This window comes from Mustela erminea, chromosome 16 (genome assembly GCF_009829155.1).
Source record: "Mustela erminea isolate mMusErm1 chromosome 16, mMusErm1.Pri, whole genome shotgun sequence".
NCBI classification, from domain to species: domain Eukaryota; kingdom Metazoa; phylum Chordata; class Mammalia; order Carnivora; family Mustelidae; genus Mustela; species Mustela erminea.
In genome coordinates this window covers 27,302,559-27,590,916 of record NC_045629.1, presented here as the reverse complement: position 1 = coordinate 27,590,916, position 288,358 = coordinate 27,302,559, and the positions used below count along the sequence as shown (strand labels likewise).

The 288,358-nt window shown below is 35.4% G+C and overlaps 1 protein-coding gene across 3 annotated transcripts; it reads right to left on the bottom strand.

Annotated features, from left to right (window-relative positions):
• Positions 1-120,427: 120,427 nt before the first annotated feature.
• Positions 120,428-244,069, bottom strand: HNF4G (hepatocyte nuclear factor 4 gamma). Of its 3 annotated transcripts, none has more exons than XM_032316644.1 (12): positions 243,665-244,069; positions 194,784-194,865; positions 147,326-147,510; positions 144,220-144,391; positions 139,493-139,587; positions 136,165-136,271; positions 133,963-134,118; positions 131,019-131,106; positions 128,673-128,825; positions 128,309-128,545; positions 127,244-127,366; positions 120,428-122,878 (listed from the first exon to the last, which is right to left on the bottom strand). In XM_032316644.1, exons 2-12 carry the CDS (start codon positions 194,822-194,824, stop codon positions 122,757-122,759), a joined length of 1,479 nt encoding a protein of 492 aa, XP_032172535.1. In that variant the 5' UTR covers positions 194,825-194,865; positions 243,665-244,069; the 3' UTR covers positions 120,428-122,756. The 3 variants fall into 3 exon arrangements, with proteins under 3 accessions (XP_032172535.1, XP_032172536.1, XP_032172537.1); XM_032316645.1 differs by lacking the exons at positions 194,784-194,865; positions 243,665-244,069 and adding exons at positions 179,614-179,733; positions 193,010-193,034; XM_032316646.1 differs by lacking the exons at positions 147,326-147,510; positions 194,784-194,865 and having other exon boundaries at positions 243,665-244,067.
• Positions 244,070-288,358: the final 44,289 nt, after the last annotated feature.

Genomic DNA, 288,358 nt, shown 5'->3' with positions numbered 1-288,358 from the left:
CTATCTCCCTTAATCTACCATCATTCCTTTATGAAGTTGTCAGCCAGAAGAAAATTGTCAAAAGAATACAGGTAAGAATTGGCCCTCAATCTCTCCTCTAGAGACTCACTTAAAAGTTTGAATTGCTATTTCTCTTTCAGGTAAAGCAAAAGATCTATCTAAGTATAAAAGTATTTGGTGCCCTAATAACCCAAGGGGATGTATTAGAGAACACTATGACAAAAATTTTAAAATATCAAAAGGAAATAAATTAACAAGATTAATCTGCAATTCATTTTGCCTCACACATGACTACAGAGCTCCGAGTCAGTCACTCTTAATTTGAATATGTTTACTTTCATTTAACTTCATAGATTCAACATTAAAAGCAGTAAAAGCTCCTCTTCATTATTCAGTCCCCACTGCAATTTGTGACATTAATGTCTTAATTCTAGGACCAGTGACCTCCTCCCAGAGACTTGGATTTTACGTTTGGTATTCTGGTTATTATCTTGTGGTAGCAGGTTATCGCTGGGATAATATTAGTTTATCACATAAGTAAGTTTCAAATCATAAGTCTTTGAAAAATAAGGATGAGTTTTTGAAAGGTGAAGGATGAAAAATAAGGATAACAAAGTGTCACTTAGTTCAAAGTCTAGACCTTGCAAGAAAATGATTTCTTAATTTATTTTAATAACCATGAAAATCTCAATAATGTTTCATAGCATCGTGTAGTATAACAGATGACTAGAATAACTCAGTACTCTCCTAAGAACCATAGAAAGACCATGATGCCAGTGAAACTAATATTAATTTTTTTTTAATAATCCAAGCAGCTACCTTTTTCAACTCTCTATCTAAAGATACTTTGAAGCTTGTAGTTAAGTGAATTATTTCTAGAAACTGAGGAAGGACATCTAGGGAACATTTGTTTAGAAATTTATTTTTAAAGATTTATTTATTTATTTACTTATTTGACAGCAAGAGAGAGAGAGTGAGAGAGAGAGAGAGAGGAACAAAAGCAAGGGAGTGAGAGAGAGGGAGAAGCAGACTCCCCGCTAGGCAGGGAGCCCGGTGTGGGGCTTGATGCAGGGATTAATGCGAGGCTCCATGCAGGGATCCATCCCAGAACTCTGGGATCATGACCTGAGCTGAAGGCAGAGGTTTAACCCACTGAGCCACCCAGGTGCCCCTAAAAATATTTTTTAATCTCATGGTAGTGTTAACTTCTTTTGCTTTGCTTCACAGAATTAAAAAAAAAAAAATAGACAACTCGTGAACTAGGACAGTTTCTGCACTCTTTTGAGGGTTGGAAACAGTTTAAAATGACTTAAAATTACAATGCATTAACAACTGAAAAAAACTCTGAATGATAGCAGCAATCTATATTACTATGAGCTAAGTGCATAAATATCTCAAGTACTCAGTGTTTTACATCCCTTTCTTCATTGTTATGATAAGAACAATAAAGAAATAAGTGCTGTTACTACCATCATTTTATAGATAAAAAGATTGTGTCTTGGAAAACTTAATTATTTGTTTAGCATTGTTATCCAGGGGGTAAACCAGGAGTTGAACATAAATTATCCAACTCTGGAGTTTTTACTCTTAATTAACCTTTAGAAATTAATTAAGATTCGGCATATAAAATAATTGGGAGATATTAAGTTCAAATACACACAGACACACACACAATTTGTTGACAAACTCTATTGAACCAAATGTTCAGCTTCAAGTCAAAGAACTTACTGGGAAAAAACATTTTCCTAACAGCTCTTCTCTACTATCTCTTCCACATTTGTTTTTCAAAATCAGATTTCCAAAAAGTAGAACTACAAAAAATTTATCTTGGCAAAAGAAATTGGGAAAAAATATCTGTATAAATGTTTATTCTTGAACATACTATGGATATTTCTGACCACTATTTTCTAGAGATATGTTCTCAACAATTTTCCTCAAAGTTATCCATAATTGCAGTTATATAGAAAACAAATGATAAGCATAAGACTGTTTTCCATTTATTTGAAACACTAAGAAATTATTTTATTCTGTTATACCAAATCTACTCAATAAGTTAAAATAAGCTCAACTTGATGGAGTATGCAATTTGAAATTCTTAAGTTTGTAATTGGAATGATTACTTTCTCCCATAAGCTGCTTAGGAATTGTTTTTTCATTTTTAAGTCTAAAACATTTGGCTACCCAAAAACAGAATCAACAGAATTTGTCACACTATCCATTTATTAATCATTTTATACTGATAATCTAAATGATGATTAGTCTTGCCTTAATGAATTTCTTACTCTTCTAATACACATTTTGTTTAATCCTTGTTACATATTCTAATTTGTAATAATTTGGAAGGTGGAATCCATGAATGTTTCTTTCAAAAAATAAAGTAATTAAGGCAAAAGAAAATATTTTAAATGTGAAAGAAATTGCAAATCTAATATTTTTAACAAGGCCAGATGTCATATATTACAGAAAAAAATGCTTGTATGTTTTACAGTCACTACTTTAAAATAAAATCATAACTTGAAAGTATAATTCAAATGGGAGTTTTCTCTTTAATTTAGGTAAACAGCCTCTTCATTTTCTTACTAAATATAAAACTTTTACAAGTAATAATGAATAATAGTAAAAGCTACCTAAAGAGTTGGACAAGCTTTTTTTCATATAAATGAAATTTCAGAAAAGATTCTGGTAGACAAAATATCCAAGAGTTTTATTTTATTAAATGCTTTTCACAAGGTTGCCCTTGTTGTTGGTTAAAAGGGCATAATGGGCAGAACTAGACAACCCTCAGACAGATAACAATTCAGTTTGGCACACCATCATTTTCATTTTGAAGAAAACCAGACTTATATGTTGCTAAATCAGCTCTCCACATTTAAGTTCTCAGAATTCTTCTTTTCTACTCAGACTCATTCATAATATGCTTCATCTCTCCATCCCAACCTTGCTTCACTTTCTATTTTTCTAGCCCTGCTTGTGGCAATCCATCTTCCTCTGTGCAGCCAGTCCATTTTCACATTCATTTAAAACAAAAAGTTTTTCACAGAATCAAATTTTCTATGATCCTTGTCAAAGTCAAGGCCTAACCTTGCCCTTTTATTCTGAAAAGGTGGAAGTATGAGAAACAAAAGTATAGAATGCCAAAAAAAAAAAATAGGCAAATTTATTTAAATGTTTAGGAAAAGAACCCTATTTTGGAGCTAACCACCTGCTTAGCTAATACAATTGGCCTTGACTGTTTAATTTAGTCTGTGAGCCTCTGGGACAAGGACCCATGCCTTCAATACGGTTTATAGGGTACTATGCCCACCCACCTGCACTCAACAATAAGATTACAGAATACCTTGACCTTTTGTAGTCTTCTCATCTATTGTATTTACCAGAATTCATTCTATCATTATTTGTATGAATAATTTGATACAAATGAGCTTGGAAAAGGAATGTAGAAAGCATTGTATTTCTCATACTCTAATGGCCACGCCTGGCCATTCCTCTAGAGAGAAAATGAGAATAAATATTATAGATGACTTTAGTATATTTTTTTTTCATTCAGTGAAATAATTCAGGGAAAATGTGGTGAAGGGAAGAATTTTGGTATCTTAATTATGCTGGATGTTAGTGGCCTCAGTTGACCAGATTGTGGTGGTAATTGGAGGCAAAATCCTGTGCTGAAAAATGGCTTTGCTTTTCCCAGCCCACTGGGTTCTACCCATAACATGAATAGATGCCTAACACACACCTCCATTAGTCAAAAGGGTAAGTAAGCCACAGAATGTAAACAGATCTGCAAAAATCTGTCATCACTACCGAGGAAATTATTTGGTTTGCATACACTACTAATAGTGAGTGAATGGCATCTGTTTGATTAATAAAGAAGAGCTAGTTTGATAGCTTTCCATTATAGTTTAGTTTAACCAGAGCAATGCCAATGTGTTTGCTGTATAATATATAAATTGTTTCAAATTCTAAGAATCCTTACATAATAGTAAACACTAGGGATACAAACACATAAAAACATTAGAGTTGTGTTTCTATTATGAAATGTTTGCACGTGTTTAAATAAAAGCACTTATTAAAGGACTCTGTTTAATATGACTAGTAGGAATACTGATCTGAATTGATAACAACCAATGGTCAAATGGTCCAATAAAGTTTCATCGTTTGGGCTGCTGTTGGTTGATTATTTTTAATATTATTTGCTTTATATAGTACTTTACATCAAAGAAACCCTATTCTTATGATTATGTTATATTGATAACATAAATAAATATATTTTGTAGTGGTTATTTTATAGTTTTGATACAAATAAGACATGGCACTCATCCTTGAAGATATTTCAATCTGGTTTTTATAATCAAATAAAATCATCTGAGGATGGCTTCATTTGTCCGTGAGACCCAAGTGCCTAGTTCAGTGCCTTACAGACACAACTCTCAGAACACGTTTGTGGAATTGCACTGAACCACTGAAGCATCCTTGTATACCCACAAAGCAACAGTATTCCTATAGGCTGCATGACTGGCATTTCTTTACAGTCCTAGATCCCCAAAGATGTGGGACCTAGGTCAAATTTTTCACATTTTAATCAGCTCAAATGAAAAACACTTGGGTTCAGAAAAAGAATGGCATAAGTCTAGTTGTGGTGGGGGAGAGGTAAGTAATAGAACTAAGTAATGCAGAAGAGCATGAAATATTAGAGAATAATTGAAAATGGCCAATTGGAGAGCACTACTTCGCTAATAGTACTAGCTACTGCTACCACATAGCTTTAGCCAAATACTTCCATTTACTCATGAATATCCAGTATTACCAAATCATCTGATTTCTAAGAGAACCTAGAAATTCAGAGTTTTATAGGAAATACCAGAATATTAAACTTTGCAAAGAATTGAAAATATATAGAAGTCTCTAAGAGGGCCAAAGAAAAAGCATAGATGCTGGTTGGAGCTAGTCCTCAGACCCTAACTTAATGATCTTTTGTAAACTGCAAAGAAAATAGAATAAGAGTTATGAAGAGCTAGATATTAAATGTAACCTAGATTCCTCTTATTTCAGTTTTTTTTATATAAAATAAAGATGGAATTACATTATTTGTAAGGTTCCTTTCTGCCAAAACAGCTTCTCTTTTTAATATGTGTGGAAAGATGTGTGAAAGGTAGACTTAGGCCATAAAATAAGGATGTTTATCTACACAGCCTTTGGAACATTCCAGAAATACACTGTGTAGTCTATTGTAGAGAAACACAAGAGGAAGTTATGGAGAAAAGAGAAAAGAAGAGTAAATTGGACACCATTGTACAAGGAAGGTTCTGTGGTAAGTATTCACAAAACATGACTGAAGTCAGTTTGCCTGTGGCAGGAGTAAATTTATACAGGCAGTGACAGAAAAGATAAGATTACTTGGAGGGCTGATGAGGAGTCTGTTTTGGTCATTAGACTTTAGAAAAAGAAGGTCAGAGGATTTATTTTGAAGAAGAGGTTTAGGGAATCAGCAATGAGGCTCAATAGTAAGAGATATATTGTCAACAAAAGAAGGGAAGAAAAGTTAAGAACAGGATTGTTGGAAATGCTGAAGCCAAAGGAAGTGTTTTAGTTATGGGATAAGAAAAGTCTTATTTAGAAGCAATGTCTACAAATAAATCAGAAGTAGAGCAATAACAATAGGAGCCAGCCAAGTCTTTTAAAAGACTCACTCAAAATTGGCAGGTCTATAGAAATAGTCTGTTTTGGCGGTTCCTTAACTTAAAAATTTTTTGACAAATCTACAATATCATTTATTCTCAAACATGATCTTTCCTGACACAGACATGAAATATTTGGGGGTTTTGTCCCTCTTAAATTAAGAAAGATATTGAGAATGATTAAAAGTCAAGAATGGCAGAGAACAACAGGTTTTTTTTTTTCCTACTAACTCAGTTTTATTCTATAGCAATCTAATTTTGAATTAATAATGTGAGAAAAAGAGTTCATTATACAGATAAACACACATGTTATTTGAGGATTAACAAACAAAAACATGCTGGATTAATAGCCTGCACAGATCTCTACTGCAGAGGAAGTGATGAATCAAAAGAGGTTAAGGTAAGGTAAACTCTATTTATTAACTGTCTACCTAGGTGTGGGGCCCTCTGCTAAGTTCTATCACTGTTATATCTTCTACTGACAAAAGTTTTCTCATATATGTGATATCATTACATGTCTGATTCAGGATCAGAATACATAAATAATCTGTCTAAGGTCCCATGAGAGGCTGACCCAAATTTGAATTCAGATTAGATCAACACCAGATTTTTATACTCATAATGGCTCCACTGTGTTACCTGTCTTCAAATAGGGAAGAGAAACCATTCTTGCAATTTTCAACATGTTTTATGTTAAACTGCTTTCAGGCTTTTGTCCTTGCTGTGCTCTCTTCCTAAAAAGCTCATCTTCCAAATCTTCACTTAGCTGGTTTCTTTTCATCACACACGTGACAACTCATCTACCTGCTTCCATAGCGACCTTGTCTCTTTGAGCTGTGCAAGGCTCGCCTGTCCAACCACCCTTTCCCCCACTGCCCTGATTCCCCATAGCCCTCAATCTCAACAGTAACTTTATTATTCTTTTTCTACTTCTCTGTAATTCGTCTCCTTCCTCCAGCAGGTAAGCTGTAAGAGAACAGTCTTCTCATCTGCGTAGTTGATTCCTATAAATTTAGGGCTTAAAAAACTAGCACATAGTAGGCACTTAATAAATTTGTGCTGAATTTATAAGTAAGGAAAAATTATCTAACCTTGATCTTTTAAAGATAATTTTTGGATAATGGACAGCTAACCCGATAGTTTTGCAACTTATTTTTTAAAAAAGCAACATACTATCATTTATATCCTCACTTCCCATAGAACTAAGTAAATAGTACAATTAATTGGTACCAAATCCTTGATGAGCTGCTTCATTTCCATCTCTTGCCATAATCCCTCCCACCAAATATAACACCCACAATCATGAACTGTGAGCTCCAATCTCCCTTGTTCTACTCATACTCTCAACTTCCTCCATTGCCTTTCATTTTTAGTGCCTTGCATGTCACACTTCCTGAAAGACCATACCCTCTTTTGGCTGGAAAAACTGCCACTAATTCATATTAGTAGGTCCATCTTCTCTTTTTTTTCCCAGAATTGTGCTCTCATTTCAAGAAGGGCCCTTACTCGTGGGGGTCCCTGGATGGCTCAGTGGGTTAAGCCTCTGCCTTCACTCAGTTCATGATCTCAGGATGCTGGGATCAAGCCCCATGTCGGGCTCTCTGCTCAGCGGGGAGCCTGCTTCCCCCTTCTCTCTATGCCTGTCTCTCTGCCTATCTATGATCTCTGTCTGTCAAATAAATAAATAAAATATTTAAAAAAAAAAAAAAAGAAGGGCCCTTACCCCTAATACTGAAATGGTTATTTTCGTATCTGTCTCTCCCACCAGATGCTGAGATCCTCAAAGCCTTGGACCACAAAATAACAGACTTGAGAATGACTAATTTTACCATGTCAGGACATTTACAAAAAAAAAAGAAAAAAAAAAGAAACTTTTTTGAGATATAACTGACATATACATCATATTATTCATATTTTTTTCTGGTGTACAACATGACGAAAAGATGTGTCATGCCATTCTTGGTAGCTGGTCCCTTTCTTTTACATTTTAGACTGAGCTGATCACAAAGAATAGCAAAGCAACATTGATACTCACCATACAAGTTTCATTTTTTAAAGTCTAACATTTTTAAACAATTTTCTGATGACAATTTACTTGTGATTAAATAAAGAAAAGAAATGGCAGCAGTATGAAGATTCCTACACGTAGGGTAAAACAAAAAGAACCAGGCAGCAATGTTTAAATAACACTCATGAAGTGGGCTAGTCATGGATTTCTTGAAGTTTTTGTTATAAGCCGGGAATTACAATGACAGTAGCCCTGAAATATCAACAAAGACTAATGCAGTATAACCAAAGTGTTCAGTGTGGATTCTATTCAATTGTATAAACAGGTGGGGGGTGTGTGTGTGTGTGTCTGTGTGTGTGCGCGCGCGCGTGTGTGCGCGCGCAGTATGTTCATCAAATTTGCAGCTGCATTCATTGATGTTTTGAGTTGGGGAAGAATTTCTTTGCTCCCCTAAAGTAGCTTTAAGAACAGTCTTAACTGTGGCTAATAATCTTCCTATGACTTTATCTTAAAAGAATGAGAGTGACCCCTACTGTCCAAGTTAAGTGGCTCTATCCTTCACTTTCCTTTGGGAACTTTCAAATGCAAATTTTAACTTATCGCTTACAATTTCTAATCAAAGTCAGAATTCCTTGCTTCACCTTATACCCATTATTAGAACAGGATGAAAAGAGACATTTGATGAAAGTTTCCATCCAATAAAAATGCACGCACCTCATTTAGCCTTACTGCATATATTGCTATTTCCAGCATGGCAAGTATTTTTTTTTTAAATAAAATTATAATAAGCAAAGAAAAGAAGAGCTGAGGTGAAATGTCAACTTGGCAGTAAAATAGGCATTTGAACAATTGCAATTGATTTTGAATGTAAAAGAAATGCAGAAAGATCTGAATACAGGGTTGTCTCAAATCAAGATTTCAGTAATTCTCTATTTTTAAAGGCTAAATTAGAACTACTGGCTTTCTTTCACAATTTTTTGGTTTTAATGGACATTAAAAGTTAATAGATGGCTTGGCTGTAGATAATAAAGATTTCTGTCATTTGTTGAAGTAGTACAAATCAATATAAAAGCTAGAGACTGCAGTCACAACAAAGACCTCAGTATGGGGCTACCAAGAAAGATGACATCTCAAATTTTCACAGAAAAAAAATTATAAAAGAAGCTGTTCTTTGAACTGCTAGAAATCCATTCTACCTTTTTAGATAATATGCCTTAATTGGATTTTTTTTAAAAGCCACCTTTGGAGACTTTACAAATTTTTTGGAATTCACTTGGGTTTTGGTATTGAATAAATCTTTTTAACAGGAGGTAAGGTACCATAATGACTTGTATTAAAAAATAAAATATTTTGAAAACTTTTTAACCATTTCAGCCCAAATGGGTTTCAAATAAGAACAGATGGGCTGCAAAACACTGCTATAAAAATCTGTTGGTTGATCTTCAAATAAAATTAATTTTGCATGATCAAAAATGATTTTCTCAATTATAGAAGTAACTATAGTTTGGATATGATTTTCTATAATTATTTTCATCCTAAGACAGCTGCACCCAAAATGTGGTAATTGTCTAACAAACTGATACTGAGATAAAAAGTATTGGTATAGGCAAATCTTTTACATTTAATATAATATCTCAAGCTAACTTTGTAATAAGTAGTGTTGGTTGTTCCATGGGTCCTCCCTAAATAAACAAGTGATTTCACCCATTCTGTCCACTCATTTTTAGCCTTGATGTTTAGGGATCAACATGGTTTCAGAGGATGGTTCTGATAAATCCATGCCACAGTGAATGTAGCTAAAATGAGATTTGGAATACATAACTTTAAGGGCAAAAAAAAGGTGACAGAAGTAATGAAATGCTGAAGGATAGAAATATTAATGTACTCTATATTACTGTTACTAAATGCATTAGTTCAGCATGGTTTATTTGGTTTCTGCTTAAATTATATTGATTATTATAAATATGATATTGTACAATTCTTTTTCTTCTTACCATCGCTAAATAATTTAAGACTTGTCATAAAGAAAAATGCCAACTCCTCAAATTTGACAGTTTTGATTATTATACCAATACATAAAATTAAAATAACTTTCCTGTTTAACAATATATTCTTTAGGTTGAGGAATATTATTAGCAAATATTATATTATTTCATAAAAGTTATCAAATTCTTGTGTTAAAAATTCATATCTATAAAAGGAGTTTCAAGAACAGAAAATTCACACACTTGCTTTCAGCTTAAACTTTAGTAAAAAAAAAAAATCCATACACAATATACCATCTGTCTCCTAAACCATGTGAAAAGAAAAGCTTTGAAAATCCAGCCACTGCTAATGTGACATGTTGAAACATTAATCACCCCCTTAGGCCAATATAATTGTAGCTCCATGTTAATTACCTAACAATTAACAGCAGTAATTTCCAAGGGGCAATCAATGAATTAGCTTGTGATTTTCCCACAGATTTCAGTCCCACACTGCCAATCTGAATGCATTTCAAATTCCTCACCGCGGTTCATCAATGACACTTCTGGCGTATGAAATAAAAATTCATTTGCACCCTTACTAATTAGGCTCAAATATATCCCTATGTGTATTGCAAACTCTATTCACTAGCACAAAATCTCTGCCACAGGCATTTTTCCCCATTTAAAAATTCATTTTCTATTAAATTAGAAGGTCACCTAGCAGGAAAATGTACTAATCAAGATTTTATCACTAACGAATTAAAGGTTTTTAATAAGCAAGTTTAATTAAGTTATCCTAACAAGTGATAACAGCTATTTACAACTTTAGGGGATGTGTGCATGTGCACTAGAGCATGGAGAGTTTGAAATCATATTTCTTGAATTCAGTAAATGCTAAATATCGCATATACAGATGGAAATTGACTAGGCATATATGTGTAAGACTGAAATAATTTCAAGCATAACAATTGTTTTCAGGCTGAGGAGGGGAGCTTACTTGAAAAAAAAAGTAAATTAGTTTTCTAAATTTTATACTCAAAGATATAGAATATTTGATTTAGTAGAATATTATCTTCTCTTGACCCTGTACTTGTCTTGGTGTCAATTACATGAATGTATCCACGTCACTTACTTCAGTGTATTGATAATTTGCATGATATCGTAAATATACAAATATCATAGTTGCTTATTATCTCTTGGGATAATGATAAAAATTGTGGTTCCAGGAAACTATATATTATCTTAACAAAAAATCTATCTTAATAGAACTATGGTATGGCACACACAAACTTCTTGTGAAATGTTTGCTACTTTCCAAAAAAGTAAAAATGTAATATGTATATGGTATATAAACTTCTATGGGTTTAGAATTCTTACTAAATTTATTTTATTATTATTCTTAAAATATTTTATTTATTTATTTGACAGACAGAGATCACAAGTAGGCAGAAAGGCAGGCAGAGAGAGAGAAAGAGAGAGAAGAGGAAGTAGGCTCCCTGCGGAGCAGAGAGCCAGATGCGGGACTTGATCCCAAGACCCTGAGATCATGACCTGAGCTAAAGGCAGAGGCTCAACCCACTGAGCCACCCAGGTGCCCTCTTACCAAATTTATTAACACTTTGTTTTTCTCCTTTATAATTGCCATATACATAGGCAAAGATTTTGCTGCTTTCAGAATATCCCCATTTAAAATTAGTAATTAAGAGAGAACAGAAAAAATATTAACAATATGACAATGGCAGAGTTCCAACATGACACCCATAGGAATTTCTGCAACTCTACAATTGAAATGTTCTTCCTTTAAAAGATTCATCCATGGGACTTATCAATCCATGATTCATCTCATTTATTCATAAAACACATGCCATTCTAAACATGATGTCTGATATTATTCACATGATGGTAAAATCACAAATAAATATTTCATGTTGTTTAATTGTGTCTTGAAATCTGTATAAAGCATATACAAAAGTGTAATGTTAGCTATATTAAAGGTGGAGAGGAAAAAGAAATTAAGTCATAGAACTACTAGGAGAAAAAGAGCAAACTCTCTTATACACTATTCACAATAACTACTAGTGGACAAACCCATTAGGGTATAGATAATTTAAGAAGACTCAGAAAATGCAACGCTTAATATTATGAAATGCAGATGTTTCCACTCTCAGATTCTCTTTCTTTGAGGAATGTTTAACACAGATTATAACTAAATCTTGTTACAAAGCATGTATCATAAAATCATAGAATTTTTAAACTCAAAATGACCTTAAGAGGTTAATTTAAAAATGAAATAACTGAAGCTAAGTGATGTAAAGTGACCTATTTATGGTTGCACAAGCAGCTAATGGCAGACATAGATTAACAGACCTGCTAGGCCTATGCCCTTTACACCACATTATATAGCTACACTGTTAGTAATGCTATTTTTTAGTCATTAATGTCATATTTAGCAATAATTAATACATTTTATAAGGATTTTTGGGAGTTAGCCTCCTGCCTCTCTGACCCATTCATTCTTTTCCTCCACTAACTGTTAAGTGGCAATATAAAGAATACAATACTACCTTTTTATTCCTACATAATAATAAATGTCCAAGAAAGCCTATTTACTGGCTTTGAAGTCACCTCTTAAACTGATTCCAGCTCCCTATTATGCATTTATCCATCTCTACTTTCCACCATTCCTTAAAAACCTTATACATAAGAAGGGACTAGAACTTTCTAGTGGGGGAAAAAAAGGGGGGGGGAAGCATTATATATCTTTGTTAAACTTTACTTTCAGCAAAACAAACATACAAAATAACAGTTTTGGGGATTGACAAATCTACAGCGGCAATTCTTTTATATAGTTTTTTTTTATATAGTCTTGATATGCTATCCACCAACAAGTCATACTCATTCCTACATCTATATTTTGAGATACTATCCCAAAAAATTTGCCTTCTTTGTCTTCAAATCCAATACATCCTCAAGATTCACATGCCCCATAGTGCAGCTTCACTACCATGTCTTCTTTTTTTCTGAAACACATTTTTAAAGAGTATATGTCACTGGTTACCTTTAATAACTAACTTTCAGTGTTTCTCTTATTTTTATATTAGTTGGTAATTCGTTCATTGACCTCTGCTCAAATATCACCTCTTCAAAAATAACTTACCTGATCTGATCAAATAGTTAAAATAATTCACCTAACCCAAATACCTACCAATTCTGTGTTATTCTTTTATTATTTTAATTATTTTTAAAGCTCTGAAATCATTATTTTTTTAATTTAATTGTTTATTTAGTGCCTTCTCCTTGTATAATCTAAATTTCATGGGGGAATAAAAGGGGGTCTTATCTGCCTTTTTGCTACTGCATTCCCTGGATCTAGAATAGTATGTATCAAAAGACATTCAATACACATCTATTTCATATTGAATAAAATTAAATTATTTCTATTTTAAATCTCTATACTGTAAAATTTAGTATCATATGGAGAGAAAATCCAGTTGGCTGGGCTTCAAACCCTGACTCAACCATTCAATCATACACAACAGTGCCCTATAAGATCAGGAGGAATATCATTGATACCTACTTTCTTCACTTCTATCCAAAGATAGTATTAGAAGTACTAGCTACAGCAATTAGGCAAGAAAAAGAAATGAAGATCATCCAAATCAGAAAATAATAAAATTATATCTGTTTGCAGGTGACACAATCTTACACATAGAAAACCTTAAACACTCCATAAAATATCTTAGGACTAACAAATGAATTCAGTGAAGTCGCAGGATGCAAAATCAATACAAATATCAGTTGCATTTCTATACAGTAATAACAAAATATCAGAAAGAGAAATTAAGAAAAAAATACCATTTACAATTACATCAAAGATAATAAAATACCTCATAATAAATTGAACCAAGGAAGTGAAAGACCTATATGCTGAAAACTCTAAGATACTGATGAAAGAATTAAGAAAATGTGAATAGAAAGTTGTTCTATGTCAGGGATTAGAAGAAATAGTATTGTTAAAATGTCCATACTATCTGGATCATTTCAAAAATACAATGCTATCCCCATTAAAATTCTAATGGCATTTTCCATAGAAATAGAAAATACTATAATTCATATGCAACCACAAAATACCCCAAATAGCCAAAACAATATTTGAAGAAATAGAACACAGCTGGGGCATCACATTTCCAGATTTTAAATTATATTAAAAAGTTATAATAATCAAAATGATATGATACTAGCATAAAAACAGACACATAAGTCAATGGACCGAAAGAGAGAGCCCAAAACCTCATGCAGATGTGACCAATTAACCTGTGACAAAGGAGCCATGAATATACAATAGGAAACAAAGTGTTACTCTAATAAGTGTTAGGAAAACTGGACAGCCAATATAAAGGAATGAAACTGGACATTATCTTACACCATCCACAAAAAGTAACTCAAAATGGATTAAAAACTTGAATGTAAGACTGTAAACCATAAAACTCCTCAAAGAAAACATTAGTCTTGGCAATGATTTTTTGGATTTGAAAAGCCAAGGCAACAAAAGCAAAAATAAATAAATGGGTTGACATCAAACTAGAAAGCTTCTGCAATAACAAAAGAAACAAAATGAAATGGCAAGCTACTGAATGGAAGAAAATATTTTCAAATTGTATCTCTAATAATGGGCAAATATCCAAATTTTATAAAGAACTCTACAATTAATAATAAAAAAAGAAAATCTGATTTAAAAATAAAGATCTGGATAGATATTTTTCAAAGAAGACCCACAGATAGTCAACAAGAAAATGTGCTCAATGGCATTAATCATCAGGGAGATGAAAATCAAAACCACCATGTGATACTACCTCACACCTATTAAGAATGGCTTTTCTGAAAAAAATACAAGAAATACCAAGTGTTAGCAGGGATGTAAGAAAATAAACCATTTTTGTACTATTGATGGGAATGTATATTGGTGCAATCACTATGGAAAATAATATAGAGGTTCCTAAAAACTTTTAAAATAAAAGTTATTGGGGACCAAAGTGGGACTAGGCACAAGCTATGTGAGTGCAACCTTGGATCTAAAGCCCAGAGAAGGGCTAAAAATGTAAGAATGGGGCCAGAGGTTGAGACAGTGCCTTGTATGAACCCTTAACACTACCCTGCTCCTCTTGGAGAAGCCGTGAGCAAGAGCCCTGCCTATATCAAATTGCACAAGATCCAGGCAGCCCAGAACATCTCCAAGACAATTGCCGCATCACAGAACCAAATCTGTCCCACTGCCAGCAACTTTGTCCTTAGCCTGAACACGATGCAAGTTTTACCCAGGGCAGTGACAACTTCATCAGGGGTAAGAAATGAACCTGGTGATCAGGAACTGATACCCAGAGAAGAAGTGAAATCTGGTTCTCCCCTGTTTTTTGAGGAACCAGCTTGGAGTCTGGCACACCTCTATCCTACCCCCAGTATCATGTGATGGTCCCTTCTGCATCTATCCTCCCAACCCTTCTTGGATGAACAAATCCTGACCAGTTTGGAAGGGAATGATTTTGTCCCTCCATGTGTTGGCCACAGGTGTTGGGACAGTGTGATTTCTGAATGATTTCCTGTAGTGTTAGTTCCATTCTCCAGATTGGAAGACAATAAACACTGTCCCAGAAATTCTCAGTTAATTTTTATTACTTAAAAAACAAAAACAGAATTGCCATGCGATCTAGCAATTCTACTTATCGGTATTTATCCAAGGGAAACAAAAATGTTAATTCAAAAAGATATCATCATTTCCATGTTCATTGTAGCATTAGGTACAATAGCAAAGGCATGGAAACAACCTAGGTGTCCGTCAATGGATAAGTGGATAAATATATTGTGGTATACAATATAAAATGGAATTTTATTCATCCATAAAAAAGAATGAAATCTTATTTGTGGCAACAAATAAGGGAACTGGAGGACATTATGCTATATGAAATAAGTCAGACAGAAAAAGATAAATACCATTATGATCTCACTAAAAACACCACCACTGAAATCACAGATACAGAGAACAGATTAGTGGTTGTCAGAGGTAGGGGTGAGGGGTAGGTGAAACTGGTGAAGGTGGTCAAAAGGTAACAAACTTCCAATTATAAAATAAACGTAACAGGAAAATAAGGTACATCATGGTGACTATAGTTAACAATACTGTATTGTATATTTGAAAGTTACTGAGAATAGATCTTAAAAGTTCTCATCTCAAAGAAAAAAGTTGTAAATATGTGTAGTAAGAGATATTAACTAGACTTATGGTGGTGATCATTTCACAATACACAAATATTGAATCACTGTGTTATACAGCTGAAACTAACAAAATGTCATATGCCAATCACATTCAACAAAAAAGAAAGAACACTGAAATCATCCCAGATTTGTGAAGCTTCAAGAATACCATTAAGATAAATCAAAAGAGATCGACACTGACCAAAATATCATAAATCAAAGACAAAGAGAGAATATTGAAATCAGCAAACAAAAAGTGAATCATCACATACAAAGGAGTACCCGTAAGATTATAAGCAGATTTCTCAGCAGAAAATTTGCAGGCCAAGAGAGTTGGATGATATATTCAAAGCACTGAAAGCAAAATCTCTAACAAAGAATACTATACCTGGCAAAGTTGCCCTTCAGAAATGAAGGAGTGATAAACAAAAAACAGAAGTTGAAGGAAATCATCACACTAGACCTGCCTTAAAAGATTTACTAGACTCCCAGAGGGAGAAGAGAGAGACAAGGGGCCAGAATGCTCACGTGAAGAAAGAATGGCTGAGAACCTTCTCAAATATGATGACAGATTTGGATATCCGAGTTCGTGAAGCTCAAAGCTTACAAAATAAAGTCAACCTAAAGAGATCTTCTTGAAGACACATATAATAAAACTATGAAAAATCAAGGACAAAGAGAGAATATTCAAAATGGAAAGAAAAAAATAATAATTTACAAGAAATTCCTCCTAAGGGGCTCCCTTTTCCCCACATCTTCTCCAACACTTTTCTCTACAGGAAAAAAAACAACAACTACAACAAAACTAAAATTGTTGTGGAATCGCAAAAGGCCCCAAATAGCCAAAGCAATCTTGAAAAAGAACAAAGCTGAAAGTATCACACTTCCTGATTTCAAAATATACTACAAAGCTACAGTAATGACAATAGCTTGACACGGGCATAAAGACAGATATAGACAAATGGAACAGAACAGAGAGTACAAAAATAAATCCAAGTACATATGGCTAACTGATCTTCAGTAAGATGCCAAGGACCCACAATGGGGAAAGGATTGTTTCTTCAACAAATGGTGTTGGGAAAACTACATATCCACATGCAAAAGAATGAACCTAAGCTCATATATTATAGCATACACAAAAATTAACTGGAATTAGATTAAAGATTTAAATGTTAAGACTTGAAACTGTAAGAATATTTGGAAAAAAAACCACAAGAAAAAACTTCTCAACATTGGTTTTGGCAATGATTTCTTGGATTTGACATGAAAAAAAGGCAACAAAATTAAAGAGTAAATAAGTGAGGATACACCAAACTGAAAAGTTGGTACATAGAAAATGAAATAACAAAGTGAGTGCAAAGGCAACGTACAAAATAAGAGATAATTCATTCAAGACCAAAATATGTAAGAATCTACTACAACTTAACAGCAAAAGAAACACATAATCCATCTCAAACTGGGGCAAAATATTTGAGTAGATATTTTTCCAAAGAAGACATACAAATAGCCACCAGATATATTAAAAGGTGTTCAAAATCAGTAATTATTAGAGAAATACTTTTTAAAACCACCTGAACATCTCACCTCACATCTGTTAAGATATTTATTATTTTTAAAAAATAAAAAAGATAACTATTAGTGATCATGCGGAAAGAGGTCTTATATGCTGTTGGTAGGAATGCATATTGGTACAGCCACCATGGAAAATAGCATGGAGCTTCCTCAAAAATTAAAAGTAGAGCTACTATAAGATCCATCAATCCCAATTCTCAGGGTTTAACCACAAGAATTAAAATCAGTATCTTAGAGAAATCTGCATTCCCACATTCTAGCATTATTCACAGTAGCCAAAATATGGAAATAACCCAAATGTCCATTAATGTATGAATGGATAAAGATGTGGAAATATATAACCAATGGAATATTAATCAACCTTTTAAAAAAGAAGGAAATCCTGCCCTTACAACAACATGGATAAATCTAGAGGATAATATGCAAAGAGGAATAAGCCAATTACAGAAAGACAAATACTCCTTGATCCCATTTATATGAGGTATTTAAAATAGTCAAACCCAAAGAAGGAGAGGATAAAATGGTGTTTGTCAGGTCAGGGGTGAAGGGTAGGGGAAATGAAACTTGTTTCAATGGGTATTATGTAATATGAATAAGTTCTAAAGATCTGCTGTATAACACAGTACTTAGAGTTATCAACATGGTATTGTAAACTTTAAAATATGTTGATAGAATAGATTTCATGTTGTATAGCCTAAGAAAACTGTACCAAACACAAACAAAACAAACAAAAATGCAAAAAAGCATAAGGATATTTTAAGGGGTGATGGATACATTTAGAACCTTGGTTATGATAATGGTAATGGTTAGGGGTATAAGTCTATACAAATTGTCCAACTTCATTAAGATGTATACATAAATGTGTGTTATTTTTTGTATATCAATTATACCTCAATAGAGCTAAAAAAGAAAGTTTGACTAGGAGGTCTAGGATGTTTGAGTCCTGCACAATCCAAAGAAAGATCTGTCTCTTGACCTGTTTCTAGAAGATAATGTCTAAGCCTTTAGAATAATCTCCCTGATAATACTCTCTTTGTTTACCAGGGGACTTGGGCTACATCAGATGGTTTACATTAACAATGTTATTTGTGGTGGGGACCCTGGGCCATGTGGAATCAGTCTGACCTCTGCCTGAATAATTATGGTTGATGACAATGGATGCTCCATACCTACCTCCAGTAAAAGTCCTGGACACCAAGTCTCAAATGAACTTCTCTGGTCGGCACTATGTCACACACCTTGATGTGTGATGAATCCTTGAATGCTATTCATATGACTGCACAGGCAGAGGAGAACATGTGCTTGGTCTCTCCTGAACTCTGCTCTATGCGTCTTTTTCTTTTGCTGATTTTGATCAGCATCATTTCATTGTAGTAAAACAAAAATATAACAGTTTTTATGATTTTTGTGAATCCTTCTAGGAAACAACGGAACTGGAGAATAGTCTTGGGGACCTTGGACACACTATGTCATTCATGGAATAACATCGCTTCCTTATCCTTAAGGGTGTTAAAGTATTTTGTAAATTTTGAAACTACTTTTTTTTTTTTTCTGCTGACTGAACATCCCTACTGTGCACACGGTGCCCAGGTGACCAAGTGCACCAGCGTGATAAGGACGACCTTTCCCTGCCACAAGTTCCTCTTCCTGCCATGCCCTAACTATGACCTAGTAACATTCAAACACACCATTGAAATCTCCTCTTGCCTTTCTCTTGTACTCCACCTTGACCTCCAACAAAGGCACATTGTTTGTGGATTCCAGCTGTGCTTGGTTGAGTCCACTTCCCCAGCCCCCAACCTTCCCCTTTTATCCCTCACAGCCAGCAGTAACTCTATGTCTCGGACCTGTGAGTATAATAAGCTGTGTTTCCCTGCACCTCTTCTGGGTTCCCTCTTGTGCCCGCAGCTGTCGGCCCTCAGTTCATCAACTCTGACCACAAGAACACAGGAGCTAGAGGTAGGAGCTCAGACTGACCGCAAATATTTCTATTAGCATTTTGTTATTGGTAGTGGTAGTTTATTTACCTTTTTTTTTTTTTTTCTGAAAAGGTGTTTTAAACCCTCACTATAGCTTCCAATGTCACAAGTAAACAGAGGAGAATTACTCTGAAGCAGCTTATTGGCTCTGACTACGAATCCCAATATGACTACTTGTAATTATTTCAAATTGTGGACATGGCTCCTCAGCAGTCCCCATCTAACAATGTAACACAAAACAGTGTAAATGTAGTCTCAGGAGAAAAATGATAATTTAATGAGTGACATCTAATTAAGTGGATATTCCTACTTTTTAGTATTCTTGCTTTTCTTTCAAAAACCTAATGCGAACCTACTTAAAAACATACACAATATATATATAAAATCTAGGATCTTTGGACTTAATGTAAATAGGGTAATATCACATATTTTTTATATACAAACTGTCTCTCAGTTTCTTAAATAAGTGGTTGTATTAATATTGAATATTTAAGTCATCCAAGCTTGTGAACACCATGATGCTTAACAATATTTAAAACATATGTAATGGAACAAGAATATTATATATCATTCAAATGAGTTTCTATATGCTCCGTAGCAGCTTTTACTATTGTTGTGGACATGTACTCCCTGGGTTTCAAAGAATTTATAAATCCAATTATTTTCATCATCAATTTTTAAAATTGTCACTCTTTTGAAATATACCCTCAAGATGATCCCATCATTTTTGGGCCAGCATGCTAAGTAGGTCCATATTTAGAAGTGTCAAAGATGGATGAAATAAAAAAAGTACATATTTTATGTATTCAAATATATGTACACATTTTATATCACCTGCAGGGATTTTCCATTACAATCTGATCAAAGATCACTCAATAAAGCAACACCAATCCCTAGAGAACTTTCAGTGTTATCTTTGAAATATAATGTTTTAAGCCATGACAAAAAGTAGAACTAGGTGAAAAGAAAAAAGTGTACCAACCAAAATAACTCCTTTTAAATGTAAAATGCGAGGAAATGGGAGAGACGTATATGTTTAATGAAAAATAAATCCCCTATATAAACATTTTTCCTTCATTAGTTTTGAACTTAATGATTCACAGAATTTCATTCCGCCAAGAAAAGTGTAATGTACTTATGACACTTGTAAAAATATTGCCAGTTCTGATAGTCTGTTCAATTACCTGTCCATTAATTTTTTAACCACATAGATGCCCAATGCTTTAGAATAAATTTAAATAGTAGAGCTCCACATACAGCAAGGAAAGCTGTTTTTGTAATGAACTTTTTAAATCAGCTTCTATTGTACCAGGTTTAAAGTATAAATGTAAATCTTCATTCAAAGATTACATGCAAGGAGAAAACAATAGTGTAATGGTTTTTATGGGAGTTGTAGCAATGTATACTTTATTGTTAGAGGATAAAAATTCCACGAAGAAATTTTTTTTTTTTTAAGATTTGTTTACTTATTAGAGAGAGGGATGGGGGGAAGGGAAGAAGCAGAGAAAGAGACAGAGAATCTCAAGCACACTCCACCCTAAGTGCAGAGCTCGATCCCAGGACCCTGAGATCATGACCTGAGCCAAAAATCAAGAGTCTGAGGCTTAATCAGCTGAGCCAGCCAGGCATCACATGAAGAAATATATTAAAGTGATTTTTTTTTCTGACAGATTCAGCAAACCAACTAAATTATCTAAAAACTACCCAGGAAGGTATATAGTTTAGAACAGTTTAAGAGGATTAACAATCACAATATAGCAAAAACACAAAGCAAATAGAAAAATCACTAAAATGCAAATCGATGTCTGAGAACTATATGTTATATGCCTAATGAATGTATACAATGATTATTTGAATAGTTGGGGAACAAAGCAAAGAAAATAAGAGAAATAGGGGGAAAAAAGTCAAAATGGGAGAGTCCCAGATAGTAAGTGTCAAAGAATTAAGAGAATTTTTAAAAATAGTTATGTAAGTTGATAAAATTTGAAGAAGTTTGGATAAGCTGTCAAGTTTTCTATTATAATTTTCAGTGTATTTGTAATAATTCTAACACTTTATTCTAGCAATAAGTTTGGCTTTTAAGGTATTTCAGCATTTTTTTTTACAGAAAACAAAATTAGATAATTTTGTAAGTATCTACTATTTAAATGGAAATTCTTAAATAAGAATGACATTTTTCTAGTAAAACAAGTACATTTTATTTTAAACTTTTGATAATAAGTGCATCTATTCTAAAATGCCACTTGCCTAGCAATTTTTAATATCATTTTTCACTTTCCACTAAAATTCATTGGAACAGACAGAAAAAAAGAAGAAACCTCAGTATCAAACAGCCTTATACCAGCATATTGGACATTTCCATCTGCCTTAGAGTAAAATGGAGATTACTTCACTTGGTGGAGAAAAATCTATGAAAGTTTTCCCTCATAGGACATCCACAAAATGGTTTAGTTTAAAACAGTTGGAAGGTTTCTTCTACTTTTTCTTCTGTCTCATGTCCTAGTAGTCTACATCTGTAACAGAAACTGGACCACTATACCTTAATGCTACAAGTGCAAATCTCCAAAGCAACCAGTTAAGTTTCCAAATGTCCTGCTTGCCTCTTTCAACACCTAGGAAGAACATTTTCTGAAAAGGAACTGAGCAGATCAAAAAGAAATGGGATGCCTGTCTTTATAAATAGAAAATTCCCTAGAAGCAGGGTTTGCTAGGATTGAAGTGGACTATAGACTTCAGAAGTCACAGTGATTAAATCATCAGATGTTTGGGGCAGGATAAAAAATCATCACAAGGAGATCACAGGGTGCTAAATGAAGTCCACTCAAGTCAGGAAATTGTATAGGAGTTTGTGAGTATTAAGTAACCTCTCAACAGCAGACCTGTGAATAATATCTGGCCAAATTATGATTAAACCAGAGTCTGAGGGAAATATTGTGATCCAAGAATTTTATACCTAGGTGAGTTATTTTTATTATTTTTTTACATCTTTTATTTTTTTTAAAAATTAGATCTTCTAGACCCCTGAGATCTAAAATACAATTTTCATATCCTACTGGAATGAAAGTACTATATTCTAGTAAAAATATTTGAATATTTTAAGAAAATAGTTCAAAAAGGTATGTTTTCAAATAAGTATGCAAAAATCAATAGCTTTTTTTATGCAAGTAGTAACTAACTTGAGCATACAGTGAAGCAGAAAATCCATTCAGAATAGCAACAAAAATATGGCATAGTTAGTAATAAACATAGGAGATATTCAAAAATTTACATAAAAAGGAATTACAAGGCATTGTTGAGAGATAAAAAAGAATAATTAAATAAATCAAGTTATATTACCAAATAGGTATTTTAATATTGTATAGATAAAATGTATTATATGATTCCATATCTTAATGCAGACATCTAAAATGTTACATACTGCTTTACCTAGTGATTTACTTCAAAATTTTTCTCCTAAGGAGCTACTTATTAATGTGTACAAAGATGCAGATGCAAATATGCTTATCATGATGGTTTTATAGTCATAAAATTATCAAAACATTAAATATCTGATAACCACACTAGTTAATCTATGATAAATCTATATGCCATTATGAAGCCATTACAAGAATATAAAAACGTGAAAAGAACTAACAGTTCCTTATGTTTGAAATTATGGTCTGTCTTAGTACATATTGTACAATTTTGTGTTAAAATGGAGGAAAAGGAATTGAGTGTTAACATTCTTTTTTTTTTTACAAGGCAAAAACATAGATGATACTTTAGATTTCTATATTTTTACAATAGTGATTTTTTTTAGTACCTAGAGGGTGTATGCTAAATGAAATAACTTAGACTAAGAAAGACAAATACCATATGATTTCACATATATGTGCAATCTACCAAAAAAAAAAAAGAATGAACAAAAAACCTTTTTTAAAACTAAAAAAGTGTTACTTAGAAGTTGCTGGTAAAGATATTATTTCTTTTGTATGATAGACAGTCTTCAGTTGATTAAAACCACTAGAATAAGCTCTCAAGTCATAAAAAATAGTAATCAAATAAGAAAGATTATCCTTGGGGAGAATTATAAAGTTCTTATTAACTAAGATACAGAAATTAAGATGAAATATAACTCTCTTCTGCTTATTCATGCATTCCCATGTTTCTTTCTCAAGCTTGAGTCTAAGAGGAGCATTTCAGGAGAGATGTTCAAACTATCCTTGGCACCTCACACTGGGGAAACACTCTGAATGCAGAATTGTCTCTAGACCAGGCACCAGTGCCCTATCCCTGGCTCCAAGCATTACAGAGCCTTCCTCATCTTCCTTCAACTGTGGTTCTGCCATTAACAAGTTGCATGACCATAAATAGTTCATTATATATGACTTACATTCAGTTCCCTTATTTTTAAATTTAGATTTTAAAGTCCCTCTAACTTTTTAAAGTATTTACCTTTTATCATAAAATTGGCATAGCTGTTATGGTCTTTACTTTCACAGCTGGTCAGGGATATTACAGCTTCTTTCTATCCATGTTTCTCCCTTGACTTCTCCAACACCTTGATTCTGCTATGTTTTGTACCTAGTGGAGTAATCCCAAATTTTTATTTCTAAAGGTTCTGGATTCTCAATCATTTATTCAATATTGAGTTAGCACATTTTCTGGTAATGTTCATAAACAAGTAATCAGATTAAATTATACTGGCCAATTTAGTAACTCTTTTTCCATTGATTTATAGTCACGGGCAGCCATAATTGGCCAGGGAGCAGCCTCAACTTCTAATTTAATAGCATTGTAGCTGTGTTCCTTGGTGGAAGCTTCATTCTTTGGAAATAAGGGCCTCTGTATCTTCTAATTCCAAGGTTGGGGAATACGGAGAATCGCTCTCTAAGTGTGTTGTGTCACACAATAATAAAATGGTGCTCCACTTCCATATATTTGTTTCCAGCCCTTTGTATTACATTTATGGTGAAAATAGCACCATATATATTTGTTTTTAGTATAGGGCATATACTACACTCTAGGGATGCGTGCCAACATACCATGCAGATCCATCTGCAAACCAGACCTCCAAATATTTGTCTTTTGTTAACTGGTCATATGAACTGTCTAAAAGGCAAAGATGAGGTCAGAGAAAAGAGTAACAAAGCAGGAAGAAAAAGTACTATGAGTATCTGAGTCAGCCATAAGTGCAATTTATCTGTGTCTTCTGGATCTAGGTGGACCCAGTAGATCTTACATATACCATCACAATTTGGGGTGGTGAATGCCCAACTTGATGGTTTATCGGAACAGAAAATAGTGAGTTTGTGATAGACAACTTGGGTTTGATATTCACTAAATGTTCTGTAATCAGATGTTCAATCTTTAACAGGGTCCATGAGCTAGGTGCTGTTTCTCAAATGGAGAATCATTGTTGAAGAGGATGATAAGATATTGTTTCAGATTATGGATCTGCCCCATATTTCTCCTATCGGAGCTCACAGGTAACTCCATAAAGCATCCTTAACTGCAAAAGATGACTTCAGGTATCATTGGTCATAAGATTCAAGTCTCAAGCAGCTTATAGAGCAAGCAGCCTGGACTTAAAGAGCTCTCTCCTTTTCTGGGTCCCACTCCAATCTGGAAGCCTCACAGATTACTCAAAAAAAGGATCAGAACAGTACACCCAAACGTAGTACATATAGCCTCCAAAATCCAAAAATCCCCCTATGTTCTTTATTTGTGGTAGGGAGAATAAAGTGCAGCAACTTGCCTTTATATGTAGAAGGTCTACTCCAACAAGCTCCAGAAAACTGAACTGAATTTCCTATGTGGCAGGAGCCTGGAGCCTCTCTTGACTTAGTATCTCATCTTCTAACATCCTTGTCATTTTTAATAAGTATTTAGGATACTTATTAGTTCTTGTTTCTCAAATTCAATTAGCATATTTTCATAAAAAGAATTGACCAGTGTACAGTTTTGTGGAATAGCAAAAGACCCAATATTCCTGCCAATTATATTATGACCAAACAGAGAGTTGATACCAATGTAATTTAGAACAGTGAAGATGTACTACTTTCCCACCCAGATGAAAGTGATCTACTTCTGATGGTCCTTATTAATATGGTTAAAGAACTCTTATTTTAAGCCAGTAGCTATATACAAGGTGCCAAAGACTATGTTGTTTGCTCCGTGATGAAAACACAAATATTATATCTGAAATGGGAACTTTAGTCAAAATCACTACCTTCTTAAAGTACAATAATCTGTAATCATTCCTAAGACCCATCTGGTTTTTGTGCTGACCAAAAGGAGACTTAAATGGATGTTTTGTAGGTGTTATCATCTTTGATATCTTTGGTTTGTGATGGTGTTAATAATCTCAGTAACTCCCTTGGGACATTCCTTTTGGTTTAGCAGTGGTGCAGTGTTGTGTAAGAGAGAAAAGCTAACAGGTAGGGGTAGGGGTTGGCATTTCAAGGAAATTTCACTTTAGTTCTTCCTACCATAATTACCTTTATTCTATGAGGTGGGGACCATTTGGGAGACTGGATCAGTTGCCAATTATGTCTATTTGCATTGTATAATTGTAAACTATGGAGATAGTCAAAAGATGGCTCTGTAGACCTACAGAACGACCATGAGAAGAGATTCTGCCAAGGACCTACAAGGTGTTATGTTGTCCCATGGATCCCAGTAACTATTTTAGGACCCCAGATATCTTTGTTAACTTAAATTTATGATTTAGTGGTGTGATCCCACACCAAGAAGGAACAATTAACTTGTTTTCCTTCTATGCAAAATAATTAATACTTTTAGTAGGTTATTCGAGTTTGCTTTTATGATTAATCTCTATCATAACTCTTTTCTCATAAACATTATTTTAAAATTATAAACTGTATATATAATTAAGTCATTTTTAATTGTGTAAATTTCTGTATTCTCCAAAGGTCTTAGGGTCTTTTTCTTTCTTTTTTTTTTTTTTTTGCAAGTTTTAATCCTCTTCTTGCTCTTAGCAATAGCTACTAGAAGTAACTTGCAAATGTAAATAGGAAGTTTTTAATATTCAAAACATAAAAAAGATCTATATCAGATTCATTGCAACAATTATTTAGACATTCATGGAACTTGTATTTAATATAATTTTAGGATGTCAAATAAATTTCAAGGGATATAATAGGACTGTGATGAATGTTTGGAGTATTAGTATTATACTGTGGACAGTTTTGAAGATATATTTGGTTTCAGCTGGAAACTCTGCTCTGATTATTTGCAATATCTGTCATAGACATTGAAGAGAGTACTGTTGACCCACATATTTGCCATCTAGGCCAAAATGAGTCTATCTGCAGAACTTTTCATTTCATGGCATAGCCTTAAATAACCATTATATATGCTATTCCATCTAGAAACAGATGGATTTTCTTTAAATTAGAAATATTTGCATGCTGAAAAATCCATCAGAATTTATCAAATAATCTGAAGAACATAAAAACGAGAGTTTGATTTTTTTAAATTTATTTTTTATTTATTTTCAGCATAACAGTATTCATTATTTTTGCACCATATCCAGTGCTCCACGCAATACGTGCCCTCTCTAATACCCACCACCTGGTTCCCCCAACCTCCCACACCTCCGCCACTTCAAACCCCTCAGATTGTTTTTCAGAGTTTGATTTTTATTTTTTATCTTTTTTCCTAACTATCCAGTTTGAGTATGATGTAACAGCTATATGATGCTGCAAGTTGGGTAAAAAATGACTGACACAAAGTTTTTGCTCAGACCAGCAACTATCTGACATACACTAATGAGCAGGGCTTGAATGGAGCACTCTTCCTCTTTCGGTCAATGATCACAATTTACATTCTATGGTGCCTTGAAAATGTTAGGTTTAGTAATATCGATGAAACACTGGTTAGTTAGTCTGTCAAAATAATCTTGTCAGCCAACGATTTAGTTTTTCATATTGTCTCATGAAAAAATGGAGACTTCCTGTGCACTTTTCAATGTCAAAATAAATTCAGTCTTGCCTGAATGTCTCAAACATATTTTCTCAAATTAAATAACTTGTTGAATATATTGACATTAGGTGCCATTTGAGCTGTTTTTATGTTTCTGATTATGAGAAATCTTTTGATATGAATATTTTAGAAACATTTTATTGATGCCATATTTTAATTTTTTCTCTTATGTTTGTAGATGACTTTATTTTATGTTTTTTTTTTTCTTTACAATATACTGTGTGTTATCATACTTACCTTAAGATTTAACTGAGTAGGGGGAGGAGTCAAGATGGCAGAGAAGTAGCGGGCTGAGACTACTTCAGCAGGAGATCAGCTAGAGAGCTTATCTAAAGATTGCAAACACCTACAAATCCAACAGCAGATCAAAGAGAAGAAGAACAGCAATTCTAGAAAAAGAAAATCAACCACTTTCTGAAAGGTAGGACTGGCAGAGAAGTGAATCCAAGAGGACAGGAAGATAGACCCTGTGGGGAGGGGCCGGCTCCTGGCAAGCAGGGGAGCAATGGAGCACAAAATCAGGACTTTTAAAAGTCTGTTCCACTGAGGGACATCTCTCCAGAGGCTAAACCAGGGTGAAGTCTACACGGGGTCAGCGTGGCCTCAGGTCCCACAGGGTCACAGAAATATTGGGGGTGTCTGAGTGTCGCAGAGCTTACTGGTATTAGAACGAGAAGCCAGCTACAGAGACAGAGCTGAGGAGTGAGCTCCCAGCTCAGGATTACCTTGAACCGGTCACAGGCTTGGTGGGCTCGGAGCGCGGCCAGAGGCCACGGAGACGGGAGTAATTGGGTGCTATTCTCTGAGGGCCCACTGAGAGGTGGGGCCCCGGGCTCTCGGCTCCTCCAGGCCAAAGACCAGGAGGCCGCCATTTTCATTCCCATCCTCTGGAACTCTAAAGGAAAGCACTCAGGGAACAAAAGCTCCCCAAAGCAAACCCGAGCGCTTACTCAGCCCGGCCGCTGGTAAGGGTGGTGCAATTCTGCCTGGGGCAAAGACACTTGAGAATCACTACAACAAGCCCCTCCCCCAGAAGATCAACAAGAAATCCATCTAGGACCAAGTTCACCTACCAAGGAGTGCAGTTTCAATACCAAGGAGAGCAGCGGAATTCCAGAGGAGAAAGCAAAGCACGCAACTCATGGCTTTCTCCCCATGATTCTTTAGTACTGTAGTTAATTTAATTTTTTATTCTTTTTCACTTTTTTTCTCTTCTTCTGCTAATTTTTTTTAACTTTTACCCTTTTCTTTTTTAACGTTTTCTAACCAGTTTATCTACTATATATATTTCTCTATTTATACTTTTTCTTTATTTGTTTTCTTTTTTTAATTGCTACATTTCTTTTCTTTTTTTTTTTCTTTTTCTTTCTGAACCTCTTTTTATCCCCTCTCACCCACCTCCCCCACGATTTGGGGTCTCTTCTGATTTGGTTAAAGGATATTTTCCTGGGGTTGTTGCCACCCTTTTAGTATTTTACTTGCTCCTTCATATACTCTTATCTGGACAAAATGACAAGGCGGAAAAATTCACCACAAAAAAAAGAACAAGAGGCAGTACTGAAGGCTAGGGACCTAATCAATACAGACATTGGTAATATGTCAGATCTAGAGTTCAGAATGATGATTCTCAAGGTTCTAGCCAGGCTCGAAAAAGGCATGGAAGATATTAGAGAAACCCTCTCAGGAGATATAAAAGCCCTTTCTGGAGAAATAAAAGAACTAAAATCTAACCAAGTTGAAATCAAAAAAGCTATTAATGAGGTGCAATCAAAAAAGGAGACTCTCACTGCTAGGATAAATGAGGCAGAAGAAAGAATTAGTGATATAGAAGACCAAATGACAGAGAATAAAGAAGCTGAGCAAAAGAGCGACAAACAGCTACTGGACCATGAGAGGAGAATTCGAGAGATAAGTGACACCATAAGATGAAACAACATTAGAATAATTGGGATTTCAGAAGAAGAAGAAAGATAGAGGGGAGCAGAAGGTATACTGGACAGAATTATTGGACAGAATTTCCCCAATATGGCAAAGGGAACAAGCATCAAAATCTAGGAGGTGCAGAGAATGCCCCTCAAAATCAATAAGAATAGGTCCACACCCCGTCACCTAATAGTAAAATTTATAAGTCTTAGTGACAAAGAGAAAACCCTGAAAGAAGCCTGGGAAAAGAAGTCTGTATCATCCAATGGTAAAAATATTAGACTGGCAGCAGACTTATCCACAGAGACCTGGCAGGCCAGAAAGAGCTGGCATGATATATTCAGAGCACTAAACGAGAAAAACATGCAACCAAGAATACTGTATCCAGCTAGGCTATCATTGAAAATAGAAGGAGAGATTAAAAGCTTCCAGGACAAACAAAAACTGAAAGAATTTGCAAATACCAAACCAGCTCTACAGGAAATATTGAAAGGGGTCCTCTAAGCAAAGAGAGAGCCTACAAGTGGTAGATCAGAAAGGAACAGAGACCATATACAGTAACAGTCACCTTACAGGCAATACAATGGCACTAAATTCATATCTCTCAATAGTTACCCTGAATGTTAATGGGCTAAATGCCCCTGTCAAAAGACACAGGGTATCAGAATGGATAAAAAAACAAAACCCATCTATATGTTGCCTCCAAGAAACTCATTTTAAGCCCGAAGACACCTCCAGATTTAAAGTGAGTGGGTGGAAAAGAATTTACCATGCTAATGGACATCAGAAGAAAGCAGGAGTGGCAATCCTTATATCAGATCAATTAGATTTTAAGCCAAAGACTATAATAAGAGATGAGGAAGGACACTATATCATACTCAAAGGATCTGTCCAAGTAGAAGATCTAACAATTTTAAATATCTATGTCCCCAACGTGGGAGCAGCTAACTATATAAACCAATTGATAACAAAATCAAAGAAGCACATCAACAATAATACAATAATAGTAGGGGACTTTAACACCCCCCTCACTGAAATGGACAGATCATCCAAGCAAAAGATCAACAAGGAAATAAAGGCCTTAAATGACACACTGGACCAGATGGACATCACAGATATATTCAGAACATTTCATCCCAAAGCAAAAGAATACACATTCTTCTCTAGTGCACATAGAACATTCTCCAGAATAGATCAAATCCTTGGTCCTACATCAGGTCTCAGCCGGTATCAAAAGATTGGGATCATTCCCTGCATATTTTCAGACCACAATGCTCTGAAGCTGGAACTTAATCACAAGAGGAAATTTGGAAAGAACCCAAATACATGGAGATTAAATGGCATCCTTCTGAAGAATGAATGGGTCAACCAGGAAATTAAAGAAGAATTGAAAAATTTCATGGAAACAAATGATAATGAAAACACAATGGTTCAAAATCTGTGGACACAACAAAGGCAGTCCTGAGAGAAAAATATATAGTGGTACAAGCCTTTCTCAAGAAACAAGAAAGTTCTCAGGTACACAACCTAACCCTACACCTAAAGGAGCTGGAGAAAGAACAAGAAATGAACCCTAAACCCAGCAGGAGAAGAGAAATCATAAAGATCAGAGCAGAAATCAATGAAATAGAAACCAAAAAAACAATAGAGCAAATCAACGAAACTAGGAGCTGGTTCTTTGAAAGAATTAATAAGATTGAAAAACCCCTGTGCAGACTTATCCAAAAGAAAAGAGAAAGGACCCAAATAAATAAAATCATGAATGAAAGAGGAGAGATCACAACTAACACCAAAGAAATACAGACAATTATAGGAACATACTATGAGCAGCTCTAAGTCAACAAATTTGACAATCTGGAAGAAATGGATGCATTCCTAGAGACATGTAAACTACCACAACTGAACCAGGAAGAAATAGAAAGCCTGAACAGACCCATAACCAGTAAGGAGATTGAAACAGTCATAAAAAATCTCCAAACAAACAAAAGCCCAGGGCCAGATGGCTTCCCAGGGGAATTCTACCAAACATTTAAAGAACTAATTCCTATTCTTCTGAAACTGTTCCAAAAAATAGAAATGGAAGGAAAACTTCCAAACTCATTTTATGAGGCCAGCAACACCTTGATCGAAAACCAAACAAGGTTCCCATCAAAAAATAGAACTACAGACCAATATCCTTGATGAACACAGATGCGAAAATTCTCACCAAAATAGTAGCCAGTAGGATTCAACAGTACATTAAAAGGATCATTCACCACGACCAAGTGAGATTTATTCCAGGGCTGCAAGGTTGACTCAACATCCGGAAATCAATCAATCTGATATAACACATTAATAAAAGAAAGAACAAGAACCATATGATACTCTAAATAGATGCTGAAAAAGCATTTGACAAAGTACAGCATCCCTTCCTGATCAAAACTCTTCAAAGTGTAGGGATAGAGGGCACATACCTCAATATTATCAAAGCCATCTTTGGAAAACCCACCGCAAATATCATTCTCAATGAAGAAAAACTGAAAGCTTTTCCGCTAAGGTCAGGAACACGACAGGGATGTCCATTATCACCACTGCTATTCAACATAGTACTAGAGGTCCTAGCCACAGCAATCAGACAACAAAAGGAAATTAAAGGCATCCAAATCGGCAAAGAAAAAGTCATACTATCACTCTTCGCAGATGATATGATACTATATGTGGAAAACCCAAAAGACTCCACTCCAAGACTGCTAGGACTTGTACAGGAATTCAGTAAAGTGTCAGGATATAAAATCAATGCACAGAACGCAGTTGCATTTCTCTACACCAACAACAAGACAGAAGAAAGAGAAATTAAGGAGTCAATCCCATCTTCAAATGCACCCAAAACCATAAGATACCTAGGAATAAACCTAGCCAAGAGGCAAAGAATCTATACTCAGAAAACTATAAAGTACTCATGAAAGAAATTGAGGAAGACACAAAGAAACGGAAACATGCTCCTGGATTGGAAGAATAAATATAGTGAAAATGTCTATGCTACCTAAAGCAATCTACACATTTAATGCAATTCCTGTCAAAGTACCATCCATCTTTTTCAAAGAAATGGAACAAATAATCCTAAAATTTATATGGAACCAGAAAAGACCTCAAATAGCCAAAGGAATATTGAAAAAGAAAGCCAAAGTTGGTGGCATCACAATTCCGGACTTCAAGCTCTATTCCAAAGCTCTATTACAAGAAAGCATGGTACTGGCACAAATACAGACACATAGATCAATGGAACAGAATAGAGAGCCCAGAAATAGATCCTCAACTCTATGGTCAACTAATCTTCGACAAAGCAGGAAGGAACGTCCAATGGAAAAAAGACAGCCTCTTCAATAAATGGTGTTGGGAAAATTGGACAGCCACCTGCAGAAAAATGAAATTGGACCATTTCCTTACACCACACACGAAAATAACTCAAAATGGATGAAGGACCTCAATGTGAGAAAGGAATCCATCAAAATCCTTGAGGAGAACACAGGCAGCAACCTCTTCGACCTCAGCCGCAGCAATATCTTCCTAGGAACATCGCCAAAGGCAAGGGAAGCAAGGGCAAAAATGAACTATTGGGATTTCATCAAGATCAAAAGCTTTTGCACAACAAAGGAAACAGTTAACAAAACCAAAAGACAACTGACAGAATGGGAGAAGATATTTGGAAACGACATATCAGATAAAGGGCTAGTGTCCAAAATCTATAAAGAACTTAGCAAACTCAACACCCAGAGAACAAATAATCCAATCAAGAAATGGGCAGAGGACATGAACAGACATTTCTGCAAAGAAGACATCCAGGTGGCCAACAGACATATGAAAAAGCGCTCCATATCACTCGGCATCAGGGAAATACAAATGAAAAGGACAATGAGATATCACCTCACACCAGTCAGAATGGCTAAAATCAACAAGTCAGGAAATGACAGAGAGGATGCGGAGAAAGGGAAACCCTCCTACACTGTTGGTGGGAATGCAAGCTGGTGCATCCACTCTGGAAAACAACATGGAGGTTCCTCAAAATGTTGAAAGTAGAACTGCCCTATGACCTAGCAATAGCACTACTGGGTATTTACCCTAAAGATACAAATGTAGTGATCCGAAGGGGCATGTGCACCCAAATGTTTATAGCAGATGTCTACAATAGCCAAACTATGGAAAGAACCTAGATATCCATCAACAGATGAATGGATAAAGAAGAAGTGGTATATATACACAATGGAACACTATGCAGCCATCAAAAGAAATGAAATCTTGCCATTTGTGACGATGTGGTTGGAACTAGAGGGTCTCATGCTTAGCGAAATAAGTCAAGCAGAGAAAGACAACTATCATATGATCTCCCTGATACGAAGAAGTAGAGATGCAACATGGGGGGTTAAGAGGGTAGGAGAAGAATAAATGAAACAAGATGGGATTGGGAGGGAGACAAACCATAAGTGACTCTTAATCTCACAAAACAAACTGAGGGTTGCTGGGGGGAGGGGGGTTGGGAGAAGGGGGGTGGGGTTATGGACATTGGGGAGGGTATGTGATATAGTGAGTGCTGTGAAGTGTGTAAACCTGGCGATTCACAGACCTATACCCCTGGGGATAAAAATATATTATATGTTTATTTAAAAAAAAGAAAAAAAAAAGATTTAACTGAGTAGATCAGAGGTGATATTATTCATTGTAAAAATCTACAAGAATTAACCATCTACCTTTTATCATAACTGTATCAAGGGCACTTAACAAAATATCTGTCTAACCAGATATCTAAAATTATTTTCAAATTGAATTTATCAAGTGATAATCATATAACACTCGGGGGCTCAAAATAGTATTTCACAAAAATCCGTCATTAAAAACAATTCTAGGGACGCCTGGGTGGCTCAGTTGTTAAGCATCACCTTTGAATGGGGTCTTGATCCCAGGCCTGGGATCAAGACCTGCATTGGGCTCCTTGCTCAGCTGGAAGCCTGCTTCTCTCTCTCCCACTCTCCCGGCTTGTGTTCCCTCTCGCTATGTCTCACTCTGTCAAATAAATAAATAAAATCTTTAAAAATAAATAAAAATGAAAAATAAAACCAATTCTATTTAGATAACATTTTGATGCCAAAACATTTTTTTAGTGTTCTAATATTTTGTTGTATACCATTAATAACATGGAATCTTGGGAAAGTTACTTGATAATAAAATAATCTCTCTGTGAATAATGACATAACTTGCAAATCCAACATTTGTAAACAATTTCTTGAGCCAGAACAAAAGAGATTGGGGAAATATTTCTACTGTTCTAAAGTATTTTTACTTTTTATATTGTGGGAGTTTTGACTTTTGCCCGCCCATACTCTGATATTCTTTTATATATTTGGAGATTTTCCCACCTAATGAGATAGATTCTTAATTCACATCATGTTCTTAAATTCCTTGCTTTATTGCCTTTCATTACAGAGAACTGCTTAAATAGAATGAAGAGGAAGAGAAATGTTGATTGTAAGCTAGTTATGGAAGTTTTGATCTGTTTCTACAGATAGAGAGGTTTCTACAGAGCAGTTACTGATCTTCCACCAGGATTTAAACTTAACTTTCCTTAATTCCTTTATCTGTTCTTCTCTCCTGGAGCTACATGTTTTCCCTACTTTATTTCTGAACATATCTCTTTCAGTAGACTTACCTCCTTAAAGATGGAAAATGATGATTTGATTCATCTTTGTAACTTTCAAACTGCTTATTCCAGTAAATACATAGTAGATACATAGTAGATGTAGATACATGGTAAATGGTGGATAAACATCAAGGCATAGAGTAATAAATGAATGAGTTAATGAAAGGGAGATAAAGATGAGGTGCCTGGGTAGCTTGGTCAGTTGAGCCTGGGACTCTTAATTTAAGCTTGGGTTATGATCTCAGGGTTATGAGATTGAGCCCTGCATCAGAATCCATGCTGAGTGCTGAGTTTGCTTGACATTGTCTCTCTTCCTCTCTGCTCCTATACTCTCTGTTTACAAAAGAAAGAAAGAAAGAAAGAAAGAAAGAAAGAAAGAAAGAAAGAAAGAAAGAAAGAAAGAAAGAAAGAAAGAGAGAGAAAAGAGAGATACAACTCATGTATATGGGGTTTGGTTGTAAACATATTCTCTAAAGCTGTTTGACCCTCACTGCTGGGAGGGTGACTTAACTGATTATGCCTTTCCTTTTTCAAAAGTAGTACAGTGTTAAAGGGAATCTCTTGCCATTGGTGGAAAGTTTTTCTGTGTAGAGAGATAATCAAACATCCCTAAAATTAAGCACCCTTAGAATCAAATATCAGGGGAGCCTAGGTGACTCAGTCAGTTAAGCAGCTGCCTTCGGCTCAGGTCATGATCCCAGGGTCCTGGGATCAAGCCGCATGTCAGTCTCCCTGCTCAGCACAGAGCCTGTTTCTCCCTCTCCCTCTGCCTGCTGCTCTGCCTACTTGTGCTCTCCCTCTCTCTGTCAAATAAATAAATAAAATCTAAAAAAAATAAATAAATAAAGAATCAAATATCAGTACAACTGATAGTATGATTACAAACTTTTGAGGAACTGACAATATGGTAGACTTAAAATAAGAACAGAAATGGAAGCCAAGCGTTTGAATTTAAAAAACAAAAACAAAAACTGCAAAACACATGTTCCAGTGATTTAATTAGATCTATTTATAAGTGACCTAAAATCATTTGAAATGCTTGCAATAACATTCAAATAATCACTTAAAATATTATGCACCATATTATTTACATTTGTATTTTAGAAGATAAATGGAATTTTATCTGTATTTCTCCAGATATTTCAGAGAATTTTTCTTTCAGCTTTTAATTTATGAATGTGAAATGTAGATTGCACTACTGAAACAATAGACAACTTCCCAACTTATTGTACATTACCTATATGTGTATTCAGTTTAATAAAAGACAAACCCAATGACAGGCATTGTTGTTGTCTACTCCAAATCAATCTTCCTTCTTCTTAGCCCTGATTTGGTTCAGGAATCTATCCCATCTATAGAGTCATTACACCTCTAGGGAAAGTCCTCATCCTAAGCGTGCTTAAATTAGTTGTGATTAAAACTGTAGATTAATTCTGATTGTCCATTTACTTTACCAGAGATAAGAGAAGTCATAAAATTTTATAAAATTTTGATCAATGAGGCAGGAGGGAAAATAATGTAGATGGCTTCCTTGCTCTTAAAAAGAGCTACAGAGAAAGAAATCATCTGTTTCTTTTGAGGAGCATGCAAACATCAACAGTCTTGCAATCATTGGGAAAAAACTGACACACTAAAGAAAGTGAAATGGGAAGTTTAAAAAGAATAAATTTTAGGCTCACCTGGGTGGCTTAGTGGGTTAAAGCCTCTGCCTTTGCCTCAGGTCATGATCCCAGGGTTCTGGGATCGAGCCCCACATCGGGCTCTCTGTTCAGCAGGGAGCTTGCTCCCTCCTCTCTCTCTGCCTGCCTCTCTACCTACTTGTGAGCTCTGTCTGTCAAATAAATAAATAAAATCTTAAAAAAAAACAACAAATTTTTTAAAAATTGTGATTGAATCACTGAAGTAACTAAACCTATAGTTGCCCCAATTTGTTCCATGTTTCTTATGATTTATGAGATTTTTGTCATTGTTGTGATTTTCACTAATTGCAGACAAAAGCTTTCTCCCAATCTTTATGTTATATACCTACTAAGAAATACGATATTTGAGGTAGAATGAGTGGGAAAAGAAAAAATATAAATTTCACTCGATTTATTTTACTGAATAAAATTCCTGAATTTTATTTTCCATAATGGTAATCAAATTTTTCATAATCAGTTTCTTCTTTGACATGATTAATGTAAATTTTAATATATTCACTTAAAGAAACTTAAAATTACATTTTAAAAGCTTGACATTATGGAACCCACGTGGCAAAGTCAGTTAAGCAACCAACTTTTGTTTTGGGCTCAAGTTGTGATCTCAGGCTAGTGAGATCAAGCCCCAGGTGGGGCTCCATAATCATGGTGGAGTCTGCCTGAGATACCCTCTCTCTCCCCCAATTCCCTGGCTACACACACACACACACACACACACACACTCTTACGCTCTCTCTTCCTCTCTCTCTAAAATAAGTAATTTTTTTTTTAATTTGACATGTTCCACAAAACTATAAAATAGGTTTGTTTTGCTCTTAGACACAAAAAAATACAATCTGATCATTTTTTCCGTAGTATTTGTAATCTATTTTTAATTTAGTCATTAGTTATAATGTTCTGATCTGTCTTGTTATTATCAGAGTTTCTTTCTTTTTTTTTTAATTTAAAAAGAAATTCTGGTTCTGTGAAAAGTTTAATTTATTAAAACATAATAATGTACATCTAGCTTTAACCACAATTTATGAAAATGTACAAAAATTAGATATGCTGTTTGACATTTATAGTATCGGGCTTTGCAAGTATCCCATTTAAAACATACTTACTACAATTCTATTTATCATCTTCTATATAATGTATATGTTCTATTTTCAAGAGATAGGTGTATGTAATTTTAATGTCAACCTCAGAATCACCAAAAAGTACCCTGGCAATCAGTGGAAAGGTTTAATAGGTTTTCTGTCTTGTTCTTAATTTGCTGAAATTACAAAATCAATACTTTCAGTTGTAGCTGCAGTTACCCGTTTTACTGCTTTAAGATAAAGTCTACAAGAAAGTAACCTTCACTTTCAATTTGTAGCTCAGAACATCAGGTTGTTCTTGGCCACTAGTTAAATAGCTTGTTCTCTGCCATCCTATATAAGATATTCCAAATGTGTTGTGGTTCCATTTCCAAGAAGATACATACTAAAAGGAACTGTGATTAATACAGAACAAGCAGAAATTAAAAGTTTTATGCTTTCCTTCTTCCCCTTTCTCTTCACAACATACTGATGTCCCTTTATTTCTTGAGCTCAAGCTTTAAGCTCATCTGAATTCTTACTATGCCTTCCAACTCTGAATCTTAGATTGGCATCAAATGTCCACAAACACTTTCCATCCAAATAAGAAATAGTCTCATTCTGTCTGAACCTGTTTTTACCCTTTAGATTTTTGTTACAAAAACACACTCCTTACACTTTTAAGATAAGGAAATTCTTCCAGTTAGAGTCAGGTTAATACAAAGTAGACAAGTAAGTACATTTCTAAGATTTTAGTTTGAAAAAAAATATGATAGATCCAACAGTCACTTTAAAATGTCATACATATTGGAAGTGACAAAGGGATTTTGAGTATTAAAGCTATTAATTTTATTTGTTGTAATAAGTCTCAATAAACATGGACAAAATCACTACTGAAATGCTGGTTTTATAATGTTTATCACATAGTCTTCATGTACACTGTTTTTCATTCTAAGACCTACACTCTATGTATAAAAGGAGTAAGAATTTGGAGTGCTTAACTCAAATGATTTTTTTTTTTTTCAGGCTTGAAATTCAGGAATGTTCTGTTTCAGGCTATTTAGTAGAAAAGGAAAAAAAATCCAGAAAGAAGTGAAGATTCCTCCAACTTTGGCTACAAACACATGAGGTTTTGTTGTTTCACCAGTTCATGACCACTCTATCTGAGCTACAAAAGTAATAATCATATCCTATTTTAATTAATCGGTTTACATGTTGATCTGTTTTAATAGACTATAGTTCTTTAAGGAAAATAGTGTCTTATTCATCTAGCACAAAACTCTTTAACACAAAGAACTCAGTATGTTCTCTGTAATACTAGGAAAGAACTCTTAAAAACTTGAATTAGAATTGAAGTCATGATAAACTTCTAATAAACCTAACGTATAAAAACTAATAATAATTTAAGATTGCCACTTCTAATTCTATTGAAGCAGGAGACTGAGGATGGAAAGCCCTGTCATAGAACATATGACACAAGTACATCATTTTATTTCATTATTATAGTTTGGACAGTGATTCTTAGAGTATAGCTTTTGATCCATTGGTGAGTTCTGAAATTGATTTAGTAGGTAGAATCCAGCATTATTTGTCTCATTAGGATGGGATGGAATGGAATGGAAGAAAACAATAGAATGGAACAGAAAAGAAAAAAATAGAATTCAGTAGAGTAGAATAGAAAATTTCAAGGTGTACATGCTAAAGGTGATTATCATTACACTTCTGCAACAACTCGTAATCACTCATATATTTTTCTATGTACTAGTTGCAATTTAAAATTTATTTTTAACTAAGGGCAGTGGTCCAAAAGCTTAGGAAAAAATGTAGTTAGAATGTGAGTTTGGCCCTTCTGTTAGCGCAGATAATTTTGGTTTCAACACAAAGGCATTTGTTTATCTCTCATCTAGGTTTGGAAGTAAACAATCCAGGACTAACATGGCATCTCCACAGGATCAGTTCCTGTGCTCCTCCTACTTTGTTGTCTTGCTGTCTCTGGAGAATTGCCCTCAACCATGTGATCCAAGATGGCTCACTTCCATGTCCACATTTCAATCGTTAAGAGAGAAAAGAGGGAAATAACAGAGCACAACTCAAAGTTGTCCACAGTTTTTTATTCACAGCAGATGCTATATGTAGTTCCAAGAAAGACTGGGAAATATGATCTATATTTTGGGCAGCCAGAGAGCTAGCAAAACCCCAGAGTTTAATTACTGTGTAAGATGGAGAGATAGAAATTTGGGCACAGAGAGCAGTCTTGTCACATTTATGTTTGGTAGACAGAAAAGAAGGACATGACACAACTCAGATTTTACTATATCCAACCAGTTGTATAAGCCTAGAAATTCAACCCTGCCTTGGCTTCTCTTGCTTTACTCTCTTTTGATTACCTGGTTAGTTTTTATTAAGAATACCATGTTTGGGGCAGCAACCTCTAAGATGGCCCTCAATGCTCCATACCTCCTGGTATTTATGCCTTTGTGGAATGCCCTCCCACTGAAGGCTAGACATAGTGATTTATTTATGGCCAATAAAATATGGCAGAAATGATAGCATGTCACTTCTAAGATAGGTAATAAATAGAAGAGACACAAAGGATTCTGTTTTGCTTGCTCTTTTACTCTCTCTCTCTCTCTCTCTCTCACTATCAGTTTCTCAATGGTTCACTCTTGGAAAACCATATCATGAGCAGCACTATGGAGAAGTAGTCAAGAACTATTGCCTCCTGCCAACAACCACATAAGTGATCTTGGAAGTAGATTCTCCAATCCCAGTCAAGTCACCAGAAGTTGCAGCCTTTGCTAACAAGTCCACCATAGTTCCATGAGATACTGTGAACTAGAACCGCCAGCTAAACTGCACCCAAATTCCCTATCTTCAGAAGCTGTCCAAGATAATAAAAGGTTCAAATTTTCTGGCAAATCCACAAAGTGAGTCCTAGTTTTGCAAATGTAAACCAGAGATCAAAACAAAAATGACAAAGAAAGAAAGAAGGTGGAGAAAGAAATACAGAGGAGCTTCGGCTCTAAGGAATTAATCTCCTCTACTGAAAATACAAAAAGGTGAGCATGTCAAGTATATACACTGATTTTCAAAATATTCCAACTGCATGCAGATGCAAATGATTATTTTTCTCAAATGTGCATGGGTGTATTTTTATCAGATCCTTAGACACCTAAAAATCTCGAGAACACTTGTTGTTCTCTTTACATTTGAGGAAGGAGTGGATCAGGTTAGATGAAACTGAACCTAGATAGCGCCATTGACGTTGTATAAATGGTATTATTTTTAACTGTAAAACAAAGCATGCAGAAAAATCTTTTTCTGATTTTTGGATTTTTTCTGATTTTCTGGTTTTTGGATTATATATGCTATTGAGGCAAATGGACATAACCATGCATTTGTTTTTTAAAAACCAGAATTTCCTTTGAAATATTTAGATATTAGATATGCAAGATATTGTCCATTTTTACTTGACCTCCATTCTCTTTCTTTTTTACATATCTTCCAACAGCACAGAGGCTAAGATGTTAAGAACTCCATAGTCTAGACTCTCTGGCAACTAGGGTTCCATGCATCAACTAGGTGCACATGCACGAGTTTGTAAGGCACTAGTGAGATGAAAGCCACTGTATTTGTTTTTATTGTTACATAACCAACTGCCAAAATATTGAGCAGCTTAAAACAACACAAATTTGGGGAGCCTGGGGGGCCCAGTCATTAAGCATCTGCTTTCAGCTCAGGTCATGATCCCAGGGTCTTGGGATGGAGCCCTACATCGGGCTCCCTGATCAGTGGGAAGTCTGCTTCTCCCTCTACCACTCTCCCTGCTTGTGTCCCTCTCTCACTGTTGCTCTCTGTCTCTCTGTGTCAAATAAATAAATAAAATCTTTAAAACACACACACACATTATCTCACAGTCTCCATGAGTACAGATGAGGCTACAGATGAACTGAGTTCTCTCACAGTGTTGAGATGGGATACATTCAAGGTGTCGAAGAGAGGTACCTCACTGTATCTTGGCATGATTTAATTAATGAAGTCCTTGCTTTCTCCTGGCTGTCAGCTGAGGGCTGTGGTTAACTCTCAGAGGCTGTCTGCTATCCCCTACCATGCCACCTCACCACAATGTTACAACATGGTTGTTTATATTTTCAAGGCCAATATGGCAGCATGAATCTCTCTGCCTTTTTTTTTTTTTTTAAGATTTTATTTATGTGTTTGAGAAAGAGAGCACAAGTGGGGAGAAGAGCAAAAGGAGAGGGAGAAGCAGACTCCACACTGGGCAGGGAGCCTGACATGTAACTTGATCCCAGTACCCTGAGATCATGACCTGAGCTGAAGCAAACACTTAACTGACTGAGTCACCAAGGTTCCCCTCTTTCTGACATTTTTAAGAGCTCACCTGATTTGGTTAGATGCACCCAGGACAATCTTCCTTTGATTAATTCAAAGTTAACTGATCGGGGTTCTTTATTACATCCCTAAAATCCATTCAGTCTTATAACATAACATAATCATGAGAGAGATATCCCATCATATTTTAAAAGTTTACTCACACCCAAGAGGTGGGGATTACAGGAATTGTACAACATGGGGCTGAGCTCTTGGGAGCTGTCTTAGAGTTCTGTCGACTATAGCCAACTACTCTTTGTTTTTTCCTTCTGGCAAGGACCATCATGGAGACATGAATGTTTAGACAAAGTTGTGGTAACCCAACTCAGCATTCCTGTGTCTAACCACTAATTTTGTGAATGTTAAAAGACATTTTATCAGCAGTAGTAATGGCAGCAGGAACAATGTTTTAACTTCTAAAATCCAGTGGATGTGTTATACTCTTCAACACGTGTAGCTACACTCTGACTTCCACTACACCACTCCATCCAGAGATCTTATAATACCTGAATTTTAATAGTAAATTTCTACTTAGGGATGCATTTGTGGCTCAGTTGAGCATCTGCATTCAGCTCAGGTCATGATCCCGGGGTCCTGGGATCGAGTCCCACATCAGGCTCTATAAGGAGCCTGCTTCTCCCTCTGTCTACCTCTCCCCCTGCTTGTTCTCTCTCTCTCTCTCTCTCTCTCTCTCTCTCTCCCTCCCTCCCTCCCTCCCTCTCTTTCTCTCTGGCAAATAAATAACTAAAATCTTTAAAAAAAAAATTCTACTTAAAATACTCTAATGTTTCTGAATTCTGACCCAAAGCTAGAATGATATATTAACACTGCCAACTTTCCTGAAAAGAGGCAAGCCATGGGGAAGAAAGTAACAAGGGAAAAGGGAAGCCTTATACAGAAGGAGGAAAGAATAGCCCCTCCTTTTAAAGAATGGAGATGCTTAACAGCATTCCTGATGCTTGAAGGAAACTGGCATCTATTGGAAGGATAACCATGACCCTAAACCTGCGGGCTATGAGAATTGCTAGGACTAGAAGGTGGTTTTATGATGCTTACAATTATAATTCCTTTTCCTTACACTCACGTTCTCAGAGAAGCCTTGATACATGTTATACTCTGGTCTCAGATAAATGGTGGAAAATTAAACAAGAATTTGAAAAATTTTTAAAAGAAAGTAGTGAAGGGAAAACAATATTTCCTGTAAGGCTGGAGTGGTGGTAATACAGTAGCCTAAGGCTTGCCACAGGTCCATGACTACAGAGGGCTTATCAGTGGCATGACGGAAAGAGGCCATTATCCCAGTGAGACTCAGAACCCCAGCAAAAGGCATACTAGAGTACAGGCTGATAGACACCACACAGAACTCCCTCTGGATAAATCAGAGGATAAGGAAATCAAGACAAAGAAGATTCAGGAAATACCACCACAATTTATTGAGGCTTAGTCACATTTTGGCCATACTATACAAACTACAAAAAATTTTGACTCCTTGAGTTGGACTCAAAACATAGCATTGTTGATCATTTTATTTTTAATAAGCATAAGTCAGAGAATAAGTTCTTCAAAAATGTTGTATCCATTTGGTCTTTAATTACATTACATTGCCCCCTTTGACACTGTGGAGCTATAACTGCAAATTAAAAGGTCAAATATGGTGGGAGAGTCCTAGAATCCATAATAGTTGCCTACATACCACATTCAGTGTGGGCACAGCCAGAGGATGTGAGGGAATATCATTCATATGTTCATGTTACAGTATACTGCAAAGGGGATTTTGGCAGGTGTAATTAAGATGTCTAATCAGCTGAGATCATGAAGTGGGAGTCTGTCCTAAGTGGGCTTCATCTAATGAAATTAGCTCTTAAAAGGAAGTCTGGAGGTTGGAGGCAAGAGAAATCAGAGAGATTACAAGCAGAATAAGGGTTCAACTTGAGGGAGATTCTCTCCTGCTGACCTTGAAGATGGAGAAACTTTCTGGAAATGAATGCAGGTGGCTTCTGGGAACCAAAAGCAGCATCCAACTAATGAGCAACAAGGCACTGGGACCTCAGTCCTACAGCCTTAGGAAGTCACTTGTGCCAATGTTGTGAATAAGTTTGGCAGACAACTCGGAACCTCAGAAGAGACCCTCACCCTAGCTAATATCTCCATGGCAGTTCCTTGAGAACCTGAGCAAAGAACTCAGCTATGCCATTCCTAGTCTTCTTACCTATAGAACTGTGAGATGATAAGAGAGTTTTTGCTTTAGACCAAAACATTTTTGGCAATTTGTTACACAGCAGTAGAAAACAAACACAATTATTGTTACTAGTTAATTAAAGAAATTACATTCTTAATATACAGCCACACTGGTGGTGTGGGGATACATATTGATCAGCATCTAGGAGCACCATTTCAACAGAGAATAAAGTAACTACAGGACTTTTAAAAAATAAGTGTTGGGGCACCTGGGTGGCTCAGTGGGTTGAGCCTCTGTCTTCAGCTCAGGTCATGATCCCAGGGTTCTGGGATAGAGTCCCCACATCAGGCTCTCTGCTCAGCAGGGAGCCTGTTTCCCCCTCTCTCTTTCTCTGCCTGTCTCTCTGCCTACTTGTGATCTCTGTCTGTCAAATAAATAAATAAAATCTTAAAAAAATAAAAATATGCTGAGTGAAATAAGTCAAGCAGAGAGAGTCAATTATCATATGGTTTCACTTATTTGTGGAGCATAACAAAAAGCATGGAGGACAAGGGGTGTTAGAGAGAAGGGCGTTACGGTAAATTGGAAGGGGAGGTAAATCATGAGAGACTATGGATTCTGAAAAACAATCTGAGGGGTTTGAAGTGGTGGGGGGGTGGGAGGTCGGGGTACCAGGTGGTGGGTATTATAGAGGGCACGGATTGCATGGAGCACTGGGTGTGGTGAAAAAATAATGATACTCTTATACTGAAAATAATTAAATGAAAAAAAATTTTTTTTAAATCAAAAAAAATTTAAAAATAAATAAATAAATAATAAAAATAAAAAATAAGTGTTCTTTGTGCTGAGGACAAACACGGACTACTGAAAGAGAGTGAGAGTTTGAGAAAAAGAAGCAAAACAGCTTGTGTTAACACTGAATTGCCACCAGTCCCCTAAAGAAGGAAGAGAAGTATGTACCTCCACAAGAGAAATATACTAAAATTTTCTGCAGGGTCTGCCTACAAATCTATACACTCTAAAATAAAGTCAACCAATGATGCACATGCACCCAAATGCACAGTTCTCAGAATGAGTCACCTACAGTGACCTTTAGAAACTAAATTGCCCCACTATAAGGACCCATGCCCATTAAGTGTATTCAACTCCCAAGGCTATGAATGACACACCAATATCTCTAGATAATTGAGGGAAATATGCATCACAAAGAGAGCTATAGAGTAAACACACAAAATAATTGATGTTACAAGAAACAGATCATTCAGAAAATGGATGAATTTGAACCCATGTCATCAGAGAAATGCAAGATACTTTATAAGACAATAATGATGAGTTGCTTTATCAAATGATTAAGTAAAAGACAAGACAGTCTTTTATAATTAAAAATATGATTATTAAATTGTAAAATTTTTAAAAACAGATATGTGGGCTTAATGATGTCAAAAAATAAAATCAATAAATTATAAGTTAAGGAAATACTCAGAACACAGCAAAATAAAAAGAAGCAGCTATGAAAGGTATTTGGGGAGGAAAAAAGAGCACGAACTCACTATCCAGGAGGACTACTATTCTCTAATAAGAGTTTCAGAGTTAAGAGCCTTAAAAATAGGGAGAAAGAATCAATTATGAGAGAAGAAATAATATTTTTAAGCCAAAGAATTCATCAAAATGTGTAAAGAAATAAATGTTCCAAATGTGAATAGAAGTTGATATTTACTAACCATGGTTGAAGACTTTAGCCCAACTCTTCCAGGCATGAGTATATTTCAAGAACAATATAAATATTTTAATTAACAATTAATAGGAAAAATTGCTTACTCAATCTGAGGAGTAAAAAAAGCCTTCATAAGTAACATATAAAAGACAGAACTCAACAAAAGGAATATTAATGAATTATATTTTATGACATTTTAAATGACCATACACTAAAGGATAACATTGAAGTTTTATGAAAAATAAATGTATTACATATTGGAAAAATTATTATTCTCCAGAATTTGTAATGAATTTCTATAAATGAGTAATAACAACAATAAAAGAAAGAACCTATATTGAAAAGACTTTAATGGTCAATAAATACTTTAAAAGTCTATAAATCACTAATTAGCAAGTGCATTATTTGTGTTTTGTTTGTTTAGCATTAGATTAGATTAGCAAAAACTAAGCATATGCATATATTTATAATATCCAAATATGCAAATGAATTCCCCCCAAGCCTTTGTTATGTCCTCTGACCTGACTCTTAACAGAGGCACTTGCCCATGGATCTGCACTGTCTTGCCCAGCTCCCTACTTGCTTGGTTCAGCCTACTTCCCAGAGTGCTTCCTGCATGGCCTGCTGAATGGCAAGTTGTTCCTCTCTCTTAGGACTTGTGAATATAATAAGTCTCTTTTACTTTAATCCCTCTCCGTGGTGTTATTCCACATTCATACCAGACTGATCATCAAAAAATAACATTTTTAAGTAATATAATTATTCCTTACAATTCATATACTTCAGCAGAATAATCAGAAATACTCATAAAGAGCAATTTATAAGGATGTCCACTATAGTTTTGTTTATAATAATGAAAAACTGGAACTCAACATGGGGAACAGCTAACCTAATTATGATTTGTACATATGACAGATAATAAGCTTCTGTTAGAAAGAATGAGGCAGAGCTATGAATACTGGCAAGGAAACATCTCCAAATTATTATGAAAAAGGCAATGTGCAGAATAATTAATGTAAATGACTACATGTACTTTTCAACAAATATTCTTATGTATTTCTCTTTCAATCTCTGTCTCCCTGTTCCTGTATATTTACTATATTACGTTTGTATATTCTACCTCCATAGGAAAAATATATATTAATTAGTCAATAAGTTAATGATGCTTATTTTGGGGTCAGTGAATGATATCTGGGAAGATGAAAAAAGGATTTATAATTTATTATATAAATTTTATTTTGAGTTTTAAAAGAAAAATATCTACAAATTGCCCTGCAAATAAAGGCAAATTGCCAAGGTATACATTCGTCCTACCTACTGTAGTAGTATTCAATGGAAAGATCTGCCAAGACCAGATAAGTAGCCAGTAAGCAGGTCCCCAATACCCATTTATTCTTATGCAGCACATAGAGCTCCATTAAGGCTGTTTATCAGATTCCAGGTGAGAAGTCCTAATAACTTAGGCCATGTGACTTCTTAGTTGCAGAAAACTAAGTAGGGAACTAGTTGCAGAAAACTAAGTAGGGAAAACTCAGCTTCTCACCTGGTCACTCAGGGGATTTCTATTTCACTCAAAAGAAATATGGCCTGTCAGAATCTTCAATCCTGCTTTAAACCGAAACCTAACTGATTGCAATTTGGGCCAATAGTAACTGGCCTCTCCTCACTCTAATGAAGCAATAGGGTCCAAGCCTTGCTGTTGCAGCTAAATTATATAGCAAACTGGTTGCAGAATTCACCATATCAGCATTCTTGCGTACAGAAACAAAAGCTCAAATCTTGAGATTGGGTAAGTTTGGTTGCCTTAAGCACTGAGATGTGACCTATTTCTATGGAGTTTTGTAAAAGGTCATATTCTTTTTTGAAGCTAATCTTCAGGAAATTAGTCTTGAACAATTGCATTAATTTTTATATATATTACTTGTGTAACTAATCTATTATGAAAATGTGATTTAGAGGCAAGACAATAATAATTACCTATTGAATTTAGAGAGAGTAAGACCAATGATGAGTAATTAATCTATTCTGAAAATGTGATGTAGAAGCAAGATAGTGCTAATTACCTATTGAATTTAGAGATAGGAAGGCCAATGGTGATCTTGAAGAAGTTGGTGGCATAATAGATAAAAGTCTGATGTCTTGGGAGAAGAAAGTGAATAGTGAATAGGGAATGTATAAAACTATTTTAGAAATATGACTTTGAAGAAGGAGTAAGAAGCAGACGATTAACTGCAAGGTGTTTGAGTGGATAAGAACAAATCCAGAAAGACCATTTAAATTGTGTATAATGAGGGTGTAGGAGAGGCTGCAGGGTACTTGAGTGGGAGTAAAATGAGAACAGGCCAGAATCATGCAAGGGACGGAATGATCGATGAATGATGATAGTCCATGGACACAGGTGTGGCTGAAGAAATGTCTCCGGAGAGGAGAATGAATCCCCTTTCCACTGTAGCAAGAAGAAAGGGAGAAAGAAGGTGCAGAGACCTGCATCGTGTAGATTTTTTAATGATGAAAAGTTGAGGGAGGTCCTATCTGACAGCTCCCATTTCATCTGAAAAGTTGAAAGAAATTCATTTTTATTTCTGAAAATCAAAGGAAGAATACTTACTTCGACAAAGAAGGTATCTGAAACAGTTTGCATAGAGAGAAGAAAACCACATGAATGAGGTTAAGAGTTGAATTTTCCCAGCACAGTTCCTCGTGAATACAAGTGTCAACAACTTACACTATTGTGTTATTTCCTCAACAATGTGACCCAGGCTGCATGCAGATGTGGAAAAGAGAGACACTTGGATTGATTCAGAACTGGGAATCTTCCAGTTTTGCATGAGGGGAAAGCCATGAGCAAATGGTATCCGTAGGATTCGGTGCATAGAAAACATTCAGTAAATCGTAACCTCTATGACAATCAGTGGACTGAAGCTTTCCAAAATGATCTATAAACCAGTGTGGCTAGAGTACGAGCTAGAAGATCAGAAAGGGGGATCTACAGAATTTGATTTCAGGGTTAGAGTTGTTTCAAGGAAGAGCAAAATAGAGTTTGGTCATCAGATACATAGCAAAAGTAGTGGAGGACGGAGAGTTACTGAAGGTGAGGTGGATACTCAGTACTCTTAGAATTCAACTGTGACACATACAAAAGGTCCAGAACTTGCGTGTGACTATTTCCTACTGTTGTAGGTCTTGGAAATTGGTGACAGAGATCATCATAGTTTTGGTATTCTGGGATTACCTATTGTGTAAGGGCCCTGGATGTGAGGGGTAATGTTTCATCTTGCTCATGCCTTTTTTTCTTATTCTGATGATCTGTAATTTGGTTCCCTTCTCAGGAACAGTAACCTTCTTAGAACATTTGATCAAAGAGCACCATGCCATTTTGAATTCCCTCACACCAGAGTATCACTAATATTTCAGGGCTCAGTATCAGCAGTTGAACTCTTATATCATATCCTTACAAGTAGAATGACTTTATTAATATAAAAAATGAATGTTAATAATCCATTTCTTCTGAATTCTCAAGGCATTTTATCTGTACTTCCCTCACTAAATTCACATGTGGTATCATAATTTTTGGAGGAGTCTACTTCTCAAGTTATTGTAAAATAAGGCAATTATAGATGTGACCATATGTTTTTGCATTTTATTTAAACTTAATGAAGTGCTAGGCAAGTTTGGCTCTATGATGTATCAATCTATGTTTGACAAAGTAGGACTATGGGGGGAATACCTTAAATTTTATTAAATTTAATTTCATTTTTTCAGTGTTCCAAGATTCATTGTTTATGCAGCACACCCAGTGAAATACCTTAAATTTAAGAGTTTTGAGACACAATGGTCTAGATTTTTCTGCCAAAAATTTACAGCTGTGTAGATAGGACAAAATTCAGTGTACATTTAAGGTATATAAGACTAGAATCTCTAAGCAGAGAGCCTCGGCAAACCATAAAGTTTTGACAGACACCTTTAAAGACTGGAAGTAATCACATGGATTGGCAGTGGTGGTTTTAGACTTGGAGATGACAACAGTGAAAATAGACCCAAAAAATAGAGCTTATTTGTTCTGTTACAAAATTCTGAAGGAAGAGAAGCAGCAATGACAAAATTTATTTTTTAGTGTACCATTTACCATAATTTTAATGGAACCTAAGAATTGACTTGCTTAAAATGTAAACTCAGACTAAATCATCTAATCTTGACAACACTAGAGCCATTTGTTTCAATTCAGGCTGAGAAAAAGTCAAATTGTTTGTCTACAAAATAAACAAGTGCCAACCAATTCCATGACCATCATTCATTCCAGTTTGCTGTGATTGGTTCGTCCATGTTTTCAGCACACTCAGCTCAGCAGGCTCAGACTCCCAAATCTATATTTAATTTAAACAGTGCACCATCACACAGAAATCCTTCAACAACCTGACTACTGTTTAAAAGGAAAAGGAAAAAGCTACTTTTTACCAGAAGCACTTTATTGTTTAAAAGAAATGATAACAATTCCAAATAAATATTTTTTTTCAATTCAAGAAGAATATTCTTTGACAAAAAGCTCTTTTCTTTCATTCTTCATCTTTACAGAATTAGGAGATGCTTGCATTTTAATTTAGTTTTCATTTAACTTCATGAAGAAAATGCGAGAAAAAGTCCTGCCCAAGATGTGAGAACCAATAGTAGACTTAGTTAAACATTTGAATTTGGATTTTAAAACTGAATCAAAAAGTCTTCGCATTTTTTAAGTGGTCACTTGGTCTATTGTTCATTTCTATTTCCTGGTAGGAAAGAGAGTATAAACTCAGCTATTTGGAGACATTTTAATGAAGGATCTATTAACGGAGGTGTAATTGATTTTCAAGGAACGTAGGAGAGCTGTGGAAGCCGCTCTAGTTCTGAAAAGGCAGTGGGGGCAGAATGACTGGAGCCCAGTGGGAATTGGAGGCACAGAGGGGTTTCTCAAGAGGCACTGAAGCTTTAGGGTCACAGAAGGATAGTCACTGCTGCCCAGAGCAGGAGGGAGCAGATAAAAATACTCACACTTCTCCCCATCACCTCTCCCATGCTTCCATTTCCTACTGACACGTCCCATCAGCTGAAAACAACCAAAACTCAGAAAGTAGGGGAGACTGGGTGATGCAAAACCGGTGTCATATCCTAGGGATGAAAGTCAGGAAGTGTGAAGATGGCATCTGGAATACGGGCAGAGAATGACCAGGACAATATCACCACACAATGAGTGGGAGTTTCAGTGCATTATGAAACAGATGATAGCCATTCAAATGCAGACTCTGTCACTTAGTAGTTTTATAGATTTGTGCAACCCCCTTCCCTCCTCCGACCCCCTCCCCAGTTTTCTTTCATAAAGATATCTGCAAAATGTTTGAATTCTTGAAAAAGGATTTTTTTAAAGAAGATTTTATTTATTTGAGAGAGAAGTGCACAGGGAGAGGAGTAGACAGACAAGCAGACCACGCTGAGCACAGAGCCCCAAAAAGGGGGCGGGGAGGGGGTAGTGCTACAGGTGGGGCTCAATCTCACGACCCTGAAATCATGAACCAAGCTGAAACCAAGAGCCAGATGCTTAACTGACCTAGCCACCCAGGTGCTCCTTTAACACAGGATTTTTTAAATCTCCTACTGTTAGATTTTTGAGGTGGGTGAATAGTACTTAAAAAGAAACTAAATACTGACCTCCTGGGGTTAAACACTAAGAAAATAAAAATAACTAAAATGCTCTAGAGATTATATTAGTCGAAGCAAGCACAACTTTGTCAGATATCAGGGCATCAATGACACCATAAACATTTATGAACACATTACTGTAGTATCCCAGGAAAGGGAAAAAAGAAAGCCCGTGGAGCATAAACTTGTCCAAAATTAGGTAATTGTTTAATATTTTATATTACAGAAGTTGAAGTGTTTGGGGGACATGCCTTGAGAATTTGGAATGATGGTACGCACTACAGTGGTATGAAAAACAAAAATCAGTTTAGACCTAATTTCCCGTCAAGAAGATGATAGTGTAGTTGGGGAAAGAAAACATAAAAAGTAAATACCATAAATTTATCATCTGTAATCCAAGAAAGATGACCCAAAGGCTGTGCAACATAATCTCCTCAATGGATTAGAGAATAACTATGAGAACTGTTCAAATGAGCACAGCTGGTAGGTAGGCAGGGAAGACAACATTCTAGTTCATGTAATATTACAAGTGTAAGTAATAATGCAGATAAGCAGAGGTACCATCAGAAGTAAAACTTTTACTAAAGAGAACAATTTGTTTTAAAAAGAGGCTGAGGTGAGGCTGGACACAATATGCATGAAGGAATGCACGATTAAATTATTCACGACCATAAACAACAAGGCAAGTCATCTCGCTTTCATCTGATAAGCAATTAGGAGCTATGAAATATTTTGGAAATGGATAATAATCTGCTCAGGTGTTTAGTCATGATCACAAAATGGAATGGAGAGCAGAAATCTAGCAGGGAGACAAGTTGAAAGGCAACTGCAGTTGGTACTAGTGTGTAATGATAACTTCCAGAGTCAATAGAGTAGTAGTGGGAAGAGAAATTTGAGTTATCAGAAAGAAAAAACAATGATTTAATTTATCAACTAGGAAAGAAGAGGAAAACGGAGGAGTCAAAGACGATCCTAACCCTTCTGAGTTGGGAAGATCATGTTAGCGCTCTTTAGATGCCACTTTTGGAGAGGCATTTTAGAGGTAAACACGAATTCAGTCTTAACTAAAGACATTCAGTGATAAGTATGCATGAAATTTAGAAAAGTAAGTTCAGAGTTTAAGAGACAAGGAGCATCTAAATGTACACGGTGTGGACAGACAGCATGGACATGCTATTTGAAACAATAAGATGACAAGTGGAAAGTGCAGAGGGAGAGGAAGTGTAGAGATGAACAGGGCAGGCACAGTCCATGCAGAGCAATACTAAACACATGTTTTTTGATGATCTGGACAATGCACCAAACGAACTTCTAGACGGGTCTGATAAAATTCTGATCTCGGCTAGAACACAGGCTCTACCGAAGAAGATAACGGATGATTACTATAGCATCTACAATTTTGCAAATGTAGTGGAATGTGCATTCTAGCTGTAGAATTTGGGGCTTCTAACGAAATTATTATTATTTATCAAATTTAAACAGACAACCTAAGGCTTCCTAGGTGATGCAGATGAATGAATATTGTAACTGTAGTTCTTAAGTATATAATTGAAATAAATACATTGATTTCCAAAGAAAAGCTATATTTTTATAAATGTAACATGGGATATCAGTGGCAAGATTATCCCTTGGTACATTAAGTTGAACCACATGAAAATGCAAAGAGCCCAAATAGCTGAACATTAACAATTTTGTATTTTTCACCTATAATTTATATTCATGTATTTAACAGATCTCTAAATTTTAAAATTTAAGTTAAGAATATTATAATAAGCCAAGTAAAATTTTCCCAGTTTTACTTTCTTTGTAAAAAATATTCTTTTTTCAACTATATTTAAATACAAAAACAATTTCTATAATAAATTATATTTGACTTGTAAGCATAAGAATCATAAATGACTCTTCTAATACAGAACAGAAAAATGAAGATTTGGTAACTATTTTTAAATTTAAACAAAATGTGCAATTTAATGGGGTGCCTGGGTGGCTCAGTGGGTTAAGCCGCTGCCTTCAGCTCAGGTCATGATCCCAGGGTCCTGGGATCGAGTCCCGCATCAGGCTCTCTGCTCAGCAGGGAGCCTGCTTCCCTCTCTCTCTCTCTGCCTGCCTCTCTGTCTACTTGTGAACTCTGTCTGTCAAATAAACAAATAAAATATTTTTAAAAAATGTGCAATTTAACAAGTAGTAAAAACAGAGATACAACTTTGTCCACTTAACATTGTGTCCACCTCAATCTTATTAACATGATAATTACAAACTGTATTATACTCTGTATTCTGTGGACACAAAGCCAGTTTATTTAAATGTATTGAGTTACTAAACAAAGGAACAAAAATGACTTCTAAAATATTGATCTATTTTTAAAGTAGATTGGACAGTTCAGCGTGAGCACATCATGAAGCTTAGGACAAAACGGATTTTCTTCTTTCAGGGCAGACGCTATCATAACGTACCTGCTAAATGCATGCATTTGATATAAGAAAATTATGGTAATGTGACATTCCTACTACATGATGGAATATTCTTTTAGATAGTGAAACATATTAATAACACACATGATAGAGTTCTTTTGGTTCTTGACATTTAGAACCAAATTTTTCAAAGATTGTCCTTATTACGTATGTATGTAGTTAAGTATAAACACACCACGCATAAAAACAAATGCCTTTGCTTCAATAGTTTGGCACAAGTCAACAGGTGATCACAATTCTCCAGTTCCTTTAAATACAAAGTCTTTAAAGAAAAACAAATGAAAACATTTTTGAGAAATTATTTGCACTGACATAACCTTTTGAGATAAGGCTGTCTTCCTTTGTGATAAAAGTATTTGGGACAAATAGAAGGGTAAAGGACTACTCAAATTATAACACAACATTGTCTTCTGTTAAAAGCATGTAACAAAACATTTACTAGGAATCTGTGTATGATTGTATATAGTCATGAATACTCATTGGCCTTTGTATGCAGACTTAGCTAATATATATGCATGCATGTATATATAGATATATATATTTAACTTTATTCAACATAGAAATATATATATTACGTGAGTAAAATTAAATGACATACAAAGGAAGTAATTGTAAAAGTTTTCACGTAACGAATCTGACCTCTTTGAGACTGTTATGAATTTTATGAACTCACTCCCCACAAATAAGCCCACTTGCACATATATGAAGCATTCGGCATGTCATTTTAGGACAAATGCACTTCTGGAATCTCATCACGAAACCCTGCATCTGCTGCTTAAATTCTATGACTTCGCAACCTTGTTGTCTTTGTAGATTTGTTTTAGATGGCATTGTTACTTTTTAAAATAAAATGTTAAATTGCCTCATGTAAACGATTTTTATGTATTCATCATTAATACTGATTACAAATTGCCAAGAGGCAACTAGAGTATAATAACAGAGAAGCCCAGGGGCAACTGGGTGGCCCAGTCATTTAAGTGGCCAATTCTTGATTTCGGCTCAGCTCATGATCCCAGGGTCCTGGGATCCAGTGCTACATTGGGTTCCGTGCTCAGCAGGGAGTCTGCTTAAAGATTTTCTCTCTCTCTCATTCTGCCCCTTAACCCCCTCACTTTCTCTCTCTTTCAAATAAATAAATAGGTCTTAGAAAATAAATAAATAACACAGAAGCCCAATTCTGGAAATCAAACTGCCTACACATATGAATCTCACCTCTCCCAGTACTGGGTTCATCACTAAGTCATTTGACTTCTCTGTGCCTCAACTACCTCATCTTCCAACCATAAGTAAAAAAAATCATAAACCATGTTAAGCATATAAAATTACAAAAAAAAAAAAAAAAAAAAAGCCCTTAAAAGTGTGCCTGGTACTTGAAAACATCAATCATGGAGAACAATGACTATTTTCTAAAGTCTATCCCTTAAAGTATTGATATGGTTGCTGCTCTGTGTCTTCTACTTTAGCCATTTTCTGAATTATCTTTCTCATATTTTATTGCTCCCCATTTCTCTAATTTATAGGTCATTAAAATTTCTAGTTGTAGTGGTCGGGAAAAAATGGGGTCAGTTTCTTTGTTTGCTTTACTTTGCTTTGCTTTGCCAAGTATCATGCTTCCATGAAATGGATTTCATGAACTGAGTATAGTCGTGATGGTAATTGGCATATTCAACTGCTAAATGTGGTAAGGTGAATTAGCTATGTGCCCAATATTATAGATTATGTTCCCTATCCACAAAGGTAAATATGTTTTATAATAAAAAAAGATAAGATACTCTCAGTTATAAAACAGTGACACTCAAGTTTTTCTTTATCTGCTTCTTGGAATTAAGAAGTTATTAGAAATATTAATAATGCTAATGCCAACATTTGATGAAAGCTTGAAATTGGCTACTGGCCTTTGATAATTGGCTTACTAATATAAGAAATTAGATAAATGCTACCTTGAATCTTGTGGTAGATTCCACATGATTAATCAGCACAATATGGAAACAATGAGTCTGAAGCCAAACAATTTGGCTTAAACAATATACATTAGGAGCCTGGTACAAAAATCAATCTATAAACTGGTTCCCATTTTCATTAAAAAAGAATTTTAGTAATACACACGAGTTTACTAGCTCCACAGCATAGATATTTGCTCAGAGAGTGTTATAAAAAGGAAACTAAACTGGAAAATCAGGGCACCACAATTCTGGATAAAGATATCTCGGAAATGTTTTCATTTTCCTAAATCTCAGTTTAGTGCCTTACACTATAAAATGATATAATTTGACTAGACTTGGGTAGCAAATAGGGGCCAATGTCTATTTTAATCAATTAATGATAACTTCCTGAAGTCCTATGGTAAGACTCATTTTTAGGCTCTATTTTCATCTGGCCAGAGGGAGAAGAATGTCATGGACAAAGATGGAGGTAGTGGTTGCCCCTATGTCCTATTTTTACTAATGCAGAATTATATAGATAAAGAAGCTCCTTAGTAGCTCCAAAAATATGCATTAATTGCCATGGTCATCCTTAAAATTATCTATCATAATACTTTCTCGGCCCCCTTGTTTTACAAATAAATTTTAACTATAGCATTCAACTGAAATGTACTTGACCTGATGAATGAATGAGTACAATTCTGTGTTTTAAACAGAAATCTTCTTTTAAAAAAATCCAAATTATCCAAAATGACTTGGTTTATATCACAAGAAAAACACATAAAACTATGCTTTGAAACTTGTTTGTTAGCACAATTGGCATCTGATTCTTCCAAGTAACAGGGCTACATGAATGTGGGTTGTGAACACACTGGAAATGCTGCTGATCCCATAGCTTTTTGAGAGCAGAGGCCATGTCTTAGTTAACTCCGTGTTCCCCCCTAGGGACTGACATAAACCATGTGCAATAAACATGGGCAGAATCATACTTTTCAACTCTATCCAGTCACTATAGCCTTCAGTTCAAACATTTATTGAGCATTCATTTATTCTAGTAAAAAGCAGTGTTAGGTACTGCAATGAAAACTTCTTTTCAAATCAGTTATTCATTCTTTAAGGTCTTTTTTAGGATCAAAAACATGAAATGAAATGTCTTACCATGATTATGATCTCCAGTCTCTCACGGTAAAGCACAATGGAGAGAACATTCTATTATAAGGGCCCCTGGCCTCTAGTTCAATAGGCTTCCTATCTTCACGCAGGGCACAGCTTGGATTCCTCAGGAAGTAGGCGTGAAGATGGTGGTTTGTGTGTAGAAGGGTTATCTGTGAATGCCCAAGGGATCAGCCCCTGTGCAAAGGAAAGTGAGCAAGAAACAGTGGGCAAAGGAAGAAGCTGAGCTGTGATGGCTCTCCACGGAGGTTTCACCCCATTTTATGGAAAGTTCTGGAACTGGGGTAAACGTTAAGAGTTGTCCCAAACTGAGGTTGATTCTCCCATGGTTTTTACTGGCATAAGTCTCCCCAAAAAGGAAATGTGGCCTTGGGTCACAAGCTTCTGTTCAGCAGAACGAATCTGCTTTGGGGTGGCAGCTGAGGCCTAGTTCCTGCACCATTGGCAGCAGGGAAGGAGCCAAGTCCTTCCTTTCTGAAGGGGGCTTGCATCATGTGTCCCTGTCTGCTGTGGTTCTCTCTTAAGATAGTAGAATTGCCTAAACCCAAGACAGCATAGTCACGAACACCATCAAATCATATGCTTGGCCATTGTTTCTGAGAATTCTGGGAGAAGGAACATCAGCTGTTAGTTGGTTCTTTGGTATAACAGTCCGTTTGCAAGGCTTGGTGCAGATTGTGGCTTGCACTGGGCTACATCTCCAAGATGGCAGGAGGCACGGGGGCTGAATCAAGCCTTCATCCAGCTTAGCCAGGCTTGTCATGGTGACAGACTGTGTCTGCCCACAGGAAGGAATCGTCTTGCCATCTGTCTGCCATAGGGTCAACATATCCAGCTCTTACAGAAGTGCTGTGTGTTTTAGAAAGGGCTCAGCCTTTACTGCTATTCTCACTTACATATAAACACTGTGAACACATACATAGCCTGTTTTATTCCTTTTCTCTCCTCTTTCAGATGTTAACAATGCTTATGTTGGCAGTGGTGAAAGAATTCCACTTCTGTACTATCAGCCTAATGGGTTGCATATTGTCAGGAACTACTATTTAGCAACATATACATTACATAAGACCTTTCTTATTTATACCTCCACACAAAACAATGCCAGAAGAGATGAGGCAGCGTAGATGAGGCAACTTAAGCATTCTGAGCTGTTGTCTGGTTTTGAGAACACCTGACAATTTCCAGTGCTCAATCCCACAGGCTTAGGAATTTATAAAGTAAAATTTTGCAGGAAAAATATTAAGTGCTTTATTTTTATTTGCATTAAAAAGTCAACATTTTCATGAATCATTCTAAAAGTGTTCCTGTTTAATCGTATTTATTGTCATAAATTTTCATCTGCATTTCTATTTGACATACTGCTGGCTGTATAAATAAAAATAATAATTAAGTAATAATGATCACAAAATAATTCCCAGAATTTTGAAAGTTTACATCTGTGTTCTCATTTGTTTACATATATGAAATTACATACAGAGACAACCCATTTCCAATGTTCAATTCAAATCAAAGAGTATTTAGGTAACAGCGCCACCTATTGCCATAAAGTTAAAGTAACCCTATTTGTTACCATGCCCTTAGCATTTGATTTTACAATTCTTAATTTTTCTGTTTCTGTCTGTTATCCTAAGTTTTCATTTTCATTTCAAACTAATAGATGATTTCAAGTAATATAAATATATGAACACTTTCAAGAAAAGTACATTTAATAAGAGAAATTTATTTGAAGGTTTAAATACAAAATGGGTCAATAACCAATATTAAAATAAAATAATTTAGGCTTAATTTGTTCTCTGCCTTTGAAAGCCAGCATCATAAAAAAGCATGGCATAAATTTGCATTTTTAATTAAATTTTATACAATATCAAACATCAATAATAGGTCTTTGATTTCATCTGTTACAAAATGTACTATAATATATTTAAAATAGATCACTGAAAAAAGGAACTATAATTTCCTCTGCTGTGATAAAAATTGTGACTTTCTTTTCAAAAAAATTGTTCATAGCATTAATTTGGATTTATGTAAAAACATGTAAACTAACATGTAAACTAGTTCGTGCATTTTATTTCATTGTTTTTATTTTATAAAATAGTTCAAAATTTACTACACATACACATTCATACAATTAATATCAGTTGCCCATTTTCAAAAACATATATATGAATATCTTTCTGAATAAACTGAATTTTTAATATGTATAAAAATAAAAGTTTATTTGCTTAATTAATTCTGAAAGACTTCACTCATTTAGATATATTATGATATTTTCTGTTTATTTATTGTATGTTAAACAAACTGCATAAGACTGCATAAATTATGACTGTCTAAGAATTAAAAAAAACAATTATTGAACTTTCTAGCAGCAAAGTCATGAATGAAATTAATTTTTTTAAAAAGCAGAATTTTCTTTTAATCTCCCCAAATGAATTGTGGTATGAAGTGGTATTTATAGAGTCTAAAACTTAAAGTTACCTTAGATGAACAAAAGAACAGTTAAATTTTAATATATGCTTCTTGGTTCTTAGGGAAGATATCATAAATCATGTATTTCTAAAACCTAATTATATAGATGGTTTTCAAAATTACAATGACTTGAGTTTGTTTATAATCTTTGTAACTTAGATGTAAAAATTATTTCAATTTTTCAATTGTGTCTTTTAATTTTCATATTCAGTTACATTGAGCAGTTTTGTTGATTATATATGTTTATATGAAAAATGATGATATTCTTGAATCATCTAAAATTGTGCTATTTAAATTCAAAATAAACTTTATGAATGCCATGTACAGTCTGAGTATGCTGAAATATTGAATTAGTTTAGTATCACTGTTTGTATAGCTATGGATATGTTTAGAAGACATTCAAGTTTAGTGAAAATATGACCAATTACATATGTAGGAGAGTAGGAAACATATCTTTTTTTTCTAGGTTCCAAATAATTTATGCTATGTGTAAAAATTTAACAAAACATCTTGCAAAACAGGAATTTTGCTCACAATAGCTAGCACAGTTCTTGGTACACAGTAGGTGTCAAATACTATCTACTCAAGGTTAAAAGAATAAATACAATCACTATGTGGCCTTAGAAGGATCAAAAACTTTTTTTTTTTCTCAATTTCAACTCCCCTGTGTATAATTGCTTTTCTTATTTGATGTAATTAATTATTGTAAACACAACTCCCTTTAACTATAGATTGTTTTTCGGAAATATGTTAACCTTACAAGACAACATATATTTTGAGGTCAAAAAAAATTGGGGGACAGATCTGACTATTGTTTCAAAAATATGTTTCCTACCATATTAAAAAAATACTTTAAAATTGTCAGTTAATGTCTTCACAGACTTTTTAAAATTCCTCATCTTTGGAATAATTATTATATTTCAACTGAAAAAATAGAAATAACATAAAATAGAAGGACGAGACTAGGGGAACAGTGGAAATGTACCAACCATTTTAAAATATCCTCACCTAGCTCTATATAAAGCAGTACATAAGAGACACTGCTTAGATAAAACATATATTATTGTCCATAAAAGTAAAGAACATTGATAATATATACCGGAAACAAACAAACACACAAAAACCCTGCTTACTTGAATAAAATAAATACACACGACTGCACATAGGCAGAACCTGATAATTCTTACAGTCTGAGCGGTTTGGCTTATTTTGTGCTGTCAGAATTAAAACAAGTATTTTGTGTAAAGATCTTCAAGGTGTTGAATTTGAATGTTGGGGTCATGCTTCTTTATATAAGATTGTCATTAAGGTATAATTCAATCTGGAATAAGTATGAAGAGGGGTAGGTAATTAGGTCTAATGTTGAATTATTTGTCTTCGCTTCCCCACGTAATTTCCTAAGAATGCAGACGAGGAACATAAAGATAATGGCTGTCCCCCAACCACTCACATCACCGTTGTTTTTATGTCTTAGCTTGACTAGATCATTGCTTTAAATGAGCATCACAAAACCAATGGAGCTTTAGTCTCTGCATTACCTTCTCCTCATAATCATTTTCAATTTATTTTTTTCCTTGCATGTCATCATTTTAATGTAAATCTTTCTTTTTCTTTTCAATAAAATGAAATGATTAAGTAATTCTGCCTTTTGCATGATTAAAGATGATGGATAAGCTTGGGTGGATAAATATCAAGGCTCCTAACAGAATCTGTGCACCTCACATGTCAGAATCCTTCCAGCTTGCTCACTGTTAATGACAGGAAAAATTAGCATGTCTCTGGATAGCCTAAGAAGAACCAGAAGATAAGGAAACTGTATCATCTTTTCTTAGTAAAATTTAAATCACTTTCTTTCCTTCCTTTCTTTCTCTCCCTGTATCTCTCTCTCTCTCTCTCTTTCTTTCTTTCTTTTTGTTGTAATTAATCCCTAGCATAAAGAGTAGAATTAAATTATATAGAAATCTTAACCACAATGCAGGTTCATATAAAACTAAAAAAAACAAAAAAAAACAACTAAAAAGTCAGTAGTTGTTAATAATTGCGTAGTAAGTACATATGTATAAGCCAATATATGATAGAGAGAAAATATTAATGCAAGGATATTTAACAGAATCATTAATGACATAAAACAATGATTGCTCTAAAAGCACTATTTTGGTCATTTCATCATAATGTCTTAAAGGGCAAATACAAATAAAATTAACAGTAATTACTATTTTAGTTTTCAGAACTCCTTTATCTTTTGGTTTTCACAGTTTGCTCAGCCATGTATCAGAAAGAAACTATGACCAGAGAACACATATTACATTGTCATTGCTGCTAGATACAAGAACTGTAATAATGCTAAAAATTTATGTTGGGGCCTCCTGAGATTCAGATTTTCTTTTTTCATGTAATGCTTAAGATCACAATTTATTTTATCTTATTTTAAAATTTTCACAGACTCACCCATAGTTTCCTTAGTCAACCTTAGTTTTATAAAATGAAAACCACTGGTCTCTGAGCAGAGGCCTGGGCTAAGAGTAAAACACGCCCCACATCAGTTTGCCAACCAGGACCACACAACAACATTTCCCGACCTAAGTTTTGTAGACATCTGTATCATGGTAGTCTTGTATCCCTTTTTTGACAGAAAAAATTACTGTTCTCTGATTTTTCTTTTTCTTTTTTTTTTTTTTAGTGTGTTCTGGATGGCAAAATTTGGGCCACAAAATGCTAATTCCTAACCTAACACCATGACAGCAATCACGGCCATCACCAGGATAGAATAAAGAGAACAATCTAACATCCAGGGGTATGAGTTTCTCATCAGTGCCTGGCAGACTGCCGTGAAGGCTTACAGTAATCCCATTGGACAGCCCTGGTTGATGAAGCCTGGGAACAGGCAGCCACAATGTAGGGAGTTCACAATTGCAAGCATTTGTCCATAATTTAAAGCTATACGAGAAGTGGAGAGTATTCATCTGAACAACAAGCTGTAATTTCACTGGAGTAACATTTACACAGTTTTTAACCCATTAACTTCTTCTTCCCTTATGCGCGCTGACTTTCTTGTTTTAAAAAATACCTCTCTCCAAAAGGCAACATGCAAACACCTAACACAAGCTTATCTGTTAAGCCGTGAAAACCTGCCATAAGAATAAAAGCTTTTTGTTTGGAAACAGCATCAGTGAGTGACATTTCTAAATCTAAAACTTGGCAGTTTTTTGATAGTTTCCTCTTATGTGGTGCTTTTAGTACTTGAAATTCATTTTTAGCATATCACAAGCATATCTAAGCTGGTATTTAGCTTTTCTTTTTCTTTTTTTTTCTTTTTTTTTTTAATTTTCATTTGAGCTGGGTCTGACCATGTATTACTTCAGCCTGAGATATTACCAAATGTAATAATTTAAGTAACTCCAGCTTTGCCATTCCCATGAAACTGAGTGTGTGTGTGTGTGTGTGTGTGTGTGTGTGGCGCGCAGGCATGTGTGTATGGGTGGGGAGTTCCTCCATGATCTCATGGAAATGTATAAACCTTGGCAACTCACATTTTATTTGCTTCTCCTATTACCGCAGAAATCAGGCAACATTTTAAAACAAAGAAACAATGTGGTGGGGCACCTGGGTGGCTCAGTGGGTTAAGCCTCTGCCTTCAGCTCAGGTCATAGTCTCAGGGTCCTGGGATCAAGCCCCACATCCCACATCGGGCTCTCTGCTCAGCAGGGAGCCTGCTTCCCCCTCTCTCTCTGACTGCCTCTCTGCCTACTTGTGATCTCTCTGTCAAATAAATAAATAAAATTTTAAAAAAAGAAACAATGTGGTTTTTTAAAATATCAAAATACAGAATGATAGTTACTAAATACACAAAGCATTTCTTTTAAGAATACCAGCAGTTAGATTATCTATCAAGTCATTTTAAATAGAAAAGTTTGCCATCATCTAAAGCTCAGAATTGGATAGTTAGTGCTGCTTTCTCTTCTTTATAAAAAAATCTACGATTTTGTCTTTACTTCCCCTTATGTTTTTGCCACAACATCCTCACATGCATACATGTTACTATCAGAGCACATTTTACTTGCTATCCTAGCTAAAAAAAACTACTTCGAGTATCCAGCCTTTACCCAGTTTTGAAGAAAATCTATTTTTATCTCTCTAGCAATAGCTACTTCCTTCTACCACTATTCCTTACCCCATCTTACTCCTTCCATTTGAAACCATCGGGAAGTAGGACACCTGGGTGACTCAGTTGGTTAAGCAGCTGCCTCTTGGTTTTGGCTCAGGTCCTGTGTGATCTCAGTGTCTTGGGAATCAGGCCCCTTGTTGGCCCCAAGTTGGGCTTGGGCTCTGCACTCAGTGGCTGATCTGCTTCAGAATTCTCTTCCACCTGCAGCCCCTCTGCTTGTATGTACTCTCTTCTCTTTCTCTAAAATAAGTAAATCTTTAAAAAAATAAAGTAAAATCATGGGGAAGTCTTATGATAACTAGTATTAGAATCTTTTATACTTTGGTCTCTTGGTTTCAATTCTTTCTCAATAAATTCATTAAAAGCTATAGTAATTTTGGTTGCCTGTTAAGCCAATCATTTTAAGGACATCAAACCTTCCATTTGAAACCAGGACATCATCTATATATTGAAGTAGCAATAAACAGAAAGAAGAACAGCAAACTGTTTAAAAGTTAAATATATTACTGGGGCCAAGATCACATTCTCTACTATCTATCGCTTCAATATCCAAGTACAAGACAAAGGGGAGACTGTCATTAAACCACAGCATGCCTGGTCCCCTCTTCCTCCTGAGCCACCGTGCTCTTTTTCTGAAGCTGTCACATACATTGTGGTTATTACACTAATATGTCTGTGACATATGAAGAAGCAATTTTTTATTCATATCTGATTGAGAATTCTCAAGAATAGCCAAGTATTAATGCCAGATGGCTCTAACTCTGGCATTTCTAATTACTCAGCTATTCCCAAATTACCCTTTAGGAGTCAGGCTTATGCCTATAGTTCTCCAAAATCTATTTATTATACCAAAGGTCTTCAACAAATAGTTGCACATTATCAAGTTAAATTCAGACTCCTTACCCTAGCACTCACAGCCCCCACTGCTCTTTCTTCATTTTTAAACTTTGTATTGTAAAATAAGACACAGATTTGGAAAACCACACACAAAAATAGTACTGCTGAGTGAAATATTATAAGGCAAACACTCATGTGATCCCACTCAGGTCCACATACAGGTTTGTCCACCCAGAAGCTGCATGACATGCTTCATTCCAATGGGAGCCATTCTCTCTGCATTTCTTTATGGTTTTATCACCCAAATACGTGTGCAGCCCTTGTCACTATAATACTCTTTCCAAAATTTTAATTTGGTATCTTTTACATTAAAAAAAAAAAAAACACCTTATAATCCCCTGTTCTGCCCTTTTATCTATACAATTTTTCGGGTGAAGAACACACAACTGATGGTATCTTCAAGAACCCACAAACACATGACCTGAGTTTAGAGTCTAGATTTGCTGATTGAGTTCTCACACTGCAATTTAACATTGTCCTCTGTCCTTTAGAGTTCCTGAAAATTGGCAACACTATGCAGAGACGCCATCAGTCTCAGGATTGATTTCTTTGATGGTGTGTTCTTCCAAGAAGAGACACAAAGTACTTATTCATTTTGTAATGTTTGCAGTTTGAAATGCAAAATACTTAGACCCACTCATTTATTAAGGATTGCAAAATAGTGATATTCTAATTCTATCATTTTGTTTTCACTTACTACGTGGAACAATTTCACAAGGAGGCTCTTTAGGACAGCTGAACTTGAAAAGCTGTCTCTCCATTTCCAGAGATGTCTGGATGTCTGGCTTTGACTTTCAACCAATATAAGTGCAGTGGAATTTATGATGTTTTGTTTAAAACCCTAAACTCTCTGGTGACCCCCCTCCCAACCCTAAGGCCAGTTTATTTACTGAGAGTTTTCAGCTGGCATAACTAGTAAGATAGACTGAGTGGTTATGTAACCAGAGGGGTATTAGAGACCCCCTGGAAACTTCCGCCTTGAACTCTTCTGAGACCAAATTCACTGCTCAGAACTTGGTGGTGAATCAAAAGGTGAAGTATATCTGTCCCTGAATAAGAATCATGGAGAGTTTGCACCTGAATGTCTCTTCATCTCCAATGCCTACTAGCATTCTCTTTCTTTTCATTTGACTTTAGATAATAACCTTAAATGAGCATGTTCTCTTTTGAGTCTTAGGAGTCTTTTCAACTATCCAAAACTAAGAAATACTTTCAAAGTCAACTCCTCTCACCTACTAGGTTTTCTTAAAAGATGTATTTAGGGGCGCCTGGGTGCTCAGTCAGTTAAGCGGCTGCCTTCAGCTAAGGTCATGATCTCAGGGTCCTGGGATCAAGTCCCATGTCAGGCTCCCTGCTCATTCTTCTCCCTCTCCCTCTGCCTGCCGCTCTGCCTACTTGTGCTCTCTATCTCTCTGTCAAATAAATAAAATCTTTAAAAAAATATTTAAAAAATTTAAAAGATGTATTTATTTATGGGGGGGGGGGGGGTAGAGATAATTCCAAGCAGATGCCCTGCTGAGCCCAGAGGTTGACATGGGGCTGGATCTCAGATCCCAGATCATGACCTGAGTGAAAACAATCAAAAGTCTCAGTCTTGGGGCCCCTCGGTGGCTCAGTGGGTTAAAGCCTCTGCCTTTGGCTCAGGTCATGATCCCAGGGTCCTGGGATAGAGTCCCGCATCGGGCTCTCTGCTCAGTGGGGAGCCTGCTTCCTCCTCTCTCTGCCTGCCTTTCTGCCTACTTGTGATCTCTCTGTCAAATAAATAAAATCTTAATTTTTTTTTTTTTTTAAGTCTCAGGCTTAACCTACTGAGCTACTTGGACACCCCTCATCTGCTACTTTTTTATATGATGGTTTAATTCATATGTAAGTACAGGACAAATTTGATTTCTTTCCTTTGATTTAACCAGTTTTCAAAGTAGTGAATTGGTTCTGTTATCTTCAACAGGCAATCAATTATGCTTTTTTAAATATATTTTTAAGTTTGTTTAAGCATAGTTAACAAGCTTAGATTAATTTCAATGTTTACCCTTTTATTTTCTTTATTTTTTGCTGAGCCTTTAACTACCCTCGTTTTATTAAGAATCAATCAACAGTAAATTATGACTAGTGATTGCAGTTATTTTCAAATATTCACAGGGACCCTGCAAACACCTTTCAGAACTATTAAAGACACTTTTGCAAAAACATTTGATGGCAAGACACTTTTCATGGAATGTAATGAAATGATAATGGTGAATGGAGGTAAGATGCTTCAGTTACTTAAAGTGCAGTCATGGGTTTATCTCCATACGTTCTACTTTGCATGCCCCTTAAGTTCTTCCACTTCTGGTCTGGACATAATCAAAATTATGGCCTACCCTTCCCACTGAGGCCTGTCATCCTGAAAGCATGAGCTTGCATTTGTAGAGTAAGGGTGCCACTGAGGCTGGCTGGGGTGGATATTGGGACGGTACTGAAGCTAGGAAGTAAGGCACACATGGTCAGTGCAGGGTGCCCACCTTGCTACTCATTGGAATGACCTCGGGAACTCCGTAGGTCCTAGAGCTTAGATCTCATCCCTAGAACTTCTGACTCAATTAGTCCAGGGTCTCAATGTTTACCCTTTTAGAAGCTCAAATTCTCTCATTTGTCCCAGTCATCTTTGATGACTGTCATGCTTTCTGGTGTATCAAGATGCTCTAGAGTTATCTTTTGTATTTCTCCTCTGCCCTGACTTAGTATCATCCATCAGCACAATCTGTATCCTGGGAATGCTCATTCCTGCTGGGTCAGCCATTGTCTTTAGGTCTTTTCAGTGAACAGAACTAATTAATAAATAAATATTTTAAAATGCTTTAAGAGTTTATACTTCTATTTTGGACTATAAGTGAGGACTATAGGGTGTTTACTTAGCCTCTTTTATGTATATCTTTTCCAGACTGAATACACAGTGAACTCTAATGGATATTTAGGACGTTTATTTTTAGAAGGAGGGAAGTTACAGATGTTTAGAATATAGAGGATTCACAAAGATCAGGACAATAACCCAGACCTTGTCACAGGTGAGGCTTTACCAACCCTATGTACAAATGAATGGGAATGAGAGTATTGTCTCTGGAACCTAAAAGGATAGACAATTATGTAGAGTCAGTCATCTTGTTAAGAAATATGATCATGGTCATTGGACACAGCCAGTTCAAGAAAAACTTGCAGGGAGGAAGCCAAGAATTATTACTCTGGTCTCACTCTCTTTCCTCCTGATTTCCTTCTCCTGGCAAAATTCATGTTAATCATATTGCTTTAGAACCTGTTTTTTATACTTTCTCTGTTTGTCAATAACTATTCTTCAAAAGCAGTATTTCAATTGCTGAAAGATATTCTGTCACATGTATATCCTGCAAATAATGTACTCAAGTAGTAAATATTTAATTACTTTTTCTATTAATTTTCTGTTATTACCAAAATATTTTTTTCTGCTATTATAAAAAAATATATATGTAGCTAATTGTTTGCATAGGCTTGTAGCTCTACTTTGGGTAATTTATATAAATACAAATGATATTCCAAACAGTATGTACATTTTTAATATTTGGGGGATATTTTGTAAAATCACTCTCTTGAAATATAGCACAACCTTGCACTTCCTCCAGCAATATTTTTTTTTCACACCCTGATTAAACATGTGGGCTCTGATGTAAGATTTCCTGGCATCAAAACCTGACTCCACTACTTGCTGGCTGTACAAGTCAAGTTCCTTAACCAGTCTCAGTCTCATTGTTCTATAAATAGAGATGGTAGTTATGGTATCTTCTTATAGGTTAGAAAGAGTAAACAAGATGCTGAATGTCTAAAACAGTGTCTGGCATATAGAAAGCAGTCGATAAATGTCAGTAGGCATTTAACTCTAAAAGCACTTCTTTGCCAATTTGATAAGTACAAAAGTTCCTTATTATTTTAACCTGAATTTCTTTAATAATCAGCTTGGATATTTTTTCACTTCCCTCTAGGTAATTGAGGTTTATTCTTTATGAATTATTTATTTATGCTTTTTACACATTTTTTATTTTGGTGGTAATTATTTTAAATATTAAGAAAGTCATCTATATATTAGAGATAGTTTGTATATTATATATATTTTAAATTATTGTCAGGTTGTCATTTGGGTTTCAGTTGTACATTATAGGTAATTGATTCTGTAAGTTTTTTAAATGATTTCTGACTGTTGTCATGCTTAGAAAGCCCTCCACAACCCCAAATTACATAAAACAGCTTTAGGTTCCACCAAAAAGCAGACTCTTAACTATAGAGAATATACTGATGCTTATCAGAGGGGAGGTGGGTGGAGGAGTGAGGGCTAAGGAGGGCTCTTGCTGTGATGAGCACTGAGCACTGGGTGTTAGATGCCAGTGTTGAATCACCAAGCAATACACCTGAAACCTAATAGATTGTTTTTCTTTATATAGCTTTTTAGTAATAACAGTGTTATATTACTTGTATACCTATGTTTTGAATGCACTGGCAAATAATTTAGATATAAGTTGTGAAATAGGGAATCTAAACCTCATTTTTCCAGATGACTAAGACCTACACTAATAACTTTTTACGTACAATATATGATCTTATCCCGGATTGGAACTTTATTTTAGGTGAAATTGTTTATATAAACACGGGTATAACTCAGGGCTTTCTATTGTTTCACTCCTATGCTTATACTTCCTTACACATGTGAGTATATAGTAAGGTGAAGATTCCTTTATAACTCTTATTTTTAGCAATTTAATTGAATATTTTATAAAACAGTATATTTTAAAGTAACTAGGTCATAATTCATTTAAGTTTCCATGAATTAATTTATTGAAAGTCACCAACATTTAAGAGATAAACCCAATAATATTAGACTTCATTGTATGTATTTGGGATAATATTTTATGAAACTTACATTGCCTCTGTGTGTGTGTGTGTGTGTCTGCATGCAGATCAATTCACATGCTGAATATGCTTCATACTGTAGGTTACAACAAAAAAAGAGTAAAAATCACTGCTGTGATAGTATTAATTCTTTCAGATAATACTAGAATATTTTTTTCAAGTTTCAATGCCCCCTACCAAAATTTGTCCATATGGATATTTACTGGCATTTTGTTAGGGATCACCATCTTTACTTCCCATTTTAAAAGGCAGTTTTGTCCAAAGTAGTTTGCAAGACATATCCATTCTCATTACATTTTAGCATTCTTCAACATGTTAAGAAATCTAATTAGAGGTAATATGGATTTGTCTTCTGTAATTTCTTCTCTGCATCTCCCTGAATTTTGTTCACATGCTAGGCAATGTAATATTCACTCACTGAATTTACAACTTTCCTTTGCATCAAGAAAACCTTATTCCAGAGGTGCTGGGTGGCTTAGCTGGTTAGGCAACAGACTCTTGATTTCAGGTCAGGTCATGCTCTCAGGGACCTGAGCTTGAGCCTGGCATCTGGCTCCAAGCTCAGTGTGGAGTCTGCTCCAGATTCTCTCTCCCTCTACCCTTCCCCCTCTCCATTCCCCCACAGTAACCTTCTCATCGGGCTTATATGTGCACACATTTGTTCTCTTTCTTTCAAATAAATAAGTAATCTTTAAAAAAAAAACAAAAACTTACTCCTTTAATATGTAGGTAAGAGCCATTTCCCTGCCAAATGAATGGGTAGCATACCCTGGACCATTTTTATCCTGAACTTTAAAATGCAGTTGACATATCACTGAGAGTTACAGGTAGCAATGAAACATTTGTCTACACTAAGAAATTGAAGAGTGAAGCTTTCACATACCACCTGGTGTTATATAAGCCATGATAGGAAAACAGTGATAAGATTATAATCTTTTACAAGCTTATTCAGCATTCATAAATTAATAGTCTCAATGTTAGAGATAGATAAATAAATATAGTTATATATAAAATTCTTTATGGTATCCTTAGCAGCACCAAAACTTCATATCAGCATGTAACATGTGCCTGAAATGTGCTCGGAACTCGACATGCATCACCGTATTTAAACCCAGCCCATGAGGTTTAAATCTCTATTGTACAGCTGACACTTACGAGGTTATAAACTCACCTAAGTACACAAAACTGGAATGTGGCAGATCCAAGGTCATAAAAAAGAGTTGCTCACTCTTGTGCACTATAAAAGGAGCAAGAAAAAGAGTTATCTTATGGATTCCATCGTTTTGGAAGCCAACAGACAGAGAGATTCTTTTTCCCAAGTCCAGAATGTCCTTGCAGCACCTAATGGTCTCACTGAGGGGACTGGTTCCTGATTCTCTCCTAGCCATCCAGCTTCCTTTTGTAGCAGCTGGCCCAAGTTCAATGTCTCTCTTTTTTTCCTTTTTCCTGAATTTCCATTTTTCATTCATGTAACTTTTGAGAGAATAAATGATTCATCTAGTTGTACTTCATATACAAGACAAAGCAAGACAAGTTGAATGTTTTCATTTTTCACTTTGGGGAAAAAAAATAAGCTTTTAGTCAAATCAACTTAAGAAACAGCTTGAATTGCAAGATAATACTGCTCCTGTAAGTAATTGCTTATGTGCCTGTCCTATTCATAGTGGAAGAGCTATGATTTATGAACATTTTTATTTAAAGTATAATCTTGGATTTATTCCAAATAATTGTCATCTTTGAAATGTTGTCAACCTTGCTAGCCACAGGGATGCCAGAATTAAAGTATATATCAGCTCACCACATGGTCCGCCCATTGGGCTCAAGTACGTTTTTATCCGCCTTTCTTTTATCGCGTATTTCCTTGCTTCACATTTATATTTAATCCATTGGCTTCTGTGATTTCTTTTATACCAGAGAGTATGTGAAACACAGGAGAAAATGAGTAGACATATTCACTTAGCAGGAGCTTTCTCCCTGATTCTCTCTGTCTCTCTTTCTGGCTGAAACTCCATTAGGCAAAAGTGCCCCTGGTATTAATCTAAGATGATTAGCTGTGAAGTGGAACACAAAGGCAAGCCTGGGGTGGAGCCATCTGAGGGTAGGAAGACACTTTAGAGCAAAAGGATCAAGAAGAACACGAGTTTAAGAGGAAAACTTTCAAATAATAATAGGCACAGGAAATAATGTTAGCTACAGCTGCAAACCAAATGGGAGAAGAGATCCACCAGGGCAGAGATGAATACCGGCCTCGCAGAAGCTGTGCGGCGAGCCCAGAGACCACTGTCGCCATATTGCAGTTCAGTTGTTCGTCCCTCCCCTTCCCTCTCTAAAATTGTCGTAAAATTTTAAGTACTTGTTTTTTCTCCTACATCCCATCCACATCTTACTCCTGTGTCTTGCCTAACTTGCCACTGATGTTGTGTTTAGGCAGCACTGTTTACTGTATATACCATACACTCCCACAAATTAGAAATTACAGACTCTCCCTTGCAATTCTCTTAGGGGATGGATCTAGTTCCAACCAATACTAATTTATCAGCCATGACGTGTTTCACTTCTAGACTCTTAACAAATAGCTAAGAGCCAGTGTGCCATGTCCACTTCCCCAGGGAAAAGGTCACATTACAACATGTAAGAACCCAATGGCTCGCCAATGAAAGAGCATCTCCAAGGACCGGCATCTGCCTTCCCATGAACAATTATTAAAAGTTGTATGTTAGACTTTTGTGGTCCTGAGGTCAATTTGTGCCTAATCTAATTTATACATTAAGCTATATTTTATTTTATTTTATTTTATTTTATTTTATTTTATTTTATTCTATTCTATTCTATTTTATGGGGCGAGGTACTGTTGTGTATTCACTCAACAAATACACACAGGGAGGAAAAGAAGTCACCGCTCTCATAGAACTATCACTCTAGTGGAGGTAAAATGCAATGTAGTACAATGGTATGATGTTAGCTGATTGTATTTTCTCCAAAATGATCATAGATATGTCTGATTTTTCTTAATTTTTATTTATTTATTTATTTGTTTGTTTATTTATTTCGGTTTTTCATATGAGTATAGTTGGCACACATGAAGCTACATTTTAACTAATATGTACATTGGTATTCATTTTTAACATACAAATTAAACGGACAGAATGCATGCTGGTCATGTATTAGGAGGTTAGGATTTTACTTCCATCCATTCGATGTTCCTTTAAACAATGTGTATAGCGTTTCTACAGTATTTTAAATCATTGTTTCAAATATGCCCTAGGAATAGTCAATAAGAGAGATCCCTGTTCTCAGAAAAATGGTAAGATAAAAATTAGGTAAACAAATAAATTAGTGATGTAATTAAAAAAATTAATGTTTGGTTAAAAACAATGCCAGTATTAGGTAAGAGACCTAGGTTGGGGACTGTTCAACTGAATAGTTAGGGAAGACCTCTTTGTCTTAGAGTTAGAGTGAAATAAAGGAGCTAGTCCAAATATTTCAGAGAAAGGTCTTGGGTATAAATGATTTTAGTGAACTAAGGAAAGGAAAGAAATACAATGTGATTAAACCATCAAAGCATAGTGAACCTGGAAAGAGTAGAAGTATATGAGGCAAGAGTATGTAGTAAGAATTAGAAATTTTTTTAAAAAATTCTGTATCAGAGAAATTTAAGTAGGGAAACTTATTAATCATGTTTACATTTTCCTAAGTTCATTCTGGGCATCATGCAGATAATGGATATATTTTTAATGCAGAACTGACTGGATCACTAATAAATTAGATGTGCAAAGTATAGAAATAAAGAGATCAGTAAGAGCTCCTAGGATCCAGATCCATGGTGATACCATTCGCTAAGAAGGAGAAAGCTGGGAGAAGTACTTGTTTCCAGATGGGATTTATGATACCAATTACACATCCAAGTGGAGTTGTTTAATAGGAAATGAAATGTAAAAATACAGAGCACCGTGGAAAAGTTACAGTGAGATAAAATTTGGGAATATTTTTATGCAAACTTCATTTAACTTGATTTGATTAAGATCGCTTAGGGAGAAAGCTTCAAGAAGAGTCCGCTGAGGATAGAATCCTGGAATATTCCCGTATCTGGTAATTCAGAGTCTTATTTCCTCAATCTCTTACTCCCCCTCAAAGCAAACTACTCAAAGTTGCTAAAAGCTTTCTCTTGAGAGGATCCAAAGGAGTGATTCTAGTGAAAATTTCAGGTATGGTGGTAAACTATTGGGAGAAATAAAGTCAGTAGAAGAACACTTTTGAAAAATCTATAAATCATGCTGTTTAGGTGGTTGCTCACTCTATCTGCAGCCCAGTCCTAGCTATGAAATAGTTACCTCACTCAGAGAATCCTCATCCTATGGCTCTACATAGGGAAAGTAAGAGCAAATGATCCTTTAATACATACAGGGCATACAATCATAAATTTGAAATAAATTATCACCCTGCCACAAATCTTGATTGGGTTTCCACAAATAGCCCACTAGTGAAATATTCACTTGGCTAGTCAAGGAAGTGATAAGGGGGCCACAGAAATGAGTAATTGTTCCAAAAATGATCTGACCTAGTTTGTTACATGGCTTGGGGACATCACTCAAATTTTCTGTCTGTGTTTTGAAGCAAGTGCTTTGAAATGATCAGCAGCATACGTTCCATTTGCCATCTTTGTGGCCTATTTTCACAGAGAAACAACCACCATTGCTTACCAGGTAACACAAGTAGAGTTGTTACTGGTAACAAAAGGGACATCAGGGACAGAGGCAAAAGACGTCACAGTGAAATAATGATGTTCCACTCTTGAAAAGCCATGGCTGAATTCCAGAATACTGGCCATCAGCCTTTCTCTAGCACTGTAAATACTGTATCCTGACAAACCAGAGAAAGTTGCTAAATAAAATGCTTGGATCACAGTCTTAATTAGCGATTTCATGAAGGATCTTGAATTGTTTGAGAAGGAGAAAAATGATTCACTCTATTTTGGTAATTTCTTGAAGTCTCTTATAAATATACTTAGCAAAATTAGACTCACAGAATAGGCGTGGATGGGTTTAATTCGTCATGAGTGATCTTTATGCACAGATTAAGTGTTGCCTACATTGGACTGCAGTGGAGTATGTCGTCACCATTAGCAATTTGAGGAGGAATAAAAACAAAGGAAAAGGGGGCAAGTAGAATACTATAAGAGGGCAAATGTATCTTCACCTTAGATCAAGCCCTGGCTCTTGGGATCCAGCAGTCTTCAGATTCATATGAAACATAGGATCCTGCTACTCATTGTCCCTTCTCCAAAGTTTTTCACATCCCAACACGTGCCTAATTTACTTACTTAACGTTCCACGAGACTTACCGTGTTTCTTTTTTAAATTTTATTTCCCAGTTATATGTCTCACTCGGGGGGTTCTCCATTTTCTTCTGCTTTTCCAGCTTGAATCAAGCCAGTTGGGTATTGGGTGACTTTGAGTGTACCAAAGTTTATATCTATTACCAGTCTGAGAAGCCAAGGTAATAACTGGGTTTAGCTTGATGAATATGGTATATCCAGTCACTTTGTCTTGCATTTATATTTAGAATTGTTTTTGTTGTTGTTAGCTCTAGGCCTAACACAGGGCTTAAATTCATGACCCTGAGATCAAAAGTTTATGCTCTACTGACTAAGCAAGCCGGGCACCCCTAGATTTTTGTTTAATTTTGACTGAACTTTTAAATATCAAACACCTTTAGATAGTCATCCAATTAATCAATTTATTTATTAAACATTTATTGAGTACTTATGCTATGCCAGGGATCCCCTTATGATATGCTGGATATAAAGCAGTGAGCAAAATAAATATGCTCTAGCCCACAGGCAACGTGTGGGCTTCTATGGAAGTAGGCACTATACAAAAATTTTTCAATGAAATGAGATGACTGTTATGTACAGAATGATTCTGGAGCTCAATGTAACTATCATCAGGAGCAAATCAGGTCCTGCAGAAGACCTGTGGGAAAACGAATCCCAGACCATCCCCTGCAGAAGTCCTGTGGGAAAACGAATCCCAGACCATCCCCTGAATTCTGATTCACACTGACATAAATTCCTGACTTTCAAATAAATTAATATGATTAAATTCTTTGTCTTCAAGGCAGTCTACCAGAGCATCTCTTGACATACCCAATATGTACACCTTGTTTTCCATCCATGTAAATCCTGAATACATAATGTCAGACACAGTAGAAATATCATAGAGTAAGGATTGTCCATTAAAATTAGACAAATTAGACATTCATATAGTTTCAAACCAAATGCTAATCTACACTTTGTTGAAAAAGGTTCTTGAGTCACATTTGAGATCAGCAAGAAGAGGATCACTTCAAGTATAAGTGATGTGAACATAAGAAGAATAACTCTTATTTGCCATCCCTGTGCTACACTGAGCACACCCTTTTGGACTACATGAAGAACACCTCTCCAAGACTGAATTTCTTGATGGTTAGACAGGGCGCTACTCATTTCTGCGTTTACCTAGGGGTTTAATCATTGTTAATGGGAAAGCGATTGTAAACAACCTCCCTCCACTGAGAATTATCACTAGGAAAATTCTTTTGTTATTTAACTCTATCCCCCATTTTTTAAACAAATGGAAGAAAGCTTGTTGGGTGTTTCTTGGAAAATGACCTATTGCTCCACTCTTCATTACCAGGTGATCAAACTGCACCTTCTTAATTCACACGATGTCTCTCACATTCATATATTGATGTCATTATTTTCTAAATTCATACTGCACCTAGAAAAGATGGAAGCACCAAATGCAGGAAAAAAAAAAGCTAAATCAATTTGGCAAGGTATGACATATATACAATAAAGCAGGCGCTCTTCTGCTTTTTTTTTTTTTACTGAATTTATCCAACAATTGAAGTACTCATAGGATAAAAATTCATAGAATAGAGAAAAGGAAGAAAAAATATACATTTGTGCTCTAATAAACGACATGCAACTACTTATAAAACCTCCAAGTTCTGATAGTTTTCTCTCCATTAAAAACATTTTATTGGTATGAATGCATAATAATTGAATTTTTCAGCTGAACAAAATGGCAAATTATTGCGATGTTTATTCTAATATGATTTTCATCGTTTCTTAAGGAAAAAATGTTTCACAATTTTCTCTTTACCAATACATTTCTTGGGTCTTTCTCCCTCAGTGCACTGTTTGTGCTGAGCAACTTATCATTTCGCATGCTTATTTGGCACTTCCCTAAGAGCTTATAAAAAGCCTTTCAAATAATCATTCAACCAGATTAAAATTTTAGAAGAGAATGCAATCGGTAGTTTTGTTGGGGATAGGGTGAACAACATTAAAAGAAAATTGTTAATGTTGTCTATACCACTTACATTGATTCATGGTGAAAAATGTTTCTTAGTTTATTGCCTCCATCTGAACAGCAAATCTATGTAGAAAATCTGATCAAAGCACACTCTTTAATAATGCATCATGTCTCACTATTGACATTCTTAAGTTGTGTTGACTTTTACAACACTGGTAATGGTAGGAGAAGCCCAACGTTAATAAGTAGACTGATATTTAAAATATATATGCTCCATCTGAGTATTTGGAAAGTCATCTGAATGCTGTCTGAGGTCAAATGAGAAAAAAAAAATCTCTCCCAATGGCTGATGGAATAAATGTAGATGAATGTAGAAGAGTGTTTGTCTCTATGAATTTTCTTCTCATTGAGTAGAAACGTGTTGCTGTGTATCAGGGTTGCACTTTAGCTGTTGGGTACCCAGTGGATTGGTCATGAAGTGGCTGATTTGTGAGTGGTGAGTTTTCTGATTTCAGCACTAGAAAAGGTGTTCCAAGAGTGTTGTCTCCTCGGTCGGTATTCTAATAACCTTTCAGCACTGAATTGAGATAAAGCAATGGACGCCACTAATAGAATTTGCTGCAGGGAGGCCCATGGTGAATTGCTGACTTCACCATGAACTCTAGTGATGTAGGACACTAAAACAAAGCTGTAGTGAAGGAAAAAAAAGTGAATAGAACATAAAGAGGAAATACAATTTTTAAAAAATTATTCTGCATATGCAGAGACTATAAAATGGTATGTGATCTAACATACAACAATTTTCTGCATTCAATCCACTGTTCTCTTGGTTAAATAAGCACTATGGCAATGCACATGTTTCTATGCTGCTTTGCAGTACTTAAGATGGTATTATACATTATAATAAACAAAATGCAGGAATGTCACAGTTGGCTAAATTCCTATCAATTATGAACTTAATTTTTACACACATTTAATACTTATCTCATTTCAGACTTTGCTATACTGAGAAATTTTCTTTTAAAGAAAAATGGTTTATACAGTTCACTTCCTGCCATAATCAAGGTCTTTCTAACCTGATATCTGAAGGTTATGCTTCAGTGAATAATTCAGTAGGTTAGTGAAACTCTGGCAGCAAAGAAAGTGCTAATCTTAGATGGAAGCTGTGAGGGATATTAAGAAACAATTGCAAAAAGTGACATATTTAATAGAGAAAGATTACGCCGTGCTACATCTATTTAATTTGAATTGATAAATTTTGCCAGTATTTTATGAGATGCAGACTAGAAATTATGTGAAACTTCAGAGTGTCACTTGAATCTAGCAGAGAGAATAAAGACCTTAAAAATATTTTATTGTGATTTGAAAGACTTTTGGACCACTGAAGAGAATTTTGAAGAAACTGAAAATAAATTCACTGTAGGACTCTATTAATTTGAATTAAAAAAATAAAGGATATAGAAGGTGATTGGCCAAAAAATATATAAGGTATGGAATCAAAAAGAAATCGTGTCAGATGAGTCCTTGAAATCAGGGAATTCCTTCTGGACTGTGACTGAATGCAACTGGCTTCTCTCTCCATTTTTCAAGGGAAATGTAGTTGATCTGGCTGAGACAAGTCTGAAATTATGAATAATTGCAAGTGTGAAAATGATAGTGGGCAGTTTGTGGCCTTAATCACTAAATAGATCCGCATACGAACCCATCTTTGACATTTATAATTATCTTTTGCTATGTGTTCGCCTGACAGTATTTCTAAAAAAGAAAGCATAAATTCTTCTAGTGCTTAATCTAACAGTACTTAATTTAGGAAATTTAAAATGGAAAATTTATTAACGAATTAACTTGAACAGTATTTATGTGTGGGGAAAGATATCTAGTATAAAACATCTCAGAATCCATTCTCCCTACTCCGAATATATTCCATGAAAAGTAGGATTCCACATCGAATCAGCTTGAGGGAAATACATAGTGTCTCTTCTTTTTGGCTATTCACAATATAATTTAATGAGTTAAAATACCTGAAATGTCCTGCAGGTAAACAAACACAATTTTTTAAAATATATATTAACCAAAAATCATATTGCTTAAACTTTCACTTTCCAATTTTTCTTGACTTCCATATTCAATCCTCTTCCATATAATTAATACTATTAAGATCCTGCAGAATGTAGTTTTTGAAAATTTCTCCTTATATTGCTGAACATATATTGTATTGAAATTCCTATGTTTAAGTCACAACCTTCAATATGATGGTATTTCGAGGTGACCTCTTTGGAGACTAACTAGGTTTTAAATAAGATCTTGAGAGTAAAGCCCCTCGTGATGAGATTAGTGCCCTCAAAAAGTGGGAGAGATATCAGAGCTCCCTCTCTCTGTGCACACATTCCCAGGAAAGGCCAGGTGACTCACAGCAAGAAGGTAGCTATCTTCAAGCCAAGAAGAAGTCTCTCACCAGAACCTAGTCCTGCTGGTACCCTGATCTTGGACTTCCCGACTCTAGGACTATAAGAGAATATATGTCTCTTGTTAAACCACCCAATCTATGATATGTTCTCCTAATAGCCCAAATGGACTGAGACAATTGATTTATCATTTCTCATTTTATGTCCTATTTTATTCATATAGTATCCTTGGATGACCAAAGTTTCTTCTCTCCTCAACCCATACAGGGACATACATCGCAATCTTGTAAAAGGTAAGTCCTTTTAAAAGTGGAAAGCACAATGGCCTTGACATTTTTCTTAACATGCAGGTTTTGCTGCTATGTATCTTGGAATAATTTCCATACGGACCATAGTCTTCTCACCTAAGGCTTAGTATAGAAACTCTACATTATAAAAATTAACTAAGTCACCTTATATAAAAATTTAGAACAGATTCTGTAGTCAGTAGACAATTAGTGTGTGGTAGGACATCGTTATGATCATCGTTACAGCAAATATAAGAGCCAAACCAAACAACTCAACTATTACTAGTATGCATGTGTGTGCTGTAATAATACCACTGCAGCTTTGCAGTACAGCAATATAGCAGGTTGCGTTAGGAAAGAAGTGTGCCGGTTCCCTTTCCTTCCTAGCCCTCTGGCAGATTGAGAGAGGTAACCTTGCCTACCTAGTTACTGTGACAGATGCTGTCAGTGCCTTTTCTCACACCCGTGGACCTTAACCTTTCAGGATGCTCCTGCCAAATTCTGGTCGCCATACTGTGGTCTATGGCCCAAGTATGCCTGAGTGGGCTTTTGATCTGGGACATGGCCCATATGAAGCAGGTTGGACATACTGGTGAAATCAGTTATCTATCATCCTCATTATTCTTTAAGAAGTGACTCTTGAGGATGTAAGGGCAATCTGGCTGTGACTTCTGTGATCCCATTGATCATTAATGTTGATGCGGCTGATCTGGCTGGTCAGGCCCAGGTTGCCTTCCTCCCTCAGCACTCCATGTGCCTTCTTCCTGAAGCTATATGCTCAAGGGGGTGGTGGGAAGCGGGTGACCTTCCCTGATAGAGGAGGACCAGGGAGCTGATCTTCTATCAAGGGTATAGGAGTAGCTGTACTCCCCTGCTTGAACCTCCAAACAGGCTCTCAAGGTCCATTTGGAGGAGAATGTAGGGTAGTCAAGCTTCCAAGTCTCCAGACACATCCAAATGAGGTGCTGCATGTAACAGCTTGTCTTTCTTGAAGAGAAAGAAATGGAAGGAAGGAGAGGAGAAAGGAAGGAAGGAAGGAAGGAAGGAAGGAAGGAAGGAAGGAAGGAAGGAAGGAAGAGAAGACTCTTGAAAGTTGAGTATAAATCTCCCAGTTCACTTGCCACTGAGTGGGATAGTTCTGAGATAAGTGCACTTCCAAATTTCCTTGAGGGAATAAACTCACTTCCTTACTTTTCCTTTGGTAAACACCAATTGTTTCATATTCCAAGCATCTATTTGCACTTGTAGCTTTGTCTCAAAGTCTGCTTCTAGGAGAATCTAACTTCAAACAACTGCACCTCCCTTGGGTGAGTAGGAGGCAGCCCTGATGTAGTTGTGACACACACACACATAAACAGTTTCCTCAAAGATGCTAATTTTTTGATCTGAAGTCTAGGCTTGTGACTGCAAAATTGTTATGTGTTCCAGTTGATTCCATTGCCTTTTCCTGAAAAATCTTCAAGACTTATTTTCTGAGAACATTATAAAAACTACAAAACCAAAAATGAACTAGCTGGGAACTGAATATACACTCTATGCAATGGGAACACCAACTATAATTGACCTTGACTCTGAAATCATTTCAGATCCATGAATTCCACCCGGGGAGAGCTTTACAAATATCCTGAAACTTCTAGGGAAAAACACAAATTTGTATAATCACCTGTGTCTCTGGAACCATACTTCCATTCCAACCTCCTTAATTTATATAAAATTCCTACTCACACAAATTAACAATAAGTGCAGTGACTTTAGTGAATACTGGCAGAGGTGGGAAATGAGAAATAGTTTGTTCTGTAACAAGAAAGAAGCCATTTTTCTCTCCCAGAGCATTGCACAACCCATTGTCAAAATATTACCTGGCTACTATAGCCTCTGCATTATAGAACATTTTTTACACTGTAACAGATACTACCCTCGCTTTACCTAAAGTCATTCGCTAAAGTATGCTGTCTCTCATGCCCCAATCTCTCTTCCTTTCTCTTCTCTTTATACCTCCTCTTTGACAACCAAATTATTTGTTGCCTAGACCCTCAGAGTTTCACCATCTCCCCCAAAGTCACTGCAAGAAATTTTCCTCTCGAAGAAGAATAATTCTAGTTCTACTTCTATACTGTTTACTTTACATATATAATGTTTATGCTTATGTAAATAGAATAACAACCACCAAAATAATGGGTTTTGTAATTACTTATCTCTTATCACTCTGCCAGAGTTAATAACTCTAGTTAAATTATAGTGTTCAACACAACTTTAGAAGATAAACAAGTGAATATTGTTTATTAGTTACTCATTTATTGTATCTGCATGAGAAGCAATACATAATATTGAAATTGAAATTTCAAAGAAATCCATGTATAGAAGAAACTACTTTTAAAAATTCTAATTCAAACTAAAATTGATATGAAGTATTATAAAGAAGTCAGTAATACTTCTGACACGACCAAGTGACATGGCAAGCATTACAAAGGTAGTGTTTGACTGAATGAAATTTCTAAAATATTTCCCTAGGGTAATGGCGATGTTTTTGTTTTTGTTCTTGTTTTCGTTCAGTTCGGGGCTTGAACTCATGACCCTGAGATCATGACATGAGCTGAGATCAAGTGTGGGATGGTTAACTAACAAGTCAGCCACCCAGGGGCCCCTATGGTATACGGATATATTTAACAAAGAATGGCTGGGGTAGTGTTCATCGTGATTCAGGTTCTATTTTATTTATTTTGAATGTTATATATTTTTTAAAAATATTTGATACTCCTAATTGTACTGTTAAATTTATTTTATCAGAGCTGATATACGAATTTCAATTAGTTGTGACTCTGCACTTCACCAATTGTTCTAAGTTTAAAACTGATCTTATTAGGGAAAGTTACTTTGCCCTACTTATTTTTCTTGTTCAATATGTCATACACACCTTTGCAGAGATACACAGATAGAAGATGGTAGATGACAGGAGGATAGCTAGATAGAGAGAGAGAGAGAGAGAGAAAGAGAGAGAGAGAATTAGTTTCATCTGTGGTACCCTTTCAATACATTATCTTCCATATTTCTACTTTCAAAATGCCATCTTCTACCCTTCTCTAAAGTGAGTCACCTTCTGCAGTCTACTGTAGATTTGAAATAAAGAGAATAAATCCCAAACTAAGGACTTCCTCAAAGAGGTTTTCCCTTTACTTATTCCATGGTTATTTAATCTAAGATTCTTATACCTTAGACCCCAAATTTCAGAAACCATGACTAAAAATGACTTTCATGCTGCTCTACTAAACTTTCGTTAGCTAACAATTTTTGGATACTTATTCAGTTACATTAGATTGCTTTGAAAGTTGGAACAAGAGAGGGTGAAGGTCATAGCCATCCTCCAGAATGCCTCATGGTGTCAATAGTTATTCATTTACCAAATGTGTATGGAACATTATGCCAAGATTCACATAAATGAAGACCAAATGGATTTTGTTTTACAACAAAAGTAAACTTTATTTTTTACTTCTCCATCTTCAGAGTGAATACAGTAAAGTACCCACACAGATATTAAATATTAAAACATTTATCTTACGTGGACTGAATGAGCCACAGCCTAATTTCAAACTTCGCCATCAGTGCAACTTTTTCAGAGGCTAAAATAATTATGAAAAATCTTCTCCATCTGTGTTTTGCTTCCTACCTTGACTTTGAATATGTGGTACACTTTTCCAAAATATTTTCCACATATTGGCTAATTTTATCCTCACAGCAAATGGATAGATTATGTCATTGCCCCCGAACTCATCAATGAAGTAATAGATGAGAAAAACACTTGGCCCTTAAAGATAAACATGTTCTTTTCTAAGCTTCCATTCCAGTCCCTCCCATTTTGATTATGTCCCCATCACCCGGTTGGCTATGAACAAACGGTTCTATGAAGAAGTAGTGACTAGGGAACCAGTCATTCAGTTGTAGACTTCAACTATCCAACCATTATCTTAAAGCATCTGTGCTTGCACCTTTGTACCAAGTAAAACACTCTGCCAACACATCTCCCCAATCACTGCTATTGATAGAAAAACAAACAAAAGAATGACCTATCAGACTTTGTCCAAAATATGTGATTCAGTGGCTCTGTTTAGACACCACATAGAAAGGACATTTGTCTTGTAAGATACCAGCCTTTCCACTTCTGCCCTAAATCCTGTAATTTTCACTTACCTTCTATTTCATTTCCTCTCCATCCATCCATCTCCTCAGTTCTGCCTTCAAGCGCACCCAAGACATTTACTATTAAAGAAAAAAAATTCAACACTGTAGCTTCCAACTAGTATGTATTTTATTTTTCCTCTCATTGTGTTTTCAAAACTTAACTTTCCACGATCTGTCTCTAGATAAACTTTAAACGATATGTTTTATAAATACTTGAATGTATCTAACATTTCAAATGTATTAAATAGCACTCAGTGAAAAATACATCTTTCTCCCAACAATTGCCCATCCGCTTTTCCTAGAGGCAATCACCCTTTTGCCAGGGTACAGTCCTGAAGGTAGTCTAAAGGCATTTCAGTATATATGTTTATATCCTGATTGTTTTTTACACAATCAATTACATACAATGTGTGTTGTTCCCAGAGTTGGTTTTTTTTCACCTGATATTAATTACATTGAAAGCTGTCACATATCAGTACATATCAAAAGGCCTAGGTTTATTTTTGATGTTTCTTTTATTGTCTGTTTGCTTATTTGTTTTAATAGCTGCTCTGTTGTCACTGTGTAGGAATACCACAATTTATTTACCTGTTGATGAGGTATCTCAAAGTTTTGATATTTAATAATATGGCAAAGGCTATACTCTGTAGACATCATTGCTCACATGGGCAAGTACATGTGCCAGATAAATATCTAGGCTTAAAATTTCTTATTTAAAAATAGAAAACAGGTGCCCCTGGGTGGCTCAGTCAGTTAAGTGTCTGCCTTTGGCTCAGGTTATGATCCCAGTCTTCTGGTATTGAGTTCCGCATTGTGCTCCTTTTCTCCCTTTGCCTGACACTCCCCCCTGCTTGTGCTTTCTTTCTATCTCTCTGAAAAAAATAAAATAAAATAAAATAAAGTCTTAAAAAGAATAAAAACAGGGTGCCTGGGTGGCCCAGTGGGTTAAAGCCTCTGCCTTCGGCTCAGGTCATGATCCCAGGGTCCTGGGATGGAGCCCCGCATCAGGCTCTCTGCTCAGGGGGGAGCCTGCTTCCCTTCCTGTCTCTTTGCTTGCCTCTCTGCCTACTTGTGATCTCTGGTGTCAAATAAATAAATAAAATCTTTTAAAAATTTTTTTAAAATAAAATAAAATAAAAAAATAAAAACAGAACAAAAAATTCTTTTAATCTTTTCTCCCAATGTACTACTGAGTTATTCTATGCTTTAGTCAAAACAAATGACTCACTAATTACTCATCTTCACAACCTTCTTGTTTGCCTGCCTTTCTACTGATACTCATTTTGTGCCCTTTTCTTTATTTTCCCTGACCACAAATGCCACAAATTTAGGTTATCTTCTTTTTAGGTAACCAGACTTCCCCTGCTTCCTGAACCGTTCTCTAATCCTTCATTCCTTGAGAGCACCCCCTTGCTTCCTGAGACCTCCGTGAACTCTTGTTGGCAATGAACTCTCATGATGACTTACTAGCCTCGACTTTATAATGTAGTCATTTGTATTAACACTTTAGTTCCCATCTGGTCTTTCAGAGGGCAGGTTATACCTTTTCTGTTTGCTTGTTCCTTAGTTGCACTTGAAACAGATCTGTATATTTAATAGACTCAATAAATGTTGGATGAATATTCACATTATTAAACAAATGAATGAAAATGAATGGTCATACATATTGGGTTTAGATATGGATTTCCTTGTAGTATTTGAGAACAAACATATTCTTCATGAAGAAGGATCTCTCTGACTCATCATGGCTTGAGGAAGTATTGCCTTCTCTGCATCTCCTCCGTTGTCTGTTTTTTTTAAGATTTTATTTATTTATTTGTGAGAAAGGGAGAGAGAGATAATACCATTTGGGTGAGGGGTAGAGGGAGAAGCAGATTCACTGCCAAGGTAGGAGCCTTACATGGGGCTCAATCCCCAGACTCTGGGATCATGACCTTAGCTGAAGACAGATGCTTAACCAACTGAGCCACCCAGATGTCCCATTATTTTAGGGTCTATATTCTACTGGGGTTTGGGAAAAAGCCCTGGGTCTCATGTAAAGCAAACTACAGAGGTTCTGATTAGTTCTGTGAGAATTCTACAATTAAGAGAACTGCTATCATAAGGCATTGCTAACCTCCTTTGCTAGACCCACTGTACAAATAACAGAATGTGAAATCTTATGAGGTAAAGCTCTGTCATTCCAAATAGACAGCCCATGGAGACTACTTTCTTAGCTCTGACTCAAAGGATCGGGTCAATTGTGCAATCTTCTAAGTATTAGGAGGGTTTCAAAAAACAAGTTTAGACATTCTCAAATTTTGTAGGAAAAAAAGATTATTCAAAATGTGGTTTATAGGGTATTGTAGTATAGAAAAAAGACCGATGAATTATAAATTATAATGAGGGGATCTTGTCCTAATTTTACTCCTTTCTCACATTGTCCCGGCCCTTTTCCTCTCTGTCCTCCATCTTCTCATTGAATAAATAACGATTTAGCTAGAAAATGTGAAGGTCCATTTAAGTCCTAATGATCTATTTAGGAGTGGGAGCTCTGCAGATAGAAAACCTGCCTCCCAGATACAGTTCTACCATTTCGTGCTAAGTGAGTCTTGGCAAGTTATTTAAGTCTCTGAGTCTCTGTTGCCTTATTTTATTTTATTCTTTTTATTTGGAGCTAATGATGCCTACTTTACACAGTTATTTTGGGGTTCAAATAAAACAAAATAAGGAAAAACAGTTGTAAATTCAAAGTTATTCAAATATAGCTTTTATAACAGTATCATTATTTCCTTCTCTATTATGAATAGAGTCAATTTTCATTCATATTGCAGTGTTTTTTAGGTTGCATATGTGGTGAATAAGCCTGATGGGATTTTTTGATGATAATGATCAATTTCCACAACTTCAGCACTATTTTATGTATAAGGTTTAAAATTTTGGGAAAGTCACATTGTCTTTTATCCAGAAGCTTTCAAGGCTTCTGGGAAACAAACAAAAAATTGGAGACAGGAATACATGATAATATAAAAGTGTCAAATATCGTGCAGGAAAATTTGAAAATAAGCCAACTAATGTCAAGATGTGTTAGACATTTCCAGATTCCATATAATCGCTGCCATCATCGTCATCATTATCACCATCATCATCATCATTTTCGGTAACATTTTACATTTGAGCTCCAGACATTTTCTTAAGGATTTTGCATGAATTAACTCAATTAAGATTGAAATCAGGTATATATCACTTTAATTTTGCTGGTGAAATTATGAGGAATATCTTCTTTGATAGAAGTCACGTTAGTAATATCATCATTTTAGTTCCCCAGAATCCATTTTATAATCTGAGATTATGAGTGTAAACTACCTAGCCCTTAATTTGCTGAATCACAAAAAGCATAACTTAATAGTAAGAATTAGTCCAAGTTCACACAAATGAAATTCAGTCTTGACACTTTCTGGTTACTCCTATGTTTTCAAATATAACATGAAAGGAATGAAGAGAGAGAGAGTATGTGTTTGTGTGAGATGAGAGGTCTACAAAGCAGAAGAAAACATTAGGAAAAATTACTTGAAGGTTCATGATGATTTTTGTCCCTTTAAGATAAATTAAAGAACCACTCTTTTGAAATTATCATTGCTGAGGAAGATGAATATTGATGTTGATTGCAGTTTGGGGACCATTATCAATGATAATAGTGGATTCAGTACCAACACAGTATTAGCACGTAGCATTAATGCATGAAGGTATTTCTAAGCATCAAAAATGTAAACAGGATGTGTTATCCAGTTACTTTCTTTTTTTTTTTTCTTTGACTATTTGCATGTCTTAAAAAGACTGCCAGAAAAAAAGAAGGAGAAAATATTGAAGAGATGTTCATTATAAAGTCCATGTGCCTATTCTGAAACAGGTATAGTATGTAATTGTTTTTTGTTTCTTTATCCAAGTGAGAAAATTGACACTATTTGTCTTTCTGAAGATTTATTTTATTTGGTTATAGAATGCAACATTTTCAAAATCAGTAACATTTGTCTGTCTTCCAGTTAAGAACTAAATGAAAAGTCTAAAATCGTCAACATTATTATTGCACTAATGCTACCAACTGGAAGCAATTTGAAATTTTGAGAAACTAACTTGCCTTAAATGCTTTAGGCTTAAATAGCTTTTAGAATCTAAGGCCAATTATATCACTGATTTTAACAACATGGATTGGTCAAAGACTCAAATTGGTAAAGGTTGTGTTTCACTGAACATGATTTATTTACTTTCCATATACAAAATTCTATTTTATTTTAAAAATAACAGGCTGCTTGACATATGGCTGGTTAAAGTTACCGTGAGCATGGTAATACAGAATGAAAGGACCATCCACACAGATAACCACAGAGGAGAGAAAACTATTTCCTCAAACCTCAAAGACATTGAGTTCATTTACATATGATCAAATGTACTTAATGGGCTTAAACAATTTACCCAAGCAAAACAATTGAGTTTCCTTTGCTTTTGTGTGTTTGTTTGTAGGGGACTTTGGTATAGATGCCTTCATTTACAAATGAACCTTTGTATGTATATACCACAAGAGATGAGAAGTGGTATTGTCGGAGAGATCCTTGAACTTTAGGATTCTATTTCTTGGGAAGGGAGAAAGAAATCCTGTCCCCCAAGTGTTAGTTGCTGTGCTTGGTAACTCAGAGCTTCACATTAAACTTGCTCTTGAAATCTTGCCATCCCTAGATTTAAGGCAGTTATAAGTCCTTTGTTTTAAGCCTAGTTTGTTCTTAACCAGGAAAGAACATCCTTCTGCCTGAAGAATTTAAAAGTCCTGGTTTCCTGGAAAGCACTTGAATAAGATTCACAGGAAACATTCTGTTCTCTAGCAAAATAAGAAAGAAGGAGGAAATAAAATGCTTAGATTTCTAACAGTATGTAATTAATATTTTCCCATGAAACAAGCATCCACATGAAAGACCAAAACAAAAGGAGTCCTCTTAAGAGTACTTCTTTTATTTCTTGCTTTTTAAAATAAATTTCTTAACTGTGTACGTTTATAGAATATGCATAAGTGAAATAAATTGCATTATATAAAATGCTAATATAAATTTAGGTATGTGCATATGTATATGTAATTTCTCTATATCTACCCATCTAGATGGATGTGTTATCCGTATGGATAGATATACATAAAAAGAGAGGGATCGAGAGAAAAAAGAGGAAAGAGTGAGAAGAAAGCCAATAGAAGGAAAAAGGAGACAGAGGAGACAGACCTTTATGACTCGGGGATCTTGCAGGATCTGGTAACCACTTCATTTGCTTTCATACCCTTTGCTTCCTAGCAGTCATAGAGCTAAGTGGAGCATTCTTAAGTGACTCAGAAAAAAGGAAAATCTCCTATCTCTTTTCTAACCCCTCCAATTAAATCCCTGCCAACAACCTGTACTTAGTCTCAGAGCATCTGTACATAATGCTGGGGTTTACATTTAACTCTACTCTGGAATTGTGAATATTCATTCAACTGTATTTTCCCATAGATAGAAGGAAATTATAAAAACAAAATCAATTCAATCAGTAGTCTTTATTTTAGAATCTATAATAAAACACAAAAACAAAAAAACGAAATGTAGATGGATATAAAATAATATTCAAGAAAACTATAGACCCACATAAGAGTATTATGAAGCAACAATTAGGGTGTGCATGTTCAAATTGTGAAAATGAATATTTCTTTCATAGAGCGTCATAAATGTTCAGGTTGTTCTAAACCTAAAAAAAATATATAATTTTATCTCCACCTAGTGGATACTGATGGTAAAGCAGGATTAAAAAATAAAATCTAAGGAATTCCCACCGTATAATAGCAAAGCAGGTTTGCCATAAAAATCTTGGAAATGGACACCAAATTGGTTTATGATATCTTGAGGAATTCTAAGGGATACGAGGGTACCCGTATTATTTTTTTTTAAATCTGGGACTGGATTATTCTCTCTAGATGTTAGAAAATAGTCCCTGCTCCTCATTTTGGGCAAGGGGTCTTGGCTGGGCAACATTAAACCAACTTTATGGTTTGCACATTAGAACAGTGTATTGCAACTTATCTTATATAGGAAAACATGAACTCTAAATGGGATTGAGATTGCTTTATTTGATTTGGTGGATATTTGGGTGGGTATTGCCTCAAATTTTTGTCTAGAGAAAATAAAGAATTTGATGACAAACATTGGGAGCTGAAGGGAATTCTCCATAAAATAAAAAAAATGAAAGAAAGAGATCCTTAGATTTCATTAAGGATCTGCTTCTTAAACATTATTTTGATGGTTATGAAGGAAAAGCTGAACATTCAGGCATACTCATCTAATATCAAAGATTTAAGTAGGGGTTATTTGGTCTAACTTAATTTCCCTAAAAACAAAAACAAAAACACATTTTTTTAACCAGCAAAAGCATTTTTACCCAAAGAGGAAATGAAAAATTTTATTTTGGCTTTCTCCTTTAAGTGTTCAAGGGAATGTTATAAATATTTAAAAGCTGTGATTTACGGCTGTAAGATCGAGAAGTAGTGGACTGAGGTAATCTGCACCATGTAATATATTTAGCACAATAATGTTCATCACAAAGACAGATTTCTGGAGTATGTGTTGGGGGGAGGGTAAAATGCACTTCCTGGAAAGCCAAAGAATAGATGGCATTAAAATACCATGATTTCTGAATACTAAAAAAATGTACTCTAAAATCAATCATTGCTAGAAAACCAAGATCATTGGTGGTTTTTAAAAAACTAAGGAAGGACCCAAACTAAGGAAGACTTAAAAAATCAAAAATATTGTTTTAAAAATATAGGAAGAGAAAAAGGAAAAGAAAGAATTTTTTAGCATTGAACAGTGAAAACTATTGGTACCTATAGATTTTTCGTGATATAGAGGGATGAAGACTGATAATTGAGTAGATCTCTACACATGTAGGAAGATACATTAATACTAGCAAACATTATTCAAGAATACAAAAATTATACCACTTAAGCTGTAATTACACATAGAAAGTAAAATAAAATAGCAGCAGAAAAATAAATAAAATTCCAAAATAATCCAGCAACAGATCCTGAAGATTTGTTTTGCTTGTGCTTTGTTGGTTTCTTCATATTGCTCTTTGTTTTTTGGGGTTTCATTTCTCAAAATTCTTATATACTACTTATTCCATTCTTTTCATTTAGAAATGTTGTGGCACATGAGTGGTTATTTCACAGGTCAGGTTTTCTAAACCATACTTTCATTGGATAGTTTCAAATAAAACGAAAATAAAACTTCCTGTCCAATTTTATTTTTCCTTTGATTGAAAGTTAATTTATAAATCCATACTATCCACCATCCTGTTTATTTTTTGTTATTTCTCACAATCCTTTCCTGGCTTTCTACTTGGAAAAGGTTTTGGGTATCATTTTCACAATGTTAGCACATTTAATTTCTCGCTACTTTATTCTATTATTTTCAAAATTAGCATTAAAAACAATTTTCTAATTTAGTGAAACATTTTTTAAGAATCTTGAAAATGTTAATAAAGATTCCTCTTTTAAAACACTGTAATTGACAAATATTATCTCCAAAATCCAAAATTGAGTTATGCATATCAATATTTAGTATAATTTTTCTGGCCTATGTCATGATAGCCGAGAAAGCTAATTTAATCTCACATGTAATAACAGCAATGAAACTCTTTCCTATGTATCCCTGCACATGTTTTTGAAATTTTTCCTAGGCCTTCTTCTCATTTCTTGTGAAACTAAATATAGATACTATGGCTGCTGTTGTCCTTCTACTAAAGATTTAAATTTAAGAAATAATAAATGCCTGTCTAGACAACCCTAAAATTGTTTTAGTTACTGATGTATGGATGACTGATAAATGTCATCTTTTCTGCCTGCAGTGCATTTTGAATCTACTCTACTGACATTTGTCTATAGCTGACCTGTGTCTACATTTTAGATTTACATGAAACGTTTAAGTTTTACAACTCTTAACTTTCAATTTCATTGTTCCTACTCTACATCCAATACAATAAAACAATTAGATCCTCTGCCATGTTTCTTCTTTCTCACATGGATATTTTTAATTAAACCAGCAGGGAAGATTGTAATCAAACGAAAGGCAACGGAATTTACTTCATCCCTTACCTAGTGAAACAATTATTAAATTCCCTAGCTTCATATTTCTCATACCGATAAAATTAAATCTGCAGCTCAGCTAGGAAGGGCAAAAGGGAAAAAAAAAAAAAAAAGGCAGTCCCAAGTAATCAAAGTCTATAGGTCTTCAGAACAATAATGCAAAATATATAACTCTGTTGTCTGGGAAATTGTTAGCTTACTCCTGTAGATATCATATCAGTTTTCCTCATTTTCACTTTATTGGGAAGTGTTCCTATATTTTACACATAATAACAGAACAGTAGCCCTTAGAAATGTGGTTATAAGACCTAATTAGGTTATTCCTGAACAATGTTTTTATAGAATAATGGCTTACCTTGAGTTGACCCACGAGTCTACTGAAAGAAATAGTTTTCTTGGCTTATGTTATATTATGAACAAGAAATTATCAAGAGCATGAATACGTAGAGGAGTTTTTCAGGCTGTATGTCTATGAGTCTTTGTTAGACATCTCATTACCCTGATACACTGTGACATGTGACATTCTTACTTTTCACCCTTTGCACTATTTACAATGCTTGGAGAAGTTAAAAATTTTATGTAAAAAACAATCATCCTTACATTTTAAACATATGGAGAAAATAATTTAATTCCTAGCCAATAAAGAAACAAAGGCTGAGTGGCTATAGACGTGATCACTTCAGGAACATGAATGATGATTGCTGACAGCCTTCCATCCGATTTAGGTTTGCACTAGACATTTAGCTGGCAATGGTCAGTGAAGACGTTCTTTCCATGTACGAATTTCGTAAAGACCTTATCTCAAATGTATCAGTATTTGTCTCCATCACTTGGCTGTGAGATTAAGATCAGAAAACATAACGTTTATAGCCATCAAATACTTGACTTAGGTAGGCACTCAAGGAATGTTAAATGAATTAATGAATTAATTAATATTAAGAGAATGAAGACCCATAGGGATAGGTTAAATGTTGATATTGTTACGGAATCCAGACTCTGTCATCTTTAACATTAAAATATCAAAAATGCTTGTTAATTTTCTGCAGGATCCTATAAAGAAACCTGAAAGTCATAAATGAGATTAAGCAGCAGATAAAAGCACAAAGACCCTGAAAACAAAGGGAGAAAAACGCTCTAAGTGAAAACTGTGTGAGATGAGAATACTGGATGAGCTAGGAAGAAGAAAGATTACACGATTAAGATGGATATGATTTTACAACATTTTGATTATGAATTGAAGGTTTAAACTATGCTAATGAAGGAACTTAATGAAAATTAGGCTATCCTAACTTCATGATTCTCCTTTATGATTTATTTTGTTTGGATTTAAAAATGAATCCATTTTCTGTGAAGAATGCAGACTCTAATTTATGAAGTGATTTATATGGGCAGATGCAGACGACGTTGACTGAAACTGGTATTTGGTCAGGGATCCAGGAAATGGAGTTAGAGCTGTGGTAAATGTGACTAGAGTCAATGCAAATTTTACAGACAATATAATTAGTAAGATGATAATGATTTTTGAAAGCAATTTACAAAGATAAATTATGCTATCTTGTACTGTTTAGAATATGGATATGGATATAGGAAATCAAGAATAGAGTGCAAAAAAGTAAAAGGAAATCCAGGAGGAAAGAAAAGAATATTCCCCAAAGAGGATATAATAAAAGAAATTTTTAAAATGTAGGTGAATCCAGTATTACTCTCCTTAAAGGGATTATTATTATCTTCATTAATTTCCTTAGTTATTATTTTTCATCAATTTCTTACTTATTTTCTACTAGTTAACATAAATGGAAAGTAGAAAAGAAGTCCCAACAGTCTGAATAGGTAATTAATAAATGAGAAGATAAAGTCAATAAATTTATCCAGAATGCACTACAGAGAGATTAAAACAAAAAATATAAACAAGACTTTGAAATATCATGCCCAGAATGCAAAGATACTAGAAATACCCAACAGATGTTATAAGTTTAACTTTTGATATGGCGGAATAAGTTTTCAGTGGACTGACCTCCCTACAGCTATTTACTGTTATAAACTCTGGGCAAAATACCATGAAACAACCACCTTATGGGTTTAAAGAGTGAACAAAACCAAGCCTGTTTTGGATGAGACCAGAGACTTGGAAATAGAAACTCTCAAGGGGTGATTGCCTGTCCTTGTGGCTTTAGCCTGAGGGCAGGCTGAACTAGCAGTGGGGCATAGCTCCTAGAGAATTTCTGCCATCTTTCTGGCCTCAGGAAAAGGAAGACAGGACAACTAGAGAAAGCCAGAACGCAAGGGAAGAATTTGCACAAGAGAGATCCAAAAAAAGGGAACCCACTTCTCTATATAAAAAATCTGTTCCAGTCCTAGACTCTAGACCCAGCATATAAGAAGTCCATAAACCTCCCAGCTAATGTAAATGCTCAAACTGAGCTGCCCACAGCAGTTGGAAGAGAGTTTGCTGTTTGAGTCTAACCACATTAGATGACAAATCAAAAGTGTCATCTTTTTTTGGAGGAAGCTAACAGAATCCAGAGACTCCACAACCTAATATTCAAAATGCAAATAATGCAATCCCAAATTGTTGAATACACAAAGAACTCAAGAACCATGATTTGTTCCAAAGACAGAAGATAATCAACAGCAACGACTGTGACATGGCACAGATGTTTGTACAAGAAGAGGATTTTAAAGCAGCTGACATAGCTCTGCCACGTTGTTCTAAAATTTCAGAATAAACTCATTTAAATAACATTCACTGAGCTTGTACATGATACCAGTCACTGTGTACAATAAAGCAAAAAGAAATAGCTGGTCTGTTTTTCAAAGAACTCATGACACAGTAGTAAGTCGAGAGAGTGTCCTACTGTTTAAGGTTGAGTGGCTCTGAGTATATCTGTTTAACAGAGGGCAAAAATGTCAAGAGTTGAGTTGTTGAGGTGTGATGCAGCTGAAGTCCTAAAAATGGGAGTGGGACGCGGGGAGTGGTCCCACTTCAGGGGGTACTGAAGAAAGCAAAGGCTGTAGTATCAAAGGGAAATGGTAGAGACAGGAAAATTCACATACAGATAGATAGATAGGATAGATAGATGAACCGTGGAATTGATCAGGTCCTCTGGTGTTAACTGCTGAATCTTTCTCATGAAAATTGATAAAACCAGTGAGTTGTGGCTCTCAAGAATGTCTCTGTTGTGATTCTGGGCAAGGTCCTCACATTCTGTTATTCTGCCTTTCGGTCATCTAACTGATTTCTGTCTGCCTCTCCTGTAACAATACCAGTAAAATACACTTGCAGAGAATTATTTTCTAAGTTTATATATGTTCAACAGTAATTTTTTTAAAAACTAAAACATTTGTTATAGACAGTATTTCCAAAGCTCCAGCCATTCTGTTTCTCCTCACTATGTACACTTGTCTGTAAGTTCCAAGTCCCAGTGTGCTGGTTGCAGATGACTAGGACTTCCCGGGAAAGCCTTCGTCTAGGTGCTAACACGGGGACAGAATTTCAGAGTCCTCCATGCCTCTCAGCAGTTTGTGAACAGCTGCTCCCACTGATGCTGTTTGGAAAAAACTAACGGGGAAATCCTATCCTTGCATTTTGCTTTGCATGACCTACATTTCTCCTAATGGCTCTGATCTGATAAAATTGTCCAAATATTACTTAGGGGTTAACTATTTATCCCTGTGAATATGCAAGTTAACCGAATCTTCTTTAGAGCGCATAGCACAAATATAAATACCACTTTTTCCAGACCAGACAAATATCCCCCCACAGCTATCCAGAAAGAACTAGAGGCAATTGCATATGAACTGAACAGTGGTCAGTCTTCAATCAGATATTTAATTCACTATAAAAAGATGACTTTTTCTTCTTTTTTTTTGCTGATTTAGCCTGCAGAGGTAAAGTTATGGTTTATTCAGAGGAAGTTTATCCTGTATTAAAAGATGGAAGTGATAAGAAGATAAACAGAGCAAAGGAGAAATATGGTATGCACTTTTCTTGCTGATTTATTTTTATTGTTTTGGGTTTCATCATTTGCTTGGTTGTGTTATAAGGTAAGTAATTGCTTAAAACAGTGGGAATGGGGTATCTGTTCATTGCTCCCTCTGATTCTGCAGTGATCGGGGATGTTCTAAGACAGCGGGTACCCTAAGATGGCTCATAACCTGAGAGTCCAAATAAATATTGCCAGACCACTGTTTTACATTTGTTTAAATAAGGAAGATGCTGGGATCTATAGGAAGAAGAAGGGGAAACAAAGAATTGTTTGTGGAATACTCTAATGCTTTGAGGAATGTACCTCCAAACTCCAAGCTCCAAAGGTGCACTTTTTCACTTAGCAGAAGACTAGAATTTCCTAAGAAAAGAGGCTAGCGTAACCGTTGGTGAGGAGCCAAAGCTCGCCCTAAGTATTCCATCTTCCCACAATTGACAGAACTTCCCGTGAAGAAAGTTAAGGAAATACAGTTTTCTTCAGCCTCTTACGTTTCTGGTCATGTTTAAGCATCTAGAGAACATTGAGTAATTCCCACACTGCTCCTCCCATTAAACCAGTTCCCATATTTTCAGCATTAAGCCTAGTTGTCTGACCTCTTTGACAAATATTACTTCTATGTCTCGTAAGCATAAATATGACGACTTTTTAAAAAGCTTCTTTACTTGCTCAATATACACACGGGCATTAAAAAACATTAGACAGCTACGAGTAGCACCAATCCTAAACCAAAGAGGAAGTTAAGCTTCTATTTGTCAGTTTTCTCTCTTTCTTGTCTCTCTCGCTCTCTTTCCCTCTCTCTGCCTCTCTGTCTCTATCTATCCTTTTTCTCTTTCAGCAATCTCTTCTCCTTCTTCTTCTTTTTTTTTTTTTTCTTACACAAAGCCCTGTGTCAGAGCACCTTTCCCCGGCTTCATTGTTATATGCTAATCCTCTCAGTAAGATTTGTCCCAGCCCTACCTACTCCCTTGAGACTTACCTTTTGGTATTATGTGCCTTTGGAATAATAGTCATGGATCTGATGAATAATGATGCAATAGGATATGTGTAAGTTCCTCGATAATTTGTTTGTATTGTTGAATTGATTGATGTAAATTTTCGACCAGGTCCACAGTGTTTTGTTTCGTTTTGTTTTTTTCTTCTAATGGGTAGAACATTTCAAATCTCTTAAGTACACCAAGTAGAAAGTTTGCAAATACTTCCTTAGGTAATTATTTATCTAGGTAATGAGAATTAAAAAACCTGTCAGATATCTCTATATAAATGCAGGTAGGCTATGATTAAGAATCACCTGTGGATACCATTTACTGTCTTTGTGCTCTGGGGAAATCATAAAGCCTCTCTAAGTCTCAGTGTCCTCACTGTAAAATGGATATTAATGGCACCTACTTCACAGAAGGGTTTGAGTCAAAGGGGAAAAAATAATGTACATAAAGTACTTAGTACAGCATGTGAGAAATAAAAGATTTATAATAAATATTATCTATGATTGCTGTTGTCTTAAGTAATCATGAAAATAATCAAGATCTCGTTGGTTTTATGGCCTAATTTAATATATTCTGTATTCAGATATTACAGAATACAGAAACAGAAGAATTTAAAATGACATAATCTTTAAAATACCTCCAAACTCTAGGGTCTAATGACTCTATAATTCATACAAGTATGAATTACCCTTGTGAATAAGGTTCCAGTCAAATACAACTCTAAATACAATATTATTAATATTTTTTCTTTTTGTTTTTAGTTTTCTCTTTTTCTTTGTAGATGTTTAATGGAGACGTGATGAAACTCAAAAACAATGCGATTCTAGGGTCAATTTTCTTAGTTTTACTTGAATATTAGATAAAACAAATGTGGGGGTGCCTGTTTATTGATGCTGAGAAAATGAAACTAAAATCACCATTGAAACAAATAGAGGTCGATGATTTCCCCATCAGGTTAGATGACATCATTGTTAAAGATCATTTCTTTGGGGATGTGTTTGCTGTCGAGTCCTATTGACATCAGGGAAGATGCCTTCATTATCTGGTTGCCCTGACTGAATGCTCATGCCGTGAAACTTAGAAAATGTTTCTGCCAGTACACAGCAACAATTTGATGATTTTAATGTTTTTGCTCTTTCAAAACTCAGATTTTTTTTTTTTCCTAAATGGCCAAAGGCGGTAATGCCAGACAGGCTGTCCGATTATTTGGTTTAAAAATCAAACTAAACTCCTAAGTCCAGTTATCATCTTTTTGACAGATTTTGAAACAGAGCACCAGAGCTACAGTACAAACTGTCAAAAAAAAGTTGTGTTTCAATTCTATAGCTTCCCCAAGGCCTGGTTACCATTTGGTATTCTTAAGTTACTTATTGAATTTTCACTCAAGTAGTGTGGGTTTCTGAGAATTGTCAAGCTGTTCTATTAGGAAGAAAAGTTCGTTTGTAGAATGGCAATGTAAACATGGCTAAACTAGAGTTATGTCAATTCACTAATTTTTACTTCTCATAGGAATATATGTCATATTTGAACATGATTGTCACTCGGCTCAGAACGATCAATTTCTAGAGAGTTCTTGGTGCAATGAATACAGATAAAAGAGGGCCGGGGTTTAGTTTTATGCTAAATTTAAATATTTTGTTTCAAATTAGTATGTATATTATAAAATGGTTTTACAAATTATATTAATGGGATCTAGGTGTTCTCTAAAAAAGAGGAACCTTTGGAATACATTTTCCCCCCTCAAAAAATAAATGAGTGACAGTAGATATTTTGCTTTACACATTCTTGACATATTTCACTTCAGGGCATTATTTATAGTTTCCTATATTCCTTTCAAAATGGAAACATTATGGAAATACCAATTATTAATGGCCCTGGAAATTCAAGTAATTTATAGATTATGAGTAATCTAGATACAAGTGAAAGAAAGCAGGCCAAATTTCCATGTATGTGGCTAAACATTTGTTTATTAATGAGTCAGGTGTTTCTGGGTTTTGTTTGTTTTGTTTTATTAGTTTCTTTTTTAAAAAAAGATTTTATTTATTTAGCCGACAGAGAGAGAGAGAATACTGCAGGGGGAGACGTAGGCAGAGGGAAAGGGAGGTGCAGTCTCTCTGCTAAGCAGAGAGCTCAATCCATCCCACCACCCTGAGATCATGACCTGAGCCAAAAGCAGATGCTTAACCCTCTGAGCCACCCAGGTACCCCTTGTTTTGTTTTTTTAAAGAACAAGAATCCGATAGATTTTTAGATGTTCATTTTAGAAAATATATAGCATAATCTTCTCAGTTTACAGATAGGAGGAAAATGTACTTAAGAAGGCAGTGAACTTACTCATGGTACTATCTACAGCATCCCACCAGCTGTTCTGTATGGTTGGCCATGAGCTCATGCTGCCAGAATGTAATCATTTATTCATTCCAATTTTGTTCCCTCATACCAATGCATCCAGTGGTAAGGATAACTAAGAAGAGTTCTGATAACCATTCACCAAACACGACTTTCAAAGACTCTCCTTTTATTTTGAAGTATCTTGCAAAGAATAGAAAGCCAATTTTATTTTATTCTAAGATAGAAGGATTACTAGGAGACAAATTAATGCTCCAGTGTTCTTTTAAGTAAATTTGGTGATAAATGAGGTGGGAAAGATACAATGGGAAAGGGAAATATTTCGTACTTTAAGGATGGAAAGTTGGATTTTGGTGGACATAGATTCTTCATCTTTGCCTCAGATGTACCCCAGCCAGCAGAAGCTTCCCTGCATTACTATTTTTGTATATTTGCACCTGTCTACATGTCTACAAAAATAGAAAAAATAAAGAGGAGAATAAAATTAATCATAGTGAGTTTCATCTTTACTCTGTATGTAATTCATTTCTCATAGCATTTTTGATGTTGCTGTTAATTCTTAATTTCAAAGTTGTTGGGTTTTATATAGATCATGAGCTCAATACCCATAATATCCTCTTCTCCTCCTTAAGTATTTAGATGTGTCTCCAAAATTCTACAACTTTATACTATGTTCCCTGACAGCAAAATGCAGTGATAGAAAAAAAACAATTACCTGGAGTGCTGTGTGGTTACTACTACATTAATATTTCCTGTTATTTTTACTCAGGTTCATGAATGATGTACTGTGCAGCTTGTTTGATATTCAATGATAATCTGACTATTCTAATTAAAATGTCTCTGTCCAAATAAACATTATGAAACATATAGTAACTTTACATGCAAATGGGTTGAGATGATTTTTTTTATACCATTTGCTAAGGTATACTTTATTATTTGGATTTAAAAAAAAGGTTTTGCTATATTGTGATCATTGTGACCATTTTATGAAATCCTCCAGAACCTCTTTGACTAGTTTTGACCATTCTTTCAGGAAAGGAATGGGAGACATGAGACAAAACAAAGGAAGAGTGTTTGATATTTCATTCTATCACCAGCAGGCTAATTTGCAATTTTCAGAGTCTATAGCCCAACATTTCCTGTCTGCCACATAGAGATAGAAATATGACACATAGTGCATATATTCTAATTCCAGAAATTGAGAAGTAAAATTAATTATTTTTAATTTGTCTTTCTTAAAAGATAGCAATAAAATACAGCAATATCATAGTGTCATGCAATTTTTAAACTTATAACAAAAATCAGTTTTTATCCGTCTCCCCTCATTTGTCAAAATCTCGCCAGTCAGATTATTAAAGGATGTCATGACACTATTGAATAATTTAATTTTGTGTGCTGCATAAAGTAAATATCCAAAATACTCAGTAATTCAAACTCATCTAATACATGCTGCTTTCAAAAACCTTTGCTGTGTAAAATATGTTTTCTCCTTAATAGTTGCTCTCTGTCTCACTTTCTCTCTCTCCCACTCTCTCTTTACATCAGCAGAATATGTACTGTTTTAAAAAGCAAACTCTATTTTTTCATCATAGCTTGGCAGTGTCTGTAACTTTTAATTATTTAAAATTCCTAATCTTTGGAGACAACGTTTGCTTTTGCAAATGACTGTGTGGAAGATTATGTAATTCTCTGTATTGTTCTTTCATTATTAATTTTAGCAGGGCATTTGCTTTGCTTTGCTTTTCTGAGTGGGTTATGGCAGAGCTTGAAGTCTGCTCAGTTGCAAGGGTGCCCTGTAGCAGTTCATATTTATTTCACTTGAAAAAAAAACAAAATACGTTTTGAGGCTGTACAAAACATTAAGCTAAAACAAGCAGAAGCTGATCTGGTTTGAAAAATGAAAAGCAAAAACAAGATTTGGAAAATTCTCTGTGGAGTCACTTGATGATATGAGGTAGGTAGGAGTCTGAGAGAACAGTCAAGATGGTGCTGGCAAGTTTTGTATCCTTTAGAGGAAAATCGCTAGGATATAGCTGGATCCTTTTGCCTGGACAGGTGTTGTGTTCAGGCAGTAGCCAGGGTGACAAGACAGCTCACAGGGAATTCCCAGCACATAGGCACTGTGCTTCAGGGGATGACTGGCAACCAGGGTCAAACATACAAGTCTAGACAAGGCAGCAAGATGGTTACCAGGCAGGACTTTGAACATGTACAGTAACAACTAAAAACTTGTAAGGCTGAGAGTTTGTGCAAAGCTGTATTTTTCATAGGAGTTTGTGGAATTATTAGCAGTTTCTTTCCATGTGGATTGGAAAAGGGTAACTGAAGGTGCAGCAGCTAACTGGGATGGTTGGTCATATACTGAAGGGGAACAAAAGCTTTTCACATTTTTGAATACCCCAAATCTAAATCTAATCATTTAGTCTCAATTCCTTATGTGGGCATCCTTGTCTTGTTCTTGATCTTAGCATGATGTAATATATAATATCAGAATACTCTAATATTGTAGTATGGGTAATATTCTAATATGTAATATAAGAAAGAAAAAAATAAACTAAGCCCAAAGTTAGCATAAAAAAGGAAATAACTATATTCAAAATATAAATAAAATTGAGACCAGAAAACAAACAACCAAAAAAAAAAAAAAATCAATGACGTTAAGACATTTTTTTTTGAAAAGATAAAAAACAAACAGACTAATCTTTACTAGAGTAAGAAAGAAAAGAGAAGACTCAAATAAATAAAATCAGGAACAAAAGAGACATTACAAATAATAACGAAAATACAAAGTATCTAGAAAATATTATGAGCAATTACATACCCACAAATTGGATAAACTAGAAAAAAAAGTGCATAAAGTGCTGGAAACAAACACCCTACCAAAACTGAATCATGAAAAAATAGAAAGCCTGAACAAATAAAAAATGAGCAAGGAGATTCAATCAGTAATCAGAAACTTCCCAAGAAAGAGAAGTCTAGGATCTGATTGCTTTTTGGTGAATTCTACCAAACATTTAAAGAAGACTTAATGCCAAAGATTCTAAAGGTCTTTCAAAAAACTGAAAAGGAGAGAACAATACAAAACTCATTCTATGAGGCCAGCATTACCCTTATACAAAAGTCAGACAAGGAACCATAAGAAAGAAAATTACAAGTAAATATCCCTTATCGTATAGATGTAAAAATCCTCAAAATGCTAACAAACAGAATTGAACAGCATAGTTTAAGAAGCATGCACCATGACCAGTGGGATTCTCAAGTAGGATTTATTCCTGGAATGTAAGGAAAGTTGAACATAGAAACATCAATGAATATGAGACACCACATTAGTAGGATAAACCATAAAAATCACATGATCACATCAACAGGTGCAGAAAATGCATTTGACAATATCCAACATTTTTCATGGAAAAAAAAACTCTTAATACATTAGGTATAGAAGGAATATAATAATATATATGCTCAATGTAACAAAGACCATATAGAATAAGCCCATAGCTTACATTATGTTAAGATCAGGAACAAGACAAAGATGCTTGTTCTTGTCACTTCTGTTCCACGTAGTACTAGAGGTGTATTTAGACTTCCCAAATTCAGAAAGCGGAAGAGTGAGAGGGAAAGAGAAAGGAAAGAGAAGCAGGAGGGAGGGAGGGAGGGAGAGTGGAAAGAAGGGAGGGGAATGAAAGATACCCGAACTGGAAAGCAAAGTAAAATTACTTGTGTTTGCATATAACATGATCTTGTATATAGAGAACCTGAAAAAACTCCACCCAAAACTGTTGGGACTGATACATTAATTCAGTACACTGGCAGGATAAGAACAATATTACAAAGCTATGGTAACTAAAACAGAATGGTACTGGCATTAAAAAAGACACATGGATCAATAGAACGGAGTCAGAGTCCAGATATATATATATTTTTTTTTTCAGCAAATTTTTGACAAGGTTGCGAAGAATTCAATAGGGAAATACCCAATAAATGGTATGGGAAAAACTGGATGTCCACATGCAAAAGGAAACTGGATCCCTAGCTACACCATTCCCAAAAATTAACTCATAATGTGTTAAAGACTTAAATGTAAGACCTGAAACCATAAAACCCCTAAAGGGAAACAGGGAAGATGCTTCTTGAAATTGGTTTCGCAAAGATTTTTTAGAGAGACACCAAAAACATAGGCAACAAAACAGAAAAATAAACAGGTAGGATTACATCAAACTAAAAAGGTTCTACACAGTGAAGGAAACAACTGACGAAATGAAAAGGCAACCTACAGTATGGAAGAAAATATTTACCAACCATGTATCTGATAAAGGGTTAGTATCTAAAATGTATAAGGAGCTTACACAACACAAAAGCAAAGAATCTGGTTTTTAAAATGGGCAAAGGACCTGAATAGACATTTTTCCAAAGAAGATATAAAAATGACCAATAGGCACCTAAATGATTCTCAGTACCACAAATCACTGTAAATCAAATGAAATGTAAATCAAAACCATAATGAAATATCATCTTGCAGTCATAAGGATGGCTTTTATCAAAAGACAATAGATACAGGCCTGGTAAGGACTGGAGAAAAGGAAACTTCTGTATTTAAATGGTGGCAATGTAGAATGGTCTTCCACTATAAAAGTAGAACTGACATTTTTCAAAAATTAAAATAGAACTACTATATGATCCAACAATCTTTTCCCAGGTATATATCTAGAGGAAATAAAAACAGTGTTTCAAAAAGATATCTCCAGTCCCATGTTCATTGTAGCATTATTCACAATAACCAAAATATGTAAAACAGTTTATTTCCATTGGTAATGAGTGGACAAAGTAGATGTGTTATATATACACAATGGAATATTATGCGACCATGAAATTGAAGTCCTGCCACTTACAACAATGTAGGTAAAGCTAGAGGTCAAGGATGAATCATATCATGCTAAGTGAAATTAACCAGACAGAGAAGGACAAATAGTGTCTAATCTCACTTTTATGTGGAAGGAAGGAAGGAAGGAAGGAGAGAGAGAGAGAGAGAGAGAGAGAAAGAAAGAAAGAAAGGAAGGAAGGAAGGAAGGAAGGAAGGAAGGAAGGAAGGAAGGAAGAAAAGTGGATCTTATAGAAACAGAGTAGAATGGTGGTTACCAGGGCCTGAAGATGGGAGAGAAGAGTGAAGGGAGATGGGGAGATGCTAGACAGAGTTCAAGTTCTGGGGTTCTATGGTACGACATGGTGATTATAGTTAATAATAGTGTGTGGTATACTTGAAATTTGCTAAAAGAATAGACCTTAAGCGTTCTCACTACACATACATACACCTAAAAAGTTAAGTATGTATGAGGAATGGGTGTGGTTATCATTTTGCAAAATATGTATATGTCAAATCATCACATTATATACTTTAAATAGATAAAGCTTTGTCAATTACACCTCAATAAAACTGAAAAATAAAGAAAACTATATCTGGATAACATTACCATCCAAAGCAACAAGAGAACACAGAAGACTAGTGATTTTAGAAAGCCATAAACCAGTAAATGACGGCTACAGGGCTTCAGAGTAAAAGAAAAATTATCTTTGTAGGTACTTTTTAATAGCAAAGATTGGATACATTTAGTTACTAAATAAAAGCCTTTTAACTCGTTGGTACTTTTTGAATATCTGACATAAAAGGCAGCAAAGTCTATTAAAAATATTCTATATGAAAACATCTCTTGGTTAGCTGATTGAAGACACACTGAATCTAAAAATTTTCACTAAAATACTCTGCCAATAAAACAACAACAAAAAAATTATTCTAACATCCAAATTAACTTAACATTTCTTCTCCTTGGTTTTCTGCTTCCATCCACAAGTTTTAGTGAAGTTTCTCAGTAAGTTGATAACCTTAGTACATTTACTTCTCTACAGAAATGCAGCTACTAAAAGAACATTTTTTGTTTGCTTCAATTTTGTTTTTGGTAAACTTTGGAAACATCTGTGAGGTATATAGAGGGATACCTGTTAGCTAACTCAAAGTTCCAAGAAAACTATATCTAACTCTGAAGAACATGATACATTGGGATGGAGGAGACATTTCTATGACTACGTAATTTAAAAATGCTCTTTCTTGGTTTCTCAAAGAGTATCTAAAAAATAAAGTTCTAGCTATTTATAACGTTTCTTTGGTTATGAGTTATAAGGTTTCCCATGGAAATATTTCAAGGGATGTTTACTAAGTTCTAATGCTTCTAAACTGACAAAAATCCTTACAAAGGAAAATTCAAATCAGACCCCCTCACCCCTTAAGATTAGAGCTGAGTTAACATCTGAGATGTTTGTTTTCTCCTACTTCTTATGTTTGAATTATTGTCACTCTTAGTTGTTTTCACTGATAGGCTTATTAGTTCATCTAACTGCTTTTTTTTTTAACAACTTTTTTTAAAGATTTTATTTATTTATTTGACAGAGAGAAATCACAAGTAGACGGAGAGGCAGGCAGAGAGAGAGGAGGAAGCAGGCTCCCCGCTGAGCAGAGAGCCCGATGCAGGACTCGATCCCAGGACCCTGAGATCATGACCTGAGCCGAAGGCAGTGGCTTAACCCACTGAGCCACCCAGGTGCCCTCATCTAACTGCTTTTGATGGAAAAATAACGCTGTGACAAAGTCATTGAAGCCAGCAGGCAGACCTTTCCAGAGTGTGGATGCATTATCTCCTCAAGGACCTCTACAAATGTTGTACGAAGTAAGATTGAAAATAATTCTCTCATTTGTAATATCCCATTGCCTGCCTTTTCTTTTTTTTTTTTTCATTTTTTAAAAAAGATTTTATTTATTTATTTGAGAGACAGAGATCACAACTAGGCAGAAAAGCAGGCAGAGAGAGAGAGGAAACAGGCTCCCTGCTGAGCAGAGAGCCCGATGCGATGCGGGGCTCGATCCCGGGACCCTGGGTTCATGACCTGAGCCGAAGGCAGAGGCTTTAACCCACTGAGCCACCCAGGCACCCCTGTCTGCCTTTTCTTATTAGGCATTTTAACATTAATTTTGTGCTTCACTTTTTCCTGTCAAGGTCTTCTCTGTCTCTCTTTGTCTCTCATAAAATAATCACAATGACCATTCACACATTAACAGAACTGAATTCACTTCCAAATGTCTACGGGTAGGATAGTCAATACCATTGGAGTCCTCATGCCTTTTTCTGTGCTAGGATCAATAGTCATATTGAAGGTATTTTTTTTCTGCATTTGGTTGGAAATAAAATTTTAACTCTGCCTTTTATCTGGTTGTTATCATTCCCTCTAGTTAATTATCACTCTACAGTTTAAATCAAGCATTTATCTGATATTTCCAAATTTCCTTTTATCACCTAAATTATGTATAAAATTTTAGTTTGTCATCACACATACCTTAGTACGGGCACACCAAGTTCATGGGATTTTCAAAGTTTTTAGTTGGTTGACCTTTATCAATGTCTTACGTAACAGGCAGGAATAATTAACACAATTATTAACGGAAATGATTAGCCATCTGATCACATGCTTGATTAGTCATCTGATCACATGCTGAATGTAATAATTTTCCTCATACACAAATACCCAAAAATACCCCACAAGTTATTATTCTAACATACAAATTAGCTTCAGGTTTCCTCTTACTAAGGTTTTGTTTTAAAAAGTTGAAACTGCAGGTTAGTAGGCAGCAAATATTACTATCAATGATAATGAGTTCTTGAGAATTTACTGAGGATGTGAATAATGAAGACAATAAATGAGAGGAAAGAGAAATATTTCTGTACTCAATTTTGCTGAGAACTTTTTAATGATTTATATACTACCATATGAGATTTTTTGGGGGGAGTCCATGTATGAACTATTAATGGTAGCCACATTTTTTAAAAATATAACAATCTCATGGACAATGTTATTTCTTCCATTGGAACTCAAACCATTAAATCCATTACCCATTTTTGTTTCCTTGTCAATGCAATCTGTCTCTTTGCTTTGCCCCTATTAATGCCACATTGAAAAATTGAATCTGTTCCGTAAGTTAGTCTCTAACCACTTTTATTATTTGAAAGAGAGTTTAGTGCTTGGAAACTTGCTCAGGGAAATAGAATTCCCTTCTTAAAATTTTCCACAGCACAAACATCAGTATTGCAAGCATGTTCACCAGTAAGCCCCTGGCCTGCTTTTGAAGAATTGCTGAACAAAATGACTGAGGTCAATATGGGGCCTCTCAGAGGCTCAGCTAATTCATATGTTACAGGTGACGCTGATCCCTTCAGACTGAGAAAAGCCACTGCTTTCCTAGGCCCATTGTATGTGGGAGGTACAGGAATGGTGGGGGGCAAAGGGAGATGGTCTGGTCTATGTGCTTTCTGGACCTAAAGAGAAAAAAACCTTAATAAAAAACCATAATAAACTCAGTTTCAGATACCTTAAAAGCACATTCCTTTTCTAGTCCCAAGCTTGATTTTTAAAAATATTAAATTATTTTATCACTTGACAAAATTATTGATCATTATTAAATGTAACTTACGCATATTGGATCAGCTAGAATAATTTAATAAGTGCTCAGTATTGAACATGTACTATGAATGAGGTCATCTAAAAAACACGTCAAGGGTTTCTTGTTTGTTTGTTTGTTTATTTGTTTTTTTGTCTTCAGATGTATGGCAAAAAGATAAGACTAGCATATTTCAACCATCTGAGCTGCCCTGGACTCTGGGCCTTCTCAACTCGGTGAGACCACTTGGCCCTGCTTTGGAGTCCACCCCCTACCTCATACAGGGTTTGGCTGTTTTCTCCACACACAAAAAAACAAGGTAATTGTAGGAATCCCATGATTTTTTTCCCTTTCTAAGGGATCATGATCCTGAACTTTTATCTCTCCAATGTCTGAAAACAGTAGTTGCATTTACTTCATCCAGTTTTCTGTTTTTATTTTTATTTTTATTTTTTTACAGTAGAAGAGAAAGTCCGTTCTCATGGACTTCCCCAGGACACGAAGCAGAAATCCCTACCTACATTTTTAAATTCTAAACTTTCTAATTGCAGTGTAGCCCACATATTTAAAAAGTGCACAAATCATAAACACACAGACTAAGTTTATTAAAAGAGACCTCCATGTATGTAGCACCCAGATTAAAAACAAAACATTACCAATAGCCCTCTGCATGCCCCTTTCAACCGCTATAACCACTATTTTGACCTCTAACACCACTGCCTGTTTTTCCCTTTTATTTATAGTACATACTCTTGCGCCTGACTTGTTTTACGCGGTGTTACGTTTTTGTGATTAACTATGTTGTTGCATGTCATTCATTTATCTTTTTGTTGCAGAATATTCCAGACTGTTCCCTCTACTTACAACTAGGCAATCTCTGGTATGAAGCTATTACTAGTGGTGCTGCTGTAACCATTCCCAAAGAGCTTGTTTCAAGAACATAAGCCCATACGCAGTTACATAGCTCTCTAGAAATTAAACTCTTGGGCCATCAGGCATATGTTCATTTAACAACATATATACTGAAAAATAACTGTCTTCTGGGGCACCTGGGTGGCTCAATTGGTTAAGGAGCTGCTTTCAGTTCAGGTCCTGAGATCGAGCCCCAGCTTGGGCTCCCTCTCAGAGGGAAGACTGCTTCTTCCCCTGCCCTTCCTTCCTGCTCATGCTCTCTTCACTCTCTCGCTCACTCTTTCTTGAATAAATAAATCAAATCTTTAAAAAAATTGTCTTCCTCCTCTTTTCATTCTTTTCCCTCCCCTCTTTCTTCTTCTCTTTTGATTAGTGCTGCATTCACGACATTCACTACTACTGTAGATTCACCACAGAGCAGTATGGGAAGAATTAAAACCTGAACACTCTTGGGTCTGCCAATCTACACCTTAGTGTATCCTTCTTCTCCACTTTTTCTCAGAAATATTTTTAGTACTCATTATATTGGTCTTGCATGTATTTCGTTTAATTTTTTCTTCTTAAATTTTGATATTCCTGTAAATGGTATTTTTTTATTTTATTTCCCAACTGTTACTTGATAGTATACAGAAATAATTTCTTTTTTCCCCTCTTTCTTTATAGTCTTTATGTCATTTATTTCTTTTTCTTACTTTAGTGAACTGGATTTAACTTCCAGTACGATTTGAACAGAAGTAGGGAGAGTAGATATTTTCGACCAACTCCTCAAAAGGAAAATGACTGTTATTTTATCACAGTACTTCAGATTGAAGAAGTTCCACCTTTGCTGTCATTTTCTGAGAGTTTTGAAATTAATTTGACCAGTTTTTCTCTGTATCTATTGATATTATTAGATGATTTTCTTCCTTTATTCTGTTAATGTGCCAAATTATATTTATTGAGCGTTAAAACAACCTTGCATTTTCAGGATAAATTGCTCCTCATCATGATATATTATCCCTCAAATATATTGTCAGATTTCATTGATAATATTTTGTTGAGTATTTTTTCATCTGTGTTCATGAAAACTATATGTCTGTCAGCTTTTTTACTTAAAACTGTCCTTTTCAAAATTAGGTCTCAAGGTTATTCTGTCTTCAGAAGGAAATTGGGAAGCATTTTGATCTCATTTATTTTCTAAAAAGGTGTGTATAAAGTCAGTCATATTTGTACTTTAATGCTTAATAGAATTTGTCACTGAAGCCATCTGGGCCTGGGAGAAGGTTTTATATTAAGAATTTAATTGTTTTGGGGCACCTGGGTGGCTCAGTGGGTTGAGCCTCTGCCTTTGGCTCAGGTCATGGTCTCGGGGTCCTGGGATCGAGCCCCGCATTGGGCTCTCTTCTCGGCGGGAAGCCTGCTTCCCCCTCTCTCTCTGCCTGCCTCTCTGCCTACTTGTGATCTCTCTCTGTCAAACAAATAAATAAAAATTAAAAAAAAAACTCAATTGTTTTGATGAATATATGTTTACTTAATTTTTATAGTTTTTCTTATGTCTATTACAGAAATTTTAAAAAGAAACATCCATTTCTTATATATTTTTGTATATACCCATAAATTGTTAATGATTTTCTGTTATACTTTAATGTATGAAGAAGTTATATTGGTGATTACTCTTTCTTCCCTTATGCAGTGATTCGTGTTCTCTCATTTTTTCTTGATTATTCTTTAGGGGTCTATCAATATCACAAATGTTTCCAAGAACAAGTTTTTATATATATTAATTTTCTCTAATATGTATCTTATCTTATTTTATGGATTTTTCCCAATATTTGTTATGTTTTCTAATTATTTTGGATTTATCTTATTTTTCTAGCTTCTTAGGTAGCAAGGGTACATCCTCGATGTTTTTCAACATTTGTTTTATAAAACAAGTGTTTAAAACTATAACTTTTCTTCTAAGCACTGCTGTAGCTACATTCCACAAGTTTGGACATGCTATGCTTTCATCAAGTTTTAGTACAAATGCATTCTGATTTTCCTTGTGATTTCTTCTTTAACCCAAGGGTTATAGTACCATACTGCTTAACTTTAAATATCTGTGACTTCCTAGATATGCTAATTTTATTGGTTTTTAATTTGATTTTTGTTGGAGTCAGAAATCATATCCTATATGATTTCAGAAATTTGAAAATTATCAAGACATATTTATGGTACCACAAAATGTTTATCTTTGTGAATGGTCCATCTGGTTTTGAAGAGTGCCTAATCTAGTTATTTGGTGTAATATGTCTCAATTAAATAAAATTAGATGATAATTTTGTTTGCATCCCTTATATCCTTACTGATCCTATTTCTCAATAGATTTTTGTCTCGTATCAATTACTAAAACATGAGTATATAACTCCTCTAGTTTTGGCTGTGAATTTGTCCATTTCCTTCTTTGGTTATCAATTTATTGCATATAGTTTTTATCTCCAATATTAAATAATGCAGATTTATCATTGTGTCCTTGACTGAGTCTATAATATTATAAAAATTTCCCTGATATTAACATAGCCGATAATTTTTTCTTACTGAACTTTTATTTTTTTTTTTTAAAGATTTTATTTATTTATTTGACAGACAGAGATCACAAGTAGGCAGAGAGGCAGGCAGAGAGAGAGGAAGGGAAGCAGGCTCCCTGCTGAGCAGAGAGCCCGATGCGGGGCTCGATCCCAGGACCCTGGCATCATGACCTGAGCCAAAGGCAGAGGCTCTAACCCACTGAGCCACCCAGGCGCCCCCTTACTGAACTTTTAAAGAATAATTCTATCCTTTATTTTTAGTATACCTGTGGCTTTATATTTAAAGTATAACAATATACAGTTGAAACTTGCTCTATATTCAGGCCGAGCATCTCTGACTTTAAAAGTTTAGTTAATTTATATTTAAGGCTATTATTGATAGGTCTGTGTTTGTTTACCATCTTGTATCCGTTCTTTTTTTTTTTTTTAATTTATCCTGTATGTTTTTTCCCTCTTTACCTCATTTCTACTTTATGATAGATTAATTCAGTATTTTTAAGTATTCCATTTTATCTCTATCATTTTATTTACAGCTCTTTTTAGCACTTTTTTGTGGTTGTTCTAGAGATAAGCAAGTGCTGGCTGTGTACAATACCTCTGAAGTTGAATGTCTGTCTTTTAATCAGTGAACTCAACAAATATTTGTTGATGTAAGCTTCATTCTATGTCACTCTATTAGCAGTACAAGGATGAATAAATTGGACATGATTTCTTGTCTCATATTGCTTACACTCTAAATGGGGGAGATGGGGAGACAGAGGAGGTGGACAAACAAATAGTAAAATGATTGTTAGTTGAGATACATTGTACCGATAATAGGAAAGGTAACTCCGGACGGAGTCAAGGAAAGTCTCTCTGAAGAGGTGACACAGAGTTGACACGTGAATTATTAACAATATGTTAACCATGTGAAGAGTATTCTGAACACAGAAAACAGCATGGCCAAAAGCCTTAAATATCACTAACCAAAACGGTCCAATTTTACAATTTCCTAAGGTGGTGTTCTGTGCCAAATAAAGAAAAGAAATGGCTCTTTCAAATCCCATTTTAAACAAACCAAAATATCTTCACTTGCATGAATTGTAATTTCATTTATTAAAATGTAACTGTTACTGTCTTCTTTTTTATACTTATTGCTACTGAATTTTTTTTTAAAGCTGTTAAAATGCACAAGTTGGAGAACTAATTTTGTGGTTCTTCAGGTGGTCTCCTAGGGAAGACTGTTCTTGTATCTGACCTTATCTGAATCCACCTGGGAGACAGGAGGCAGTCTTAGCCCCAGAGTGAATTGCTGTGAATACTTGGCCGATCTCAAAATCCATGTGTGACCAGCACTCTGAGTTTTCTGTAATTACAGAAAATTCTCAACCTGTAGGAATTAACTTAGAGTGATTATCATTTATAGCACTCTTGCAATTGCACCTGTGTAATAATTTATGGCACTTAGGGCAGCAAGAGCACAGACGATGTCACACAGACTGTCTGGATCTTAAAGATTGCCACATAAAATTTGAACCCGTGGAGTGTGTACTTGGGGTCATTCTAGCTACCTGGTTCAGGTGCGCCATTAATTCTGGAATGAGATGAACCACTTCCTTGTATATCTACCATTCCCTTTTTAGCTATATGTTTTTCCCATAATAATAGAGATATGTATTAAAGTAGATATTGTATATCCCTTTTAATTGTTGTCTATAGTGTCAAAAAGCTTTTTGTTATACAATATGCAAATAATTGGTTTTCATTTCATAGTTCAATGATTAGGGTTCTACTTATGTTTATAAAATGTTGGTCAGTAGATCCTTGGCTAGCTTATGTAATTTCCTATTGCAGTGCTTTACCACAATATGAAAAAAAGCACTGTCATTTTAGACTACCATATAAAAAAAGGGAATATGCAATATTTTTAAGAATTCCTGTATATATTCAAGTTATGATCAATACCAGTTTCTGAGGGTCACATTTTAACTTGATACTTTATTTAACTGGTTAAAAAATGGATTTATTCATCCACCTTCTTGAAATTCTTGAAATATATGACAGCATTATTAAAATGTCTTATCATAAATTCAATGAAAAAGAACATTATTTTCTAAGATGATATTTTAAAGAGAATTTTCTCCAAAACATGTTCTAAGAAACTAGGGGAAGAAATAGGTGTTACAGTATACTGAAGACAACTGTCTAATACTTACATTAGATCATGATTTTGAACTAAACATTACAACAATCATAATCAAAAATTATTGATTTTTTAATCTGCACTCTCAGGTCTCGTGTGTGCATCTATTAATGGTTGTGAATTTTTTTTAGTATTTACTAAGCCTCAGATTCCATGATAACCACATTTAACACTTTCTCAATTTATCCTTATCATAGCCTACCTGATGTTAACAGCATAATTACTTTTTTGTTTATGTCTGTTTTGTTTTATTTTGTTAAAAGTGGAGAAAATTGACACTCAGGAAGAACTTGCAAATAATTTTACAGATATTACACACTAGAGCCCACATTTGAATCTAGCCTGAGCCTAAAGTCTTAATCTCTCTGGTACACTGCATCCTAACTTATCTCTTGTCTGTTATAAATATTAATAACTTGTCAATCTTCTTCGCTATATTTCAAACCCTTTAAGAACAAAAATGTGTTTCCTTCATTTTTGCATTTCTGACCAAATTCAGCTTAGTACATTAGTTCATTTCGTGAGCCCAATGTGTCTAAAATAAATATTTATGCAGTATTAAGTAGGCTTTATTTTAAAATTCCCCTTAATTTTATTTTTATTCAAGAATGAACACAATATATTTGACAGTAAAAATATTTTCTGTATGTTGGTAAAAGAATGTAGAGGCAATTCTATGGCAGTTCTATAAGATACATAATACTTTAGTTATGCTGTAGAGATGCTGTCGTGCTGTGTGTCTTGTGATGGCATTAGAGGTCATTTCAGATTTTCTTTTTTTAGACAAAGCAAACCAACCCTAGCTTAAGATCAGTATTTTTTTAAACACACACCACTACACATTTTGATTTGTGTTTCTGAACTTATTCATCTGCCAGATAACTGCTCATTAGATCTTTACATTTATATTTAAATTGAATTATTATGCAGTACAAGGGCACCAATGGCTTATAAATAAAATAATCAATAATATAACCTAATTTTACCTCTCTCTTCTACTGTCATTATCTTAGGGTGAATGAGCTTTACATGTTTTTCCTAGATTACCAGTGTATTAGGTCCACATCATTCCATAGCTTAAAAAAATAAACAGGCAATATTGCAACTGTCTACTAACCAGCCTGTTGTCTTAATGTTTAGTATAAGCAGGTGATTGACTTGTGTGAATTACAATTTAGATTAAATGAGCACAAACTCCTACTATAATAAAAAACCCTTTGTGTTCGGATGCTGTTTTGCCATTTAAATATAATACATTTTGTGTGGCAAAATATCTTTTTAACAAAGTTCATATTTTAAAACACGAAAAATAAGTTTATGAAATCAGACTTTAAAATGTCTCTGAAAAAGATTATAGGCTAATAATACAGAGATTAAGTGATAATGTTTCACTTACTAAAAACGGGGTTTGTTTTTTTTTTACTATTTTTACTTTTAAAAGTTAATGTGATAAACTGTCTTACAGAAATAGTTACCATTATCTAAAAATAATCCATTAAATAAGAAGTAAATATATTATTTTATATTCAGCTCTTTTCTTTCTTGAACTTTACTAACAAAAAAGAATTCATAGTTGTGACTAATTTCTTGTCTTATTTAGAAACCACTATTGATCACCTAATAATTGTGAAGAGTTCTGTTGGATCTTGGGAATGCAAAATGCCACCAACTTGTACTTGGCCATCACTCTAACTGACAATAAACAAGAATTAAAGCCTTGAAATAAATGCTATAAATAGCAGTATAAACAACAAACACTAAGACATATAAGCAAGTCCTTAATTTACCTGAGAAGGTTGCAAAGTAACAGAAGGGTGAAGGTGTTATCTTAACTACATCTTATAGGACAAGCAGGTCCTTGGGAGGACCAAGAAAAGAAGGAAACATCAGAAAAAAACAAAACAAAAGAAAGAAAAAAGAAAAGAAAAAAAAATTGCCTGTGAAAAGGGGAAACCACAAATTTGTTATTCAGAAATCTTCCATTACAAAAACCTTAACTATCATAACTTTCTTTTTTTTATTTTTAGGGGAAGGGGGCAGAGGCAGAGGGAGAGAGAGAATCCCAGGCAGGTTCCAGGCCAGCACAGAGCCCAACCTGGGCTCGTCTCACGACTCTGGGATCGTCACCTGAAACGGAATCAAGAGGCAGTTGTTTTGGCCGCCTCGGTGGCTCAGTGGGTTAAGCCGCTGCCTTCGGCTTGGGCCATGATCCCGTGGTCCTGGAATCGAGTCCCATATGGGACTCTCTGCTCAGTGGGGGCCCTGCTTCCCTCTCTCTCTCTCTGCCTGCCTCTCTGTCTACTTGTGATCTCTGTCAAATAAACAAATAAAATCTAAAAAAAAAAAAAAAAAAAAAAAAAAAAAAGGCAGTTGCTTAACTGGCTGAGGCACCCAGGTGCTGCTATGTAACTTTTTCTAATGGAAACTCTGATCTAACCAGTTTCTTCATGTCCTAGTAATTACTATTTCCATGCATTTGTAAGTTGACTTCGTTAACATTTTTCATGCCCCCTTTTCCTCCTTGTGCACACCTTAATTGGTGCCTTATTTTCTCTGAAGATAAATTTCAGAAACGTTTCATAGTTTTCAGCAGTTCAACATAAATAATTCTCATTAGATTTTTTTTAAGTTTGACATCTGATGGTATTGCAATCTCTACTTCATAAATCTGATTTTTACCAATTTCGTTCTTGATGATACTGTAATCTGTATGTGCAATTAATTTCATTTTGCAGTTGCCTAAATGAATCTAAATGAATTTTGTAAGTTTTTTCAGGTTGCATTCCCTAGGAATCAGACTTTGAGATTAGCAGGGAGGATATTCTGAAAGGAGGCACAGAGGCCAGCTTCGGCAGAGCGGAAGTTGTGGTGCCCACTCAGTAAAGATGGCCCCGCCATAATGATTGATGTTCAAATGGTAACCCAATCATGCATTTAAATATGTTGCATTGTCTTTTCGTTATAGCAGCCAATTATTTTTCCAGTATTTTTTTTCCGATAGTTCGCAGTTATATTCATAAAAGTTATTGGCCTGTATGTTTCTTTGTATTCCCTCCATTTTTCTCGGGTAATTTAATCAAAGATTTCATCTAACTTATTTGTCATTTCAGAGCACTAGCAACCGGATTTATTACAAATTGTGTATTTTTTCTTGTTATATTTGTTTGGACTCTCTTGTTTATATATTATTTTCTACAGCACTAATTATGTTTATTTCTTGTTCTTTTTGTAATTTTTAAATAATATAGTGCATTTCACTTTTGTGAACTTTACTGCGATATAATTTATATACAGTAAAATACACACACTTAAATGTAAAGCTTGGCAAATTTTGACAGATATGACCACCAAAATCATGCTGCAAATCCTCCTCCCCCAAATCCCCAGTGTCCTCCTGCCTCTTTGAAATCAGGTTCAAACTCAAGCAATAGTTGATTTGCTTTCTCGCGCTATAGAATAGTTTGCTATTTTTTTTTTTGATGGTATATACTTTTGTCCAGTTTCATTTGCCCATCACGTTTATGAGATTTGTCTGTTTTGTAACATGTATCAGTAATTCACCTTTTAATTTCTGTATTGATTTAATCTCAGTGTGAATATAACACAATTTATTTCCCCACTGACAGTTTTCCGACATTTAGTTTGCTTCTAGTTTTCAGCTTTACTGAATAAAAAACTTTGCACAAGTCTTTATCTGACATTTATTTTCATTTCTTTTGGGTAATACCAAAGACTGGTATTTCAGCCTAAAATATGGCAACTGCATGTTTAACCCAGGTAAGAAGATGAAAATTCTTTTCAAAGTAGCTGTTCCATTGTATATACCCAATACCAAGTCTGGAAAAAGTCTTACTGTGTCTGCTTCCAATAATCATATATATTGGTATATATTTGGTAGCATTCTATTTGGTACCAAATTTGGTACTCTCACATTCATCCAGAATACAGGTATCTCTTTTTACTTCCTTTCAATGAAAATGTTTCTTCTCCAACTTGACTCATTTTCCATTTAGCAGAGGGATCTATTTCAAAAAATCAATTTGGATCACGTTCTGCCCTACTTAAAACCAGTTGGTGAATCATGTAGATATAGTTACACTAAAATCTAACATACTTAGCATGGGTCATTAGGAACCGTGTCATCTGCCCTCTGTCCCCCTTCACACTCTCAGGTTTTGACGCTAATGTTCTTGTTCACTGTTTACCTAATGTTCTTGTTCTTGTTTACCTACAGTCTTCTTTAGCTTTTTTCTGAGAGCTCTCTCCTGATCTGTAAGTAAACTCATCTGGGAAACTCTCAGAACATCCAGTTGGACTACAAAGTAATGATTGGTTCTCTATAATTATTTGTATGACTTTAGCTTAATGTTTTCCCTCCTCAAAATTCCTCTAGGAACTTCAGAGCTCCAGTGGCCACAAATTTGTGGCAAAGTGTAGGGATTTAATATATATATATTGGATAACCCATAAATGTTGCTTACGAGATCACTTTGTAAATTATGTACTAAAGAATTATGAAAGAATTATGTAATAAAGACACAGATGAACTTTTAATCATCTAAAAATAATTATATTGCACTAGGTAATTTTTTTAAACTGTGAAACTTCATGAGGTATCTAAGTTTTGGCGTATATCTCCCGTATTATTTTTAGTTGTCCGTTTCCTTTAATTTTTTTTTAAACTACTTTTTCACCAAACTATTCAACTTTTCTTTTTTTCTACAATGGTATATTTTATGAATTCTATTTTAGTTTTGTTAATGGTTATCTGTAAATTTTTAATTATATTTATTTTCTGAAGTATCAAGAAGAAATACTCACACATATATGTATTTGTACCATTATTTGCAACTTGTGTAAAATTAGAGCTACTGTACAGTGTCTTCCTTCCTTTTACCTGTCCCTGTATCTCTTTGAAGCTTCTAGTACTTTTTTGTTTTAATGGACCAACTTTGTATTTTTCTAAATAACTATTTCTCTAAATAAGGGACCAAACTAGTTATAAGAAATGGAGTGCTTGGCTACCATGGTCATGGCAGGAAAGTTCACTGACTTCTTCAGTAATTGTTTATTTTCAGTTTCCATGTCTGGGTAGGTAAATAGAATTCCCTTTGTCTCTCCTCTCCAGTTGCATCCTCCTCACCCAAGGTGTTGCCTTCTGCTTAGATATGCCTATGTATTCACAACTTCTATTACCTGTGCCTGTAAGAAAGAACCTGGAGTGTTGGGGAGGGGATGGTGGGAAGGATACGTCGTAGGGCGAAGTTCACTATTGAGCTGAGTTCCTTCTTTCTTATAATTATTATAGTACTCTGAAGTTAGGATCTCTCTCTCTCTTCTGAAATTAAATACAACTCTCCCAATTTGGAAATTGCTGTGGCCCAGACCCTCTTTCAAAGTAAATCAGGTGAATCACACTATGAGACCCCAGCAGTGGATCACTACTGTAGCTCCTTATGCCCTTTGATTTGACTTTCATTGACTGTCAACGTGCTCTTCTCTTGGTCTTAGGCTCTCCTGTTACAACTTTGACGTTTTTGAGGGCTCTATTTGTGGAATTTCATATCACTTTCGTATCACTTTCACAGAGGTACCATTATGCTTGTGGTTAATCACGGACAAGTCTGCCTTTCTTTTACTCTGATGACATCTGCCTCATATTTGCAGAAAAAGAACTGAAAATTTCAGGACGTGTAGATTTTTTCTTACTCTTAAAGTCTTTCTCTGGGCAGTTCAGCAATATCTTGAAGGGAAGGAAGGAATGTAAATTAAAAATATTTGCTCAGGGCGCCTGGGTGGCTCAGTGGGTTAAGCCGCTGCCTTCGGCTCAGGTCATGATCTCAGGGTCTTGGGATCGAGTCCCGCATCGGGCTCTCTGCTCAGCAGGGAGCCTGCTTCCTCCTCTCTCTCTCTGCCTGCCTCTCTGCCTACTTGTAATCTCTCTCTGTCAAATAAATAAATAAATCTTTAAAAAAAAAAATATTTGCTCAAATGCCCGAGTTAAAATAGATGTCAATTTGCACTTGAGTATAGAGTCCAATAAAACTTATTATTAATACATGCAACATTTTTCCTTTATTCTAAGTTGCAATCCTCCTGTGACTGAAAGCAAGATTCTTCTTTCTCTTCTGAATTTCTCTATAAAATTAGAGTATATTTCTTATATTATCCACAAAAATATAAAAATTATGTTTCATATTTTAAAACAAGGTAGGCATTTATTTAAGTAATAACTAGTAAGTAAAAAAAATTGATTTTTAAAAAGTTTGGAAAATGTGGCAGGAGTCGAATATTTGCAGAGAGAGAGGGTCTAAAACTGAAAAAATGTGATACAAACCAATGCTTTCAAACTATGGAGAAAAATACCAGATAAAATAGCTACAATATTTGAGTGTTTTACTGAAAGACAGAATGTGGGGAAGCGGGCAGTGGTCAAATGGGAGTACTTAAGGTTTTCACAATAAACGTTAAGTATAATTTATGTTTTTAAATGATGTAGGCATATAACCTTGATAAAAGTAGAAATTTCACAAAAGAGAATTTTCATAACATAAAAACAAAATTTACTGGTCTTCACATATTAAGAAATTTTACAAAGAAGCTTTAAATATGAACGAGGACAATGGCAATTAAAACATCTCGGTTAAAAGGTATTGCCGGAGTATATGTAAGCCATGCTCGCCTATTTATTTTAATTACTGTCACAAAACTGTCAAAAAAAACCACATAGTCAAGTCCAGATATGAATATTCTCTCTTCCATTAGCATCCAATTCTACAATTATTTAGAAATTGCTAATTAATTTTGCTCCAGCTTTGAAAAACCAGTATTGGTGAACTCCTTATGAATTTAATTAAATGTCCAAATAAAAGATACTATCAGTATCTCTAAAATTACAAAATCATTTTAAACAGTAATGAAGCAACCCTACTTCAGTTTTTTTTTCTCAATTTTTATTTAGAAAGTCCAGTGAAACAACATATCACAGTTTGGAAATATTTTAATCTCACTATAATTTAACACTTACAAAATTTAGTAAGTTTTGATTTTCAACAATAAAATTTATAAAAATAATTTTACATTTATAAAATGAATCACTATTTCACAATAAATTATTCATATTTATTACCTGAAAAAAAGTTTTGTGCTCTATAAAAGCAGTAAGTTTCATTATCAATATTTTGAAAATATGCTGAAAACTTCAGTTCCTCTTTGCCCAGCATTTTTGGCAGTTAAGTATACAAAAATATTATATTAAAAATTCCCTGAACATAGTTATTAAAACAAAACTGTTAGCAATAATTTCTAAAACAAAGTATATGCAGATAAGTTAAAGGGCTTGCTAAGAATGAATTTTATGTTTTATATTTTAAAGATTTTTTAAATATCTATTAAGAGAACAGCACAAAAAGTTAAACAGAAGTCTACAAAACACATTTGTATTTTTAAAGATGAAAAGCATGAAACTGAGACGCTAAAGTAAATTCCCACAAAGTAAGAGTTAAGAAAACTTTCCTCTTCCCTCATTCATTTTCAAAGATGCATTTTATAGTTTTCCAGTACCAGCTATTGAAGGAATTTTGATTTTATTTAAATCAATAATACCTTCTAATAAATCATTTCTCACTCTGAGTTAATAAGTTAGTTAACATTAACAGAACCCTTTTCTTTATAGAATTAAGTGGGGATTATGAAATTTCAGAAATTTTGAGGTTCTGTAAAAATCACTGAATTCAGGTTGGGACACTGTTTTTTACATCACTGATAATTACTCAACCAGTTTTTCCCTGCTTCTGAATAAATGTGTATGGTGTGTGTATGTGTGTGTGTGAGAGAGAGGTCACTGTTTCCTGAGGTGGCCCAACATTAACTGTTTTAAATAAGCTTCAGCTTTAAATCAAATAGGGTTTCCAATGAACTATACTCCTCAGTCCACTGGATTTTTGAAAATCTGCCGAGTCAGTGATTTGGATGCGTTTGTTTTCATCATAACCTATCTGGGATTCTATCTTTTATTTTTTTTTAATTTGTTTTCAAATTTTTCTTTTTGGTGGGGGCGAAGACATGAAAACTACAACAGTGGTTTCTTATTCATGCTGCAACAAATTTACACTCATTGATTACATGTGAGTATGTGCTAAGGTAATAGGATGGACAGTATTCAGTCATCTCTCAATTGTATACATTTGAAGACCATAGTGAGAAGCTCACATTTTTCATTCCATCTCAAAGATTTATTCTCATTAAAGTCAAGCAGACCTGGGCGTGAAGCTGGTGGCTCTCCTACTCCTCAGGTTTATGAATGTTTGTTACCTGTGAGTCTTAGGTGTGACAACACACGGGTGACAGATGGGGGTTTGTCTCCTAATAGCACTCTCCCTGACTAGTGCAGTTTAGTGGGTGCAAGGCTTGCCACCTAAGGGCTGCTCTCCCAGCCTTGCTGGGAACTGGATGTGGACATATGCTAAGTTCTAGTCAATGGTGACTACTTCTAGATTGTTTTAGGAGAGAAAATCAATGTCTCTCTTGGTTGAGCCACTATTTTAAGGGTTTCCTTTTTTTTTTTTTTTTTTTTCTTAAACCATGTTTTTCTGTATCCTAACTGGTAAAACAAACATGTTTTACCCCAGGATACATCTCCAAATAAAGGCAGATTATAAGGAATAGCCAGTCATCCCTGGAATGGCTTTGTATGATTTCTTAAGGTAAAGATGGGCATATTTAACTGTGGGCCAGAAAGATGCTTTTTAGCCACGGGATACCCACAAGCGATCCTTCCTCAAAGAAGTATTTCCTGTTCTATAGCAACTGCTTGGCAAGTTTAAAATTGATAAAAAAACAAAACAAAAACAACAAAAAACCTTGGTTCATTGTACATTAATCTGGAGTTGCTGATCTACTGCTCTGGTCAAAAAAGACCACTTAGTTCTGCATCACATCAGCACGAAGCAATTATTTACAGATTTAAATTAATATCAAGACAACAAATGAAAGCAGTCCATAAGATTCAATTAGTTCAGGAACAGTGCAAGGGAAGTTGGAAAAATACACTATACAAACATATAGAAATTCAGATATACACTGCTTGCACCAGAAAGTTTTAAACAATAGGGACAACAAACAAAAGGAGCCTATAAACAAAAAACCCAGGATCCCATCTTACAACAGCACCATAAAGAAGCCTTGGCTCAAAGTTTGCCAAAAGTACTATCCTGAGTTATGTCAAGACCGACAAGTTTTCACATTTACGCAGTGCCATTCAGGAGTAAACACACTCTCACAATTGCTTTTGTTTGGAGAGAGGCTGGTGTGATATCACTGAAGCTTGGTTGGCGGCTATTTTGTACTGTTCTTGTCCAGAGCCCTGTGGTGGGGAGGGAAGCGGGGTCTCAGGAGTTGCTAAAAGAGAAGCAGAGAATTTGATGTGAGGGTGACCCAGGAAGTACTGCGTGACACCAATATACATTATTTTATATTGGAGATACTTTTATTTTTATTTTTTGGAGATTTTTTTTTAAAAGATAATAGATAAAGTAGGATTATCTAATACATTAGGAGCTCCTTGAAGACCTATTGGAGTTGCACTGCCTTCTGAACTCTCAGATAGCATTCAAATGGAATAGAGCATGCTTGAACATCTTTTTTTGTTTTTTCCAAGATTTTTAAATTTATATATTTAAGAGAGAGACAGAGATAGCTAGAGAGGGAGCAGGAGTGAGGAAGAGAAGGAGAAGCAGGCTCCCTGCTGAGAAGCGAGCCTGACATGGGGCTGAATCCCAGGACCCTGGGATCATGACCTGAGCTGAAGGCAGACACTTAAAACGACTGAGCCACTCAGGCGTCCCATACTTGAACATTTAATTTTTTTTTTAAAGATTTTATTTATTTTCATTTGACAGAGAGAGATCACAAGTAGGCAGAGAGGCAGGCAGAGAGAGAGAGAGAGAGGAGGAAGCAGGCTCCCTGCTGAGGAGAGAGCCTGATGCGGAACTTGATCCCAGGACCCTGAGATCATGACCTGAGCCGAAGGCAGAGGCTTAACCCACTGGGCCACCCAGGTGCCCCTGAACATTTTAATGGTCACTTAATAGTCCCTTTAAAATCACTTCCCGCCTTTTTTAACAGCATTTATGAGCATTTCATTCTCTTACAGACACAGCAGGAAAAAAAGTCAACAAAAACAATTAACAAAAGGCTATTTTTTTTTTCAAATCTTAGAGAACGTCACAGTTTTTGCAATAAAAAATGCACATAAAATAAAATATATTTGGTTTGGATTCCACTAACTCAAAATATTAGATGACATTACAACTTAAGATACTTTTCAAGTGCTTTGAAACCTATATCATAGGTAAGAGCATCTGAAAAATACCAACTTTTTTGCTTCAAAATTATTCTGTTACCACTGAGCTCATCTGTCCCTTCCCCATCAATGCAAAGAACCAGCCCAAGTAACTGAAAAACAAAGTTACAGCTTGAATGCTTCACTGCGTAAAATAGTATGTCCTACCATTGCAAACTTTTACTATATTGTAAAAGAATCTAGGAACTATCCAGGCCTTTAATTTTTAAGAACCTGAAATATTTTAACATTCACATTTATTACCATTCCACATATTTAATAGAACAAGTAGAAAATGTTTTATGATCATACTGAGGAACTGCAAACTTTATAGATTTTTCTCCCCAAAATAGCTTTTAAAAATTCTATACAAAAACAAGAAAAGTTCCTTTTTGCTTCAATATGGCTTAGCAATTACTTAGAACCAACATCTTTAGGTATAGTTTAATTGACAAAAGGATAACCATATTTGTTTTAAAAAATTATTTCTGGATATTTGGGATGAATCTAAGACTACAATGGTCTGCTCTAAAAGGCCAGAAAAGTACACGTGAGCTTAAATTTCTGTGTGCGTGTTTGAGGTTTTGCTTTGTATGAAACAAATGATTCTTATAAACATTATGCTGAAAGATGAAAAATAGAATGTGATTTTAAAAAGATTAGAGTCAGGAAATATGCTTTTAAAAATACTAGAAAACTAGCATTTAAAAAGTAAAAGATTCAACCACCAGCAGAATTGTTAAACTTTCTTGCCAGTTGATGCCTACAATGTTTAATATGCTGTTAATGTGTTTTATTTTCTGAGTTTATGAATAACTCATCTCTAAGAGAGATGGTAATGGGCTTCCCTCTCTGCTCTTAACTATGAAATGAAAACGGTAACATATGCTGTGCAAGGATGGTCCCAAATTAATGTCTTTCAAGTACATTTATAGCCACAGGTTATACTATTTCTGTAATTTGTGTGTGTGTGTGTGTGTGTGTGTATATATATATATAAAATAACAATTTTACTTCTGCCTCTATCATATATTTAAAGAACTTTGTGTTTCAGACACAATTTACACATAGGTTTCCCAGTACTTGTATCTAAGGGATAGCAGTGTTAATAAGTATTTCTGTGGCCTCTACTTTTCATATCACTAGGTAGCAGTGAGATCATATGCAGTGAATTGTTACATTTCATTGAACATTTCCATGAAACCACAATGTAACTAGTTATTAAGGGCTGCTGTAAAGTCAGTAGGTAATACCAGTATGCATCATAATTACATGACAATAACTCATGGAATCTCAGTGAGTTAGTTGGTTTCGTGTTAAGAGGTTATACATCCGGGCACCTGGGTGGCTCAGTTAGTTAAGTGTCTGCCTTCAGCTCAGGTCATGATCCTAGGGTCCTGGGAGGGAGATGGAGTCTACATGGGGGGGGGGGGGGTGTCCCGGCTCAGCGGGGAGTCTGCTTGTCCCTCTTCCTCTACCGATCCCATATATTTGTGCTCTCTTTCTCTCTCTCTAATAAAAGATAAAAATCCTTAAAAAAAAAAAAAAGAGATACATCCAAGGCAAATCTGGGATTACTTAGTATAAATTCAGACACAATTCTAGAAAGTTTGTCAAACAGAGGTTTTTATCTCTGAGGTAGCTTAAAAATTAGAATTTTTGTTAAATCTGCAACACTATCAGATGAACTCAGCTACTAACCCTTACTATTCATACAATCATTTTAGTTCCAAAGAGCTTTCCCAGAGGCCTCACTCTGCACAAATCTGACATGCACAAATTTCAGTTATCACAGCTTGGGTAAACAGACCGGTCCTGTAAAAACATGGTTCAAATTTCAGCGAGCTCGGGAACTCACAACTAACTGTGAGTAACTTGATACATAGAAACTTCCCCGTTAACTCTCTGGTCTACGTTACTTAGCTCAATAACAGATGTGCATTATGATCAGTGACCAATCACATCACATCTTTAAGTTTGTCTGTGACTGGTCACTGAATACATTTTATTCAGTTCGTGTACTGACAACTTTAATTGTGTAGTTGCGTTGCCTCCTTGTCTCCTAGTGATACATTCTCATATTTACCACTTAGCAAAAAGTGGTAAAGCAAAATTGGCAAAAGAAAAAAGAAACAAAAAGTGATTATGCTAGAAGTGAATGGAGCATGGATGGAGTCAGACAAGAATTAGCTGCCCCTGGGAATGCAGATGTTGTTGCTGTTTGAGTCTCTAAACCTGCATTCTAGAGCTTAGTGAAGGAGAACTGATGGACATTAGTGAAGAAACTGATTGTGCTGAAAAGGATGATGATGTCTCTGAGGAAGTGAAACCTGTTCAAAAACAAAACAAACAAACAGAAAAACTTCACATTCAATGGATTCTCAGAGACATTTCAGAGATGGAAAGTGCAATAGAAAATGTTGGAAGCCGATCCCAACTTCCAAAACAGTAAAATTCATCAAGGCATAAAAAAGATGCTCACTTCCACTTGCAAGTTAGAGGAGGAGAGAAGGTGGCCAGCACTGTTTGAGCTACACTTCGTAATTTTTTTGAAGACTTTATTTCTTTATTTTAAAGAGGGAGAGCACACACGAGTGATGGGGAGGAGCAGAGGGAGGAGAAACAAACTCTCCACTGAGCGGGATTCTGGGATCAAGACCTGAGCCGAAGGCACACACTGAACCGACTGAGCCACCCCGGCGCCCCTACACTTCATAAATTTTTTAACAAAGAATTAAAACACGCAGATGAATCTAATGTTTATATTACACTGAACTAAATAAATCTCAGGATTATTATTTTTTAATTTCTCATGATATTTATAATCTGTAGTTAAGAGGGTTCTTAAAGTTTTGGCAAACATTTTTAGAGGTCACAAGCAAACTATAATTTTCCTATTGATTATTAAGATTTCTTTGCATGGGTCCAGCTTGCACAGTCCTTCTTACAGTCCTGCATGATCAGGGAATACCAGAACTGCCCTTACATCCTGGTGTACTTTGGAAGCATTTACGTGCTCACATCCTACTTTAGGGAGTAAGGTCGGGCCTAAAGAGAGTAAGTGAATTGCTGAACGTCAGAATCTCCCACAGTTGAGTCCTAGAGAGGAAATGGTACCTAATTTTTTGCAATTTCTGGATACTGACAGATTCTTTCCCCAAATCCCACTTTTCCTCAGACAAGTAAGTTTAAAAAGTATCACAGTTGAAAACCAACTGAGGGTTGCTGGGGGAGGGGGTTCGGGAGAGAGTGGTGGGGTTATGGACATTGGAGAGGGTATGTGCTAGTGAGTGCTGTGAAGTATGTGAACCTGGTGATTCACAGACCTGTACCCCTGGGGCTAATAATACATTATATGTTTATAAAAAAATAAAAAATTAAAAAAAAAAGTATCACGGTTGAAAAGTGGCCCAGATACTTACAGATCTGGTCCGTATGAACCAGCGTTGACATGGGACCTAAAAGTACAGTTTGTCCAGTTAATGGATCTTGAGACAAATGTGGGTGCATGGGATGATGGAGATGACTAGCGTCATTGGAAGCACCTACAGAAGATAAAAGGATGCTTACATCAGTGAAATTTAATCAGGGACACCAGCAAGTTTACCTTGCAACAAATGTTCTGATTGACAGCTTGAATATTGCTATTTTGGCAAAGTGCTTTTTGGGATTTCAAAAAGAAATTAATAGAACTGCTGCCATATTAAGGACAATGTCAGCTTTCACTGTGCATTGGTAGATTAATGTTGTATCACATTATGTTGTATATTAATAATGGACCTTGTGTGCCGTTTCCTGGAATCATTAGGTTTGCTGCCTGTTGTTAAGGCAATTCCAAGAATCACTTACCTCAAGTTTATAGTATTTGGGATCACACTAATAGCATAAACAACTTTTATTTCAGAAAGATGTCATTAGGAACACATTAAGTACCAGAAAACTAAAGCTAAAATAAAATAAAATAAAGTGATTTTACAAGGAAATTTAATCTAGATCAGAGCACAAAATAAATGATTTCTTAACTCATTCCTGACATTTATTGCCTCAACGAAATCTCATTTTTCCCTTTTTGTTGTGTTATGTCAATTAATTATTTCAGGAGCAAAGTGTTTATTTTTCAGGTTTTTACTATGAATATTTTTAGGCTATGTTGCAATGCTGGTATCCTTGAGCTTTCAAAGGAGTCAAGGCTTAAAAATATACAATCCAACCCCAAGAAGGACTAAAAATAGGAAGTATATTTCTATTTACCATATTTGAAAGAATAAAATCTAAGGCAAGAGGAACTGTATAGCATAAAGATGGTGGACACTAGTAAGAATGAGGATTTCAATACGTTCAATATTTTTGTCTACATCCAGTGGGTTCTGCAGACTTTCTAAATGTAAAAAACTGAGTTCTATATGTCACAGGCAAAAAATCAGTAGGTCAACCTTGTACAGAGTGGGATGCCCAGAAATAAAATGGAAATTCTTAAATGTACTCACCACCCAGTAACATTTCTTGAAGTAGATTGTCGATTTTAACCATCCCAAAAAGCTTCACGAACTGTATTTGCTCAATCATTTGCCAAGTGATGCTCTGCAGTGTGGGCAGGAGCAGAAGCAGCTCTCCAAACCTCCCCCGGGAGTCGTACTGCCGGTCGTTGATGTAGTCCTCCAAACTAAGCTGCACTTGGAACCGCATGTTCTTAATCTTCACCGGATCACTCAGCCCTTTTGCGTCTAATAAAGGAAGAAAAGAGTGATCTAAAGATTAAATCTTACTAGAGTGTGAGAGTAAACAGTCTAATATGAAATAACAGTTTAGTTTTCATTATCGTTGTTTTTTAATGGAATTCTGAAAACAAACCTGGATCAAAAAACACGATTGCCTTCAAACAAGCGTATTCGTTGTCATCTATCTGAATTTCTTGAAATGGTCGTACCAGCTCGTCTAGAACCCGGTTGGCCACACGGCTGATCTCAACTTCACTGCTGTTACGGTGAATTACATAGTTGTTCCCTGGGGGGGGAGAAAAAAAAGGTCAGCCACCCCCCAAAAAAAGACCGTCAGATATGATTTAATTTTTTACACATCAATGTTTTATATGGTTCTTCTCTTGAAGAAGTAGTAATAGTACTTCCTCTCAGCAGTGTTAGGTCAGTTATGTTAGAAAAACTTAAGAACACGTCAAGGATCAATGACATTGATAATATGATCACATGCATTTTAACAGCCTCAGTCACTAGTGATAACATAAAAGTACAGACCAATAACAAGCTAATAATTGACAAGGGAGAAACAAAATTATAATGATTAGCTTTCCACTATGTCAGTTATCTCTTAGTGTCTTACTCATTAAAGAGTATAACACAAAACCTAAAGAAACTTCCTTGTTTACACTGGATAAAAATAGGACTTCTTTAGTGGTCTAGGTTATATGTAGCTGTAATACCTCTCGAGACACGATTTTAACAAGTCTAAGTAGATGAATTCTAGAAAGTTCCTGAAATTGGATAGAGACAGAGACTAGACAAGGACGCTCTAATTTCAAAATCTCTGGCTATAATGACAATAATGTCAAAAGCTCCTAACAAAACAGCTAGGTTGCTATTTTCTGGTTTTGTAAAAAGCAGAATATTCTGAATTCTTTCACTGCAGGCAAGATAATCTTCAGTGTAACAACATGTGCCAAAGAACTCGAAAAATGTAACCCTGTTCCTCTTAAGAAAAGTCAGTTTATTTAATTATTCACGGTAAAACAATTTAGAACTAGGTAGCAAAGACATTTGGGTTTTTAGGTATATTGTATTCAAATCTATATTGAGAACAGTATAAGAGCAGTCTTCTAAATACAAGAGAGTATTTAACAGACTCTAGGAACCTAGTCTCTAAGTCACATTATGCAGTTTAGAATCCTGGCTCTATCCCTCACTAGGTTTGTAACTTTGGGCAAGCTTTCTCTGCAGGCATTTCTCCACCTACAGAATAACAATACCTATCCCTCAGGGTCATCATGAGGATTACATGAGATAGTGTGTGTTTACATGTAAAGCACGAAGAGATATGCATCTTACATAGTATGTCCTCAGCAAATATTAGCTATCGTTATATTACATTCAATTTATTTCTATCTTGGGACATAATATCTATCACAAAAATAGAATAAACAATCTGGTCACCATTTCATATGGCCAGAGAGAGGTGAAGGTAATAATTATTCCAGGACCTCAACTCTTTCAGTAGGAAACCTAATTTAAAAGGTAAGTAAGGTGTGGGGGATTGGAACAATTACTTAAGGAAAACCAGAGCTTTCCCTTCGTGACTTATCCCTCGTTCAACCTGCCATCCTACTTTTGCCTCTTCCAACACTGCTACTTAACTATCAGAATTCTCAGACACAGTCACCAAATTATTATTTTTAACTTAGGATTTTGCATCATACTGTTCGCCACGATATCCTAGGAAATAAACATGTTCCTTCACGTGTATAAAACAATATAATGACAAGTATTAAGTAGACACTGAAGGAGTGTGAAACAACACTGAGACTCCAATAACGTGGTCACACAGATCACTAACTCTTTGTCCTGTAATGATTTAAACATAATTCAATATTATGTTTATTGAGCAACAGCTCACTTTTATTTTTAAATTTTTCTCCTTCAGTGTCATTGAGAAATTATTGACATATATCACTGTATAAGTTTAAGGTGTACAGCACAATGATTGGATTTACATATATTGTGAAATAATTATCATGATAGTTTCAGCTCATGTCCATTTTCTCATCGATACAATAAAAAGAGAAGGAAACAAAATCCCCTTGTGATGAGAATGCTTAGAATTTACTCTCTTCACAATTTGCCCACATATGATACAGCAAGTGTTTATAGTCCCCACGTTGTTTGCTGTATCCTTAGTATTTATTTAACTTCCAACTGGAAGTTTTGTACCTTGTAACCACGTTCTCTAATTCTTATTTTTAGATCTCAATGCACCCTGAATGTCTCAATGCCCTCTAAACTTCCTTGCAATCAAGTCAAGGAAAAATAGGGCCTTGAGTGAGGACACAATCAATTAAATCTAATTTGTAAAGTAAGAGTACCATTAGACAGTGTCTATGAATTCTTGGTACATACAGAATAGACCCTGTATAAGGATGAAGCATGCATAATTTCTTCTTAAATTAAAAAAAAAAAACAAAAAACTTACCCAAAAGCAAAATGTCTTTATACACCATGGATCTCTTCGTAGCTCCAAGCAGTAAATGTTCCCCTGCGTGAGCTCTCAACAGTGCCACCTTAATGAAAAATTTCAAATTTAACAATTAATTATAAAATATGATGATTAGAAGATGGTATAATATGTATCTGATTAACTCAGCGTTCTTCAAGCCTAGGACCTTTTTGTTGTTGTTGTTTTAATAAACTGTAATATTCATTGAGACCTGCCATCATTAAGCTTTCTATTTTTCTATTTTACCATGTCAACAGAGTTTTACTTTTCAAAAATCTAGAACTTCCAAGTCAACAGAAAGGAAACAAACCACCACCACCAACAACAAAAAGCAGAAAGAAAAGTATTTTAGGATGAAAAAGAATCAAACAAAGCAGAGTCCAAATCCTGGCTTGGTCATGTACTATCTGTTCAACCTTAGATAAGCTCACCAGTATGCTTTGGACTCTTTTGTTTTCATCTATCAAATGGAGGCAGTGATAAAAAATCTCCCAAGTATAGTGAGAGGACTATGTAAGAAAGTATATGTAAAACACACTCTGTTACACATAATAAACTGAATAAACAAAAGCAAGGGAGGACTTGTGAAGAGGACGGGTGATCTGCTTGCTGACACTCTCTAGACTGAACCTCTAACTCTTTGCACTAAGCTCTCAACTGAGCTCTATGCATATACTCAACTGCCTATTTAACCTCACCACCAGGAAGAACAGGAAGCATTCCAAATATAAAACATCAAATTAATGTGTCTCCAACATCTTCATCGTCTTAGTAAATGGCCCCATCATCCAAAATACTTGTTCATGTCAGAAACAAGAGTCCATTTTGATTCTGTTCTAATTGTACAGCAAATCTAGGCACTGCTTCGCCATTGCTCCCACCCCCTGTGGAGCCTTTGTCATTCTTGATCTTGCCTAGCCTGAGCTAATAGGTATGCCTGCTTCCTTTCTGGTTCCTCCATCCTAAATCCTTGACAGAGCTTCCCAGAACATATTTGCAAGATAATAATCACTTAATATCACTCCTCTGCTGAAAACTCTTCACTGGTTCCTCATTATCTTTACGATAAACCCCGAACTCCTTAACCTTGGCCTTGCTTTGCCCCCACCCACTTCTCTGGTTTTATCTTTCCATATCCCTTGTTCACGTTTCTCCAGGCACATTATTCCTACTTGCCTCAGACCCTTTGAACGTGATGTTCCTGTCCCTGGAATGCTTTGCCTGGCCCCTTTTCATTCAGGTCTCAGGAAAAATGTCTCATCTCCAACTTAATGTATGTCTTCCCATTCCACTCCAGTTATTCCCCAACTCATTCCATTCTATTTTATAGAATTTATCCCCACCTAGAATTGACTTACTCATAATCTGTATATATTTTATTGTCTGTCTCTCCCAAATAGAGTGCAAACTTTATGAGAATAGTGTGCAATCTGTTTTTTTATTGCCAAATCCTCACAGTTCCTAAAACTGAAATGTAGTCCTACTAAGTATTTGTTTGATGAATTTTCTGAGTGAATTTCACTGATCTAGGGTCAGTTTTAAACACTGTTAAGTGGAGATAATAACATTTATGCCAGAGCTCCTGAGAGGACTAAATAAACTAATGTAATATATAATGCAATTGAAAGCTACTTCTATTAGTGACTTAACCATAATGGACATTTGCCAATCCATGGCTATTAATGTTATATTGTTAGTATTCAAGTGTCCTTTGGTAAATACAAACTCTTTCTGGCAGGTTACTGGATTTTAATTTTCCAATTTTAAAATCACTGTCTTCATAAACAAGTCAGCAACTTTTAAAGAGGAGTGATAATAAAAATATAAAACTGATAAATAACATAACCCTACTTATATGGCTTGAGGTGAGACACACACGTATGTTTTAGCAATTTAGCATTATTCATTCTGAAATAACCTTCCGAGCCAAGCTATCTTTATGATATGTCAATAACCCTGACTCACACCAGGAAGGCAGTTACAGAACATTTTAAGAATGATTTCAGATTTCATAGCACTTTTTTCTTTTTTTTTTTTGGTCGCTATGTGAAATGCTGTCTTAGAAATATAACTGCTGACTTCCTATGATCACTTTTCATTCTGGTTGTGTAAATATTTTGCCCTTCCTGGATTTTTTAAATAATCACGCACCTTTCCCTTTGATTGTTTCTTTGTTTTTGAGTGTTAGTGGTAAAGGGCACTGATCAGAAGATATAAAAATATATGCTAGGTATACATACGATGGTTTACTCAATGTGACAGAATAAAAATTTTCCAACTACTGGCATCTACAAAATATTATTAACTACCCAGATGGAAGCATTCAAAATGAATGTGAAGTGAATAATCGTTTCATAGACTACAAAATTAAAATTCTTAGCTATTAATTAAAATGTCTTAAGGTATATTACAAAATATGAAAATATATGTAATAGGAAAAGATTATTATATCTGAATTCTATCTCTCTGTATATTTCAGAGTATGATTCTAGAGATACTTTTTGCCAGATATATTCTTTTTATATAGTGAACGCTAGAATAAAATTGACAACATGAAAGGCAAAATTTTACGTTAACTGAATAAAGTGCCTACAAAGACACCAACATAACCTATGTGGTTTCTGTCTATGAGTGGTCTGGTATTTCAGTAAAAACTAAAGCTTTTTAAACTCTAGGAGGGAAGAATCCTGTCTTCCTCAACTTCACCCAATAAAGAAATCTGCAGGACCCCTAAAATAGAAGTTAAATAGATGTGCCTTTTGAGAGAACAAGGTGAACGGACAAGAAAACCAATCTTTTTCTCATAACTGAATCTTTGTTAAATATGGTCAATCTACTATAAACATAATTTAAAAAACACAAAAACATAGCCAAGTTCGAAAAAAATTCCAAAAGCATTCATGACATCTTTTAACTATACCTGGTCATCCAGTGGCAACTCACAGAAGGCAGGAATATATTTAGCCCATTCCACCAAGACGAGGAGCTGTTGTTTCATGGACTCACAGACATCACCGATACTTGCAATCTTCTTAACATTTATGTCAGTGCTTGAGCCCGGGCTGGAGACTGAGATCTAGCATGAAGATCACATTAATTTACCATTTAAAATAATAATGAGCAGTATTTCTCTTTTTTCTATGACTGCAACAAGTACACAGCTTTGAAATGGGCACTCTCATTGCCACAGTATCTTGCGATACACAGAACATTTTAAAATTGAGACAAACATACCTATCAGTACGAGCTAAATTGTAAACATTCACTGCACAGTACTATGTTCTGGGAGCAGTGCCTCTTTTTACAGGCAAAACCATAAAATAAGTTACTCAACTTCCAGGATATCCCTAATTCAAAATGACTATGCAAAAAGATATGCCATAGTCACATGAAACATGCTCTGTGATTTAATTTTTATGGAAAAAAAAATGTTTCCAGTGGATACAGTTTACCAAACAGGAAAAACGATTTAGAAGAGAAGCCAGAACTAGCAATGTTGCTGCATGACACGGAAACCCACCAAAGTAAAATTAAGAAACCAACTTTTGACTCAGCAACATTGAGAAACTTAACCTGTACTGAAAAAATTTTTCAATTATATATAATTTTGAACTATATAAAATATAAGTGGTTTTAAGATGTTTTTCTGCTAAAATTGCTTTCTAAAAGTTCTTATAAACTTAATTTTTGAACATATGTGTGTGTGTGTGCGTGTGCGTGCGTGTGTCTATCTATGCGTATGTCTATTTCTTCACAGCCTCCTAAGCCATTCTGCAACGCTCTATAGGATCATTAAGTAATCAAGGATTGATGATAATGGAGATGTTAGGCTCATCATACCACCCTCGTGCTATCAAAAATGAAAGTAGTTGCACTGACTCATTACAGAACCTGATTAATAGTTAGCTATTTCATAATTTTTTATAATAGAAAAATATCATTAACTTTTCTCATGGGGCAATGGTAAAATAAACTGTCTTCAAAAGGTTTTCTTATTCGATCTTTTTTTTTTTTTTTTTTTACATTGACCAGTTTATCATAAAAAATACAATTCAGGAAAAGCCAAATGGAAAAGATGCACAGAACAAGGTAGGTAGGTAGGGGTGTGGAGTGGTGGAGAGCATCCATGCCCTCTGCGGGGAAATCACTTTTCCAAAATGTTGATGTGTTCACCAACCTGTTTGTTGTTCAAGAGTTTTTATAACCCAGTCTTCAGCCCCCTCTGTTCACAGATAGCCAGTGGGTGGGGTTGAAATTTCCAATCCTTGAATCCCAATTTGGTCCTTCTGGGACCCACCCTATGTCACCTCATTAGCATAAGCTCTGGAGAGGTCCGTTGGAGATTTTATGACTAACAAAAGGCTCTCTTATCACTCAGGAAATTGCAAGGATTTTAGGTCTTCTTCTTTTTTTTTTTTTTTTTTTTAGTAGGCTCCACGCCCAGTGTGGAGCCCAACATGGGCCTTGAGTTCACAATCTTGAGATTATGACCTGAACTGAGATCAAGAGTCAGATGTTCAACCAGAGCCACCCAGACGCCCTTCTTCGTTTGATTCTTAAATGATTTATTTTTAGGTATACAACTAATGACAAATAATTTTAAACTTTGGAACTGATATTCTCATTCCAGAAATTTAAGATAATAAACTCCTTCTCCATTGGTTTCTGGATTCTGGCTCTTCCCTTAAATACTTGTTTCCAAAACGGATGCCAAGGTGGATTCTTTAGTTCAGAAACCATTTTCAAAGAAGGAAGCCCTGAGGATAGGTCTCAACCAAGCTTCCCAAAAGTCACAGTAACTGATTTTACAGACGTAATCAGTAAAGCAAGCTCCTGTCCCCAGAGGATTGTGCTATGCATTCAGTATTATAAACCAACCTTGTAAACAAACTTTCATTTAACAACATTAGACTGAAATACATTGCATTTTTCTGTTTAAAAATAGGAAGTTGTCCAGGAAGAGTCAAAATTAAGTCAACATTTCACCTAATATTTTCAAAGTAAAACTGTAGTTCATTTTAGAAGTGAGCCCATTTAAATGAACTTAGATTATTTTTGAATTACGCCTAAATAGACATTTGATTCTGTTGGACAGGACTGGGTGCTGGAGTGCCGCAGGTACCTGGCGAGACCGAATTTCTGCTTGAGCCAGTGTGTTAATGGAGGGGATGTTGCTGCCATCAAATGTGCTTCTTCTGGTGCTTATTCTATCCCGTTCATTTTGCACAGCTAGGAGAGAAAAATCACAGTATTCATTGGTCAATTCTTTTCACTACATGTCAGGAAATACAGTTTTAAATTCAAAAGTAATAGTATAAAAAGAAAGAAGGGTTTACGGGGCAGAGGGGAAACCATGGTATGACTGAGGCTATTTTTTATTCTGCACCACTTTTAAAAAGAAGGCCAAGCCTGTCATTAGATCTCATAAAATATTGCCTTTTGAAACTTCGTGATCGTAGGCGTGTCAGAAAGCATTGGGTCAGTCAGTTCAACCATGCAGTATCTGTGATAGGATGGTTTTTCCATTCTCTCAATGTTAATAAAACTGTAAGATAAGTAGAGGAAGAGTATCGCCTGTGAGATTGCCGAAGGCAAAGAGTATATCCACCATCAGAAGATAGGAATCACAGATTTTGAAATTTCCGTTTTTTGTTTTTTTTTTTCCTCAAACACTAGGAGAAATGGAAAATGAATTTTATTTAGGAAAGGTGATTTTAAGCTTGCAATCTCATGATCTCTTATGAAACAATGTGCTATTAAACAATAATAAAGCAAAAGTTGCAGGAAGAGGTGTCTCCTGAGGAGACTAAGGTTTGAACATCAGCATTTTGGAAGGGCGAAGACATTAAGTATCAAATAAAAAGCTTCTAGGAGAGAGCTAGATCTACTTGTTTCAGAAAGGAAAGGGAAAGTAATGTGTGTTTCTGAATTCCTTACTGAAAACAAGACTTTATTTTATTTATTTATTTTTTAAACATTTTAGTTATTTAGTTGACAGAGAGAAAGCACAAGTAGGGGGTGTAGCAAGCAGAGGCAGAGGGAGAGGAAGAAGGAGGCTCCTTGCTGAGGGGAAGCCCAGTGTGGGGCTTGATCCCAGGACCCTGGATCATGACCTGAGCTTAAGGCAGATGCTTAACTGACTGAGCCACCCAGGCTCCCTGAAAACTACATTTTTAAATGTAAGGAAGAGTGAGAGAGAGAGTATTACCTTGTATATTTGTCATATAAAGAATAATATAAGTCAAATATCAATGTTAGATATTTTACTTATTTTTTTAAAGATTTATTTATTTATTTTGAGAGAGAGTGAGTGAGTGTAGAAGTAGGAAGGGCAGAGGGAGAAAAAGAGAGAATCTCAAGGAGACACCATGCTTTGGCTCTGACATGGAACCAAAACTCAGAGTCCAATGCTAAACTGACTGAGCCATCCAGGTGCCTCTCAACGTTAGGTTTTAAAACTTAGGAGGTAAATATATCTTCAGTTAACCAAAAAGAATGAAAACAAGGCCTATCACCCCTAAATTACTTAGATCAATGCTCTACCCTGTTCTGCTGGAGAGAGAAGATATAAAACTACTAGAATTTTTAATTAAATTATTCTTTTATTAAAGAGATGCACCAATTTCTATGCCAAAAGCTACTATCTTCCCCATACTTACTATTAGCCATGAAGTCATTAATTTGGAAGAGAAAATACTGGACTTGGCTTTTAAGAGTGAGTAGTGTTGAAGCTGGGAATGAATCATTAATATTTTATCTTAAAATCATATTTACTGGTAGCTTACTCTTTTTTCCCCACAGAAATGATCATTGATTTTCAGCCTAAACTGACTCATATGGAAATGCATATGTGGAGATAAAAAATTAAAATGTAAGCTATGCTTTAGTGAATTTCATTTACATGATCAATGCTCAGAAACATACCAAAAGATATTGTGAACATTTGTAATCTTACTGCTATCATTTTTAAAAAATATTTTGTTTATTTATTTGACAGAAAGAGATCACAAGTAGGAAGAGAGGCAGGCGGGGTTGGGGGGGAGAAGCAGGCTCCCCACTGAACAGAGAGCCCGATGAGGGGCTTGATCACAGGACCCTGAGATCATGACCTGAGCTGAAGGCAGAGGCTTAACCCACTGAGCCAGCCAGGCGCCCTGCTGCTATGATTTTTAACATAAAACCATGCTTATATAGAATTCTATCCAACTAACCTTGGTATTATGTTATTACTGTAAATAAGAGAAATATATCTTCAGAAGTTACTTCCTAATCTATTTAGAAAAAACTAATGCATTATTCTATGAATGGTAGGAGACATAATTTAACTATTTTTTAAAGTAATTTTCTTTCAAAACCTGTGAATTTTTAAAGGAAATAGAGGATTTTTGACTTTCTTATACTTATGTAGGAGTAGTGCTGGGGTTCAAATAGAAATAGATGAAACTGATTGACAAACTATGTAATAAATCCTAAAAACTACTAAATATTGCCATTAGAAATAAGTCATTTTATAATGACAAAGTGCTTCTCCTTTAATTTTGTAAACTTTATTTTGCCTTCTTTTGGAGACTAGTAATCCAAATGAAACTAATGGAATTTAGGTCTCTTTAAAAATATTATGACAAAGAAAAAACTAGCTATGTTCAAGGTAAGTTTGATATACTTTACATTTCTGTAGTATTTAACTTGATTTTTTTTTTAATGGTTTGTCAAATAGTTCTGAAAAATATTTCTTGGTATGTAATAGGCATAAGCATGTGAACTGATAAGCATAAAATACTGCAGTGGTTATCTCCTGCCAAATGTCTACATGTGATCAACAGATTTGTTTCCAAATTAACCACAGTTAGAATGTAGAATAATATAATCAGATTATTTACTACATTTGAAATGAAATTAAGAAACAGAGTATGTGGTCCACTGTCTCTGTTCCTCAATGGAATATAAGCTCCCTGAAAGGAAGGACTCTTTTTTCTGTTATGTTTACCACTGAAGCCTTAGCATCTGCAACAGTTTTTAGAAAGAAATGCTCAATAAATATTTGCTAAATAAATAAATCAATGAATAAAAAGTTAATATTCAATCAATGTTTATGAGATAAAGATATTCAATTATTATTGACAATAAATGTGTGTTTAAAAGTGAGGTTTATAATTTCAACCTATTAAGAGATTTTGCCATTTCTCTTTTGAACAGGGTATGGGGATATTATTTAGATAATACTTCTCTTTCCAGGTATAACACAGTAGCAGAGGTACTAGTGTCTGGAATCAGACAATCATCAAAGACTGGGTGTCAGTGTCCTTGGGTAAATTCTTAAACTTAGGGAATTAGAGATTCCTCACTGAAGAAAATCAGAATTCACTTGAAAAAGTTATGTGAATGCATGAGGATATATGTGTATAACAATTTCCACCAACAGTTATCATTATTATACTATGTATTATTACCTTCTTTTTTCATTCCTGCTCTGAAACACTTTCTTAATCGACAATATCTGCATTGATTCCTTTTGTCCTTGTCAACAACACATTGCCGACTGAACCTAGAATATCAAAGATATATTAATTTGCAGAAAATTGTTTACGAAACAACAAAAACAAAAACAAACACACACAGATAAACAGATAAACAGACCGAGTGTATATATGGTCAAATTTGGCCCAACAGGAAGAATGTGTGAGAACAGTTACCTGCAACTTTTCCAGTCTAATGGTCAGCATGTACGTGGAAATACAAGCCTCACTTCTCATGCAGTCTTTATAACAAAATAAAACTGAATGATATTTGACTTTTCACCAGTATACACACTATACATTATCACTCCTATCCTGAGTTGGGAAAGCCAAACCTCCTTTAAAAATCCTTGGCATGTGAATTCTAATTGCTTATTGCTAAATGATTTCAGTGTAATGGAGAATATATCAGAACTTCATTCCTCTGCACTTTCATGCTTTTCTCTTTTAAATATCCTTCTATTAATTTTAAATGTGCCTCAAATGCAACCGAAATTTACTCTAACTGCCAAATTACATATCCAGAGGTGAAAACAACACTGAAAGTATGGTCTCTGCATAATTAGGTACTATCTCACAACCACTAAAATGACTATAATCAGGGAAAAAAAGAAAAAAAAAAACAGACAATAACAAGTGTCAATGAGGACGTGGAAAAACTGCAACCCTCATACACAGCTTTTGTAATATAAAATGATGCAGCTGTTTGGCCAAAAGTTTGGCAGTTTTTAAAGAAAAGTTAGATGTTACAGTTAGCATATGACCCAGCAATTCCACTCCTAGGTGTATACACAAAAGAAATGAAAACATATGTTCGCTCAGAAATATGCACACAAATGTCCAAACCGCCGTGATTCCTAACAGTCAAAATAAAGGGACAACCCAAAAACCCATCAGCTGATGAACAGATAGATAAAATATGGTATACCTACACAATGGATATTATTGTCTGGCAATGAATGGGAATGGAGTACTGATACATGCTATAACATGGGTGAACCCTGAAAACATATTCGAAGTGAAAGAAGTCAAGCATACCTGAGAGATACTGCTGTTTTGGTTTCAGGCCACCACAATAAAGCTAGTATCATAATTAAGTGAGTCAAATGAAATTTCTTGGTTTCCCAGTGTATATTAAAGTTATGTTTACACTATACCATAATCTACAAAGTGTGCAACAGCATAGTCTAAAATACCAAAGTAATACCTTAATTAAAAATATTTTATTGCTAAAAACTGCCAACCATTATCTGAATGTTCCAGGAGTTGTAACCACTGATCACAGATCATCATATAACAAATATAATAATAATAATGAAAAAGTTTGAAATATTGCAAGAATTACCCAACTGTGACTCACAGACACAAAGTGAGCAAATACTGATTGGAAAATGGCACCGAAAGACTTGCTCAACACAGGGTTGCCACAAACCTTCAATTTGTCAAAAAAAAAAAAAAAAAAAAATGCAATGTCTGTGAAGCGCAGTGAAGTGAGGTGTGCTTGTAATTTAATTTCTATCAAATGTCCTGAAGAAACAAATCTATAGAAACAGAAAGTGCATTAATCATTGCCTATCATTGCAGGGGAGGGAGTTAAGGGAAATGGGGAGCAACAGCTTAAGGGGAGGAGGTCTCTTTACAGGGTGATGAAAATGTTTTCAGTTGGTTGTAGTGATGGTTGCACAACTCTGTGAACATACTCAAAACCTGAATTAAACACTTAAAAAAATTAAAATGTATGATCTCTGGAATTAAATGTGAGCTTGATTTCCAGTCCACCATTCACTCCTGATGGAACATTCCCAAATTAATTTACAACTGCCAAATTGGAAGGACTTTCAGCAAAAAGTTGTGTGCATGTAGGGTAAATATAAATCATAGACTTTGGAGCAAATATCAATCATATAGTAAAATAATAGTATTTCTTCCAAATTGTGTCATAAAATTACCCACATCCATATGTATTGGTATATTACTGATTATTTGTAATAATATCAATACCATTGATATTGTATCAAAGCCCATTGATGATACAATGTACACTGTATCAGTATTACAAATATCAATTTATAATAACTGGTATGTTACTGATTATTAATGATGGGAATAAAAGAACCTACTGGTGATCTACAAAAGAAGATAGTTCTTCTCAAAATGATGGGTAGCCACTTTGAACTGACTGAATATAAAATCTACTATAAAAGAACTGAGCTGGAAGAGAGGTATTTTTAGGATGAGGAAAAAGAACTGTTCACTTGGGAATTCATGGCTTCAGGAGAAGGAATCCGATTACCAATAAATAAAAGAGGAAAATACAACTAACTAACAATAATGCAAAAACTGAATAAACATATTGAGCACCTTTTGGGTACAAGATCCTGGTGTAGGGATTAAACAAAGGAATATGACCTGTCTCCTCCATTCGAGGAAACTATAATCTAACAGAGTACACATACAAGTTTACAAACAGCCATAATAAAGAAAACATAATGTGAAAAATATTGAAACAACAATTTAAAAGTGGTTTAGAGGGAAAGCCCAACTTCAATGGGACAGAAGAGCTAAAATAGAAATAAAATTTGTACATCTGAGGAAATGGATAAATTTGAGACCAGCAAAATCTGAGCTTAAAAAACCTTTACATTCCTACACCTTCATTATTATAATAAGTATTTACCAAATGGAAAATCACAGCATTTTTTTAATACCAAAATATATAAAGAAGGCTAAGTTGGCAGCAATATTCATGATGAGAAGGTATGAGTCGTCAAACTGTACACGTGGTGGGAATATTTTTTAATTCCAAAAATTGTATGGGAGCACTCCTTTCTCACTTTTCTCATACAGAAAGGGAAGAAATCTTGAAAGCCAATGGTGCTGATATTTTGATTCTTAAAAGTCTTTGTTGGATTTAGTTGTTTGAATCACACTATTTTTCATATATACGTATTTCATCTTTAACAGAACATATGACTCAAAATATATTGTTTACATTTTATTTTGTGTTTATTTTCACTGTTAATTTTGTAAATTTTGTAAAAGCACTGAATATTTAATGTAATCATAGAGAAAATGTTTTTAATGAGGGAATCTACATGGTTTATTTTTTTATATCTAGAGCTTTAATGTACATAAAAGCAAGACTCATGTAAATGTATTTTTTTGTTTATCAAGAAGATTTTAAAGTAGATGATTTACTTTTTTTTTTTTTTAACCAACTTTAAGCCCTCCTGGAAAAATTACTAGAGAACATTAGTTAGGTATTTGGAGAGTTATACATTAGCTTTTTCCAGACCCTAGAAATCAAATGGCGTCATATTGTAAGGGAGATTAACTTTTTCCCAAATGTCCAGTTTGTTCATAAAATAACACAGCAATCCTATACATGCTACTCATCAGTAGAGCAAACACTGATATTTTTATGTTAGCATCAGTCACTTTTTTAATAGTCCATATTTCATACAGATGTAATCTACATTCCAGAACTGTCATTCTGAAGATTCAAGGTGGAGTATCTAATCCTAACTTGTACTACAATGTTCACTAGATATTTTTGAAGCCTACTAGAAATATGTGACATATACAATAGAGTTAAATATATTTTGGACAAAACATTGAATTCAATGGCAAAATTGTGGCATGAGAAATACACTTAAAATTTTAAGACTGAAAATTTAAGCTCACTCACTGACTTTGACAAGCTACCAAAATCATCCACACTTTTATAATTGTGTTTGAAAGACTCAGGAAGTAGAGATGTTAAAAAGAAAATCAAGATGCAGAAAAACCCCCAGATTGTGAAACCATTTAAATACAGATTTAAACAGGTCCACTGGTATATGAACATGTGGTAAAACAATAAAGAACAAAAGGAAAGACAAACACCACAATTCAGACAGTAGCTACTCTGGGAGGGAGGACAGAAACAGAAACCGATAGAGGAGGTGTGTTCACTAAAGGCTTCGACTATATTGTCTAGGTTGGATGATAAGTATGTGGATTTTTTTATATGTTTTATAAGTCTAAAATGTTTCATAAAAAAGAACCACCTGTAGGAATGTATCCTGCATACACACCCACATACCCATACTTTTTTTTTTTTTTAAGATTTTATTTATTTATTTGACAGACAGAGATTACAAGTAGGCAGAGAGGCAGGCAGAGAGAGGAGGAAGCAGGCTCCCTGTTGAGCAGAGAGCCCGATGTGGGGCTCGACCCCAGGACCCTGGGATCATGACCTGAGCTGAAGGCAGAGATTTTAACCTACTGGGCCACCCAGGCGCCCCCCACATACCCATACTTTAAACACAGCTTACAGATTTTTTTTTTCCATACAGACTTTGTTTGTATGCAAATTCTGACTTCTTAGAAGATTTTATTTATTTATTTATTTGAGAGAGCGAGCGAGAGAACAAGAGAATAAGTGAGGGAAGGGGGAGAGGGAGAGACAGAAGCAGACTCCATGCTGGGTGGGGGGCTGGACTCTGAGCACAATCTCAAGACCCCGAGATCACGACCTGAGCTGAAATTAAGAGTCAGATGCTAACTGACTAAACCACACTAAACCAGGGCTCCAAAAGCCCTGATTTTATCCCTTACTTTTGCACGCCATTTTGAAATGCCTCTAAAGATAACTTTCTCCAAAGGAGCATCTCAAGTACCTGCAGGAATAAACATGACTCTTGCGTATGCTGCGTCTGAAGAAGCCCTTACACCCATCACAGCTTGATGCTCCGTAATGCTTTCCTGTTGCTCGGTCCCCACATATGGCACATAGGCAGTTGACACCATTGTCTGTGGTATTCATACTTGAGGTCTCGGGAGCAGAGCTATCTGTTAAAGAAAAAGCAGAGTAGCCTTCAAGTTAATACTAAGTATTTCTTATTTATATTACCCTACTAATTATTCACAGGCTCAAAACAGTTCATTTCCTTGACCTCTTGGAGCACACTAAACCACTGGCCACTTCTGCCAGTCTCCATTCCAGTTTTCCCTCACATATTTCTGAAGATTAAACTTCGGGACACCATAGGTCTAAGTACCCCCAAATATACTCTTTCCTAGGGAAAACCCATTTGGTCCCATGATGTTAAATATCATGTATATGAGAGAAAAATCCCCAGATTTTCTCTCTAGCCCTGATGTCGTCTGTGGGTATCAGTTTGAAATGCCCAAATACCTTTTTAACTACTTCACTTTAAAGTTTAATAGAAGGGGCGTCTGGGTGGCTCAGAGGGTTAAGCCTCTGCCTCTGGCTCAGGTCATGGTCCCAGGGTCCTGGGATCGAGCCCCATACCCGGCTCTCTGCTCAGCAGGGAGCCTGCTTCTCCCTCTCTCTCTGCCTGCCTCTGCCTACTTATGATCTCTGTCTGTCAAATAAATAAATAAATAAATAATCTTTAAAAAAAACAATAAAGTTTAATAGGAATTGCCAATTAATGTATCAAAACACAACTCTTCTATTTTTCCCCTCAAATTTGTTCTTCCTTCAGTCTTCCCTATGTCAGTCAGTCAATGGTTCCATCCAGTACCTTGGGCCAATAACCCGGTGGTCTTCATTGGATTCTCCCCGTCATTGTTCATATCTAATCTAATACTAAGTCCATATTTGAAATACATATCGAATTCACAACTTTTCACCCTTTTACCATGCTCACCCTTACCCAATCGACTATACTCTTTCCCCTACATTACTGCAATAGCCTCTTATCTAATTTTTCTGTTTCCACCCTTGCTTCCCTGTTTATTACCCCAAAGTGCTCTTGGAACAAGAAATGCACATCATTATTAGTCTTCTGTCCCTAACCCTCAGAAACAGAATAAAGCCTATGCATCTCAGGCTTGCTGTAAAGCCTTGTGTGTCAAAGCCCCCTCCCACCTCTCTGACTCCATTACTTGGTACTACTTTCCGTCCTGTTCACTGTTCAACAATGTCGCCTTTTTAACCTCCTTCGAGTTGGCAGCTTCCATCTCTGAATCTTCACCTTTGCTGCTCCTGCCTCGAAGGAAAGTTCTTCCTCAAGGATGTTTTTGAACTGGTGGTCTGATTTCTGCTCCAGTCTCTCACTGTCTATGAACTATTCTCTAAACACATCTAAGAGTCCTCCTTCATCTGCCCTCCAAGGAGAATCTAGAACCCTAATTATTTTTTTTAAAATAACTACTTCATTCTTAAACATTATGTACTAGTCTGTTCATTTACCACCCCCTTTCCCTACAGAATATAAACTTCATGATGTTAGAGAACTTAGATCTGTCTAAATTCTAACATAACAACTCATCATATCTTGAATATAACAAAAGATAAAATTAAAGTCTGTCATGTGTCAATTATATTCTGTGAAAACACATATATTCTGCTTACTAATACTTCTGACAGACATTACCATATATAATTTCGTCAAGGAAAACCTTAATGAGAGTATGTTTAAGGGTTAATCATGTGATGTTACGGAGTTTAACGTGAGGAATTTTTCTTTTTGGTAACATAAACAAAATTGGTTTAGAAATAAGACAGAAGTGTTAGGATTGATTATATTCTAGATTTATGGAAACAGGAAAAAAATTCAGCTCTTGCTTCCAGTTTAAAGTCAAAACTTACATATTGTTAACAACATTATTTCAAAACAAGTTAGACAACGCAAAAGTCAGTTGTGTTACATATTTATGCTAAATCTGTCCTTATTTAGTAATACACAGTCTTTTAAAAAATCATGATTCTCTGGAGACAAATATACTATTAAATATCTTTAATCAAATCTAAACCTAAGGAATAAAAATGGTGATTTCCCAAGATTTGCACTAAGGGTTTCTTTTAATTCTCTTCGTGCTAAAATTTCAGAATTTATCTTCTAAGGATTAAAAAACATCTTCCCACTAATAAGCTGTTGTTTATTATAAATATAATGAGATTAGCAGTTGTAAAACTGAAGAGCATAGCAGAACGTTGCCCTATCCTGAGTAGAAGATACATTCTCAATCCCGAACTATACCACACACACACACACACACACACACACACACACACACACACACGTTTTTCAAAGTATACATAATTACTAGATTTAAGGTGTTCTGACAATTATAAGTAATCTTGGACAAGACTTTTACTTGGGAAAAACCTAAATACAAAGTCAACAATAAACTATATTATATAAAGACCTGAACTCTAAGCAATCCATGCCTTATTTGAAGTTAAAAAGTTACAGTACATAAATACCAAGAGATTTGTGAGGCTAAACATTAGCTTGTCAAGTAGTAAAGTTATAAAATAAGCCTTTATTTCCTTTCATACTGGGTTCAGTGCAAAACTTAGAGTAATTTTAAGTGAAGTTTCTCATCAACAGCCATTGAGAACTGAAACCACAGGAGGAGGCAACCAGTAAAAGCCTCCAGCGTTCTGTATGTCATTTTAAATACCGCATAGAAAATGTACTTCACAGCCAGTCTGCCAACGTTACTTACCACTGGGATTTACAGTAAATAAAGTAACTTCTGAAACTGTTCTTTTTACCTTAACTGGCCTATGACAGAACTCTGAGGTCACTTTGTTACGCGAACTAGACTTTTAAAGACTCAACATAAATGAGCCATAACAGTATTAACTTAAATTTTGTGAGGAAATGCAAAAACTCAGATACATAGTCTTAAAAGCCAAGCCCTGGATTCTTCAGCAAGGAGATACAGAGCGACCACCTGGGAAGCTCCGTTCTTACCCCTCCCATTATACCTGCTTTCCTTTATGTCTACAAGTAGATGAGGACTCACCATTGGAATTATACAGAATCTGCATAGTTTCAAACTCCAAAGTTGTGTAAGTTGGGTCCAATACTTCACTGTAATTTGCCATCTCCATGTCCAGTATCGGTTCTGATACCCTCATCATTGACTTAGAAACACACATACAAGTGCCACCACAGGCCAGCGTGTGTGATGGCTGCTGGGCTTTCAATCTGTGAGTGATAATCCAAAGTTAACTGTTACTGTTAACAGTGACTTACGTGGGAGGAGCTGTAAAACTGTAAACTCCTCTGCAGGCCATATTCTGCTCATTTCTTTCTCTTTTATGGCATACGAAAGCAATTCCTTGTGATAATCTTGGAATGCTTCATGGAATCACCTTATCTGAAGTGCTTAGTGGACGAATATGATTTCCTAAATTGATTCCCAGTAGACAATAAATGATGTCATTAAGTAGTTAAAAATAGAAAAGACAATCTCTCGGGTTTCAAGTATTTGTAACATGATTTATGCCATGCAAGGGGCTGAAATCACATACCACATGTTCTAAAAAATGGGATTTTACTGTTATAAATCTGATGCCTAGACTGTAAGTTAACACTTAACATAAGCACTTAACGATTTCCATTTTTCTTACTGTACAAAAGAGCTAACTTTGTTTATGTTGGGGTAAAACATCTATAATTTGAAATGACAAGGATTTGTGATAAATTACAGTAGTAGCCTGGACATAACCCTAATATGGCTGGACATATTCTCCTTAACTATCTACTTAGGAATCTGTGTCCCTTGAATGTTTGTAAACTTCCCAAGGACACAACTACTATAGTTGCTAGCACGTTGTAGGCATTCTATAAAAATAGCTACATGAGTAAGTTTTCATTTCTTTTGACTTCTGATGCTTACTACATTCTAGGCACTGAACTGAAATAGAATTATCCCTAACATGTGTGGACCTATCCATTCCCATCATCAACCTCTAATACCTAGCATCTATATAGCACAGTATACCTTTTACACGCACACGTGGCAAGGGACATTTAGAATTTGGGGAACATTTAGAAGATAGGATTCAATGATTATATTTTACTTCTGAGAATACATTTATTGATTTTATCTTCCAAAAAAGAATTTCAGCCACATTTACATTATAAAGTCAGAATCTCATTTCCTATGTTTGTTAAAAACTATGGCAAAGTAATAGTTCTTATTCAACTTCTTAATACCATAAACCTTGTGAATATTGTATGTTAGAAAATTGTTACATTTTTCATCTAGGAAGCCCAGCCTCTTAAAATATACTCAAAACAATGTGAAGAATTTGTGAAGAAAATAGTGGAGTCATTTTAGCAATCAGATTCACTAATTAACTCAACAGTGATCACTGAATAGTTCACTTGCCTTCATATTCTGTAGCACTCCTAATTGCGAAGATCGTATCTGAGGGATACATTTTAGGGACTGATTCTCTTTAGTGAAGGCTAACTGTATTTATTCAGTTTTTGGAGGTGTGGACAGCAAGAGAATCCCGTGGTTTTCGTTCGCATGAATTAGTTCTCACTTGTGAAGAAGTAACACAGACATGTTTCCTGTGTGAACCAAGGCAGTGAATTGTGCATAGCTCACAGTCTTTCTCGTCTATGTGGTAACTAAATAAGGCTGAGGAATATCACCCATAAAGGTGTCCCAAAAGAAGGAAAAGAAGAAAAGAGAAAGGTAGAGAGTCATTCATTTACAGAACTCAAAACACTAAGAAAAATGTGGATATAGCTCAGAAGAACAGTGCTGTCATAGTTTATTGTTCTACTCCATCCTGCATCCCTGGCGGGGGGGTATCACTATTGGGCCAGGGCATTTTCCTTGAAGGGGGAAGGAGCTACACTTCATCCCAGCACAGATCCTCAAGCAGTCACTAGCAATTAATCAGAGCTGGCTTTCAAGATGAAACCTGTTTCCCATCCATGTTATTGTAAATTATTTTTTTTTTCATTCTATAGAGTAAAAACTTGAGAATTTCCAGAAGATAAAGCAGATCCAAATAGCAGGCATATCACCTCAAGTGGGTAGTTTGTCTTCCTAATGATACTCAGATGTGAAAACACCCACAGCATCCAGTCAGGTTCAGTCCAGTGAAGAGAAAACTCTTTACGTTCTATATTCTTGAATAAATTACAAAGTACAGTAGAAGACTTCTTGTCTTAAGTGCCAGGATTGGTAATTCACTGAACTCATTCAGCAAATAAAACAATTAGGACAGAAAATTGTGAAAATGGTATATCCATTCTTAATAGCGTTTTCGACTTAAATGTATAAAATGCTGCTGTTTTGTTGGCTAACCAAGACTTCTTATTCGAGTAAGTACTCACTGCTTGTGATTTCTTACTAAATTTTTTGTTTGTATAAATCTCATACACTGCCTTTGATGTCTATTTTTATTTTTTAATTGAGGAAAAAGTCAAAGCTATCAGTAAAACCTAAATGCAGAAGCCTTTTAAAATTTTATACTTTTTAAAAATACTTTATGGGCGCCTGGGTGGCTCAGTGGGTTAAAGCCTCTGCCTTCGGCTCAGGTCATGATCTCAGGGTCCTGGGATCTAGGCCCGCATCGGGCTCTCTGCTCAGCAGGGAGCCTGCTTCCTCCTCTCTCTCTCTCTGCCTGCCTCTCTGCCAACTTGTGATCTCTGTCTGTCAAATAAATAATAATAATAAAAAAACAACAAAAAAAAACCTTTAAAAATACTTTATATATTTTAATCCACTTGCTTTTATCCACTTCCAAAGTATCCACTAGGTTTTTGTTGGGAAAAAAAAAATCTCTTTTAATACTCAGGCTTCAGTAAATTATGCAATGTTTAACTAGAAGGTGATGAAATAAGAAGAGCAAATGACATAACCATGCTACATAACAAATACAATTGACCTTTGATAACTATATACAGTTGGTCAGATGGTCAGGGGACACTGCAACACTTTTCCCAATAGCCAAGATGGAAAAAATATAAGTGTCCACAAATGGATGGACAGAGAAAGTGTGCCATACAATGAAATACTATTCAGCCTTAAAAAGGAATAAACTATTGATACACACTACACCATAGATAAACCTTCAAAACATTATGCTAAATAAAATAAGCCAGTCACAGAAAGAGCTACTACATGATTACACCAATATGAGAAATCTATAGTCAAACCTACAGATTCAATGAGAAGAACTATGGTTGCCAGGGGCCAGGAGGATGGAGAAATGGGGAGTGATTAATTAAAAAGTATAAAATTTCAGTTAAGCAAGAGGAATAAGCTATAGATAATCATACAGCATTCTGTCGATAATATTATACTGTAAGTTAAAAATTTGTTAAAAGAGTAGATGTTAAATGTTAAATGTTCTTACTAAATTAAAATAAAATAGATTTATGAAGAAAATCATGGGGAAATGATCTACCTTAGCAGTAATCAGAAAAAATGTAGAATAGAACAGTTAATGGTACAAACAAAAAAAGGTGCCTACTACTTAAGGAAGTCAACCTACTCTGAAAACTAATTAGTATGTTCCACAAAAGGAAGTTCAAAACCTGAGTTAACTCAGGGAGTTGGCTAAAGGGAGATTAGAGTTTTTCTTGTATTGATTTTAACATGAGATAGCTTGTTAATTACTTTCGTATATGACCAATACCTCTTCTCTACTTCCAAAATTAATTAGGCTAAATTGAGAATATTTTTATTTGCTTAAAAAAAAAGTAGGAAAAGGACAGCAAGATGGATGTGAAAGAAAAGAAAAAAAAAGGAAAAGAAGAAAATGTCACAGAGAAAAAATTTTAGTCATGGTTACTTTTGGATTTTTAATTATGCATCATAATCTGAGGAAGTATAACATTCTTTAGTATTTTTTTGTGTTTTTTATGCTATAGTGATTGTGGAATATTCATAATTTAGGATATGTGATTTTTGGAAACGTGCATAGCATAATTGAACAAAATAAAATTATATAATTTAATTGTATAAACCTTAGCTACATAAAACATTTATGGTATTTGTTTGCATATTTTCACATTAAAATTCAGGTATTTTCGGGAAAAAGACAGATGGACACCACACAGGGAGTCTTTCATTATTGCTTTACCAAGTACTTCTTATGGGTAAAATTCATTAAGGCTACATTAGATTAAAAGCTTAAGTAGTTATTAAGAGAACTATATTAATTTTATGCCTAGGTGATAGAGAAATAATTATCCTTAAATAAATGGAACTTACTAAACCCTACATTCAGCATAAATTTATGAGTACTTTTAAGCTTATTTCTAAAGGTTTAACTGGGAAAAACATCAAAAATTCATGCTAATTCCTAAGATAGTAATTTATAGTAAGTAGCATATATTTGCTAACGTAGAATTATATTAACTTAATCTAGATCCAAAAATATAGTACATGTGATAAACTATGACCTACTGAAAATCTCCCTTAACAGAGGTCACTTTGTAGTATATGTTCTGTAAGCTGAGCAAAATGTTAGTGTTATCATGGTTTGTGGGCCAAGATGTACCTTCTTAGCCCCAGTGTAGGGCAGTTCACTCCAGAGAGAAAAACACTATTAGTTGTAGATAAAAGGTCAATATTAAAAAGCATAACTAATATTCCTGAAAAATGTTTCTCATAGAGCAATGGTTTTCTAAACCGACATGTGAAATATTTATTTAAATTTCTTTAGAGCAACATAAATGAAAACTATATGGTGTTTAAAGAAGACAAGAACTCAGTTCACTATTGACTATCCAAGATAATAGCAGAAACATTTCTATCTTATCTGTAAGACTATTAAGTCTGTTAAATTGTTCTATATTTCATATTTAATTTAATCATTCCTTCATAGCATGTTTTAAAATAGAAAACAGGCTAATAAAAATCAAGGTTATTTTCATAAAAGAATTTTCATAAAAAGTATTTTTGTTTTATTAACAGGTTTTCTATTTTAAATTATGAAAAATAATTTTCACGAAAATAATCTGGAATGTTAATATCCATATTAAAACATTTCATTTTAAAGTTAGAGTTAATAAACTTTTTCCTGTAATCTGATTTCTTTGAGGTTAATTTTCATTACCAAAAATACCATATTAACCCCAAAAGCACATTAGTAGTTTCTCTTGTTTCCATATTCTACCTTTTCAAGTATGAAGATTAAATAAATGTGATCCCTAAAAGTTAGATGAAGAATAAAAACTATCCACATCAATGGATAGTTTTCAATGTAAGGAAACCATTAAGTGGAGAATTAAGCATTCATTTAAAGCAAAGCTACTTTTCACTTTTCAAAAATAACTTCATTTAAAAAAAAGCATTATTTTCCTTGCTGCCACTGTCTTGACCTAACTATCATTCCTCTTGAAATAGAAATTTTGTCTCTTCTCACACTTTAATGAGGGAAACAAGCATATTAAAAAATTAAAACAAACAAAAATAGACATTTTAATCTTCAAAGCAAGTTGCTATTACTGACGTGCAAAGAAAGAAGTTTGGCACTGGCTGTAATGATGGGATTCTATTTTCAAAGAGCTTCATAAATCCTTTCTTAAAGTCCAGATTATATAGCATTTTTATATAAACCAAAACAATTCTCCTTGTCTTTTCTTTCTTCTTTTTCTGATGATCATGCAATGATCAGAATGACGACATGACTTGCCTAATCAGTCATTCCCAACATTAAAAAATGTCCACTATTATTATTTTTGGAACACACCTCTATCCTAAAATTGATGAAAATTTTTCACACTTAAACTGAGCTTCTATAGATTTTGTTTACATATTGTTATAATTCTCTGTGAATAAGTATAATTATCCATAGCTCACTGTTCAATTTACATTGCTCTTTAATTCATGACTATAGCCCAAGGAAGCAATTGTAAATCTTTATTTTAGATTCACCATTTATCTGATCAATGCAAATAACTCCCATCACTACTAAAAAGTGCCATTTTATAGAAAAATCTAAGTACACTGCACAGAGATAAACAGCATCTTATGAAATAGCTGAATTTGTTTAAAAATATGTTACTATTCTTTATAATATGCACAACTGTCTCAAATATTCATATTATTTCCTTTTTTCTCATTAAAAGATCAGATAATTTAAAAGCAGTTATATAAATCAATGTAAAGCCTAAAACTAAAGAGTAGAGACTGTATTAGCATGAAATCAGTTATTGTTAGGATAGACCAAGGGGTACTGCACAGCCCAGACATAAATGTAACCAAGAAAACATTCTGAGGAACAGGGGAGAAGTGATAGGAGAAATCTGCATATATTAAACCTGCCTTCAAGGTCAGTTGCCTTGTGATTCAAAACAGACTCTCCTTTTCAGGAGATAAGGAGCTGATTAGTACTAAATTATTAACTGAAATATAGATTATACTGGTAAGGAAAATAAAAAAAGTCTGGATATAAGGAACGTTAGGATTCGACAGTCACTTATTTCTGCATTGCCTTTTTACAATGGGTATTACCATTGTTGCCACTGCAAACTCAGCGAAGTTAGTCAGAATATTCAAGATTGTGGTGGCACTCTGATACCAAAGTTGCTGCATTATGCAAAATGAAGAGAAGGGAGTTGTCAGTTTGGGTCAGTACCTATTTCAAGTATGTTCTGAAGAGGTATAATATTTAATAAAAATAGCAGCAGTTTTACTATGCTGAGTGCAGTTAGATTTGAACATTTTGAACAAATGTACTATGACTGTAAATTTACTATCTTGGAGCCCAATCTATCCATCCAGATATCCATCCATCCATCCATCCACCCCTACCTCTATATAAATATGTAAGTTACTGTTTCGTCATTCAAAAAATGTAGTAACACACCATACACACATAAATGCATGCTCAATATTCCTCTTTCAAGCTTTTTTATATACACAGGAAGAACATATTAACGTGACTTCTTTTTTTTAAAGATTTTATTTATTTATTTGACAGACAGAGATCACAAGTAAGCATAAAGGCAGGCAGAGAGAGAGAGAGAGAGGGAAGCAGGCTCCCTGCTGAGCAGAGAGCCCGCTTTGGGGCTCGATCCCAGGACCCTGAGATCATGACTTGAGCCAAAGGCAGAGGCTTTAACCCACTGAGCCACCCAGGCACCCAGGCGCCTTAACATGACACTTAATTTAGAGAAAACTAAGTAATATTTGCCTCTCCATTTAATAAAGGTAGTTATACTAAATTTATTTCACCTCCTTTTAAATAGATTTTTTTTTTGAAAAAAGCAACTGATTTTTTGAATATACCATAATGAAGTGTTCCTTTTGTAATAAAAACACAGGACCAAATTAAAATGATATTAACAGGTAAGCTCGTGGCTTTTAGCAAACTATTATTTCAAAATTAAAATAACAGGCTATTATCGCTCTCAAGTAAGTAATTTGTACTTTTTTAATGTTTAACTTATACATTAGGCCAGTGATTCAGAAATTTTGCTGCACAATAGAATCATCTGGAAAAGTTTTAAAGACCACAAGGCCCAAGTTGCATCATATGTTAATTAAATCAGAACATAGGATGGAGTCAGGTATCAGAGTTTTTTTTTTTTAATATTTTATGTATTTATTTGATAGAGAGAGAGATCACAGATAGGCAAAGAGAGAAGAATGGAAGCAGGCTCCCCGCTAAACAGAGAGCCCGAAGCGGGGCTCGATCCCAGGACCCTGGGATCATGACCTGAGCCGAAGGCAGAGGCTTTAATCCACTGAGCCACCCAGGTGCCCCAGTATCAGAGTTTTAAAAGATTTGTAAGTGATTCCAATGTGCAATGAAGTCTAGAAACCACTGCTTTCAGCTGTAAGTTACTCTTTATTCACTATTCATTCAAGTTACTCTTTATTCATTATTGTATCTCTAGGGCCTAGAATATTGTCTGTCACATGAGGAGTCTGCCACACTCCCCAAATACTTACTGAATGTATTAACAAAATACATATGTGAATAATTAACTTTGAGACAGGAGAGCATTTATATTGAACACGTAAGTACATTTTGTATGCCAAGCACTTTTCTAGTCACTGAGTATTTTTACATAAACAAAGAAAATCCCTGCCCTCATGAAACTTATAATCACATAATAATAATAATAATAATAAATAATAAACTTATAATCACATAATAATAATAAATAATAACAACAGCAGCAGCAATAATAACAACAATTTATATCTTTATAAAGAGATGAATAATGAAAACCACTTTCCACTGGATCCACAAAGCTGGACTGAAAAATGTAAATCTGTTTACCTGGTTTGCAGGTAAACAGAAAGAGGTATAAACCCTCCTATTCACTGATTCTTCAGTGACTGTCTTATTTTACACAGTTGTGTTCTCTTAGGAATTTCAGAGGGACAATACTGCAAAAACTGAATTGGGAAATAGAACCTCTGCTCCTAGGAGAAATAGAGGGTTAAGTACCTGTGAGCCTCTGACCAGATTTTTATCAGCCAATTTGCAACCTTGGTTTATGTGGGTTTCTGTTTTAAGACCCCTCATATTCATTAACATTGAACTTGTAGCCAACAGCATTATTAACTCATGCCTGAACGAAGCTTATCTAAAACATATTTTTCAGAGTTCTTGCATTAGGAACACTAGACAGTACTTTAGTACTATACTTAAGAGTCATTTTAAATAGCAAAATCACCAAACCAAACCAAACAAAACACACACAAATGAGAAAACCATGGCATTAAATATGTTGCGAAAAGGACATTTACTGGTATGAGAGCTGAAAGAAGGCGGCAGAGCACTGCCTGGCATGATCTCAACCAGGCACAAGCTTATTGAGCAACTCGTACTTTTCACCAGTCAGCAGATCCAAGAATGCCTGCAAATGGACCTTGAGTATTGATTTTGAGGTTAGAAATATACAGTAGTAAGCAGGCATATTTGCAATCACGGAACCTGCAAATAATGAAGAACCACCATACATATGTATATGTGTTACTGAGATTTTCAATATGCAATAAAAAGCAAGATATTCATTGGCTGTGTAACATATTAATTATACATTGAAACAAAGAAAATTTCCTGAGTATTACAAAGTCCTTTGTAGTCTTTCATATATATATATATATGTATATATATATTTCTTAAATTATATATATAATTAATATACTTATAATATAATTATAATATAATTATGTAATTATATATGTAATTAAATAAATATATAAATTTCTTAGATTAAATTTTTAAAAATCTATGCGACTATGTTTCTGTTATAGATATTTGGGCTTAAATGTAAAGAAACAATTGGTATGTATTAATAAATCCTTTCCCTTTTAGGTTTGTCCATTTTTGTTGATATAATCTCTTAATGTTTGTTATTTGATACAAGAAACCAAATAATAACCTTTCAATTCTAGAACCCTAAAAGTAAGAAACCTAATTCTAAATATCTTTAGTAAGAAAAAAAAAAAAAAAATCAGCCAGATGCACCTGGGTGGCATCGTTGGTTAAGCGTCTCGCCCTTGGTTTTGGCTCAGGTCGAGCCCAGAATCAGGGTCCATGCTCAGCTTGGAGTTCACTCAACTGTTTCTCTCCCTCTCCCTTGTGCCCTTGCCCCCAATATAGATAAATAAATCTTTTTTAAAAAGTCAGCCAGTAATTTCACTGCGATACTGGAATGTGATAGTAAATGGAATGTTTGTTCAGGTAAATACTGTTACACTAACATTAATGAGGGTAATTTCACTTTTCAGTGATTAATATGCATCATGATAGCAGAAGTATTTTCTTCTAACTGTTCTCCCTCCGGCTGTGGAAAAGAAAATGAGAAAGAACAACCAAATTAAGGTTAGAAACATAGGCCTCTGGAAAAATTTAAACAATGAATATCTGTAAAATTTAAATAAATGAGTATTTGTATCAGAATACTGGGGGCAAAGATTGTTTTGATTGTTAAGAGCACATCATAATAAGTTTTATGGTATTACCACTGTATTTTAAAATGAGTAAAAACTAATATCAAGTAGAAAAAATATACAGTAAAACTATATAGTATCTGATCTATTTTTCACAGAGCTTAAGCTTATACAGTTTTGATAGAACTCTTGAAGAGAAATAAATTTCTAGAAGCACACTGTCAAGGCTTGGACAGGTTCCAGAAGGGGCTCAGACAAGTGACGTCCTTTGAAACTGAAGTTTCATTAGCTTCCCTTGAAATCTAACCCCGACTTACCAAATACAATAACTGTTTTTATTTAAATTTATATTATCCTGATTTCTCCTTTACCTGTGGGGCAACTCCCTCTTTTTCTCTTCCTTATCTACCTCATAAATGCTCATTTTTTAGCTTGCTGCTCTTCTATTTTCTTTCAGAATCTCATGCACTTAAAATTACCATCACTATTTAGAAAAATAATTCCAAATTTTTTTGAATTTTTTATTAATTATTTTTATTAACATGTAATGAATTATTTGTCCCAGGGGTACAAGTCTGTGAATCATCAGGCTTACACACTTCACAGCACTCACCATATCCAAATTTTTATTACAATGAGTACTCCACTACAAAATGTAATTTTATATCCTCAGTGTTTTTTAAGTAAATTCTATGCCCACCATGGGCACAGAGATCATGACCCTGAGATCAACAGTCACATTTTCTACCAATTGAGCCATGCAGTTTTTGATTAATCCTTTCACCTTAGAAAGCTTTCAGTCATATTCAGTAAATTTTCCACAGTATTCTAAGTGAGGACCAAAAACTTCAATCTGGTTACTGTAAAGTTAAAAGAGCGAGCCAGGTGAACCTACAGAACTAGCTGGTTTAGAGGTGAAATGTCAGGTGCCTCCATCCAAGCCTTTCCAGGTTTCAGAGGTAGTTTGGAGATGATAACATTTGTCTGTTAAGGCTGAAATATTACTGGAGCAGATTCTGGATATTGTCGTTGGTTAGAATTACATCAAGAGTATCAGAATTGCCAAAAAAATATTATCCCCGAACTCTTATTATTGTGAAACAGGTCATTGCACGTTATATACATATACACAGACATACATATACACATAAAGTTTTATATATAAAGTGGAACCATTTACTTGGAGGAAACAAAAAGCTTTCCTTTCTGATTTTGTTGACTTTATCTTAGTATAATTATTCTTCCAGTAATATCACATATACACACACACACAATCTTAACAATGAACAACAAATTTCGTCCACTTTAATCTTATCAATTCAATGACCAAGTCAGGTTTATCCTAACTAACACATTTCTCATTTATCCCTACCTATTCATTCCCAGTCTTCCTAATTCAAGATGCAATCACTTCCTGTATGAGCTATTGCAACAGCTCCCAATCTTTCACTTGCTCCCTCCTCTCCCTCATCCATTTCACTATGTATATTCTATTCTGTATACAGGCAACTGTTTCTAAAATATGCATTTTATAATGTTAACATTCTGATACAAAAAAGTATGACTCTAACGACTTAAAAAGCATATAACATGGACATAAATATATAATGTAGGTTTTCAAAACTACTCACTATACAACACTAAATAATGATACATTTCTCAAGACAATCATTTTAATCAGACAGACTGATCTTGTAATTGAGTCTTTTCTCCTCATGGGGGATGATGAGGTTGGGTATGTAATTATAGAACGTTTTGAGTTTTGACTGACATTTCCTTTCATTGTCTCCAAACTCAGCACCTCTTTCTAGAGTTATAATCTTACCTAGTCATTTATATTTTTTTATTGTACCTAGTATAATACTATGCATATAATACATGTAACATAAAATTTTATTTAATGAATATATTAATAGAAAGTCAATCCACATGAAATGTGTATATATCATTGGTTTCAAAAAGGTGCTCATATCTCTGTGTTCAAACTCTAATCTGTGGCTACAAGGGATTGTATAGTTGCAAAAATTTATCAAGCTATGCTAATGTATCTGTATTATACTTCAATAAGGAGTATAAAAATTAATCTGCTGGAAGATTGTATCTTAAGGAAGTGTTACTATTTCTAGCAGTTTAAGGTAGTCCACATAAAGTGTCTTCTGTTCAATGTTTTCACTATATAGACAGCAGACCATTAAGAATATTCTTAGAAGTGACAATTATTGACAGTTTTATGAAAATTACAGAAGAGCAAATAGACAGTTATTTTTTTCTGGTCAGTTATAATCAATTTATTTTGTTAATGAAATGTCTTGGGAACCTTTTCACTAAGTTTAGTACACTCTTCAGTATTATGGATTTGGGGGAGGTTTTAAAAAAATCCATTGACTCTCTTTACTATAAAAAGAAAAAAAAACTTCAATAACTCTCCAGTTCCTTATATACTACTAGTTTCTTATATACTGACACTGCACATATGAGCTTTCCCTACATTCAATGTACTCAAAGAAGATTCACATAGATACCTCTCCACTTCTTTATTTATTGTTCATCACTGGGGTCCAGAATATTGGGACAATTAGTTTATTATATATATAGCAATGGGATCAACGTGTTTTATTTGTAAAACTGAGGGAAGAAGAAAATGAATTTTTTTCTTCCTACGAAAAGAAGCCATTGCAGTAATGAGACTTGGGGGTACTTAGAGAGCCTACCAGAAAATGATGAAGATATAATGTTCAAATCCTTGATTCTAGAAGGCTGAATTAACATCTAGGAAAAGCATGAGGGAGAAGAAATTCATCATCCTGTGGATTCAAGGAGGTTATTTATTCTTTTGCATCTTTGACAGAAAGCTGGAATTCAAATCAGGTCTTTCTGGTTCCAACGGATTTCCCTTCTTTTACATCATCTATTTTGTGTTCTTCTTCAATTTACATTATCTACTTATTTGAAGACAAGAGCCAAACTCCAGTGAAAATATTTCCATTATTTAGGCATGGCATCATTCCAGTTTTACATTAACTTATACGAAGTATCATTATTGAAAAAAAAAAGAAATACCACTTTTGAAACAATACTTCACTAAAATTTAGGAAAATTACCTAAAATTAGGGAAAAAAATTAGGAAAATTATCAAACTATAGCACTGGTTCTCAGTGAAGGGTAATTTTGCCAGCCCAGGAAAGATCTGAAGATGTCTGGAGACATTTTAGGCTGTGACAACTGGGAGAGAGAGAAGGGGAAGTGATACTAGTATCTAGTGGGTACAGGCCAGAGATGCTACAAATCCCTAACAATGACAGAGTGCTGATGGCTCAGAGCAAAGAATTAATAGGTCAAATGTCAGTTATGCTAAGGTTGGGAAATCTCAACCTATAAAATTAAAGATATTTTAAATGAGAATCAATAGTAAAAATGTATTTAAGCTTTCTGAAAATTACAACGCTCGACCATGATCATACGCTTGATCTTTCTGGAAATTATAAAGAACTGCTCAATCATTATTTATTTATTTGAACTTATTACTAGAAAATAAATGTTCATATAAATATATTGTTGTTTACCTATATAGACACAGCCTCTTATGCATCATCGTAACCCCAGTATCTCCATAGTCTGGTAGTAATACATACATAAAAAGTTTGTTTAATAGAGGCACCCGGTGGCTGAGATGGTTTATTATCTGCCTTCCACACAGATCATGATCTCTGGGTCCCAGGATTGAGTCCTGCCCCGGGATCCCTGCTCGGCGGGGCCTCTGCTTCTCTCTGTCCCTCTCCCTCTCCCCACAGCTTGTGCTCCCCCTCTCTCACATGAATAGAGAACACCTTAAAAAAAAAAAAAGTTTAATAAGTGAACTAATATACTAGCATAGCAATTGTACTTCCCAGGCAGAATCTTTTACAAAGAAGTCTAACAAATACAGCTTATTTTATTTTATTTATCCATTGAGAAAGAGCTTTGTTGCTTCCAAAGTTAATTTTAATAACCAATTACTGGGAAGGGAGATATACAACAGCAGGAGAGAGACGTGAACTATAACTTTATAATAAACATACAACGACATTTTAGAAGACGGTTTTCATTCAAAAGATAATGACTGTGTGTTTTAATGTTGTTAAAAATATGCTTTTAATATATTCTTTTTAAATTTTCTATTTGTGTGTTTCCTCAAGTGCACTGTCAGCCCGATAGTCACTTACACTCAGTTTTGTGTAATATCTTTGCTGTTTTAGCTGTCAGGTCTTACACTCTAAAGTTTGGCAATCTCATCTTTTCTCATGGTTGCAACTTTGTGTGTGTGTGTGTGTGTGTGTGTGTGTGTGTGTGTGTGTGTGTATGAATATACAATATATAAACATACAGATATAAATAAGAATAGGCAGAGAGAGACAGAGACAGACAGAGATACAGTCAGACTAACTAACACAGGCCTGTTCCCTCATCCAGCCTCACCTTGGTTGTCTCTCAGGTTGTCTCTCATGTCGAACTCAACATGCCCTAAATGGAAACTGTCTTCACAAATTACCTACATACTCCCAAGTCCAGACTACTTCTTCAGCATTCTCTTATCCTATAAATGGCATGCACTATCATCAGCTCAGAAGCCCAAAATAAATTAAGTTTTACCAAGTTCTCTCCTTTTTTTTTTTTTTAAGGTCTTATTTATTTATTTGACAGACAGAGATAACAAGCAGGCAGAGAGGCAGGCAGAGAGAGAGGAGGAAGCAGGCTCCCTGCTGAGCAGAGAGCCCACGTGGGCTCGATCCCAGGACACTGGGATCATGACCTGAGCTGAAGGCAGAGTCTTTAACCCACTGAGCCACCCAGGCACCCAAGTTCTCTCCTTCTTCCCGGGTCTTCAGGTACTCAATAATCAATTCCTATCACATTTACTTCAAAATCAGCTCTTGAAGCCATACAACTTCATTCTATCCTTTTTATGCTGGTGGTCATGGAAGTGTGTAGTCTAGCGAATCTGCTCTGGGAGGCACAGTCACTGACTAATGGCCACAGCGGCTGCCCCTCTGAATCTCCTATAATGATCCTTAGTGAGGTCGTGTTCCCCGTAACCACTGTTTTACACCATACACAAAAATTAACTCAACGCCGACGAAACACTTGAACATGAGCCCTGAAACCATAAAGCTCCTCAAAGAAAACACAGACTGTAAGCTTCTCGGCATAGGTCTTGGTGATGATTTTCTTTATCCAGCACTAGAAGCAAAAGCAATGAAAGTAAAAATAAACAAGTGAGACCATTTCAAATTAAAAATTCTGCACAACAGAGGAAACCACCTAGAAAACGAAAAGGCTATCTACTGAATGGAAGAAAATATTTGCAAATGATAATCTGATAAGGGGCTAATATTCAAAATATATAAAGGGGCTAATATTCAAAATATAAAAAGAACTCATAAAATTCAATAATGAAAAACAAACAATCCAATCAAAAAATGGGCAAATGATCTGAAAAGACGCTTTTCAGAGAAGGCATACAGCCAGCCAACGAATAAATGAAAAGACGCTCAACCTCATTAATCATCAGAGAAATGCAAATCAAAACCCCAAGGAGCTATTACATCAGATCTGTTAGAATGGCTATTATCAGGGCGCCTGGGTGGCTGAGTGGGTTGAGCCTCTGCCTTCAGCTCAGGTCATGATCTCAGGGTCCTGGGATCTAGTCCCGCATCGGGCTCTCCGCTCCTCAGGGGAGCCTGCTTCCTCTTCTCTCTGCCTACTTGTGATCTCTGTCTGTTAAATAAATAAGATCTTTAAAAAAAAGAATGGCTATTATCAAAAAGACAAGAAATAACAAGTGTTGGTGATTACATGGAGAAAAGGAAACCTTTGTGCACTGTTGGTAGAAATGTAAATTTGTATAGCCACTGTGGAAAATGTCATGAAGGTTTCTCAAAAAATTAAAAATAGAACTATTATATCATCCAGCAGTTCCACTTCTGGACATTTATCCAAAGAAAACAAAAAAACTAATCTGAAAAAGAGATACCCACTCCTAGGTTCACTGCAGCATTATCTACAATTGCCAAGATATGGAAACAACTTAAATGTCCATTGATAGTTGAGTGGATACAGAAATTGTCAGATATATGTGTGTGTGTGTGTGTGTAGAATAAAATATTATTCAGCCATAAAAAAGGAATGAAATCTGCAATTTGTGAGGGCATTATGCTAAGCGAAATGAGTGAGACAGAGAAAAACAAGTACTGTATATTCTCTCCTATATGCGGAATCTAAAAAAGGAAACAAAACAAAAGACCAAGCTCATAGACATAGAAAAGAAACTAGTGGTTGCCATTGGCAGGGGGTTGGAGAAACGGGGGAACTGTTCTGTTTTTATTTTGTTTCAGGTTAAATAAATTAAAATTTAAAAAAGTCTTCAATGATTTCCTACTGCTCTTAAAATGGAGTCACATTCCTCTACATGGATTACAAGACACTTAAAACTCAGTGCTGGTCTTCCTCCTCAACTTCATCTTTTTTCACTCACCCCTCCCCCTCTACGCTTCAGTATACTTCCTCAGTTTAGGTGTTGTCTCCATGCCTATTTATGTGGTTACAGCTTCCCTCTTTCCCTCATCACACTGTTCTTCCAGTATCAGATCAACATTTGTTATTGTAATTACTTTGGGTTCTGTTTTCAGCTAGACTCCAAGCTCTTGGGAAACTAGTACTTTGGTCCTCTTACAGTTGTATAACTAATACCTGAAAAAAATGGGTTTTCAATAAACAATTTTTAATTAGTTGAATAATTTTTATTTTTTATAATTTTTAATTTTTTATAAACATATATTTTTATCCCCAGGGGTACAGGTCTGTGAATCGCCAGGTTTACACACTTCACAGCACTCACCAAAGCACATACCCTCCCCAATGTCCATAACCCCACCCCCCTTCTCCCAACCCCTGGGGATCTAACTTCCTTTCAGTTTGGATTTAAATAAACATTTTTATAGGGGTGCCTGGGTGGCTTATTGGGTTAAGCCTCTGCCTTTGGCTCAGGTCATGATCTCAGGGTCCTGGAATAGAGCCCCTATATTGGGCTCTCTGCTCAGCAGGGAGCCTGCTTCCCCCTCTCTCTCTGCCTACTTGTGATTTCTCTCTCTCTGTCAAATAAATAAATAAAATCTTTAAAAAACCACACTTTTATATATATGTATGCTAATTTATATAAAACTATCTTCATATTTATATTAATATTTATATAAGAAATATACAATTCATATTTTATATATACACATATATATACACACACATACACACGCAGTAAATCCCTGTGAAAAACATATCCTATTTGAATTTATATTTGGCTCCAAATGGTTCCAGCCCTCTCTCCAGCCCTTTTCTCAAACAGTGTCTGAAAATTCTTGCTGGGGAGGGAAGGTAGAATAGATGTTCTACCCCAACCCTCTTACTTCCACAGGAGAATGAATTTTCTTACCTATACATGAGAGTTTCCCTCTGGTCTCTCCATTTGTTACAATATTCTCTCTGTATATTCCTGCCACTAACACCATCACCATAGCCTAATAACAATATTCTTTAACATCAATATGGTTAGCCCCTCATTCATTTCTGTCCTTTATTTTTTTCAAAATTACTATCTCATTCTGTTTATGTTTATAATGTTAAAATTAACTTTAGAATCCTTTTGACAAGTTTTACCCAAACTGTAAATCAATTCAAAAGCTTTCTTTACATTTTAGTTGTCTTACCCCCAAACCTGGTAATTCCATTTATTACTTATTATGTTTTATTTTAAAGCACTTAAATATATAATTATCTTACACTTGACACACCTCTGTTCACAATTATTTCCAAATACCATGTATTTTAAAAACGTATTACTAAATTTTAATGGAATTAGGTAATACTTTTTGAACCAGTTTTGAAATTTTATTAAAAATATTAAAGTTTTATAAAATATATTTGTAAAAAGACAATACTTATCACTTTCCTTGTATTTTTAATTATAAAAGTCTTATAAGATTGATCATAAAAGCAGGAAATTTTATAATCCATGTAAATTAAAATTTAAAAGTCAATTCTTCTGCTTCCCAATTTTATTCCCCGGTGATAGAATTATAGAGACAAAGATTGTAATAATATAGGTAGGAAGGCAAGTGACGGGTGATATAAAATTGGTAATTATTTATCATTTCTATAGATCTATATATAAATTAAACATATATTTCATGAACACTCATTCTCCTATACAACATACATATATACATGTAGAATTTTCTATACATGTAAGCATTTCATATGCCTACAGAAATTTTTAGCCCAAATAAAACTGTAATGTGCAACCATCGAGACATGAATATAATTCCACATTGATACATGGAGACCTATCTCATTTTTTTTTAAAGATTTTATTTATTTATTTGACAGAGAGAAATCACAAGTAGATGGAGAGGCAGGCAGAGAGAGAGAGAGGGAAGCAGGCTCCCTGCTGAGCAGAGAGCCTGATGCGGGACTCGATCCCAGGACCCTGAGATCATGACCCAAGCCGAAGGCAGCGGCTTAACCCACTGAGCCACCCAGGCGCCCGACCTATCTCATTTTTAATCACCAAATAAAATTATTTTTGCCAAAAAGATATCTCAGAATTTCCCACCTAAGTTCCTGTGTAGCCCGGCATCCTATCAAAAAATTGGCAAAACTGAATGGGGAAAATAATCCTTGCAGATTATCTCTTGATATTATATAAGAGGAGAAAAGTCAAATGCGGAAAAAAAACCGTACGCAAGCAGCATATTCGGAAAATATTTAGGAACTATAATTAAGTGTTAGTGAGCCAGTTCAATCACAAAACCTACTAAACCTGGAATTAAAAAGGAGGTCAAAGGGAATGATATTCTAGTAATCAAGATATATGCTCCCTTGTAGGAATTAAAGGATATGAGAATGAGGTGGCTTGTTAATTATTTTCTCTGATTAGGTTACCTATTTATCCCCATGTACATTTAAATATTAATCAGAGATCCACTTTAGTACAGTGTTATTCAAAAGGATAAAATGAGGGAAGAGTTCAAGTACAAGATAAACAGGCACTTAAAATGGAAGATAAGAGTTCCCTGCGTGCAGAATCTAGTATTTAATAACTACTAAAGATGCTTGTAAAGCTTACGATAGATTTTATTTTTGCTACTTTTAACTTTTGTATTTATGAAATTAGTATTTGTTTGAACTTCCAAACTCAGATTTTTATATAAAAATCACTGAATCTACTTTCAGACCTACTTAATATTCAGGCTACACAGTTTTTAATACATTAGAAGATATGTATGCTGTGGTGGAAAGAAAGGGCACAACTGCCTGTAATAGATACCTAATCTTGAATTACTTACATAATCACTTTTAAAATCAGCTTCACATTTTTAAAATGCAGAACACTTTCATTTTCATTAAGAAAAATCACTAAATTAACCAATTTGAAAAGTGCAATTTAACCTACAAGAACCTTAAAACTCTAGGGATGTCTATTCCCAATTTAAAAAAATAATAATTAAAATGAACCGTGTTAGTTATTACAAACAGACTGTCAAGGGTCATTCCACTTAAATCATTGAGGAGTAAGCAGAGTTAATTATTTAGAGTCTGTGTATCTACAAAATATTTAAAATGTAACAGAGTTCAATGAATTCATCACATTCTTCTTCAGACGATTTTTAAATTAGTTTAACATGCCGCAAGAATCCCCAAATACATATACTTGCAACTCTTGTATCATGTACTTTCTGCAACCCTTCTATTATGGAGGTTGCAATGTAATTCTCCCCAGCATAAGGCATGTCTGTGTTTGTTTGTGAGTAACAGGACAGAGCAACACACTCAAAAAGACTGCCAGGTAAAATAATGCTCTTACATATTTTGCTTTAACTTTGTATTTTAGTGAATGAATATAATTTCAAAACATGGTTTTTGAGTTCCAAACTTCTGAAACTTTGGACTACTTATCTTGTGCTGAAAAAGGGATTAAAGAATTAGATAAAAAGAGAAGCCAACTCATGGTGGACCATAGATAATCCTAAATTCATTTGGAAATTCCAAAGGTGTATTTGGGAGCAAGAAATGGGTAGTATAAATCAATCAGAAAAAATCAGCTAGCATGGAGCTGAGAGACATCTTAGACTAACGCTTCATTCATGCTTGAGGAAACAAAAAGGTTAAGTGACTTGTCAAAGGTTCACCAGTAAGTTAGCAGAAGAATCGGATTCAGCAATCAGTAACCACATCAAATATTTAGCGGGTAAAATCAGTACACCCCCAGACTAACATCTTTTTAGAAAATGTCACTCTACAAAAACAAGAGACCTTCTTTCTTGTTTTGTTTTTTATTTAAATTCTAATTCCTTCTTTCTAAATCCTAATAAGTTACCAATAAAATTCTCTGGAAAGAAAATTACTCAGTGATAATCATAGTAAGTGTTAAGCATTGATTATATCCCAGATTCTGATAAAATTACTATAATAACTTTCATCAGTGAATGGAATGACAGAATATCTACCCTCCTTTCCACTCGTAGCCCACCAAATATAATTGGTGTAATTCAAAATCACAATACAGAGTCTGGCAGAAAAGAGACTCGAACTAGCTTCCACAATTCATAATTCACTGTGTAAGATCTCAGGATTATTTATATGTAAGTAATAAGAGATCATTTAAGTTTGTAATAGAAATATCAAAAGCCTAATAAATAAACAGTCATCAGGAGAACATAAATAGACAATTTAGACAAAGGGAAATGTAAATAGGTAACTAATACATGGGAAAATGCCCAAATTTGGTAATATTCAAAGGACATTCATCTCAAAATATAATTTTATGCCTAGTAAATTAGCTTATTTGGTAAATGACAACACTTTGTGCAGATAACCAATATGATTCATACAATGCTGATAACCATGTAAACCGCCTTCCCCCAAACATGTATATGTATACTAGCATGTATATATCAAAAGCTATTAAAATGCTTATAACTTTGCCCTAATAATGCCGGTTCTAAGAATGTGTCTTTCTTGAGATTTGATAACCAGAACTACCCTGCATTTATTATTATTATTATGTTCAATTAGCCAGCATATAGTATATCATTAGTTTTTGATGTAGTGGTCAACGATTCATCAATTGCCTATAACACTCAGTGCTCACCACTGCACTGGTATTTTAAAAGCAGAAATGCTATCGTTTAATATAAAGAATAAGGTTATATTTTCGTCTTCTTTCCTGATCATGCCTAGAATTCTACTGGCCTTTAGGATTATGGAGGCAACTCAGGCTCATGTATTCTGAAAATATTCTACAATGATTCCTAGATCGTTAAATCATCTGGAACTTTGCGTTTATTGACTTTGAACTAGTTTCTATCCATAGCAAAGGATTACAGCTCGTGATGACATGATTTTCCCATATGTTCCCATACACTCCATTGGCACACCCATAGCTATCAACAATTTCCTTTCTATCCCACTCAAAAATTAATTTCCTAATTCAGGAGAGTGGGAGGGTCTTTACAGGCACAGCAATGATTTAGTTCTAACATAAACAATCTTCTAACTTTGGTAAAGAATTAAAGAAATTACTCACAAAACACGTAATAATTTTAACTCATCAGCTTGTCATGGCACCATGAGTAGGAAACCCTGATCTAGATCAGCTGCTACTATGAGAATATCTTGACATCCTCTCACTGGAAGCCAAACCCTTGGTACATTCAATCATTCTGAGGTACTACTATTGCTAATAAAAGTATTATATAGCATTTATCAGATGATTCCTCTTTGCCAGGCCTGGTGTTACTTTACATTCTGTATTTATTCAATACCTACAGCAGCTCTGCAGGTGACCACCATTTTTATTTTTATTTTATGAGAACATTGAGGTATAGACAGTTTAATTGCCCAAGATGAATTCAGTAACAAATCAAACACACATACAGAGCTACAGAATGTCGAAGCTCGTTCTCTAAACTCATTCTCTAAACCAATGCTTTTCATTGCCACGTGAAATTTCTTCAAATGTTTGATAATTATTTAACTATAAAGCTTTCTTTTTGGAAAGTAATCTTCCCTTTCTTCCAGATTCCCAAATTGCCCTTCCTAGTGGCTCTACCACTATTTTTGAGTTATTGTGGTTCTGTCCAGAGAAAAATCTATGCATTCAAACACTGTGTGTGTGTAGTACTAATATATAATTAATAGGGACACCTAGGTGGCTCAGTTGGTTAAGTGTCTGCCTTTGGCTCAGGTCATGATCCCAGGGACTTAACTAGAGAGCAAAGGGCTCCTTACTTAGCCAGGAGCCTGCTTCTCCCTCGGTCAGCCATTCCCCCTGCTTGTGCTCTCTTTCTCTGACAAATAAATAAAACCCTTAAAAAAATACAAATAGTAATTTACATTATGCCCTACAAATGTCTTTTTTGCTTGAGAATATATCCAGGAAATGTTTCCAAATCATCCTCTAGTAGATAATCACTCGTCCAATGGACAATCAGGTTTTCCCCAGGGGTTTCCTTTTATAAATAATGTTATCATGAACAACCAGAAACATCTTTCCTAACAATGTGGATTTTTGTAGAAACAGGCAGAGACTCTTTTTTTTTTTTAAGAGATGAGGTCAAATTACTTCAAAGTGATTCCAATAATTTACATTCACTCCAACACTATATGGTTAACAGAATACCTCACAATCTCCTCAAATATTATCACTTTTATTTTTGCTAACCTGAACACTAGAAATATCGTTATTGTTTACATTTGCATTTCTTTATTTATATAGACCAGGTATTGTACATATATACACTCATGTCTACACTATTAAATTTTATAAATATGTATGTATATACATATTAATGAATATATATTTTATATATGTATATTTACAATTCAATCGTTTTAATAATATTCAAAAGGTTGTACAACTTTCATCACTATCTAATTCCAGAACATTTTTTATCAGACCCCAAAAAACTCGTACTTATTAGCAGTCCTTGGAAACCACTAATTATGATTTTCCCATTCTGGACATTTCACATGAATGGAATTACATAATATTTGTGTGTTTGTGTGTCTTATTGCTTTCAATTAGCATGATTCCATGATACATCCATGTTGTAGCACGTATCAGTCCTTCATTCCTTTTATGATTTAACAATACTCTATTTCCCATTTTGTTTATTCATCCATCTCCTGATGAAAATTTGAATTGTTTCCACTTTTTGTTTATTAAGAATATGAACATTGATATATGAATTTTTTGTGTGAATATATATTTTAAATTCTCTCGGGTACATACCTGGGAATGGAGTGGTATGGTAACTATATATTAACTTACTGAGAACTGCCAAACTTTTTCCCAGAGCAGCTGCAACTTTTTGCATCCACCGAGTAATGTGTATGAGGTTTCAATTTTTCCACATCTTTGTCAACACTTGCTATTGCCTTTTTCATCATAGCCATCATAGTGAGTGTGAATTCTATCTCACTGTTGTTCTAAACTGCATTTCCCTTATGACTAATGACAATGAACTTTTCATATTCTTATTGGCTATTTACATAAGTTCTTTGCAGAAACATCTATTCAAACCCTTTGCCCATTTGTAATTGGCTTTTGTATGATATACTGCAATGTAAGAGTTCTTTATTCTGAATATGAGATCCTTATCAGATATGTGACTTGCAAATACTATCTCCCATTCTGTGGGTTAACCCCTTCAATTTCTTGTGGTCCTTTGAAGCACAAATTTTTTGATTCTGGTGAAGTCCAATTTATTTTTCACTGTTAGTGGTTGTTTTGTTTTTTCTTCTCTTCTGTCGGTGCTTTTAGTATCATTATCTAAGAAGTCACTGACCAATCCAAGATCATGAAGAGGTAAAGCTATGTTTTCCTCTGATAGTTTTATGGTTTTGGCTCTTATATATAGGGCATTGATCATTTTAAGTTAATTTTGGATACAGTGTTAGGCAGGGTTTCAACTTCGTTCTTTTGCATATGAATTTCCAAATGTCCCTATGCCATTTGTTGAAGCAACAATTCTTTTCCCACTAAATTGTCTAGGTGTCCTTGTCAAAATCAATTGACCAGGGCGCCTGGGTGGCTCAGTGGGTTAAAGCCTCTGCCTTCGGCTCAGGTCATGATCCCAGGGTCCTGGGATCGAGCCCACACATTGGGCTCTCTGCACTGCCGGGGGCCTGCTTTCTCTTCTCTCTCTCTGCCTGCCTCTCTGCCTACTTGTGATCTCTGTCTGTCAAATAAATAAATAAAATCTTTAAAAAAAAAATCTATTGACCATAAATGTATGGTTTTTATCTGGACTCTCACTCTTTTTCACTGATCTATATGCTATTTTTATGCCAGTATCTACTCTTTTTTTCTTTTAACATTTTTTAAATTCAAGTATAATTGTGTTGTATTAATTTCAGGGGTACAATATAATGTTCAATAATCTATACATTCCTCACCAAGATAATATTCTTAATCCCCTCTATTTCACCCACCTCCCCTCTGGTGACCACTGATTTATTCTCTGTATTTAAGAGTCTGGTTGTTTTGTTTTGTTTTGTTTGGGTCTCTTTTTTTCTTTGTTTGTTTTGTTGTGTAAATTCCACATTTGCATGAAATCATATGGTACTTGCCTTTCTCTGATTTATTTTACTTAGCTTTATACCCTCCCCTCTAGGTCTACCTGCAAGATTTCATTCTTTTATATGGCTGAGTAATATTCTACTATATATATATACCACATCTTCTTTATCCATTACTGTAGCTTTGTAGTAAGTTTTGAAGTCAGAAAGCGTGGGTCCTCCTATGTCCCTTTTTTCAAGATTGTTTCATCTATTCTAGGTCCCTTTCATTTTCTTTCTTTCTTTTTTTTTTTTTTAAAGATTTTATTTATTTACTTGACAGAAAGGGATCACAAGTAGGCAGAGAGTCAGGCAGAGAGAGAGGGAGAAGCAGGCTCCCCGCTGAGCAGAAAGCCCGACGTGGGGCTCGATCCCAGGACCCTGAGATTATGACCTGAGCCAAAGGCAGAGGCTTAACCCATTGAGCCACTCAGGCACCTGGTCCCTTCCATTTTCATATGAATTTTAGAATCACCTTGTCTAGTTCTGCCAAAAAAAAAAACAAAACAAAACAAAACTGGAATGTATTACAATTATGTTGAATCACTAGACCCATTTGATCCATCTTAATAATATTAAGTCTTCTTAACTATGAACATGGGATGTTTTTCCACTTATTCAGTTTTCTTCAATTTCTTGTAATCATGCATTAGAGTTTTTAGTGTACATGTCTTAACTGTTTTGTTTAATTTACTCTATATTTATTCTTTTCAATGCTATAGTTAACAGAACTGTTTTCTTAATTTCATTTTTGGTTTGTTCAGTGCTGGTGCATAAAAACACAACTTATTTCTTTTTAATTGGCCCTATGTCCTGTAGCCCTATTTAACTCACAATGCTCTAATAGCTTTTTGGGGATTCCTTGGAATTGTCTATATACAATATCATGATCTGCAAACTGAGATCATTTTACTTCTTTTTCAGTCTGAATACATTTATTTTTCTTTCCCTTTCTTCTTTTCTTTTTCTTTTTTCCTTTGTTTGTCTTCCTATTTGTCCTAGCTAGAAGCTCCAATAAAATGTTAAGTAGAAGTCTCAAACACATACACCCTTCTCTTGTTCCTGATATTTAGGGAAAAGTTTCAGTCTTCAAGCATTAAATGTGGTGACAGATGTGGGCTTTTCATAGATGCATTTTATAAGGTGTAGGAACTTCACTTCTATTTCTAGATTGTTAAATGTTTTTAACAAGAAATGGTGTTGGGATTTGTCAAGGGCTTTTTCTATGTCTACTGGGATAATTATGTGGCTTTTATCCTTTACCCTTTCATATGCATTGTCTGTAGTTGATTTTTGTACAGTAGATTAATGTTGCATTTCTGAGATAAATCTTACTGGGTTATGATGAATCATCTTTTTTTATGTTGTCTATTTGGTTTGCTAGTAGTTTGCTGAAGATTTTTTTTATCTCTTCGTTGAGTTACTGGTCTATAGTTTTCTTGTGATACCTGTTTAGCTTTGTTATAAAGGTAAAATTCCGAACTCATAGAATAAATTCAGAAAGGTTCCCTCCTCTTCAGTTTTTGGAAGCATTTTCCAAGGATTTGTGTTAATTCTTCTTCATATGCTTGTCAGAATTCATCATTGAAGCCATCTGATTGTGGGCCTTTCTTTGTGGAAAGTTTTTGATTACTGATTCAATTTTTTATTTATTTTAAGTCTTCTCAGATCTTGACTCACTTTGTATAGTTAGTATCTTTCTAGGTATTTATTTACTTCATCTAGTTTATTAAATTTGTTGGCAGATAATTGTTCATAGTGGGGTTTCATTGTTGTTTTCCTCTCTTATTTGTCATCTTGACACAGAAGATCTAAAAGGTTGAAAAAGTTTTGAATAGTATACTCCAAAAAAAAATAATAATCGTAATTAGGAAAATATAATTCTCCCAGAAAAATTTAATTTATGGACATTGTCATCTTAATAAGAGTCTATATGCATCTGTGGCATTAAGCATGATTTTTCTAAGAGCTATATATTGATGATTGATGCTCTAAGTAATTGTATGATGGAATTTAAGGATCCTATTGGTTCCCAAATGTCTTAGTGTTTGCCTGCAGTATGAATAATTAAAATTTCTTTTGAAATTTCCAGTGAGACCTCCTTTAATATGTATACTTAAAAAATTAAAATGTACTTTTTTGGAAAATTTTGTATCTAAAAACAGACACCAGGCTAATATTAAATGCAATTAAACTTAGTTTCTCAATTGATTTGGCATATCACAGGATAATCTTTTAATAAAACAGTAATTTCTAACGAATCCTATGAATAAATTCAAACACGGAGTAGCAAAAGCTAGAAACACAAAAATATCTGGAGAGAGTCAATGCTGTAGTGAAAACGAAGACACCTAGGAAGATCAGGGAGCAACCAGAAGGAAAACAGATTTGATAATAGGAATTAAGACGAAATAAAGATTTTCTGCCCTGAATTTATAATGATGTGCTCCTCTTCAATAGCTATAGGAAACAATGCTATCTTTGACTCTGTGTTATTTATTAGGTATATTATTTACTAAGGTTTAGTCCTCTTTTAATTTCTCTACTATGTCCACAGTTTGGACTTCTTTCTATAAGAAATCAGATATTATGTCCTATGCCGAATAAAGTTAAATATGTTTTTCTAAAAAAGATTTTATTTATTCATTTGAGAGAGAGAAAGCAAGCACGAGTCGGGGGTGGGGGGAGGGAAATGGAGAGGGAGAAAAGCAAACTCCCCACTGAGCAGGGAGCCCAAGGACCTGACATGGGGCTTGGATCCCAGGATCCAGAGATCATGACCTGAGCTGGAAGCGATGCCTAGTCATCTGAGCCACCCAGGTGCCCCTAAAGTTAAATATGTTTTAACAACACACAACACACAAACACGAAAGCATTTCTTTCTGCCAATAAAGGGAACAGATTTTGTTTTACAATAGTTTTTTTAATGTACCTAAGGAACTCTGGATGGCTTTAATATAGATTCAAATAAAAAGAAAGCTCTGTTTACTTCTCAGTCATTAAACCCTTCTCATCTACAGAGCATTTACATACCCATTCAAATCTAGTAGCAAGCAAGCAAAGGGCTATGGATTCTACTTAACCAGGCTATTCTGGATCATAGGTCGCTAGAACCAAGGACATGTACTTTCTACAACAAAATTCATACTTGTTGATAAGACAACATATCAAAATCTAGTAGACACTATTTTAGATTTTCCCTAAAACTGCAATTCTCATAACCACAAAATATTATGCTGGTTATCTGAGACAAGCAAAACTTTTTCTACACTTATTTTAATGTCATTTACACATGTAGTAATGATTTATTTGATACTGCTCCCTTTTAATATAATTTCCACATGACATTGTTTCTATGTTTTCTGTGTCTTTTCCCTACTTTTCTAATTGCAGTAACATTAAGTCCTGTTAATTTTTGTGAAACAAAAGCCAAACATTGTAAGAACTCTTTCATGACAGTTATGAACTGTTACAAGATCAGTTTTGAATTTTGCAGGGGAGGTTCTCCCTTTTTATAAATTAAATGGTAATGACAGGTACAATCTTAAAAATATAATCTGTGTCAGTCACACAACTATGAATAAAATGAGAATAAATTCATTTCACTCCAAAATCACTGCCCTTCCCACTTCTTCTATGATACTCATCTCATTCTATCCTTGATTTTTGTTATTTGATGACATACACTAGCTTTCTACTGGATCGTAATTATTCTTTGATGGAAATGAAACTACATGAAACTATGTTGTTTCCTTACTACCAAAAATTACCTTGTACATAACTGGCAGGCCATAATTTATAATTAAATAAAAACTGCTATTGTCACTTTCTAAGGTAGATGTTCATTGTTAACCTAAAACATTTTTCTATGATTTTGTATTTGAATGCATGTTTATTTCTACATATGCTGAGTTAAATGACATTATCTTAAATTTGGCCCTTTCAAATATTACATTTTACCACCATTTGTTCATTCAAAAAAAATTAATGGCCACTTTTATGTTCTAGGCACTAATCTAGGCAATAATTTCAAGGATTAATAAGTCAGAGTACCTGCACTTGATAAAACTGTTTCTAAATACACATGATTCATGATATCTGAATGTACAGTCTTTATTTATTACATTCAATAAAAACAAATTCAATCTGTAGCAGTATTCTCAATGGTCACAAATTAAAGCCCAATTTATGCAACTATAATAAAAACCTTATTAATGTTCGTCTCATTATTTTAGGCAATAAAGATGACTTAAATTTTCACTTACCTACCACATGATTTTTCCTTAGTCTCCTTCTACATTGTCAGCTGTGTGTGTGTGTGTGTGTGTGTGTGTGTGTGTACTGGAAAGACAGGGAATGCTTTTTCCTCACTTCCTGCAAAAATACTTTGTCTGACTTTATTATATCACTTATTTTCATGCTGTCTGTTAATTTATTGACTACATGTTCATAGACTCATTGCACTCTGGTTTTTATAAAAAGGTTCAGTGTTTTATAAGACTTGGATTTCCCACAATTTTTTCAAAAAGTATGTACTCAATGAATTTTCATGATTGAATTCAAAGTTTATAATCATTTAGTTATCAACCCTAATATTACCATGTATCAATGGATGCTGTTTGGAAACCTCACCTTTGTTAAATATTAATATGGTGATGACAGACATTCTATTATTTGGCACTGAGGTCTATGTCCGCAAATCCGCCTGAAGTAGGAAATGTAGTAACAGAGACAATAAAAGAATACATACTCCTAATTACCTGGGACAAATTTTCAAATTTCTTTTGGAAATGAAGCACAATAAAAACGTAATCAGGCTTAAAGAAATTAGTAGCAAAGAATTGATTTTCGCGCAAACAACTCAACATTTTTAATATGCTTGTTTATTTTTTAACAATAGAAATATAAATAGATATACATGTTTTCACATGTATTTTAATATTTTATTATTCACATATATCTGAATATATATGTGTATGTATGTGTGTGTACATATGTATGTGTATATTGTATGTATGTTTTTAATGTTTTAAATCATGTCCCAGCTCTTTTCTGTCATGCATCTCTGTCATGCATGCAGATAGTAAGTCTGCAGGCTGCCACCTGTTTTTTGTGTCAAATCAGTCTTATTCAGAGAAATGCCCCCACCTCTCCTGACTCGAAAAGGAAATAGGCAGAGATTGCTTGGGATGGGTAGTTATTCTCTCACTTTTTATCAAGAGAAATCAGCCCCACCGCTTACTAACCAAAGATAGAAAATTTCTTCCTGGCCTTCCTCATGTGGTTACCGTGAGGATGAAGGAGCCACAATATGTGAGGTTACCTGGGACTGAGAGAAAAGCAAAGGACTTCAGTACAACTCAGAACCAATCACATAACCATACGGGCTTTGGTTCTTCTCTGCAAAATGAGGTTAAGATTAAGCTCATAAAATTATTTTGAAAAATAAATGAAATAAATTATGTGAGAGCTTTATGTAATCTCTGAAGTAGTGTGGTAAAGTCAGTTAATAATAGACGACAGTAGGATATATATGTAAGATGTTGCACAACACAGGATTACTAGAAAGCTCTAGTTTAGTGCTAGAATGTGGATTTTATCTGAAAATACTCTGACTTAACCAGCTTTTCAGTTTTCCTTTTAATCTTTCATTATGTAGCTACTGAAGGGACAGTAAAAGAATCTTCCTTGCCTTGCATGTTTCTAGCTCTAGAATAGTTTTATAATAAATAACTACTTAACCAAATAGGATGGTATCTAACTCAGATAATGGCTAGGGTGATTCATAGTTACCAGGGTCAAAAGACTTTGGAAAGAAAAGAAACAAGTGAGTGGGAACTCTAGGGATAGGTTACGGGAAGGTGGCATTTTTAGCGGAACCTTGAAACACTGAAACAGTTTTAAGAAACAAGTATTTCAAGCCAGAAGTAAAGTATGAAAATGGGTATAGACAACTCGTTTTAAAAGCAACTGCCAGGGGCGCCTGAGTGGTTCAGTGGGTTAAGCCTCTGCCTTCAGCTCAGGTCATGGTCTCAGAGTCCTGGGATCAAGCCCTGCATTGGGCTCTCTGCTCAGCGGGGAGCCTGCTTCCTCCTCTCTCTCTGCTTGCCTCTCTGCCTACTTGGGATCTCTCTCTCTCTGTCAAATAAATAAATAAAATCTTCAAAAAAAAAAAAAAAAAAGCAACTGCCATTAAAGTATGTTGGGAAAGAATGAAACAAGGTCATAACAATATATGTTGACATAAAATGGTGGACAAGAAAATCAGCATTGCCCTAGACCAAACTTTGCCTGGAAAGAGTTGACATGTATGGCTACAATGGTCTCATTCTCTAAAGATAGCTTGCTGGTTTCCAGCTTTGCTTTTCCTGTGCACTCTCTTCCCACAGAAGTCTGTCTGGAAATAGTTGGCTTCCTCTGCTTATAAATCTTCATAATGGATCAAAACCTGTGTCTTTCAACAGATTTGTATTCCTGATTTCATTGCGAATTACAGTGATCTTACAAGTATGTTTTTATCCTCCTTAAATTTCTATAGTTAGAAAAAATTTTCTAAAAGATGTTATGGTTTCAATGTACCATTATTTGCTACATATTTTCTTTATTATCAGCAATATCTATTGGTATTACATAAAAATATAAACATCCTAAAATTAAATTCTTTAGAAAAAATTATGTACCACTTATGTCATAACCATGATAGATATCTAATATGTGCTTGTGCTAATACTCTATATTACCACATTTATTCTTCCAATAACCTTCTGGGTTGTTATCATTATTATTGTTGTTTCATTTTACCGAAGAAACTAGTACGTACAAAACCTAATTTACTTTCCTCAAGTCACAGAAGCTCATAAATGATGGAGATGACATTGAGAAGTCCATACTTTACAAACATAATCAAGTGAATTTTAAGGAATGGATGGGATGAGAAGCTTCTTGAATTCCCAACCTATAAGGGATGCTACAGTAACTCCAGCCCCGAGTCACAAAGTAAATAGTGGTTTTGAGCCTAACAGTGTAGGAAACCAGGGAGAAAGGAAGGAAGAAACTCATATTGTCAAGCACAAAGCTTTTATGTTGAGTATTTTTATATGTGTGTATATGATTTTAGTCAGCTCAAGGTAGGCAGTCACAGTCTTCAAACTGCCCGGTTTACAGACATAACAGTCTGTTTTTTATTATCCATATTGTGAACATTAAAAATTTTATGGTACACAGAATCACAAAAGAAAACTGAAGTAAGAAGAGAGTAATTTTTAAAAAAGGATCTGCAAATTTTTTCAGAACATAGATTCTACTATATCAGTGTATGTGAATTAAATGTGTATCTGATCTGATAAACAATTTTTACTTATAAAAACTATTTCCTCCAACATTAAATAAATGGCCTCCAAATATTTTCAACTTTTTAAATTTGAAAATGTGCTACTTAATTGCCCATGCAAAGTTCCAAATTGCCAGCCTGTCCAGGGCTCAGTGGGGAACATACACATATAAGCATTTATGACAATTTGTAGACAACCTATCAGCCATAAGAATGACAAAGGTATGGTCATAATACGGTAGAACTAGTCATATTTCCAACATAAAGTAGTAAGAAAAACTTATAGGAAGGTGTGGTCAGTATACACTGAGACCTTTCAATATAAATGAGACCTTTGAAATCACAAGCAAGTCAGACAAGAAGAAAAGAGGTCTTTACAAGGTGTCAAGTAATAAATAATTTACAAAGCAATTTAGAAACCTCAGCAGTCACCACTTACAAGGCTGTGGTAGGGAACGGAGTCTATATTTGTAGAGAAGAGTAGAATCAATACAAGGAGTAAGCTGTCAGTTTTTTCTATAGTGTCAATATCTCAGACTGGCTGCTTTCACTGGTGCTCCTGTGGAAACAATTTCCAAAAGTATACTATTGAGTGACATGCTGCATGGATTAAATGATTTACTTTAATCCCCTAACTGCATGTTGAAAGACCAATAGCCCAAAAGGAATACTAGAAAGCCTGAGGACAAAGCAACCTATAATAACAGTGTGATTTTGGAATGGTTTATTCTTAAGAAAGCCCTAGTGCCACAGCAAGTTTCATGCAGAACAACAAGTAAAAATGAGAAGTGGCCACAAAAGACTTATAATATCTGGCTACCAGGAGGATCATTCACAATATTGAGAGATCTGATTAAACAGATTTATTGGTCATCTTTCCCTTTTGTAAGTCATCAGATAAAATGGTGATTTCATCTTGAAACAGCAATGAGCAGTCTAAACTCCTTTTTAGTCAGTATGTATGTGATAAGATTGAATAACAATTTTTGAAGTGTGTCTTATAAAACTAAAACATGGTTTTAGCACTAAGTAATTAGGCATAAGAAGTACTTATCTCATTAAATCAGAAGGTCATAAAATTAAATTGACTGTTAAGTATAGAGCAATGGGCAGGTTCAGAGCTCAGGTAGTGGAAAACCCTCCATCTCTAGCCAAGGAGGTAGGTTTTTAAAAGGTGGCTGTCCAACCCCATTACTATGCGATTTTGACCTTTTAAATTAAGAGAAGATGGGTTCAATTTAGTTCTAGTTCCTTCCAGTACTAACAATTCTATTATTATAAACACTATTACTGTTCAGTGGTATAGCAGATTCCTCATTTGTGAACTACTGAGGTGTGCGGAAAGGCACCAAACCATTGGAATAGAGAAGTAGTAAAATGTAAATATAAGAATAAATTTCTTTTTCTGCCATTCAGAAACATTTGCATAACATTTACAAGGTGGAAGAGATGTAGAAGCTATTGCTCATGCAGCAACGGGAAGCAAATATATGCCTGAGTTTTACCATACGGAAGTTTCTATAAAGCCCTCTGCTGTTTTCCTGGAACCCAGCCACCTCGGTGTTGGAGATAGTTTCATCAGTGATGGCAGCCCCCTCGCTCCAAAGTTAGCAGTGAACATGAAAGCTAATAGCCTTCTTTCCTGAATTTTGTTTCTGTAGGTTTTCCAATGGTGTTGTGAGCCCTGTGTTTCTTGAATTTAATTCCTTCCTTCTTCAAATTCCTAAAGTGGTTTCTGCCTTTTTGACCAAAGCATAAATAAGGCACAGTATTTTAATATCTTTTAATAGATGAGAACCATCACAACACATATATACCACTTAAAGTCAGAGGAAACAGAACAAGAACAAGAAAGGATATCAAGACACTGAGATAAAGTCCACCAGGAATGGATGATCCATACTGTCTCCATTTAAATTTCAGTCCTATCTGTACCATGAAGAATTCAGTATATTAATCCTTAAGATTCCTAATGCTTAAGACTTCTAAAGTTGCATGATTCTAAGCTTATTGTTCCAAATGTCCAAATGGTCAGTTTTGTCAAATTATATATAACAGAAGCAATTTCTAAACTCCCTGTTAAGTGGTCCTTAGTGAGGAATACCATTGTGCTAGGGTCTGAGGACATAAAGAGAGAAAACACGCTTTCTAGACTTAAGGAGTCTTAACTATTTGTGGAGAGAAAAACTGCTAAGAATAATTAGCATGAATAACTGCAATTACATTATTCTGACTCTAGTTACTTCTGAAATTCAGAGGACAAGTCATAATTGAAGATTGGAATGATCAAGGATATTAGCTCTAAGCTAGACTTTACAGAAGGTGTAAATTTTGACTGGTGAACAAAAGAAAAGATTTGGGGGTCAAAGGAAATCGAGTAATAGATGTTTGAAAGAATGTGTGAGAAATGTCATTGGATCTTTAAAGTGGGATCATATTATGGAGGTTTAAAGGGAGCTAGGCAGAAATTTTCAGATTTGTTTCCATGAATGATTGGAAGCCATTAAATGTTCAGAAAGCAGTTTACAAATAAAAAGATCAAAAAATGATCAATACATATCTATCTTGGAAGTCTTCAATGTGGCAGGTCCTGGAGCTAAGAACACGTTATAAATAAAATAAATAAAAAGAACAGTTGATCCACACATGCAATTATGTGCAAAAGAACAGCCTGTTTGTGAGTTGGCAAAGGAAGCCTGTCCCAAGGTAAACATAATCATGAAGGAAATTAAAGATTTTCAAACTGAGTTTTAAAGCACTGATATCATTCAGAAAAGAGTGAGGGAAGAAACAAGTGGGTTACTAAGTTTTGTCGTATTTTAAATTGTTGGGATGTTAAATAAGATTTTTAAAGTTCTCAGTTTTTGAATTCACTTTTGGAGAGGGAATTTTCAAAATCAAATTTAAAATTTTAAGCCTAGAAAAGGTTTTTAAATTTTTGTTTGTCATTTGCTTGAATTTGGCCAGGTTCCATCTATAAGGAAACACACTGATTTCTGCAAATGAACCATAGCAAATTATTACTAATTTAACTAAAGTACACAATACCATTAGGCAAGGACTATTGTTTAAGTGCAATTGTCTTCCCTCTCAAAGCTTAGCTCACTCCTCTGTAGATAACACAAACTCAACATGCATATGATCAGTGAAGGAAGAATGGAAAGCCAAGCCAAGTTATTTAAATCTAGTTGTTAAAATATATTAAAATTACTGTCAATGTCCAGAAAGAAATTATGCTGGGGTCCCTTCAAGAGGGACAATTAGAGCTTTACTTTAAGAGAGCTAAAGGGGAAATAATTTGGCAAAGTTGGTCTTTAAGGACAATGTGCAAAGGAAGAACAATCAGAATCACCTGTAAGGTCAAGGTCAAAAAGTCCAATGTAATCACCAAGAAACAACAGCTAGAAATTAAGAACCCAGCTAGGGTACAGTCCGTTCATTCATCATTCATTCATTCATTTATTCAAGGCAGGTAAATCATTTGTAAGAATAGGCCCTGTATAATCACATAGGATTCATACCTGATTCTTTGGACCCAGAATATAATGAATGCGCAGCTGAAGTAGACTTATATGGAGCCATCAGCTATCACAATCATCAGGATCCAGGTGTAGGCAGCATGACCTAACTTCATGCCTATCAAATGGTATATTCCAAGATACTTTATCCTTCCCTGTTAAAAGTATTTAACAAACTAGAGTGGTAGGAACCTGTTGTTATTCATAGTCCTTGCTCATTCATATCTATTTCAAGAGCAGGAACAATCAAGATAATAATCATGGGGAGGGAAGTCAAAAGTATGGTGAAAATTACAGAAATAAATTTTAAATTATGTTACCTTGGTGGGTTCCAGGATCAAAAAGAACTTCTGAAAGCTAAGTTTACATTGAATACTAATGTTTATAATAAATAATATGTGTGTCTTTAAAACTTGATGTTATAAATTTGATTGCTAGCAGTATAAGAGAAAATATCAGAAGAGGTGAAAGGCATATTATAAAGAAATATGTTTAACCAGCTCAATACATGAATTATTTCAATGATACAGACTTAATGTGGTTTCCTGTTCTGCAGCCTTAGATTTTACACAGAATTTCAAATCGAAATTTTAAAAATGTATTTTAAAGATTGACTTTAGGTTACATTAACCAGAAAAGTTGATCAGCTGTTAGTTTTAACACCAAATCACAAGAGAGTTATCAACTCTGCAATACACAGAACTCTGATGTTCTCTTTCACAAAGTCTATTTACTCAGTGGTAATTCTTCGGGATTTGGTGCCAAAGAAATGGACTTGAGATCTAGACTCACCAGTTCAGGGTGAACAGATTTTAATAATTGTCTTTTTTTTTAAGATTTTATTTATTTATTTGAGAGAGAGATAGAGGAAGTATACATAGAGGGAGAGGGAGAAGCAGGCACCCTACTGAACAGGGAGTCCAATCTGGGCTCGATCCCAGGACCCCGTGATCATTATTTGAGCCAAAGGCAGATCTTCTTTGACTAAGTCACCCAAGTGCCCCATGACTGTCTTTATTTTTATAGAAAATGATAAATACGTGGTATAGAAAATTTGAAGAATATAGAAGAGTATGCAAAAAAACACACAGCAATTCTACCACTATTTTCATGTATCATTATTAATAAATAGGAAATTGGTGATATATTACCATATTTGACCTACAAATTTAAACATTTAATATAGTTCAGTAAGATATAGTTTTCTTATTAGTTGTATTAATTATGAAAACACGCAATCAGAGGCTAAAAGCTTGGGCACTATAATTAAAGATACCAGAGTTTAAATTTAAGCTGTCCTATTTACTTGCTATATAACTTTGGACACTTTTCTCTTAGATTTAGTTTCTTTATCCATAAAATGTGACCAAAATGTTCCTTACTCCACACCATTTTTGTGGGGTCTCAATAAGGTTACATGAAAAGTTCTCAGCATAGTGCCTTGTATTCATTCATTCATTCACTCATTTATTCAGGTATTTACTGAATTCATTTTATGTCCCAGTCTCTGTGCCAGGTATTTGAGCAAACAAGTCTGACACAGTTACTGCTCAATTAAGCTTAGAGTCTACTGAGAGAGAGAGATATTCAAAAGATACTATAAGGTGATTAACTATTATCATAAAGTATTATGAAGTAAAATTTAAGTGTTACAAGAATTACATAACTGGAGGAGCATACCTAGTCTAAAGTGACTCTGAAAGTCAGCAAATGCTTTCCTGGGAAAGTAACATTTAATCAGGGACCTGAAGGAGGAGTAACCAGGCAAAGAAGTGGACCAAGAGAATTCCAGAGAAGACCCTGAGATCCTGAGATGGGTAGAAGCCTAGCACATTGGAGCAGTTAGGCTCAGGACTCAAGAGGTATGTTTCCATAACTGTGATAATGTGCATTGTATATTGTATATCCTGCTCTTTTCACTGACCATTACTTGTGAACATTTTCTGATATAACAACTGTAAATATTTATGCACCCAACACAGAAGCGCCCAAATACATAAAACAACAAACATAAAGGAACTCATTGATAATAATGCAATAATAGTAGGGGATGTTAACGCCTCACTTACATCAGCAAACAGATCATTTAAACAGAAAATCAACAAGGAAACAATGGCTTTGAATGACACACTGATGGATTTAACAGATATATTCAGAACATTTCATCTTAAACAGCAGAATACACATTCTTTTCAAGTGCACATGGAACCTTCTCCAGAACAGATCACATATTATTAGTCCAGAAAACAAGGCTTGAAAAATTCAAAAAGACTGAAGTCTAACATGCATCTCTTCTGACCACAATGCTATGAAACTAAAAGTGAACCACAAGAAAAAATGTGGAAAACCCACAAATATATGGAGGTTAATTAACATGCTACTAAACGATGAATGGGTCAACCAAGAAATTGAAGAAGAAATTAAAAAGTACACAAAAAATATGAAAATGAAAACACAATGGTCCAAAACCTCTGGAATGCAGCAAAAGAGGTTGGAAGAGGGAATTTATATCAATGCAGGCCTACCTCAAGAAGCAAGAATAATTTCAAATAAATGACCTAACCTTATACCTAAAAGAGCCAGAAAAACAACAACAAACAAAACCTAAAACCAGAAGAAGGAGGGAAATAATAAAGAGTAGAAATAAATGATATTGAAACAAAACAAAACAAAACAAACAAACAAACAAAAACAGACCAGTAGAACAGATCAGTGAAACCAGGAGCTGGTTCGTTGAAAAAAATCAGTAAAATTGATAAAACTCTAGCCAGACTTACCAAGAAAAAGAGAAAGGACCAAATAAATAAAATCACAAATGAGAGAGGAGAAATACCAATACCATAAAAATACAATTAATTATAAGAGAATGTTATGAAAAACTATATGCCAATGAATTCTACAGCCTGGCCAAAATGGATAACTTTCGAGAAACATATAAATAACCAAAACGGCAACAGGAAGAAACAGAAAGTTTGAACAGACTGATAACCAGCAAAGAAATGGATTCAGTCATCAAAAAACTCCCAAAAAACAAAAGTCCAGGACCAGATGCCTTCACAGGTGAATTCTACCAAACATTTTAAAGAAGAGTTAATACTTATGCTTCTCTAACTATTCCAAAATATAGAAAAAGAAAGAAAAAACTTCCAAGTTCATTCAATGAGGTCAGAATTTCCCTGACACCATAAAGAGATAAACATACCACTAAAAAAGAGAACTACAGGCCAATATCCAGATGAACACCGATGCAAAAATCCTCAACAAAATACTAGCAAAAAAGATTCCAATAATACATTAAAAAAAATCATTCACCACGATCAAGTGGGATTTATTCCTAGGTTACAAGGGTGGCTTAATATTTGCAAATCAATCAACATGATATATCACAATAACAGAAAGGATAAAGAGCCATATGATCATTTCGGTAGAAGCAGAAAAAGCAATTGACAAAGTACAACTCCATTCATGATAAAGACCCTCAACAAAGCAGGTTGAGAAAAAACATATCACAACATAATAAAGGCCATCCATGAAAAACCCACAGCTAACATCATCCTTAATGGGGAAAAACTGAGAGATTTACCCCTAAGGTCAGGAACAAGATAAAGATGCCCATGCTGACCACTTTTATTCAACATACTACTGGAAGGCCTAGCCTCAGCAATCAGACAACAAAAAGAAAAGACATCCAAACTGGTAAGAAAGAAGTAAAACTTTCACTATTTGCAGATGACATACTATATACAGAAAACTCCAAAGACGGAACCAAAAAAATGCTAGAACAAATAAATGAATTCAGGAACAGTCTCAGGAAACAAAATCAATGTACAGAAATCTGTTGCATTTCTGCACACCAGTAATGAAGCAGCAGAAAGAGAAATTAAAAATACAACCCAACTTACATTTGCACCAAAAACAGTAAGTTACCTTGGAACAAACCTAACCAAAGAGGTGAAAGACTGTACTCTAAACAGTATAGAACACTGATGAAAGAAACTGATGCTAAAATAAAGAAATGGAAAAACATCCTATGCTCAGGGATTGGAAGAACAAATACTGTTAAAACGTTTAAAATATGCAAAGCAATCTACACGTTTAATGTAATCCCTATCAAAATATTAACAGCATTTTTTCACAGATCTAGAACAACACTAAAATTTATATGGAACCAAAAAAGACTCTGAAGAGTCAAAGCAATTTTGGAAAGAAAATCAAAGCTGGAGGCATCACAATTCTCGACTTCAATTTATATAGTGATCAAAATAGTATGGTAGTGGCACAAAAACAGACACTTAAGTCAGTAGAACAGAACAGAAAACCCACAAGTAGACTCAAACTTATATGGTCAAGTAATCTTCAACAAAGCACGAAAGAATATCCAATGGGAAAAAGACACTCTTCAATAAATGGTGCTGGGAAAACTAGATAGCAGCGTAAAAAGAAAGAAACTGGACCACTTTCTTATACTATGCACAAAAATAATCCAAAATGGACTGAAGACCTAAATGTGATACCTGAAACCATCAAAATTCTAGAAGAGAACACAGGCAGTAATTTCTCTGACATCAGCCATAGTAACCAGATATGTCTCCTGAAACAAGGGAAACAAAAGCAAAAATAAACTATTGGAACTACATCAAAGTGAAAAGCTCTGCACAGAGAAGGAAACAATCAACAAAACTAAAAGGCAACCTGTGCAATGGAAGGAAATATCTGCAAATAGCATATCTGAAAAGGAGTTAGTATCCAAAATATATAAAGAATCTGAACAACTCAACATGCAAAAAACGAATAATCCAATTTAAAAATGGGCAGAAGACATGAGCAGACATTTTTCCAAAGAAAAAATATAGGTGGCTTGCAGACACATGAAAAGATGATCGACATCACTCACCATCAGGGAAATGCAAATCAAAACTACAATAGAGTATCACCTCACACCTGTCAGAATGGCTAAAGTCAACAGAAGAAACAACAGATGTTGGCAAGGATATGGAGGAAAAACGAACTGTCTTACACTTTCGATGGAAATGCAAATTGGTATAGCCACTGTAGAAAACAGTGTGGAGGCTTTTCGAGAAGTTAAGAATAGAACTACCCTGGGGTACCAGGTGGTGGGTATTATAGAGGGCACGGATTGCATGGAGCACGGGGTGTGGTGCAAAAATAATGAATACTGTTATGCTGGAAATAAAAAAATAATAATAAAATAATTTAAAAAAAAAAAAAAAAAAAAAAAAAAAAAAAGAATAGAACTACCCTACGATCCAGCAACCACACTACTAGATATTTACCACAAAAATATAAAAACACTAATTTAAAGGGATACATGCACTCCAATGTTTATAGCAGCATTATTTATAATAACCACATTACAGAAACAGCCCAAGTGTCCATCGATTGATGAGTGGATAAAGAAGATGTGAGGCATATATCTATATATTTATATATGCATATACACACAAATACATATACATCCATACAATGGGGTATTATTTAGCCATAAGAAGGAAGAAATTTTGCCATTTGCGATGACATGGATGAAGCTAGAGAGTATTATGCTAAGTGAAATAAGCCAGAGAAAGACATTAACAGAAGATAATGAATCACTACATTGTACTAAAACTAATAATACGCTGTATACTAATGAACTGGTATTTAAGGAAAAAAACTTAAAAAAATAATGTAAAAAAAAAATCTGTGAGATTTTCCCATGTTACTAAAAAACACACCTTGTCACGCAAGTTTAATGCTTATCATGAAGATATATAATTAACCATTCTCTTATTTAATAATTTGATTTGTTTCTAATAATTTCTACTTTAAGAAATGCTGAGATTAAAAATTCAAATTTACTTGAGATTATTGTCCCACAGTGATATATTGGGTCAAAAAGAAAAATATTGTCAGTTTTGCTAAAATTTTATTTCATTACAAGAATAAAAGATTTACATTCTGAAAGCTGTCATCCACTGGCTTCCTTAACTTTAGTCTTTCTTAACCTAACTTTTGAATCTTTACTAGTATCTGTAATAACACTACTAATACAATACTACTACTAAGACTAGGGTAGTTATAATTCAATGAAGTATTTCATATGAAAATGTCTTCTGCATAGAAAATTGTGTTAAGTTCGTTTTTCTTCTCATCATTGTTGTTAGTTATTATTGACCAAGTATATTAACAAACGTAAATAGTTCTAAGCAAATATAACTTAATACTTACTAAAAACTTAGCCTATTTAGTCCTGCAATCGATCTTTATGATAAATCTTAAAGGAAAATATCTGGTATACACTTAGTTTAAAAATATTATCTATACTTTCTTTTTAAATACTAGCTGCCTCCTTGAGTTTAAAGAGAATAGACTTATCACTGAACAAGCTCAGCTTTAGATCAAGGATACTGAACTTCAATGAAAAATTGCAGACTATACTTTCTTAGGGAGAAAAGAGAGAGGAGTAAGCTGAACAATTTACAGTGTGAGGCCGCTTGGTGAGATGCAGGGGGCAGTGTAACAAAGGCTGAGGAAAGAAATGGCAGAACTGTAAGAGTCTGTGCAGGGCGGGGCCCTGCACCAGCGGGAATTTCCGTGGGGAAAATAGGTGGATTACCCTTTCTATAATAAATGATCATCTCTGTCTACTTTGTTAACAGGACTATTAGAAAGAAAAGGTACTGAGTAGTGCAGAGAACTCTGAACTACCAAAACTACTTAAAGAATTACATTTGTGCTGGAAAGAAAATGTGAACTTCTCTTGGCTGATTTATTAAAATAAAATCAAGAGAAATTTTATTCAAATTATTTGAAATAAATGAATATATAATTTAATAAATCATCACTTTTTTTTAGGAATAATCAATCTTATACTTAGTTTCGTAGAGTGCAAGATGATAAACAACTGGTGATTTCCTCGTAATTGAAAAGCTGTCATCTTATCATAAACGCATCATTCCAAACTTTTTTTTGTTTGTGCATGTTAAGTTCATAGGTCATTGAGTTCAGAAGTGCTCAAGCATCCCTCCAAAATGCCCAGTCACTACTGAATACTCTGTTATTTAGTCATAAACAGAATAAGATTAGATTATTCTTTTAACTAGAATATGAAAGCTAATTGGGAATTATTTCAAATAGGAAACAATCATAAAACACTAGTATAAATCTAATACAAACACTATCACTGTTATATGAGGATTAAAATATGAGTGCTTGAAATTTTGTTTAGATAGTTTAAAATCAAAACTATTTTGATGAGAATAAGTAAAGTGTGATCACTGGCAGATCAAGATTTAAAAGAATATAAACTTGTCAGTATTCTGGCATATTCTACTTTATTTAGTAAGTACTAAAGTTGCTCAGGAAAAGCGATAAGAAAGAAAACTATCTCCTTTGAGATTAACAGAAGAAGCTGGCACTAAAACCCTCCTCAATTTTTTTTTTTAAAGATTTTATTTATTTATTTGACATAGAGAGATCACAAGTAGGCAGAGAGGCAGGCAGAGAGAGAGGAGGAAACAGGCTCCCTGCGGAGCAGAGAGCCCAATGCGGGGCTCCATCCCAGGACCCTGAGATCATGACCTGAGCCCAAGGCAGAGGCTTAACCCACTGAGCCACCCAGGCGCCCCACCCCTCCTCAATTTTCAGATGAGACTATTCTTCTAGGCAACTGACCAAGCCATCTGCCTCTTTCTTGACTATAGTCATTCTGTGAAACGTCCCTTTTCTTGTTCTGGAAGGTATTTACATTATACTGCAGAGCATCGAGTAGGAAACACTGAGGTGAAGAGCAAAGATTTTACCTTTAAACATGAACCCCACTTACAATTTTATCATTCTGAGGATATTGTCATATTGTTCTTGACAGTGAAGCTTGACCTGGTTTTCAATAATATCATAATTTTACTCAGGCCTATATAAAAAGGCTGTTCCAATAATACACACTAAATTTTGTTGTTGAACAAAGGTATAAACACATAGAGCATGCTCATGTTAAGGAATGAAGACGTACATGCATGTGCGGTTCAGAGGTGTACATAATGGGCCATCGTACATTTTTTGTTATTGTTATTCTGGCATTATTTGGTTTCTATTTTTTAATGTAAATTTCCAAAAGCTAAAACTTTCGTAAGACCTTTAGGTGTATATTCTGTTTTACTGAAATGCAATTTGGTACTATTGATCTTAAATTTCCCTGTGGACAGTCTCCAGGAAGCCCATTAAGGCTCTGACCCCTCCTGATGACACACATGCTCTCCAGGGGGTGCCCTATCATTGCATCATTATCTTTTATTCATCCCTATACTCTTGCTATCCCTACAGGAATTAGAGACGAAGCTTTTCAAAGACATAAAAACCATGATAGAATGCGGAACAGGTAAGTGCCTCATAAAGAAATATGCTAACATACTGTTACTAAAATTCCAAGGAAGGAGAGTTTTTCCCTGGTGTATGAAGTCTGTTCATCACAGAGATGGCCACAGAGTTGGATCTTGAAAAACAACTGAACTGCCACTGGTACAAATGGGTAGGTGAGTATCCCCCGAAAAGTCTAGAATATAAAGCACTGGTAATTTGTGTGTCTAATTTTAGCCCAGGAATTAGAACAGAAGAAATGGATCAGAAAATATTAAAGATGGAGGGATTTCCAGATGTAATCTAGTCCAGGAGCTTTTCAAATCTTTATTTTATGGGAGCATCTTTTAAATAAATATCAAGCATGCAACCAAGAGGTAAAATACAAAGTCAATTATGTGGGAAACTAAAGTACTCCAGATCTGCTGGACTTGGCAGAGCACTGTTTGAAAGCCAACAACCTAATTGCAACCTTTGATGAGAGAATGAGATCCAGAGAAAGGATGTTACTCACTCAAGATCGGTTTTGGGATTGGAGACCAGGCATCCTCTACTTACTCTGCGGAAGTATGTATAACACTATGTATTACCTCAGCTATTTTAGGGTAAGGTTCAAGAAATAAAGTAAAATATTATTCTGGTATCACACCTAGATACGAGGAAACAAACAGTCGTGAACAGTTTCTCGCTCTCCAGCTGAGTTTTTTTTTTTTTTAAGATTTTATTTATTTATTTGACAGACAGAGATCACAAGTAGGCAGAGAGGCAGGCAGAGAGAGAGGAAGGGAAGCAGGCTCCCTGCTGAGCAGAGAGCCCGATGTGGGACTCGATTCCCAGGACCCTGAGATCATGACCTGAGCCGAAGGCAGCGGTGTAACCCACTGAGCCACCCAGGTGCTCCCTGAGTTTTTATTTTAAATGCTAACTTTATTATTCACACTTAATTTCCCTGTTTTCATGTAAAACTGAAAATCATATCAAAGACCTGTATTTGCATATTCAAGTGCAGTCATGGAGAATTTTGCCAGAGCTGCCTGCTTCGCTCTCTTTGGCACTTCCAGCCTGGGTTCCATCATCGCGGCACACATGGACCATCAGTATGTGTCCCTTTCAAAAAAGGGAAGGCTATTTTTCCCAGGTTCAGATTTAATGCACTGCACATGGTAGGTATTTTCCAGTGTGTGTTACTAGTTCTGGATAAACTTTTAAAACTATTTTGATTAATAACATAATTACCTTACATATAACATAAACAAGCCAAATATTACCTATTAGGCAATTAAGCATCCATTCAGTAATAATTATACTGTTCTTAAATAGCAGAGGATTTTTTTTCAAAAACAAAATTATTACCTAAACACCAAAAAATATCTAAACTTTACTCAGAATTGAAAAAGTGTATGTTTCCATTTTTTTCAGTTTATGGTAAAGTGCTCCTTCATGTTCATACCTCATGGTAGTTAAACAAATATAGGACACTTGTTATATTCCCTCTTGTTACCTAGTTTCTAATAAACAAAATGTTTATTTAACCACTAAGTACTCACACAGCATAGCAATTTCTTTATACAAAACACACACATACACATACACACACACACACACACACAAACTATTAAAAACAAGAGACAGGACCTCATAAATGACAGAGCCTGGTATTATTTTCCAGACTGACTTTATCTCTGATTTTTTACTGTGCTGTGAATAAGCGTAGCGCTCTAAAGACAGTCTCCGAAAGTTTAAATCCTGGCTCTACCACTTATTAGTTACGTGACCTCAGGGAAATGTACCTGAATTCTTTTTGTCTCAATTTCTATGTGTAAAAATGAAATAATATCTCACATATAACTGAGAAGTAAGTATGTTAATACATGTGAATCATTTAGGATTGTAACTGACATCATAAAATTCTCAGTGTGAGTTATTATTTGTCTGGAACTATAAACAAATGAAGGAGTCACACACTTGTTTTTTTCAAAGAAGGCAGAAGAAAATCCAGATATTCCATATGGATTATGAGACTAAAAAAAAAAAAAAAAAGGTGTAGACTTTTAGAATTTTTAAGCTATGCAAGAAACAAAAGCTTTAATTAACTTGCAGGAAATATAGCCCTTCTCCTGTCCTTTTTGGTGTATGTAACTGCTGACTGTTAAAGGTAATCATTTCTATTTTTTTAGGTAAAACAATCATTTGCCTTCATTCATGAGCAAAACTAGGAAGATAATCTAAGAGGCCCATGTCTCTCTTAGAAAGGGTTGAAGCTTTGGCAGGACAATTCCAGAGCTGTACTGAAAGAAGAGTTCTGTGCCTTAACATGTACGATGGGCCAATTCTGAGCAAGGCATTTTGCAAGGCCCTTTTCTAATTTAATCCTAACCAGACCCTACACTAAGATGTATTATTGTCCTCAGTTTTATAGATGAGAAAACTGAGACTCAAAAGGTGTAGTAACTTCAGCAGGGACACGTAACACTGACAAGTGACAAGACCAAGATTCTAACCTAAATTTATTTGATACCAAATGCATTCTCAGATCACTGCATCGCATCTGGGGACTCAAGAGTCTAACAAGACACTTTATTTAGTTTTTACAGTGGGCTCCATTAGCTACTCCATTCCCAGATTCAACATCTAGCTCTTACTTTGCTATAAATTTTACTATCTTCACTGACAGAAAAAGATTTGTTAAAAAAAAAATCCACTCTGAGAGACTTGGGATTTCAGAATCTATATAATGACAAGTTTTAGGACTTTATTGTCTATAGAGGTATTATTAGAGCTCTCATATCCAGGAGTTCCCTTTAAAGGTTTTTATCCTCTGTCTCCAGAATCATTTGAATTTCAAAATCATTGAATTTATATGAGATTATGAATCATGAGAATTTGTTTTCATAATTTTTACAAAGGTGTAAATTGTAATACGAAGAAATGCAAGGTCTAGCAGAATAATAAACACTAGATTTTGGTTTTATTTAACTTGGACATAAATCCTATTTAGAATATTTATATACTTGGAAAATAGGCGTTTCTTGCTTAGGTATCCTTTGACCTTACACTCCAAATTTGGTCACCAGAATTAACTGTTCTTCCACTCTCATACATGTAAAGAAACTTTAATTCTAAATATACAGGATTCAACTGATAGATATGGAGTAATTCTCCATAGTGTGATTTTAATAAATAGTCTAGCACTAAAAGTCATGATTCAAAAATTAACCTAAGAATCCCTTCAAAATCTCCAGGTAGGCTTTGACCACAGGGAACACATTCTTGTGTCAAGTGAAATGGTTTTTCCTTTTTCACTTTAGGATAATCTAAAAAAAAAAAAAAAAAAATATTTACAATACCTGAAGCCAAACTGGCAAATGCCTCTATTTCACATGACAAACTCTAGTAGAGGCATTATCCATAAAAAATGACAAGATGCTAATAAAAAGAGTAGAATAAGGAGTTTACTTAATTCTAAAGCTAAATATTAAATCTTTAGTTTTATTTTGAAACAGGTAGGTTTTTATTTTGAAACAGATTAAGTAACCCAAAACAACAACTACTACATGAAGTGAAACTTTTATGCTTAATTTTCAAGTCAGATCTATTCATATTAGGAATGTTAATATTTTGGTCAGGGGCATTTACTTGTCTAAAGACTCTTCAAGTCTTTTTCTGTGGAACTGGAGCTGTCTCTTTACCTCACAACCCTGATTTATTTTCCTAGCTCTAGAAGGGGTGAGGGACTTACCTGGTTGGGAAATTTGGAAAGGCTAAACTGGGATGGTGCATCACTCCATCTAGGCCCACCGTAAGTTACACAGAAAGAAATTCTCAAAAAAAAGGACATGAATAAATTACATGAATATATGCAAATCACAAAATAAATTACAGTATATGCAAAAGCAAAACATAAAACAAATTTTAAAATTTGTGCTTCATTACACATTATTTCCTCACAAATGCTAAACCACACAACCCTGTCAATTTTGCCAATAAGTTCAGCAAGTGTAAAAGCAACGTAGCCTGATACTGAAGTTGACAGTAAAACATATACTTTAACTCAGAAGTTCAACAGTTTGCTTTGGAAATTGAAAGTAGATTAGAAAGTCATAAACAAATTACCACTTATAAACACTTAACATATATTTTAGTTTCTTCTCTATAATAAAAAATTTTATTTCTATGGTTTGTTGTAAATGAAAAATAAGACTGGGAACTGGCCATTTTCTCCTTGGCATTTTAAAATAAAAAACAATAAATAAATAAAATCTCTTTGAAGCCTTAGGTTTCCAGTGCTCATCAATATAACTGATCCAAGGGCTATTAGTGGCTCATAAAATAAGCAAGCTCAATAAAATAATCATAAACTTAGATGTTTATTTAGTTCTGAGACTTAAGTGCTAGACCTTTGTACCTGACCATGCCTGGAGACAGGTTCATTACATACACACACACACACACACACACACACACACACACACACACAAAACACATGCACTAATGCTCTCTTAATTATATAAAATCACAAAACCATGTTTATGGAACACCTATGATGCCATCATCTCTTTCCTTCAGTAAATAACAAAGGGTCATTATTTAGTTTCATTTTCTAAATAAGTAAGTCAAGTAATGGCTTTTTATTTAAATTGTAATTATTTATAATTCTTGACCTCTAAATTTCCTCTGAATGGCAGATAAACCAAATTTTTTAAAAAAGGCTTGACTAATGTGAACATATTTTAACACTCTACTTATATTTCTAGCTTTCTGAACTTGCTTTACCATTATCAAATTCATTTTAAGTAATTTTTAAGAATCGGGAAATCCAAAACTTGAAATTGTATTTTCATACAATACTCCTCTTCTAACTTCCTAATTTACCACATAAATGGAAATGTTAACAACTTTGTAATTTCTCAAACGGCAGTAGTGTCCTAAACATATTTGGGGGTGAATAAAGCGTATGATTCCTACACAGCAAATAAAATGTTTTTACACAAGAACTGTCTCTTGTTAGTAACACAAAATTAGTAGAGTAATAAGATATCCTTGATTTAGTTGTCCCTGTCCACTTTCTTTAAGCTTCTATTGCCTACAATCAGTATCCCTGGTGTTGTTGAAAGTCAGACATTTCTGTCTGCACTGGGAATAAAATGACAAAGAGCAAACAAGTCTCTGCCATCATGGAACTGGCAGAGTCCATCCCAAAAGAGAATCATCATCCGTGTTCCTCTTTTCTTGAAGTATTTACCTATTCCATCCACTTCATAGCTGCATCATACTACCTTACATTTCATCTTTTTTTTTAAGATTTTATTTATTTGTTTGACAGAGAGAGATAACAAGTAGGCAGAGAGGCAGGCAGAAAGAGAGGAGGAAGCAGGCTCCCTGCCGAGCAGAGAGCCCGATGCGGGGCTTGATCCCAGGACCCTGAGATCATGACCTGAGCCGAAGGCAGCGGCTTAACCCACTGAGCCACCCAGGGGCCTCACACTTCATCTTTTTAATCTAAATTCCATCTCCATAAATCAACTATTATCCTTCAAGAGAGGAATCTTAAATATACACTTTTGCCCTCAGTACCTTCACTTAGTAAGGGGAACAACAGGGTAAAGTGAAAACACAGTGAATTCTAGCCTTAGCTTACCACTTACCCACTTTGCAAGTTTAGGCCAGTCACTTAACTTCACTCAAGCTCAGTTTCCTCATCTGTAAAATGAAGGGGTTGGCCTGTATCAGTGGTTTTCAAATTCTACTGGGAAAAGTTTTCAGGATTAAAGGGAGGTCCTACAGCATGAGAGGAAGGGTCTTCACTCAAAAGAGGCCAATGGAGGCTTGGACCCCCTTCTCCTTCCTCAACTGCAGCTTACAATTTTGTTGTAAAGAGAAAAATCTTGATGCTAAAAAATGTTTTAATTATTCCATCTCAAGGTTTTGCAATCACGTACTTCATCTTCTCTGCCACACAAGTTGAGGTTGGGGAAGAAGAACAGGATAGGAAGAAATGAGGTAGTATAGAGGGAGGAAGGAAGACAAATTATTTTTAATAGAGTTTAAGTACTACTATATTTCAAAAAATTGTGTTAGGAACAGTATGCATGTTTCCTTATTTTTTCTATTAACAACTTCACAAGACAGGAATTATTAGGCCCATTTACACATGAGAAAAATACTGCTCAAGGTTAGATAACTTGATCAAGTACTACAATTAAGAAGTAGTAAGGCCAGAATGTTCTCTTTCTGTTATCCCAAGATCCCCTTAAAAAAAACCTAACAAGGACATTACATTTGCTTTTTGCTCTGGTTTTTTTTTTTATGTTTCCTATATTTCACCTTAATCCTCGCAACATTGAGGAGTAAAGCTCTGCATTATTCTTATTTTGCCAATTAGGAAACCAAGGTTCTAAGAAATGGAAGTGATCTGCCCAATACCAAAATAATTCAACAGGAGCAAGGATGGAATTAAATACCTGAATTCATATTCTGTGTTCTTCCGAAACACCAAATTTTCTCCTTTAAAAGAAAGAAAGAGAAATAGGGAAACAGTAAAAGGGAAGAAGGCAGAACAGCGGGGACAAGTGGAGAATTATAATTCCACTGCTTATTTAAGAGGGCTAGAGAGTTAAATGAGATAATTTAATGGAAAGCACCTTGAAAAATCTGAAATACTCTATCAATATAAGTCATTATTATTATTATTTATTCAAACAATGTGCACTGAAGTTGACATCTGATATTTTTGTAAAATTCCATGTGGTAATTGCAAATATAAAAGAGCTATATAATGAACTAATTACTTAGACATACCACAGAAACTCATATAAAAGAAGGACAATCTGACACTCTTGAGATTATGATACAACAGTTGGTTATATATGCCTGCTTTCTGCTCGTGATATACAGTCCCTACTGGCAGTAGAATAATTCAAATTTTCAATTTTTCTTGAATTTCATCACAAACTTAATCAAAAGCATGGAAGTCAGTATTTTAATATCCCTGCACCATGTGAAAAATAATAGCATGCTCTACTACCTGAACTCTTAGAGCATTTTTTATTTTGATTGTCTTCCCATTATACTGAGAGATTGTCAGGACCTTATCAGGAAGATCATCCAAACAAACTAGAACATTATTAAGGTTCCAGCAGTGCAGTAACTCACTGAATGTATGAGTGATTAAAAGCCATACAGTTGTGACAAGGACCATAAGGAGATCAGACAAAAGAGTTACATGTCTTTAAAAGAAAAAAAAAAAAAAAAGAGTAGAATGATTTAACCCTTTGTATCTTTTACCAGTATTAAAACTGCAGCATTATTTGATCAATTTTTAAAGCCTTATGTGACTGAATTCCTTATGGCAATTAATTTCCAAAGGTCAAAACAGAGGAAAATAGGATCAACAAACAATTACAACATAACTATCACCTTGCCGCAGAGCCAGCATTCCAAAAAATGATATTTAACAAAACAAGATGTCCTGACACTAGTAAAACGCTACCACTTTTGGATATTATCATTGAGGATAGTTAAACTTTTTGTGATTCATTGAGATATTTGGACTTAGAAACATATTCCCATTGCACTTAACATTCACAAAACTATTAATTAAATGCCTCCTATTTGCCAGACATTGCACTGTTCACTGGAAGTAAGGCATTATGTGGGAATAGATGCTCCTGGGAGGAATGAACAGTCTAGGGTGAGAGAGAAAATGCTAAATTAATTTTTACAATGGGATGTAATTGAAAAAATGCCTCTGCCACGTTGTTAAATGAAGCCGACTGACCTTTAAAACAAAAGAATACCAAAGTATTAATGCATTCTCCTAAGCAGGGAACAGTGATTACTATAGACTTTATTTTCTTCTTTATATGTCACCTGATTTTTGTAAGAATTTTCTTATACATTTATAATCAAAAGTAAAGGATCCAAGAGAGAAATTCTTTAATGGGTATTTGGGTAGAATGCTATTAAAAACCCCAGGAAAAGAACACTGACTGAGAGTCAGGCAAAGGCTAAGAGCAAAAGTGACAACTGAACTGACTTACTGAGTGTAGAAGACAGTGGATGATAGCTGGAGTAGTAACAGAATCATCTAGAAGAGGAAAAAGTTTTAAAGACAGCATTCCACAGAGTTTGAGCGATGAATGGAGAGGAGATGGAAACTGAATGTTCCTCAGGAGAGAAAAATATTGAGACCAAGCTCTAAAGAGCTATAGATCCTGTCCTAAAGACATTCAGATTTTATCCTGTAGTCAACGTGGAGCCAGAGCTCTAGCAGTTGAGGCTTCTGACATGGGACATTCTCAGATTCCTCTTTTCCAAGATGGCTCTGACTCCAAATGTCTGTGAGGTAAAACTCTTGGTTGGAGACGAAAAATTCTAATGGAATTAAAATTGAGTCCACGGATTTGAAAGGCCATTGAGCTGGAGCCGACAGGACCTGTCCACCAAAGAAGAAAAGCCAGCAGATAACTTGGAGAGATCTGAAGATTGGCAACTGCACAGCAGCAGGATTAGGGGAATGAAGAATTAATGAAATGACTGATGTATGTTGAGGAATATTCACTGGACAGTTTGTACATAGGTCTTCTATTCACAGGAGAGACTGAGGCCCTTTGTCCTCTGATTTTCACCACCATTATAATAAAGTAACTACTTACATATTATTAACAAGTAAACAAGTAACATTTTTAATCTTATAAATGAAATTTTAAAAAAAAGCCTGAAGAAGTTTCTAATAATGGCAGAATAAAAAGAAAGTCATAAACTTCAAGAATACTCATATTCATATACTTTCCTTCCGATATAAATTGGACTATTGTCCCAATTATTCAGTTTCTTACACTAGGATTATATATCCACACCCTGTGCTCGGTAATTTTATATCGCCTGCACTGTGAGTGGAAGATACTTCCCCATCCCACTAATGTTGAGCTTGGCCATGAAAATGCTTTAACTAATGAAACATTAGTGGACATGATGTAACAGAACTTTTCATGGCTTGGCTTGTTCTCTTGTGTACCTGTGATCTGCTGCAAAAAGAATATGCCATTCCACCTCCTGCTCCTTCCAACAGAACTTCAGGCCTGAAATATAATCAGAGGCCTGTAATATAGCTCAAATCCAAAGGATCCTATTACATCAGCCCTATTACACCCTTGAGAGTATAAAAATAAAGTAACAATTAGCCACTGAGCATTTTATGGCTTCTTCTTGTCATGCAGCATGAGTGTAGCAACAGCTGACTAACACAGGTTTTCCTTTACCTCAGAGTAAAGAAAACAGAGGTATGTTTTTATTTTTCGTTAAGACTCGTTTTCTATAAAAGCATAATGTACTTGTAAAATGTATATATAATGCTTTTGTGCAGAAAACCCCAAAGTTGAAGATGGTATCAACAGATGACTCCAAAAACCAAGGTCTTTGCAAATTTACCAGTAAAGTTACATCATTTCAACGAAAATTCATGCATGATTTTTAGTGAATATTAATAAGCCCATTGTAAACATCTATGTAGTTTTCAGAAGAATAAGAACAGCTAAGACAATCTTGAAGACAATATTTTATTTGCTTTTAAGTATGTATGGTATATTTTATAGTTTACAAATATTAAAATAAATAATAGAAATAGTTATAGAGCTGAAAAGATATCTTAGAGTTTAAACATATAATAACCAAAGCACAAAATGTAAAGAACAAATGTAGAAAGAGAATAATAATAAGAAATAAGAGTCAAGACAAAGAATATTAATCTAGGAGGTCCGACTAATAGAAATGAGAATGAGAAAATTTTAAAAAATGGGAAAGAAGTAATCATTAAAAAAAACTTAGAAAACATCCCCAAATTAAAGCAGAATAGAAGTTTCAAAACTGGATCTCAAGTCCAAGAATGAAAAAAGGCCCACACTCATACCCTTTTGAAATTTTCTAACTCTGTGCATCGTGAGATTTTCAAAAGCATATAGAGCTCCACAAGGGATGTTTTGGGGAGGAAGAAAATCTGAGACAACATTAGACTTTTAGGGTTAAAAAAATATGGATAATATAAGAGGAGGGAACAAAAAGAAACATAATTTGAAATTTCAGGGTTAAAAACAAACCTGTCTGAAAAAGTTAAAGCCCAGATATAAAGTAAATGTTAATTTAGAATATAGTCAAGCAACTGAGTTTAGTAATAATAAGCAAAAATAATAATAATAAACAAGAAGTAAGAGAATCCATTTGAAGACAGTAAACTTTTTTCCCACCACATCCTACGTTTCTGGCGTGAACCTATACCCAGTAGAAGAGTATCCTATGTGCCTCAGCATTAGATAGTACTTGTGGAGAGTTAACACAGCTTACACATTTCCAACCTTTACAGTCAATATATAGAAAAAGAAAGAAAGAAAAAGGACGACTTGGTGGTGGTTATAGGAAAATGTAAATACAAACAAGCTTAGAGATGACCAAAGTAAGCCACAGGAGGAAGGAAAAGTTGAGGAAATGAGTAGAAGTAGTAATAACTTATCTTAAAAAATTAAGAACACAGACCTGCTGAAAAACAGAAATGAATTTTTAACCACATTATTTCAAGTTATAAAAGTAATCAATAAAAGAACAAAATGAAAAATATAAATGTCAAATACTTAAAATAAGGGCTAGGAAAGATGGGGTAATAATTTAAGGGGGACATATCCTCAAGTTTTAGAGCAGGAGTCAAGGAGATTGCTTTAAATTTGACAAGCATGTGATCAAGAATTACAGAGTAGCACTCCAACAGAAAAGAACTGAAAACCAACAGTTAGGAGTTGCCCTGAGAATCTGATGAGAATGAAAGAATGACGAGGCAGGGAAAGTCCTTTTTATTGTAACCGTCCTGTAAGAAGAGATTGCAATTAATTTTTTAAAAAATGATTTTTCAGACTGACTCACAATTCATGTCCCATAAAACTACCAGCTGTAAATTTGGAATAGCAACAAATAATAAAAAAAAACTTCCATCTTAAAAAAATAAGTACCGGGGCGCCTGGGTGGCTCAGTGGGTTAAAGCCTCTGCCTTCAGCTCAGGTCATGATCTCAGGGTCCTGGGATCGAGCCCCACATCGGGCTCTCTGCTCAGCAGGGAGCCTGCTTCCTCCTCTCTCTCTGCCTGCCTCTCTGCCTACTTGTGTCTCTGTCTGTCAAATATATAAATAAAATCTTTAAAAAAAACAAAAAAGTACTTAAAATGGAATAAGAAAAAGCCATCATCAGGAGAATGAATTAATTCAAATGCCCAAATTTAACACTGTTAGGAAAAAAAAAAATGCAGGCATGAATATGAATGGGAGTATAAATATGAAAGGGAAAAAGGAGGGAATACTGAGTACCACATTATTATCTGTTCAATAAAAATAAGGCCTGTGCAGAATGTAAACATACTTAGAAAACAAACAGTTTTTGCATGTTTAATCATTATCACTCAGTACTTGGGCAAATATGCATGCAGCCTGTACTATTTGACCACTTCTATTTGTTATTTTCTAAGGGAGAAAAACAAGCATTTGTGTTAAACACCTACCAGTTAAGTGTTTAAATACGTTTTTATTTGTTCTAAGGAATAATATTTGATGTAGTTCTACCACCATATCAACGCTAAAGAAATAGCACTAAGAGATTAGATTTTTTTTTAAAGATTTTTATTTATTTATTTGACAGAGATCACAAGTAGGCAGAGAGGCAAGCAGAAAGAGAGAGAGAGAGAGAGAGAGAGAGAGAGAGAGGAGGAGGAGGAAGCAGGCTCTCTGCCAAGCAGAGAGCCGGATGCGGGGCTCGATCCCAGGACCCTGGGATCATGACCTGAGCAGAAGGCAGAGGCTTTAACCCACTGAGCCACCCTGGCACCCCTAAGAGATTAGATTTATCTAAGGTTAGAAAACGATAGAGCAAGGGTTTATCTGGATCCTAAACTACTTCTCTTATATTATACTACTATAGTCTTTTTAGTGATTATTAATCTTACTGATTTATATTTGGTCTACTAAATTATAATATCAAAATATTAATCTTAGAATACACACAAAACTGGGGCACCAGGGTGGTGCAGTGGCTAACAGTCTGCCTTCAGCTCAGGTCATGATCCCAGGGTCCTGAGATGGGACTATGCATTAGGTTTCCTGCTCTGCGGGGAGCCTGCTTCTCCCTCTCCATCTGCCTGCCATTCCCCCTGCTTGTGCTCACTCTCTCTGTCAGATAAATAAATAAAAATCTTTAAAAAAAAAATACACACACAACTGTACTGTTTACCTGTATCTTCCTTAGCTTCTATGGTAGGCAAAATAATGGCCTTCCAAAAATGTCCTAATACTTGGAAGCTCTAAGTATGTTACTTTACATGGCAAAAGTGACTTGGAATATATGATTAAGTTGAGAATCTTAAAATAGGGAGAATATCCTGAATAAGCCAGGTGGGCCAAATGCAATCAGAAGGGTCCTTAGAAGACGGAGTAGGGAGTTAGAAGAGTCAGAAAAGAAGATGTCCTGACAGAAACAGAGGTCAGAATGATGGGATTGTTAGCTTTGAAGATGGAAGAAGGAAGAAGGGGCCATGAGCCAAGGAGTAGAGAAAAACTCTTAGAAGCTGGAAAAGGCAAGGAAATGGATTCTCCACCAGAGTCTCCAGAGCAATGCAGCCCTCCTGACTTCTTAAATTCAGTGCAAGGAGACTCCTTTGGGATTTCTTGTGTTATAAAACAGCATCATGTATAATTATATGTGTTATTTCAAGCCACTCCATTTGTGGTAATTTGTTACAGCAGAAATAGTAAACTAATCTAGAATCGGCTTCAGAATCAGAAAGATCTGGGTTTAAGTCTTATTTCTGCTATGGTTTGGGGTAAGATTCTAAACCTCTATGAACTTCTATCTCTTTATCCACAAATCTGAATTTATAAAAAGCAAGTAGGGTGATCATTCATCTGTAGTTAGAGCTCATTAATGGGTAAATACTATTATTAGGTACCAACTATAGAAGAAAAATAAAATCTCTAAGAAAAAAAATAATGGTGAAGATCAGTTTTTTTTTTTTTGCTTCCCAATGCCCAAAGTTAGCTAGCCAGTGATTCTTCATAACATACAGGCTACACGTTGAAATATGAAGGAGGAAAACTGCTCCAATATTGAAACCACTTCATGATTTGAGCTCATTCACTGTACTCCTTTAATATCTAGCCTCTTTGGGGAAGAGGCAATATCCTTGACTGGCTATAAATTTATGAGTGTAGTTGCTTTTATGGCTCTGAATGTAATAGAACTTAAGTAAATACTGATAAGTTCTCTATTCTTCTGAGAAGTTTCCACCCACATAATATTGTCCTATCATTGGAAATCCCCACAGTTTTGATAAGAACGAAGGCAAGAACTCTTTTTTATATAATACTTGTCAATTAGAATCAGAACAACATTCATCATTTTAGTAGGAAAGGCTACGTGTTTTTTTAAAAAAACCCACTTGAAGTCTGTATAATGAAATTTTACTTTTATTGTCTTTTGAGCACTTCAGCTGGTTCTTGGGAGGTTAATGTTGACTTTCAAGTTTATTTTTTTCAAGCATCCCTTAACATGGTTTGCATTTATAGATTAAATGGTAAACTGGATTAAAGGAAATAAGTATTTCTGTCACCACAGTCTCCCCACATAAATTGACTATATCTGAAAACCATGTTCATCTTTTCAATATAGGGATAGGTACTGCCTTCATTAACTAGGCCTGTAGGGAATTATAGTAACTCTTTCAAACCATTTAGATACTAGTTGTTTTTCAGGAATTCTTTGTGTTCACAGTGTATTTGAAGAGATTTTTTCCTCAGACACAATGGATTACGTTTTCTATGTATTGTATCATAACACTGCATGAGTTAATTACTATCCAATGGGCCTCACAATCAGGAAAACTCTCACTGAAAACCATAATCACTCTGAAAAGTGTAGAATGTGACAAAGGAAAAATAATGTACTACATAATTCCCCCTATTTCATAGCGTATGGTTTTTTCACTGGTATGTACATCCCTTTAAGACATGATCTATGTTTTCTGAAAAACCACTCTTTAGGGAACCATAAATAATAGTAATAGTAATTATTATAAGAATAATTATTATTGAATAGAATTACTCAATAGAATTCTATTGAATAGGATGATGATGATGGTGATGATGATGATGATGATTATGATTATTTTAAGTAGGCTCCACACCCATTGTGGAGCTCAATGTGGGCTTGAACTCAGGACTGACTGAGATCAAGATGTGAGCTGGGACCAAGAGTTGGACACTTAACCGAGTGAATCACCCAAGTGCCCCTAGGGAACCATTATTTATATCAACTAAAAGAAGATCTTACAGATTTTACATGTTTATTTAGCTTTGGACTAAATAAACTTTTGCTTTGGGTATTTCCTATCTGTAATGTGAGAATGACTATTAGAACTCACCAAACAAAAAAAAAAAAAAAAAAAAAGAACTCACCAAACAGAAAAGTCCCCATATCTTGTATGAAGCTAATAGATGTTCATTAAACACTTACAGAGTTTCATATATATATACACATATATATATATATACACATATATATATATATATATGACAGTATACATATATACATACACACACACATTTATGAGTTAACATTCCAGAAATGGGGAGCTTTTCCAGACTGCTTCAGCATTCTGAAGATAACTGCCTGTCCATGCTAACATGGACCATTAGTGTCTGGATCACTCCAATGGATAGGAGGTGTTATGGGCTGATTATCTGTTTCCCCAAAATGTGGGTGTTGAAATTGTAATCCCCATTTGATTGTATTTAGAAGTGAGGCCTTTGGAAGGTAACCACTAGGTCATGAAGGTGGGGTCCTCTTGAATGAAATTAGTGTCCTTAGAAGAACAGAGCAGAGAGCTAGTTTGTTCTTTTTCTACCACGTGAGGATACATCAAGAAGTCAGCTATCCACAACCCAGAAGATGGCTTTCACCAGAACCTGACCATACTGGCACCATGATCCTGGACTTCCAGCTTCTAGAACTGTAAGAAATAACTGTTTGTTGCTTAAGCCAACCAGTCACTGGAAATTTGTTAGAGCGGCTTGAACGAAGACAGGAGGTATGAATAAACAAGTATATGATTAAATGCATAAATGAATAAACACTTCCTGAAGGAATATATGTATGAATTAGTTACTTGATTTTACACAAGGACATAGCAGAGTTTACTTCTCTTTGCTTACACAAAGCCAAAGTACACAGTTCATTTATAAACACCAATACACAAGCAACATTTTTAAGTGAAGACTAGAATAAATATTTTATTACCCAGAATCCTATCACCTAAAAAAAACTATATTTTTTTCATGTTCCTATTAGTTACCAGATAATATTTTATATCATCTATCCATTTGGCACTGAGAAATAAGAATATTTTTTCTACATAATGAGAACAACCCAGGCACAAGTTTAAAATACTGCACATATATTAGGTTTCATATTCTTGACAGGCCACAGTGATCTCTCCTTCCTAAAAACTCATGACACTTTAAGAATTTCCTACTGACAAGGGATATAGCCATATATTGTTACAAGACATACTTGGTATTATTATTTAGCCTGCACTCTATTCAATTTTATATGTCATTTGCCCAGCTACGATGAAGCTCCTTCCTACTAGGAAATAGATATTATGTCTCTTTATAATTCCACCCTGGCTAGAAGAGTGAGGAAGATGATGGGTAGGCAGATAGACAGATAGACAGACAGACTGCTGAATGAATGTCAAACAGATGTAGTCGTTATAAGTGAATAAAAAACAAATGAAAAAATTAAAATGCCTAATACTTTATATTGTATTTTGAATATAGTTACAATAGCTTGTTTCATAATTTTAACCACCTATGATAGAAACCATTACTGTCCCTTAAAATATATATTTTAAGATAATCAACATTTTTTCATTAATATCATATCTGTTAAATAGTAGTTAAAAAATCAGAAAGCCATTAGGAAAATGGGTGCAAGAGTGATTATCATTATTCTCCTTAGCTTTCACTTTTGATTTAAAAAGCATTCGTGAGATTAAAACTGTTCTTAACTTTGACCCAGTTACAACGCTGAAGCAATATGAACTCTGCCCCTGGAATGCCAACCTGTAAGTGGAGGTTATTGCTTCTTCCAATGAAGGTGTAAATTCGATTAAGTAAATGTACATGTATCAGGCATTCAGGAAATGAAGAAGGAAGACACAATTCCTCAGCCTTCACGGAGCTTACAGGATAGTGCAGCCATTTACATATGCATATCTAATTGTCAAAATCAGAACAAGCTTTTTGTTTGTTTTTGTTTTGTTGTTTCTTCTTGTTGAGTTTTGTTTGTTTGTTTTTGGTCTCCAGTGGAAATCATGAAAATTTGATTCCTGTTCCCTTTGGGAAAATGACTTGGGGGTCTCTTTGTTCTCAGGATTTCTCTCATTTTGACAATTATTCCTCTGTTATAAGTAGATAAAGGCTAGCCCTCTAAATACAAACATTGGTCTTTTTTCATGTGATTACTTTCTTCTTTCCTCATTTCCTTTGTTGGGGTATACATTTTCCTCCCACCTTTAATACAAGACTTGGTCTTTAACTTTATCTTCTTTACCTATATACGCATTAATTCAGGGACTTCATGAACCACAGGAGCTGCTACTATTATTACTATTATTACCTCCCAAAGCTATATTTCTAATCCTAAACACATATCAGTCCCCAGCCTAGTCTTTTTTTTTTTTTAAGATTTTATTTATTTATTTGACAGACGGAGATCACAAGTGAGCAGAGAGAGGGTGGGGAGAAGCAGCCTCCCTGCTGAGCAGAGAGCCCGATGCAGGACTCAATCACAGGACCCTGGGATCATTAACCCACTGACCCACCCAGTTGCCCCTCCCCAGCCTAGTCTTAAAACATAACTTAACAGCTCATTATATTCTCCTTAAAATTAATATCATTCTCTAATTTGTCCTCTACTGAGAATGGCCATCATCTCACTCCTGGCAATACACAAATATATATGAATGTGTATAAACACACGTGCATTTGTAAGTTTGCATGTATTCTTACAAAGTATATATAGATTTATTTTTTTTTAAGGTATAGCAGATCTTTCATTCTATATACTACATCTGTCACAAACTCATTTTTATAATTCCTCAGGAAGGAGAACACAATTTCTGCAGCTCCTATGGCAAGTTTTTCTTTTCTTAAAAATTTTAACTACCTAACGATGAATGCTTCCTTACTGGTCACTCCTCTCAATTAATTAATCATCTTGTCCTGAATCCAACCTAATGCTGATGCCAGGATCCTCATGAAGCCACTTAGGGCCCATGAGCTCAGGGCCATCTCTCAAGCTTCCACCTCAGCCCACTCTGACACCAATCTAATTTCACCTACAGATGCTCTTTCTAACCACTCCTACCAGCAAATCAAGCCCTTACTCCATCAGATCTTAGATCCTGCCTTCTCATTTCCAGAAAGGAGCCTACTCTCCCCTGTGGTAAAGCTCCTAAGAGTAAATACCCCTTTGCTGAGCAAGACCTGAGCAACCACCAACCCTACCTCCACCACTCCTTCACCCCAGATGTTCCACAGACCTTCTCAGAGGTGTTCTCTAGTGCAACCAGAAGACCCACCTCATAGATTCAATCTTACATGTCATGCTCCACCAAAGTTTCAACCTAAGAGATTACCTCTTTCCTCAAATAACTCACAGTAAAAAACTAAGGGCGGGGAGCCTGGGTGGCTCAGTGGTTTGGGCTGCTGCCTTCGGCTCGGGTCATGATCTCAGGGTCCTGGGATCGAGCCCCGCATCGGGCTCTCTGCTCCGCAGGAAACCTGCTTCCCTCTCTCTCTCTCTCTCTCTCTGCCTGCCCCTCTGCCTACTTGTGATCTCTGTCTGTCAAATAAATAAATAAAATCTTTAAAAAAACAAAAAAAAAAAACCTAAGGGAATGCCTTTAAACTCACATAAACCCAGATTCTAATTCTGGCTCTGTTACTTGTCTCATTCTGGACATCCTCAGTTTCTTCATTAAAGAAAGATTTACTTCAGGAGTATATTGAGGGATAAGCATAAAATATATGCCCCATGGTGGGCACCAACTTTCCTTCTATCTTTTTTTTTTTTTTTAGATGTTATTTATTTATTTGACAAAGAGAGAGATATCACAAGTAGGCATAGAGATCAGCAGAGAGAGGAAGGGAAGCAGGCTCCCTGCTGAGCAGAGAGCCGGATGCAGGCCCGATCCTAGGACCCTGAGATCATGACCCAAGCAGAAGGCAGAGGCTTAAACCCACTGAGCCACCAGGCACCCCCTTCCCTTCTATCTTAAGGCCAAGAAAGAAGATCATACAAAGCTGCCTGATAAATCAAGGCTACCTTACTATGCTAAAAAAGGGGAAGACTGGCAGGAGTTAATACACATCCTCATCTCATTTTCTCTTAGGTGAAAACTGATGCACATGTATTCTCTTTACAACTAGCCTGCGACTAGTCCATTGTTATTAATATGGAGACTTGGAACCTGCTCTTAATACTTGGTAAATGACTAAATTAATTAGTCAATGGATCTGTTCCAGATATATCAGACTTGATAAATATTTTAAAAAAATAACTGGTTAAAACAGATTCTTTATTCCCACATGGCTTTTATATAGAGTGTTAATTTTACCTTCACAATACCAGGGACATATTTCAGTTCATCTTGGTAAGAACTATATTTCTTACACTTTCTAAGGAAATTTTGAAGTCAATTCTTTATATTCTTTCTTTTTTTCTTTTTTTTTTTAGAAAGAGAGAGAGCACATGTGAGCAGCAAGTGGTGAGGGAAGACAGAAGGAGAGGGAGAGAGAGAATCTTAAACAGGCTCCATGCCCAGGGTGTTTATGCTCCACTTTAAAAAAAAAAAAAAAAAAGGAAATAGGCCTAAAAATGGTCCAGATAAGATAGAACAGCAAATAAACTTGAAATGAAAATTAAGGAATTCAATAAAACACAGAAAGATTTATATTTTTCATAGGGCTGTGCTTTCAAGGAAATAGAAAAAAGATTTTTAAAAAATCTTGGGGCCTCTGGGTGGCTTGGTTGATTAAGTATCCAACTCTTGATTTCAGCTCAACTCATGACCTCAAGCCCCAAGTCAGGCTCCACATGCAGCTTAAGATTCTCTCTCTTCCTCTCCCTCTTCCCTTCCCCTGCCAAAAAATCTCAAGTATATAAATCAACAAATTCTTACAGTAACCCCATAAGTCCCTTCTTGAGTTGTGTTATTTATCATACCACCCTCAAATATTTGTAATCTCATTCTTTTTTTTTTTTAACATTTATTTTATTTATTTATTTGACCGACAGAGATCACAATTCAGCGAGAGGCAGGCAAAGAGAGAGGAGGAAGCAGGCTCCCCGCAGAGCAGAGAGCCCAATGGGGGGCTCGATCCCAGGACCCTGAGGTCATGCAGCGGCTTAATCCACTTAGCCACCCAGGCGGCCCTGTAATCTCATTCTTAGTAGATGCTCAATGTATTCTATATTAACGCTATAGATTTCTATTTCCTCAAAATGTTTATGTTGAATTTTGAATAATTTAACTAAGATCTTATACAGAAAATAAGATCTCCAAAGTGTAGAAAAAAAGCTTTTAGATACATGAAGCTCTGGACAGGTTTGTAAAATTTTGTGTACTTCTAGACAAAGAAGTCCCGGATAAGGAGTGCATTTTATGGTTCCCATAATCACTTAGTCAATAATTCACTAGATAAAAAGGTCCATACAACTCATTGTAACCGGTTCTGACTTAGAATACCTAAAACCACAGAACTATAACCATATTGTGTTAAAGCATTTTTTTTCTTCTGTTTTTGATTTAGTTTTTTGAAGATGAGATTAAATCAATTTGTATACAAAAATATGCAAACACTGCAACTACTATTATTATTTTTTAAGATTTATTTATTTATGGGGGGAGGGGCAGAGGGATTTTGCTCAAGCACACTCAGCATGGAGCGCTATGCCTGACATGGGGTTTGATCCCACATTCCATGAGATCATGACCAGAGCTGAAACCAAGAGTTGGATGCTAATGGACTGAGCCACCCCAGCATCCCTAAAACTACTAGTCTTTTAAAAAACAGCAATAACTTACTGAAGAAGTTGTGTTAATAGAGCATCATGGTTATTTATTAAAATCTTTTTAACATCCTGCTCAAAAATATAAAGGCAATTACCACTTTTATGAGCTTTTTCAGTTATTTCAAGAATTCAATGACATTGTGGATGTGTCTGCAAGATGAAACGTAGAACTGAAATAATTTATCAAGATAAATGTTACTAAAACATTTTCTTTAATTATTTGCACATTTCATTTTGCTACGCTTTAAAATTATCCAGAAAATTACAGTTCTCTATGTTCATGTGTAACAAAAAACACCAGGTTCTACTAAATGATTTAATTGTTCCCTAGAGTACAAATACTTGAACATTACTTACCACATTGACTGTCATTGTTGGATATGTGTATAACTAAAAATACCAACATTTTATGAAACTTAATTTTTAATTATTAATCACTTCTATGCACCTAGAAGCAATGTTATTACCAAAAAAATGATAAAATAAATAAAACAACTCTAAATTAAGAAGGATGGAAGAGTTATATGAAACATATCACTTTTTTAAAAAGTTCACAAATTTTATGTTCTCAAAAACTACATTTTGTGTTCTCAAATAGTGTACTCTGGCATCCATTTCTTAGGAAGTCAATCTCCTAAAAGTTAATGTTTTACTGTTTCAAGGGTTGGTATATTTAATTTGAAAGATGAGTTATTTGTTTGGGTTTTGAAAAGATAGAAAAATGTTTTAAGGACTATGTTATCTGCATAAAAAGCATGGGTGTGGGAACAACAGGGAAGGACTCAAGACCTATATTTTATTTTTTATATATGGTTGACAACCTCATTCCCTAAAAAATGCTAATGTTTTTAGTGATATACATATATACAAGTATTTCTACGTAGTTTAATTTTTTTTTTAATTTTACTTAGTTAAAATATAGTGCAATATTGGTTTCCAGAGTAGAATTCAGTGATTCATCACTTACATACAATAGCCCGTGTTCATCAAAAAAAGTGCCCTCCTTAATAGTTTCCTTTTTTTTTTTTTAAGATTTTATTTATTTACTTGAGAGACAGAGTGAGAGAGAGCACAAGAAGGAGAGAGCTGCAGAGGGAGAGGGAGAAGCAGTCTCCCATGGAGCAAGGAGTCCAATGAGGGGCTCAATCCCAGGACCCTGGGATCATGATCTGAGCGAAAAGCAGACAGTTAACCAACTGAGCCACCCAGATTCCCAATAGTTTGATTCTTAATAGCAGCATTTTCTTATACAATTCCTTTCATTCACTAAAAAAATAAGTGTTTGATGATGCAATAGACTAAGTTCTCTCCTATGCACTGTAGCTAGAGAAGTGTGTAAAGAAGATAAAGTCCCGGCTTTCCTGACCTCATTCTTGCAAGCAAGAGGGGCACTATAAAAAATATATATCAAAATATCAGTGACTGTTAAGTACAATGAAGAGAGATAAAAAAAGATGAGATGATAGAATGAGCAGAGCTATTATTGATAGGCTGATTAGGTAAGAGCTCTCCAAGAATTTAATGTTTAGGAAAAGACCTAGCAAAAATAACTGGGGAGTAGAGGGCTTCTGTGGAGGGCACAGCAGGAGCAACACCAAAGCACCAACAATCTAATACTCTGGAAAGTTTAGGTAGGCCAATGTGATTGGAGAATGACAGGGTTGGTCAAAATGTACTAGCCAATGTACTAAAGACTTACTACACGTTACTTAATGTTCAGTACCATCACATGTGATATACATTATTTTCATCATTTAAAAAAAAAAACATAAAACATTAAGATCAGAAATATGAAGTAAGGCAGATCAATCACTTAATTCCTGGAACCCAAGTCAATGTTAGTAGTTCCTGTGCTATTTCATTTCCAGCAAGGAACAACACAGCCACAACCTGTAGTTCTGGACCAGGGAATTAGACTGAAGATACTAGAACAGGCTGGTGGTATAGGGTATAGAAAGCTTAAATTCAAGAGGCCTGACATTATTGCTACCCTACTGCGAGCAATCATTTAATTCCTCAATGTTCCCTCTGAACATTAAAATCCCAATATAATCATTCATTTCTTTATTAATCACTCTGAACATATCTATTAAGGGCCTAATATAGAGTAGGCAATATGATTAAGAATTACAACAAATAATAATTTTATGTGCCTTCAGAGATCCCTCTTTCAAGTGGAAAGCAAACCTAAGGACATATCATTCAAGATAATATAAGTTCAATAAATACGCAGAAAAAGTGCTATGAAAATATAAAGCCAGGAAATATGGGGAATAAAGATGCATGATCACACTGGGCCTCTAATATTTTATTCAGTTATTGCATAACATTCTATGTATCTTGTGAGAAAACAATATTGCATAAATTCCCATCATAAAGTCTAAAAATTTTTTGGCAGACATAGGCTTATCCTGGGTTCTTCTGTCTCTCTCTCCTGTAACAATCCCTATAATTTTAAATTAGTTTTCTAATAAGCCATATGCTCAAAAATCTTCACAGGTCATGAATTTCTTCACTGATAACAATAATAATGGATGGAAATAATTTAACCTAGGTATAGAAGTATGGCCTACTACTAAAAAATGAAACATGTACATAGGAAAATAATGCATATTCTTCTTTCTTTGAATACTTAAGAAATAAAGTCAGGTTTTTCAGAATAATTTTAGAGGAAAAAACTTGAAAAGCTCAAACTTCTATAAATGGTGACAAGTGTCTTCTTTAACAACTACTCTGGATACTTTACAGCTGCAAATTTAGCTTTCGAAGGTTTGAATAAGCCCAAGAATAAGAAAGGAGCTCGACCAGTGATAAGCTATGTGCGGAGACTCATATGATAAAACTCTAGATAAGGGAACAATTGTAGATGCCGGTCACTGAACTCCAGGATGAATTAAGCTGAACCCAATAACTCTACCTTAAAGCGCTGGGGTCATTCTCTATACAGTATATGCCATCCCTTGTAAGGAATTAAAATACTACTTTTCTAATAGCGTGCTGGTGAAACAAAACACATAGAACTCTAAGAAATGAATCAGAAAATAAAATTTTTGATGAATTCAGAAGTTAAATGTTGAATTTTAGGTTGCATCTATGACATAAACAAACTTACCACTGTTCCAAATGGAAACAAGGAAAGTTAGTTCCTACAGTCTGCACCCTCCTCTACCTGAGACAATATATCATAAAGACGGAATCATTTAATTCCTCAATGTTATTATCATTCTAATACAGTCAGTAAAATCAAATGTTTTAACATAAATGCTTTGTTAAAAGAGGTTTATGACTACTTCAAAATTACTAAATAGCAAATCTTCCACTGAATATTAAAATTCAATTTGACTGGTCATAGTTATTAACCCTTGTTACAGCGACCAGCAGCCCAAATTTGCACAGGGTGACAGTCTCTGACTATTGCCCAAGCATAATAAATAACAGCTTCCCTTGCTACTCTCAAAAGTCTCCTGATTTGCAAGGTAAGTTATGTTTGGAATACTATCACCTTTCTTAAGACTTAAAATAGTGTGATGGTGCACCTGGCTGCCTCAGTTGGTGAAGCATGTGACTCTTGATCTTAGGGTTGTGAGTTCAAGCCTCATCATGTTGGGCAAATAGCTTACATTAAAAATATATACATATTGTGACAAAGAATAACTAAATTTAGTATCAGAGAGAAAAAGGGTAAAAAGCTAGAATTTACTTCTTCTGAAATAACATTTGATGGACCATTTCAAATGTTTTTGGTGTCCCTGATCCATTCACTCTATTGTCAACTAAAACTGAATGTTCAGTTAATTAAGCTGAGAACTTATTGGTACTATGCTACACACCAAAATAAAAAGTGCTTCAGAAATATGCCCTTCCTGGCAGAAAATAAAACCAAAAAGAAAATAAAGTGGCCTACCAACGGGTATATGGGACTGAAAGCTAACAAATAGAAATACAAAAGCAGCCACATAAAGGACATGCATATACCATACGTTCTCATTTCCAAAGTAAACCTGAAAATAATCTAATGTCATAGAGTTCTTCATTACAGTAATGCTAAGACAAGTAACTTTTATTTTAGTTACTAACACTATTGGTATTTTCATTTTAGATACCAGAAAACTGGATGATGCCATTAAAATCATGAGGTCAGTAAGTAGGAAAGCCTGAGATTCAGCACCCCTGCTCTCTGTCATGATTTCCAATGATCCTGGTATTAATTCTACAATGGTCCTGGCGAACTCACTGAATGCAGGCACCTTATACCCAGAACACCTTAAAAACCAAATTTTTGTGTTGTCATGGTCAAATCCTTATACTGATCTCAGTATGCAATGATGACCTCCTCTTCTTCAGAGACATTAAGATATGGATATTAATTTTTGAATTTTATTTTCCACATTTTTCTGATTGAAATTGGAACAAATGTATAGAACTCATGTGAACTAGAAGCTTTGTAATTCTGAGACTTTCCATTCAGGAATATCTTCCTATTTATTTAGATCTCTTTACAAGTCTTTCAAAAAGTCCTATTTTTAGTCTTACATATTTATAATTTTAGTAATTTATTATGAAACCTCTGATACATACAAAACAACATCTAGTATCTGCTCAATTTACTAATAATGAAACAAATATCCATATGTCCAGTACTTAGTTTATGAAGTAGAACATGCACCATCACTTTTATGAAGTAGAACATGCACATCCAATGGTATCCCTGGATACCATTCCTTGATTGAATTCCACTCTTAGAGTTAATTACTATCCTATGCTAATAATTCCTTATAGTACTTTGAGTCTTACCAGATATCTGTAAATTAATAACAATGTGTTCTTTAGTTATTTCTGTTTGGGTCTTTATAGAAATGAAATTATTATTATTATATATATTTCTTTGATTTTATTTTTAAAACTAAACTTTGTGTTTATGAGATTTAAGTTGATAGAGGAGTGATTTATTTTCTCTGTTTTATAATACATTACCATGTGAACATAGCACAATGCATTTATCCATTCCACTATTGACAGACATTTGGGGTATTTCCAATATTTACTTTTAGAAACAGTACTGCCATAAATATTCTAGTATATGTTTCCAGTGTACATATCAACACGTGGTTTGTGGACTCAAGCCAGTCCATGAATTGTTTGTTTTAAGTCCATGATAGGATAAATACAGAAATGGGGGTAAGCATTTAGAAGCTTTAACAGTAACTGGATTTTGTTTTAATATTTGAGCTAGAATCAGTCAACTCATCTCATTTAATAGGGCTTCACCAGTCTGATGGTTTGAACTCATGTAAGTCACACTACGGCAAAAACCACATACGAGTTATGTGTAGTTACAATCGTGATATTTTAAAGATATTTACAGATTGGCAACTGTAATCCAAAAATGTATGAAAGTTGGATAAAATTTAAATACATATACATTTTATAAATATCTGTACATTCTTTTCATTTGTAAATAAGCCTTTTTTTTAAGATTTTATTTTCCTTTATTTGACAGAAAAAGAAGAGCGAAGAGCCAAAGGATCACTCAGACTACCAAAATCACCTCCCTTTAAAACTGCTTCACTCTTTAAATGACAGTCAGTGATTCCTGTTTAAACCCCACTGGCCGGAACTAGATGATTAAGAAACAGTTTACAACTATCCATTATAGGAAGGTATCTTTGGTAGCCAGATGACCAAGCAAAATGTGTGTGGGGTTTTGCTAATAAGTATTAGGAAATTGAAGTTCACTGTGTAATAAGCTACTTCAGAACTTAGTGGTTTAAAATGATAATTATTATGTCCTAGACTTCTCGGGGAGGGGGTGGCGGGCAGCTCTGACACGATTCAGCTGCGTCTGGAGGATCTACACTGGTCTCGTGCTCTTGTCTAGGACCTCAGCTGGGATGGCTGAGTCGTCTTCTCTTCTCATGTGACCTCTAGTTGCTCAGGAGGTCAGGCCTTCTTCCCATGGTGGTCTGAGAGTTCCCAGAAGCAAAGGAAGGCAAGCCCCAACACGCTAGTTTTTTTCTTCTTTTAAAGATTTTATCCATTTATTTGACGAAAAGAGAGACAGCAAGAGAGGGAACACAAGCAAGGGGAGTGGGAGAGGGAGAAGCAGGCTTCCCGATGAGCAAGAAGCCTGATGCGGGGCTCCATCCCAGGACCCTAGGATCATGACCTGAGTTGAAGGCAGATGCCCAACAACTGAGTCACCCAGGTGCCCCAATAAGCCTGTTTTTAAAATTTATCATTTAACATTATAGCCAAATTAGAGTAGTAAAATTTGTGTAATTTATTTTAATGCCTAATTTATTGATAGCAACGTAAGCTTCAACTGATTTTTTGTTAAGACAAAACATACCTTCAAGAATGTAGTAGTACCCATAAGCAAAATAAAAGACAAAAGAAGTGATTCCAAATAAATCGAAACTAAAATATTAAAACTACCTCTGTGTTCAACCTAAGATGTTGGCTGAATATACTGTGATGCATTCACACAATGGAGAATTATGTAAAAGAATGAGGAAGGTCTTTGAGAAATGAAAGAAAATCTCAAGAGAATGTCATGGGGGCTGGGGGGAGAATCAAAATGCAGAAAGCATATATAATAACCCCATTTGTTAAACTGATATATATTCTAAACACAGCAAAAAAAAAAAAGAAAAAAAAATTCCAGTGAATTTGGTTTACATGAGAGTTGTATAGAGTGGAAGGAATACAGGAGGGGGCATGGCTTCTGTAAAGGAATCTCTTTTTATATATAATTTTTACTTTTGAAAGCATAGCATTCATATTAGAAAAATAAAATAATTAAAAACAAGAAGCAGAAAAACCAAAAAACAAACAAAAACCCAAACACAAAAAACCCTGAAAGCGCGGTGAAACAAATGCAGTTAAATTGTATTTCAAATGAGCATCGCAACTATAAGGGAGGAGAAAGAGAGAAGGGGAAGAGGAGAGGGAACAGGGGGAAAAGGAAACAGAGTGGGAAGGAGGGAAAGCGGAAAATTTCAAAACTAGGATTCCTTGGTCCTGGATATCATTCGAGAAGCCTTGGTCCGAGGTACACTTAGCAGTGGAGCTGCTGGCTCACAGTTCTTGCTGAATTTTACAATTAATTCCACACCGTTTTCTGAAGCATGGTACATCTACAGCATCTGCCAGTTCTAGTTGCTCAGTAATGCTGGTATTGCCATTTAATCCTGGATAGAAAGTGAGATGTAACACTCACAGCGGTTTCAATTTGCCTTTCCGGTGATACAGGTTAGTGTCAGCATATTTACAAATTTTTCTTGCTTATTTGACTTCTTTTCTACGAAATGACTTCGTCTTATCCCCACTTTTTCATTGGTTGTTTGTCTTCTTCTTATTAGCTCACCAGGTTTTTATATTTTAGATTCTAAATTCTGTTGATCATGGGCAATGCAAACATTTTATTCCAGCTTAGAACTGTCATTTCACTACTCTCCCAGGGCCTTTTGATGGAGGAAGTCCTGAATTTGAATGAAGGGAAATTTATCAAACTATCTCTAGGGTTGTGCCTCTTTTTAAACGTAATCCATTCATAGGAACAGATCAAAAACATTCTATTATGTCCCCTTTCAAATTTAAGTTATTAAGCCAACTGGAATTGATTTTTATGTGAAGTGTGAGGTGGGGTCTAGTTTTATCTTTTCCATATTAATTGCTAATTTTCCCACCATATTTTGCCAGGAGACTAGGCTCCCTCTACGGAATTGCAATACTAAGGGAACAAGTTTCCATGTATGTGTGGGTTGCTCACTAGCTAAGCACTCTGTTCCAGCACTCTATTCCTGAACTAGCACACTGTAATAATTATAATAGGTTTAAAATAGATCTTGATATTTGATAGGCTAAGAGGTGCTTCCTTGTACTACTTTTTCAGTAGTGAATTAGCAGTTCTTGTCCTTTTGATCCACCATATGAATGTTAAAATGAGGTAGTCAGCTTAATGAAAAGTCTTGTTGAGACTTGATAGGAGTTGCATTAAATCATGCAACAATTTGAGGAAAATGTTCATTTTAAAACTAGCGTCTTCTTATCTATAGTATGAGTCTCCATTTATTTGGATGTATTTTAAGGTTTTTCAATACAATTTTATAATTTCCATAAAAAATTTGCATGATTTTCATTATTCTTAGATACCTTATAATTCATGTTGCTATTAAAATAGTTAACATTTTCCAAGTTAAAATATTAACTAAATATTACTAAATTAACTAAATATTATTAATATATGGAATTGTACTTGAATTTGTTGGGGCACTGGAGTGGGCTCAGTTGGGTCACGATCTTGGGGGTCATTAGACTGAGGGCACGGACTCTCAACAGGCTCCTCACTCAGCAGGGAGTCTGCCTGAAATTCTCTTTCTCTCCTTCTCCCTCTCCCTCTCACCCTCCCCTTCTCATTCATTCTCTCTCTAAAGAAATAAATAAATCTTTAAAAAAATTACTAATAATTTGTAGATTTTATTCCTAATAGGGAATCAAGTCATCTATATATCAAATCAAAATTTGTTTATTTCCTCTCAGAGCTTAATAACTTTCTTCCCATTCCCTTCCACCTCCCCTCCCTCCCTCTCTCACACATTATCATTTCTGGAATATCTTATTGGTTATACAGATGATGCCTAACCATTGGGATAAGAGACTAAACAAAGCCCTGACTACCAGGAAGCAAGGATCACTAAGGGGTCATCTCAGAGGCTGGCTACCACATGGAACATTTTTTAAATTTTTCTTTATCTTCTATTTTAAAAATAAACTTTTTAAAATTTTGTTGGCTATCAATTATTTGGCATATCTTTCCCAATTTTTATTTTCAACATTTTCTTTATTTTTCAGTTTAGGAGCTTTTCTATTAACAACAGAACTGGGATTTGTTTTGTTTTGTTTTCTGCCCAATAATCTCTTTTAACTGGAATTTTTAATCCATCCCTATTTATAATGATCACTGCTGTGTTTGGATTTGTCTCTACCATCTACTTCTACCTTCTATTCTTTGTTAACTTTTTTTTTTTTTTGGTCTTTCTTCATCTTGATCAATGTTCAGTGATTTTGCTATACTATATTAAAGTGTTCTGTTGGAGGGCCTGGGTGGCTCAGTAGGTTAAAAGCCTCTGCCTTCGGCTCAGGTCATGATCTCAGGGTCCTGGGTTCGAGCCCCAAATCGGGCTCTCTGCTCAGCAGGGAGCCTGCTTCCCCCTTTCTCTCTGCCTGCCTCTCTGCCTACTTGTGATCTCTGTCAAATAAATAAATAAAATCTGGAAAAAAAAAAGTGTTCTGTTGATTATACTATACTGTATTACTGTCCTGAGATTTGTTTTGCTTTGTGAATATGAAGATTGATGTCTTTCATCAATTCAAAATCTGTTTCAGCCATCATCACTTTAAATATTGTGTCACCCCTATTTTCTCTCTTCCCTCCATCTGGCTGTCCAATTAGATATATGTGACATTTTATCTTTTTATCTTCCACATCTCTTAAAGTCTCTTTCGTATTTCCTAGCTGTCTCTCTGTTCTATATTCTTTGTATTTTCTTTAGATCTTTTATCTCAAAAAATTCCCATTTCAGCTGTGTTTCCTCTGGTACATAACCCATAAAATGAATTTCAACTATCATCTGCTATTTTTTTTAATGTCTCAAACTACTTTTTGGTTCTTTTTTTCAAATGTATGCTTGCTTTTAGTCTTTGTCTTTGGCTATATTTTAGATAAACTGTATTACTTTTAAACATATTAAATATAATTAATTTATATTTTATAAGTGAAAGTTCCAGTAGCTACAATCTTTTTGAATTTGTTTCTTGGTGTTTATCTTCTGAATAAATTTATGCTTTGTTCTACCTTATTTAGTGCTGATTTTTAATACGATTTCATGCCCTTTGAAATTTTATCTGTAAGAATTATTTAAGGCCTTGACTTAAAGAGCTTTTCTTTTTGTGGGATTTTCGCTTGCTTCTGCAAAGTACTTGGGGAAATTATCAACCTTAAAGCTGAAATTTATTTTTCAATGTGAATTTGAATTACATGAGGGTGAAGTTAGGAATCCACTTCAGGTAAAACTTTCCTATGCTTACACTGCAGGCAGAACCAAGACCAAGAAAAGTAACTATTCCTATTCTCCGTCAAGAGCATATACATCCTCTCTCCCCCACCTCCTTCGTATCTGTTCTGCTTGTTTAACTGAACTCACAGTAAGAGTTTCCTTCCAAAGATCCTAATTATACAGAGGGTTTTCTGGTACAATCTAACCAATTTTTGCCTGCCAAAGCTATTTTCTGTTTATCAAAAATGTTCTCAAATCCTAAACTGTATACCATGAAGAACTGCCAAATATCCCAGAAAGAACATCTGTTTCAGGGCTTGCTAACTTCTCTTGATTTGTGATTTTGCGGTATTCATGTACTCTTAAAATTCCTTTTACTTTCCCACCAATTGAGCTATACAATTAAATAATCTTATTTAAAAATAATTTTTGGGGGGCACCTGGGTGGCTCAGTGGGTTAAGCCTCTGCCTTTGGCTCAGGTCATGATCTCAGGGTCTTGGGATCAAGCCCCGCATTGGGTTCTCTGCTCAGTGGGGAGCCTATTTCCCTGCCTACTTGTGAGCTCGAGCTCTCTCTCTCTGTGTCAAATAAATCTTAAAAAAATTTAAAAAACAGATTTCTCAAAAACTATATTCTGTTGGCATTTTTGGTTTCTACTAATGGGAAGATTTCTTTAGTTACACAGTCCACCGTACTATCAGATATTAAAGGGAAGAATGACTATATTTCTGGTTTGAAGAAAATAATGAAACATTAGGATTCTAGACATATGTCTTAGACTCAGAAAGGCCCTAATTTGCCTTCCCTATTCAAAGGAGACAGACAGCACAGAGCTACTTTTCAATCATTACACCTATACGAAATTCTCAAACAAGCCTAACATTAGACACCACTTGCTTCATTATTGAGAAAGGACATTATTTTAACCTGGTGAGCAGTAAAGAACCGATAATCCTCTAATATGTTAAAGGGTGAGTCAGAGATTCCTATAGTAGAAGGAAGAGGTGATGACTGGAAATTGAAATGCAGAGAGAAAGAGACAAAAAAGACTTCCTTTATATTCATGTCTGTCTGTACTCTAAAAAAGGAGGGAGAAAAAATTGGGTCTTCTACCATATGGAATATTCAGTTCAAGATGTAACGCAAACCATATAGAAACACACTTTTGAAAGAAGGCCTAAATTAAATCAGTATCTGTGCTCAGAAGTCTAATATACCCACATTTAATTTGTACAAATATGAGCCAAGTAGAGTCCCTTTAACCGATGGTCTTCTTCCTCTGTTCCCTCTCTCAGTTAAAGAGTACCACCAACCATTCATTTACGCAAGCTAGAAACTTAGAAACCATTCTTGAGGTATCTCTTACTCTCTCCCCAAATCCACTTCATTACCAAATCCCCTACATTTTGTCCTCAAAAGTTTTCTAAATCAATGTGTATCTTCTCATCCCCTCTACCAGTACCTTCATCCGAGCTTTCATAATGTGTTACCTGGACTACTAAACTGGTCGCTCAGCCAGTTTCCCCATTTGCCCCTACCTTTGCCCCTACCCAGCTGCAGCCAGAGTGAGATATTCAAAATGCAAATCTGTTCACATCATCTCCCTACTTCAAACATCTCTACAGCTTCTCATCATTCTGGGAGAAGACAAAAGTCTTAATACTAACTATCAGATCCACGTTGTGATCCCACCTACCTCTCGAATAATATTCTTCCCAATACTTGTTTCTCTCTTTGCACCAATACATTGTCCTTCTTTCTTTTCTTCATTCACAGCGCCTCCTTCCTGCACCACAAAGCCTAGATCAGTTTCCCTACAACAAATACTCTTACCTTTCTTCCTTCTTTTCCAAGTTAGTTTCCACTCTTTATTTAGATATTAGTTCAATTCTCACTTTCTCACTGAAACTCCTTCTGCACTTCCTTGATTAGTTCATATCACCTATTGCAAAGCCTTATGGCACCATGTACTTCTTATTCAATAAACCTAGAGTAATTGCAATTATTGAATTAATGTCTACCTTTACTCTAGCTGAAAGCTCCATGAATACAAGGATATTACCTAACATACCCGTGCCCCTAAGAAGCAGTTTATTTCGTTAAATTGTAAAATATATCAGAAAAGGAAGCATGCATATAATGTACTTGTACAGGTTAAATATTAATAATAAATGAAACACTGAATACCATTACCCAAGTAAAGAAAGAGCACATTGACAGCCTGCAGAAGCCTCATTTATGCCTTTCTACAGTCATACATCCACCTGCCAGATACATGACCAAATAATTAATCATTAACATAAAGTTTTGATCAATATTCCCACTCTTCCCTTCACAGAATATAATTAAGTACATTCATATTTATGTATTATGTACAAAAGTGTTTAGATTTTCTAGTTTTTGAAAACATAGAGAAGAAATCATACTCAACATGTCTCTCTCTGATTTGCTTGTTTCACTCAATGATATGTGTCTGAGATTCAACCATGTTGATGATGTACCTCAGGTTCATTCATTCATATAACGTTCTACTGAATGAGTGGAAAGCAACGTCTTACTTTTGCTCTAGTGACAGACCCTGGGATAGTCTGTTGATTTCTGCATCAGGTGTTGCAGCACCTGACTCCTCAGACGTATGTGCAAGTGCTCGGCTAGGGTTTACAGCTAGGAAAAGAACTGTGGCTTGACATGCTACACAAACCTTCAGAGATCAGTTCAATTCATAAATTGTGAATTATATTTTTTGCTATACATATGTATTTATTGAAGTACTATATAAATTTTCTTCATTTTCTACATTTTTAATATACCTGTTATCTAAATCAAAGAATATGCTTTTGAAAATTTTTACCTATTTCATTAATATAGTCATTTATTCAACAAATATTTACTGAGACACTCCTTATGTGTCAGATACTATAGTAGATACCACAGTATTCTTCATTTTTTTTAATAGTTATTCCGACAGTTAGAGTCTGGATGCTTTTAGATGCTTAACACCACACCCCACTCATGGTCTTCAGAAGCTCAGGTTCATTCAGATACCAAGAACCAGAGTGAGAGCATAAGTGAAAACATACCTGTGAAGAGCCAGTATGGGGTACGTTGTCATTTGTTGGTAAAACTGTCCTTTAAAAAAAATCACATCTTATTGCTTTAAGTGTCTTTAAATGTCCCATCCCAACTTTTTTTTCCCCCAAAAGTAAAGGCACTTACATAACCATATGGAAAGGAACATACAAATTTAAAATGTTTAAATCTGATGTTTGTCTTGTTTTTAAAATAAATCATTCTATTTCTCCCCCACCTCGTCACAACCCCCAAACCTGGAAATGGCTCCAAATAATGGAGTTCTAACAGGTCACTATTACCCCTGAGGACTAAAATAAACATTAACATAGTTTGATCAGTGGCAGGGAGTTTCATAGTAATTAGCCCATCATTATCACTTCCCAACTACTCTTTTCACTTTACACCCTTTTATCTTCCAATAAATAAGAATTGCAATAATGGAAACATTGTCTGGTCTGCAGTTCAATGATATAATTAAGCTTCAACACCGGGCTATAATTTGGGTGTCCCAGAGAGAAGATATTTATTGCCAACACACCCTGACAAATATAAAAGCTGCTTAATGACTATGCAGGAAAGCCAGTATTAAAGGAATTTTTTGTGCTTACTTCCTGGTTGAGAGGTGTAAGAGAGGATATAAAAAATTCATCCATTTATTCAAGGGAATTTTTACCATAATATGAGCAGAAGATCTAATTCATAAGAATAGTTTAAATTCTTTAAAACTTATTGTTTTCATAACTTTACTTAAATGAAAAGCATGTTTTCAAAATCATATTCACTAATACACAGTAAAGCTCAGGATTTGTGTGCGTGGTGTTTGCATGTGCTGTGCTTACCTAAATTATTTACATGAACTCTATCTTAAACACAGTGCAAAGGTATGGTTCCATGAGGCTCATTAACATAAACAAATACCTACCTGTCAGTTGGTAGTGTGTGCTCAGTACTTACTAAATGGGAGGTGATACACATGAGCAAATTCCATGGGAAGTAGAAGTGAAAGGTGTCTGTAGCCAAAGCAGTTATAATAGTTGTATGCCAATTACATCTCAATTTAAAAAATAGTTATCACTATTTTTATTGTTGTAAGAAAAGTTTAACTGTTTAGGAATGTATTTATGTGGACTAATATAGTTCCATGTATGATAGATGTGTACAGAAAGAAAGGGAATCATCTAAGACAGATGTAACTTGCTAAATTTTGCCATGAATGAAACACAGTTTCTAAATACAACTTTGTTACTGCTTTCCTAAACTATTTATTCTCTCCCCTTTTGTATGATGAGTATAATTTTCTTACCAATATATAATACAGAAATATGTGTACTGGTATTTTAAACTGATTTTAAACCATAAAAATTAATATTAGCTAAATATATGTATCCTCTATGATCCAGTAATTTGTTCTTGAGAATAATATATCCATTAAAAACTGGGGCTCAGGTCCAACAAAAGACATGCGAAATATGTTCAAGGCAGCTTTATCTGTAATAGCCCCAAACTGGAAACAATTCAAATGTCCATGGACAGTAGACCAAGTAAACTCACTGCTGTTTATACATTCAATGACATACTGCAGAACAATAAAAAAGAATTAGCTACTAATATATACAGCAACACAGTTAATAGGCAAATTTAACCTGTGTGTAAGTAGGAGCATAATGATATTTTTTTAGGAAACTGGAAATACTCTGGGTGTCAATGGTTACATTTTACATAAGTAAACCTTTGAGTGTATGTTTAAGAACAGTTAAAACTCTATAAAAATATCCTCAGTTAAAAACAAAAGCAATACAACAATATGTGTCAAAAGCTAAAGAAGGCTGACTTATTGACTTACTGAATTAGTAGTAGGGGAAAAAAAATCAATCTGTTTTAAAAAGCTGTGTTCATGTACAAACATGAACAAAATTATGAATAGGAAAAAAATTAAAATCAACCTATACAACAATAGGAAAACAGGTGATTGTGTTATTTCAGTTTAATGGAATTTTATGTGATATTACAAAAATAATTTCAAAAATTTCTCTAATAAGAAAAAAACTTAATTAAAAAAATCAGTGAAAAAATTCAAATACAAATTACTCATGGTGAATAACTGAAACGAAAGCATGCCCATAAACACACTTATATAAAAGACTAGGTAGAAATGTACAAAAAAGAAACTTGTGTGTGCTGAATAAGTACTTGTGTGTGCTGAGTAAGTACTTATTATTCAATTTTCATTTTAAAAAAATTCTCTGAAGCTGTTATAATTCTCCTCTAATAACGGTAAGAACATGTATAAATATATTCAATATTTCAAGAACTAATTAATGTAAAATGTTACCAAGGGGCAGAAAGGGGATTACACGTCAGATAAACTAAATGACATAGGGAAGACATAGAAGAAAGCAAAAGTACTAAATTATGCAAAAGGAAAAAATTCTAAGCAAAAAATTCAAATGGCTGTGTAGTTGGGTATAGATTTGTAGAACAGAAAACCAAGGAAGAGAGAATCCTGCCTTAAAAGAACAAACTAAGCCAGCTGAGTATCAGGTAAGAGTTTAAGCAGGTAAGTGTTTCAGAATACCATCTCTGCTATTAACTAGCTGTATAATGTCCCTCTAAAAACAAGAACAATAATAACGGAATCATTGGGTTGTTATCCTCATTACTAAACGAGTTAAGGCAGGTGAAACATTTAGAACAATGCCTGCCAATAATAAGTACTCAATTAATAGTAGATAATACAACAGGAAAATTAAAGCTTGCAGAAGAAACAAAGATTAATTTCATTTGACTTTTTTCTAAATTTAGCCTTTAAATATTTTCAAGCTCACCGCTTTATCAAAGTTATATTTAGTTTGGTAATGATTTTTCTCATTACTCAGAAATTCAACATTAATTTTATCTAGTATTCGCAGAGGCCAGATTCACACAGTGGCAGCTTTGTAGAAATTCAACATGATATAGTAGGTATATAAGCAATATATAAACATATAAACAATAGTACTTGTTTCCATGTGAGCCTCACAGCTGATTTTTAAAATTTGGAATGTAGTGGCATTAAATTGCTAGAAACAGATAAATTACAGCCTGGATATATTAGGCTTGTGGTTGAGTATTCAACAGAGCTATTATTGCTTCAATAAAAGTCTATCATCTAGACCTAGAATACAGACTCCGTTCCCCACCCCTCAAAGCAAAAGTGACAGAACATAAGACACTGTCATGAGGGAGCTCGTACAGCACACCCCCACCCCCCATCTCAGAGGCATTTCTTCAACAATTTCCTGTTCTGAAATTTGTTGTATGTTTCTCTCTTTCCTCCCCTTTTATGGTTCTTTTGCTCCTCTATTCTCCATATGAATGGTATGAATGGACAGGTAATGTCCTCCATTGATCATCACCAACCCCCCAACAAAGGAACACACATATACACACATACACACACGCATACAAACAAAAGTAGTGGTTTCCAAGGTCTTCATTATGAAGCACAGGAAGAAATGAAAGGTGCTGCTCAGGACAATCCTGACAGGCACGGTGCCTGAGGGCAGAGGAGTGATCTGGCCCCGTAACTGGCCCCGTAACAGTCCTCATCAGCTGCAGTAGCAACACCTGGAGGCATACTGGAAATGCAGATTCCCATCTCTAACCAAGAGTCAGAATCTCTGGTGGTCCCCAAAATCTGCAGGGTTATGAGCTCTCAGGTGATTCTGATGCCCACTCAATTTTAAAAATCACTTGTAAATGCCATTCCATATAAACCGCCTCCCAACTAAATCTTACAAGGAGTGGAAAGTCTAGCAGTGCCATTAACTCTCTGGTGTAAACTAACCCTTGTTAACTCGATTTATCTTCAAACATAATTAAGACAGAAATGATAGGTTTTAGACAGAAAGAATAGGTTTTTCATTTTCATAAATGTCAGAAAATATTTTTCCACAAAATGATGAAAAAGTCTTTGAAAACAGAAATCTAACATATCTAATCTGAAAAAAACAATTCAAAGTTATATTGTCCCAAAATTAAATCAAAAATCATCCCAGACGTTGAAAGAGTGGTATACTGAATCTCATTTGAATCACCATTGGATCCTCACTGAACAAGACGATAGCCACTGGCCACATGTGGCTACTGAGCACCTGAACTGGGATAAATGGAAACTGAAATGTGCTGTAAACATAAAAATGTACTAGATTTTGAAGGCTTAATAAGAAAAACAATGTAAACCATATCCTTAACAATTTTTATGTTTATATTGAGTCACATGGAAATGACTGCATTTTTGACATACTGGGTTAAATAAACGAGATAATGACAATTATTTTCCCTTGTTCCAACCAGCAGTTACTAATAATCATATCTTAATCCAAACAAAAAAATTATGTCATGAAATATAAGGTTTCAAGTTATTAAAGAAATTTTCAAGATTCAAGAATGTGTCAGACCTTTTTGACTTTATAAAATATTTAGCATTTCCTTTCTTCTCTTGCTCTCCTGGCCTTTGTTTTATCCCTCTTTACAATGTCCACTCAAGTTTCTGCTTGCTGAGACGTCTCAGCCAGCTGGGCTGATGTGATTATCTCCAAACAACAATAACAATAACTACAGAAGAACACACAAATCAGAGGAAATGCCTAGAACCCTCTCTGTGGAGGTGACATTTAAACTGAGAAGGAAAGGATGAAGACATTCAGGTCATGTTTATGTGTGGGAGGCTGGGGTGAGTTTGGAAGGAGTTTTGAATGAAAAGGGCAAAGTTGTGAAAAATAACTTGGCCTTTTTTTTTTTTTTGAGAACTGAGAAGACATGAATGTGACCAGAGGTAAGAGAGTGACCAGGGGAAGCCAGAACATCAAATGCCTCAGAGGCTGCAACAAAGGGTCTGGCCTTTATTGCTGGCACAATGGGCAACCAACTGGATGGATTCAGACAGGGGGTGATAGGTTCTTATTTATGTTTTAAGATCACCATTGAAGGGAACACTATGGAAACTGAAAGAACAGTTAATGGGCAGCTGGAGTTGTCCAGGTGTGCAATTACTATGCCTTGGATGACACAGCAGCAGAGAAGGAAGAGGTTATGGAAACTGCAAGGCTCATTTGGAAGTAATATTGGTAGATCTCTAATTCACTGACAAATTAGACTGGGTGTGTAAGGAAAAGGCAGAAAAAGAAGAACTCCTGGCTTATGGTTTAAGCAAAAAATTGAGTTTTTTTGTTTGGTTGGTTTTTTGTTTTGTTTTGTTTGTCTGTTTTTTTTTTTTTTTTTTTTTAAGATTTTATTTATTCATTTGACAGACAGAAATCACAAGTAGGCAGAGAGGCAGGCAGGGAGAGGAAGAAGCAGGCTCCCTCTGAGCAGAGAGCCTGATGCAGGGCTCAATCCCAGGACCCTGGGATAATGACCTGAGCCGAAGGCAGAGGCTTTAACCCACTTAGCCACCCAGGCGCCCGTTTGTCTGTTTTAAATATCAACTTCCAGGATCATAAGAGAAAATTAAAACTCACGGAGATGAAAAGAAATGGTATTTCCATTCATTTAGTAACTGCCACATACTAGAAAATGATGCTGGGTGGTTTCTTCTACGTTGTTGTCCAACTTAAGTTTTTCAGGAGACCTATGAAAGTAGGTAACATTCCTCTAGATGAGAGACAGGCAAACTAAAGCACGAACAAGTTAAGTAACTTGTCAAGAGTCACTCAGTAGTAGCTCAGTCTACTGTCTAATTCCCTCTGTCTTAAATGCTTTACACATACCACCCCATACCAAGACTGATAATTTTCTCTAAATCAATGACCTACTGTTCCTAAGATATTTATTACAAGATGGCTGAAGACATATTGCAACCAATCTTCCACAATTTTACAACAGACCCACTGGAGTAAGCACACTGCTCCAAACACTGTGATTTTCAATTATATTGTTAGTAAAACAAAAGTGTTTGTGAGGATGAATCGGAGTGTTTTTACTGCAAGTTGAGCTGTCAGGATTCTACCTGAGAAACTCTGAAACTATCTGTTTAATGCATCACTTCAAATGCAGAAACTTCTCTTTGCACCTGAAAGGCCTTGTGTGTTTGTTTATCTAAACACCAGGGAGACAGGATGCTGCCATGGATAGACAGGATGTGCAGCTCTGGGTAGGCGGGATGAAGCCATGGAAAGCGTCGCTCAGAACAGGCCTGGCATTTGGGTACTTACACTACCAGCATCAATGGTGCTTTGCTGTATGTCTCTTTCCCGTTAATTCTAGAAATACATAGTTTATCAGTCCTTGAATTATTGTATATATTCCTTTGTATATCTAATGCTTCTTACCAGCGCTTCTAAACTACAGTGAGGTATGTATGTCTTATATGAGGTCTTAGACACAGCAGAGAGTAAAATCTGAAAGACATATTTAAAATGTTCCTCCAAAGTGCAAACACAGTATCTGCCCTATTTTGGAGTTCAGCTTGATTGGCATTGCTCTTTAACTTCTCATAGTCTCAGTGACACAAATAAACATACATACCCACTGAATCTTCCTCCACTGCTACTTAATCAAAACACTGCACCAGTTACTCAAAGGCCAAGACAGGGAAATAGTAGTATGTACACATGCAGCATATAGAAATAATCTTGAAAAATAACAGGCTTACTATTCATAGTCTAGATTATTCAGAGAAGATTCATCTTTCTATGTATTATTCAGTGATTCCAAATGGTATCCTCAAGCCGTATCATTTTTTTGCCATTTGTCCTAACCAGACTGGTCAAAAGGGAGGATGCATGAAAGCAATAATGACAGTGTGGATGGGGGTGAGTTTTAAGAGAGAAAAAGGCTTTCTAGATATCAACATGAATGGTTTGGGTTTTGGACTAAGTTGATTTAACTTACAGTCTAAAATAAATACATACATGAGCCATAAGGAAGATTTAAACGTGTAAAACTGTAGTAAGACTAACTCACTTCATGGTTACCCTGCTGTTACGTGATGAACTGTGCCCTCCCCCTACTCTAACCCCCAACCCTAACCCCCAATACCTCAAAATATGATTGTACTTACGATAAGGTCCTTAAAGAGTAATCAAAGTAAAATATGGATGGGCCCTAACATAAAACTGGTGTCCTTAGAAAAGGAGATTAGGATACAGACATTCACAAAAGGAAAATCAAGACACAGGAGAAAATGGCCATCTCTAAGCCAAGAGAGAGGTCTCAGAAGAAACCAAACATGCAAACACCTTGATCTTGGACATCTAGGCCCCACAACTATGAGAAAATCAATTTCTGTTGTTAAAACCCCCAGTATTTTGTGAAGGCAGCCCTAGCATACTACCAACACCTATGTTAAAAAATACTTTATTCATTAATTTTCTTCAAGTAGAAAAAAAATTTTTTTTGAGATAAGTTCTGTATACTTGCCCAGTATCTGGAATACACTATATCAAAAAGAAGAGCTATATAAACTCTTGGTGTATATATTTCTATAGAAACTGATTTATATAATTCTTTATTATATGTATTATCAGTATCCAGGAAAAAGCAGTTTGTATATTTCAACATTTACCATAAACCAGTTTGAATGAGAATTATTTTTGTATTTATTTCTCCAACTATTTTGCTAGTTCCTAAACTCTAGGGATTCTATTTATTCCTTATACTACTTAAGCCACTACATGTTTTGTACATAATATTTACTCAAAAAACTCTTGCCTAATTACAACCTTTTTTAATGAAGGATACATTTTTATCATAGCAACTTATTTCAAATATACAAGTTATCAATTCAATCTCACAAAACAAAATGTCAGGTTTTGGACTCACGTATAAGGAAAAATATGTGCTTTATATAGGTAGAAAATGACAATGTTACTCAAAACTGTTTTAGGCTTATATAAAAGAACTATGTATTATGCATGCATATTGTTTATTCTTCTTTATAATTTAAGTGTTTAATGCAGTTTGAGGACATATATCAAAAATACTCTACTCAGATAACAATTACTCTAGAAGTTGTATAAGTTTCAACTTTCTGGAACCAATGCATAATAGAAGAAAAATTCATAAGCCATGTGGTAACAGAAAGTAGTTCAGTATATACTATATATGCTAGGTACACATATCCTTACATTTACTATTTAACATATCCATAATTTCAGGTAGCAGGATTCTTTGTCCAGAAAGAAGCTGATCAACTAAACTAAGAAAGTAAAATCATCTTTTAAACACTCTAGGCCTTTTAAATTGTAAGCCTTCCTTCTTAAGAAGTTTCATTATCAAATAATCATAATTTAAGAGACTTTTCAACTAATACTTATCCCTAACACCTGAAGAGAAGATAATAATGTACACACAATTACAATTAAGTTAATATTCAAAATGCTTCAATTCATTGTGCAAAACTAGTTAAAATTCTGAAAGTCCACCCCTTAAAAGCCTCAGGTTTTACGTCATCAAACATGTGCCTATTATAATTGTTATCCCTGCTTTTAATAAATTATCTACAATTAAAAGCTCCAGTTTAGTGTTGTACAATCTATTCCAGCTTGATTCAGGCATCAGTCCACCAAGGTGTTTGTCTACATATGCAGTTATTAGTAGGTTACCTTAACCTGAGAGATGCTCAGATGAGTCCAGTGAAATCAGTGACATGCTTCATATGAATAAAGATGGGACACAAAATATGAGGAAACTAAAATTACTTTATTTCATTATTAGGCTGAAAAGATACTGTGAAAACTGAGAGGAAAGCAACTATGTAACATCTCTGTAAGAAGAGGAATCTAAACTCTGGAGGAGAACAGCCTTGATTCACCCCTGATGCTTACATTTAACTAGCGGTGCAGTCTCAGCTACGTCTTTCCCTCTCTGCCTCATTGCCTCAGTTTCCTCATCTGCACAATGGAGATAGTAACAGTCTATACCTTATGGTGTTAGTGTAAAGACTAAATGATTTACATGAAGCACTGAGAGCCCAGCGCACAGAAAATATTTAATAAATGGTCACTAGTCATGGTAGTTAATGGTCATAGTAAGTTATGGGTATGTGTTTATATCTGTATGTATGTATATGAAACCTAAGAAGCAGGATAAATATATAGAAATATTAACATGATATAGAGAGGATGCAAATGAGCAAGTGATCTCAGTATTTGTCTCATGTCCGACTCTATATTGGATACTTTAAATAACGTCTCATTTAGCTTTTTTTTTTTTTTTTTTTTTTTTAAAGTAGGTTCTCTTATGCCCAGCATGGGGCTTAAATTCATGACCTGGAGATCAAGAGTCCCATGCTCTACCAAATGATCCAGCCAGCCGCACCTCATTTAACCAACACACTGTGCGCATGAGCAAGGCGGGGGTCTCAGATCACTTGGCTAACATCCTCATAGCCTTACAGGTTTCAGTCAAGTCTGTTTGACCTGATAGACTGGATCTTCTTTCCATTGCCCCAAACTACCTAAATCGCATACATTTGATGAGAAGGGCTTTGCAATATACTTCAAAAGACCCTCTGGCATTCCAGATTAATCAGTAAGAAAACAGCAGTCCTATGCTAAATCTGCACAGATATATTTCACAGTTCTAAAAGTGATTTTGAAATGATTACACAGAAGATATACAGGTAACACAGCAATGTGTATGGACACACTAAACATAATTATTAATTTGCTTTTACATACTTGGTAAGAGGGTATCTGAATATGAATAAATCCCTTATTTGAGAGTATGACTATTTCTTTACCTTGAAAAGAAGCCACAGAAATTAAAGATGGATGAAATTTCCAAAAAAGGAGCAAATGTGGAAATTGGAAATGTCAAAACTTCCAAGAGAGAAAAGAGAAAGAAAGAAAGAAAGAAAGAAGACATAAATTGTGAGCTTGTTCACCATGTAATTTTTTTCATGTTTCTAAGGTTGATCAAAGGGTGCATGTCAGTGATATGGGACAACAAGTCAGGGTCCTGAACAGGACAAATATACTGAACCAAAGAATTATGTTAAAAAACTTCCTGTTATCTTTGAATTTCTCAAGAGAAATTTTTAAAAAATTAAAATTAAAGAAAATAAAACAACAACTGGGTCATCCTATATGTTTCTTAAGCAAATTAACTAACAAATACATATAATTTTACTTTATTCATCTAGAATCAGCTTAGAAATAAAGGACAACTAAAAACATTCAGAGTCTACAAAATCCTCTGAGATTCTGGAATTTTGTACCACACTGACTGTGAATTGTCATTTTCAAAGTATAACTATACTCCCAAACCTTTACCAGGGTCTACTACACCATTTCCCAGAACTCAGCAGGACCCTATCCCCTGCCCTGCTGGGAGACTGTACTCCTTACAGACCAACACAACTATCACTCTTGCATCATACATTAAATTCAGACACACACACACACACACACACACACACTCACTCACTAAAAAGACATTGGCTCAAAATCCAAAAACCCATATTTAATTCTGGCTGCACATGTTTCCAAGTATTTTTCTTCCCATGGCTGTCAAAGGACTTAAATAAAATAGGGTAGGGGGAAACACCACAAATCATACATATAAAAGAATTCTATAAACTGTAAAGCAAGTATTAATATCATTATTATTATTATACTGATATTTATTAATGTTAGTGCTCACAAAAAAAAGTCTAAATTCCATAGCATGGCATAAAAAAGTGTCTATGTTCAGACCGCTTCCTATCTTTATAAACTTACTTCCACCACCTTTTCCTCTATTACCACACATCGGGGTCTCATAAAGTCATTAAACTAACTTTAATGACTGAAATATCATTTACTGTCTTCTTCTTTTGGTCAAATCCTAGCCCTTGTATAAAAATAAATTCATATGGAGGAGAATAAACTTCTATCTGATAAAGAACTTGTAGCTATACTATATACAGAACTCTTACAATTTGATAATAAGAAAACAACTCAATTTTTAAAAGGTGGGTAGACAACCCATGAGAGACTGTGGACTCTGAGAAACAAACTGAGGGTTTTGGAGGGTTTGGGAGGGGGGGTTGCTGGGTGAGCCTGGTGGTGGGTATTAAGGAGGGCACGGATTGCATGGAGCACTGGGTGTGGTGCATAAACAATGAATTTTGGATCACTGAAAAAGAATAAAATAAAATTTTTAAAAAATTTAGAAAACACACACACACACACACACACACGGTAGATGGAGATGCATAGGGTTTGAACAAAGCTTCACCAAGAAAATACATGCATGTACATAACCTCATGAAAAAATGCTCAGATTCATTAGTCATTAGGGAAATGCAAATTAAAACCACAAAGAGATCTCATTACATAACTTTTAGAATGTCTAAAATTAAAAGACTGGGCATACCAAGTGTTGGTAAGAATGTAAAGAAACGAGAACTACTGGTGGCAACATAAAGTGGTATAATCAGGAACGAGTTTGACAGTTTCTTCCACAGAATCCAGCCATCATACTTCTCAGTAATTATGGGTGACCTCTGAACAACACAGGGGCTAGGGACACTGACTCCACACAACACACACAGTTGAAAATCCACATCTGACTTTTGACTTCCCAAAACCTAACTACTTAGAATCTACTGTCGACTGGAAGTCTTAACAATAGCATAAACCATCGATTAACAGACAGTTTGTATGTTATACGTATTAAATACTAGATTCTTAAAATAAAGGAAGCTAGAGAAAAGAAAATGTTATTAAGAAAATCAGGGGCTCCTGGGTGGCTCAGTGAGTTAAGCCTCTGCCTTCAGCTCAGGTCATGATCTCAGGGTCCTGGGACTGAGCCCTACATTGGGCTCTCTGCTCAGCAAGAAGTCAGCGTCCCCCTCTCTCTCTCTGCCTGCCTCTCTGACTACTTGTGAACTCTGTCAAATTAATAAATAAAATCTTAAAAAAAGAAGAAGAAAATCATATGGAGGAGTAAATATATTTATAGTACTGTACCGTATTTATTATTTTAAAAATCCACCAAAAAAGTGGGTCTGTGCAGTTCAACAACAACCTATGTTGTTTAAAGGTCAACTGTATACAACACAAATGAAAGGATATGTCCACACAAAGATCTTGTACAAGAATGTTCACAGTCCCTTTATTTGCAAAAGCCAAAACTGAAACAAAAATGACACACTCCAAATGTTCATCAACAGGTCAATGAATAAACAAACTGTAGCATATCTTTGCAGTGTCATGCTATTCAAAAAGCAAGCAAACAAACAGAGAAGCACTGATAAATGCAACAAAATGAATGACTCTTAAAATAATTATGCTAAGTGAGAGGATCCAGACCCAAAGGAATACTGTGTGATCTCACAGATATAAAATTCTAGAAAATACAAACTAATGTGCAGGGCAGAAAGTGTATCAGTGGTTATCTGAGTTAGGAGCAGGAGGCAGGGTTTACAAAGGAGTCTGAAGAAACGGGGTGTTAGCTATATTTATCACCTTTATGGTGATTGTTTCACCAGTATAAATATATGTCAAAACTTTTCAAATCGTGCACTTTAAATGTGTGCAATACACTTTAAATATGTGCAATTTATTCTGTTGATTGTACTTCATGTATCCGTTTTTTAAAAAAGAAATAAGCTACTGATACATAAACTTAGACAATGGGATCTCAAAATTATTATGCTGAGAAAAAGGAGGACACGAAGGTATACATGACACTATCTTATTTATATTATTCTGGAAAAGGCAATACTGGAAACAGAAATCACATCAGCGGTTGCTGCAGAGAGGTGGAAGGGGCTACCTGCTAAATGGCATAAGGGAATTTGGGGTAAAGTGGGCACAGAAATGTTATACATCTTCATCGTGGTACTGGTTGTATGACTGCATACATCTGTCAAAAATCACTGAAGGGACACCTGGGTGACTCAGTTGGTTAAGTGGCTGCCTTCAGCTCAGGTCAGGATCCCAAAGTCCTGGGATAGAGTCCTGCATCAGGCTCCCTGCTCAGCAGGAAGTCTGCTTCTCCCTCTGCCTGCTGTTCACCCTGCTTGTGCGCACGCTCGCTCTCTCTCTCTGACAAATAAATAAAGTCTTAAAAAAAAAAAAAAGAAAACTCAATGTACGTTTAAGAAGGATGGATTTTATGCAATGTAAATTCTATCTCAATATAATTTTTTCTCAATTTCAATAAATTATATCCTTCTTGATTTAAAAATAAAGAAATCATATGTCATATCTTGTATAATTTACTCCAAGAAAATTTACTGGACCTTTTGGTAGGTTTCTATAATCCTCCAATACTCAATATTTGCACTTACACAGTAATAGTTTTTTTATTCATAATTCCAACCAGACATGAAAAATTTAGGAATCATTTCTAGTCACTGCTTTAGCCCCAATAGAGAATACAGTGCTTGAAAATTAGGTTTTTAACAAGCATTTTAATTCCATTGTTGGTATTTCACCTTCCTTCTCTATTCTAGTTGTTTGAGTCAATAAACACACTTTCATTAAGCTTCAGCTAAATGCCCAGCTGAAGAAGTGGGCAAGAACAAAACAGTTCCTACCCTCAGAAGCCCAACAGTCAGCTTGGGAGAATGATCATCAAACATCCAACCCCAAGCTAGACAAGACAAATTAGTAACTTGTCTTGTCAGGGAAGCAACAAGATATAAGGAAATTGATATACTGGATCAGGAGTCAGGAAATATTTTAAAGGTTTTTTGTTTTGGTTTTTTAAGACCTGCAAGATAAGTAGAAGTTGGCTAGAATGATGGGGGGTGGGGAGGAGATGATGTTGGTGGTGGCTAAGAGTGTCAGAAGGAACAGAAACCATACTTTGAAGGCACCAAGCACAGTGCGTTTGAGGAACTAAGAGATTTATTCCAGCTGAAGACTAAAGTAAGGGATCTCAAGAAAAGAGAGATGAAGCTTTAAATGGACATCATGGACCAATTCATCTGGCACTTCACGCTAAGGGCATTCAGAAGTTAACAAGTTGTTTTAAATGGAGGGGGAAAAAAAACCCAAACAAACAAACAAACAATGATCCAATCTATCTCCTCTACATCTCCCCACCTGTTCTCTGGGAAACTGACTGGAGGCTGGCAAGACTAGGAAAGGAGAACAGTTGGTTGTTGCAAAAATTTGGATTAGAAAAACTAATTATATTGTTGAAAATTAGCCCCAAATAGGGAAATAATATTCTCCCTATCTCCGCCCCCCGCCCCCAACAATCTGACTCAAATGCGGCCAGTCCATCTTAGGGGAAAAAAAGAAGGAGAACTTTCATAACCCAAACTATTTCTAGATTTTGGGTGGCTCCCCATTGCCTAGAGGACATAGCTCAATCTTTGGCATCAAGTCACCATCTGGCCCAGTGTTCCCTCTCCACATCATCCCTTGCCATGCCATCTACTCCAACTGTAACCACCTCTGCCCCAAATGCCTTTCGGACGTGGAAAAGATCCCTGTTCAACAACATCTAATCAGAAAATCATTAACTCCTCTCTAGGCTACTCAAGTTAAGTGTATTCTATGTGTTTCCATTTTCCATGGCATTTCTATGGTTTGGGGGTTTGTTTTTTTTTTTAAGATGTTAATTATTTGACAGAGAGAGATCACAAGTAGGCAGAGAGGCAGGCAGAGAGAGAGAGAGGGAAGCAGGCTCCCTGCTGAGCAGAAAGCTCGATGCCGGGCTCAATCCCAGGACAGGGATCATGACCTGAGCAGAAGGCAGAGGCTTAACCCACTGAGCCACCCAGGCACCCCGGTATTTCTATGTTTTATACTAATAGAACAGTTGTCACCTTACATTATAGATGATTATATGTATTGGTCTTCTAAGTAGATTATTTTGTTTGAGGGCAGAGACACTATTCGTATTTGTATTCTAGACATCTAGTACAGTATATATAACTTAATTTGTGCTAAATTAATATGTAGCAACTTTATGTGCAACTTATAGCCATGATGTCTGAAACAAGAAAGCACAAAACAAATGAACAAATAGTGGGACAGATATCATAATCTTAAGTAAGCTAAAAGAAAAGTACAAGCAAAATACAACACAGTATGTGACCTAGAGGAACAATACTCAAACATTCAAAATATTAAAAACATACTAAATTACTGGGCCCAGATGACGTTATTAGCCAATACTTTAAATGAGACAGGGACACACTACCTAGATGTTTATGATGACTTTTTGCTATCACAGATAAATATGGTTCTTCTATATTTGAAATAGGATATAGAGAAAGTATCAAACATTCAACAAGTAAAATGCTTAATATCATTGTTCTAATGTTTTCATGTATTAACATATATAATCAGAATACCAATTTTATGAGATACGTATTATAACTCTATACACTTCAAAAATTAGGCTGGTGGACTTTATAAGTCCCTTAACCTCTGCTCCCCTTTTAGTAAATGGTGGGACAGGGATATAAACATCTCTGTATGACAACAAAGCCTCCTTTCTTGGCTTATATGCCATGAGCTGGTCATCCTCAAAGACCTTCATGTCCTTCAAGTCCTTCAAAATGTTAAGAAAAGTCACAAAATAGAAAAAAAAAAAGGAACTTCTTATACATTTTCCAGAAAACCATCTTGATAAACCCAATGGTTTTCATGACACATCAGAGACTAATTTTCCCACGCACGGAGCTTGTATTAAATATATGTATTATTACAATATCATGTATTATATACGTATTAAGTGTAAGTTAGGGAGTACAGGCAATAAGGCAGATTTGTTCTTGATGGTGTATCCATAATGAATGGGCAAGATAGTACTGAGTTACAAAGGTACTTACTTATATAAGCAAATGTGTTTATACACAGCTATCCATACATCAGGAGGAGGGTTGCTGTGAGCTCTTGCAAACATTCTGTGCCTTCCCCAGGGAACACTCAGACAAGACTAAGGGAACATAGCTTGGGCTGGGGGAGCGGGGGATCAAGGTTTCAGTTCTCACTTCCACCTTAGTTGGTCACCCTTGTGCAATGAGCAACCTGATGACCAGGTAGAGCAGACATGGTTACTCTCCCGGCCTAGAGCCATGGTGCTTGGATTTGAATCTCCAGTTTTATCACCTGTAGATGTGTAACTTCAGTAGAGTTTTTACATTTCTCTATGCTTTATTTTTCCCTCATCTGGGAATAGGAAAATTATTGGTATGAACTGTAGAAATTTGTTTAAAGAAACTAGAAGAAAAAAATGCATGTAAATGGCTTGAAACAGTTCAGCATGTATTAAGAATTCAGTAAATAGTAGCTATATATATATATACAGACACAAACATGTATGTGTGTGTGTGTGTGTGTGTGTGTGTGTGTGTATTTATAATATTCCTAAATAGGTTGTCCAGCTGTAAGAGTAAGCCATACTTGAAGGATTCCTTGTGTCTGTGTAAGCTTATTACTAGCAACAGGGGACAATTCCTACATGGAGGGTGAACAGAAGTGCTTCTACACAAAGGTATCATTGTATACCAGGTTATTTTGTTTGCATCTATAGCTTAAGGATCTAAAGCTAAGACATCTCATTTAAAACTGTGTTTTCATTCCCAAGTGTGTGGAATCCTCTTTTATGAAGGTGGTAAACACGGAAGTCAAGAGCCAAAAATCACAACAGCAAACACTAGGCACATACACGTTTGTAACATAGAAATTCTCACTTATCATGTACCAGTACCTCTAGCCATTTAGTAAATGGATAGATAGTAACAAATGCAATGGCATCCTTTACAAGCTCAAAATGAGATGGTATTTTGAAATGCATGTAATTCCCTTTCTATTTTACTATTTTTAAAAAATTTACTTTATTTATTTATTTGAGAGAGTGCACGAGAGCGGAGGGGGGGGGATGGGCAGAGGAAGGGGGAGAATTGTAAGCAGGTTCCACACTCAGCAAAGAGCCCAACATGGGGCTCAATCTCACAACCCTAAGTCACGACCTAAGCTGAAATCAAGAGTCTAGGCTTAACCAAGTGAGCCACCTAGGCACCCCTCCACTTTATTACATTTTTAAAACAAAATTCTCAAGCTCTCTAAGTTAGATTTTCCAAGACAGGTTTATATAATTTCCAAATTATAAAACTCCAACAATGACAAATCACTTTTTCAATCAGACTGGCAACACTTTAAACACATCAATATCATCCAGTGTTGGCAAGAACATGGTAAATACACTGTAGGTACTTAAGAAGGTTCCTTACAATACCTATAGAATTTAAAGTGAATATCCCCCTAGAGCCAGCAATTCTCTTTCCAGAATAAATCTATCTCCTTGAAAAGATAATGTACATAGACATTTACTACATCACTATTTGTAAGGTCAAGATTTCAGTCCTCACTTCCTCCTCAGCTGGTCACCCCTGGGCAGTGAGTCATCCTATGAACTAGTGAATATTCTGGGAGATACTGGTTGGTTATGTTGGGTAGATATATTAAAACAAACAAACAAAAAACTTCACATATTGACAGAAATATTTGATAAATATTAAATGAAAAATAAATTTCAGAACACTGGTAGAATATGAGCCATTAACATTTTTTTTTAAATAATGAAAGGAAAATTTCTGTGGTTACGTAGGTGAAGGGAAACAAGCTATGCCACCAATGGTGGTTACACACAGCAAGTAAAATAGGGAAGGCGGTTCACTTTATATTTTACCATAGTATTCATGTTCTTTATTACTTTTGGAATTCACAGAAATAACAAAAATTTTCAAAGAAATGGGGCACACAAAAACAAAATTATTTCCATGTGGGTATTAAAAAAAAAATCTTAGCCACCACCAAAAGTTGCGCTATTCCATATGCTTGGAATCATAGCTACAGAATAAAAGGCTTGTAAGATCTTAATATTCGTATGTAGTAAAAGTGGTGATGTGTTACCTTCATTAAAGCATGTTGAGAAAAATTCTGTATTTGTAGCCCGCAAGTGGAACTTAAGGAGAAATGAAAAGAAGAGAACAACGGCTCTCAATTTCCATTCCACTTTTATTTTTAAGGTTTTCTTTAATGTAATCTCTACACCCAACATGGGGATCGAACTCACGAACCCCAAGCCCAAGAGTCACATCCTCTATGAACTCAGCCAGCCAGGCGGCCTTTTACTCCATTTTGAAAAGAGACAAATAGGTAGTTTACCACCAACCACTCTTAGCGCCCTCTCCTCCACTCTCTCCTACAAATAGAACCAGGGAGGAGTCAACTCCGCCACTAACTTCAAACACAATAAATTAGATCAGGTGGCTTCAGGAGGAGTCCACAGAGGACGAAAAGAGGAAGGTGTGGTGAGAGGGTGGGGACAGCAGGATTATTATGTAAAAATAGTGATAGCTGGAGAGGAAGAATAGTTTAACAATGAATAAATGTGTGTGGAGAAGAGAGAAGATACCTGGAAAACGAATGGCAAAGTGGGAAAAGGAACAAAACAGAAACAGGAAATGTTGCTATCAATGAGGTGGTCAGCTTTCAGGACATCCCTTTAGGTCTAGAGCTTTGCATTCTGTACCCTCTAGCCCTTGGTGTCAAATCAAAGTTTACCTTAGATTGCAGGCTGGAGAGGGGTCCTTTGACTCTATTTCGGGCAAGACTCATGAACAGGCGGATCAGGTGGGAAGCGCATATATTCAATTCAAAGATCTTATCGGGTGTTGGCTTATTCCCCTTAGACAGGGAATGATTTTGCTTAACTGGTGCACTGTTCAAACAAGCTTCTAAGGGACATCTCTTTCCCAAGGAAGCTAAAACGGTTTAAATAGAACTGTATATATTTATGTAACTATTACATACACATACATAGTTTGCTTCTCAAATAATACTGCAGCAGCGTCACGGAAGATACCCAGTCCCAAAACGTCTTTGTGGGAGAACGGACAGAAGCTGAGCAGGGGGCTGGGGTGATGCTCCAGGACCAAGCATCTCCCCCTCGAAACCTCCCCGGCCCGTAGATATCCATATGCCATGGCCTTGCCCCAGACCACAAACAAAACAAAACAAAACTCCACCAAAGCCCCCAGAAACCTGGCCATCACGTGACCCACCGACGGCACCAACGCTTTCTCGCCCCAACAAATCCAACTTTTATTTTACTTTTCCTGGGCGAACGGCCTGCGCATGCCCCCCACTGCCTCTCCCGCAGCCCTTTCTTCTTCGCTCCACCGCAGGCTGTGGGAGGCCTCGGGGTATCTACTTTCATCCCTGCCCCGCGCAGGAATCCTAAGGCTCAGCCCCTCGCGGCCGGGCGGGGGCCCCCCCTCCTTCAGCAGCCCGAGGGGCGCCGAGACTCCTCCTGCTGCCCGACACCGGCCGGGAGCGGTGGACTCCGGCTCAGCCCCCAGTGCGCGGCGGGGGCCGAGGAACTTACCTGCGCGGAGGCGCTCCCGGAGCTCCCGCGTCGGTCAGCTGCGCCGCAGCCGCCGCATCTCCCGGCAGCAGGTCCCCCCCCCCCCCCCAGCACCCACCCCAGCAGCGGTGTCCTGCGCCGCACTTTTCCCAGCTTGGGAAGTTGGCCGAAAGCGCGGAGGTGGGAGGTGGGAGGTAGGGGTGGGAGGTGGGGGTGGGGCTGGGCGATCGGGGAGAGGAGGCTTAAGGATTTTGTTGTTTGTTTGTTTGTTTGTTTGTTTGTCTGGATCTCTAGCGAAGACTTTTGACCATATGCCGAAGAGTATTAGTTTTGCTCAATGGCGACGAGGCAGCGGCCTGACTCTCACAGAACGATCGATTTACTAAACAAACTGAAACGTGGGTGGGGATGTTAAACAGTAACCAGCAGCCTCAATGAAAACTGAAAGCAGCGAGGCCGCCGCCGCCTCAGCGCGCTCGTTTCCCTGTTCCCAAGGCCCCAGGACGACCGGCGGGCGGGCCAGCGAGTCCCAAACCCCGGTCCCCCGTTGACCCGGGCAGCGGCTCTCCAGGGCCTCCCCGAGGCCGCCAGACGGTATCTGCCGCGCGCCACATGCCCAGATTCCCACCATCAGGGCGAGGCCCTCCGAGGCTTGACCATTCGGAGCCCTCTCCCCGCTCCCGCACTAGAGGAGCCCCGCCAGGTTCCGTGTCGGCGGCCTGAGGCCGCGAGCTGCCCGCAACGCGGGCACCGTCAGCTCCCCCGGGTCACGCCTCGTCTAGGGCGGTGTCGACCCCGAGGCAGTACGTTTGCACCAGCCTCGGTGGAGAAAACCCTCCTGATGCCAGAATGCAGATACAATCCCGAGCCACCGAGGTCCAGAAAAGGGCCGGAAGTATTATTAAAGGGAATGGAATCGGTTCCTAGGGACAGCGCCGCGGCCACACCGCTAGGGGAAGCCGCAACCATTTCATTAAACTGCACCTTGGCCGCCGGGGTTACCTCCTTCCCTGATGCTCGTGACCACCGAGAGCTCTGGGAAGAAGTGGTGGTCGAGTTTCCCTTCCCCTGCAACCCAGCCACCTGTGGCTTCAGTCATTAAGTACTTCTTTACATATGTATCTGATGGAAAGCTTTCTTTCTCCTAGGCTCCTTCCCAAGCCTTAGACTTCAAGAAATGATGCTCAAACCCGGTCCTGAAGCGCTGGTCATCTGGACCAGGCTTTTGTTAATCAGGCAATATAGCCTAGAAGCTGTGGCTTTTAAAAACATCTCAACAATTTAACTTGGTGGTGTCGGGAATGAATGACTTCGGGTCAAACAAGTAATTATCCTCATGAGATAAATAGTTACTTAATCCGTAAGGTTTTTCTTTTCCGACCAGGGGTTGGCGGGTATTTTAAGACTGTAATAACAATGCCAGGGAGATCAAAGAGCTAGTTTTTTTTTTTTTTCTTTTTCTTTTAGATCGGGCTTACTGAACTTTCTCAGTTTCCTTCTTCTGAATCTCTTGCTGAAAGGCTCTTAAAAACAAGTAGTTGGTCGTTCTCGAGATCAGAACAAAGTAGAGAAATCATATACTATTTTCTTTGAATCGACCTTCTTGAGCAAAACACATACTTTGGGACCCTGTTACCCACGAGGTCTGCAAACTGAGTCACGAAATCGGCCTCTGTCCACTGTGGGCTCCAGGAAACCCTCCTGAGAGTTGAGGCAGAAGAGTAACGATTAACGGGTTATGCTTATTCAACAGATCTTTCACAGGTGTGTTGTTTAAAGATCACCTGTGGACATTCTCCTTAAAACTATTTCCAGATCCTTAGGGAAGGTGGTCATATTATACGCCAAAATATAGATATAATTCCCATAAAACGTTAAAAATCTGAAGACAAATTTTCCTTCCCCATTCACCGAAGCGTTAATGCTACCTGACATCTGTTGTTCCCAGCAGAGAAACCACATTTTAGTCCAAGAGTCCCCATTTACTTCACTGTTAACAATTTATAACGTCAGTGGGCTCGTTTTTGGGTGATCAGTTCATCGTCGATGCGTGGTAGAGTCACTGATCTACCAGGAATTGATCATCAACATGTTCTGCGTTCAAAATTATTTTGAAACCAGATGTAGAACTTTTGCCAGAGAATTTTGTCGCCACAAGGATATTGACTAACGATGAGAGAAATGACAGGGCAATCAAGGAAGTATAAACTCTGTTAAGACTTAGTTATTATTTAAATCACTGTGTTTAATTTAGAAAAATCTCCAAGAGTTTATGTAACACCGCCAAACCTCCTTGGTCCATGGCTAGGAGAGGGGTTTCAGATGACTAAACAAACAAACAAAAAAGGGACATTAAGAACTAAAGAAAGGTATGAGGCGCTGGATCGGCAGTTTTTTACTAGATCAACCAATGCCAAATGACAAGGCTTTAGAGCATCACTTTTATTTTTTCTGAAACTAATTTATTACAATTCTTCATGGCATGGGTTTATGATGCTGAAAATGAAAAATGTGTTCTACAGAGATTGTGCCCTGATGCACTGCGCAGGGAGGTGTGTGGGGGGAACACAACGAGAAAGAAGAGATAAGGATAAATTTTTAGGGAAAGGTTCTCAGTAAGAAAGTTCTGTTTCAATATTTTCAATATATAGTGTTTAAGGGTGAAGTATATACATATGTAATTGTCATATCTACTCTTTAAACCTAAAACTAAATAGAAACTAAATAGAAAATGTAGAGTCAAAACCCCTTTACTTCATTTTCCTGTTAAATGTCTCATTTAGGCTGTTCTTTTCCTTTCTGCTTTGAGCATCTTTTTTACACCTTTTTTTTTTTTTTCTTCTTCTTCTTCTTGCCAACGGCACCTGATCGTCTTGATAAGAGCTCCGTTTTTTTCCACGAGCGGTTCTGATGCTTTTAATTAAAGCAGAAGCCATGGGCAGAGCTCTAGGTGGGGAGGGTGCTGGCTGGAGCGGGGAACCTGGAGCGCAAAAGTCTTCCAGATGTAAGCACTCAGGGACCCCATTTCCGCGGGCAACTCCACGACCCTAGCCTTGTACATGAAACCATCACGAGACGCAAACGGGAACTGTCCTTTTCCTGCGGAGGCGTTCCACCTCTGCTGACCAGGTCAAGCACCAGACCCTCCGCGATCGCGGTCGCACCCACACTGCAGCGGCCACCCAAGGCGCGGACGCAGTCAGTGGGGATTACCATCCACCTTCACGCGCGGTTACACGCAGGAGGAAAAAAAAAGAAGAAAAGAAAAGGAGAAATCAAAAACTCATCCAGTTCTCCACCTACCGGTCCGTTCTGGATTTGGGCAAAGCCCAGTGACCCTTTACAAGGTCCTCATAATGTCTGGGACTGCGGGCGGGAGGTGGCCATGGGGATGCAGGTGAAATTAAGGGTCTGGTTGGCGCTAAAAGCGTCCCTCGACTCAACCGTTGGGGTTGTATTTGACCCTAGGGCCGAAACAACGGGTAAAGCAGCCTACGCCAGAATTTCAAAAACTCCCTGGAGGCCACTGAATGTTTTATGCATCAGAAGGGAAGGCCGGGATTCCGGTCACTAGGACTGGGAGCGGGGGAAGGGCTCTGCCAGCCAGGTTGGGGGTGGGGATGGAGGCGGGAATAGCCTGAAGCCTTCCAGGCCTTGGGAGCAGGGCCGAGGACTTTTTCTCCCACTACCGCTCACTACCTCGCTGTCCTCGTCCCTTTTAAGGCAAGAACAGTCTTTTGCTCCCTAGCGCAGCCCAAAGCAAGGGCACAGATTGCCGGAGCTATAAAGCGGCAGGCTGCCGCCCCTGGGAAGGGGGATGCCTAGTCATTTCATCTCCTCTGACCCTGCACAGTTAGCCCCCAGCTAGGTCTGTGCCTTGGGCTTGGAGCCGTAGCGGACTGTGACTGTGATTCCAGGGCTTTGGTACCCTCGTCTGTTACCTGATTTGCCGGACATTTCACGGAACACCCACCTTTCATGTCTGGAATTTAACGTGGTGAAACAAACAAAACCAGTATAACAGGCAGACTGAATGCGGAGGAAGGACTGATTAGCATCCCTCCCGCAGCACCAGTACCAACACGGTGTTGATCCTCAAAAGCAACGTCCAGAAACTTGCCGGGCCCTTTTGGGAAATCAGGTGCTTACAAAGAGTTGAGAAAAGGTATGGTCTCCAGGACTAGGCACACTGCTTGTTCACACATTGATCCAGATAAAAATTAGTCTTTATTTTATGCTCAAGTCACAGATCAGGAGTAAGCCCACAGGAGTGTCTCCAGACTACTTATCTGTTAATATAATAAATAATATAAATAAAGTCAAGATTTCAGATTTAACGTCTAAATTGAGACTGCTCTTCTTATGTTACCAACCTGGCTAAGACACTATGAAAATCGAACATTCCATGATTCTCAGTGTCAACGTGCAGGTCCCAGCCAAAAAAAAAAAAAAAAAAAAACCCAAACTGGTAGGCTGGATCTCTTTTTCCCACCCTCTCTCTTTGTAGATTTCCTACTGAAGTATTGATTGCCAAGGTCTCTGCAAGATTTGCAAACTTTTACAGTCATTTATGGTGCGTGCAATAAAAAAAAAAAAAAAAAGAAGAAGTGATATGAGCATGCTAGTTCAAGTTGTAATGCAAAGATGTATTTCGTGCCCTTGGCAACTATCTGTGGGACTTGTTTGTCTTTGCAGAACACTCCCTTCTCTGCAATGAACCCCTCTGTGACAAAGATTGGCCCTTTATATTTCCAAGGCCTTGGCCCCTCAATGGAAAAGCACATGTGTTCAAACCAGAAAATCTGATTATTTCGACCTCGTTTTAAACAAAGAAAAAAAATTCCAATCAAAATTGTGGAGAAGAAAGAGAATCTTTTTAAAGTTTCCTACATCCCTACTACCTCCTATGAAAAAGACAAAAAAAAAAAAAAAGAAAGAAATCAATTACTGAGTTATAATATAATCTCTAACTGCCTCTTGCATAACAAGGATCCATTTCCACTGTGAGAAAATAAAAAGATTGGGTTATACAGAAACAACACACTATTTTCGGTTGTATATGCCCAAAGGAGAAAGGGAAAAAAAAAAAAAAAAAACCTAAAACATGTTACATGAAAATACACGTCTAGGTAAATATAGATTTGTTGTTAGGATTTAGGTTTATAATTTTTCAATAAAGAAAACAAACATGAAAGAGGGCTGTGTAACTGTAGATAAAACCTAAAGGCATTATTAGAAACTTTATATCCCTTTACCAGTTTTACCAGTTTTTTTTAAGGCTCTGTGTAGGAAATGGGGGCGGGGAGAGAAATAGAAAAAAAGAGACTAATTTCTAAAATTTCCTGCTTTGAACCAAATCGGTTTTCTCATCTAGTGCTGCAAATAAGAATAGCAGATACAGAGCTTCTGAAAGGTATTCAGAATCCTATACCTGCCATCTAGTGGTCATAAAAGAAAATGCTGATTCTAGATATCCTTTAAGGATTGTCTCTAGCTGTTTTCTTACTTACAAGTAAAACAAGTCTAAGAAATGAACAACAAAATTTAGCTTTAAATCTGAAGGAAAGGAGATAAGCAATTGCATTAGGGATTGTATAACAAGACCATTCAACTGAACTCCATTTCCTTTTGTTTTTAGCAATCATTAAGATTACTGAGCACTGCTAAGATAATCATTTCATTATTATATTTGTTTTTCTTCTGCAGAGATTTTCACATAGATGTTATGTTGTTTGGTTTTGTTTTGGATTAAATTCATTATCAGTTTGGGTTCCAGTTGATATTCAATTTTAAGAAAATTGAAAAGGAGGCTAATATCTTTCCTATTTGGACAAATAAATAAACATCTTCCATTTCGCAAGACAATGAGAAAGAGAGAAGAAAGGAACAAATAAAGGAATAACGTAAGGAAAGAAAAGAGAAGCGAGAGAAGATGGAGCTAATTATATACTTGAATTTGATGCCTTGTTACAAGTATTGTACTCCTTCGAAAACTGATTTCATCGAATATCAAAAAAAGGATAAGTTACAATCTATTTAGTATGGCACCTTAAACTTGAGGTTCACATTATAAAATATTTAGCATATGCAGAAAGTTTGCTGAACGGAAAAGTCATTCAAAGATCATCTCCATAGTTTATTGATAGCTGATTTTTTTTTTTTTGAGAGCTTACATTGTGCCAGGCATAGTTTTATGGGTTTTTAATCAGTTAACACATGAATATTTACAACAACCTTAGAAGACCTGTGTTATTAACACCCTTTTGTAAGTGAGAAAGCTAAAGCAGATTTATGAAGCTGGTAAATTCCTGATCTGATTCCAGAGTCAAGGCTGACAGCTTCCATGTCCTACTGCCTCCCATAGAGAAAAGAGGCAAAAAGAGACCATTGAAATTCATGTTTTGGGTTAAATAGATATGAGATACACCCAAAAGAAACATTTGTTTCAATGTTAAAATTTGGTCTTCAAAATATTAGACATCCAAATAAAAAAAAAAAGTACGGTTCATAAAAATCAAGTACTAAAAAACACATACTGTTGTAATTGATGTATTCATTTACCTCATCTGCTTAGTAGAATTTTTGACAGCTATCATGCAAACCTTTTCCATAGGTTTGTCCTACAATTTATGTTCACTTGTACTTCGATTTTAAGTAATGAGTTACCAATGCTGAGCAACACAGTTCTTGAAAAGCCCTCCAGCATAATGCCAAAGATTTATCCCTGAATTTTACTGGTGCTGTCAGCTTAATTATCTTCCCTTCTTGCTTCATTCTAATTTCAAATTTCATTTCCTAAACAAAATGTATATACATTTGGAACATATTTTTCTTTTCTAATTATGCAAAATAGTTCCTCTTTTCAGGGCACCTACTTTTAAAATATGAGTTAGTTCAGGAGTCAAGAATTTTAAATCATTACAATTAAATGTATTCAAATTCTCTGCATAAGGCTGTGCCATAAGAACCAGGCTTTCTCTTCTGGAAGCATATTGGTAATTTTAGAAACCGTAGGTGAATGATTAGTCTTTGACCTAAGCTGTTTTCTGTTTTGTTTTGTTTTAACCCACACTATTGAAATATTAATTATGAATAGCACTGTATCCCCCAGGTATGAACTTAAGAGTAGTGAATGTTTTTCCAAAGCCAATAGAAGCTGGCTTGGGATTCCTGACACAGTTTAATACTCACAGATGAAGTCACCAGTTCTGCCTTCCTGATCTCTTACATACCTCCAATCAAGATCAGACATCAGATAAAAGCTGGAGACTACAGTAGTCAGGCCCTTTCTATCTCTCCTGTGTCTCCCTGCAGATCTAAGCAAGCTTTCCCCTTCCCGGGTAGAAATGCGGACACTCAAAGGAAGAAGAGATTCAGCTCCCATTTAAGGTTAATCCCATCACCTGTGTTCTTGATCCTAACCCTTCCTGCGGATGCCTGGCCTTGTTCTATCAATTATTTCTTTTTCTTATATCTTCAAACTCTCCCTCTCCAGTGGCTTCTTCCCTGCAGGCTATAAATATGTTTCTCTTACCAATAAGCAAAAGATTTCAAAAAGAAAGAAAGAAGGAAGAAAACTAAAGGAAGGAGGGAGGGAAGGAAGGAAGAAAGGGAGGGTGAGAGAAAGAATCTGCTTGCTCGGTCCCTTTCTAATGTTGCCCTATTTTTTGGTCCTTTGCAGAGGAAAAATCACTAGTCAAGGAAATTTTATGGTCTGTTCATCAACACCCTCTGTTCACTCCTCCACACACCAGATTCTGGCTTGCATTGGTTCCCCTCCACAGATTCTCCTCTTTGGAAGGGTAGCAGTGGCCCCCTAGTTGGTATTTAGTTCATCTGCTCCAGTAGGTTAAAGTAATGGTTTTATTTTTCACATATAACCAAAAGTCTGGAGGTAAGCAATTCCTACCTATTAGGGCAATTAAACAATGTTGCCAGGGCTCAAGCTCTGTCTGTGTTCCTGTCCTACCATTCTTACTGCGGGACTCGCATCCTCCTGGTTAAAGTACGCTTCCTTCATTTGATCTGCATTCCTGGAAGGAAGGAGAAAGAAGACCAAAGAGCCAAAGGATCGCTCAGACTATCAAAATCACCCCCCTTTAAAACTGCTTCACTCTTTAAATGTCAGTCAGTGATTCCTGTTTAAACCCCACTGGCCGGAACTAGATGACTAAGAAAACAGTTTACAACTATCCATTATAGGAAGGTATCTTTGGTAGCCAGATGACCAAGCAAAATGTGTGTGGGGTTTTGCTAATAAGTATTAGGAAATTGAAGTTCACTGTGTAATAAGCTACTTCAGAACTTAGTGGTTTAAAATGATAATTATTATGTCCTAGACTTCTCGGGGAGAGGGTGGCGGGCAGCTCTGACACGATTCAGCTGCGTCTGGAGGATCTACACTGGTCTCGTGCTCTTGTCTAGGACCTCAGCTGGGATGGCTGAGTCGTCTTCTCTTCTCATGTGACCTCTAGTTGCTCAGGAGGTCAGGCCTTCTTCCCATGGTGGTCTGAGAGTTCCCAGAAGCAAAGGAAGGCAAGCCCCAACGCGCTAGTACTTTTTTTTTTTTTCTTTTAAAGATCTTATCCATGTATTTGATGAAAAGAGAGACAGCGAAAGAGGGAGCACAAGCAGGGGGAGTGGGAGAGGGAGAAAAAGGCTTCCCGAGAAGCAGGGAGCCTAATGCGGGGCTCGATCCCAGGACCCTGGGATCATGACCTGAGCTGAAGGCAGATGCTTAACGACTGAACCACCCAGGCGCCCCTGCTCTAGTACTTTTGAAGCATCTGTTGTTATCATATTTGTTAATGTCCTGTCAGCCAAAGCCATTTACCTTGTTAAGCCAGGTTCAAGAGGTAGAGAAATTCTACTTCCTGATAGGAAGGTGGTCCCGTCACACTGCGCTTAGGGATGGGAGTAACCTGTGGCCATTTTTTCCTCATCTACTTCCTAAGAAAGTACAAGAGAATAGGTATTGGGTGGGCAACAGTAGTGACTGCCTCATCTTACATATTTAAACTCTGTTTAATTTGTCAGGATCTTAATTAAGAATACTTAAAAAAAGGTCTGTCCATTCTATGTAGCCATTTAACTTTCTAACTCTCTACCTCCAATTTTTTTTTTAAAGATTTTATTTATTTATGAGAGATAGAGAGACAGAGAAAGAGAGAGCACAAGCAGGGGGAGTGGTAGAGGGAGAGGGAGAAGCAGGTTCCTCACTGAGCAGGGAGCACAATGTGGGATTCTTGGGACTCAATCCCACGACTCTGAGATCATGACCCAAGCCGAAGGCAGGAGCTTAACCCATTGAGCCACCTGGGTGCTCCAGATTCCTGATTTTTAAACCATGCAGTCTGTGGTAATGTGTTATGGCAGCCTGAGCACGTGGGAACAACTGTGCAATACACAGAACTTGTTATGTAATGTCAGAGTAACTCTGGACACCTGGAATGCCACCTAAGAAACTTTGAGGCAATCATCCATCCTAGGCTACAAATCCCAGTTCCCAACAATATGAAGATAACTTTCAAAAATATTTAATTATTTGGGCACCTGTTTAAAAGCCTATTAAAAATAGGTTCCCATCAGCTCCAAACTGCTTAGTGTGGCCTGAAAGTTCCTTCCTAATGTGGCTTGGTTCTTCCTTGGTGCCACTGATTGTCACAGTCACTCATAGGTTCTCCAGCCAAATGACAATAATGAATTGGCTTCTGTTCCTTGTACCCAAGCCTGCCTCTGTACTTTTATACCTGTTGTAACATCTATCTGGAATATCCCTCCTTTTTTATCTTTTGGGTGAATATTCACTCACTTTATGAACACTGCTTTTTCTTTAAATGAATCTTTAGCTGTAGTCCCCTCCCCCCACCAATCAAGCTCCCTCCAAAAAAGTCTGTCAGTTTTCCCTTCTGTGCTATATATATATATATATATATATACCCTACGTGTCTTGCTTCTTCATCCTTTAGTTGTTTATATGTCTGTAATCTTTAACAATAGGTTTTGTGAAAGTGAACTAATAAATTTGGCTTCACCATCAGAATGTTTTATTCTTCTATGATTATATAATAGGTATTTGAAGTTCCTTTTACATTTATTTCAATAACATTTTGAGGTAGTAATAGAAATTGTCTGCATTTGGGCTGCCACAGCCTTACTTCAGAAAGCACCTTATGCTCTCTCTTTATTCCTCTTATAGATTCCTCCATATAGATGAGCCATTGATGGAATATGAGATATACATGTATGATTACTGATAGCTTAATGCTTTATTTCTTCCAAGGATATCTGCATTTTAATTGTGCCAGGCAAAGATTTTAAACCAAGGAAATAAATCTTGAATGGTGGAATTTCAGCCAAAACCAAGAGTAAGGGCAGTGGGATTTCTCAGTGTGGCCCTTGAATTTTACCACATTTCTGTCTAACTCTTTCTTGTAGGTCTAAGTTTACCAATGTTCCAATTTATACATTGCAGACATAGTAGGTTAAAAAAATTAAGGAATCCGTGAATTTTGTGGGAGCTATTTGTCAAGTTTTATAGATGCATTTGTAATACTTCCAAAATTATCCTCCTGCTATTACTACCTCTTCATAATCACTAATAATGGTAACAGTCATTAATTAAAAATGTTCATGTGTGAGGCACTGGGCTAAGCACTTTACATATTATTTCATTTAATCCTCATGAGAACCCTAAGTGGAAGATGTAAAAACAGAAGCATCAAGCAAGAGTTAAGTAAGAGGCACAAAAAAATGTAGTAAAGGTTTGAACCCAGAAAGCTCGCTTTTAGTTTCTTTTAAACAATGATGTTATGTGACTTGCTCAAAACTGCCCCTTATGCCGAACTTGGATTTGACTGTGCGGGACATGGAGAAATACAAACCAGCTCCTCCCATCCTGTGCCCGTGGGTGGAAGAAATGCTCTAGGATCCTCATCATGCTTAGCCATCATTTTAATGTAGTTCAAAAGGATTTTCAAGCTGGTAGCGTTTCAGTTCTACCGTGGACTTCTGATACCTGATGTTCCTGTCTCGCAATTAACCAGCCTATTTTGCCTCTGTGGAATTCCTGCCAACCTGACCGACAGTGAGCTCTCAGGACTGCTCTCACCAACACCCAGTCTTCTTACTTCTCGACCGGTCGCATGGTGTTCACTCCAGGTCACACAAAGTCCCTTCCACTCTCAGAACATCTCTTCCCCAGCCTCAGATTGTACACCCAGTCACAAAAGCAAGCTTCCTTTTCACACCATAAACTGAAGCTTCAACAAAGCCTCTGCAGTTGTGAATATTCGTATTATTTCTTTATATCTCTGTTATTTTAAATGGCCATTCCAAATCCTCCAATCTGTTGAAATGTATAACCTCAGTCTGTGACTCAGTGATTCAGTCACGCAAACATTTCTTTGGTTATCATTGGTGCCTCACTCACATTTAACCATGCTCCAAACCTCTTTGGCCTGACTTTCTTGAATTCCAACTCTGTATTTCTATCTGCTCGGAAACATCTTCATCTGATTGCACCCTACCATCACCTCAACCGAACTCACTGAAATATCCTCTCCCTACAAAATTCCGATTTCTGAGAAAGTTGCCGTAATTTTCTGTATCACTTCTGCATGACACCTCAGAATAATTTCCCTATTTCTCGTTCTGCAAGGCCATTTAGTCACAGGCTGCTGGTGTTTTTCTTTACAAAAGCTCTTGTACCTGGGGTGCCTGGGTGGCTCGGTGGGTTAATGCCTCTGCCTTTGGCTCAGGTCATGATCCCAGGGTCCTGGGATTGAGCCCCAGGGAGCCTGCTTCCTCCTCTCTCTCTGCCTGCCTCTCTGCCTACTTGTGATCTCTGTCTGTCAAATAAATAAATAAAATCTTTATAAAAAACAAACAAACAAAAAAGTTCTTGTACCTGTCTTTCCTCATCCATTATATCAATGCAGTAATACATGAACTGGTTCCTTTGCCTTTAGTTTCTTCCTTTCCAAGCCAACCAAAGTGCTGTTAGTGTCATTTTTTTTCTTCTAAAACACAATATACTTTGTTTATTAAACTTTATGTGTACAGTATTTTAAATGACATCAGAATAACAAAGGAGAACTATTACAACTTCTAACAGGAGCATATGTTGATGTTCACATCTGGTCCCAACTTATTTCTACAGCTTTTTTCCCCTATGTTAATTAGATTAGTCTAGGCTGTGTGGCAGCAAACAGAAGTCCAAAATCTCAGTGGTATAGTTTAAAAAAAAAAAAAGTAGTCTACCTTCCAGGTAATGGCTGCTTCAGTGAATTTGTGCACTAACAGGTGACAAATTATCAGTGCTACTTAGAACTTGTGGTGCCTCCGTATTTACCGCAGCATGGCCTGGGAGAGCCTGGAGAATCAACACAAGAGCTTTTCAGCACCTCAGCCTCAGACAGATACGTGTCCCTTTGGATCAGACTTCATTGTCCAGAAATAGCTACATGGCCCCACCAAACAGTGAATAACAAGGAAGTGTAATTGTCGTGTGCCTAGAAAAGAAGAATATGAAATGGAACTTAGTAAACTTACAGCATCTGTTACTTCTTAAAAAGAAGGCTCAGGGCCATCCGTCCATTTATGCGGGTCATCTCACTCTCCTGCAGCATTCTTTCCACTTTTCTTTTAAGGCAAAACAATCAAAGCTCCCTACATTCAGGAAAAACAAAAACAAAAATTGTTCTGATCACCATAATTCAGAGAGTTTTCTATTTTCCTTAAATTCTTCTAGAAACATTTTCTCCCCTCTGTCATTGTTTTGGTGATGGGATAGCTCTTAATGTTACCCTCTGAATATTTCTGAGTCTCTATCTTCTCTGTACTTACTGTATGGCTTTAGGTAGGTGGGACCACGTGACTGGTTGTGAGCAGAGGCTGTGCCACTTGTGAGCTGAATCATTTAACTGATGCTAAGACATCCTGAAGAGCTTTCTTTGAGTCTACCTTGGTCATTAGGCATGATCCAGATAGTACATGCTCCATCAGCCTAGGTTGCAAAAGTGAGTGCCTTACGGAGTACAATCTACAGCTGCTCCACCAGGGGTATGTGTGTAAGTGACACAAAAGTCCTTGTATTTAAGCTGAGACCTGTGGGTTTGTTAATCCAGCCAATTTTAACTGAAACAAATTGCTACCAGTAGTAGAATGCTACATTACAGAGATACTAAGACTCTATAAAGTATGTAGCAATAGTTAAAGGGCTAAGCATACCTGTGTGGTGAACAAACAGGTTTCACAAATTGGGATCTGGGGCACCTGGGTGGTGCTGTTGGTTAAGCACCTGCCTTTGGCTCTGGTTATGATCCCAGAGTCCTGCATTGGGCTCCCTACTCAGAAGGGACTCTGCTTCTCCTCCCACCCCACCTCACCCCGTGTTCTTGCACTCGAGCTCTCTCTCTCTTTCTCGCCCTCTCGAATAAATAAATGAAATCTTTAAAAAAAAAAATGGGATCCATGAAATATGTCAGTGAAGCATTTGGTAAACTGTAGATTGTATTAACTTGGAAGAGAGATTATACGCCTAGTTAACTTGAGTGCTAGGAAGCACAATTGGAAAGTAGTCATTAGATACAATGCTTGTTGCTGTTGGGTATGTTTGACAAATATTATAAGTAAAAGATGATTACAAAGTGATTTTTCTGGTTCATAAGTGGAAGTGAAAGAAAATAGAAAGGCTTAGGGAACTTGTAGACTTGGAAAATTAAAATATTTCGTAACTGTAAAAGAGTAAAAGATAGATTACAAGCCCTTGGCAGGTGAGGAGGATACCATATTGTTGGTGGATAGAGCTGCGATAAGCACTGGTGCAAAATGGCTTAAGAGCTGCTCAAGATTTCACTGAAGGGGACCCGGAAAAAATTTCCAGTGGAGGAGAATGTTATGGAATAGATGGTAATGATACAAGTATTTGTAAAAATATGGGGGAGCAATGCCTAAAAGGAGAGTGGAGGTTTCTTATTTATATATGGCCCAGGTTATAGATTATGGTGTCCATTACAATGTGCCTTACAAACCTCTGACTACAGGGAACTTAACTGATCAAGCTGCTGCACTTTGATATCTATTACCGTGTTTACCCTTGTATCATTGTTTCCACGTGTCCTCACAGTCAGCGACTGAGTCCAACAAGGTAGCCCACTTCTAGGAGATAAAGGATTACTCTGACGGCTGACTTTGGCTACAGAAACTCCCTTTGACAGCACGGCCATCTAGGATGCTTCTACCCAACCTTCCTTTCCTTTCTCCTTCACTCAGGGTCAGATTTACATCACATGCTGCTATCTCTCCTACTCTTCTCTGGATCCTTCCCCATTCTCTCTCATAGTTTTTTCCCCTTATAGTATAATTAGACATTTATTCCCATCTTGGCATCTGTTTCTTGGAGGACCTGAAGGAACACACTATTCTTAGGGTATGGGGTGAGAATAACTTGTCTTTTTTTCACAGATGTCCATCTCAGGAAGAGCTACAACCAGACCTGCTATAAAGACTATCATACATCACCCTCAACTTTAAGAACTCTGATACATCACCCAAAGAGTGGGGACTTTGAGCTTGGTGCCCTGTTAGGTGGGACTTTTGTTTTACTCCCGTGGTCAGAGGGTGAGTGTGTTTTGACTGCATAAAGAAGAATGAGCCAAATATTTGATTATCAGATTCTGAGTTGTGGTCATGATAAAAGCTTTTCACTATCTCTGAATCTAAACTTCCAGGGATATGTTAGATAGCATTTTCTGATGCTTGTCATGGGGTGGCACCAAGTGACTAGATTTGGCTAGTGAGTTCTAAGTAGGTGAGAGCAAATGTATATATTTAGACCAGGACACACATTAAAAAAAAAAAAAAAGTATCCTACATGGGTAAGAAATAAACCTTTAGTGTTTTAAGTTATAAGAAATTAATTATTTGAACATAATTCATCCTAGCATTTCTCCAACTAAGTGTGTATCAGAATTACCTGGAAGATTTGTTAAAATACAGATTTTGGAGCCACAACCCTTTGAGTTTCTGATTTAGTACATCTGGGGTGGTACTCGAGAATCCACATTTCTGAGAATTTCCCAGGTGGTAGTGGTGCTGCTGCTCCAAAGACCACACCTTGAGAACCTGATCTAACCAATCCTGATTTACACAAGTATTAACCCCAACATTCTTTTGAGCCTATGTAACTATGAGCATGAAGCTGTTTAAGGACAAGCCTAATGGAGGTCACTTTTCTGCACAATGGGGATCCTACTCAAGTCCGAAACAATTGGGAAATTGCTTTTCCCATCAATGGAAATGGGAGATAATCCCAAATGTTCTCTACAGTGTGGGCAATATACTTAGCAGTCAAAGCATATTCAGTGAAAGACAGAAGACTTTGGGACTGTGCAAATATAAAAGAAAGCATGAGGAGTTGTACTGGTCAGCACTCAGAGAACAGAATCTACTCTAGTCAGTTTAAGTGGGAATTGTTTTAGTACGTAGTATCGAATAGCTTATAAAAATGTTAAGAAAAATGAAAAAAAAACCTATAGGCATTGTGTCTATCCTCTTTACTGCTGTATCTCCACTTTCCATAAGTACCTCATACTTAATGTGCGTGTTTGATTGAATAATGCCAAGAATTCACAACTTTTATTCCAGCCTCTCATCAACCTTGTTCATTGTGCCTCATTATCAGCAAATGTGTAGGTTATAGTTGGGTTTAACTGAAAACTGTTTAACATGACATTATTTGAGAAAATTTACTCTTTAATTTTCTCTTCATCTGTATGGTTAGAGGTAAGATAATGGACTCTGCTTAGTGTTCAAATTATCAATTTCTCAAGAGGTGAGTTTAGAGATGTCATGGGTCATTTTAGAGATACAATCAACTCCTAGCTTTTACTGAAGCCACCTTTCAGAAGTTCACCGAATAAACCTTACTTTAAAATTGGTATAGGTTTGCTGAATTGGACCCTTCAAATAAACTAATTCCATCCTATGCTAATAGAGTTGATTAAAAAAGGAAAACACATACAAAGATCCTGAAAATTAGGTGGAAGTGAATAACAAAATACTACAAAAAAGAGATTTACTGACATCTAACAAAAATGTTTTATTTTAAAGATGTTGTTTATTTATTTGACAGAGAGAGATCACAAGTAGGCAGAGAGGCAGACAGACGGGGAGGGGGAAGCAGGCTCCCCGCAGAGCAGAGAGCCCAACACGGCACAGCACTGGGTCCCCTCCCAGGGCTTTGAATCATGACCTGAGCAGAAGGCAGAGGCTTGAACCCACTGAGCCACCCAGGTGCCCCCAAAAATGTTTTTTTAATTAAGTCTTTTCTGTTATGGAAACTGAATCAATATAGCCTAACCTATTTCTATCCTCTATACATCTTAGTTATCATGTGACACCTATCTTGCAGAGAAACAAAGTTGAATTGAAGCTGGTATTCAGGAGTAAAACAACTATTTTTGTTGCTGAACATTAATTTTTTTTTAAGCTAGCAGCCAGGTGTTTGAAATTGGACTGATTTGGGAGGAAACAGGTAAAAGAAAGATCATTATTATGAGGTCCATTTTTATGCAGCTTCAAAACAATGATATGGGAAAGCATACATTTTTCTTAATCCTCTTTTTTTATGTGAGGAAACCTGTTCATGCAAATGTTACATGTTACCAAGCACTGCTCTTATATCAGGCAGTCGTCAGTCCACATAATGTTGGCTCCTTCCATCCTGTTCACATCCGTAGAGCATAAATTGGTAATTGTGTGGTAACTATGCAATTAACTCATGACACCACTGTACCTTTTCATTAGCGTCACCAAGAGTAGTATTACCCTCTCAGTGACCTCAGTGTAAGTGATAACATCCTTAGCTGTTAAAGTGAAAAAAAAAAAAAAATTAAGAGAATTTAGTGTTGTGAAGGGTGATGGAGTGACAGCCTTGAAGACTGGAGCCCTTTTTATCTACCTTGGCACAAATACTGAAAATGCAAACCTCTCTAAGCAGCCTCATTAGTACATCTCACCTCTTTTCTCTAAGAACAGAGGATTTCTTACTTATTCTTTTACTTGCTAAGATCACTTGCAGAGTTATCTATTGAGTTCACAATTTTTTTCATGAAGGTTAATGGCTGAGAGAGCCCTCCCGGTGTTACTGGTTTATTTGCCCTGCTTCCAGACAGTACTCAAACTAACAAATACATTCACTCTATCTGTTCTTACAGCATAACTTTGGAAATCCTTATCTTTAATTCTCATTTATTAAGTGTCTATTTGAGGTATAAACAAAAACTATTAACCATTTTGTAATTACTTTTACATTAAAAAAAAGAAAAAGCGGGGGTGTCTGGTTGGCTCAGTAGGTAAATCATGAGAATCTTGATCTCATGTGAGATTGAGCCCTATGTTGGGCATAGAGATTAATTTTTTTAAAAAATTACTTTTACGGAAAATTCATTCAGTGTTGGCCAGGTTTTTGCTCTTTAGGTTCATGTTCTACTGAAGATAAAATTGAAAACAAATCATGTATTTAGTAGTACAGCCTTTCTTGAACTATGAGATAACGGAGAAAGGAACTTACACCGGAGAGGGTTGTGTATCTTAGTGATTAAAAAGTAAGGGCTCAGAAATCAGATTCACCCGGATTTGGGTCTAGATGTCCCCATTTCTGTTTAATGAGGGCATATAAGAAAAAACAAAGTATTAGAAAATGCTTCTCTGAGTTATTTGGATATGAAGGAGTATTAGAGTAATCTAGGCATAAGGAAGAATATTCTAGAAAGAAAAACTAAGAAACTGTCATATGAAATGGCCCTATCATAAAAGAGAGCCCAGCATACCTACCATGACTTCTAAATGTGTGTATGGGGTGTGTGTGTGTGTGTGTGTGTGTGTGTGTGTAGGTGTGTAGGTGTGTCGTGTGTGAATGTGAAGAAGAAGGGAAGAAGGAAAGGTGGGGAATGCAAGGTGAAATAGAAGGATTTTCATAAAATATGTGCTTTTGAAAAATCATACTAGTTGCAGTATAAACCACAGACAGGACAAGAATCTATGTGGGTGATTAGCTAAAACTTTATTGTATGGTTTCAGGCAAGAAATGAAAGTAGTCTTCACTAGGGTGCTGGCAGTGGGGATAAGAAAGGTGGATACAGATTCAAGAGCTATTTAGGAGACAAAGCTGATAGGACTTAGATATTGGGAAGTGAGGAGAGGGAATACCATGGATGACCCTAGGTTTGGGCTTGAAGACGTAGATAGTTATTTACTCACATGGAGGATGTTAAAGAAAACCAGATTTGTGTGAGAAGACCAGAGATTAATCAAGGTGACCTTCAAGTCCCCAAGAGGAGATCACAAGTCCACAGCATCTCACATCTACCTTTTTAGTAACTTGCAACTACTTTTGTGTCTTCCCATACATTTTCCACAGTGAAGCCAGAACCTTCTTATAAAATCTCAAATTTGATTACCACACTTTTCCTTCAGCTTAAAACCCTTAAATCACTTCTCACTGCACTTAAGATTTAAAACAAAACAAAAAAGTTAACAATCTAAAAAGCCTGTCTGATCTGTTCCCGCTTCTTCTGTATTAGATTATGGCACTCTTCCCCTTACTCATTAGACTTCCTTTACATTGGCCCTCTTTAGTTTCTTGAAAGCATCATGATCTACAGTGACATGCTGAACAATCTTGGCTTATCCATCTTCTACCCATCCTTCAGTTATAAGCTCAAACTCTTTCAAGGACATCTTTTTTACTATATGTTCTTCTGGTCCTCCTGATTTTCTTTTATAACAGTCATTACTGTTTGTAAATTTGTAACTGTGAGACTATAAAACATCAGACTCTTTATGAAAGATTATATCTGGATTGGTAGGATATCACAGTTTATTTGGATGCTGTGGTGGGCAAAATATTGCTCTCCTCCAAAGAGTTCCATGCCCTAAACTAGAACTCGTGAACATGTTATTTTATATAGTAAAAGGGATTTTGTAGATTGATCAAGGACCTTGAGATGGAGAGATTATCCTGGATTATTTGAATGGACCTCATCTAATCTCATGGGTCTTAAAAGTAGATAACCTTTTCTGCTATGGTCAGATAAAGAGGTATAGTGGCAGAAATAGGTTCAAGGGATGCTACTTTACTGATGGAGAAAGGGGGACTCAAACCAAGAACATAGGCAGCCTCAAGAAGCTGGAAAAGGCAAAAAAATAGGTTTTCCTCTCCATGAATGAATGTAGTTCTGCTGCACCTTAATTTTAACCCATTGAGACCTGTGTTGGCCTTGTGATCTAATGAACTATCAGATAGTGAATCTGTGTTAAGTCAGTAAATTTGCTGTAATCTGTTATAGCAGGAGTAGAAAACTAATAGAGATGAGATTATGAATTTTGTTTGTACCACAACTAATTCTAAGCATAGTTCTGGTACACAGGTTCCTAATTCACAAATTACATTGTTTATCACGATGCCAAATCTCATGAAAATATAGTAGTCTAAATTATTAATACAAAAAATTATCTTTAACTTTGATCTTCTTAATTGAATTCTCAGTAGCAATTCATAATAATATCAAATGTTTCACTTCAGAAAAAATAAACTTACAAAGCTCTACATTGATTCCATAAATTGTACAAAGCAATTATTGTTATTATTAAAATTGGCTTATGTAATTATTGCCCATAGCTCTGAGAGTAAAATTAATTCAGAGTAATGGTTTTTGATCTATATGAAAAGTCACATCACAGTGTTATAGGTAAATGTACCTTCTACCAGCCATGCTTGTTCAGTCTTTGTCTTCAAGCACCATCTTTTTAGTGTAACTTCTGAAACAGTTGTTAATGCTTCTTCATCTGGTTTGTTTCTTCTTTTTTTTTTTAATGTGATTAGTGATGTTTTCATACTCCCACAGTGGATGAGAGGGTCCACAAATATTTTAAACCAGTTATATATTAATTACCAACTCTCCTAAGGAACAAATTTCTGTACTTTTTTTTTTTTTTTTACAAATATGATTTTTTTTGCTTTCTTGTTGCCAAAAGTGTTTATTGCAAAATAAAATAGTATATTTTTATGACATGTAACATGATTGTTCATCTTCCTTTTTACATTTTATGTAGGCCTAACCTATAGCTCTCCTTGTTTCCAGATATGGTTTATGGCACAACTGGCTAGAACACCAAGTGGTCACCAGGGAGGGAAGGGGTCAAATAAGTGAGCCGATGGCCCCTCTATCATTCAGACCAGAGAATTAACTGCCCCTAGCCACATGTGTCCATCTGCGTGTCATGCGGAACTTATACTCAAATTTCCCCAGACCCCTGTCCCTCAACTGTCCTTTAAGTTTGTATGACTATTTTCTTGAGGATGAATTTCTTTGTTCTGAGGAGTCTTTGTTCTTAGTCTCCTTCAAAACTGAAGAATTTTGTCACAAAATGCTACTTTATCAATATCCATTTCCTCTCACAAAACATTTCCACCCCTGATGCAAATATACCTCTAGCTGTTCCCTCTTGCCTACAGTCCACATAGTGCTCGGCATGTCTGCTTTCACAATTTGAAGACCTTAGGGCCTTGCTCTGGAACCCCTGCCATCTGCTTTTCTTCAGGTCTCTGTGTTCCTAGATCATTTGCCATAGTAATAGAAACTCATAAAAGAAAAATTCAAAGCCTGGAGTAACTGCCACAATTATCTGCTTTCTTGAAACAAATTTGCTTTGCAAATGCGTCAGATATGACTCTCAGTCCACAAACCAGTTGTACTGGAAATGGAAATTCATATTTTGATACCAAACTTAATGTCTATTTCAAGTTTCCAATTTCCATGACAGAAAATTAACCTCAGGCAACTCCAGGTGATCTTAGTTAATTCAGGATCCCTCTCCAGTCCTCTATCTTCACCTCGTCAGAATTATCAGTGGCTTTCTTAATGCCAAACACTAAGCAATAAAGACTTCCTAGGATCCACCTGTCTCTGTTCTCTTCTCCTAAGTTGCACGGGGTACTGGAAGATTCTTGGTCCTTGGTCTATCAGCTGTTACACCATTGTTCCTGAATCCTGACTACAAGCCTTCTCTAGATCACCCTTCTTAGCTACTTCCACACTTCTCTCAGGGGCACATGATCCATTTGGATCTCACTCTATGCGGCTCTAAGGCTGCCTTGGGCCCATATGCATAGACACACAGATCCTTTCTTCTGCCTCTACTCCCTACTGGCCAAGAGGAGTTCTGGGTCTAAAATCTCCCTGAAAAGAGTCAAATATGGCCAGTCACTATACTCCACTGAAAGAACTTGTGTTCTAAATGGGCAAAGTAGAATCAGCCACTACCAGATGCCATGCTCGGGCCTCAAGAGGAAATATACTTCAAAGTCAGAAATGAGGCTACATTTTCCTAGTCTTCGTTACAATAAAAAGAGTTGCTAGCTATTCATGTGGCTTTATCATTAGTAGATTAAATTTAAGATTAAGTCCAACTGTATTTTTTCATCACTGTTATATTATTTTGTATTCTTGTGCCTCTGTGTTTGGAACCAAAAATATTATTAGTTCTTACAGAAGTGATTTACAGACCAAAGGAATATGTGATCTGAATTTTTTTTTTTATTTTAAAGTTTTTTTTTTTTTAAATAATTTCTACACCCAAGGGGTGGGACTTAAACTCATGACCCTGAGATGAAGAGTCCCAGGCTCTTCTGACTGAGCCAGCCAGGTGCCCCATATGACCTGAATTTGAAATCATCTGAGGTGTAGAAATAAGTGATGTGGGAAATGGATTTGTTTGACTTAGTTATGTAATTTTAGAAATTTATCCAGTGTATTAGCAAGGCAGCAAAAGTAGGGTAGAGCTTTTATGAAAAAGAAAACCTATGCCTCCACCTTCATCTTAGTAAGGACAGAGCAGTTAAAACTTCTTTACATAGGGCTAGTATTTGGGTTCCAGTCTCTACTATGTACTGCTGTTCCAATAATTGGAGACAGCTCTCTTGCCCTGTAACTTTCATGGACTCTGGTAACAAATTCAATTGAGGAAAGAACCCTAACACAGATGTTTTCTCAGGGAAATACATATATTCTTTGCTGTATTTCAGGTAAGACAGGCAAAGTAGATTTGGTTATATTTTGAAAGAATCCTTTTATTTTCAATTATTTATATCCTGTCATTTTCTCCAAAGAATTTAAGATGAACTCCAGTAGGATCTAAGTTGTTGTTCCAGTCTGAATGGTGTAAGAAGAGAAATATCTGGTCCCCTTATTATGTTGAAGACGTGTTTTCAGAAGCCAGTGGAGCTTCCCATGTTTTTCTCTCCCCTGATTATACTCTTATAGTAGCATAAATTCACTTACTAAGAAGACAGTGTTATGACATTAATCCTCTTCTTTTCCAGATCTCTAGTAGGAGGATGGTAAACATCTGGCGTCTATAACAGTAAACATAAGAATGCATATTTTGCAGACATTATGCCTTTTTTAAAAGTTACATTCAAAGCAATAACAAGATACATCCTACTGAAAGTTCTTGATATTCCATTCTGATTCTTTACTGTTCACAAACATTAGCTGAAAGACTGTATGTTTAGAACTATGAGCAGTACTATGTAGACTTAAAGGGAAACAGAAGGCATGCCATTTTCCATAGAAAAGTCTAGAACCTAATGGAGAGAGTAAAGGCATACTTATAAGAAATGACTAAAGGAACTAAGCATATCATTATTCTGTAATGTCAAAGGAATGATCAAATTTCTATTTTGTGGCAATACAAAAACAAAGAAGCAGGGTAGGACCAGTCAAAAGAGGCTGATAACGGGTGGTGTTCCACAGATCACTAAGATTGAAATGAGGGGCATCAGTCATGCCTAGAATTATGCATCAGATCTGGGGAGGTAGAGAAAAGTTATTCTAACTCTACAACTAACATAAATATATTTTCCTATTCCCTTCCACTGATTGATATAAATCTTAAACTGTTTGATCTCAACTTTTTTACATTACCCTTTAAACATTCTATCATTCTCTGATTTTTTAAGATACAAGTATCTAGCTCACCAATGTTTAAAAGAAAAACATCATGCAGTTCAGTTCAAATAAAATTGTAAAACAAAACAAAATTTCTTATGAATATATTTTAAAACTCTATAATTTTAATCAATAAACTTAGCCCACAGATACTTCCTATGATCAGAGGACCTCTGAAATCACTCTCTCTGTTCAGAAGAAAAGTGGGAAAAAACACTAAAAGATAAGCTATAATTCTTGTTTTCCAGGAGCCTGTTGTTTCCATCTGCCCAGAAATCCTCTTCTTTTCCGGGTACTATCAGAACAACCCCACATAACTTCCACACACTCATACAGAATTTGGGACCTACTTCAAAGCCCTGAGTGTTCTGATAGGTTATGATGGCTTGCCAGGCAGATTATTCAGCCCCAGGCTAGCCCATTCACCAACCACAGAACACATCTCAGGCTGAACTAATGATAGTTTTATATCCTCTTGGTCATAGTGTTCAAGAGGTAGATATGTGACCTAAAGTGGGACAATCAGAGCCCTTCCTTGAATTTTTAAAGTGGATGGAAAACAGCTCTTTCCTCTAGAATTGTAAACTGTTAAGATATAAACTCAAGACAAGTTCCCCACTATATTAAACTACCTGAGTCAAAATACATTACTGGAAGTCAAGACCAGTGATGGTGGTTGTGGCTGAAGAGAGAAAGCTGGAGGAAAAAAGTAAAAGAGTGTGCTAATGCTATTTGAAGTCCAAGCTCCAGCTTGTGTTACTGAAAGATGCTCTACTCCTATCTTTCTATGGCTTGGTTATGTGAGACAATACATTTATTAAGCTTTTTGAGTTGGGTTTCTGTCACTTGTAAATGGAAGTTTCATAATACAGAATTCAGGATGTGTGAATGAATTATAGAACAAGAGAACAATACATAATAAAATTATATAATTAAAATTCAACAAAAGTTCACAGAAATAAGGCAGAGCCATAAGAAGGAAGCATGGAGGGGCACCTAGGTGGCTCAATGGGTTAAAGCCTCTGCCTTCGGCTCGGGTCATGGTCCCAGGGTCCTGGGATCGAGCCCCGCATTGGGCTCTCTGCTCGGCGGGGAGCCTGCTTTCCTCTCTCCCTCTCTCTGCCTGCCTCTCTGCCTACTTGTAGTCTGTGTCTGTCAAATAAATAAATAAATAAATCTTTAAAACAAAAACAAAAAAAGAAGGAGGCATGGACCACTAAATCTTGTTAAGAATTTTGAATGGAAAGTAAGATTTTATGATTTTAAGAAAAGAGAATTCTTTACTTATATAAGTATATAAGCAAAGGAATGGAGGCAGAAAGACTATAATATAAACATACATTTACATTTTATGAATATACAAATTTACAAATATACAATATACAATTTACAAATATACAAATATATAATTACATTTGTGTAAAGTACAAATATAAATTTCAACTATATACATAACCTATGACTGAGAAGTATTAGTTCATTTTATCAAATTACCTGAAAATTCATTAATAGGAGTCTAATTTGGGATAATTCTTTTGAAAAAGACATTAGGCATTTAGAAGGTTATTAGTCACTATACTATATTATGGCATAAATTAATGTGGTTATTTCAATTCTTCTTAAAATATAATTGTTATCAACCAAATTGAAGGAATGGGTGTTTTGATAAAGAGTCAAGAAGCCAGGAGAAACCATGACAATCTTGAGGAAGAAAAAAGATGGAAAATTTGTCCTAACAATTATCAATACTTATTTTAAAGCTGCAGAGACAGTGAAATATTTGTGCAGCAAAAGAAAGATAGGCACACACACTAGGAATTAGGCATTGATTTAAGATATGTATTCTTTTTAAACTTTTAATTAATTAATGGAATTCTCTAAATTTTTATTGTACTTCACTTAAACTTGGATCTACATTATGTTGTGTCAAATATGGAATGTAGATAAATGGCAGTCCTCCTAGGCTGTAAAGCTGTGAAAAACCCTTGCTTCTATAATAACAACAAGAAAAACAAAATTTAAAACAACAACAATGTCCTATGCCGCTAGTAAAGAACACTGAATACAGGGAACGCTCAATGAATTGAATTCTAGACAAAGAAGCCCTCCACATGTGATCAGAGAAGCACTACCGGAAGTGAGCATCTAGTCTCGATAACAGTGAACAGAAGAAAGTCTTACAATAGAAAGAGAATAAATAGGAATAGAAGGAATCATCTAGGCCTTAGACAAGAGGGTGGACTGGAGAGATGAGATAGAATCTGAAAGAAACCCAAATATAAAACAAATTGCACTAACAATTCTCTCCTACCTCCCCACAATGTGAACTTAAGTTTCACCCCTCACAACAAAAGGGGAGAGAGCAAGAAAGAAAAGAAAGAACAAAGAAGAAAGAAAGGGGAAAAAAAGTGGTTTTGGTAAAAAGCATAATGAAATCACAGAGAATCACAATTAATTATGGGTTGCCACATGTGTACCACGTTTTGGTTTAAAAATATCTGAAACTTAGATCCAGCCTCAAATGATCAAAATGGTAATAACATGGAAGTTTGGGGATTACTACGATCATGGGCAAATTCAACTGAATTTGAAGCTATAACCCAACCCCATTCAACTCAATTTTAAAAGGTATCTAAACAATTAGCCCTTCACCCTAAATGCCAGGCAGAGAAAAAGGTTTGGATTTCCTGAGAAATAAATAAAACTAAATTTAAGAAAATCATATCTTAATCTCCACTGTTCTCTACACAATGTTTAATAACTCTTAAAAGTAACAAACAAGGGACATCTGGGTGGTTCAGTGGGTTAAATGTTTGACTCTTGATTTCAGCTTAGGTCATGATCTCAGGGTGGTGAGATTGGGCACCGCATTGAGCCCTGTTCTGGGTACGGAACCTGCTTAAGATTCTCTCTCTCCCTTGCTCTCTGCCCCTCTCCCCTCTTTCCCTCTCAGAAGAAGAAGGGGGAGGAGGAGGAAGAATAGGAAGGGGAGGGGGAAGAGGAAGAGGAGGAGGAGGAAGAAGAAGAAGCAGGAGGAAGAGGAGGAGGAGGAGAGGAAGAAGAAGAAGTAGAAAACATTCTCTCATTCCTTATTTCACAATGAAAAATATATTACCAATATTACCTTACTACTGGACATTTTTCAATAAAATATTTTATTAAGCAGTTGAGTTCATATATAATTAGGAATATCTGACTCTAGAATCTTCATTCTTAACCATTTATTTTAAAAAGCACACAGCATACACACAAAAAACCTAAAACCCATAGTTCCGAGTATAGTAATAAAGGCATAAACATTTTGATATAGAACATTTGTACCAATATTTTGGACAAAAAAAAATAGGTGTGGAAAATAAATTTCATACATATGATTTTAGTTCTTCCCACACATATTTGCCTAATTTTTGTATCTTCAAAATTTTATGCTTCTAAGGAAGAAATCTCAAGAAAAATTAAAAATATTTCGAACTATTTAAAAGTGAAAACACAAATTATCAAAATTTGTAGGATGCAATAAAAGCAGTGCTTAGAGGGAACTTGACAACATTTAATGAATATATTAGGGGAAAAAAGAGATCTAAAATCAATAATCTACCCTCCATCTTTGAAGCTAGAAAAATAGGGGAATGTTAAATCCAAAGTAAGTAGAAGAAAATAAGTAATATAAATTAGAGCAAAAATCAATGAAATTAAAAATAGGAAATCAATAGAGAAAATAAGTGAAACCAAAGCTTGTTCTTTGAAAAGATCAATTAAATTGATAATCCTCTAAGAAGGCTAAGAAAAAAGAGGATATAGATATTAATATTGATATTAATGAAAGAGAGGATAATACTATAGATCCTATGGATATTAAAAATAATAAAGGAATATTATGAATAATGCCTACAAATTTGTTAACCTAGGTGAAATGGAACAATTCTTTGAAAGACACAATCTGCCAATACTCACACCAGAAGTAAATGATTTGAATAGGTCTATACCCATTAAAGGAACTGAATCAATAATTAATAACCTTCCAAAACACAAAACACCAGTCCCTAATAAGTTCATTGGTAAATTCTACCTCATATTTAAAGAAGAAATTATAAAAAATTCTCTATATTCTCTTTCATGAAATAGAAGAACAAGGAATAATTCCTAAGTCATTTTCTGAGGCAAGCATTACCCTAATACCAAAACTGGATTAAGACATTACAAGAAGAGAAAACTACGGACCAATGTCTCTAAGGAAATAGATGCAAAAGTCCTAAACAAAATATTAGAAAATTGAATCCATTAATGTATAAAATAATTATACACCATGACCAAATGGGATGTATCCCAGGTATGCAAGGCTGGTTCAACATTAAAAAAATCAATAAATGTTGGATGCCTGGGTGGTTCAGTTGGTTAATTGTCTGCCTTAAATTCAGGTCATGATTCCAGGGTCTTGGAATGAAGTCCTGCAGGACTCCTTGCTCAGCAGGGAGCCTGCTTCTCCCTCTGTCTGCTTTTCCCCCTGCTTGTGCTCTCTCTCTCTCTCCAACAATAAATAAATAAAAGCTTAAAAAAATCAATAAATGTAATCCACCACAGCAATGGGATAAAGGAAAAAAAAAATCCCATGATCATATCAACAGCTGCAGAAAAAGCATTTGACAAAATCCAATAGCTATTCATGTTAAATACTCTCAGCAAACTAGGAATGGAGGTGATCTTCCTCAACCTGATAGACTATATATATACAAAAACCCTACAACTAATATCATACTTAATGGTAGAAAATAAAAGTTTCCTGTTAAATCAGGAACTAGGAAAGGATATTCCCTCACACCACTCCTTTCCAACATTGTAATGTAAATCTTAGATAATGCAATAAAACAAAAAGGGAAATAAAAGGTATGCAGAATGGGAAAGAAGACACAAAAGTATCTTTGTTTACAAATAACATGATCATTTACGTAGAAAATCCTAAGGAATTAACAGTAACAACAAACCCCTGGAATTAATAATCAAGTATAGCAAAGTTGCAGGTAACAGGGTTAATATACAAAACCAATCACTTTCATATATTCCAGCAATGAACCAGTGAAATAAAATAAATTTAAAATAAAAGCATGGTACTACTCACATTAGCACCTAAAAAAAAAAAAAACACTTAGACATTAACCTGACAAAACATATATACAAGATCAATATGAAGAAAACTATGGAATCCTGATGAAGAGAATAAAAAAAAACTGAATAAATAATAAATAGATAGAGAAAAATTCCATATTCATGGATAGGAACACTTGATACTGTCAAGATGTCGGTTTTCCCCAACTTGAACTATAGACAGTGCAGTTCCAACTAAAATCTGAACAAGTTATTTTGTAGATATCAGCAAACTGATTCTAAATTGGAGCTTGAAAAGCAAAAGACTCAGAATAACAAACAACAATATTGAAAGAAAAGACAAATTTGGAGGACCAAGAGTACTCAACTGTAAGGTTTGAAAGCTACAGAATTGAGACAGTGTACTATTAGTAAAATAGCCAAATACATTAATAAAACACAATAGAGCGCTTAGAAATAGGCCCACAAAAATATAGTCACCTGCTCTTTGACAAAGAAGAAAGGGGGCAATGGTAGTTTTTTCAATGAATGGTGCTGGATTACTAGATACCCATATTTAAAAAAAAAAAAAAAAAAAAACAAAAAAAACAAAAAAAAAAGAGAGAGAGAGAAAGAAAGAAAGAAAGAAAAAAAAAAGAAAGAAAGAATCTAGACACAGACCTCCCACCCTTCACAAAAACTAACTCAAAATGGATCACAGCCTTAAATATAAAAGGCAAAACTATAAAACTCTTAGAAGAAAACATAAGAGAAAACCTAAATGGCCTTGGGTTGATGATGACTTTAAATACAACGGCAAAGGTGCAATCCATGAAAGAAATGATTGATAAGATGGACTTCATTGAAATTAAAAACTTTTATTATGTGAAAGTTATCGTCAAGAGAATGAGAAGACAAGTCACAAATAGGAGAAAATATTTGCAAAAGACATATTCGATATAAGACTATTATCTAAAATGTATAAAGATTTTTTAAAATTTAACAATTAGAAGACAAATAACCCAATTAAAAAATGGGCCAAAGACAAACACATCACCAAGGAGGACTCACAGATAGCATTATAAGCATAGGGAAGGATAGTCCATGTTGTATGTCATTGGGGAATTGCAAACTGAAAACCAAGATACCACTACACACCTATGAGAATAGGCAAAATAAGAAACAGGAATGAATTAAATGGTGGTACATCCAGACAATGAAATATATTTCAGCTGTGAAAAGCAATGAACTATCAAGCCATGAAAGGCATGGAGGAAACTTAAATGTGTATTTCTAAGTGGAAGAAGCTAATCTGAAAGACTGTATACTATATGACATTCTGGAAAGGACAAAGCTTGTGGAGAAAGTAAAAAGATCAGTGGTTTCCAGTTATTGAGTGTGGGGTGGGAGGAGGAATAGGTGGGGCACAGAGGATATTATGGTAATGAAAATACTTGGGATGATATTATCATGATGGATACATGTCTTTATACATTTGTCAGACCCATAAAATACACAATATCAAAAGTGAACCCTCAGGTAAACTGTAGACTTTGACTGATTTGGAGTGTCAGTGTAAGTTCATCAATTGTAACAAATGTACCGTTCTGGTATAATATGTTGATAATGGGGAAGCTATGCATGTGTGAGGGCAGGGTTATGGGAAATCTATGCACCTTCCTATCAACTCTTATGACCTATAATGCCTCTTAAAAATGAAGTCTAGGGGCGCCTGGGTGGCTCAGTCATGCCTTCAGCGCATGGTCCTGGGTCACGGTCCCAGGGTCCTGCAATCAAGCCCCACATCCGGCTCCCTGCTCATTGGGAGACCTGCTTCTCCCTCTCCCCCTCCCTCAGCTTCTGTTCCCTCTTTCGCTGTGTCTCTGTCAAAAAAACCTGATGAAATCTTAAAAAAAAAAATGAAGTCTAAAAAAACTAATCTTTCCATATTTTTCTTGGTTTGAGAAGGAGAGGAAGACAAACTACACTGAAAAGTCAGACATTGAGGAAACTAACCTTGATCCGTTAGCTATGTGCTACTTCAACTAGAATGATTTTAAAAGTCACAAGTTTCAATGAGAACTTATTCACATTAACATTTCTAAGATGAAATGCTAAAGTTGAAAAATAAGTGCTGTCGGTTGTTTTAATGTTTTTCTTAGTTATCATAGTGATCGTATTCTAAATTTGCATCCTCGCCTGACTAAAACTTTGTATATTGCTTCTCTAAGTTTTATTGACTGAAAAACTCACTATTCATAAAATTGGCAATAAAATCATACAGGATAAAGATATTACACATTTGAAAATCAATTCTAAGCAGTTTTCACCTCAGTTATATGTGTAGATGAGCATCCATATTTAAGTGAACATTACATTAAATCTCATATGGAATGATGCCACAAAAGCCTAGCAAAACACTCTGTTACCAATAAAATTATTGTGTTATGCAAATGCACTGATAAGCTCATATACTTGTTTTACTGAACAATCTTTACATTTTAATGTATTGAGAATATTGTTGCTTTTTGGGAAAATAAACTACATGGATTATTTTTCATAATTTTAAATTTATTTTTCTTTCTTTTCATTTTTAATAGACATAAAACAAAACACTCCTTTAGTAAATTTACACATTTGTTTTGTCTCTGCCTACAAAATCTCTTATAATATCTATAATTTTTCTTCATTTCATCTTGTTCATGTTGTTATAAACTTTTTATTTCACTTCTTAGAAATAACTGCATTGAAAAGGAAGTCTCTTTTTTAAAAGACATATTCAGAACGTTTGTAAAATTATGTAAATGATATATAGGAAATTAAAGCAATACATACATAGGCTTTTTTCTGCCATTACCTTCCTTTAGAACAGCATAAGTTCTTTCTCTGATTTTTTCCACTGATTTTTTTCTACTTTAGTGAAACTTAACAGAGTTAGCATAGGCTTATCTATTACAACACAGATATTGTATCATTTTATTTATGAAGCTTGGGCTATGCTTTCCATAGGGTTATGAAACCTGACATTTAAAAGAATTTTTTTTTAAAGATTTTATTTATTTATTTGACAGAGAGAAATCACAAGTAGATGGAGAGGCAGGCAGAGAGAGTGGGAAGCAGACTCCCTGCTGAGCAGAGAGCCCGATGCGGGCCTCGATCCCGGGACCCTGAGATCATGACCTGAGCCGAAGGCAGCGGCTTAACCCACTGAGCCACCCAGGCGCCCCATGAAACCTGACATTTAATTGTATGTGTGTATGTGTGTATATATGTCTTTCATATATATATATATAGTATATTTATTATAAAAAGGTAATACATACAGTTATTCAACTTTAGGTGCTTAGTGTGTGGGGATGATGTTTTAGAGAAGCTGTTATCTTGAAAATGTATCAGTGAACTAATTTAGAATAAAGAACAATGATATTAAGATGGAAAAAATTTCTTGCTATGAAGAAAAATATAAAAGAAAACATAAATTCAGAAGTAATAAAAATATTTTAGATGATCTTAGAATCATACAAATACTAACTTAGTGTAAGAATAATTTATTTTCTTTAATATACCGATTTTCAAATATTGACTGGAAAATTCAGATGTATTTCCCTAAAAAGCCACCAGATGGCTATATGGGGCCAAGATTTTGAAGTTTTGTTGTTGGTCTTTTATTTTTTCCCCCCCTTTTTTTCCCCTTCCTACAAAACCAAAGATTAAGCAATTCCTTACATAAATTTTATGGAATTTTGAAATAATTGAAGTGTGATGCTATGATGGATATGAATGCAATGACGTGTGCGTGTGTGTAATTGTTTCTTTTGATTTTATTACAAATATTATAATGTGATGAATTTTAAGGAATGTCCAAATCATACAATTTTAAACACTTAAATATTTAGCTCTTTTCTAGTCCAAACTCTTGTTTTATTGGTTGAGAACTTGAGATCTGAAATATGTGTATTTCTCCATCTTCTGGGCTTTATTTTCACTGGCAAAGTGAAATCTAAGTGCATTCTCTAGATAATTAAGATGCAGGATTGGGGAAAGGACACAAGAACTACCTGTAAAACTACTCTACAAATAAAAAAATAAAAAATAACAGGATAATTTGTTTAAATGACTCAAGATATCATATTATCCAAATGTTGGAATTTTCACGTTGCTTTCATTCTGTCAAAGCATTTCAAGGAGAATTAGGCAAAATAGAAGGAAATCTAAAATATTTTTATGATTAAATACTATCAGTATGTTTTGATCTGGAATATAATTATCTTAAAATTAATTCGCTTTATGTTACCATAAAAATAAAAATAATTAAACTAAGAGTATCACAACTGTGTCAAGTACTACTATTTAACATAATCAATTCTTATAAAGCTTTGTGAAGGCACATTAGTTTAGCACATCCTTATTTTCCAAAAATAACAATCATCTTGACATATTTTTCCTGAACTATTTCGAAGCTATTTCACTAGTTTGTTTTGGTTATGATTTTAAGTATACTTTAAATTTTTATAAAATTATATTTATAATTATATCCAATGATACTGAAATGACTTAGCGTAATAAGCCTTTACTATCCTTTCTGTGGGAGAACATAATTGTACATAATCATAATCAAGGGATTTTACTCAGAAGGAACAAGTTGCCCTAGCCTCCAAAACGCAATTGTTAACCTGGGAATATTAATACTACCTTGCTACAGGCCCACAGCTAAGAATGGAAGCAGAGCTTAGGAAATTCCAAGGAAGTCTGGGTGATGCCATTTTAGTGGGGTCAGAATTTATATACTACAACTCAGACATGCTAAAATGCAGCATGGTTTATTTCTGTGTTTGATCTCATCTTACTCTAAAGTACCCCTTCTTACTGATTAAGGAGAGGAAAAAAGAGAAAACCAAAATCAAACCTACAATTTTAATATGCCAATATTTAGTCCTGTTGTTGGTGTCTTTTGGATGGTCATTTCAAATACATCCCCATCTGGAAGGGTCTTCTCTTCCCCCTTTCTTTACTAATATGGTATGACACAATGGAGGGCAAAGAGCACCTGTCTTCTTGTTTGGGGGAGAAAAGTCATCGGGTTGACCTGTTTTCTCAGTCCATGCTGTTTCATGGTGATGTCCCTGGTGCCTTCATAGCACTGGTATCCTACAACAAGGTCACTCTGGAAGTCATGGTTCACCAGGATTCTCATCATTTCCATTTCCCCTCTCCAATCTCTCAAGAATCTCTGTGTATGCCACATAGACTATGGGGAACTGGCCCACACCTGAAATTTCTGTTTTCATCCTGCTTTGGCAGAACCATGATGTTATGATGTGCCCTATAGTATAGTTTTTGTTCAGCTTTCTAAATAGGAAGCCGGGCACAAAAAGAGCCTTTGCTTTCAGTTTCCCTATCATCTTCTTTGGGCTTTATTATTTCTCATCAGAACATCCTGCCTTCTCTTCCAGGGTGTAGTTGAGGTTGAGTAAAGGGAAAGTTGATTCTGTACCATGATGTCATCTTCTCCAAATCTTTCTGACCCCAACCCAACACCAAAAGACTGTCTTTTCCCTGTGGATTGCAGGGACTTTCCGTATATTGTTTCATCCTCTCTTCCATGTGTTTTAAAAAGACTCTAAGCTCAGACTCTCAAGCTTTGCTCTGGCTTTGCAATGGGAAGTTTTGTGAACAGAAAACAATATTTTTCCCTCTCTTTTTTAATTTGAAACAAGATTTTACTTTTCAAAAAGGCCTAATGTTCAAAACTTTCATTTCACTATGAAAGTATATTTAAAAAGTGTGATACTCAAAGTTGAAGAATAACCACTTTGTTTTAAGCTCTGTTCACTTTTCCTCTATAAAATAAGAAATTAAAGAATTAAATGGATAGGGAGACATGGAAAACCAGAATCTGTAGTGAAAAAGAAACACAATGATTTCATATCTCAAATATATTGTAACAAATAATCCTAAAATTTGTATAGGATCACACACACACATGATCACATCAAAACAAAAACAAAAAAAACCCAAATAACAAAAATGATCTTAAGAATGAAGAATAAAGCAGGAGGTATCACAATCCCAGATTTCAAAATATATTACAAAGCTATAGCAATCAAACTAATATGGTACTGGCACAAAAACAGATATATAGATCAATAGACCAGGAAAGAGACCCCAGAAATAGGCCCATGCTTATATAGTCAATTAATCTACAGCAGAGGAGACATGAATATACAATGGGGAAAAGACAGTCTCTTCAGCAAATGGTGTTGAGAAACTGGACAGCTATATGCACAAGAATGTAACTAGACCACTTTCTTATACTAAACACAAAAATAAACTGAAAATGGACTAAAGATCAAAATGTGAGACCTAAAGCCATAAAGCTCCTTAAAGAAAACATAGGCAGTAATCTCTTAGACATTGGCCTTAGCAATATTTTTCCAGATATGTCTTCTCAGACAAAAATATGCTTTGGGGACTACACCAAAATAAAAAGTTTTTGCATAGCAGAGAAAACCATCAACAAACTAAAAGACAACCTACAGAATGGGAGAAGATATTTGCAAATAATATACCCAACAAAGGGTTAATATTTAAAAAAAAAATAAAGAACTTTTACAACACAACACCTAAAAACAGAATTCCCTCAAAAAATCAATTAAAGTCTCAAATATAGTATCACTGCTTCATTATTGACTAAATTATAAAAATTCTTATGCTTAGGCACTGTGTTCCTGATATTGCTACATAATTCTTGGCAATAAACAATGAAGTGGAATAAAATTTGTATTTGATTGGCACTGTATTTTGTTGCTTGCCCATCTGGTGGGCCATGAGAAAATAAAAGAATGTCTCATGTAAAAGCAAATTCACTTACTCATTCATATATTCATTCATTGAGTGCCAGATGCCTATGAAAAAGAACTAGAGCAAAAATAACAATAAAAATACAATGCTACTTTTAGCCAAACATAGACTCTCTACACCAAAATGCAGTATTTAAAGAAGACTTCAAGACATTAAAAGGGCAGGATCAGGGCATCAGTTTGTGGTTAATTTTTTCATGGTGCAGTTAACCTGAGAGAATCTTCTGGAAAAGAAATTGGTTCTGTTGCACTTGTTAATACTTTTATAATCAGGAAAAAAGCATCATAAAAAGATGATTTTGACCTCACCCTGGCCTAGAGTTTGGCAGCTCTAATTAAAAAGTGAATGTACCCAATGTCTTACAGAATAAAGCTCTTTTATAACAAATAACCTTTTGATGGAGAAACCACACTGTTTGTACACCAAAAAGCAATTTTAAGGCTTATCTTGAGTTAATGCCAGGGTAAATAGAAGCTGAAGCTTCTTGCCCTTCTTTTCTCTTTACTAAGGAATCAAAGCAGATCTATTTCAGCATTCTGCTTTTACAAATATACTACTGTAAATTTTATGCAGTTTGTAAGGACAAAATCCCTCCCAGTGACATTTTGGAACAAAAATGAAAATTCTGGATCTTTGGTTGTGTGGTGACCAGATTTTAACAATCTGTACAGAAGAAGCCTTATTGTGAGGGAAGCCAAATTTAATACTGAAATGTTCCAAAGAGTTGTCAACAGTTCATTTAAGGAAACATTAAGGAAACATCTCACTCTTGAAATTTAATTTTGACCCAGTTCATAATAGTTGGAAAGTTAGAGTATTTATGTTTTAGTTAAGGAAGATTTTTTTGGGAATCCGGTTTAACTCCATAACTTAATGTATGGAACTGTGACCAGATTAAAGGTAGGTTTGTTTGTACAGTAATTTCAAATTGGCTAGTTCTTAAAAGTCCACCAGTGACAAGTTAACAGATAGAAGGAATTTCAACAATCACCAGAAAATCAGTTCTAAAAGGGCAGACTCTAATCTTTTAAACATTGATCATTCTCTTGTGATAATTAAATGTCAAATGAGATGGGCAATTTGTAGCTACACTTCTTGTCCCATAACCACTTGCAAACAAACCATCACCAATGAGTTTTTTTTTTTTTAAAGATTTTTTATTTATTTATTTGACAGAGAGAGATCACAAGCAGGCAGAGAGAGAGGAGGAAGCAGGCTCCCCGCTGAGCAGAGAGCCCGATCCTGGGGCTCGATCCCAGGACCCTGAGATCATGACCCGAGCCAAAGGCAGCGGCTTAACCCACTGAGCCACCCAGGCGCCCCACCAATGAGTATTTATAGACTAAGCTCAAGAGAACTTAAGCAGTTCTTCGTAAAGTACTTTGTTTAATAATGTCATATAATATTCCCATGACTTTTATAATTCATAAAATACTTTCATGCATGTTATCTTATTTGGTCTTCTTATAATGTGGGCTGGCTAGCCTTTTAAGATTTTTGTTTCCTACCATTTTACAGATAAGTAAATAACGAGAACTGAGTGCTGTGAAAAAGGTTATGCAGCTAAACAGAGGAAGACCTGGGATATAATCAAATGTAAGATTTCTCATTCAAAACTCTTTGCATTGGTATAAACATACCATTCTTATCTATAAATCTTATCTATAAATGTATCTTCTTTATTCTTTCTCAACATTTACACACCAAGACATCACAATGGTTTGATTCAGTTGTTGCCTCTAATGTACCTCTTCTTAGCCCCTAACCACTCCCATTAATCTCCCATTAGTCTTCTCCCATAAAAGATATCCAACTAGGAAGAGCAAAAAAGATAGGGCATCTATCTAAAAGATTTTCAGTTTATGTTCCACATGTAAACAGCATAGAAAACATTACTTTAACCTAAAAATAGGTCAAAAGATGAACAATATGAAAAATCAACAACTCTTCTGCATCTATAATAGAGTAGAAGACACAGGGTAAACCATCGTTCCCAATACTGGAGAGAAAGACAAGTGAACACAGGGAGTAAAAACCTAACCAAAACAGGAATTCACATGCAAAAACTGTCTCTTGGACCAATACCAGGGTAAGAAAACCTAAACTGTAACTGACAGTTTTTGGAGGCTCAATGTGGACAACTCTGATAGTTTAAAAAAATCCAGGGGGAACACAGTTATAAAAGACCCCCATATTTTTGCCAGTTTTTGCTTTGGGAACCTGACCAGGTTCTCACAGTAATCCAAGAAAAACAACCTTGTACTTCAAGTAATAAGAGAAGAAAAGGAATCATTTTGATATGTGCCAAAGTACTTTGTTTTTATCAAAGCCTGCCCTCAGGGGAAATTAGTCAGCCAGAGTCTAACTTGCTGAGATATTAACAGTCTAACTGACCTCTTGGGAAGGTAAATATCCAATTATGGCCTATTCTAACCATCCTATTCTACATAAAGGAAGGATAAAAAGCTTGAGAAACTCTCATCAAGTTCACAGCCTAGAGGCATAGACTTTTAAAGACTGAGACTTAATTATAAGACTATAGAACTTCTCTCCTACACACATCTCACCTCTGCATTTCTAAAGTCTTATTTACAGCAGGTCTTTTTAACAAGTATAGCCTGTGTCTACAAAGAAAAAATTAAAAGTCATACTAAAAGGCACAAAACACAATTTAATGAGACAGAGCAAGCATCAGAACCAGACATGACAGAGATGTTGGAATTATCAGACCAGGAATATAAAACAGTTATGATAGGGGCCCCTGGGTGGCTCAGTCATTTAGTGTCTGCCTTCTGCTCAGGTCATGGTCCCGCGGTCCTGGGATCAAGCCTGGTGTGGGGCTCCCAGCTCAGCAGGAAGCCTGCTTCTCCCTCTCCTACTCCCTCTGCTTGTGTTTCCTCTCTTGCTGTGTTTCTTTCTGTCAAATAAATAAAATCTTCAAAAAAAAAAAACCTGTTATGATATATATACTAAGTGCTTTAATGGATAAAGTAGACAGCATGCACAAACAGAAAGGCAGTATAAACAGAAATGGAAATCCCGAGTATTAAAAAAAAAAAGGTTAGAAATCAAAAATATTGTAACAAAAATAAAGAATGCCTTCAATGAGCTTCTTACTAGACTGCGCATAGCTTAGGAAAGAATCTCTGAGCCTGAGGATATCTAGATAGAAGCCCCTAAAACTGAAAAGCAAAGAGAATAAAGACTGACAAAAACAAAACAGAATTTATAAAAAATGTGGGACAACCACAAAAGGCATAACATATGTATAATGGGAATCAGAAAAAGAAAGAAAAGAATGGAAGATAGATTTGAAACAATAATGACTGAGAATGTCCCCAAATTAATGTCAGACACCAAACTACAGATCCAGAAAGCTCAAGGAAAATCAATTAGAATAAAAGCCAAGAAAAATACATCTAGACATATCATTTTTAAACTGTAGAAAAATCAAAGATAAGGCAAAAATATTGAATGAAGCTAGAAGAAGAAATCTTACCTACAGAGGAGCAAAGATAAGAATTACACTCAACTTTTCTTCAGAAACTATGGAGGCAAAAGAGCAGTGTGTAATATTTAAAGTATTAAGAGAAACAAACCCCACCAACCTAGAATCTGTACCCTGCAACATTATCCTATAAAGGTAAAGGATATTAAAAGCTTTCTCAGACAAAAATTGAAATTTGTCGCAAATAGACCTATTTTGCAAGAAATAGTAAAAAAAATTTTTTTCAGAGAGAAAAACAACAGTACAGGTCATAAACTTAGATCTAAAGAAGGGGAGAGCATTAGAGAAGGAATATCAAAGATAAAATAAAAACTTTAATTTTTTATTATTCTTAATTGATCCAACAGATAATTTATTTGAAATAATAATAATATCAACAATGTTTAGATTATATATATGATTATATGGATATATTATGTATAAATATGTATCTATGTTTAGCTTATATATAAGTGAAATGAATGATAGGAATGCTAGCAAAAGACAGGGAGCAGGAGTTGGAATTATTTTCTCATTATAAAGTATTCACACTTCCAGTGAAGTGGTATTATGTTGTTTGTGGATCAGTTGTAAAATGTATATTGCAAATTCCAGGGAAACCAATAAAAAACATTTAAATAAAGTATAACCAATATGTAAGAAAAAAGAAAAAATGGAATCATAAAATGTTCAGTTAAAACCACAAAAGGCAGAAAAGGAGTGGAAGTCAAAAACAGAAACAAGAACAAGGCAACAAACAGAAAATAGTAACAAAATGATAAATATTAATCCAACTATATTAATAGTCAGTTTGGATGTTAATATTGTAAATCCATCAGTTAAAAGACAGATTGTCAGAGTGGATCAAAAAACAAGACCCAATAACATGTCGCTTCTAAGAAACTCTCTTTGAATATAAAGATGCATACAGATTAAAAGTGAATGGATGGAGAAAAATATACCATGCTAACATAATCAAAAGAAAGCAAGAGTAGGTATTTTAAATTTAGACAGAGTGGACTTCAAAGGAAGTAGGGATAATGTGAAACTTTTTCCTACCCTCCTCAATGTATCTTTTCTTACTTCTGAGCTCCACTCAGGTGCTGTAATTCCTCACCTGGAATCTTTAGCTTTTGTTAAGGTATTTTTGTGCATGGATGGTTGTACAAATTGATGTTTCTGGGAAGGGACAATTGCAATACCACTATCTTGCCGATGTCACTCCCACATTACAGTTGTATTTTTTTTTTAATTTATTTTTATTTTTTAACTAAAATTCATACTTTATTCACATTTCCTTGGTTTTTTTGAACTTTTTGAGTATAGTTGGTACACAATGTTACTTTAGTTTCAGGTGTACAACATAGTGATACAACTTCTCTATACTATGCTCACCTCAAGTGTAGCTACCATCTCTCACCATACAATACTATTACAATAACATTGACACTATTACCTAGGCTGCATCTTTTATTCCCACAACTAATTCATTCCATAATCAGAAGCCTGTATCTCCCACTCCTCTCTTCACTCATTTTGACCAGCTCCACACTTCCCTTTCTTCTGATGACCATCAGTTTGTTCTTTGAATTTATAGGTTTGATTCTGCTTTTTGTTTATTCATTTTTCAGATTCCATATAGGAGTGAAAACATATGGTGTTTGTCTTACTCAATCTGACTTACTTCACTTACTTCACTTCACTTAGCAGAATACCCTCTAAGGTCCATCCATGTTGTCTCAAATGGCAAGCTCTCACCCCCTTTTTGGCTGCATAATATTCCATTATATATATATACACACATGTGTGTGTATACATGTATATGTACATAAATACATATATGTGTGTACATACATATGTATGTACACACACATGTGTGTGTGTGTGTGTGTGTGTGTATAATGGAATATTATGCAGCCAAAAAGGGGGTGAGAGCTTGCCATTTGAAACAACATATATGTACATATACACATGTGTATATATGTACATATATATGTACACACACACACACACACGTCTCCTTCCTTATCCATTTGTCTATCAATGGGCACTTAGTTACTTCCATATCTTGGCTATTGTAAATAACATTGCAATAAACATATAGGTGCACATATCTTTTCAATTGTTTTCATTTTCTTTGGGGAAATATACAGTAGTGGAATTACTGGATCAAATGATATTTTTACTTTTAATTTTTTGATGAATCTCCATACTGTTTTCCATAGTAGCTACACCAATTTACATTCCCACCAACAGTGTACAAGAGTTTCTTTCTCTCCCCATTCTCTCCAACACTTGTATTGCTTATCTTTTTGATTTTAGCCATTCTGACAGGTGTCAGGTGATATAGCATTGTGGTTTTGGTTTGCATTTCCCTAAGAGTGATAGTAAACATCTTTTCATGTGTCTGTTGGCCATCTGTACATCTTTGAAAAAAATTCTGTTCAAGCCCTCTGCCCACTTTTTAATTGGATTGTTTGTATTTTTGGTGTTGAGTTTTATAAATTCTTTATATACTTTGGATATCAATGCCTTATCAGACATATCATTTACAAGTATCTTCTCTCATTAATCTATGTATGGATTTTTGTGCCAGTATCATACTGTTTTGATTACTACAGTTTTGTAGTACATCTTGATATGTGAAATTGTGATACCTCCAGCATTGTTGTTTCCTTCAAGAGTGCTTTGGCTATTTGGGGTCTTTGTGGTTCTATACAAACTTCAGTAGTATTTGCTCTAGTTCTATGGCAAATGCAGTTGGTATTTTTATAGGGATTGCTCTGACTCTTGTAGATTGCTTTGGGTAGTATGGACATTTTAGCAATATTAATTTTTCCAATCCAACAGCATGGAATATCTTCCCATTTGTTTGTGTCACCTTCAATTTCTTTCATCAGTGTTTTATAGTTTTCAAAGTACAGGTCTTGGGGCGCCAGGGTGGCTCAGGTGGTTAAACAACTGCCTTAGACTCAGGTCATGATGCCGGATCCTCGGATCCTCGGATGGAGTTGTGCATCAGGTTTCCAGCTCAGCGGGGAGTCTCTTTCTCCCTTTAACCCTCTCCCTTCTCATGCTGTTTCTCACTCTCTCTGTCTCTCTCAAACAAACAAACAAACAAATAAATAAATAAATAAATAAATTTAAAAAAAAAGTACAGGTACTTTCACCTCCTTAGCTACAGTTGTATTTTTTTAAAAAAATATTTTTTTAATTTATTTGACAGATAGAGATTACAAGTAGGCAGAGAGGCAGGCAGAGAGAGAGAAAGGGGGAAGCAGGCCCCCCACTGAGCAGAGAGCCCGATGCAGGGCTCAATCCCAGGACCCTGGAATCATGACCTGAGTTGAAGGCAGAGGCTTTAATCCACTGAGTCACCAGGATGCCCCTACAGTTGCATTTTTTAACTATTTCACCAGATGATTTCTGAAACACACTGATATTTGAGAACCACTGCTTTAAAGAGTAGCATCCATAATTCAAGCAGCGCATTCCACATTCTTTGACATTTGGATCTATCCATATCTCATCTCTGCTCTACCTTCTATTTTTCTTCATGAAACTTATTTCAGTTAAACCTATTCCTTGCCATTCTCGAGTTCACCAAATTCTTTCTTCCCCTGAATGTTTCTTTGTTCATTCAGCTCAGTCTGCCTAAATACCTTACACAATACACAGATTTTTTTCAATTACATAGATAAATCAACTTTTCTCCAGTACCTAGTACATCCTAAAGGAGATATAGTAGAAACATAAGTACTTATAATCTGAATCATTTCCCTCACCAGGCAGACTTCATATGTGTTTTTGTCTTTGAAATTAAGTGAATTGTGGAATTTTTATCAAATAGTTGCACTTAATTATACACTTTAATGTATATATGTCACGTTCAGACATAGAATATTTAATACAAGAGATATTTAATATAAGAAAATTTATTCTTTATTCTTTAATTCAACAATGTTTTTCAATAGCTACCTGTATTTAGAAGATATAAATGAGTGCTTTGTTTCTGCCATAAAAAAAGAGCAGAGTTCTATAATTATATCAGAGAATAGCCTATTATGTCTATATTGATGACGCTCATTATTAAGAACCACTTACTTATATTAAATGTCTTCTTTTTCTGAAATCAGGAAATTGTTCAATACATTAAGAAAGATATATAATTGAAGTTGTTTAATTAACAGTAAATACTGAAATTCTACTGTCAGAATTAGACAGCAGAATTCATGTCGGTTTTATGTATATAATAGTCTTATCCACTCAATCACCTAAACAGTCCCTGATGGTGTCCGTTAGACTTTTGAAAGACCAGGAAGGCTGGGGACATATTAGGCAAGGTACATTGAAAATATTTTTAGAATGTCAGCTGGGTCAAGAGAATACCCCAAACATACCTTTCTGCTTCCACCCTTTTAAAATGAATGGGTAGCAAGTATTCACGTCTTAAATGATTTGAACCAATATATGCAAGTAAAGAACCAAACAATCACCACCTATGGCAAACCCATGTATCCCTAGTATTATTATGTGGTCAATTCTGATTTTTCCACTTTAGTCTTCTTTTCAATTGCTCAGATTTGTCAGATCATATTTTGCTTCTATGATTTATCTCCTTTGATTTCCAACTTGTTCCAGACTTTGACTTTCTACATTTTTTCCATATAGGGCCTTTATCTCTGGTATTAGAGCAAAGCAGTTTACTCCTAAACCCCAGAGAACCTACAGCAGCTTCCTACCTCCCTCACTGCTCGTTGCAAGCTTCCTCAATCCCCCACCTCCTACATGACAAAGAATAGAGACTGAGGAATAAAGACTTTGAGCTCTGGTCTTTCTTTCTTTCTTTCTTTCTTTCTTTTTTTTTTTTTTTTTTAAGATTTTTATTTATTTATTTGACAGACCGAGATCACAAGTAGGCAGGCAGAGAGAGAGGAGGAAGCAGGCTCCCTGCTGAGCAGAAAGCCCGATGCGGGGCTCGATCCCAGGACCCTGGGATCATGACCTGAGCCGAAGGCAGAGGCTTTAACCCACTGAGCCACCCAGGCACCCCTGTTTTGGCTCTGTTAACAAGAATATCCCTTAAACACACTTTATGATACTTAGTTTATAGTAGTCACATAGTGGTATAATTATTATATTTAAATAACAATAAGAACAAACTAAAATAAAGAAAAATAACCCAAATTATCTTTTTATAGCACACCATTTGCTCGACACTCTGTGCACCTGTAAATAATTTTTGTGTATTTCTCAATTTCATCTTCACATGAGATATATATACCATATCCACTCCCCAAAGAAGTGTCTGAGATGTAGAGAAGTTAAGTAATTCCCCAAAATTCTCAAGTTTCAGTGACAGTTTTGAATCTGGATATGTTAACTATAGGACTGTCTTTGATCATTACACATTGCAAGTCCTACTAGCACCGAATGAATCAATTTTCTGTTCATATTTGTTCTATTCATTATGTACTCTTAGTAACATATAAAGCAAAAGAAAGCATATAAAAAGCAAAAGAAAACATAGGTTTCCAAAAAGGTACAATCTGTGAGGTAGACAGACATGTAAATAAACAAATATAATGTGAATGACAAAGACTAATGGAAGTAACCAGAAGATCTCAGAATACACTGTGCGAATATGGAGAGGAAAAGCTTGAACCTTCTCCAGAGGATAAGGATCTATGTGGTCATATCAAACTTTATAGAAGTCAAATCTTCAGCTAAGCTTAAGGATGAGGATGAGATTGTCAGGTGATGCCTGATGTCAAAGATGATAAATACTCATAAGGACATTTCAACCTCAAGCTTAAAAATTGGATTGATTTGAAGGATTAAGAATAAAAAAGTTTAAGTATGTGTTATGCAGTCTAATTACTTGAAAGTTAATTTTGAATTTAGTTATGTTAATGGTAATTTTCCTTTAAGAACTCTTTTTGTGATTATAAGAAAAGACTGGTTCTACCAACAGCAAATTTTGGAATAGAGAAAACTTTTCATAATGTAAAAGATTATCCTAAAATACCAGAGTTTCAAAGTAATGAGATTTTGTTTTATAATATATCTAAATGTTATATTTTAAAAACATGGATTGGGAAAAATTCTTAAGCATGATGTCAGTGAAAATAGCAAAAGAATTAAGATACAGATGAGATTTTATGCCAAAGTTTAATTTTGAAAATTTTACCATGAAATCAGTTTTATAAAATAAAACACATTTATAGTAAAATAAATACCATAGTAATACGTAAAATTGTATGACCTTAC

What these genes read in the sequence shown, in the direction of transcription:
- HNF4G (XM_032316644.1), bottom strand. Translation starts at nt 194,824, where the DNA reads ATGCACCATCCCAGTTTAGCCTTTCCAAATTTCCCAACCAG. An exon ending in GATTCTGTATAATTCCAATG is followed by an intron (nt 144,392 to 147,325) that starts GTGAGTCCTCAT and finishes TTTCTTTAACAG; the next exon opens with ATAGCTCTGCTCCCGAGACC. An exon ending in AGCAGGAATGAAAAAAGAAG is followed by an intron (nt 136,272 to 139,492) that starts GTAATAATACAT and finishes TTTCTCTCCTAG; the next exon opens with CTGTGCAAAATGAACGGGAT.